Source organism: Heterodontus francisci, unplaced genomic scaffold (genome assembly GCF_036365525.1).
Source record: "Heterodontus francisci isolate sHetFra1 unplaced genomic scaffold, sHetFra1.hap1 HAP1_SCAFFOLD_562, whole genome shotgun sequence".
Taxonomy (NCBI): Eukaryota; Metazoa; Chordata; class Chondrichthyes; order Heterodontiformes; family Heterodontidae; genus Heterodontus; species Heterodontus francisci.
The window spans coordinates 35,341-323,698 of NW_027140184.1; the positions used below are offsets into that span (position 1 = coordinate 35,341).

The 288,358-nt window shown below is 41.3% G+C and overlaps 1 protein-coding gene across 1 annotated transcript; it reads right to left on the reverse strand.

The window, feature by feature from the left end:
* Positions 1-41,730: 41,730 nt before the first annotated feature.
* On the reverse strand, positions 41,731-165,785 carry LOC137359046 (cytochrome P450 2K6-like). The gene is made up of 9 exons (XM_068025162.1): positions 165,516-165,785; positions 158,457-158,619; positions 151,870-152,019; positions 139,632-139,792; positions 68,811-68,984; positions 67,466-67,607; positions 59,584-59,768; positions 50,357-50,498; positions 41,731-49,681 (listed from the first exon to the last, which is right to left on the reverse strand). The coding sequence occupies exons 1-9, from the start codon at positions 165,711-165,713 to the stop codon at positions 49,500-49,502; spliced, it is 1,497 nt and encodes a 498-aa protein (XP_067881263.1). The 5' UTR covers positions 165,714-165,785; the 3' UTR covers positions 41,731-49,499.
* Positions 165,786-288,358: the final 122,573 nt, after the last annotated feature.

A 288,358-nucleotide genomic window follows, 5' to 3' on the forward strand; every position in this document is an offset into this window, starting at 1 on the left:
TAAAGAGCCCTTACACTAACAGTGTCACAGTGTGTAGAAGCCTGACACTAACATCGTCACAGTGTAAAGAGCCCTTACACTAACAATGTCACGGGGTAAGAGCTCTTACACTAACAATTTCACATTGTAAAGAGCCCTTACACAAACAATTGTCACAGTGTAAAGGGCCCTTACACTAACAATGTCACAGTGCAAACAACCCTCACACTAACATGGTCACAATGTAAAGGAGCCTGACACTAACATCGTCACAGTGTAAAGAACCATGACACTAAAATGTCATAGTGTAACGAGCCCTTACACTAACAATGTCACGGGGTAAGAGCTCTTACACTAACAATTTCACATTGTAAAGAGCCCTGACACAAACAATTGTCACAGTGTAAAGGGCCCTTACACTAACAATGTCACAGTGCAAACAACCCTTACACTAACATGGTCACAGTGTAAAGGAGCCTGACACTAAAAGGTCACAGTGTAACGAGCCCTTACACTAACAGTGTCACAGTGTAAAGAGCCCTGACACTAACATGGTCACAGTGTAAAGAGCCCTTACACTAACAACGTCACAGTGTAAAAGCTCTTACACTAACAATTTCACAGTGTAAACAGCCCTTACACTAACATTGTCACAGTGTAAATGGCCATTAGACTAACATAGTCACAGTGTAAAGAGCCCTGACACTAACAATGTCACAGTGTAAAGGAGCCTGACACTAACATCATCACAGTGTAAAGAGCCCATACATGAACATCGTCACAGTTTAAAGAGCCCTTACACTAACAATATCACAGTGTAAAGAGCCCATACATGAACATCGTCACAGTTTAAAGAGCCCTTACACTAACAATATCACAGTGTAAAGAGCCCTTACACTAACAATATCACAGTGTAAAGAGCCCATACATGAACATCGTCACAGTTTAAAGAGCCCTTACACTAACAATATCACAGTGTAAAGAGCCCATACATGAACATCGTCACAGTTTAAAGAGCCCTTACACAAACAATATCACAGTGTAACGAGTCCATACATGAACATCGTCACAGTGTAAAGAGTCCTTACACTAACATTGTCACATTGTAAATAGCTCTTACACTAACGAGTTCACATGTAGAGAGCCCTTTACAGTAACATTGTCACAATGTAAAGAAGCCTAACAATAACATCGTCACAGTGTAAACAGCCCTGATACTAACAATGTCACAGTGTAAAGAGCTCCTACAATAACAATGTCACAGTGTAAAGAGGCCCGACACTAACAATGTCACAGTGTACACAAGCCTGACACTAACATCGTCACAGTGTAAACAGCCCTGATACTAACAATGTCACAGTGTAAAGAGCTCCTACAATAACAATGTCAGCATGTTAAGAGCCCTCGGGCTAACATCGTCTCAGCTTGAAGAAGGATTACACTAACACTGTCACAGTGATAACAGCGCTTACACTAGCAATGTCTCAGTGTAAGGAGCCCATGCACTAACATCGTCACAGTGTAAAGAGGCCTGATACTAACAATGTCACAGTGTAAAGAGCCCTTACATTAACAATGTCACAGTGTAAAGAGGTCCGACACTAACAGTGTCAGTATGTAAAGAGCCCTTATGCTCACATCGTCTCAGTTTGAAGAAGCCTTACACTAACATTGTCACAGTGATAACAGCCCTTACACTCGCAATCTCTCAGTGTAAGGAGCCCTTGCACTAACATCATCACAGTGTAAAGAAGCCTGACACTATCATCGTCACAGTGTAATGAGCCCTGATACTAACAATGTCACAGTGTAAATAGCCCTTACACTGACAATGTCACAGTGTAAAGAGGCCCGACACTAACAATGTCAGTGTGTAAAGAACCCTTACGCTAACATCGTCTTAGTTTGAAGAAGCCTTACATTAACATTGTCACAGTGATAACAGCCCTAACACTAACAATGACTCAGTGTAAAGAAGCCTGTCACTAACATCGTCACAGTGTAAAGAGCCCTTACACTAACAATGTCACAGTGTATACAAGCCTGACACTAACATCGTCACAGTGTAAAGAGCCCTTACACTAACAATGTCACAGTGTATACAAGCCTGACACTAACATCGTCACAGTGTAAAGAGCCCTTATACTAACAATGTCACAGTGTAAAAAGCCCTTACACTAACATCGTCACAGTGTAAAGAGCCCGAACACTAACAATATCACAGTGTAAAGAACCCTTATACTAACATTGTCACTGTGTGAAGAGCCCTTTCACGAACATCGTCACAGTGATAAGAGCCCTTACACTAACATCGTCACAGTGTAAAGAGCCCTGATACTAACAATGTCAAGTGTAAAGAGCCCTTACACTGACAATGTCACACAGTAAATAGGTCCGACACGAACAATGTCTGTTACATCATCTCAGTTTGAAGAAGCCCTTACACTCGCAATGTCTCAGTGTAAGGAGCCCTTGCACTAACAATGTCACTGTGTATAGAAGCCTGACACTAACATCGTTGCAGTGTAAAGAGCCCTTACATGAACAATGTCACAGTGTAAAGAGCCCTTACACTAACATCGTCATAGTGTAAAGTGAACTTACACTAACAATGTCACAGTGTAAAGTGCCCTTATACTATAATTGTCACAGTGTAATTGGCCCTTACACTAACAATATCCCAGTGTAAAGAGCTCTTACACTAACAATGTTACAGTGTAAATAGCCCTTACACTAACATCATCACATTGTAAAGAGCCCTTACACTAGCATTGTCACTGTCTAAAGAGCTCTGACGCTAACATCATCACAGTGTAAAGAGCCCTTACAATAACATCCTCACAGTGTAAAGATCCCTTACGCTCACAATTGCACAGTGTAAAGATCCTTACGCTCACAATTGCACAGTGTAAAGATCCCTTACACTAACATCATCACAGTGTAAAGATCCCTTATGCTCACAATTGCACAGTGTAAAGATCCCTTACACTAACATCATCATAGTGTCAAGATCCCTTACGCTCACAATTGCACAGTGTAAAGATCCCTTACACTAACATCATCACAGTGTAAAGAGCCCTTACGCTCACAATTGCACAGTGTAAAGATCCCTTACACTAACATCATCACAGTGTAAAGATCCCTTACGCTCACAATTGTACAGTGTAAAGATCCCTTACAATAACATCGTAACAGTGTAAAAATCCCTTACGCTCACAATTGCACAGTGTAAAGATCCCTTACAATAACATCGTAACAGTGTAAAGATCCCTTACACTGACAATGTCACAGTGTATACAAGCCTGACACTAACATCGTCACAGTGTAAAGAGCCCTTATACTAACAATGTCACAGTGTATACAAGCCTGACACTAACATCGTCACAGTGTTAAGAGCCCTTATACTAACAATGTCACAGTGTAAAAAGCCCTTACACTAACATCGTCACAGTGTAAAGAGCCCAAACACTAACAATATCACAGTGTAAAGAACCCTTATACTAACATTGTCACTGTGTGAAGAGCCCTTTCACGAACATCGTCACAGTGATAAGAGCCCTTACACTAACATCGTCACAGTGTAAAGAGCCCTGATACTAACAATGTCAAGTGTAAAGAGCCCTTACACTGACAATGTCACACAGTAAATAGGTCCGACACTAACAATGTCTGTTACATCATCTCAGTTTGAAGAAGCCCTTACACTCGCAATGTCTCAGTGTAAGGAGCCCTTGCACCAACAATGTCACTGTGTATAGAAGCCTGACACTAATATCGTTGCAGTGTAAAGAGCCCTTACATGAACAATGTCACAGTGTAAAGAGCCCTTACACTAACATCGTCATAGTGTAAAGTGAACTTACACTAACAATGTCACAGTGTAAAGTGCCCTTATACTATAATTGTCACAGTGTAATTGGCCCTTACACTAACAATATCCCGGTGTAAAGAGCTCTTACACTAACAATGTTACAGTGTAAATAGCCATTACAATAACATCGTCACATTGTAAAGAGCCCTTACACTAGCATTGTCACTGTCTAAAGAGCTCTGACGCTAACATCATCACAGTGTAAAGAGCCCTTACAATAACATCCTCACAGTGTAAAGATCCCTTACGCTCACAATTGCACAGTGTAAAGATCCTTACGCTCACAATTGCACAGTGTAAAGATCCCTTACACTAACATCATCAGTGTAAAGAGCCCTTATGCTCACAATTGCACAGTGTAAAGATCCCTTACACTAACATCATCATAGTGTAAAGATCCCTTACGCTCACAATTGCACAGTGTAAAGATCCCTTACACTAACATCATCACAGTGTAAAGAGCCCTTACGCTCACAATTGCACAGTGTAAAGATCCCTTACACTAACATCATCACAGTGTAAAGATCCCTTACGCTCACAATTGTACAGTGTAAAGATCCCTTACAATAACATCGTAACAGTGTAAAAATCCCTTACGCTCACAATTGAACAGTGTAAAGATCCCTTACAATAACATCGTAACAGTGTAAAGATCCCTTACGCTCACAATTGCACAGTGTAAAGATCCCTTACACTAACATCATCACAGTGTAAAGATCCCTTACGCTCACAATTGCACAGTGTAAAGATCCTTACGCTCACAATTGCACAGTGTAAAGATCCCTTACACTAACATCATCACAGTGTAAAGATCCCTTACGCTCACAATTGCACAGTGTAAAGATCCCTTACACTAACATCATCACATTGTAAAGAGCCCTTACACTAGCATTGTCACTGTCTAAAGAGCTCTGACGCTAACATCATCACAGTGTAAAGAGCCCTTACAATAACATCCTCACAGTGTAAAGATCCCTTACGCTCACAATTGCACAGTGTAAAGATCCTTACGCTCACAATTGCACAGTGTAAAGATCCCTTACACTAACATCATCACAGTGTAAAGATCCCTTATGCTCACAATTGCACAGTGTAAAGATCCCTTACACTAACATCATCATAGTGTCAAGATCCCTTACGCTCACAATTGCACAGTGTAAAGATCCCTTACACTAACATCATCACAGTGTAAAGAGCCCTTACGCTCACAATTGCGCAGTGTAAAGATCCCTTACACTAACATCATCACAGTGTAAAGATCCCTTACGCTCACAATTGTACAGTGTAAAGATCCCTTACAATAACATCGTAACAGTGTAAAAATCCCTTACGCTCACAATTGCACAGTGTAAAGATCCCTTACAATAACATCGTAACAGTGTAAAGATCCCTTACACTGACAATGTCCACAGTGTATACAAGTCTGACACTAACATCGTCACAGTGTAAAGAGCCCTTATACTAACAATGTCACAGTGTAAAAAGCCCTTACACTAACATCGTCACAGTGTAAAGAGCCCGAACACTAACAATATCACAGTGTAAAGAACCCTTATAATAACATTGTCACTGTGTGAAGAGCCCTTTCACGAACATCGTCACAGTGATAAGAGCCCTTACACTAACATCGTCACAGTGTAAAGAGCCCTGATACTAACAATGTCAAGTGTAAAGAGCCCTTACACTGACAATGTCACACAGTAAAGAGGTCCGACACTAACAATGTCTGTTACATCATCTCAGTTTGAAGAAGCCCTTACACTCGCAATGTCACAGTGTAAGGAGCCCTTGCACTAACAATGTCACTGTGTATAGAAGCCTGACACTAACATCGTTGCAGTGTAAAGAGCCCTTACATGAACAATGTCACAGTGTAAATAGCCCTTACAATAACATCGTCAGAGTGTAATGAGCCCTTACATTAACAATGTCACAGTGTAAAGTGCCCTTATACTATAATTGTCACAGTGTAATTGGCCCTTACACTAACAATATCCCGGTGTAAAGAGCTCTTACACTAACAATGTTACAGTGTAAATTGCCCTTACACTAACATCGTCACATTGTAAAGAGCCCTTACACTAGCATTGTCACTGTCTAAAGAGCTCTGACGCTAACATCATCACAGTGTAAAGAGCCCTGACAATAACATCCTCACAGTGTAAAGATCCCTTACGCTCACAATTGCACAGTGTAAAGATCCTTACGCTCACAATTGCACAGTGTAAAGATCCCTTACACTAACATCATCACAGTGTAAAGATCCCTTATGCTCACAATTGCACAGTGTAAAGATCCCTTACACTAACATCATCACAGTGTAAAGATCCCTTACGCTCACAATTGCACAGTGTAAAGATCCCTTACACTAACATCATCACAGTGTAAAGAGCCCTTACGCTCACAAATGCACAGTGTAAAGATCCCTTACACTAACATCATCACAGTGTAAAGATCCCTTACGCTCACAATTGTACAGTGTAAAGATCCCTTACAATAACATCGTAACAGTGTAAAAATCCCTTACGCTCAAAATTGCGCAGTGTAAAGATCCCTTACAATAAAATCGTAACAGTGTAAAGATCCCTTACGCTCACAATTGCACAGTGTAAAGATCCCTTACACTAACATCATCACAGTGTAAAGATCCCTTACGCTCACAATTGCACAGTGTAAAGATCCTTACGCTCACAATTGCACAGTGTAAAGATCCCTTACACTAACATCATCACAGTGTAAATATCCCTTACGCTCACAATTGCACAGTGTAAAGATCCCCTACACTAACATCATCACAGTGTAAAGATCCCTTACGCTCACAATTGCACAGTGTAAAGATCCCTTACACTAACATCGTCACATTGTAAAGAGCCCTTACACTTGCATTGTCACTGTATAAAGAGCTCTGACGCTAACATCATCACAGTGTAAAGAGCCCTTACAATAACATCCTCACAGTGTAAAGATCCCTTACGCTCACAATTGCACAGTGTAAAGATCCTTACGCTCACAATTGCACAGTGTAAAGATCCCTTACATTAACATCATCACAGTGTAAAGATCCCTTATGCTCACAATTGCACAGTGTAAAGATCCCTTACACTAACATCATCATAGTGTAAAGATCCCTTACGCTCACAATTGCACAGTGTAAAGATGCCTTACACTAACATCATCACAGTGTAAAGAGCCCTTACGCTCACAATTGCACAGTGTAAAGATCCCTTACACTAACATCATCACAGTGTAAAGATCCCTTACGCTCACAATTGTACAGTGTAAAGATCCCTTACAATAACATCGTAACAGTGTAAAAATCCCTTACGCTCACAATTGCACAGTGTAAAGATCCCTTACAATAACATCGTAACAGTGTAAAGATCCCTTACGCTCACAATTACACAGTGTAAAGATCCCTTACACTAACATCATCACAGTGTAAAGATCCTTACGCTCACAATTGCACAGTGTAAAGATCCCTTACACTAACATCATCACAGTGTAAAGATCCCTTACGCTCACAATTGCACAGTGTAAAGATCCCTTACACTAACATCATCACAGTGTAAAGATCCCTTATGCTCACAATTGCACAGTGTAAAGATCCTTACGCTCACAATTGCACAGTGTAAAGATCCCTTACACTAACATCATCACAGTGTAAAGATCCCTTACGCTCACAATTGCACAGTGTAAAGATCCCTTACACTAACATCATCACAGTGTAAAGATCCCTTACGCTCACAATTGCACAGTGTAAAGATCCCTTACACTAACATCATCACAGTGTAAAGATCCCTTACGCTCACAATTGCACAGTGTAAAGATCCCTTACAATAACATTGTAACAGTGTAAAAATCCCTTACGCTCACAATTGCACAGTGTAAAGATCCCTTACACTAACATCATCACAGTGTAAAGATCCCTTACACTCACAATTGCACAGTGTAAAGATCCCTTACAATAACATCATCACAGTGTAAAGATCCCTGAGGCTCACAATCTCACAGTGTAAAGATCCCTTACAATAACATCGTCACAGTGTAAAGATCCCTTACGCTCACAATTGCACAATGTTAAGATCCCTTACAATAACATCGTCACAGTGTAAAGATCCCTTACGCTCACAATTGCACAGTGTAAAGATCCTTAGGCTCACAATTGCACAGTGTAAAGATCCCTTACAATAACATCATCACAGTGTAAAGAGTCCTTACGCTCACAATTGCACAGTGTTAAGATCCCTTACACTAACATCATCACAGTGTAAAGAGTCCTTACGCTCACAATTGCACAGTGTAAAGATCCCTTCCAATAACATCGTCACAGTGTCAAGATCACTTAGGCTCACCACTGCACAGTGTAAAGATCCCTTACACTAACATCATCACAGTGTAAAGAGCCCTTACGCTCACCATTGCACAGTGTAAAGATCCCTTATAATAACACTGTCACAGTGTAAAGATCACTTAGGCTCACAATTGCACAGTGTAAAGATCTCTTACAATAACATCGTCACAGTGTAAAGATCACTTAGGCTCACAATTGCACAGTGTAAAGATCCCTTACACTAACATCATCACAGTGTAAAGATCCGTTACGCTCACAATTGCACAGTGTAAAGATCCCTTACAATAACATCGTAACAGTGTAAAAATCCCTTACGCTCACAATTGCACAGTGTAAAGATCCCTGACACTAACATCATCACAGTGTAAAGATCCCTTACGCTCACAATTGCACAGTGTAAATATCCCTTACAGTAACATCATCACAGTGTAAAGATCCCTTAGGCTCACAATTGCACAGTGTAAAGATCCCTTACAATAACATCGTCACAGTGTAAAGATCCCTTATGCTCACAATTGCACAGTGTAAAGATCCTTACGCTCACAATTGCACAGTGTAAAGATCCCTTACACTAACATCATCACAGTGTAAAGAGTCCTTCCGCTCACAACTGCACAGTGTAAAGATCCCTTACAATAACATCATCACAGTGTAAAGATCACTTAGGCTCACAATTGCACAGTGTAAAGATCCCTTACAGTAACATCATCACAGTGTAAAGAGCCCTTACGCTCACCATTGCACAGTGTAAAGATCCCTTACAATAACACCTTCACAGTGCAAAGATCACTTCGACTCACAATTGCACAGTGTAAAGATCCCTTACAATAACATCGTCACAGTGTAAAGATCACTTAGGCTCACAGTTGCACAGTGTAAAGATCCCTTACACTAACATCATCACAGTGTAAAGAGCCCTTACGCTCACCATTGCACAGTGTAAAGATCCCTTACAATAACACCGTCACAGTGTAAAGATCCCTTACGCTCACAATTGCACATTGTAAAGATCCCTTAAACTAACATCATCACAGTGTAAAGAGCCGTTACGCTCACAATTGCACAGTGTAAAGATCCCTTACAAAAACATCATCATAGTGTCAAGATCCCTTACGCTCACAATTGCACAGTGTAAAGATCCCTTACACTAACATCAGCACAGTGTAAAGAGCCCTTACGCTCACAATTGCACAGTGTAAAGATCCCTTACACTAACATCATCACAGTGTAAAGATCCCTTACGCTCACAATTGTACAGTGTAAAGATCCCTTACAATAACATCGTAACAGTGTAAAAATCCCTTACGCTCACAATTGCACAGTGTAAAGATCCCTTACAATAACATCGTAACAGTGTAAAGATCCCTTACGCTCACAATTGCACAGTGTAAAGATCCCTTACACTAACATCATCACAGTGTAAAGATCCCTTACGCTCACAATTGCACAGTGTAAAGATCCTTACGCTCACAATTGCACAGTGTAAAGATCCCTTACACTAACATCATCACAGTGTAAAGATCCCTTACGCTCACAATTGCACAGTGTAAAGATCCCTTACACTAACATCGTCACATTGTAAAGAGCCCTTACACTAGCATTGTCACTGTCTAAAGAGCTCTGACGCTAACATCATCACAGTGTAAAGAGCCCTTACGCTCACAATTGCACAGTGTAAAGATCCTTACGCTCACAATTGCACAGTGTAAAGATCCCTTACACTAACATCATCACAGTGTAAAGATCCCTTATGCTCACAATTGCACAGTGTTAAGATCCCTTACACTAACATCATCACAGTGTAAAGAGCCCTTACGCTCACAATTGCACAGTGTAAAGATCCCTTACACTAACATCATCACAGTGTAAAGATCCCTTACGCTCACAATTGTACAGTGTAAAGATCCCTTACAATAACATCGTAACAGTGTAAAAATCCCTTACGCTCACAATTGCACAGTGTAAAGATCCCTTACAATAACATCGTAACAGTGTAAAGATCCCTTACACTGACAATGTCACAGTGTAGACAAGCCTGACACTAACATCGTCACAGTGTAAAGAGCCCTTATACTAACAATGTCACAGTGTATACAAGCCTGACACTAACATCGTCACAGTGTAAAGAGCCCTTATACTAACAATGTCACAGTGTAAAAAGCCCTTACACTAACATCGTCACAGTGTAAAGAGCCCGAACACTAACAATATCACAGTGTAAAGAACCCTTATACTAACATTGTCACTGTGTGAAGAGCCCTTTCACGAACATCGTCACAGTGATAAGAGCCCTTACACTAACATCGTCACAGTGTAAAGAGCCCTGATACTAACAATGTCAAGTGTAAAGAGCCCTTACACTGACAATGTCACACAGTAAAGAGGTCCGACACTAACAATGTCTGTTACATCATCTCAGTTTGAAGAAGCCCTTACACTCGCAATGTCTCAGTGTAAGGAGCCCTTGCACTAACAATGTCACTGTGTATAGAAGCCTGACACTATCATCATTGCAGTGTAAAGAGCCCTTACATGAACAATGTCACAGTGTAAATAGCCCTTACACTAACATCGTCAGAGTGTAATGAGCCCTTACATTAACAATGTCACAGTGTAAAGTGCCCTTATACTATAATTGTCACAGTGTAATTGGCCCTTACACTAACAATATCCCGGTGTAAAGAGCTCTTACACTAACAATGTTACAGTGTAAATAGCCCTTACACTAACATCGTCACATTGTAAAGAGCCTTTACACTAGCATTGTCACTGTCTAAAGAGCTCTGACGCTAACATCATCACAGTGTAAAGAGCCCTTACAATAACATCCTCACAGTGTAAAGATCCCTTACGCTCACAATTGCACAGTGTAAAGATCCTTACGCTCACAATTGCACAGTGTAAAGATCCCTTACACTAACATCATCACAGTGTAAAGATCCCTTACGCTCACAATTGCACAGTGTAAAGATCCCTTACGCTCACAATTGCACAGTGTAAAGATCCCTTACACTAACATCATCACAGTGTAAAGATCCCTTACGCTCACAATTGCACAGTGTAAAGATCCCTTACACTAACATCGTCACATTGTAAAGAGCCCTTAGACTAGCATTGTCACTGTATAAAGAGCTCTGACGCTAACATCATCACAGTGTAAAGAGCCCTTACAATAACATCCTCACAGTGTAAAGATCCCTTACGCTCACAATTGCACAGTGTAAAGATCCTTACGCTCACAATTGCACAGTGTAAAGATCCCTTACACTAACATCATCACAGTGTAAAGATCCCTTATGCTCACAATTGCACAGTGTAAAGATCCCTTACACTAACATCATCATAGTGTCAAGATCCCTTATGCTCACAATTGCACAGTGTAAAGATCCCTTACACTAACATCATCACAGTGTAAAGAGCCCTTACGCTCACAATTGCACAGTGTAAAGATCCCTTACACTAACATCATCACAGTGTAAAGATCCCTTATGCTCACAATTGTACAGTGTAAAGATCCCTTACAATAACATCGTAACAGTGTAAAAATCCCTTACGCTCACAATTGCACAGTGTAAAGATCCCTTACAATAACATCGTAACAGTGTAAAGATCCCTTACGCTCACAATTGCACAGTGTAAAGATCCCTTACACTAACATCGTCACAGTGTAAAGATCCCTTACGCTCACAATTGCTCAGTGTAAAGATCCTTACGCTCACAATTGCACAGTGTAAAGATCCCTTACACTAACATCATCACAGTGTAAAGATCCCTTACGCTCACAATTGCACAGTGTCAAGATCCCTTACACTAACATCATCACAGTGTAAAGATCCCTTACGCTCACAATTGCACAGTGTAAAGATCCCTTACACTAACATCATCACAGTGTAAAGATCCCTTACGCTCACAATTGCACAGTGTAAAGATCCCTTACAATAACATCGTAACAGTGTAAAAATCCCTTACGCTCACAATTGCACAGTGTAAAGATCCCTTACACTAACATCATCACAGTGTAAAGATCCCTTACACTCACAATTGCACAGTGTAAAGATCCCTTACAATAACATCATCACAGTGTAAAGATCCCTTAGGCTCACAATCTCACAGTGTAAAGATCCCTTACAATAAAATCGTCACAGTGTAAAGATCCCTTACGCTCACAATTGCACAATGTTAAGATCCCTTACAATAACATCGTCACAGTGTAAAGATCCCTTACGCTCACAATTGCACAGTGTAAAGATCCTTAGGCTCACAATTGCACAGTGTAAAGATCCATTACAATAACATCATCACAGTGTAAAGATCCCTTACGCTCACAATTGCACAGTGTAAAGATCCTTACGCTCACAATTGCACAGTGTAAAGATCCCTTACACTAACATCATCACAGTGTAAAGAGTCCTTACGCTCACAATTGCACAGTGTTAAGATCCCTTACACTAACATCATCACAGTGTAAAGAGTCCTTACGCTCACAATTGCACAGTGTAAAGATCCCTTCCAATAACATCGTCACAGTGTCAAGATCACTTAGGCTCACCATTGCACAGTGTAAAGATCCCTTACACTAACATCATCACAGTGTAAAGAGCCCTTACGCTCACCATTGCACAGTGTAAAGATCCCTTATAATAACACCGTCACAGTGTAAAGATCACTTAGGCTCACAATTGCACAGTGTAAAGATCTCTTACAATAACATCGTCACAGTGTAAAGATCACTTAGGCTCACAATTGCACAGTGTAAAGATCCCTTACACTAACATCATCACAGTGTAAAGATCCGTTACGCTCACAATTGCACAGTGTAAAGATCCCTTACAATAACATCGTAACAGTGTAAAAATCCCTTACGCTCACAATTGCACAGTGTAAAGATCCCTTACACTAACATCATCACAGTGTAAAGATCCCTTACACTCACAATTGCACAGTGTAAAGATCCCTTACAATAACATCATCACAGTGTAAAGATCCCTTAGGCTCACAATCTCACAGTGTAAAGATCCCTTACAATAAAATCGTCACAGTGTAAAGATCCCTTACGCTCACAATTGCACAATGTTAAGATCCCTTACAATAACATCGTCACAGTGTAAAGATCCCTTACGCTCACAATTGCACAGTGTAAAGATCCTTAGGCTCACAATTGCACAGTGTAAAGATCCATTACAATAACATCATCACAGTGTAAAGATCCCTTACGCTCACAATTGCACAGTGTAAAGATCCTTACGCTCACAATTGCACAGTGTAAAGATCCCTTACACTAACATCATCACAGTGTAAAGAGTCCTTACGCTCACAATTGCACAGTGTTAAGATCCCTTACACTAACATCATCACAGTGTAAAGAGTCCTTACGCTCACAATTGCACAGTGTAAAGATCCCTTCCAATAACATCGTCACAGTGTCAAGATCACTTAGGCTCACCATTGCACAGTGTAAAGATCCCTTACACTAACATCATCACAGTGTAAAGAGCCCTTACGCTCACCATTGCACAGTGTAAAGATCCCTTATAATAACACCGTCACAGTGTAAAGATCACTTAGGCTCACAATTGCACAGTGTAAAGATCTCTTACAATAACATCGTCACAGTGTAAAGATCACTTAGGCTCACAATTGCACAGTGTAAAGATCCCTTACACTAACATCATCACAGTGTAAAGATCCGTTACGCTCACAATTGCACAGTGTAAAGATCCCTTACAATAACATCGTAACAGTGTAAAAATCCCTTACGCTCACAATTGCACAGTGTAAAGATCCCTTACACTAACATCATCACAGTGTAAAGATCCCTTACGCTCACAATTGCACAGTGTAAAGATCCCTTACACTAACATCATCACAGTGTAAAGATCCCTTAGGCTCACAATTGCACAGTGTAAAGATCCCTTACAATAACATCGTCACAGTGTAAAGATCCCTTATGCTCACAAGTGCACAGTGTAAAGATCCTTAGGCTCACAATTGCACAGAGTAAAGATCCCTTACAATAACATCGTCACAGTGTAAAGATCCCTTACGCTCACAATTGCACAGTGTAAAGATCCTTACGCTCACAATTGCACAGTGTAAAGATCCCTTACACTAACATCATCACAGTGTAAAGAGTACTTACGCTCACAACTGCACAGTGTAAAGATCCCTTACAATAACATCATCACAGTGTAAAGATCACTTCGGCTCAAAATTGCACAGTGTAAAGATCCCTTACAGTAACATCATCACAGTGTAAAGAGCCCTTACGCTCACCATTGCACAGTGTAAAGATCCCTTACAATAACACCTTCACAGTGTAAAGATCACTTCGACTCACAATTGCACAGTGTAAAGATCCCTTACAATAACATCGTCACAGTGTAAAGATCACTTAGGCTCACAGTTGCACAGCGTAAAGATCCCTTACACTAACATCATCACAGTGTCAAGAGCCCTTACGCTCACCATTGCACAGTGTAAAGATCCCTTACAATAACACCGTCACAGTGTAAAGATCCCTTACGCTCACAATTGCACATTGTAAAGATCCCTTAAACTAACATCATCACAGTGTAAAGAGCCGTTACGCTCACAATTGCACAGTGTAAAGATCCCTTACAAAAACATCGTCACAGTGTAAAGATCCCTTAGGCTCGCAATTGCACAGTGTAAAGATCCCTTACAATAACATCGTCACAGTGTAAAGATCCCTTAGGCTCACAATTGCACAGTGAAAACATCCCTCACACTAACATCATCACAGTGTAAAGAGCCCTCACGCTCACAACTGCACAGTGTAAAGATCCCTTACAATAACATCGTAACAGTGTAAAGATCCCTTACGCTCACAATTGCACAGTGTAAAGATTCCTTACACTAACATCATCACAGTGCAAAGAGCCCTCACGCTCACAACTGCACAGTGTAACGATCCCTTACAATAACATCGTCACAGTGTAAAGATCCCTTACGCTCACAATTGCACAGTGTAAAGATCCCTTTTGCTCACAATTGCACAGTGTAAAGATCCTTACGCTCACAACTGCAAAGTGTAACGATCCCTTACAATAACATCGTCACAGCATAAAGAGCCCTTACACTAACAATGTCACAGTGTAAAGAGCCCTTGCACTAACAATGTCACAGTGTAAAGATTGCTTACAATAACATCGTCACAGCATAAAGAGCCCTTACACTAACATTGTCACAGCATAAAGAGCCCTTACACTAACAATGTCACATTGTCAAGAGCCCTTACACTAACATCGTCACAGTGTAAAGAGCACGTGCACTAACATCGTCACAGTGTAAACAGCCCTTGACACTAACAATGTAACAGTGAAAACAGCCCTTACACCACCATTGTCACAGTGTAAAGAGCTGTTACACTCAGATTGTCACAGTGTACAGAGCCCTTACACTAACATCGTCACAGTGTAAAGAGCCCTTACACTAACATCGTCACAGTGTAAAGAGCCCGAACACTAAAAATGTCACAGTGAAAACAGCCCTTACACCACCATTGTCACAGTGTAAAGAGCTGTTACACTAACATCGTCACAGTGTAAACAACCCTTGACACTAACAATGTCACAGTGAAAACAGCCCTTACACCACCATTGTCACAGTGTAAAGAGCTGTTACACTAACATCGTCACAGTGTAAAGAGCACTTACACTAACATCGTCACAGTGTAAACAGCCCTTGACACTAACAAAGTCACAGTGAAAACAGCCCTTACACCACCATTGTCACAGTGTAAAGAGCTGTTACACTAACATCGTCACACTATAAAGAGCCCTTACACTTTTATCGTCACAGTGTAAACAGCCCTGACACTAAGAATGTCACATTGTAAAGAGCTCTCACGCTAACATAGTCACAGTGTAAAGAAGCCTTACACTAACATTGTCACAGTGTAAAGAAGCCTTGCACTAACATCGTCACTGTGTAAAGAAGCCTTACGCTAAAATTGTCACAGTGTAAAGAAGCCTTGCACTAACATCGTCACTGTGTAAAGAAGCCTTACGCTAACATCATCACAGTGTAAAGAAGCCTTGCGCTAACATCGCCACAGTGTAAACAAGCCTTGCACTAACATCGCAATGTGTAAAGAGCCCTTGCACTAACATCGTCACTGTGTAAAGAGCCCTTGCACTAACATCGTCACAGTGTAAAGAAGCCTTGCACTAACATTGTCACAGTGTAAAGAAGCCTTGCACTAACATCGTCACTGTGCAAAGAGCCCTTGCACTAACATCGTCACAATGTAAAGAAGCCTTGCACTAACATTGTCATAGTGTAAAGAAACCTTGCACGAACATCGTCATTGTGTAAAGAGCCCTTACGCTAACATTGTCACAGTGTAAAGAGCCCTCACGCTAACATAGTCACAGTGTAAAGAAGCCTTGCACTAACATCGTCACAGTGTAAAGAAGCCTTGCACTAACAGCGTCATTGTGTAAAGAGCCCTGGTACTAACATCGTCACTGTGTAAAGAAGCCTTGCACTAACATCGTCACTGTGTAAAGAAGCCTAGCACTAACATCATCACTGTGCAAAGAGCCCTTGGACTAACATCGTCACAATGTAAAGAAGCCTTGCACTAACATTGTCACAGTGTAAAGAAGCCTTGCACTAACAGCGTCACAGTGTAAAGAAACCTTGCACGAACATCGTCACAGTGTAAAGAAGCCTTGCACCAACATCATCACTGTGTAAAGAGCCCTTGCACGAACATCGTCTCAGTGTAAGGAAGCCTTGCGCTAACATCATCACTGTGTAAAGAAGCCTTGCACTAACATCATCACAGTGTAAAGAGCCCTTGCACTAACATCGTCACAGTGTAATGAAGCCTTGCACTAACATCGTCACAGTGTAAAGAGCCCTTACATTAACATTGTCACAGTGTAAAGAAGCCTTACGCTAAGAATGTCAGTGTAAAGAAGCCTTGATCTAACATTGTCACAGTGTAAAGAAACCTTGCACTAACTTTGTCACAGTGTAATGAGCCCTTACACTAACATCGTCACAGTGTAAACAGCCTTACACTAACATCATCACAGTGTAAAGAGCCCGAACACTAACACTGTCTCAGTGTAAACAAGCCTTACACTAACATCATCACAGTGTAAAGAGCCCTTACGCTAACATCGTCACAGTACAAAGAGCACTTTGGCTAACAATGTTACTTTGTAAAGAGCTCAGACGCTAACATCTTCACTGTGTAAAGAGCCTTAGACTAACATCGTCACAGTGTAAAGTGCCCTTACGCTAACAGTGTCACAGTGTAAATAGCCCTTACACCTACAATGTCACAGTGAAAAGAGCCCTTGCACTATCATTGTCACCGTGTAAATAGCCCTACACTAACATGGTCACAGTGTAAAGAAGCCTTGCACTAACATCATCACAGTAAGGAGCCCTTACACTAACATCGTCACAGTGTAAAGAGCCCTTACGCTAACATAGTCACAGTGTAAAGAAGCCTTGCACTAACATTGTCACAGTGTAAAGAAGCCTTACGCTAACATAGTCACTGTGTAAAGAAGCCTTGCACTAACATCGTCACTGTGTAAAGACGCCTTTCACTAACATCGTCACAGTGTAAAGAAGCCTTACGCTAACATTGTCACAGTGTAAAGAAGCCTTGCACTAACATCGTCAATGTGTAAAGAGCCCTTGCACTTACATCGTCACTGTGTAAAGAGCACTTGCACTAACATCGTCACTGTGTAAAGAGCCCTTGCACTAACATCGTCACGGTGTAAAGAAGCCTTGCACTAACATCGTCACTGTGCAAAGAGCCCTTGCGCTAACATCGTCACAGTGTAAAGAAGCCTTGTGCTAACATCGTTACTGTGTAAAGAAGCCTCACGCTAACATCGTCACAGTGTAAAGAAGCCTTGCACTAACATTGTCACAGTGTAAAGAAACCTTGCACTAACATCGTCATTGTGTTAAGAGCCTTTACGCTAACATTGTCACAGTGTAAAGAGACCTTATGCTAACATTGTCACAGTGTAAAGAAGCCTTACGCTAACATCGTCACAGTGTAAAGAAGCCTTGCACTAACATCATCACTGTGTAAAGAGCCCTTGCACTAACATTGTCACAGTGTAAAGAAGCCTTACGCTAAGAATGTCAGTGTAAAGAAGCCTTGCGCTAACATCATCACTGTGTAAAGAAGCCTTGCACTAACATCGTCACAGTGTAAAGAGCCCTTGCACTAACATCGTCACAGGGTAAAGAAGCCTTGCACTAACATCGTCACAGTGTAATGAAGCCTTGCACTAACATCGTCACAGTGTAAAGAGCCCTTACATTAACATTGCCACAGTGTAAAGAAGCCTTACGCTAAGAATGTCAGTGTAAAGAAGCCTTGATCTAACATCGTCACAGTGTAAAGAAGCCTTGCACTAACTTTGTCACAGTGTAATGAGCCCTTACACTAACATCATCACAGTGTAAAGAGCCCGAACACTAACATTGTCACAGTGTAAACAAGCCTTACACTAACATCATCACAGTGTAAAGAGCCCGAACACTAACATTGTCACAGTGTAAACAAGCCTTACACTAACATCGTCACAGTACAAAGAGCACTTTGGCTAACAATGTTACAGTGTAAAGAGCTCAGACGCTAACATCTTCACTGTGTAAAGAGCCTTAGACTAACATCGTCACAGTGTAAAGTGCCCTTACACTAACAGTGTCACAGTGTAAATAGCCCTTACACCTACAATGTCACAGTGTAAATAGCCCTTACACTATCATTGTCACAGTGTAAAGAAGCCTTGCACTAACATCATCACAGTAAGGAGCCCTTACACTCACATCGTCACAGTGTAAAGAGCCCTCACACTAACATTGTCTCAGTGTAAAGAGCCCTTACGATAACATAGTCACAGTGTAAAGAAGCCTTACGCTAACATCGTCACTGTGTAAAGAAGCCTTGCACTAACATTGTCACTGTGTAAAGAGCCCTTGCACTAACATCGTCACAGTGTAAAGAAGCCTTACGCTAACATCGTCACAGTGTAACGAAGCCTTGCACTAACATCGTCACTGTGTAAAGAAGCCTTCCGCTAACATCGTCACAGTGTAAAGAAGCCTTGCACTAACATCGTCAGTGTGTAAAGAAGCCTTACGCTAACATTGTCACAGTGTAAAAATCCCTCACTCTAACATAGTCACTGTGTAAAGAAACCTTGCACTAACATCGTCACAGTGTAAAGAGCCCTTAGACTAACATCGGCACAGTGTAAAGTGCCCTTACACTAACAGTGTCACAGTGTAAATAGCCCTTACACCTACAATGTCACAGTGAAAAGAGCCCTTGCACTATCAATGTCACAGTGTAAATAGCCATTACACTAACATCGTCACAGTGTAAAGAAGCCTTGCACTAACATCATCACAGTAAGGAGCCCTTACACTAACAATGTCACAATGTAAAGAGCCCTTACACTAACATGGTCACAGTGTAAAGAGCCCTTACACTAACGTTGTCACAGTGTATAGAGCTCTTCCACTAACATTGTCACAGTGTAAAGAGCCCTTACACTAACATTGTCAGAGTGTATAGAGCTCTTCCACTAACATGGTCACAGTGTAAAGAGCCCTTACACTAACGTTGTCACAGTGTATAGAGCTCTTCCACTAACATGGTCACAGTGTAAAGAGCCCTTACACTAACATTGTCAGAGTGTAATGAAGCCTTACGGTATAACAACATATATTTACATAGCATCATTAACGTAACAACACAGCCCGAAGCACTTTCCAGAAGCAATATGAAACAGTATGTGACATTGTGCCACATAAACAGATAACAGGTGAGGTGACCAAAAGTTTGGTCAATGATGTAGGTTTTAAGGAGTGTCTTAAAGGAGCAAAGCAAGGTTGCAATGTTGAGAGGTGTAGGGAGGGAATTTCAGATCAAAGGGTCCAGGCAGCTGAAGGCACAGCCACCAGCGGTGGAGAGTTAAGGCCTACTGAGGTTGGGAAAAAGAACCCGACCTGAACCTGACCGGTCCACACCGGACCCGAGCCCAACCTGGCCCGAGTCCCTCCAATTTTGCCCCGAGCCCGACCCGACCTGACCATCCCTTTACCTTCCTTCCGACTGGAGATGTCACTCGCTCACTGCGCAGACTCAGTTTTGTCCTGGACTCCCAGGCCAGCTAAGTTTTTTACTTTTAATATTTACCGGTAGAGCACTTGCTGTGCATCCGGCCCGATCTGACCCGAGCACAACCCGGACTCGGCTCCACATGACCCGAGCCTGAAAGCTGGACCCGGAAGTGGGTCCTAACGATGTTGTCGGGTCCCATTGGCTTCGGGTTGGGTAGCAGGCCTTTAGTGGAGAGATTAAAATTGGGAATGTTCAAAAGAGGCCAGAATTAGATGAGCGCTGATATCTTGAAAGATTGTGGGGCTGGGGAAGATTACGGAGATAGGGAGGTGCGAGACCATGGAGAGATTTGAAAACAAGGATGAGAATTTTGTTGCAGCCACGTGGTGAGATTTGGTTGCTCCCACTGTTCAATTCCCACCTGACCATTGCAAGTGTGTTTTGTTATTTTGGTTTAAACCCCTTTGGTGTTCTATTTGTCGAATAAACATACAGCGACAGGTTTTCCTGTAGCTTTAAAACTGAAAGTTAATTGTTTATTGATCAATACATTTTATCCTGAAATTGTCACAAGTTAGTCTGGATGGCTGCAATGAGCTTGAGTGAAACATGGTGGGAGATGAAAGGTGGGAACATGAGTTGGGAATGTGAAGCGTAATTGAAGTGAGCCACAGGGAAATCGGACGGACCAAATGGAGATGTTCAACTAAATGTTCCACCCTGTTTATGGCACTTGCAGTGTTGAAGACACCACAGGATGGCACCACTGGAGGAGACCCAGTATAGTCTGGGTAACAGCATTGCTGATTATATCTGTTCTGCCTGTAAGGATGATGTTCTGTTATCTGTCATTTATTACTCTGCTGACTTTTCTATCCGTGACCATCCATGCTGTTACAGCCACTCTCAATGGAATCTCTGGGAACATGTGGGGTGTAATTTTAACCTAATTATGCAGGTGGGAAAACTGTGGGATTGGGTTAAAGGTTGGGTTTACACCCTGACCAATCTCAGCCTCCATTGATCTCAATGTTTCCATATTGGCAGTGGAGTGGGGGGGGGGGCGTGGTTGGGGGTTGGGGGTTGTGATTGAGAGGAGTACACGGGGTGGGGTTAGACAAAATTTCCCCAATATCCCATTTTTCGCAAGGTGACTGCAGCTCTCTGAGCTGAAGGTTGAAAACAATCATTTCATTCTTCCATTGACTTTCCACTTCATTCTTTTCCATTTTTTGTGCTATTTTCAATCCTCTTCTGTCTTTCTTTTACCTTTCCACAGCCTGGCTGAGATGGTCTTTGCATATCTTTCACCAATTTGTCACCTCAGGCTAGATGCTTATCAAAGTTTATTAATTTGCCATTAATCTCGTTAAGTGTTATGATACTGTTTGGCTTACCAAACACTTTCCTGTGTGTGCCACTACCTCTCTCCAGTCCAATTAAGAGGCTAATGAATAGTAGTGACAGTGGGGGATTTTAATGATCCTAATATTGACCGAGATAGTATAGTGTAAAGGGCAGAGAGAGGGAAAAGCTTCTGACGTGTGTTCAAGTGAATTTTCTTGATCAGATTGTTTCCAGTCCGATGAGGAAGGAGGCATTGCTGCATCTGGTTCTGGGGAATGAGGTGGGTTAAGTGGAGCACGTGTCATAAGGGCAACATTTCTGGAACACAGTCGCATAAGATTTCGATTAGCTATGGAAAAGAACAAGGAGCAATCCAGAATAAAAATAATTAATTGGGGGAGGGCTAACTTCAATGGGGTGAGAACGGTTTGACCCAGGTAAACTGGAATCAAAGATTGGCAGGAAAGACTGTAATGGCTGCCTTTGAAGAAGAGATAATTCGGGTACAGTCAAAGGACATTCCCACAAGGGGGGAAAGGTAGGGAAAACAAATCAAGAGCTCCCTGGATGACAAAAGATATAAAGAGTAAGATGAATCTGAAAAAGGCTGCCAATAGTAGATGTCAGGCCGATAATACAAGATAATAATACAAGCTGAATATAAAATGTTGACAGGAGCAAATAGAGAGTATACGAAGAGACTGACAGCAAAAATAAAAGGGATCTTAAAGTCTTAAAAGTCTTCTAAAGGCATTGAAATAGTGAAAAGGTAAGAGGAGGGGTAGGAATGATTAAGACCTAAACGGGGGATCTCCGCATAGAGGCAGAGGACATGGCTAAGGTAGTAATGTGTACTTTGTAAATAACTTTACCAAGGAAGAAGATGCTGCACAAGTTAGGGCGGCACAGTGGCGCAGTGGTTAGCACCGCAGCCTCGCAGCTCCAGTAACCTGGGTTCAGTTTTGGGTACTGCCTGTATGGAGTTTGCAAGTTCTTCCTGTGACCGCGTGGGTTTTCGCCGGGTGCTCCGGTTTCCTCCCACAGCCAAAGACTTGCAGGTTGATAGGTAAATTGGCCATTGTAAATTGCCCCTAGTGTAGGTAGGTGGGAGGAGAATGGTGGGAATATAGGATTAATGTCTTCTTTTTTTTCTTCTTCGTTGGCCTCCTTGTCTCGGGAGACAATGGGTAAGCGCCTGGAGGTGTTCAGTGGTCTGTGGAGCAGCGCCTGGAGTGGCTGTAAAGGCCAATTCTAGAGTGACAGACTCTTCCACAGGCGCTGCAGATAAAATTGTTTGTCAGGGCTGTTACACAGTTGGCTCTCCCCTTGCGCTTCTGTCTTTTCCCCTGCCAACTGCTAAGTCTCTTTGACACGCCATACTTTAGCCCCGTCTTTATGGCTGCCCGCCAGCTCTGGTGATCGCTGGCAACTGACTCTTACGACTTGTGATCAATGTCACAGGACTTCATGTCGCGTTTGCAGACGTCTTTAAAGCGGAGCCATGGACGGCCAGTGGGTCTGATACCAGTGGCGAGCTCACTGTACAATGTGTCCTTGGGGATCCTGCCATCTTCCATGCGGCTCACATGGCCAAGCCATCTCAAACACCGCTGACTCAGTAGTGTGGAAGAGCTGGGGATGTTAGCCACCTCGAGGACTTCTGTGTTGGAGATACGGTCCTGCCATCTGATGCCAAGGATTCTCCGGAGGCAGCGAAGATAGAATGAATTGAGACGTCGCTCTTGGCTGACATACGTTGTCCAGGCCTCGCTGCTGTAGAGCAAGGTACTGAGGACACAGGCTTGATACACTCGGACTTTTGTGTACCGTGTCAGTGCGCCATTTTCCCACATTCTCTTGGCCAGTCTGGACATAGCAGTGGAAGCCTTTCCCATGCGCTTGTTGATTTCTGCATCGAGAGACAGGTTACTGGTGATAGTTGAGCCTAGGTAGGTGAACTCTTGAACCACTTCCAGAGCGTGGTCGCCGATAATGATGGATGGAGCATTTCTGACGTCCTGTCCCATGATGTTTGTTTTCTTGAGGCTGATGGTTAGGCCAAATTCATTGCAGGCAGCCGCAAACCTGTCGATGAGACTCTGCAGGCACTCTTCAGTGTGAGATGTTAAAGCAGCATCGTCAGCAAAAAGGAGTTCTCTGATGAGGACTTTCCGTACTTTGGACTTCACTCTTAGACGGGCAAGGTTGAACAACCTGCCCCCTGATCTTGCGTGGAGGAAAATTCCTTCTTCTGAAGACTTGAACGCATGTGAAAGCAGCAGGGAGAAGAAAATCCCAAAAAGTGTGGGTGCGAGAACACAGCCCTGTTTCACACCACTCAGGATAGGAAAGGGCTCTGATGAGGAGCCGCCATGTTGAATTGTGCCTTTCATATTGTCATGGAATGAGGTGATGATACTTAGTAGCTTTGGTGGACATCCGATCTTTTCTAGTAGTCTGAAGAGACCACGTCTGCCGACGAGGTCAAAGGCTTTGGTGAGATCAATGAAAGCAATGTAGAGGGGAATCTGTAGTTTGCGGCATTTCTCCTGTATCTGACGAAGGGAGAACAGCATGTCAACGGTCGATCTCTCTGCACGAAAGCCACACTGTGCCTCAGGGTAGACAGGCTCAGCCAGCTTCTGGAGCCTGTTTAAAGCGACTCGAGTGAAGACTTTCCCCACTATGCTGAGCAGGGAGATTCCACGGTAGTTGTTGCAGTCACTGCGGTCACCTTTGTTTTTATAGAGGGTGATGATATTGGCATCGCGCATGTCCTGTGGTACTGCTCCCTCATCCCAGCACAGGCATAGCAGTTCGTAGAATGCTGAGAGTATAGCAGGCTTAGCACTCTTGATTATTTCAGGGGTAATGCCGTCCTTCCAAGGGGCTTTTCTGCTGGCTAGAGAATCAATGGCATCACTGAGTTCCGATTTTGTTGGCTGTACGTCCAGCTCATCCATGACTGGCAGAGACTGGGATGCATTGAGGGCAGTCTCAGTGACAACATTCTCCCTGGAGTACAGTTCTAGGTAGTGCTCAACCTATTTGCTTGCATTGGTCAGTGATTGTGTCCCCTGATTTAGATTTGAGGGGGGCGATCTTCTTGATGGTTGGCCCAAAAGCTCTCTTAATGTCATCATGCATTCCTCTGATGTTTCCGGTGTCTGAGCACAGCTGAATATGACTGCATAGGTGTTGCCAGTTGTCATTTGCGCAGCGGCTGGCTGTTCTTTGAGCAGCCCTTCTGGCTGCTTTAAGTGCTACGGATGTTAACTTGCTGGGAGCTTTCTTGTAGTTCAGCAGTGCAATGCGCTTAGTGGCTATGACAGGTTCCAGCTCTTCAAAGTGAGATTGAAACCAGTCTGCATTCCGCTTCACATGTTTGCCATCGGTGGTCATTGCTGAGTCATAGATGGTGTCTCTGATGTGGGCCCACTTGGTCTCTGCATCCCCTGTGGGAGTGTTTTGAAGTGCTTTTTCAAGTGAATTTAGAAATTTTTGTAACAGCTGTGGATAAGAAATTCTGCTCTTGTTGATGTGCAGGCGGCCCTTCTGCTTGGAGTGATGCAGCTTCTTTGGTCTGAGTCTAACCTTGCTGCACACCAGGGAGTGGTCGGTGTCGCAGTCCGCACTGTGGAAGCTGCGTGTGATTTGAACACTGTTTAAGGCGGCTCGCCTTGTGACGATGAGGTCCAACTGGTGCCAGCGATGTGATCTTGGGTGCCTCCATGAAACCTGGTGACAGGGTTTAGTGTGAAAGAACGAGTTGGTGATGCAGAGGTTATGATAGGTACACAACTCAAGCAGTCTCTGCCCGTTCTCATTCATCCTTCCAACGCCATAGCGCCCAATGCAGGAGGGCCATGAGTCATGGTCGGCCCCAACCCTGGCATTAAAGTCCCCCAGCAGGAATAGGTGTTCGGTATTGGGGATGCTACTAATGATATTATGGAGTTCCTCATAGAACTGATCTTTAGCTTCAGGTGGGGAGCTGAGTGTTGGAGCATAGATGCTGAGTAGGTGTACTGGACCAGAGGTGGTGAGCAGTGAAGATGGCTCTATCATGCTGAGCAAAGTGTTTCTGATAGCGAAGCCCACTCCACCCGCACTTAGTTCTACAGGATCCCTACCCTGACAGTAGAAGGTGTAGTCTTGCTCTCTTAGAGATCCGCTCACAGGGAGGCGTGTCTTCTGAAGTGCTGCAATGTCCACATTGAGTCTACTGAGCTCATTGTTAATGATGGCGGTCTTCCGAGAATCGTTGATTTGTGTAAGGTCTTCCGATAGGCCAGGACACATAGTTCTGACGTTCCAGCTTGTAATTAATGTAGGGTTAGTATAAATGGGTGGTTGTTGGTCGGCACAGACTTAGTGAGCCGAAGGGCCTGTTTCAGTGCTGCATCTCTCTATGACTCGAAAAGAAAAGGTAGTTGAGACACTGGATGATCTAAAAACTGATAAAGAGGAGATATTAGAATGGCTGTCTGTACTGTTACGACCGAGGCAGGAGGAGTGCACTGTTTATTCTAGTTCCACTTCTGCATGGGTCACAACATATAGTTAAAGTTTTTCCCACTTACCAATACGGTCAATCATAGACTCTACTTTTATCCCAGAATAAAACATACCAGCCAGGTTTCTTTAATAAACAGCAAAATTATCAGTTTATTATAAAACAAGTCTTAACCAGGAATGAAGTAAAGCATAAACACACAGATTGACATATTAAAGTTCCCTTTTTACCTTCGCCCCTCACACTTGCACACACATAGAATACACTGATTAACCGGAAAAATAAAGGGATTTTTGTTTTCAGAGCTCTATTGTTGACAAAAAAAAACTGCTTGTGTTGAATACTTGCACATTCTTGAAGAAACAGCAGACAATTTGTTGTGTTCCAAAACTGGCATACAGTCTGGCCTCCAAATACACATAGACGGGTCACTAGAATCTTTTAGAACAGCTCTTTTCAGGTGGCGTTAAGAAATAATTGGTAGGCTTTTCTTCAAAGACAGGAGACAAGATGACTTGACACAGTGGACTTCTCAGGGCCTTTTAGAGAGGTGCTGGAAAGCTGAACTGGGTTGTGGTCTCCTTCCTTGGGAATTCTCTTCTCTCCTTGCAAATTCTTTTCTCTCCTTGGACGTTCTCTTCCTTTTTATACAGTTCAACCCCAACTCAAAACAATTCAACAGGAGGTCAAACGTTTGACCCCCATCAGTCGTAACCTGTTAGTGCTTTGTAAACAACTTCTCCAGGTGTCCAAAGTTCTCTGCTGTTTATTGAGCTGGAAGTCAGGTGGTTTCCCGGAAAGGCTTTTGTTGTTGCTTGAAGTCAAGTGATTTCCTAGAAAGGCTTGTTTTCTTCACAAGACCTCTCAGTGTCCCTTTTAAAAAATAATTCCAGGGACTGTTTTTCAATGTCAAGTGGCCTTTACATGACCCCCTTTGAAAACCCTAAAGTTTAACATTTCTTCAATCTTTCAAAAATAAATCCTCAAAAAGAAATTTAACAAAGCACAGAGGCACTTTCATAATACCTCCACCCTTGGAGAAATGAAACACAATTTTTAAAAGTGTTTCATTACAAAGTGAAAAAAAAAACAAAGGATGAAAACATTTTAAAACACATTTTCACACTCATTCCTATTCACTCTTTACCTGTAGTTAATGCAATTCTGCTCTGTACCCTCTTTTTAATCAGATAAATCAAATCAAAAGTAGATTCTCGATAAAGCATCTGCAGGAGCATTATTTTTGCCTGCAATGTGGTTAATCTTTAAGTGATAAGGTAGTCATAGTAAACTTTTGAAAACTAGTCTGATATTCTGGTTTTAAAATTTTTCCACAATGTTTATACCAAATTAACTGACTGCAACCTTCCAGACAGAAAACCCAGTTGTTCCAAGTGTTGCTTTCAAGGGTCACTATAAACCATCATCAATTTAAACTACACAGTTAGGTACACTGGCTATCACTTGGTTCACTAGTCTCTGAAATGTGGCTGGGGCATCCCTATCCTGAATGCCATCACACAGCACTGGAAAATTCCATCCAGTGTGAGAAAAGCCGATATTTCTTTAGCTCAGGATGTTAAAGGAGCTTTAACTGTGCCCCTTTAACAAATCTACTTGAAAGAAACATGGTACTGCCCATTCTGTCAATGCAGTCTTCCAAGCGAGAAATTTAGTAGGAGTCTGCCTTTGTTACTGCATTAACTTTTCTGTAGTCTATGCAAAGTTTAGTTGAACTGTCAGGTTTAGGCAGTAATACCACTGGTGAACACCAGCTGCTTTGACTGGGTTCAATTAGGCAGTTCTCCAACATGTATTGGATTTCTGCTTTTACCTGGGCCTGTTTTTCCGGATTTAAATGATAAGGATGCTGTTTTATGGGAAAGGATTCCCCGACATCCATATTATGTATGGTTAAGGTTGTACCTCCTGGCTTATCCCTACAGACAGTTTTAAATGCTATGAATAGACTTGATAGATCTTCTCATTGTTCTGCATCTAAATATGAAAGCACAGTGTCCAATCCCCCTAACAATTCAGTATTAACTAACCGAATAGTAGAAGGTTCAATTTGAGAATTATCGAGGTCTCCTTCTGCCTCATCCTCACTATCAGTTTCATTCTTCACTGTCCCTACTACCTGACACACTTGTGATTGCTAATCCTCCCCCCGGCGATGATATTGTTTTAACATATTGAAATGACACAGTCAATTCTTTTTCCGGCAATCTGGGGTGTCAATCAAATAATTTACTTCACCAATTCTCTTGACCAATTTATATGGACCACCGTTTTCTTGAGGCTGATGGTTAGGCCAAGTTCATTGCAGGCCTGTCGATGAGACTCTGCAGACACTTAGTTCTTAGTTCTTAGAGATACGGCACTGAAACAGGCCCTTCGGTCCACCGAGTCTGTGCCGACCATCAACCACCCATTTATACTAATCCTACACTAATTCCATATTCCTACCAAACATCCCCACCTGTCCCTATATTTCCCTACCACCTACCTATACTAGGGGCAATTTATAATGGCCAATTTACCGATCAACCTGCAAGTCTTTTGGCTGTGGGAGGAAACCGGAGCACCCGGAGGAAACCCACGCAGACACAGGGAGAACTTACAAACTCCACACAGGCAGTACCCAGAATTGAACCCGGGTCGCTGGAGATGTGAGACTGCGGTGCTAACCACTGCGCCACTGTGCCGCCCACTCTTCAGTGTGGGATGTTAATGCAGCATCGTCAGCAAAGAGGAGTTCCCTGATGAGGACTTGCCCTACTTTGGTCTCCGCTCTTAGACGGGCAAGGTTGAACAACCTGATTTGTGTGAAGGAAAATTTCTTCTTCTGAAGACTTGAAAGCATGTGAGAGCAGCAGGGAGAAGAAGATCCCAAACAGCGTGGGTGCGAGGACACAGCCCTGTTTCACGCCACTCAGAATAGGAAAGGGGCTATGCTGAATTGTGCCTTTCATATTGTCATGGAATGAGGTGATGATACTTAGTAGCTTTGGTGGACATCCAATCTTTTCTGGTAGTCTGAAGAGACCACATCTGCTGATGAGGTCAAAGGCTTTGGTGAGATCAATGAAAGCAATATCGAGGGGCATCTGTTGTTCTCGGCAATTCTCCTGTAGCTGATGAAGGGAGAACAGCACATCAATGATGGATCTCTCTGCTCGAAAGCCACACTGTGCCTCAGGGTAGACAGGCTCAGCCAGCTTCTGGAGCCTGTTTAAAGCGACTGGAACGAAGACTTTTCCCACTGTGCTGAGCAGGGAGATTCCACAGTAGTTGTTGCAGTCACCGCGGTCACCTTTGTTTTTATAGAGGGTGATGATATTGACATTGTGCATGTCCTGTGGTACTGCTCCCTCGTCCCAGCACAGGAAAAGCAGGTTGTAGTGTGCTGAGAGTATAGCAGGCTTAGCTCTCTTGATTATTTCAGGGGTAATGCCGTCCTTCCCAGGGGCTTTTCCACTGGCTAGAGAATCAATGGCATCACTGAGTTCCGATTTTGTTGGCTGTACGTCCAGCTCATCCATGACTGGCAGAGACTGGGCTGCATTGAGGGCAGTCTCAGTGACAACATTTTCCCTGGAGTACAGTTCCAGGTAGTGCTCAGCCCAGCGGTCCATTTGCTTGCATTGGTCAGTGATTGTGTCCCCTGATTTAGATTTGAGGGGGGCGATCTTCTTGATGGTTGGCCCAAGAGCTCTCTTAATGCCATCATACATTCCTCTGATGTTTCCGGTGTCTGAGGGCAGCTGAACGTGACTGCATAGGTGTTGCCAGTAGTGGTTGGCGCAGCACCTGGCTGTTCTTTCTGCAGTGCTTCTGGCTGTTTTAAGTGCTACGGATGTTAACTTGCTGGGGGTTTCTTGTAGTTCAGCAGTGCAATGCACTTAGCGGCTATGACAGGTTCCAGTTCTTCAAAGTGAGATTGAACCAGTCTGCATTTCTAACATTTCTGCAATCTTTCAAAAATTCACCCTTCAAAAATATATTTAAAACACCGAAGCACTTTCGTAACAGTACTTAAAGTTTATACATCACCACAATCAGATGGATGCATGCAAGGATATTGAAGGAAGTATGAGTGGAAATTGGTGGAGGTGCTCACCAAAATCTTCCAATCCTCCTTAGATACAGGGGTGGTGCCAGAGGACTGAAAAATTGCAAATGTTACACCCTTGTTCAAAAAAGGGTGTGAGCATGAACCCACAAACTACAGGCCAGTCACTTTAATCTCGGTGGTGGGAAAGATTTTAGAAATGATAATTCAGGACACTTGAATAAGTGTGGATTAATTAAGGAAAGCAATATGAAGTGTGTTAAGGGTAAATCATGCTTAACCAATTTGATTCAGTTTTCTGAGAAGGTAACAGAGGGTTGATGAGGGTAATGCAGTTGATGTGGTGTACATGGACTTTCAAAAGGGGTTTGATGAAATGCCACACAATAGGCTTGCCAGCAAAGTTGAAACCCATGGAATAAATGGGACAGCGGCAGCATGGATATGAAGTTGACTGACAGGAAACAGGGAGTGGGGTGAACAGTTGTTTGATAAACTGGAGCAAGGTATGTAGAGGGCTTCCCCAGGGGTCAGTACTAGGGTGACTGCTTTTCTTGATATATATTTATGACGTATTTCTGGGTGCACGATTTCAGTTCTGATGAAGAATCGGTACCTGCTCAATTAACCTGCCCAGTTGCAGATGTTGATGTCATTTTCTCTTTATTTGGGATTCCTATTGTCATAATTATATTTCTTTTCTATCCATCTCTGCAGTTTTTAAGTCATCTATTGAGAAATTCCAAACAAGTAAAGCAAGCAGCAGGAACATTTATTGAAAGATAAAAGTCATTTTTCTCTCCACCTGCTTCTGTGTCTCATGATCATCAAGGGATTTTTACACTCAGCAGAGATCTGACCATGATCCCATCACCTGTCGACACCTGGCCTTCTCCCTCGTCTAGTTCAACTTGGTGAAAGATGTCCATCCCTGACAAGGAAGCTGTCGAAGAGAGGGAGAACAGGTCAGATGTGACAACAGTGTCATATAGCAGGATGGTTTTGGGGTAGTCATGGTAGTGGTGGTGGTGGGGTGGGTGTTGGTGTGCATAGATGTGAGGCTCCCAGACTGTACAAAAGTAGCTCATTCCCTGATATCATTTCAGTGTTCAGATCATGTGGCATTTCACTGCATATGGAAGCAGGTGGTGTTGGCTAAAGAAAGGCTAGTTCTTTGTGTTTGTTAAAGTCACATGGCCCCCAAGATTAGCTTGAAGCTTTTTCTTCATGAAGCAGGCCTGGGAGCTTAGATAATCATTAGAAACAAGAGTCTTATGACTGAGAACTATGATCAGACCAACGAACCGTTAAATCTTATGACTAAATCTTGGGTAAGAATTAGCAACGAGGATACTTTGAGAGCTTAGATCAGAACAAGGAAACGTTAAATCTTATGACAAACTCAGGTAAGAATTTGCAACAAGTGTATAATGCCTGAGGGTTTGGATTAGAATGAGAAAATGTTAAATCATTTGAGTGAGGATTGGATAAGAATTGGACAGTAATATGTTGTATGCCCATGGGAATTGTGCAATGAGAGGTTTTCACTATGTTACAGTATAATGTACCGTCTTGCTCAATGTCCCTCCTCTGACAGTTACAACAATCTCAGACATGACTGTTATTGAGAGATAACTTTGCAAGTGACTTCTGTAATTATATCTGGATTGGTGAAATGTAATGATATCACATCTACATCTCGCCTTCCAGTAAGGGCTTGTTTACAATCCAAGTCCTGGAAACCTACTGGTGAGCACTTTTAAAAACTTATCCATGGACTCCTTTTCAGTTTGAACACAAATTCTCAAGAATTTACCAAAGAAATGGAAGCACTCATAACAATGTCCTGTTACTCCTTCTTAATGCTGGATTCCATCAATTTCCCAATGGCAGGTGTGAGGCTAAATGGCCTGTAATTTCCTGCTTTCTGTCTCCCTCCTTTCTTGAATAGAGGTTTTACATTTGCAGATTTCCAATCCACTGGGACCTTTCCAGAATCTAGGGAATCTTGGAAGCTTACAGCCAATGCATCCTCTATATCCACCATCTAAACGCACAGTGGCAGCAGTGTGTACCATCTACAAGATGCACTGCAGCAATGCACCGAAGCTCCTCAGACAGCACCTTCCAAACCCACAACCTCTATCACCTAGAAGGACAAGGGCAGCAGGTGCATTTGAACATCACCACCTGCAAGTTCCCCTCCAAGTCACACACCATCCTGACTTGGAACTATATCGCCATTCCTTTACTGTCACTGGGTCAAAATCCTGGAACTGTCTTCCTAACAACAGCCCTGATAGACTGCAGTGGTTCAAGAAGGCAGCTCACCACCACCTTCTCAAGGGCAATTAGGGATGGGCAATAAATTCTGGCCTGGCCAGTGACGCCCACATTCCCTGAATGAATATTTTTAAAACTCTGCAGCCACTTCTTTAAGGCCCTAGGATACAACCATCAGGACCAGTGGACTTGTCAGCCTTTAGTGCTATTAGTATTCCTATACCTTTCTCTAGTGATAGTGATTTTTTTTATTCATTCATTTGATTTTTTCACATTCCTCCCTCCCTTTTGCGTCAGAATTTTCTAGTATTATTGAGATGCTTTTACTATCACCTACTGGGAAGACAGATACAATACACTTGTTTCCCATGATTAATTCCCCAGTCTCAGCCTCTAAGGGACCAGCGTTTACTTTAGCTACTCTTTTCTTTTTTACATATTTGTCGAAGCTCTTACTGTCTGTCTTTATATTGCTAGTTTACTCCCATATTCCAATTTCTCCCATTTTTAGTCATCCTTTGCTAGTTTCTAAATGTTTCCCAATCTTCAAGCCTACCATTAATCTTCTCAACACTGTACGCCTTTTCTTTCAATTTGATACCATCTTTAACTTCCTTAGTCACAGATAATTCATCCTCCTTGTAAGACTTTCTTTCTGAATGGAATATATCTTTGTGCAGAGTTATGGTTAGCCTCTTTCTGATGTTAATTAGATCATGGTTAATCGACACCTCAACTTCATTCACCCACCTTTACTCCATATATATTGATGCCCTTAGACAACAGAAACAAACATTTTCATTGATCCTTTTGGTGGGAGCCTGACCAGTCTTCAGATACAGGATGGGTAGAATTCAATGCCAGTGGGGCTGTCGAATGAGCATTACTGGAAGATGGAGGCAAAGGAGAGGGGGCAAGTGGGAGAGAAAACAGACAGGCCTGGCACCACTCCTGATACTGGAGAGGCCTTGAACCCTGGCCCTGTGCTGGAGACACAGACCTCTGCTTAGAAAGGCGGCGTCTCCGTGACCGTCTGGAATACCCTGGCTGGGCAGGGCGAAGGGTGTTGGGTGGGCATGTAGTGAAGGGGAAGGAGGGTCCAAGGGGTTAGGATTTTTCCCAGTGTGCATCCTCCACTGGTTAAATCCCAGCGGCGATAAGAGACACTTAACTGGTCATTAACAGGCCACTTAAGGGCCTCAGTTGACCGCTGGGCAGGAAGGCTGTCATCAGACTTGCCCGCCTCCAACAACATTACTTGGTGGCGGTGAGGAAATGGGCCCTCTGCCCCCAGCCTCCCAGCTGCCCCCAGCCCCTCCACTTCCAATACCACCTTGAGGGGGGGGCCATAAATTCCAGCCCGAGATGTGGGGAATAGGAGAGGGGGCAAATGTGGGAGTGGGGTAATCAGATGGGGGGCACAATTAGGAAAGGGGCTGCATTTCAAGTGGCCATCAGGAGAGAGGTTGATGGGGAGGAGGGGCTGATCATGGGAGGGGCATTTGGAAGAGTGTGAGTTTGGGAGAAGGGGGATCGTCAGATGGGCAATTGGGAGATGGTGGGTGACCAGGACAGGTGGCAATGGAGAGGGTGAGGCAATGAGGAGAAGAGGAACTGGGAGAGGAGGAATGATCATGAGAGCAGTGATAAGCAGAGGGGACCAATCGAGGGCGTGGGGGGAGGGGGAGGGGGAGGTGAGGGGAGTTACGATTGGGAGGGGTGGTGATCTGGAAGGGAGACATTATCTGCAACAGGCAGCTTTTCAAACTCATAAAAACATCTGACCTGTGACTGACTTGCTCTGGGCTGCCACCAGAAGCCTGTTTTGGGAGTGCTGCTGGCTGGCTTGGTGTACCAACCATCCACTCGTTCTCTCATCCCACCCCCTCATTCCACCAGATCACCCTCTCGGAAGTTAAAATCCCCCTAATGTTTTTCTTCAAATCTATAACTTTCCTCCTTGATTCTGAAGTAAGTGTTTCAATAAATAAGTGAAGTAAAAGTTGTTAAATACTTACTCTGAATCTCTGGGTATTTCACCATGAGCAGCAGACTCCATTGAAGGCTGGTGTTTGTCCCAGCACCAAACAGTTCCAATGGCACCGTGAACACATTTCTGACATGGAAGTCAGATTCCCGATTTCTGCTTCTTTCAGGTGAGAATTACAAGATGAATAATGACATTTCAATAGAACTGTTCTTTATACAGCTGACAGAAGTAAAAGTGACCCTGGGAATATTGAATTGTCATAAAAGCCCAACTGAATCATTCATGTCACCTGGAGATGGAAATTTGCCATCCTTACCCAGTCTGGTCTATATGTGATTCCAGTCCCAGACCAACATGGTTAACTCTTAACTGTCCTCTGAAGTGGCTGAGCAAGACATCTTCCTTGGATATGGAGGGATTGCCGGAGATTTTCAAATGTTATGTCCCGGTTCAGAAAAGGGGAGAGGGATACACCCAGCAATTACAGGCCAGTCAGTGGTGGGTTGACTTTTAGAGACTATTTGATAAAGTGTGGACCAATCAATCAAATTCATCATGGATTTGTTAAAGGTAAATCATGTTTGACTAACTTGATCGAGTTCTTTGATGAAGTAACTGAAAGGGCTAATGGGGGTAATGTGGTTGACGTGTAAAAAGGATTTTGCAAAGTACTGCATTATAGACTTGTTAGTAAAATTAAAGCCAATGGGATTAAAGGAGGGGCAGTGGATACAAAATCCACTAATGGATAGAAAGCCAGGATAAGTGGCTGTAAGTGGTTGTTTTTTCAGGCTGGAGTGAAGTTCACAGTGATGTTCCCTAGGGTGCAGTATTAGAATCATTGCTCTTTTTGATATCTGTTCATGACCTGAATTTGAATATAAGCAGTATCATTTCAAAGTTTGCAGCTGTGTCTGTACATAAATCCTTGAAGGTGAAAGGACAAGTTCAGAAGGCTGTTTAGTTTAGTTTAGTTTAGTTTAGAGATACAGCACTGAAACAGGCCCTTCGGCCCACCGAGTCTGTGCCGACCATCAACCACCCATTCATACTAATCCTACACTAATCCCATATTCCTATCACATCCCCACCTGTCCCTATATATTATTTCCCTACCACCTACCTATACTAGGGGCAATTTATAATGGCCAATTAACCTATCAACCTGCAAGTCTTTGGCATGTGGGAGGAAACCGGAGCACCCGGAGGAAACCCACGCAGACACAGGGAGAACTTGCAAACTCCGCACAGGCAGTACCCAGAATCGAACCCAGGTCCCTGGAGCTGTGAGGCTGCAGTGCTAACCACTGCACCACTGTGCCGCCCCCATTTAAAAAATGGAAAGCTTGTAGATCCTGATAGAGACAGTGTAAAAGCAAGGAAGTTCTGCTAAATGTTTATAAAACATTGGATCGGCCTCAGCTGGAGCATTGTGTTCAATCCTGTCCAGCACAGAGAAAGTCACAGCCTTGCAGAAGGTGCAGAATAGATTTACCAGGGATGAGGGACTTCAATTACGACTGGAGAGTTGGGGTTGATCTCCTCAGAGCAGAAACGCTTAAGGGGAAATTTAATAGAGGTGTTCAAAACCATGGATGGTTTTGATAGAATAAATAAAACAAAACAGTTTCCAGTGGTAGGTGGGTCGGTAACAAGGGGCCCAGGTTTAAGGTGAAAGAACCAGAGGTGACATGAGGAAACATGTTTTATATACAGTGAGTTGTTGTGATCTGGAATGCACTACCTGAAAGGTCAGTGGAAGCAGATTCAATGGTAACTTTCGAAAGAGAATTGGCTGAGTATTTGAAGGGAAATCGTACAGGGAGATGAGGAAAGAGCATGGAAGTGGGATTAATTGGATAGCTCTAGCAAAGATCCAGTATGATGGGCTGACTGGTCTCCTTGCTGTCCAGTTCTATGACTCTATCACATCTGTTATATTACAATATGGCAACTAGGGATGAGCAATAAATGTTTTTTTCCAGTGACAGCCATTTCCTGATAACTAACTTTGAAAAAAGAAACTCAAGAAGTATCTGTAGCTTTCATATTGCTGAAAATCGAGACATGTTGTCGAAGCTTTTCGTCTGGTATTGTGAATAATGATGATGGTAATGGATTCTCTCAGCAGTACAACCAGAGCCAATTCATGGCACCACAGTTTGCTCTGCTCTTCAGGAGGAAGATTGGGAAAGAAATCGTGATAGATAGGGGATTCTATAGTTGGGTCACAAGCAGGCATTCCTGCGGACGCAGACGTGATTCCAGAATGGTACGGTGTCTCCCTGGGGCGAGGGTCAAGGACGACAGTTGGAAGCAAAACCTCGAAAGTTTGGAGAGAAGCAGCGGGAGACGAGACGAGTTAAAAAGCAGATGATCATTGGAGATTCAGAGAGAAGCAGCAGGAGATGACAGGAGATTCAGGAGAGAATATTCAGAGAGAGGAGATTCAGACATAGGAGATTCAGAGAGAGGAGATTCAGAGAGAGGAGATTCAGACATAGGAGATTCAGAGAGAGGAGATTCAGAGAGAGGAGATTCAGAGAGAGCAGATTCAGAGAGAGGAGATTCAGAGAGAGGAGATTCAGAGAGAGCAGATTCAGAGAGAGGAGATTCAGAGAGAGGAGATTCAGAGAGAGCAGATTCAGAGAGAGGAGATTCAGAGAGAGCAGATTCAGAGAGAGGAGATTCAGAGAGAGCAGATTCGGATTCCTCCCAATGTGCCTTATCCTACCTGTAATTGTAACACTGAGCCTCAGTTGAGGTTCAGTGAGGGGGAGCCCACCTTTGAGGGTAATGGAGAAGGGGAAGTCTGGGGAGCTACCGGATCTCGGGGTCTTTGAGACAGGAGGATTGAAGACCAGGATGGTCGAGGGAATCAGTTGTACCCGACACTACCCACCCAGGTCATGGGGATAGAAGGCCAGAGGGGCCGAGGGAATCCCTTGTGTCAAATGTGGCAACAGAAATTTGTTCTGCCACCTGTGGGAGGGGGCCGGGGTCCTCTGCAGAACGACAATGTAGTCCCATATGACTTGCCCCAACTCCAGAAATTGAAGGCGGGGAGACAAGCTGAGGAAGGATGGGGATCCCTCCCTGCACTTCACACGATCGAGCAGGTGGGGAAGGTCAACCAATGTGAATTGGAAATGAACAAGCTTCCCCTCACGTCCCTGGATAACCAGTTGTAACAGAGCCTTTGCGCAGACTGTAAAATGGGGGAAGGCACTACAGAGGGATTAAAGGAATTGATTACGGGAGCGATGGGGTATAATCAGAGGAGCCCTTTCGCCCAGATAGAAAAAACCTGACAGACGGCCAACGAGAGCCTGGCAGCGTTTGCAGACAGGCATTGGCCAGTTTATGCCAAGCTCACTGCGGGGCGTGTAGTAAGAGCTCAGTTACAAGGGGACCTGTTAAACCACTGGTTATGGTATCCAGTGGAAAACAGCCTGCCAAGGATCCAGGACACCATTAGTCTCTGGATAACCTAACCATCTCCCCTTAGTCTAGCGGGGTCCCAGACAGTCTGGTGGACTTTACCGGAGATGAGCAGGTTGGAGCAATCTCCACACCCTTCACAATCTGCCGAGGAGACCTACACACCGGGTGAAAGTGCATCCTTTTAAAGTGGGAACAGCCACATTCCGGAGTCCTTGGTGCCGACTTTATGTTAGCAAACCAAGTGACTGTGGATCTCAAAAACGGGTGCCTGTCGGGAGATAAGAGTTCTGTTTGGTCAACCTGGGTGGTAGAGGTCACGGGTTTGGAAGGTGCTGTCTAAGGAGCCTTGGTGTGTTGCTGCAGTGCAACTTCATTTTTTTTTTAGAGATACAGCACTGCAACAGGCCCTTCGGCCCACCGAGTCTGTGCCGACCATCAACCACCCATTTATACTAACCCTCCGCTAATCCCATATTCCTACCACATCCCCACCTTTCCTATATTCCCCTACCACCTATCGATACTAGGGGCAATTTATAATGTCCAATTTACCTATAAAACTGCAAGTCTTTGGCTGTGGGAGGAAACCAGAGCACCCAGCGAAAACCCACGCAGGGAGAACTTGCAAACTCCGCACAGGCAGTACCCAGATTTGAAGCTGGGTCACTGGAGTTGTGAGGCTGCAGTGCTAACCACTGTGCCACTGTGCATCGGTGGTGGAGGAGAGAGTGAATGCTTGAGTATGAGGTGCCAATCAAGCGGGCTGCTTTATCCTGGATGGTATCGAGCTTCTTGAGTGTTGTTGGAGCTGCACCCATCCAGGCAAGTGGAGAGTATTCCATCACACTCCTGACTTGTGCCTTGTAGATGGTGGACAGGCTTTGGGGAGTCAGGAGATGACTTACTCGCTGCAGGATTCCTAACCTCTGACCTGCTCTTGTCACCACAGTATTTATATGGCTGCTCCAGTTCAGTTTCTGGTCAATGGTAGCCCCTAGGATGCTGATAGTGGGGGATTCAGCGACGATAATGCCATTGAATGTCAAGGGGAGATGGTTAGATTGTCTATTGTTGGAGATGGTCATTGCCTGGCACTTGTGGCGCGAATGTTACTTGCCACTTATCAGCCCAAGCCTGGATATTGTCCAGGTCTTGCTGCATTTCTACACGGACTGCTTCAGTATTTGAGGAGTCGCGAATGGTGCTGAACATTGTGTAATCATCAGCGAACATCCCCACTTCTGACCGTATGATTGAAGGAAGGTCATTGATGAAGCAGCTGAAGATGGTTGGGCCTCGGACACTACCCTGAGGAACTCCTGCAGTGATGTCCTGGAGCTGAGATGATTGACCTCAAACAACCACAACCGTCTTCCTTTGCGTTAGGTATGACTCCAACCAGCGGAGAGTTTTCCTCCTGATTCCCATTGACTCCAGACTTGGAACTATATCGCCGTTCCTTCACTGTCGCTGGGTCAAAATCCTGGAATTTCTTTTCTGTGGGTGTACCTACCCCACATGGACTGCAGTGGTTTAAGAAGGCAGCTCACCACCACCTTCTCAAGGGCAAGAAGGGATGGGCAAGAAGGGCTGGCCTAGCCTGCGATGCCCACATCCCATGAATGGAACAGGCTGATATGCTCAAACAGGTTGAGGTTAAGAGGGAGGATGTGCTGGATATTTTGAAAGACATGAGGATAGACAAGTCCCCGGGGCCAGACGGGATACACCCAAGGATATTACAGGAAGCGAGGGAAGAGATTGCTGCACCTTTGGAGATGATCTTTGCGTCTTCACTGTCCAGTGGAGTAGTGCCGGATGATTGGAGGGTGGCAAATGTTGTTCCCTTGTTTAAGAAAGGGAATAGGGATAACCCTGGGAATTATAGACCAGTCAGTCTTACGTCAGTAGTGGGCAAATTATTGAAGAGGATTCTGAGAGACAGGATTTATGATTATTTGGAAAAGCATGGTTTGATTAGAGAGAGTCAGCATGGCTTTGTAAGGAGCAGGTCATGCCTCACAAGCCTTGTTGAATTCTTTGAAGATGTGACAAAACACATTGATGAAGGAAGAGCAGTGGATGTGGTGTATATGGATTTTAGCAAGGCGTTTGATAAGGTTCCCCATGGTAGGCTCATTCAGAAAGTAAGGAGGCATGCGATTCAGGGAAAGTTGGCTGTCTGGATACAAAATTGGCTGGCCCATTGAAGTCAGAGGGTGGTAGTAGATGGAAAGTATTCAGCATGGAGCTCGGTGACCAGTGGTGTTCCACAAGGATCTGTTCTGGGACCTCTGCTCTTTGTGATTTTTATAAATGACTTGGATGAGGAAGTGGAAGGCTGGGTTAGCAAGTTTGCCGATGACACAAAGGTTGCTGGAGTTGTGGATAGTGTGGAAGGCTGTTGTAGGTTGCAACTGGACATTGACAGGATGCAGAGCTGGGCTGAGAAGTGGCAGATGGAGTTCAACCTGGAAAAGTGTGAAGTGATTCATTTTGGAAGGTTGAATTTGAATGCAGAATACAGGCTTAAAGACAGGATTCTTGGTAGTGTGGAGGAACAGAGGGATCTTGGGGTCCATGTCCATAGATCACTCAAAGTTGCCACCCAAGTTGATAGGGTTGTTGAGAAGGCGTATGGTGTGTTGGCTTTCATTAACAGGGGGATTGAGTTTAAGAGCCGAGAGGTTATGCTGCAGCTCTATAAAGCCCTGGTTAGACCACACTTGGAATATTGTGTTCAGTTCTGGTCGCCTCATTATAGGAAGGATGTGGAAGCTTTAGAGAGGGTGCAGAGGAGATTTACCAGGATACTGCCTGGACTGGAGGGCATGTCTTACGAAGAAAGATTGAGGGAGCTAGGGCTTTTCTCATTGGAGCGAAGAAGGATGAGAGGTGACTTGATAGAGGGGTACAAGATGATGAGAGGCACAGATAGAGTGGATAGCCAGAGACTTTTTCCCAGGGTGGAAAGAGCTATCACCAGGGGGTATAATTTTAAGGTGATTGGAGGAAGGTTTCGGGGAGATGTCAGAGGTAGGTTCTTTACACAGAGAGTGGTGGGTGCGTGGAATGCGCTGCCAGCGGTGGGAGTAGAAGCAGATACATTAGGGACATTTAAGCGACTCTTGGATAGGTACATGGATGATAGTAGAATGAAGGGTAGGTAGTTAGTTTGATCTTAAGAGTAGGTTAAAGGTTCGGCACAACATCGTGGGCCGAAGGGCCTGTACTGTGCTGTACTGTTCTATGTTCTATGTTCTACTGACTTCACTTAACTAGACTGTTCTTGCAAAACTCAGAACACAATGTCTAATATGAGATGTGATTCCACAATTGGACAGCACTTGCTGAACAACATCAAGCGTGCTAAGAATTACACTAACAACTAATTTAAGATTATCAGTCGGGCTCCCAATGTGGCTCACTTAAGCTTGCTCAAAGCTACATATGCAGGGAGCTGTCCTCTGTTGGCAAAAGGAACATGGCCAGCCTTTGCACCTTTTTGAATTAAAATGGAAATTGGATGGGCACTTGAGGGAAATAAACTTGCAGGGCTTTGGGGATAGAGTGAACGAGTGGGACTGACTGGACTGTTCTACAGAGAGCAAGCACGGACTCGATGGGCCAAATGGTCTCCTTCTGTGTTGTTATGACTCTCTGCCTGTTTCATTGTCCTAGTTCTTGTTTGAGGAAAGTGTTACTGAGACACCAAAAATAAACACACTCATAGAAAAGTTTAATTCAACAGAATTTATTTGCAACAGATCAAATTCGAGATGACATTAACTAACCTGGAGCACATGTGACGTCTAAGGGTTTTCTCATCCCTTGGCCTCGTGTAAAACTCTGTGACCAGTTCAGTCTACTTCACACTTAATACCAGGCAGAATTATTACTGTTAATCGATTTCTCAGTGATGAATTGGAACCATCCCTGCGTTCCTCCACTGTAACCAATTGGATACAATTCAGCTGCTCTCCAATAAAATTCACTCTGCTTTACACTCATTACCTTGTTATCAGGACTAAGCTATTCTTTCTGCCACAAACAACAAATATATCCACACTGAGTGAGCAAACCAACGAAGAACACTGGTTTCTGCACATATCCTGAGAGAACTGCTGTGCTCACATAAGGTCAATCTAATGAGCAAATGCTGGTGGCTATAGTCAAAATAAAGTTCCGTAGTTCAATGATCTTTCATTGTGGACAAACCTATATAAACAGTATAACACGAGATGAGGTATTATTAAACTCATAGCTCACCTCAGATCTAATAACAACGGACAGTTTGACTTCCTCATATCACGAGTTCATTCAGAAAGGATAATATATTTGAAACATGATTATCAAAAACAGAATAGCTTGATTACAGAACCAACACAGCACAGGCTAAATCCTTTCAGTCAAAATCCTATCTACAAGAGTGTAAAACAATCAGTCGCCAGTTTAATTACGCCAGTTAAAATTAGCTTCAAAAAGAGCTAGTGGGCAGTTATGCACAGTCACTAACAGGTTTACAAAAACAGCAGAGAGAGGAACTCAAAGCTAAATGTTTTATTAAATAGTGGTGTGAGGAATTTCAATCCCATAACATAAAGACCAATAGCCTACCCATCCCCAGTTCATGCTGACACTCTCTCCCCCAGTTCATACTGACACTCTCTCTCCCCCAGTTCATACTGACACTCTCACACCCAGTTCAGACTGACACTCTCTCCCCCCAGTTCATACTGGCACTCTCTCTCCCCCAGTTCATACTGACACTCTCTCTCCCCCAGTTCATACTGACACTCTCACACCCAGTTCAGACTGACACTCTCTCCCCCCAGTTCATACTGGCACTCTCTCCCCCAGTTCATACTGACACTCTCTCCCCCCCAGTTCATACTGACACTCTCACACCCAGTTCAGACTGACACTCTCACCCCCAATTCATACTGACACTCTCTCCCCCCAGTTCATACTGACACTCTCTCTCCCCCAGTTCATACTGACACTCTCTCCCCCCAGTTCATACTGACACTCTATCTCCCCCAGTTCATACTGGCACTCTCTCCCCACAGTTCATACTGACACTCTCTCTCCCCCAGTTCATACTAACAATCTCTCTCCCCAGTTCATCCTGACACTCTCACCCCAGTTCATACTGACACTCTCATCCCCAGTTCATACTGACACTCTCTCCCCCCAGTTCATACTGACACTCTCATCCCCAGTTCATACTGACAATCTCTCTCCCAGTTCATACTGACACTCTCACCCCAGTTCATACTGACACTCTCAACCCCAGTTCATACTGACACTCTCTCCCCCAGTTCATACTGACACTCTCAGCCCCCAGTTCATACTAACACTCTCTGCCCCCAGTTCATACTTACAATCTCTTCTCCCAGTTCATACTGACACTCCCTCTCTCCAGTTCATACTAACACTCTCACCCCCAGTTCATCCTGGCACTCTCTCCCCCCAGTTCATACTGACACTCTCTCCCCCCAGTTCATACTGGCACTCTCTCCCCCCAGTTCATACTGACACTCTCTCCCCCCAGTTCATACTGGCACTCTCTCCCCCCAGTTCATACTGGCACTCTCTCCCCCCAGTTCATACTGACACTCTCTCCCCCCAGTTCATACTGGCACTCTCTCCCCCCAGTTCATACTGACACTCTCTGCCCCCAGTTCATACTTACAATCTCTTCTCCCAGTTCATACTGACACTCTCAACCCCAGTTCATACTGACACTCCCTCTCTCCAGTTCATACTAACAATCTCAGCCCCTGTTCATACTGACACTCTCTCCCCCCAGTTCATACTAACACTCTCTGCCCCCAGTTCATACTGACACTCTCTCCCCCCAAATCATACTGGCACTCTCTCCCCCCCAGTTCATACTGACACTCTCTCCCCCCAGTTCATACTGGCACTCTCTCCCCCCAGTTCAGACTGACACTCTCAACCCCAGTTCATACTGACACTCCCTCTCTCCAGTTCATACTAACACTCTCTGCCCCCAGTTCATACTGACACTCTCTCCCCCCAGTTCATACTGGCACTCTCTCCCCCCAGTTCATACTGACACTCTCTCTCCCCCAGTTCATACTGACACTCTCTCCCCCCAGTTCATACTGGCACTCTCTTCTCCCCAATCATACTGACACAGACATATGGGCCTAAATGCCCTTTCCCTAATAGTCTGGAAAAATTTCAGAAATTGGTTTATTTCCTTGAGAGGCAGGACAATGAACGAGGTTCTGCGTAGTCAGTATGAGGAACTAGGCACTAAATTAAGAAGCAGAATCTCAAAGGTAATAATCTCTGTATTATTACCTGAGCCACACAAATTGGCATATGGCAAATAAGATTAGAGAAATGAATGCTTGGCTCAAAGACTGGTGTGGGCAAAGTGGGTTCCAGTTTGTGGGGCACTGGCACCAGTACTGGGGAAAGCGGGGCGTGTAGCGTTGGGACTGTCTTCACCTAAACCATGCTGGGACCAGTGTTTTATTGTTCTATTTCTCATTGAAACGTATAAGATTGTAAAGGGGCTGATTAGGGTAGACACCGAGATTATTTCTGCTGCTCGGGGAATCCAAAATATGGGGGCACCGTCTCAGGATAAGGGGCCAATCATTTAGGACTGAGATGAGGAGAAATTACTTCATGCAAAGGGTTGTGAATCTTTGGAATTCTCAACCCCAGAGGGTTGTGGATGCTCTATCATTGAATACATTTAAGGCTGGGATATACAGCTGTTTGGTCTCTCAGGCACTCATGGGGTATGGAGAGCGAGCGGGAACATGGAGTTGAATCCTCAGATCATCCATAATCTTTTTGAAGGCTCAATGGGCCATAAGGTCTACTCCTGCTCCTATTTTTTGTGTTCTAGCGAACGGCATAACGAGTGAAGTATACCGGGTTTTAGAGTCTCTCTGTGGGGGCAAAGGATCAAATTTGGGATGATGTGGTAAATCAAAGAATAGAGACAAGGCAAGAGAGAAAGGTATTGATATGGGAAATGATAAACAGACCGTGACAGGAAGGGTCAGAGAGTACAAATCTAAGAGTAAATCAGCAGATAAGGCGAGAGGTTACTAAAATAATAAAAGGGAAAAACTAAAGGCTCAGTATCTGAATGCATGTAGCATTCGAAACAAAACAAATGAACTGATAGCACAAATAGAAATAAATAAGTATGATCTGATAGTCATTACAGAGGCTTGACTGCAGGATGGCATAGATTAGGACCTGAATATTGAAGGGTACATGACATTTAGGAAGAACAGGAAGCGAGGAAAAGGTGGAGGGGAGGCTTTGTTAATTAATGATGGTATTAGCACAATAGAAAGGGATGACCTAAGTTCAGGAAACCAGGATGTAGAAGCGGTTTGGGTTGAGATGTGAAAAGATCAAGGCAAAAAGTCACTTGTGAGAGTGGTGTACAGTAACAACATGGTAGGATGGGGTATAAAGGAAGATATAATGGGAGCTTGTCAGAAAGTTATGGCGATAATCATGGGTGCTTTTAATCTATATATAAACTGGAAAAATCAGGTGGGCAAAGGTAGCCTAGATGAGGAGTTCACAGAATGTTTTCGGGATAGTTTCTTAGAACAGCATGTTCTGGAGCCAACCAGAGAGCTGGCAGCATCTGTGGAGGGAGAAGCAGAGTTAACATTTCAAGTCTGTGAACTGTTCCGCTGAAAGTTTCCAGACCTGCAATGTTAACTGTGCTTCTCTCTCCACAGATGCTGCCAGACTTGCTGAGCATTTTCAGCACTTTCTGTTTTTATTTCAGATTTCCAGCATCCACAGTATTTTGCTTTTATTTTGCTGGACCTGGTATTGTGCAACAAGATAGGATTAATTAATAACCTCACTAGGCAGCAGCGATCATAATATGTCAGAATTTTCTATTCAGTTTGAGGGAGAGAAGAGTGGGTCCTAGACTAATATTTTAAACTTAAATAAGGACAATGATGAGGGCATGAAAGCAGAGCTAGCTAAAGTGAACTGGCAAATTTGTTAAAGGTTAGGTCAATTGAGATGTAGTGGCAGACATTTAAGTGGATATTTCAGAATACACAGAATAGTTACACCCCGAGAAAGAAAAATTCCAAGGGAGGATCCATGGTTAACTAAAAAAGTTAAAGATAGTGTCAAACTTAAAGAAAAAGCATATAATTGTGCGAAGATGAGTGGCAGGTCAGAAGATTGGACATAATATAAAAAACAAAAAAGAATGACTAAGAGATTAATAAGGAGAGAAAAATTATAGTACGAGAGAAAGATAGCTAGAAATATAAAAACATTTGGTAAGAGTTTCTATCGATAATTTAAAAAGAAAAGAGTTCACAAAGTGAACATTGGTCCTATAGAAAGTGAGTCTGTGGAATTAATCATGAAAAATAAGGAGATGGCAGATGAATTGAACAGGTATTTTGCATCAATCTTTACTATAGAGGATACAAGTAACATCCAAGAAATAGCTGTAAATCAGGAAATGGAAGGGAGGGAGGAACTCAAGAAAATTACAATCACCAGGGAAGTGGTACTGAACAAATTGTTGGAGCTGTAGGTTGACAAGTCCCCGGGCCCACATGGACTTCATTAGGGTCTTAAATGAAGTGACTATTGAGATAGTTGATGCGTTGGTTTTAATTTTCCAAAATTCCCGAGATTCAGGGAAGGTTCCATGAGATTGGAAAATAGCAAATGTAACTCCTTTATTCAAAAAGGGAGAGAGACAGAAAGCAGGAAACTACAGGCCAGTTAGCTTAACAGCTGTCATAGGGAAAATGTTAGAAGCTTTTATTAAAGATGTTCTAGCAGGGCATTTAGAAAAATTCAAGATAATCAAGCGGAGTCAAAATGGTTTTGTGAAAGGGAAACCATGTTAACCAATTAATTGAAGAAGTAACATGTGCTGTGGATAAAGGGGAACTGGTGGATCTACTGTACTTAGATTTCCAGAAAGCATTTGACAAGGTGCCACATCACAGGTTATTGTGGAAAATAAAATCTCACGTTGTAGGGGGTAACATATTAGCATGGATAGAAGATTGGCTAGTGAACAGGAAACAGAGAGTAGGCATAAATGGGTAATTTTCAGATTGGCAAGATGTAACGAGTGGTCTTATACATTATACTCCATTTGCAAAATTATGAACATGATTTTTTATCCCCTGTATCTGCTTTTAACTAAAGATACATATGAACATACAAATTAAGAGCAGGAGTAGGCCACTCGGCCCTTCAAGCCTGCTCTGCTATTCAACAAGATCATGGCTGATCTGATGAGAAGCTCAACTCCACAGTCCCGATCTGTGGAGCCTCAACTTTTTACAATTTATATAAATGACTTAGATAAAGGGACTGAAGATATAGTTGCTAAATTTGCTGATGACACAAATATAGGTTGGAAATTAAGTTGGAAAGAGGACATAAGGAGGCTTGAAAGAGATATAGATAGGTTAAGTGAGTGGGCAAAGATTGGGCAAATGGAGTATAATGTGGGAAAGTGGGAAATTGTCCATTTTGACAGGGAGAATAAAAGAGAAGCATATTATCTAATTGGTGAGAGATTGCAGAGCTCTGAGATGCAGAGGAATCTGGGTGTCCTAGTGCATGAATCGAAAAAGGTTAGCATGCAGGTACAGCAAATAGTTTGGAAAGCTAATACAATGCTATCATTTATCATGACGGGGAATTGAATACAAACGTAGGGAGGTTATGCTTCAGTTACACAGGGCATTGGTGAGATCACCTCTGGAGTACTGAGTACAGTATTGGTCTCCTTATCTAAGGAAGGATGTAAATGTGTTGGAAGCAGTTCAGAGAAGGTTTACACAATGGGAGCAGCACAGTGGCGCAGTGGTTAGCACTGCAGCCTCACAGCTCCAGCGACCCAGGTTCAGTTCTGGGTACTGCCTGTGTGGAGTTTGCTAGTTCTCCCTGTGACTGTGTGGGTTTCTGTCAGGTGCTCAGGTTTCCTCCCACAGCCAAAGACCTGCAGGTTGATAGGTAAATTGGCCATTGTAAATAGGTGATAGGAGAATTGTGGGGATGTGGTAGGAAATATGGGATTAATGTAGGATTAGTATAAATGGGTGATCACTGACTCAGTGGGCCGAAGGGCCTGTATCAGTGTTGTAACACTCTATAACTAATAACTGGAATGGGCAGGCTGTCTTATGAGGAAAGGTTGGACAGGCTCAGCTTGTATCCACTGGAGTTTAGAAAAGTAAGAGGTAACTTAACCCTGAGGGGGCTTGACAGGGTGAATGTGGAAAGGATGTCCCCTCTTGCAGGAGAATCTAGAAGTAGGGGTCACTGTTTAAAAAATAAGGGGTCACCCATTTCAGACAGAGATGAGGAGTTTGTTTTCCTCTCAGAGGGTTGTGAGTCTTTGGAACTCTTCCTCAAAAGGCAGTGGAAGCAGAGTCTTTGAATATTTTTAAAGCAGTGGTAGATAGAATCTTGATAAGCAAGGAGGGGGTGAAAGGTTATCGGGGGTAGGCGGGAATGTGGAGTTGAGCTTACAATCAGATCAGCCATGATCTTGTTGAATAGCAGGGCAGGCTTGAAGGGCCGAGTGGCCTACTCCTGCTCTTAATTTGTATGTTCATATGTAACTCTAGTTAAAAGAAGATACAGGGGATGAAAGATCATGTTCATAATTTGGCTGCAGTCACTGTGAGGGGAAATCCCCTGTTACATTAACAATAGGAAATTCTCTCCAGTTTGGAACTGAAATCTCACAGTGAAATTTCACTGGAACGACGGAGGTGGAGGGGCGACATGATAGAGGTTTACAAAGTTATGAGCGGCATGGACAGAGTGGATAGTCAGAAGCTTTTTCCCAGGGTGGAAGAGTCGGTTACTACGGGACATAGGTTTGAGGTGCGAGGGGCAAAGTTTAGAGGGGATGTGCGAGGCAAGTTTTTTGCACAGAGGGTGGTGAGTGCCTGGAACTTGCTACCAGGGGAGGTGGTGGAAGCAGATATGATAGCGACATTTAAGACACAACTTGACAAATACATGAATAGGAAGGGAATATAAGGATATGGGCCCCAGAAGTGCAGAAGGTGTTTAGGCAGGCATCAAGATCGGCGCAGGCTTGGAGGGCCGAATGGCCTGTTCATGTGTTGTACTGTTCTTAATTCTTTGTTCTTTGTTCTATAACTATGGGAACAAATATTCAGATACAATTCCTTGCTCAGCTGTACTAACTACAGTATTAAACCATTTGTTTAAATGCACAGTGTGATTGCAGCCCCATTAGTTGAATGTAAATCTCTCTCACTGGCATGAAATCAGGAATTCGAGTATCCAGAGGGATATGGGAATGGCCATTTCCTCACAACCAATTTTACAAAAGACTGAAGACTTTACAAGCAGGCACTTTTAGCATTAAATGAGCTGTGATTATATTTAAGCAAATATCTTCAGGAGACTACCCAGAAAGCAAAATACTTGGGAGGTCCGATTGTTCACCAGACTTCCTATTGCCGGGGTACAGCACACAGTTTATACGGGTTCGGAGCTAATGTTCTGCTCGTTCCATGGGTGATGTCCAGATCAGTCACATGCGCTGGTGCCTGAAGCTTAAACTTCTGCAACAAAGTTGTGAAAAACAGGAAGAGCTCCATCATGGTAATAGACTGCCCAGGACAAATTCTACGACCTGGGGAAAAAAATAAAAAGAGGCTTTAAGTGATGGTGTAAATGTTCAGATTTACCAAACAGAATATTCTTCTTAATGACACATTGTACCAGCAGTATGACCAGTTATTAATTATTGTGTCCACTGGATATTTTCAACGCCACCTGCCTCTCCTGTAAGTGAACTCCTTGTTCGCTATATTCTGGAAAATACCTTTTCTACCCAATATCTAATTACACAATAGTGTGTCCCAGAGTTGGAACAGTAAGATTCCTCATTGTGTTTATCGGGTTTGTCGATTGTGCATGTGGTCACCACGTGCATCACTCCTATTCTTTGGAGGGCAGAATCAAAAGCACTTTGATGAGATGAATCTTCTTATAAAGCAAAACAAAACTGGTCTATTTGTTATGTAATATACAAATCAACAGGATACAGTTTCACTGCAAGATTCAATCAGTGTCCTCTGGTGCAATTTGCTCTTTGATCTGGGTCTAACTCAACCATACGGCCCCTCAGATCAGGTAACTGTTGAGGATTGACTCTCCTCCAATGCCCAGTCACCAGGAGAAACAGAGTCACAGATCTAACCCACGGCCATTACGAGTGACACTACTGAAGAGTTGGCCCGTTGAATCAATGAAATCTATAAACATTAAGAACCCACAATAACACGTTTCCAGGGCCAATTAGTACCTGCACCGAAAGGCAGGAAAGCATCTCTCTGAACAAATCTCCCCTCAGAGTTCAGAAAGTGGGATGGATTGAACTCATCCGGCTTCTCCCATTGAGTTTTGTCCCGCTGCACCGACCAGAGCAAAATCAGGACCGGAGTTCTCTGGAACAGAATAACAAACACGGTCAGCAACAGTTGACATGTGGTTCAATTTACTCTTGAAATATTAATGTTACAGAACCAAGTCACTGTGGTGGATCAGAAACATTTTCAAACCACTTATTTCACTAAGTTTAACTTTGTCCCTGTGTTTTCTGCTGAAGAACTTTGCTGATTATAGCCCGTGTGTGGGACTTCAACTTCATTCATGTTCACAAACACCAGTGTCATTCAGAACCACAGAACTCTTACACAGAAGGAGGCCATTTGGCCCATCTTGTCTGTAGCAGCTCTCTGAATGAGCAATTCACATAATGCCATTCCCCTGCCTTCTCCCTGTAAACCTTGCACATTCTTCCTTTTCAGATAACACTCTAATTCCCTTTCGAAAGCCTTGATTGAACCTACCTCCAACATACCTTCAGGCAGTGCATTCCAGAACCTCACCACTCACTCTGTGAAGACGTTTTTTCTCATGTCGCCATTGCTTCTTTTGCCAATCATTCTAAATCTGTGCCCTCTCGTTCTCCATTCTTTCATGAGTGGGAACAGTTTCTCTCTATTTACCCTGTCCAGACCCCTCATGATTTTGAATACTTCTATCAAATCACCACTCAGCCTTCTCTTCTCCAAGATAAACAGTCTTAACTTCTCCAATCTATCTTCATAAATGAACTTCTTCATCCCTGGAACCATTCTCGTGAATCTTTTCTGTACTCTCTCCAAGGCTTTCACATCTTTATTAAAGTGTGGAGTCCAGAACTGGACACAATACTACAGCTCAGGCCGAACTAGTGTCTTATACAAGTTCAACATAACATCCTTGCTCTTGTACTCTATGCCCCCATTAATAAAGCCCAGGATACTGTATGTTTTTTAACTGCTCTCTCAAACTGTCTCTGCATCTATCATCGTATCTGTTTCTTGCCCCTACTGTCACTCTCTACCTCTCTCTCTGACTGTTTCTGACAGAGTATCTCTGTCTGCCTGCCTTTGTCTCCCTGTCTCATAGTGAATCTATACCTCTCCTGTTCTCTCTTTATCTCAGTCTCTCTCTCTGTATCTCTTTCTCTCTCCATTTATATTCCTGCCTCTGTGAAGTAGATAGGCTGGGGAAGATGAAGAGTTGTAAGGAATCTGTGGAGCAGATTTGCTGCAACAATTCAAAACATGTAGTGACAAACACACATACAAAGATAGACTTACATAGACACAGACAAATACACAAAAAACACATATCTACAGTTACACAAACACAAAGATATACTTACATACAGACATTCAAATACACAGACAAACACACATACAGTTAGACACACACAGACACAGATACACTTACATACAGACATACATACAAATACACAGACAAACACATATGTACAGGTACAGACACAGACTTAAAGCGACGCATGCATACAGACATACAAATACAACTGAAAAACACATATATACAGAGACACACACAAATACATTTACATACAGACATGCAAATGCACAAACACCTACCTCCAGTTACACACACATAGATACACTGACATAAAGACACACAAACACGCAGAAAATCACATATATATAGACACACACAAAGATACAGTCACACACAGACATAAAAATACACAAGCAAACACATAAATACAGTTACACACAGAGACAAAAATAAACATACAGACATACAAATACACAGACAAACACATGCATACAGTCACACTCACACAAAAAGATACACTTACATACTGACATACAAATACACAGGCAAAAACATATATACAGTTACACAAACATACACTTACATACAGGCATACAAATATGCATAAAACACATATATAGCTACACATAAACACACAAAGATACACGTAGAGACAGACATACATATACACAGATAAACACATATATACAGTTACACACACAAAGATACACATATACACAGACATACAAATACACAGACAAACACATATATAAAGTTACACACACACAAAGATACACTTATACACAGACATACAAATACACAGGCAAATACATATATACAGTTACACACACGTATAAAGATACGTTTACATACAGACATACAAACACACAGAAAAACACATAGGTACAGTAACACACACAGATACACTTACATACAGACATACAAACACACAAAGACATATATACAGTTACACATACACACAAAGATACTCTTACATACAGACATAAAATATACAGACAAACACATATATACAGGTATAGACACAGACTTCAAGCTGCACATGCACGCAGACATACAAATACAACTGACATATACAGAGACACACACAAATACATTTACATACAGACATACAAATGCACAGACAAACCAATACATACAGTTACACACACATAGATACACTTACATAAAGACATAAAAGCACACAGAAAAATACATATATATAGACACACACAAAGATACACTTACATACAGACATAAAAATTCACAAACAAACACATATACAGTTACACACACAGAAACAAAAATAAACATACAGACAGACAGAAAAATAAACAGACAAACACATCCATACATACACACAGAGATGCACTTACATCTTTGGCCTCCTTGTCTCGAGAGACAATGTGTAAGCGCCTGGAGGTGGTCAGTGGTTTGTGAAGCAGCACCTGGAGTGGCTATAAAGGCCAATTCTAGAGTGACAGACTCTTCCACAGGCGCTGCAGATAAAATTGGTTGTCAGGGTTGTTACACAGTTGGCTCTCTCCTTGCGCCTCTGTCTTTTTTCCTGCCAACTGCTAAGTCTCTTCGACTCGCCACACTTTAGCCCCGCCTTTATGGCTGCCCACCAGCTCTGGTGATCGCTGGCAACTGACTCCCATGACTTCTGATCAATGTCACAGGACTTCATGTCGCGTTTGGAGACGTCTTTAAAGCGGAGACATGGACGGCCGGTGGGTCTGATACCAGTGACGTGCTCGCTCTACAATGTGTCCTTGGGGATCCATGTGGCTCACGTGGCCAAGCCATCTCAAGCGCCGCTGACTCAGTAGTGTGTATAAGCTGGGGATCTTGGCCACCTCGAGGACTTCTGTTTTGGAGATACGGTCCTGCCACCTGAGGCTGAGGATTCTCCGGAGGCAGCGAAGATGGAATGAATTGAGACGTCGCTCTTGGCTGACGTACGTTGTCCAGGCCCCACTGCCGTAGATCAAGGTACTGAGGACACAGGCTTGATACACTCGGACTTTTGTGTTCTGTGTCAGTGCGCCATTTTCCCACACTCTCTTGGCCAGTCTGGACATAGCAGAGGAAGTCTTTCCCATGCGCTTGTTTAATTCTGTATCGAGAGACAGGTTACTGGTGATAGTTGAGCCTAGGTAGGTGAACTCTTGAACCATTTCCGGAGTGTGGTCGCCGATATTGATGGATTGGGCATTTCTGACCTCCTGTCCCATGATGTTCGTTTTCTCGAGGCTGATGGTTAAGCCAAATTCATTGCAGGCAGCCGCAAACCTGTCGACGAGTCTCTGCAGGCACTCTTCAGTGTGAGATGTTAAAGCAGCATCGTCAGCAAAGAGGAGTTCCCTGATGAGGACCTTCCTACTTTGGTCTTCGCTCTCAGACGGGCAAGGTTGAACAACCTGCCCCCTGATCTTGTGTGGAGGAAAATTCCTTATTCTGAAGACTTGAATGCATGTGAGAGCAGCAGGGAGAAGAAGATCCCAAAGAGTGTAGGTTCGAGAACACAGCCCTGTTTCACGCCACTCAGGATAGGAAAGGAGTCTGATGAGGAGCCACCATGCTGAATTGTGCCTTTCATATTGTCATGGAATGAGGTGATGATACTTAGTAGCTTTGGTGGACATCCAATCTATTCTAGTAGTCTGAAGAAACCACTTCTGCTGACGAGGTCAAAGGCTTTGGTGAGATCAATGAAAGCAATGTAGAGGGGCATCTGTTGTTCACGGCATTTCTCCTGTAGCTGACGAAGGGAGAACAGCATGTCAATGGTCGATCTCTCTGCTCGAAAGCCACACTGTGCCTCAGGGTAGACACGCTCAGCCAGCTTCTGGAGCCTGTTTAAAGCGACTCGAGCAAAGGCTTTCCCCACTATGCTGAGCAGGGAGATTCCACGGTAGTTGTTGCAGTCACCGCGGTCACCCTTGTTCTTATATAGGGTGATGATATTGGCATCACGCATGTCCTGTGGTACTACTCCCTCATTCCAGCACAGGCAAAGCAGTTCATGGAGTGCTGAGAGTATAGCAGGCTTGGCACTCTTGATGATTTCAGGGATAATGCCGTCCTTCCCAGGGGCTTTTCCGCTGGCCAGAGAATCAATGGCATCACTGAGTTCCGATTTTGTTGGCTGCTCGTCCAGCTCATCCATGACTGGTAGAGACTGGGCTGCATTGAGGGCGGTCTCAGCGACAACATTTTCCCTGGAGTAGAGTTCTAGGTAGTGCTGCACCCAGCGGTCCATTTGCCTGTGTTGGTCAGTGATTGTGTCCCCTCATTTAGTCTTGAAGGGGGCGATCTTCTTGATGGTTGGCCCAAAAGCTCTCTTGATGCCATCATACATTCCTCTGATGTTTCCGGTGTCGGAGGCCAGCTGAATATGACTGCATAGGTGTTGCCAGTAGTCATTTGCGCAGCGCCTGGCTGTTCTTTGTGCAGCGCATCTAGCAGCTTTAAGTGCTACGGATGTTAACTTGCTGGGGGCTTTCTCGTAGTTCAGCAGTGCAATGCACTTAGCGGCTATGACAGGTTCCAGTTCTTCAAAGTAAGATTGAAACCAGACTGCATTCTGCAGACATAAATACAGGCATACAAATACTTAGACAAGCACATATATACAGGAACACACACAATTAAAGCTACACTTACATACAGATATAAAAATACACGGACAAACACATACATACAGTTAAACACACACACAAAGATACACTTACATACAGACATACAAATACACAGACAAACACATTTATACAGTTACGCTCACACAAATTCATTTACATACAGACATACAAATACACAGAAAAACACATAGATATAGTTACACAGACACACACAATGATACACTTACATACAGATATACAAATGCACAGACAAGCACGTACATTGGGTTACACACAGACATAAAGATACACTTCCATACAGAATTACTAATCGACAGACAAATGCATATATACAGTTGCACACACACACATAAAGATGCACTTACATACTGACAAACAAATACACAGACAAGCACATACATACAGTTAAACACACACACACAACGATACACTTGCATACAGACATACAAATACCCAGACAAACACATACATACCGTTACAAACACACACACAATGATACACTTACATATAGACATAAAAATACACAGAAAAAACACTTACATACAGTTACACACACAAATAAAATACACGTACATACATTCACACAAATACACAGGTAAACACAAATATACAGTTACACACACACAGTACACTTACATACAGACATACAAACAGACCCCCACATACACAAACATAAGAACCTAAGAAACAAGAAGCAGAGTCGGCCATTCGGCCCCGAACCTCACTTTGCCATTTAAAATGATCATAGCTGTCCCAGTCATTAATATAGGTCATAAATAGTTGAGGCTCCATCACTGATTCCTGTGGGACTCCACTAGTTAAAGTTTGCCAACCTGAAAATGACCCATTTATCCCTCCCAGACCTGTGACAGGGTTCCTCTTTTCTTCATTTTCCACCCCACCAGCCTCCACATCCAAAGGATCATCCTCCACCATTTCCGCCACCTCCAGCGTGATGCCACCATCAAATGCATCTGCCCCTCCCCTCCCCTGGGAGCATTCCAAAGGACACTCTGATCCACTCCTCCATTACACCCAACACCTCGTCCCCTGCCCATGGTTCCTTGCCATGCAATCACAGGAGCTGTAGTACCTGCCCTTTTACCTCCTCTCTCCTCACCATCCAAGACCACAAACACTCCTTTCAGGTGAAGCAGCGGTTTACTTGTACTTCTTTCAATTTAGAACACTGCTTCACGGTCCTGTGTTTCTTTTACTCTCCTTGGAAATATTGAGAGTGTAAAGAGTGATTTAAGAATGTAAAGTGAACAGTGCACTTTTAAGAACTCTCCAGAGACAGTGAGGCAAGGTGCATTCTAATTTTCAAGCAACAGCCACAGAGAGAGAGAGAGAACACGGGATTCAATGTTGCAGTTTTGACTTTGAAAACTAGCTGGCAAAAACTGGTTTGAGCAGTCAGTTAAGAGCTCTCTGAGAGACAATTTAAACTGAAGGGCAAAGAGCTGTGCAATTTCTCTCTCAAGAAAATTTTACAAAGCAACAAGATGAATTAATTCCCTAAGTAAAACAAGAAACTCTTTTCTTTCTTAACAAAGTATCAGTATTGCTGTGTTTATCACTGAAGGGACAGTTAATGGTACAACTGCTGAACTGAACTGCTGAATTCTTATCTTTGGAAGGACCTTCTGTTTCATCAGACCTTGGAAGACTGCAAGTGAACTTTGACTGTGTTGTATTGGAAAACTCCATTCATCAGGAACGTAACTTGCAAAGTCCTTATTTTTATATGTTTTTGGGCAGCAAATTAAAACCAAACTACTGTTAGTTCAAGCATATGTATATGAATGCGAGAGCTAGATTTTTAAATAAAAAGTTATAAGGTTTTTATGTATTGGTTTACCTTAGTCATGTTTAAGATCTTAGTTTTTTAAAATAAATAGTTAATTTTTTGATATCTAAAGATACCTGGGTTGGTTTGCTTAATTCGGGGGTCACGAGCTTGTTTAATTCAGCTCCTTTTTTCTCCGATTTGATGCGACCTGTGGAGTGACGGGACTGAATTGACAGTGCGTTGCTCCCACCATGATCAGAATCATACATTTTGATTGGGGGCTTTGTCCTACGCAGTCGAGGCAACCACATTCACTGCTCACAATGCAGTCTCCTCTACGTTGGGAGACCAAAATGTAGATTGTGTGACTGCTTTGTGGAACACCTCCGCTCATTCAGAAAGCATGACCCTGAGCTTCCGGTTGCTTGCCATTTCAACACATCCACTGCTCTCATGCCCACATTTCTGTCCTTGGCCTACTGCTGTGTTCCAGTGAACATCAACGCAAGCTCAAGTAACAGCACCTGATCTTTCTGATGAGGTACTCTACATTCTGCCAGACTGAACATTGAGTTCAATAATTTCAGAGCACGACTGACCCTTTTTTATTATTATTTCATTTTGTTTTATCATTTTTTTAACCATGTGTGTCCTAAAATGCATTTTTCATGTTTGTGCTTTTGGCTAGGGCTGTTCATTGTTCTGTCATTAACACTCTTTCTCCACTAATGCTTTGTCTTTCACCGCACCATTAGGACACTCTCTTTGTCTTTGTCAGTTAATCACTCTGGCCCTCTGTCCTATCACACACCCTCTCTTTTGTTTTCTTAACCCCCACCCCTGCTTTACCTGCTTAAAACCTATTACATGTCTAACCTTTGCCAGTTCTGTTGAAAGGTCACAGACCTGAAACGTTAACTCTGCTTCTCTCTCCACAGATGCTGCCAGGCCTGCTGAGTATATTCAGCACTTTCTGTTTTTATTTCAGATTTCCAGCATCTGCAGTACTTTGCTTTTATTTTAGAGGAAACATACTATCCTGGATTCACATCTGTGGCCACAGAAAAGCCTGCCTGTTCCCCTCATTATTGAATCCCCCATCACTATTGCTTTCCCAGTCTTCCTGTTCCTCCACCCCACAACCCCCCCCCCCCCCCCCACCCCCCACCCAGTACAGCTTCGCCAGCCATGGTGCCATGGGCTAAGATCACAGCAGGGCAGCAGATGCATGGGAACACCACTACCTGCACTCCTGCACTTCCTGCCTGGTCCTTCGTGATTGCCCGATCGTCACCCATTCCCACTCTGCCTGCATACCCTGCAATCCACATCAGGAATCCTGCTATCCACGAAACCCTCAGACTTGTGGATGCTCCGCAGTGACTCCAGCTGCTGCTCAAGCACTGAAACCTGGAGCTCAAACTGCTGTAGCTGGCGACACTTCCTGCTCATGGGAGGACTGAATTTGGCAATGGGGCTCCCAGCTCCAGGCCGCAAAAGAGGCCTTTCAGAGCCCCCACCCCCAGCACGATTCAATGACAGTCAGGCATATAGAAGTCCCAGATTTTAGTACAATAAAACATTTTGTGACACTCCTTAATCCACACTTGGTCAAATACTGCCTTGATGTCAAGGCCAGTCATTGTTACCTCACCCCTGGAAGTCAGCTCTTTCATCCATGTTTGAACCAAGGCTGTAATGAAGTCTGGAGCTGAATGGTCTTGTCAGAACCCAAACCCAGCATTGGTGAGCAGGTTATTGCTAAGTAAGTGCCGCTTGATAGCACTGTCGATGTGACCTTCCATTAGTTTGCTGATGATTGAGAGTTGTCCCTGGTCAGCCTCCAGCACCTAAATAATGTCAGATATACATCCAATATCATATTGTACTTGGTGTTGTCGAGGCATACCCGGAGAAAGCCATCTATAATAGGCTTTAGTCTCCTTGAAAGCACAAAAAGGTGGGTCTAATTTCAGGACCGAAACCAGAAATTGTTTTACACTGAACACATTAAACCTGTCATGTTCAGGATTACCAGGTCCAGATGTTTGCTTAAGTTGTGGCAACAGGAAGTAGTGCATGACAAGGAAGTGCTTAGTATATTATAGAGTCATGGAGAGATACAGCACTGAAACAGGTCCTTCGGCCCACCGTGTCTGTGCCGACCATCAACCACCCATTTATACTAATCCTACATTAATCCCATATTCCCTGCCTACACTAGGGGCAATTTTACAATGGCCAATTTACCTATCAACCTGCAAGTCTTTGGCAGTGGGAGGAAACCGGAGCACCCGGTTTATAGACAAATGTTGTCAAAAATTGTCACCAATTTTACCCTCCTTACTAAAGGTTTATCAAAACTGGTTGGAAAGAAAATGAAACAGCAAACCTCCTTAATTGCTGAGAGTTACAAACCTCTAACAAACATCCATTCCACACTCTCACGCTCACCACCTGCAGTTTTACCTTGGGAATGAAATATCCTCCGAGGTATGTGTCGCCAATATTTGAGCGATGAATTATTGGAGTGACATTGGCAAACCTCACGGCCTCGTGTATCACAGCATTGGTGTAGGGCAGCTTCTTTCGATCTTCCATTCTCGGAGCGCGTTCGGTTCCAATCTCCTGATCGATTTCTTCCTGAACTCTCTCTAAAAGGCAAAGCAGGAACAATTGTTGTCACATCACAACCTAAACAACAGCAAATAAAAGTGTTTTTTTTTGTTTTATGGGATGTGGGCATTGATGGCAAGGCCAGCATTTATTGCCCATCCCTAATTGCTCTTGAGAAAGTGGTGGTGAGCTGCCTTCTTGAACCACTGCAGTCCATCTGGTGCGCATACAGCAACAGTGCTGTTGGAAAGAAGTTCCAGGATTTTGACCCAGCGACAGTGAAGGAATGGCGATATAGTTCCAAGTCAAATGGTGTGTGACTTGGAGGGGAACTTGCAGGTGGTGGTGTTCCCGTGCATCTGCTACCCCTGTCCTTCTAGGTGGCAGAGGTTGAGGGTTTAGAAGGTGCTGTTGAAGGAGCCTTGGTGGGTTTCTGCAGTGTTATATTTTACATACCTTGTAGCCAAGATTATGACCTAACCTGTTATTATTCAGTGATAGTATCATGGCTGCTTGGCTGAGGTGTGTGACTCTGAGTGAAAGAAGGATAGAATGAGTGGGCAGAACAGGATGATGTGTATAACTGTAATGTGTATGTGTGTGTGTATGTATGTTTGTGAGTGTGAGTGTGCGTGTACGTGTGCTTGAGAGTGTGTAACTGTATGTGTGTGAGTGTGTGTATGTGTGAGTGTGTGTGTGGGAATGATGTGTATGTGTGTGTGTGCATATGTGTATGTGTGTGTGATGTGTATGTGTGTGCATGTGTGTGTGTGTATGTATATGTGTGAGTGTGTATGTGCAGGTGTGTGTAAGTGTGTGTGCACATGTGTGTGTCTGTGTGTGGGTATGAGTGTGTATGTGAGTGGGTGTATATGTGTGTGTGTGAGTGTGTTTGTGGAAGTGTGCATGTACATGTGTGTGATTGTGTGTGTATGTGTTTGTAAGTGTGCGTGTGTGTGCGTTTGTGTGAAAGTGTGCGTGTATGTGTGTATGTGTGTAAGTGTGTGTGAGTGTGTGTGTGTAAGTGTGTGACAGAGTGTGTGTGTGTGAGTGTGTGCATGTGTGTGAGAGTGTATGTGCGTATGTGTATGTATGAGTGTGTGTGTGTGTGAATGTGTATGTGTGTTTGCCTGTGTGTGTACGTGTGCCTGAGTGTGTGTGTGAGTGTGTGAGTGTGTATGTATGTGCACGTGTATGTGTGTGTGTGTGCATGAGTGTATGTGTGTGTATTTGTGTGTGAGTGTGCATGTGAGAGTGTGTGTGTGTGTGGTTGTGTGTGGTTGTGTGTGTGAGTGTGTATGTGTGTCAGTGTATGTGTACATGTTTGTGTTAGTGTGTACGTGTGTGTGTGTGTACGTGTGTGTGTGAGTGTGTACGTGTGTGTGTGTGTGAGTGTGTTTGTTGGAGCAGGTGGATGAGTGCTGTCTAAGGAGCCTTGGTGTATTGCTGCAGTGCATCTTGTAGATGGTACACACTGCTGCCACTGTGTGTCGGTGGTGGAGAGAGTGAATGTTCGTAGATGGGGTGCCAATCAAGCAGGCTTCTTTGTCCTGGGTGGTGTCGAGCTTCTTGAGTGTTGTTGGAGCTGCACCCATCCAGGCAAGTGGAGTGTATTCCATCACACTCCTGACCTGTGCCTTGCAGATGGTGGACAGGCTTTGGGGAGGTGTGGTAGTCACTAGAGAATTCCCAGCCTCTGACTTGTTCTTGTATTTATATGGCCACTCAAGGATGTTGATAGTGGGGGATTCAGCGATGGTAATGCCACTGATCATCAAGGGGAGATGGTTAGATTCTCTCTTGTTGGACATGGTCATTGCCTGGCACTTGTGTGGCGCAAATGTTACTTGCCCCTTATCAGCCCAAGCCTGGATATTGTCCAGGTCTTGCTGCATTTCTATACGGACTGCTTCAGGATCTGAGGAGTCACGAATGGTGCTGAACGTTGTGCAATCATCAGCGAACATCCCCACTTCTGACCTTATGATTGAAGGAAGGTCATTGATGAAGCAGCTGAAGATGGTTGGACCCAGGACACTACTCTGAGGAACTCCTGCAGTGATGTCCTGAAGCTCAGATGATTGACCTCCAACAACCACCAATATCCAGGGCAGGAGGTTTGCTCGAGCTCTTCGGGAGGGTTTAAACTAGTTTGGCAGGGGGATGGGAACCGGAGCTACGGATCAGTGGATGGGGTAGCTGTTGAACAGGCAGATACCGAGTGCAGAGAGTCTGTGAGGAAGGTTAGACAGTTGACAGGGCAAAGTTGCAGCCAGTATGATGGGTTGAAGTGTGTCTATTTTAACGCAAGAAGTGTCAGGAATAAGGGTGATGAACTTAGAACATGGATCAGTACTTGGAGCTACGATGTTGTGGCCATTACGGAGACGTGGATATCACAGGGGCAGGAATGGATGTTGGATGTTCCGGGGTTTAGATGTTTCAAAAGGAATAGGGAGGGAGGTAAAAGAGGTGGGGGAGTGGCATTGTTAATCAGGGATAGTATCACAGCTGCAGAAAGGGAGGTCGTCGAGGAGGGTTTGTCTACTGAGTCATTATGGGTGGAAGTCAGAAAGAGGAAAGGAGCAGTCACTTTGTTGGGAGTTTTCTATAGACCCCCCAATAGCAACAGAGACACGGAGGAACAGATTGGGAGGCAGATTTTGGAAAGGTGCAGAAGTAACAGGGTTGTTGTCATGGGTGACTTCAGCTTCCCTAATATTGTTTGGAACCTCCTGAGTGCAAATAGTTTGGATGGATCAGTTTTTGTCAGGTGTGTCCAGGAAGGTTTCCTGACTCAATATGTAGATAGGCCGACTGGAGGAGAGGCTATGTTGGACTTGGTGCTTGGCAACGAACCAGGCCAGGTGGCAGATCTCTCGGTGGGAGAGCATTTCGGTGATAGTGATCACAACTCCCTGACCTTTACTATAGTCATGGATAGGGATAGGAGCAGACGGGATGGGAAAATATTTAATTGGGAGAGGGGGAATTACAATGCTATTAGGCAGGAACTGGGGAGCATAAATTGGGAACAGATGTTCTCAGGGAAATGCACGACAGAAATGTGGAGGTTGTTTAGGGAGCACTTGCTGCGACTGCTGGATAGGTTTGTCCCGATGAGGCAAGGAAGGGATGGGAGGGTGAAGGAACCTTGGATGACAAGAGATGTGGAACAGCTAGTCAAGAGGAAGAAGGAAGCTTACTTAAGGTTGAGGAAGCAAGGATCTGACAGGGCTCTAGAGGGTTACAAGGTAGCCAGGAAGGAACTGAAGAATGGACTTAGGAGAGCGAGAAGGGGACATGAAAAAGTCTTGGCGGGTAGGATTAAGGAAAATCCCAAGGTGTTCTATAGTTATGTGAGGATCAAGAGGATGGCCAGAGTGAGGGTAGGGCCGATCAGGGATAGTGGAGGGAACTTGTGCCTGGAGTCGGAGTAGGTAGGGGAGGTCCTAAATGAATACTTTGCTTCAGTATTCACGAGTGAGAAGGACCTGGTCGTTTGTGAGGACAGCGTAGAATAGGCTGATATGCTCGAACAGGTTCAGGTTGAGGTTAAGAGGGAAGATGTGCTGGAAATTTTGAATGATATGAGGATAGATAAGTCCCCGGGGCCAGACGGGATATACCCAAGGATATTACGGGAAGCGAGGGAAGAGATTGCTGCGCCTTTGGCGATGATCTTTGCGTCTTCACTGTCCACTGGAGTAGTACCGGATGATTGGAGGGTGGCAAATGTTGTTCCCTTGTTCAAGAAAGGGAATAGGGATAACCCTGGGAATTATAGACCAGTCAGTCTTATGTCGGTAGTGGGCAAATTATTGGAGAGGATTCTGAGAGACAGGATTTATGATTATTTGGAAAAGCATAGTTTGATTAGAGATAGTCAGCATGGCTTTGTAAGGGGCAGGTCATGCCTCACAAGCCTTATTGAATTCTTTGAAGATGTGACAAGACACACTGATGAAGGAAGAGCAGTGGATGTGGTGTATATGGATTTTAGCAAGGCGTTTGATAAGGTTCACCATGGTAGGCTCATTCAGAAAGTAAGGAGGCATGGGATACAGGGAAAGTTGGCTGTCTGGATACAAAATTGGCTGGCCCATAGAAGACAGAGGGTGGTAGTAGATGGAAAGTATTCAGCATAGAGCTCGGTGACCAGTGGTGTTCCGCAGGGATCTGTTCTGGGACCTCTGCTCTTTGTGATTTTTATAAATGACTTGGATGAGGAAGTGGAAGGCTGGGTTAGCAAGTTTGCCGATGACACGAAGGTTGCTGGAGTTGTGGATAGTGTGGAAGGCTGTTGTAGGTTGCAACGGGACATTGACAGGATGCAGAGCTGGGCTGAGAAGTGGCAGATGGAGTTCAACCTGGAAAAGTGTGAAGTGATTCATTTTGGAAGGTCGAATTTGAATGCAGAATACAGGCTTAAAGACAGGATTTTTGGCAGTGTGGAGGAACAGAGGGATCTTGGGGTCCATGTCCATAGATCGCTCAAAGTTGCCACCCAAGTTGATAGGGTTGTTAAGAAGGCGTATGGTGTGTTGGCTTTCATTAACAGGGGGATTGAGTTTAAGAGCCGAGAGGTTATGCTGCAGCTCTACAAGGCCCTGGTTCGACCACACTTGGAATATTATGTTCAGTTCTGGTCGCCTCATTATAGTAAGGATGTGGAAGCTTTCGAGAGGGTGCAGAGGAGATTTACCAGGATGCTGCCTGGACTGGAGGGCATGTTTTACGAAGAAAGGTTGAGGGAGCTAGGGCTTTTCTCATTGGAGTGAAGAAGGATGAGAGGTGACTTGATAGAGGGGTACAAGATGATGAGAGGCATGGATAGAGTGGATAGCCAGAGACTTTTTCCCAGGGTGGAAAGGGCTATCACCAGGGGGCATAATTTTAAGGTGATTGGAGGAAGGTTTCGGGGAGATGTCAGAGGTAGGTTCTTTACACAGAGAGTGGTGGGTGCGTGGAATGCACAGCCAGCGTTGGGAGTAGAAGCAGATACATTAGGGACATTTAAGCGACTCTTGGATAGGTACATGGATAATGGTAGTATGAAGGGTATGTAGGTAGTTTGATCTTCGAGTAAGTTAAAGGTTCGGCACAACATTGTGGGCCGAAGGGCCTGTACTGTGCTGTACTGTTCTATGTTCTATGTTCTAACCACAGCCATCTTCCTTTGCGCTAGGTATGACTCCAACCAGTGGAGAGTTTTCCACTGATTCCCATTAACTTCGGTTTTGCTTGGACTCCTTGATGCCATACTTGGTGAAATGCTGCCTTGACGTCAAGGGCATTCACCCTCTTCTCACCTCTTGAGTTCAGCTCTTTTGTCTATTGTTGAACCATGGCTGTAATGAGGTCAGGAGCTGAGTGGCCCGGGCGGAATCCAAACTGAGTGTCACTGAGCGGGTTATTGATAAGCAAGTACCACTTGATAACACTGTCAATGACACCTTCCATCACTTTACTGATGATCGAGAGTAAATTGATGGGGCAGTAATTGGCCGGGTTGGACTTCTCCTGCTTTTTGTGTACAGGACAGACCTGGGCAATTTTCCACATTGCAGGGTAGATGCCAGTGTTGTAGCTGTACTGGAACAGCTTGACTAGGGGTGCGGCAAGTTCTGGAGCACAAGTCTTCAGTACTATTGCTGGAATATTGTCAGGGTCCATAGCCTTTGCAGTATCCAGTGCCTTCAGTCGTTTCTTGATATCACGCGGAGTGAATCGAATTGGCTGAAGTCTGGCATCTGTGATGCTGGGCACCTCAGGAGGAGGCCAAGATGGATCATCAACTCGGCACTTCTGGCTGAAGATTGTTGTAAATGCTTCAGCCTTATCTTTCGTACTGATGTGCTAGGCTCCCCCATCATTGAGGATGGGGATATTTGTGGAGCCACCTCCTCCAGTTAGTTGTTTAATTGTCCACCACCATTCACAGCTGGATGTGGCAGGACTGCAGAGCTTAGATCTGATCCGTTGGTTATGGGATCGCTTAGCTCTGTCTATCACATGCTGCTTACACTGTTTGGCACGCAGATGGTCCTGTGTTGTAGCTTCACCAGGTTGACACCTCATTTTGAGGTATGCCTGGTGCTGCTCCTGGCATGCCCTCCTGCACTCTTCATTGAACCAGGGTTGATCCCCTGACTTGATGGTAATGGTAGAGTGGGGAATGCTGGGTCATGAGGTTACAGATTGTGGTTGAGTACAATTCTGCTGCTGCTGATGCGCCTCATGGATGCCCAGTTTTGCCAGGTTTTGAGCTCCCAGATCTGTTCTGAAGCTGTCCCATAAAACTCAGTAGTAGTGCCACACAACACAATGTGAAGACGGGACTTCATTTTCACAGGGACTGTGTTGTGGTCACACTTACCAATACTGTCATGGACAGCTGCATCAGATAGATTGGTGAGGATGAGGTGACAAGCTCTTTACCCCAGAGCCTGGTTCCTTCTCACTGGAGCACAGGACCAAGAGGGGGCCATTCAGCCCCTCTAGCATGTTCGACCTGTCAATTAGATTTGGCTATCTTTTTATTCATTTTTTTATTTAGAGATACAGCACTGAGACAGGCCCTTCGGCCCACCCAGTCTGTGCCGACCAACAACCACCCATTTATACTAATCCTACTCTAATCCCATATTCCCTACCACATCCCCACCATTCTCCTACCACCTACCTACACTAGGGGCAATTTACAATGGCCAATTTACCAATCAACCTGCAAGCCTTTGGCTGCGGGAGGAAACTGGAGCACCCAGCGGAAACCCACGTAGTCACAGGGAGAACTTGCAAACTCCGCACAGGCAATACCCCGAACCAAACCCGGGTTGCTGGAGCTGTGAGGCTGCAGTGCTAACCACTGCGCCACTGTGCCACCCTGACATCAACTTCATTTACCTGTCCTTGCTCCCTAGCCCTTGATACCTTCATCCAACAGAACCCTATTGATCACAGTCTTGAACATTTCAGTTGACTCGCAGCATCTTCGTATCCTGTGCATTTTCCGAGAGCCTGATGGGTAAGGTGGGGGTAAAGTTCAACTTCAGTCAGACATGAAAAATGACATTACCGAGAGATGGGGGGAAAGAGGGTGAAGAAACCAGGAGAGGAGAGGAATTGAGAGAGGAGCACAATCGAGAGGAGGGCGATCAGGAGAGGTGGAAATCATGGGAGGGGTAATTAAGAGTGGGGTAAATTGGGAGAGGAGGATTATCAGGAGAGGGTGTGATCAGAGGAGGGGACAATATGGAGAGCAGTGATTCAGGGAATGGGGGAAGCCTGCAAAGGTGGGGGGGGGGGGGGGGGGATGGTGACTGGGAAATGGAGGTGACTGGGGAAGGATAATGGGAGCAAATAGGAGAGAAGGTGATCAGGAGGGGGCAATCGGGAGTGGTGGTCAGGACAGAAGTGATCATGGGATGGTCTGACTGGAGAGGATGGTGATCTAGAGTGGGGAGTATTTGGGAGAGGTGCCAAACAGGAAACCATAAGAGGTGGATGATTGGGGAGGAGGTGACCAGGCGAGGGAAGGGACAGTCGGGATGGGGATTGTGATTGTGAGAGGGGATGTATTCCACCCCCTCATCCTGCCTGTTTGACCCAGCCCTTTCTCCCACCACAAGAAGTGAAATTGCCCCTCAGCTTTTAGTCAAATCTATAAGTTTCCTCCTCAATACTGAAGTAATTGCTCCAATAAATAAATGAGTGAAACGTCTTGCCTACTTACTCTGAATCTCTGGGTATTTCACCATGAGAAGCAGACTCCACTGAAGGGTGGCACCAACGGTTTCTGTTCCAGCTCCAATCATTTCTAATATCAGCCGAGACAAATTTTTGTCATGGAAATAAGATCCTGGATTTCCCGCTTCCTGCAGAGAAGAATTGAAAGGTGAATAACAGGATTTAAACAAAATTGCTCTTTAAACAGCTGACATCAGTAAATGTGACCCTGACTATATTCGATTGTAAGAAAAACCCAACAGGTTCAATCACATCATTTGGAGAAGGAAATCTGCTGTTCCTACCCAGTCTGGACTACATGTGACTCCAGTCCCAGACCAACATGGTTGATGCATAATTTCTCTCTGAAGTGGCCCAGCAAGTCAGTCAGTGTTATTAAACTTGCTATTAATGGTTATAGAAGGCACCTTCTTAGGAAGACTTAGGAATGGGCAATGAATTTCAGCCTTGCCAGTGACAGCCCAAGAATCAATGTTTAAAGAAACAATTACAGAAGGAGAGGTCATGTGAGTTCCCATCAAAGTTTATCTTGAGATAACATGGCTGTATTAATAGATATTTGTGGAATAGTATGCAGTGTTTATCAGATTGAGAAACACGTGGCTTTGATGGCACCATCTGGCAACAGAAAAATGTCAATTTTAACTCAGTAGGGTGGGACATCCCAGGGCTTGGGAGATCGAAACTTCCCTTGTGGGGCCCAGCGGTTTTCTCCTCCTCCCCCAGGCCACTAAGGGGAAGTCAAAAGACATATTCTGGGTCTTTTCTGGCGCTGACTCCTCTTCCCCCTGGGTGAATCTCACAGTAAAGTCACTTCCCTGCTCAGGTCAAGAGTGACAATAGCAGTTCTTATTGTAACTTGCGAGATTGATGTAGGACATTGATGGGTGAGTCTCACGGATGATTCAAAACATCTCCACTGAACGGACGGAGTTAAAATTGCTCCTTCAATGTTATAATAGATCAGACGTGGTGTTCTGCCCAGGACATGGGGTGAGATGTTTGTATAAGACAGGAGCATTCTACTGTCTCTAGGCAGGTACATTATTGTGTCTTATAGAGCCTGCAATAAAATCAATGCAAACATTGGAAATTGGGAAACATTGTACATTACCAGTTTTTATATAATGGGAGAAGTTTAGGAAGTGGGTAAACACTGGGGGAAAGTTAACACACTCTAATATTTGAACAATATCAAGTTTCCTTTGGGGAGGGAGCGCACATTGACCTGACAATTCCAGTTACAGACGTTCAAATCCATGTGTACTGGAAAGGGATCCCAATATATCATTCAGTACTGTTTCCAATAGAGGTCTGAAAAATGATGATACCTCTTTCTGTTTGACCAGAAATGCCTCAACGTAGTTCCTCACATCACCTTCGGTCAGCTGTTCACGAATCTTTGCAATTAAAGGCTGAATAAGAGTGTTCATTTCATTGTGCAGTTCAATGGCTTCCTTGTGCTTTCCAGGTAGATGTTTCAGAAAAGGGAATGCATTCAGTATCTGTAAAATGCAACCAAATATTTCAATTAGCCCAGCAGCCACACTGTTTCTCCATCATTCACAATTCCACGTTTCAGTTGTTGAAGTCAAGCTTGATGTTGCTTCTCAAAAGGATGAGTTTGTGCAGATTTACACACAGCAGTGAGAGATATTCCAAATGAAACTCCAGAATTATTTAAAGGTAAAAAGTAATCAATTCTTACTGACAAAAGTGCCTGAAAATTCAATCCTGAATTTTGTACGCCCTCTCCTTGATCCATGGTAACTGGTGTCTTTTACTCTACTGTGTTAGTTCTACTGCAAGAGGACACTAGAGGGTATTAACATTTAATGGAATCCCCACCATTAACATCCTGGGAGTCACCACTGAACATAAAATTAACTGGACCAGTGACATAAATACTGTGGATGCAAGAGCAGGTCAGAGGCTGAGAATTCTGCAGCGCTTAACTCACCTCCTGACTCCACAATGCCTGTTCACCATGTACAAGGCACAAACCAGGAGTGTGATGGAATACTCTCCACTTGCCTGGATGGGTTCAGCTCCAACAAAACTCAAGAATCTCGATACCATCCAGGACAAAGCAGCCCGCTTGATTGGAAGCCCATCCACAAACATTCACTCCCTCCAACACCGACGCACAGTGGCAACAGTGTGTACCATCTGCAGCACATCCCAAACTCGCGAACTCTACCACCTAGAAGGACAAGGGCAGCAGATGCATGGAACACCACCACCTGCAAGTTCCCCTCCAAGTCACACACCATCCTGACTTGGAACTATATCACTGTTCCTTCACTGTCACTGGGTTAAACTCCTGGAACTCCCCTCCTAACAGCACTGTGGGTGTACCTACCCCACATGGACTGCAGCAGTTCAAGAAGGCAGTTCACCACCACCTTCTCAAGGGCAATTAGGGATGGGCAATAAATGCTGGCCTAGCCAGCGACACCCACATCCCATGAATGCATCTATATATATATAGATATAAATTAAACTTTGACACAAGTGCAAGCAGGCAGTATTGCATCAACATCAAACTTCAATGGAACTGAATACTGAGCTGAAAATTTACCAGACATCCCGTGTCGTTTTGCTGAACGTTTTGCTCTATTGCCCAAGATGAATTTTTAGCTCTATGTCCTCTCAGATGGTGAACTTGCTAATAGAGTCTCCACTTGATCAAATTACTGTTTTTAAATAAGATGCTCATTTAGTGCCTCAGCCAGGCCCTCTCCTTCAACAAGAATATCTCCTTTCTATTTCCAAATAGCCACGCCCATCCTTCGACTAACTTTTTTTTACTATTTATCTTACTGTAATGGTATATGATAGAACCACAGAACTATAGCACCATAGAAAAATTACGGTACAGAAGGAGGCCATTCAGCCTGTCGTGTCCATGCCGGCCAAAAAAAACTAGCTGCCCAATATAATCCCACCTTCCAGCACCTGGTCCATAGCCTTGCCGGTTACAGAACATCAAGTGCAGGTCCAGGTACCTTTTCAAAGAATTGAGGGTTTCTACCTCCACCACCATTCCTGGCAGTGAATTCCAGACACCCACCACTTTCTGGGTGAAAAAGTTTTGCCTCATCTCCCCTCTATTCCTTTGACCAATCACCTTAAATCTGTGCTCCCTGGTAATTGACCTCTCTGCTAGGGGAAGCAGGTCCTTCTTGTCTACTCTATCTAAAGCCCTCAGAATTTTGTACACCTCAATTAAGTCACCCTTCAGCCACCTCTGTTCTCAGGAAAACAACCCTGGCTGATCCAGTCTTTCCTTATAGCTGCAAATTTCAAACCCTGGCAACATTTTTTGTGGTGTATATAAATGACTTGGACATAAATGTAGGGGGCATAATCAAGAAGTTTGCAGATGATTGTCCATGTGGTAGACAGCGAGGAGGATAGCTGTCGGCTGCAGGAAGATATTGATGATCTGGTCAGATGGACAGAAAAGTGGCAAATGGAATTCAACTTGGAGAAGTGTGAGGTGATGCATTTGGGGAGGTCAAACAAGGCAAAGAAATACACAATTAATGGGAAAATATTGAGAAGTGTATTGGAAGTGAGGGACCTTGGAGTGAATGTCCACAGATCCCTGAAGGTAGCAGAACAGGTCGATAAGGTGGTTAATAAGGCATACGGAATCCTTTCCTGTATTAGCCGAGGTATAGAATATAAGAGCAGGGAGGTTATGCTGGAACTGTATAGCTCATAGGGTAGGCCACAACTTGAGTACTGTGTGCAGTTCTGGTCACAACATTTGTTGGAGAAATTTTCTGAGCTTTGCTAATTATTACATAACGTTGTAGAAGCAGAAAAGCAGGACACAACTTGTAGCGAATCTAACCACAACCAACGGTCATAAATTGTAGACAAAGCAGCTAACCCCAATCAGACATTATGGCCAAATATGGTGTCTGGAGTGGGCATTGAATTAAGGAACTAGCTTGTTATTGTAGAAACTGATGTTTCGCTGACCTCGGACCCTGCATAGTGCACCGTTACGTAGGCAGTCTTGTGGGTGCTTATCTAATTGTGAAACTGTTAGCTCTGCCTTTTTATACTATATACGTCCACGGCGATCTGTAGCTCTTTGGGAGTAGCGCTGGACCGCATTTAGGTAAGGTGTGCTCCCCCATGATATCATGCAATAAAGGGTTTGATTCTCAACGTCTGAGTCCGGAGAATTTGTTCAACAATAGGGCACAATCTGGATTTTCTCCAACAGTTTGGCGTAGTCGGCAGGATCCCTTCTGTACGGGATCCTGAATGAACCTAACGGGGATTAGGAACCTAAAGTAGGAAATCCAGTAAAATGTGACGAATTCGGTGTAGTAGTAGTACCAAATTCCGGGAATTTGGTGATCCTAATTTGAGTTTGCACGAGCTGTTCCTCCACCGGGTGGAGTAAAGAGGCTGTGGGACAAAAGGAGTTAGGACAACCGTCTGGGACGGTGAACGACTGGGGCTGTAACTAAACTACCAAATTGATCCGACAGGCACGTGATCGTTGCTCCTGAGTATACGAGCCGGAATCTGGCCCGAGAGAGAGAGGCTGTGGGACGGAGGGAGAATGAAAGAGCGTTGGCCTGAGAGACAGGGGTGTGCCGGTTAGCTGACCTTGAGAATTTAACATTAACTGCGCCTGTTCGTATCCTTGTGTCTATTTGTTTTGTTGTGTCTTGTTTGTTTTCCTTTGTTTTAATGCTACTTGATTCATAGAAAAGAACTCGTAAATTTAGAAGGTTTTGAGAAAGTAGAAGTAAGAGTGGACTCAACGGCTTCCAAGAAGGAAGGGTTGCCCCCGGGGACAAGTAAACCATGTCCTCTGGAGAAAGGTGACCCACGTCCGTTTGCCCCCTTGAAGGAGACGCAGAAGCACCATGGTAAATATGTGTTTTAAAGATAGGTAAAGGTAGGACAGCATTACCCCTGAAATAATCAAGAGTGCCAAGCCTGCTATACTCTCAGCACTACATGAACTGCTATGCCTGTGCTGGGACGAGGGAGCAGTACCCCAGGACATGCACGATGCCAATATCATCACCCTCTATATAAAAACAAAGGTGACCGCGGTGACTGCAACAACTACCGTGGAATCTCCCTGCTCAGCATAGTGGGGAAAGTCTTTGCTCGAGTCGCTCTGAACAGGCTCCAGAAGCTGGCCGAGCGCGTCTACCCTGAGGCACAGTGTGGCTTTCGTGCAGAGAGATCGACCATTGACATGCTGTTCTCCCTTCGTCAGATACAGGAGAAATGCTGTGAACAACAGATGCCCCTCTACATTGCTTTCATTGATCTCACCAAAGCCTTTGACCTCGTCAGCAGACGTGGTCTCTTCAGACTACTAGAAAAGATCGGATGTCCACCAAAGCTACTAAGTATCATCACCTCATTCCATGACAATATGAAAGGCACAATTCAACATGGTGGCTCCTCATCAGAGCCCTTTCCTATCCTGAGTGGTGTGAAACAGGGCTGTGTTCTCGCACCCACATTTTTTGGGATTTTCTTCTCCCTGCTGCTTTCACATGCGTTCAAATCCTCTGAAGAAGGAATTTTCCTCCACACAAGATCAGGGGGCAGGTTGTTCAACCTTGCCCGTCTAAGAGCGAAGTCCAAAGTACGGAAAGTCCTCATCAGAGAACTCCTCTTTGCTGACGATGCTGCTTTAACATCTCACACTGAAGAGTGCCTGCGGAGTCTCATCGACAGGTTTGCGGCTGCCTGCAATGAATTTGGCCTAACCATCAGCCTCAAGAAAACGAACATCATGGGGCAGGACGTCAGAAATGCTCCATCCATCAATATTGGCGACCACGCTCTGGAAGTGGTTCGAGAGTTCACCTACCTAGGCTCAACTATCACCAGTAACCTGTCTCTAGATGCAGAAATCAACAAGTGCATGGGTAAGGCTTCCACTGCTATGTCCAGACTGGCCAAGAGAGTGTGGGAAAATGGCGCACTGACACGGAACACAAAAGTCCGAGTGTATCAGGCCTGTGTCCTCAGTACCTTGCTCGATGGCAGCGAGGCCTGGACAACGTATGCCAGCCAAGAGCGACGTCTCAATTCATTCCATCTTTGCTGCCTTCGGAGAATACTTGGCATCAGGTGGCAGGACCGTATCTCCAACACAGAAGTCCTTGAAGCGGCCAACACCCCCAGCTTATACACACTACTGAGTCAGCGGCGCTTGAGATGGCTTGGCCATGTGAGCCGCATGGAAGATGGCAGGATCCCCAAAGACACATTGTACAGCGAGCTCGCCACTGGTATCAGACCCACCGGCTGTCCATGTCTCCGCGATAAAGACGTCTGCAAACGCGACATGAAATCGTGTGACATTGATCACAAGTCGTGGGAGTCAGTTGCCAGCATTCGTCAGAGCTGGCGGGCAGCCATAAAGACAGGGCTAAATTGTGGCGAGTCGAAGAGACTTAGTAGTTGACAGGAAAAAAGACTGATGTGCAAGGGGAGAGCCAACTGTGCAACAGCCCCGACAAACAAATTTCTCTGCAGCACCTGTGGAAGAGCCTGTCACTCCAGAATTGGCCTTTATAGCCACTCCAGGCGCTGCTTCACAAACCACTGACCACCTCCAGGCGCGTATCCATTGTCTCTCGAGATAAGGAGGCCCAAAAGAAGAAATGTTTTAAAGTAAAAACAAGTTACGGTGTCTTTGATTCGACTGTGAGAATGTCGGAAGCTTCCGCGAATGAATTGAATATCTAGGAAGAACAGCTTGTATTCTGTGGAACTGACTGTTGTTAACTCTTTGTTGTCTGGCTTTAATGTTAAAAGCATGAGTCTATTAAGTTGTTTGGAATTGAATGAGTGTGCAAAGTGATTGTTGAGTGTGTTCATTTCGATTTAAGATTGTGCACCCAGGAATGGGATATAAAATTGAATTATATTTTAAGTTAAAGTTTTATTTTTAGTTGGTTTTGCAACTGTGAAAAGGCAATGAACAATTTTCTGAGGGATAAGCTTCAGCCTTGAAGGTCTGAAGATGTCTGGCAGAAATCTAATTTGGGGTTTGGAACATTGTTTTAATTGGAAACTCTGCTATTGTTTTATTTTATAGTCTAAATTTGAAGACATGTTTTACTGACTGTTATCTTGTTTTAAGGGAAAGAAAGGATAGAAAAGGAGATATAGGAAAGATTCTGTCTGTTTAAAAAGATTAAAGTTTGTGTAAGGACCTAGTGTTAAGTCTTTTATTGTAAGAATGTTAAATAACTTTTTCTTTAGCGTTTGGTTTTATTACAGTCATTTGAAAAGGCGCCTGAAGAAAGAGCAAGAAAATGATGTAATTTACCTATCTTTTAAAATAAGCACGTGCTATTCTGTTCTGTGTGGAGTTAATAAGTATTATAAGTTAATAAGTCTGAATTGAATTAATACTGTTAAGGTTAATTGACCTGTTTAAGTTGAAGAACTGGAAATGTCATTTGCAACCACAATGAACTTTCAAGTTTATTATGTCATGTTTTGGAGGAGTCTTAAGTTCCGGACAGGGGACTCACTCATATAACATCGCCAGTTTTGATTTTTAAAATATTATTGCAGTGAATTGGAATTGGAATCATCTTTGTCGTAAAATTCCTTGGATTAGGAACCTCTTACAAAAGATACTAAAAAATTTGGAAACAATTGGAGTTTAATCTAAAATGCTGTCTTTCCTGATGGAGATGCTTTCCTTTGAAGTTGAAAAATGTTACACATGATTTTGTTGTTCTTAAACCCTAAGGATACCAAAAGGATTGAAAAGGTTTAAAATAGATAGTTCTTTTCGATCAGAAAAGAAAGGTTTCGTAAAGTGACGAAGCTGAGAATGTTTTGCTCCGCCCTCTTGGAGACAAACAAAGAACTTAACCCGCTGCAGCTTTTTGCATTGCTGAGAGTCAAATTTATACATATTGGACTTGTTAAATTTGACATTTCTAATAGACAGATAGAATTGGACAAATTAACCCATTGGGCTCAGGGGCAGAGCCACAATGGATTCTTTTTAAGCAGGTGACGGCAGGTTCCAAGGCCACATGAGAACTGATGCCACAACAAGAGATCCAGCAGCTTTGAGAATTTAAAACTTAATTGCAGACATCAAATATCATAGCATCTTTATCAATGAGACAAAATGCTTGAGAAGTAAAATATAGTTGCAAGCATTTCTGTCCTTAACGTACAAAAAGTACAACCAAGTCTGGGCATAAGAAATTGAAATCAATAACAAAATTTAATTGATATGAGTGGTTATTTAAAGCACTAAAAGGGAAATTTATTTGATATTTAAGAGGACAATCAAAGTTTTAGAAAATAACAAATCAGTGGTTTACTGTGTTGGACATTAGCAATGGGTTCTGGTCCATACAGTTGGCACAAGAGTCAATATAAATTTGCGTTTACGTTCAAGGGACAACAGTACATGTGGACGTGTCTCTCCCAGGGATTTTATAATAATCCATCGATATTCCACCTTCCTTCAGAAGGTTAGAGTGAAAGTTAAGCTGAAAATGGCACCGATAATGAAGGTAAAGGTTTCTTATTTGGGAATAGTAATAACACAGGGAAAGCATGAGACAGAGCAAAAGTGAGTGCAGACAATCCTCGAACTCCCCTAGTGCAAGATATTAAAGCTCTAAAAAAAAAAGGACAGTTCCTATTTCTGGTTATGAGATTAAACAGACAAGAAGCACCAACCCCCACGGTTAACCCCACATCCGAATTACCGACGAGTAAGGTTACGACCCAGCAGCCACAAGTGACTGGTCTCCCTTGCCTGGTCTTGACTACAGGACTAGAAAATAGACTTGTGATAATAAAATTGTATATGATAATATAAAGCTTGAGTTGGTACCGGTAATATTGATTTTCTCAGATATCCAGCTACCTGACTGGTGCCCAGAGAAGATCCAAGAGTTGTACAAGGTATTACTGTAACAATTGTTGAGACAGGAATTTGGTAATGAGAAAATAATAAAGGGAAAGAGCCATAAACGTAGTTTAGTGAATGACACAGCCACAGTCCTTAACACAGGAACTTCAATTGTCAATACTATAGATTTGGAAAATGTGGACCAGAAGGTTAGAACTCTCAGTCAGCTAGTAAAGGATATTTTTTTTAAAAAAGGAACAAAAGGCACAGAAGTGGTGTAGCTAAAGTAGGACAGGATCTGTCAAAAACAGTGACAGGACTGGTGAGAGTACAGGAAGGTCATGCTCATACTATTAATGATATCATAGAAAAGGTAAAGGAGGTCCACGATATTTCAAATAATGAAAGTGTTTGTAGTACATATGGTCCGTGGATGTTAGAACAAACTCGGGAAAATTGGAGGCAAATTGATGCAGGACAGGTACCAGTTTGGATCAATTACACCCAGTTGGAGGACTTAGCTAGTCACACAAATGTTAAAATTATCAGGTGCCAACTCAGAAAACTTAAGGTATGGAAAGGTCAGGAATGTGTAAATACCGGATATATGAGTATTGTAGTAGTGTTGGGAATACCTGTAATTCTGAGAGATAAGTTAGGGATACAATTACATGAAGTAGAAAATATAGGAGTGATAAGGGGAAAAGATTACATAAAATACAATGATATTTTACCATATGTTGTGGAAATTGGAAAAGAGGTAATTGGAACAACATTGTCCATTGTCTGAGTGTAGTCTGGAAAACCAGGTGATCATATGTCCTCGTCCTATATATAAAACGGCAGAATCAAAATGTGGATTTAATACCACTGTAAATTGCACCATGAAGACTAGGAAAGCATTGTCAGGACTAACCCATGTGGCCTATATGGGAAAGGGGAGATATTGCTTAACCACCAGAGCGAAGGAGTACCAGTATGGACATAAACGGACTTGTCCGGTGAGCAACAGTACATTTTGGTTCAACCCACAAATACCAACCCAAGTAGGGAAAATGGAGTTGGTAGAGATACATGAACAAAAGACAGAAACGATAACTGTGACAGAAAGTATTAAGGAGGATTTGACATATTACCTCCGGGACTATGAATATACTATTCAGCCATTGCCCACACGCTTGGGTAAAGAGAGATAGCAGCGAGAAGTCATTGCAAGCCGGAACAACAGTCGAAGATGCTACAAGATGAGATTGACAAGATAAATGATTCTACCTGGCAGGAGGACTTATGGAACTGGGGGTCAAACGTGCAGATACACCCCTGGTTTAGAATTATCTCCCATGTCCTGATAGTGGTTTTGGGTATCATGGTGTTAGATGTGACATACTTTATTTGGCAACTTAAGAAATTAATTAGGCAATGCAAGAGGATGTATGAACACAGGTTGGACAGCTACCCGAAAAGCAATTAGTGTTTGAACTTGCTCTGTAAAAGGAGGGACAATTAGTTATGCCATAAAAAGGGTAATTGTATGACCTTTTCAAATATACTTAAAGTGAACAAATGAATGATCAATGTACTTTATGAAATTGTATTTTGTTTATACAATCAATAATGTAACAGTGATGTTTAAATGAATTTATAATTGTACAAGTGTACCACCTTTTATTTTGTAAACAAGTATTTGAAGCCCCTGCAAAACTTATGCCTTTACAGAGTTCCCGCTGCCCCCTTGTGATATAAGCAGGCGACGTATTGAGTGCGACCCCTCCGAGTGTTGAAGGCTGTTTCTAGACAATAGAGACCATTAAAGGCACCTAGGTGGGATCAAAGGAAGGATTCTGAAAAGGGTTGTAGAAGAGTCAAGAGGGGACTGTGAGAACAGAATTTTACAATTTTAAGAACAGAGTTTATGGGGACATTTAAGCTGAGATTAATCAATCATGTATTGCTAGCTTGGTCTTGCGGCTGGTACAGAGCGATGGTAGGAAAGATATTATGCTGCAATGACTACTTTAAATACCTCGCCCCTCCACATACGATGATATTGTGTTATCATGGTATGATAAAAGGAGGGATTGTTGGAGAAATTTTCTTAGCTTTGCTAATTATTACTTAACATTGTAGAAGCAGAAAAACAGGACACAGCTTGTAGCTAATCTAACCACAACCAACGGTCATAAATTGTAGACAAAGCAGCTAACCACAATCAGACATTACGGCCAGATATGGTGTCTGGAGTGGGCATTGAATTAAGGAAGTAGCTTGTTATTGTAGAAACTGATGTTTCGCTGACCTCGGACCCTGCATGGTGCACCGTTACGTAGGCAGTCTTGTGGGTGCTTATCTAATTGTGAAACTGTTAGCTCTGCCTTTTTATACTATATAAGTCCACGGTGATCTGTAGCTCTTTGGGAGTAGCGCTGGACCGCATTTAGGTAAGGTGTGCTCCCCCATGATATCATGCAATAAAGGGTTTGATTCTCAACGTCTGAGTCCGGAGAATTTGTTCAACAATAGGGCACAATCTGGATTTTCTCCAACAACATTGCAGAAAGCAATTATTTCCTTTCTGTAATGTGACCAGAACTGTATGCAATACTCCAGCTTTGGCCTAACCAACATTTTATACATTTCCTGCTTTTGTATTCTATACATCGGCCAATAAAGGAAAACATTCCATATGTCTTCTTCACCACTTTATCTACCTGTCCTCCCACCTTCAGGGACCTGTGGACAAGGTCTCTCAATGCTTTAACCTCCCACATTCCCCTGTATCCCATGGGCTTTCATTTTACTGACCAGTTTGCCATGCGGCACCTTGTCAAATGCCTTAATAAAATCCATGTAGACCACATCCATTGCATTGCCCTTATCAATCCTCCTTGTTACTTCCTCTAAAGACTCAATTAAGTTAGTAAGACATGACCTTCCCGAACTAATCCATGCTGACTATCCCTGATTAATACGTGCCTTTCTAAGTGACAGTTTATCTTGTCCCTCAGAATTGATTCTAAAAATTTACCCACCACTGAGGTCAGACTGAACGGCCTATCCCTCACAGCCTTTTTAAACAATAGTACAACGTTCACAGACATCCAATCATCTGGTACCTCACCCATATCTCGTGAGAATTTGAAGATGATCCTGTGTATTCGCTATTTCCTCCTGAGCTCCCTTTAACAACCTGGGAAGCATTCCATCTGGCCCTGGAGACTTATCCACTTTCAAGCATGTCAGACCCTCCAGTACTTCCTCTCTCATGCTTATTGCATCTAATATTTCACACTCCTCCTCTTTAACCACAATTTCTGCATCAACTCTCTCCTTTGTGAAGACAGAGACAAAAAACTCATTAAGAACCCTGCCCACATCTTCTGCATTCACACATAAGTTCCTTTGTACATCTCTGATCGGCCCTACCCTTTCCTTAGTTATCCTCTTGCTCTTAATGTACTGATAAAACAACTTTGGGTTTTCCTTGATTTTACCTGCCAATATTTTTTCATGTTCTCACTTTGCTTTTCTAATTTCCTTTTTTACTTCACCCCTGCACTTTCTATACACCTCTAGGCCTTCTAAAGTATTCAGTTTTTTGTGGCTGTCATAAGCTTTAATTTTCTGCTTTATCTTACCCTGTATGCTTCTAGATAACCAGAGGGCTCTAGCTTTGGCAATAACACCCTTTTTCTTTGTGGGATCATGCCTGCACTGTGCCCGTAGAAACTCGCTTTTGAATGCCTCCCACTGATTTGCCACTCGTTTTCCTTCAAGTAACTGTATCTCGTCCACTTTCGCCAGGTCACCTCTCAGCTTTGTAAAATTTGCCTTCCCCCAATTTAGAACTTTTACTCCTGTTTTATCTTAGTCCTTTTCCATGATTATGCTAAATCTAACTGCATTATGGTCACTATCTCCAAAATGGTCACCCACTGCTACTTCATCCACTTACTCACCTTCACTTCTTAAGACTAAATCTAGAATTGCGCCCCTTGTCGTTGGGCTTGTTATATGCTGGCTAAAAAAAGTTCTCCTGAATGCAGTTGAAGAATTTTGTCCCCTCTGTGCCCTTCACATGGTTTGTATCCCAGTTGATATTCTTTGGCCTCCTTGGTATTGGGGTAGTGTAAATCCCCAACTATCATTGCCCTGTGGTTTTTGCATTCAGAAATTTGCCTACATATTTGTTTTTCTATGTCCCTCTCATTATTTGGGGGTCGATAGTGCACTGCGAGTAGTAGTGGATGCTGAATGTCAGTATATTACTGAGTTTGAGTAAGCTTTTGAATGCGATTACACCATTTAAATAAGATGTTGAATGCCATTATATTATCATCCTTGAATAAGATGCTGAATGTCATTACGTTTTAATTGTTCTTTATTCATTCACGCGATGTTGACATCACTGGCGAGACCAGCATTCATTGTCATTCCTGTTTGCCTCTGGGAGAGCGCTGGTGAGCTGCCTTCTTGAACCGCTGCATTCCGTGTGAGGTAGGTACATCCACAGTATTGTTAGGAAGGGAGTTCCAGGATTTTGACCCAGTGACAGTGAAGGAACAAGTCAGGATGGTGTGTGGCTTGGAGGGGAACTTGCAGGTGGTGGGAGTTCACTTGCATTTGCTGCCCTTGTCCTTCTAGGTGGTAGAGGTTGCGGGTTTGGAAGGTGCTGTCGAAGGAGACTTGGTGAGTTGCTGCAGTGCATCTTCCACTGTGCGTCAATGGTGGAGAGACTGAATGTTTGTGGATGGGGCGCCAATCAAGCGGGCTGCTTTGTCCTGGATGGTGTTGAGCTTCTTGAGTGTTATTGGAGCTGAACCCATCCAGGCAAGTGAAGAGTATTCCATCACACTCCTGACTTGTGCCTTGTAGATGGTGGACAGGCATTGGGGAGCCAGGAGGTGAGTTACTCGTCGCAGAATTCCCAGCCTCTGACCTGCTCTTGAAGCCACAGTATTTATATGATAGGTATAGTAGAGCTTCTGATGAATGGTAACCCACAAGATGTTGATTGTTGAAAATTCAGTGTTGGTAATGCCATTGAAAGTCAAGGGGAGGTGGTTAGAATCTCTACTGTTTGAGATAGTCATTGCCTAGCACTTAGGTGGGATGCAAAGTTTGCTTGCCACTTGTCAACACAAGCCTAGACTTGCCAGACATGGACTTCTCAAGGACAATTAGACCTGGGCAATAAAGACTGACCTTGTCCAGGACTTGCTGCATGCAGGCATGATCTGCTTCAGTATCAGTGGAACCATGAAAGGCACTGAGCACTGCAATCATCAAATATTCTGACCTTATGATTGAAGGAAGGTCATTGATGAAGCAGCTGAAGATGGTTGGGCCTCGGACATTACCCTGAGGTACTCCTGCATTGATGTCCTGGAGCTCAGATGATTGACCTCCATCAACCACAACCATCTTCCTTTGTGCTAAATATGTCTCCAACCAGCGGAGAGTTTTTCCACTGATTTCCATTGACTTCAATTTTGCTTGGGTTCCTTGATGCCACACTGAATCAAATGCTGCCTAGATGTCAAGGGCAATCACTCTCACCTCATCTCTTGAGTTCAGCTCTTTTTATCTGTGTTTGGACCAAGGCTGTAATGAGCAGGGTGACCCTGGCGGAACCCAAACTGAGCATCACTGAGCAGGTTGTTGCTGTTTAAGTGCTGCTTGATGGTACTGTTAACGATACCTTCCATCACTTTGCTAATGATTGAGAATGGACTGATGGGATGGTAATTGGCCAAGTTGGATTTGTCCTGTTTTTTGTGGTTAGGACATACCTGGGCAATTGTCCACATTGCCTGGTTGATGCCAGTGTTGCAGCTGTACTGGAACAGCTTGGCTAGGGGTGCAGCTAGTTTTGGAGCACAAGTCTTCAGTACTATTGCGGAATGATATCATGGATCACAGAATCATTACAGTGAAGAAAGAGGCCATTCAGCCCATTGTGTCTGCACTGGCTCTCCGAAAGAGAAATTCCCTCAGTTCCATTCCCTTGCCTTCTCCCCATAAGCTTCATAACATTCTTCCTTTTCATACAACTGACTAATTCCCTATTGAATGTTTCAATTGAACCCCCTCCACCATGTTCTCAGGCAGTGCATTCGAGACCTTAACCACTTGTTGCCTGAAAAAAGTTTTTCCTCATGTCACTTTGCTTCTTTTACCAAATTCTTTAAATCTGTGCCCTCTTGTTCTCCATCCTTTCACAAGTGGGAACAGTTTCTCTCTATCTACTCTGTCCAGACCCCTCATGATTTTGAATACCTCTATCAAATCACCTCTCAGCTTCTCTTCTCCAGGGAAAACAGTCTTAACTTCTCCAATCTATCTTCATAACTGATATTCCTGATCCCTGGAACCATTCTCATGAATCTTTTCTGTACTTTCTCCAATGCCCTCACACCTTTCCTCAAGTGCGGTGCCCAGAACTGGACGTAATACTCCAGCTGATGCTGAACTAGTGTCTGATACAAGTTCAACATAACTTCCTTGCTCTTGTATTCTATGTCCCAATTAATAAAGCCATGGATACTGTATGCTTTATTAAATGCTCTCTCAACCTGTTCTGCCACCTTCATTGACCTATGCACTTATACACCCAGGTCCCCCTGCTCCTGCACCCCCTTTAGAAGTGTACCCTCTATTCTATATTGTCTCTTCATGTTCTTTCTCCCAAAATGAATCACTTCACATTTTTCCACATTGAACTTCATCTGCCACCTGTCTGCCCATTCCACCAACTTGTCTATGTCATTTTGTAGTTCTACACTATCTTCCTCACAGTTCACAATGTTTCCAAGTTTTGTATCATCTGCAAACTTTGAAGTTGTTCCCTGTACACCAAGGTCTAGGTCATTAATAGATATCAGGAAAAGCAAGGGTCCCAACACTGGGGAAAGCCAATATAAACCTTCCTCCAGCCTGAAAAACATCCACTAACCACTACTCATTGTCCCTGTCACTCAGCCAATTTCCTATCCATGTTGCTATTGTCCCTTTTATTCCATGAGCTATAAGTTTGCTCACGAGTCTGTTGTGTGGCACTGTATCAAATGGGTTTTGAACGTCCATGTACACTGCATTACCACATCAACAGCATTTCCCTCATCAATCCTCTCTGTTACCTCCTCAAAAATCTTCAGCAAATTAGTTAAACAAGATTTTACCTGAAGAAATCCATGGTGGCTTTCTTTAATTAAATCGCATTTGTCAAAAGCCTTTGCAGTATCCAGTGCCTTCAGCCGTTTCTTCATATCATGTGGGGTGAATCAAATTGACTGAAGACTGGAATCTGTGATGCTGGGGATCTCAGGAAGAGGTGAAGATGGATTATCCTCTGGGCACTTCTGGGTGAAGATGGTCGCAAATGGTTCAGCTTTTTTCGATTGCTTTGATGTTCTGGGTTCCCCCATCATTGAGGATGGGAATGTTTATGGAGCCTCTTATTCTCATTAGTTATTTAACTGTGTACCTTAGTTCACGGCTGGATGTTGCAGGATTGCAGAGTTTTGATCTGATCTGTGGGATCTCTCTCCTCTGTCCAATGCATGCTGCTTCTGCTGTTTAGCATGTATGTAGTTCTATGTTGTAGCTTCACCAGGTTCGCACCTAGATATGCCTGGTGCTGCTTCTGCCATGCTCTCTTACACTCCTCATTGAACCATGAGCTGTTATCTTGCATTTAAACCTTTTGTTTGGCACCTTATCAGATGCTTTTTGGAAATCCAGGTATACTACATCAACTGGTTTCCCTTTATCTTCCTCTTAGTTCCAATCTCAAACAACTCAATTAATTTGTCAAACACAATTTCCCTTTCGTACACGCAGGTTGATTCTGTGTGATCACACTATGATTTTCCAAGTACATTGTTGGGGCTTCCTTAGTAATAGATTCCAGCATTTTGCCCATGACTAATATCAGGAGAACTGGCCTGTAGTTTGCTTTTTCTCTCTCTCTCCTTTCTTGAATAGTGGTGTTGCATTTGCTAGCTTCCAATTTGCTGGAATCCTACTAGAACCTAGGGAATTTTGGAAAATCAGAGCTGTTTTAGAACCCGAGGATGTTGGATATCAGGTACTGGGGAATCTTTGGAATTTAGTCCCTTCTCTAATACTTTTTCTCTGCTGACATTAATTACTTTCAGGTCCTCCTCTTTTAGCTCCTTGGTTACCCCTTATTTCTGGGATGTAATTTGTATCTTCCACTGTGAAGTTAGAGACAAAATATTTGTGCAACCTCATTCCCTCATTCCTTGTGACAATTTCTCCTTTCTCTACCTCTAAGGAACCAACGTTTATTTTTGCTACTCTCCTTTTTACATACTTGTAAAAATCTGTTTTTATATTCCTGAGTAATTTCCTCTCATTTCATTTTTTTCCCTTTTTATCAAGTTTTTGGTTGCCCTTTTCTGGTTTCTAAAACTCTTTCACATCTCAGGTTTACTTCCATTCTTCGCAAAGTTAAAGCCTCTTCTTTTAATCTAATACTATCTTTGACTTCCCTTGTAAGGCATGAATAGATCTTTCTGACTGAGCTTTTGTTTTTTTCAATGGAATGTATTTTTGTTGAAAATTTTAAATCATTTTTTAAATGTTTCCAACTGCTTATTTTAGTCTGTTCACCCAAACAACCTTAGCTAGCTCTCCCCTCATATCTATGTAATTAGCTTTATTTAATTTAAGATTCTTGTTTTGCACTCAAATATATCACTCTCAAACTTAATATGGAATTTAATTGTATTATGATCACTTTTTCCCAGAGGATCATTTGCTATGAAATTAATAATTAACCCGCCTCATTGCACAATACTAGATCTAAATCAGCTTTATCCCTAGTTTGTTCCACAACATCTTATTCCAGGAAACTGTCACAAAAGCATTTTACAAACTCATCTTCCAGATGACCTTTGCTGATTAGATTTGTCCAGAAGGAATTTTCCTCCACACAAGTTCAGGGGGCAGGTTGTTCAACCTTGCCCGTCTAAGAGCGAAGTCCAAAGTACGGAAAGTCCTCATCAGGGAACTCCTCTTTCCTGACGATGCTGCTTTAACATCTCACACTGAAGAGTGCCTGCAGAGTCTCATCGACAGGTTTGCGGCTGCCTGCAATGAATTTGGCCTAACCATCAGCCTCAAGAAAACGAACATCATGGGGCAGGACGTCAGAAATGCTCCATCCATCAATATTGGCGACCACGCTCTGGAAGTGGTTCAAGAGTTCACCTACCTAGGCTCAACTATCACCAGTAACCTGTCTCTAGATGCAGAAATCAACAAGCGCATGGGAAAGGCTTCCACTGCTATGTCCAGACTGGCCAAGACAGTGTGGGAAAATGGCGCACTGACACGGAACACAAAAGTCCGAGTGTATCAGGCCTGTGTCCTCAGTACCTTTCCCTATGGCAGCGAGGCCTGGACAACGTATGTCAGCCAAGAGTGACGTCTCAATTCATTCCATCTTCGCTATCTCCGGAGAATACTTGGCATCAGGTGGCAGGACGGTATCTCCAACAGAGAAGTCCTCGAGGCGGCCAACATCCCCAGCTTGTACACACTACTGAGTCAGTGGCGCTTGAGATGGCTTGGCCATGTGAGCCGCATGGAAGATGGCAGGATCCCCAAAGACATATTGTACAGCGAGCTCGCCATTGGTATCAGACCCACCGGCCGTCCAAGTCTCCGCTTTAAAGACGCCTGCAAACGCGACATGAAATCGTGTGACATTGATCACAAGTCGTGGGAGTCAATTGCCAGCGTTCGCCAGAGCTGGCGGGAAGCCATCAAGACAGGGCTAAAATGTGGCGAGTCGAAGAGACTCAGTAGTTGGCAGGAAAAAATACAGAGGCGCAAGGGGAGAGCCAACTGTGCAACAGCCCCGACAAACAAATTTCTCTGCAGCACCTGTGGAAGAGTCTGTCACTCTAGAATTGGCCTTTATAGCCACTCCAGGCGCTGCTTCACAAACCACTGACCACCCCCAGGCGCGTATCCATTGTCTCTCGAGATAAGGAGGCCCAAAAGAAAAAAGAAAGAAAAGAAAAAAGAATATGAAGATTGAAGTCCCTCACGATTATTACGTTCCCTTTGTTCTGAGCTCCAATTATTTTTTGCTTCATATTCTGCCCAATGGTATAACCACTGATCTCAAGTGGAGCCCATCCCATTGGAACAGCTCCCTCTTTCTCTAGTATTGGTGCCAGTGTCTCATGAATCAAAACCCCTTCTTCCCAAGCCATTCTTTGAGCAATATGTTTAATTCTTTAAACTGCTTAATCTTATGCCAAGTGGTGAGTGGCTGAAGTAACAATCCAAAGATTATTACCTCTGAGGTTCTGTTTTAATTTCGACCCTAATGCTTCAAACTCTCTCAGCAGAACATCATTGCTAGTTCTACCTATGTTGTTGGTTCCTAGTTGGAGCACAATAGTTGGATCCTCCCCTCCCACTCCACATTCCTCTCCAGCCACAGTACGCAAACAGCAAGTGTCACTATGTGCTAACGTTCTATCTGTCCCCGGTGTTACAAAGGATGGATCTGGTCATATTGCCGCAGAACGTCCCATCCATTTGGATCGTGCCGTACCATCTATCCTTCGTGGGAAAGTTTGTGCTGAGAAACATCTTTGACCACCAATCTATCAGGCAGTGGTCTGCACAGAATGTACTCAAGGCCCTACGGGAAAAGGAGATGGTGGATCCGGTCGGATGGTTCCCCAAGCAGACTGCCAAAGTCATTTGGCGGAATGCCTCATCACCAGAGCTTTCAAACAAAGACCAAGATGTAGCTTGGCTGGTGGTGAGAGGGCCAACCCCGTCAGATCCTTCCTGCATGTCCACAGTCTCACGCCCTCCGGACACTACCCTCGAGGTGGCTGTGATAGTGAAGAGACGGTTGCTCATCTCCTTCTGGAATGTGCCTTTGCAAACCTGGTTTGGAAAGAGATGGAGTTGTTTTTGTCAAGGTTCAGCCCAAGCAGCTCTGTAACGCATCAGTCTGCGCTCTACGTGCTGTTCCCAGGAACGCACACCGAGATAAACATCAACTGTTGCTGAAGGACTATCAATTCGGTGAAAGACGCACTTTGGTCTGCCCAAAACTTGCTGGTCTTCCAGCGTAAAGAGTTGTCCACAACCGAGTGTTGCAGATTGGAAGATTCCAAGTCTCGGACTATGTGCTGAGGGATGCATTAAAGTTTGGGGCAGCCTCCGCAAAGGCTCAATGGGGAAAGACCACTGTGTAAGGTCCTCATGCCGTAGTGAACTGAAGGGCTGGATCCATGGAAAACCCTTCGGGCTGTCTCCACCAAATATGATTGAGCTGCAAAATGTACATGGAATGTAAAATGGAATGGAATGGTTGTGAGGCAACTCCCTCCTGTATTGAAGAAAACTGATTTCCTTTGCATTTTTTGGAAGATCAACTTGGTGCTGTTTTGAACTGCTTTGTGATATATTTTGCACAGATTTTTATGAATAAAGTATATTTTTGGGAAAAAAACTCCTGTATTTGAATAAGATGCTGAATGATCTTATATTGGGGAGGTGGTGACGTAGTGGCATTGTCACTGGACTAGTAACCCAGAGACCCAGGGTATTGCTCTGGGGACATGGGTTCAAATCCCACCACAGCAGAAGGTGGAATTTGAAGTCAATTCATCAATCAGGAATTAAAAGCTTGTCGATAAAACCATTGTCGATTGTCGTAAAAACCCATTGTGTTCACTAATGTCCTTTAGGGAAGGAAATCTGCTGTCCAGACCTGGTCTGGCCTACATGTGATTCATTCTTACATGCCTTCTGAAATGGTCTCGCAAGTTGTATCGAACAGCTACAAAGTCACTTAAAAAAGAATGGAATTGGACGGACCAACAGCATCGACTGAGGCACCGGAAACGACATTGGCACACACAGCCCTGTGGACCCTGCAAAGTCTTCCTTATTAACATCTGCGGGCTTGTGTCAACATTGGAGGATGGGTCCCACAGACTAGTCAAGCAACAGCCTGACATAGTCATACTCACGGAATCATACCTGTCAGACAGACAATGCCCAGACACTGCCATCAACATCCCTGGGTATGTCTTGTCCCACCAGCAGGACAGACCCAGCGGAGGTGGTGGCACAGTGGTATACAGTCGGGAGGGAGTTGTCCTGGGAGTCCTCAACATTGACGCTGGACCCAATGAAGTGTCATGACAGCATGGGCAAGGAAACCTCCTGCTGATTACCACCTACCACCCTCCCTCAGCTGATGAGTCAGGACTCCTCCATATTGAACACCACTTAGAGAAAGCACTGAGTGTGGCAAGGGCACAAAATGTACTCTGGGTGGGGGACTTCAATGTCCATCACTAAGAGGGGTTCGGAAGCACCAGTAATGACCGAGCTGGCCGAGTCCTAAAGAACATAGCTGCTAGACAGGGTCTGCGACTAGAGGCAAAAACATACTTGACCTTGTCCTCACCAATCTGCCTGCAGTAGATGCATCTGCCCATGATAGTATTGGCAGGAATGACCACTGCACAGACCTTGTGGAGATAAAGTCCCACCTTCACATTGAGGGTAACCTCCATCATGTTGTGTGGCACTCCCACCATGCTAAATGGGTTACATTTCAAACAGATTTAGCAGAGCAAAACTGGTCATCCATGAGACGCTGTGGGCCATCAGCAGCAGCAGAATTGTACTCAACCACAATCTGTGATGTCATGGCCCAGAATATCCCCCACTCTACAGTTACCATCAAGTCAGGAGAACAACCCTGGTTCAATGAAGAGCGCAGGAGCAGCACTTGGCATACCTCAAAATGAGGTGTCAACGTGGTGAAGCTACAGCACAGGACTATCTGGATGACAAACTGTGTCTGCAGCATGTGATAGACAGAGTTAAGCTATCCCAAAATCAATGGATCATATATAAGCTCTGCAGTCCTGCCACATCCAGTCATGAATGGTGATGGACAATTAAACAACTAACAGGAGGAGGTGTCTCCACAAATATCCCCATCCTCAATGAAGGGATAGCCAAGTACATCAGTGCGAAACATAAGGTTGAAGTATTTGCAACAATCTTCAGCCAGAAGTGTTGAGTTGATGATCCATCTCGACCTCCTCCTGAGGTCCCCAGCATCACAGATGCCAGACTTTAGCCAATTCAATTCACTCTGCATGATATCAAGAAATGAGTGAAGGCACTGGATAGAAAGAACAAACAGAGAACAAAGAACAGTACAGCACAGGAACAGGCCATTCGGCCCTCCAAGCCTGCGCTGATCTTGATGCCTGCCTAAACTAAAACCTTCTGCACTTCCGGGGACAGTATCCCTCTATTCCATTCCTATTCATATATTTGTCAAGATGCCTCTTAAACGTTGCTATCGTATCTGCTTCCACCACCTCCCCTGGCAGCAAGTTCCAGGCACTCACCACCCTTTGTGTAAAAAACTTGCCTCGCACATCCCCTCTAAACTTTGCCCCTCGCACCTTAAACCTATGTCCCCTAGTAACTGTCTCTTCGACCCTGGGAAAAAGCTTCTGACTATCCACTCTGTCCATGTCACTCATAACTTTGTAAACCTCTATCATGTCGCCCCTCCACCTCCGTCGTTCCAGTGAAAACAATCCGAGTTTTATCCAACCTCTGCTCATAGCTAATGCCCTCCAGACCAGGCAACATCCTGGTAAACCTCTTCTGTACCCTCTCCAAAGCCTCCACATCCTTCTGGTAGTGTGGCGACCAGAATTGCACGCAATATTCTAAGTGTGGCCTAACTAAAGTTCTGTACAGCTGCAGCATGACTTGCCAATTTTTATACTCTATGCCCCGACCGATGAAGGCATGCATGCCGTACGCCATCTTGACTACCTTATCCACCAGCATTGCCACTTTCAGTGACCTGTGGACCTGTACGTCCAGATCTCTCTGCCTGTCAATACTCCTAAGGGTTCTGCCATTTACTGTATACTTCCCACCTGTATTAGATCTTCCAAAATGCATTACCTCACATTTGTCCGGATTAAACTCCATCTGCCATTTCTCCGCCCAAGTCTCCAACCGATCTATATCCTGCTGTAACCTCTGACAATCCTCATCACTATCCGCAACTCCATCAACCTTTGTGTCATCCGCAAACTTACTAATCAGACCAGCTACATTTTCCTCCAAATCATTTCTATATACTACAAACAGCAAAGGTCCCAGCACTGATCCCTGCAGAGCACCACTAGTCACAGCCCTCCATTCAGAAAAGCACCCTTCCACTTCTACCCTCTGTCTTCTATGACCGAGCCAATTCTGTATCCAACTTGTCAGCTCACCTCTAATCCTATGTGACTTCACCTTTTGTACCAGTCTGCCATGAGGGACCTTGTCAAAGGCTTTACTAAAGTCCATATAGATGTTCGGCACAACATCGTTGGCCGAAGGGCCTGTACTGTGCTGTACTGTTCTATGTTCTATGTAGATAACATCCATTGGCCTTCCTTCATCAATCATCTTCGTCACTTCCTCAAAAAACTCAATCAAGTTAGTGAGATACGACCTCCCCTTCACAAAACCATGCTGCCTCTCGCTAATAAGTTCATTTGTTTCCAAATGGGAGTAAATCCTGTCCCGAAGAATCCTCTCTAATAATTTCCCTACCACCGACGTAAAGCTCACCGGCCTATAATTTCCGGGATTATCCTTGCAAAGACCATGGGCCCCGACAACATTCCGGCAATAGTACTGAAGACATGTGCTCCAGAACAAGCGGCACCCTAGCTAAGCTGTTCCAGTACAGCTGCGACATTGGTATCTACCTGGCAATGTGGAAAATTGCCCAGGCATGTCCTATCCACAAAAAGCAGGACAGATCCACCCCGGCCAATTACAGCTCAAACAGCCTACTCTCAATCATCAGTAAAGGGATGGAAGGTGTCATCAACAGTGTCATCAATGGCACTTGCTGAGCAACAACCTGCTCAGTGACGCTCAGTTTGAGTTCCGCCAGGGCCACTCAACTCCTGCCCTCATTACAGTCTTCATTCAAACAAGAACAAAAGAGCTGAACTCAAGAGGTGAGGTGAGAGTGACTGCCCTTGACATCAAGGTGGCAACTGACTGAGTATGGCATCAAGGATCCCTTTTTTGTTTCGGAGGACCGGGGACTGCTGGGTAGGGGAAAACTATTTATTTGGACAGTTTTAAAATCTTTGTCTTTTGCGAGGAGCAGCCTTGATAGAACGGGGTGCGGAGCAGACTTTCAGCTGAGCGGTCAATTTCAGTAAGTTACAAGTTAATCCCTTTTTTGTTTCGGAGGACCGGGGACTGCTGGGTAGGGGAAAACTATTTATTTGGGCAGTTTTAAAATCTTTGTCTTTTGCGAGGAGCAGCCTTGATAGAACGGGGTGCGGAGCGGACTTTCAGCTGAGCGGTCAATTTCAGTAAGTTCCAAGTTAATCCCTTTTTTGTTTCGGAGGACCGGGGACTGCTGGGTAGGGGAAAACTATTTATTTGGGCAGTTTTAAAATCTTTGTCTTTTGCGAGGAGCAGCCTTGATAGAACGGGGTGCGGAGCGGACTTTCAGCTGAGCGGTCAATTTCAGTAAGTTACAAGTTAATCCCTTTTTTGTTTCGGAGGACCGGGGACTGCTGGGTAGGGGAAAACTATTTATTTGGGCAGTTTTAAAATCTTTGTCTTTTGCGAGGAGCAGCCTTGATAGAACGGGGTGCGGAGCGGACTTTCAGCTGAGCGGTCAATTTCAGTAAGTTACAAGTTAATCCCTTTTTTGTTTCGGAGGACCGGGGACTGCTGGGTAGGGGAAAACTATTTATTTGGGCAGTGGCAGTACCCGAGACACTACACGTGTAGTGTCTCCCACCCACCCTCCTCCTCTAACCAAAAAAAAAGGACTCTAGGGTGTTGATAAGGTAAGCTTTTTATTTAAAACTTCAGTCCGTCGGATTGCTAAGCGAACAAGTTTTGACTTTTTTTTTCGATTGGTTTTTCAGTAGATTTATTGGGAATCTAGAATAGTGGGAATGGAGGTAAAGGCAGTTGTATGTTCCTCCTGCAGAATGTGGGAGGTAGGGGTCGCCAAGAGTGTCCCTGCTGACTGCATCTGCGGGAAGTGCACCCAACTCCAGCTCCTCGCAGACCGCGTTAGGGAACTGGAGCTGGAGCTGGATGAACTTCGGATCATTCGGGAGGCGGAGGGGATTATTGACAGGAGTTATAGGGAGGCAGTCACACCTCAGGTAAAAGAAGTAGGTAGATGGGTTACCGTCAGGGGAAGGAAAGGGAACCAGCAGGCAGTGCAGGGATCCCCTGTGGCCGTTTCCCTCAACAACAGGTATACCGTTTTGGATACTGTTGGGGGGGACGACTTACCAGGGGTAAGCAATGGGGTGCAGGTCTCTGGCACAGAGTCTGTCCCTGTTGCTCAGAAGGGAAAAGGGAAGAGGAGCAGAGCATTAGTCATTGGGGACTCCATAGTTAGGGGAACAGATAGGAGGTTCTGTGGGAACGAGAGAGACTCACGGTTGGTGTGTTGCCTCCCAGGTGCCAGGGTACGTGATGTCTCCGATCGTGTTTTTGGGATCCTTAAGGGGGAGGGGGAGCACCCCCAAGTCGTGGTCCACATAGGCACCAACGACATAGGTAGGAAGAGAGATGGGGATTTAAGGCAGAAATTCAGGGAGCTAGGGTGGAAGCTTAGAGCGAGAACAACCAGAGTTGTTATCTCTGGGTTGTTGCCTGTGCCACGTGCTAGCGAAGAGAGGAATAGGGAGAGAGAGGAGTTGGACACGTGGCTGCAGGGATGGTGTAGGAGGGAGGGTTTTGGTTTCCTGGATAATTGGGGCTCTTTCTGGGGTAGGTGGGACCTCTACAAACAGGATGGTCTTCACCTGAACCAGAGGGGTACCAATATCCTGGGGGGGAGATTTGTTAGTGCTCTTCGGGGGGGTTTAAACTAAATCAGCAGGGGAATGGGAACCTAAATTGCAGTGCCAGTGTACAGGCTGTTGAGAGTAGTGAGGTAGGGGATAAGGTTACAGGGACGCAAGAGGGCACTGGCAAGCAAGAACTTGGTTTAAAGTGTGTCTACTTCAACGCCAGGAGCATCCGGAATAAGGTGGGTGAGCTTGCAGCATGGGTTGGTACCTGGGATCCTGATGTTGTGGCCATTTCGGAGACATGGGTAGAGCAGGGGCAGGAATGGATGTTGCAGGTTCCGGGATTTAGATGTTTCAGAAAGAACAGAGAAGAGGGTAAAAGAGGGGGGGGTGTGGCATTGTTAATCAAGGAAAGTATTACAGCGGCAGAAAGGACGTTTGAGGACTCGTCTACTGAGGTAGTATGGGCCGAGGTTAGAAACAGGAGAGGAGAGGTCACCCTGTTGGGAGTTTTCTATAGACCTCCGAATAGTTCCAGAGATGTAGAGGAAAGGATAGCGAAGATGATTCTCGACAGGAGCGAGAGTAACAGGGTAGTGGTTATGGGGGACTTTAACTTTCCAAATATTGACTGGAAATACTATAGTTCGAGTACTTTAGATGGGTCTGTTTTTGTCCAGTGTGTGCAGGAGGGTTTTCTGACACAGTATGTGGACAGGCCAACCAGGGGCGATGCCACATTGGATTTGGTACTGGGTAATGAACCCGGCCAGGTGTTCGATTTAGATGTAGGTGAGCACTTTGGCGATAGTGATCACAATTCGGTTAGGTTTACCTTAGCGATGGGCAGGGACAGGTATATACCGCAGGGCAAGAATTATAGCTGGGGGAAAGGAAATTATGACGCGATTAGGCAAGATTTAGGATGTGTAGGATGGGGAAGGAAACTGCAGGGGATGGGCACAAACGAAATGTGGAGCTTATTCAAGGAGCAGCTAAGGCGTGTCCTTGATAAGTATGTACCTGTCAGGCAGGGAGGAAGTTGTCGAGCAAGGGAGCCGTGGTTTACTCAAGAAGTTGAAGCGCTTGTCAAGAGGAAGAGGGCGGCTTATGTTAGGATGAGACGTGAAGGCTCAGTTAGGGCGCTTGAGAGTTACAAGCTAGCCAGGAAGGATCTAAAGGGAGGGCTAAGAAGAGCAAGGAGAGGACACGAGAAGTCATTGGCGGATAGGATCAAAGAAAACCCTAAGGCTTTCTATAGGTATATCAGGAATAAACGAATGATAAGAGTTAGAACAGGGCCAATCAAGGATAGTAGTGGGAAGTTGTGTGCGGAATCAGAGGAGATAGGGGAAGCGTTAAATGAATATTTTTCGTCAGTATTTACAGTAGAGAAAGAAAATGTTGCCGAGGAGATTACTGAGATACAGCCTACTAGGCTAGATGGGATTGAGATTCACAAGGAGGAGGTGTTAGCAATTTTGGAAAGAGTGAAAATAGATAAGTCCCCTGGGCCAGATGGGATTTATCCTAGGATTCTCTGGGAAGCCAGGGAGGAGATTGCAGAGCCGTTGTTGTTGATCTTCAAGTCGTCATTGTCGACAGGAGTAGTGCCGGAGGACTGGAGGATAGCAAATGTTGTCCCCTTGTTCAAGAAGGGGAGTAGAGACAGCCCTGGTAATTATAGACCTGTGAGCCTTACTTCGGTTGTGGGTAAAATGTTGGAAAAGGTTATAAGAGACAGGATTTATAATCATCTTGAAAAGAATAAGTTCATTTGCGATAGTCAGCACGGTTTTGTGAAAGGTAGGTCGTGCCTCACAAACCTTATTGAGTTTTTCGAGAAGGTGACCAAACAGGTGGATGAGGGTAAAGCCGTGGATGTGGTGTATATGGATTTCAGTAAGGCGTTTGATAAGGTTCCCCACGGTAGGCTATTGCAGAAAATACGCAAGTATGGGGTTGAAGGTGATTTAGAGCTTTGGATCAGAAATTGGCTAGCTGAAAGAAGACAGAGGGTGGTGGTTGATGGCAAATGTTCATCCTGGAGTTTAGTTACTAGTGGTGTACCGCAAGGTTCTGTTTTGGGGCCACTGCTGTTTGTCATTTTTATAAACGACCTGGATGAGGGTGTAGAAGGGTGGGTTAGTAAATTTGCGGATGACACGAAGGTCGGTGGAGTTGTGGATAGTGTCGAAGGGTGTTGTAGGGTACAGAGGGACATAGATAGGCTGCAGAGCTGGGCTGAGAGATGGCAAATGGAGTTTAATGCGGAGAAGTGTGAGGTGATTCACTTTGGAAGGAGTAACAGCAATGCAGAGTACTGGGCTAATGGGAAGATTCTTGGTAGTGTAGATGAGCAGAGAGATCTTGGTATCCAGGTACATAAATCCCTGAAAGTTGCTACCCAGGTTAATAGGGCTGTTAAGAAGGCATATGGTGTGTTAGCCTTTATTAGTAGGGGGATCGAGTTTCAGAGCCACGGGGTCATGATGCAGCTGTACAAAACTCTGGTGAGGCCGCACCTGGAGTATTGCGTGCAGTTCTGGTCACCGCATTATAGGAAGGATGTCGAAGCTTTGGAAAGGGTGCAGAGGAGATTTACTAGGATGTTGCCTGGTATGGAAGGAAGGTCTTACGAGGAAAGGCTGAGGGACTTGGGGTTGTTTTCGTTAGAGAGAAGGAGGAGGAGAGGTGACTTAATAGAGACATACAAGATAATCAGAGGGTTAGATAGGGTGGATAGTGAGAGTCTTTTTCCTCGGATGAGGATGGCAAACACGAGGGGACATAGCTTTAAGTTGAGGGGTGAAAGATATAGGACAGATGTCAGAGGTAGTTTCTTTACGCAGAGAGTAGTAGGGGCGTGGAACGCCCTGCCTGCAACAGTAGTAGACTCGCCAACTTTAAGGGCATTTAAGTGGTCATTGGATAGACATATGGATGTAAATGGAATAGTGTAGGTCAGATGATCGGCGCAACATCGAGGGCCGAAGGGCCTGTACTGCGCTGTAATATTCTAATTCTAAAAAGGAGCCCTGGCAAAACTGAGGTCAATGGGAATCAGGGAGAAAACTCTCCACTGGCAGCAGTCATAGCTAGCTCAAAGGAAGATGGTTGTGGTTGTTGGAGGTCAAACATCTGAGCTCCAGGACATCACTGCAGGAGTTCCTCAGTGTCTTAGGCCCAATCATCTTCAGCTGCTTCACCAATGACCTTCCTTCAATCATAAGGTCAGAAGTGGGGATGTTCGCTGATGATTGCACAGTGTTCAGCACCATTCGTGACTCCTCAGATACTGAAGCAGTCCGTGTAGAAATGCAGCAAGACCAGGACGATATCCAGGCTTGGGCTGATAAGTGGCACGTACCATTCGCGCCACACAAGTGCCAGACAATGACCATCTCCAACAAGAGAGAATCTAACCATCTCCCCTTCACATTCAATGGCATTACCATCACTGAATCCCCCACTATCAACATCCTAGGGGCTACCATTGACCAGAAACTAAACTGGAGTAGCCATATAAATACCATGGCTACAACAGCAGGTCAGAGGCTAGGAATTCTGTTGCGAGTAACTCACCTCCTGACTCCCCATAAACTGTCCACCATCTTCAAGGCACAAGTCAGGAGTCTGATGGAATACTCTCCCCTTGCCTGGATGGCTGCAGCTCCAACACTCAAGAAGCTCGACACCATCCAGGACAAAGCAGCCCGCTTGATTGGCACCCCATCTACAAACATTCATTCCCTCCACCACCAACGCACAGTGGCAGCAGTGTGTACCATCTGCTCGATAAACTGCAGCAAAGCACCAAGTCTCCTTAGACAGCACCTTCCAAATCTGAGACCTTCACCAACTATAAGGACAAGGGCAACAAATGCATGGGAACACCACCACCTGCAAGCCCCCCGACAAGTCATAAACCATCCTGACTTGGAACTATATCGCCGTTCCTTCACTGTCACTGGTTCAAAATCGTGGAATTCCCTTCCTAACAGCACTGTGGGTCTACCTACCCGAAATGGACTGCAGAGGTTCAAGAAGGCAGATCACCACTACCTTCTCAAGGGCAATTAGGGATAAGCAATAAATCCTGGCACAGTCTGCAATGCCCACATCCCATCAGTAAATTAAAAAAAAAATATTTATTTGTATGAGATGCCGATTGACATTATATTCCTGTATTTGATCAAGTGTAGTACCTGTTCTTACCAGTGCGTACTTGGCAGAGAAGAGACCATGGTCATTGCCTTTTGATCCTGGGGAAGCTTTGAGTAAAATGGCAATAACCAATCTTCGAACTTCAGGCCAGGGAATGCGCAACACCGTTCGGGTGGTCGTGAAGGACAAGGAAGGAGATGCACCGGTAAATCGCACCTTCTTCATCAAGAAGATCCTCCTCGATTGCTGTGGATTTCAAGCTACAGACATCCTCTGCCTGCAGGATTTCCCCAGCAGTGGATACTTCGACGTGACGTTCCGGAACGTGGCGGGATGCATCAAGTTCCTGAAGGCGTTCAAGGAGAAAGGGGACCAGGCGCCACTGTCGATCCTCACAGCAGAGCCGCTCTTCACGCTTCCGTCACAACGGGACCAGGTGGGGACGATTCACCTCTACAACCCCCATGTTCCGGTGGTGGATGTACTCACCTTTCTCGCCAGGTACGTCGAGGTGGCCGGCAGCAGCACTGATGTCAAGGACCCGTTTTGGATTTGGACCAGCAAGTGGCAGGTCAAGGTGACCTTGAAGGTCGATGCCAGTGGAGCCATCATCCACCCTCCCTCCAGCTTCGCGATCGGGGGAAGTCGAGGCTTCTTGGTCTACACTCGGCAGCCCAGCTTTTTCTGCACCTGTGGCAAATCTGGTCACGTGGCAGCAAACTGCAGCACGGTTGTTTGCAAAAACTGCAAGGAGGAAGGCCATCAGACCAAGGACTGTAAGCAGACTAAGTGTTGCAACTTGTGTGGTGAGGCAGGCCACCTCTACAAAACTTTCCCCATACGCTGCCTCAGTTATGCTGAGGCGGCAAGGTCCAGGGAAAGACCAGGAGAATGTTCGACGAAGGCGTCCAGTGTTTGAAAGGAGACAAGCAACCCTCTCCGCAGTGAGGAACTTCTACCTGAGAAGGAGAAGGAAGGGGAGGCAGCTGAAACCAGCGACCCAGCACCTACCCTGCACCCAGAAACTCCTCCTCCAAAAACAGAATCAATGGAGGAGGAAGCAGCAGATGGACAAACAGGTCAGTGGTAAGTGGTACAAAGGAAAACCACAAAGAAAAAACCTCCAAATGTGGAACAGGCCACCACCCAAACCAGTGGCAAGAGGAGGCTACCTTCTGAGAGACTACAACAGCTCCTCTTCACTGGACGGGGAAATGCTGGAATGATGGCCCCTTCAAAGGTGGCTGCAGAACTCCAAGGAGCTGGAAGATAAAGCCCCCCAGTCCCCCGGCACTGGAAGCTGTGATGGGCCCGGCATGCCCCAACCCCATAGCAACACATGTAACAACGTGGCCAACGCATCCCAGCTCCGGGACACCGGGAGCAAAGACACGTCTGGCGCACCTCAGCTCCGGGAAGCCGGGAGCAGTGATGTTTTTGAGGAGGAACAGAGGGAAGCAGCAGAGGACAACCCAATCCTTGCTGCCGACAAGACCCCCCCGATGTCACCCCAGCGGAACAAACTCTGCACGAAAAACCAGGAGGGGTTTCTGAGCCCAACTAATGTGAAGCAGCTACGTACACTATGAGTATGCAGGAACATCCCGAAGGACTGGGACTAGCAAGGACAAATGGTATGGGAAGCAACAACCAGCTTTTAAAAAATGGGTATAAGGATTGCTTCCATTAATGTGCATAGCATTAAATCCACTATGAGATGTGTTTCAACCTTGGATTACCTCGCTGAGGTCAAAGCCGACCTATTGTTTCTGCAGGAGTGTGGAATAACACACCTCAGCTCCGACAGGCAGTGGTCGCGATGGTGGTTCCACGGGCCATCGATCTGGTCAGGGGGTAATGATTTCCGTTCCTCCGGCCTGGGTATTCTGCTGCGGGGAGGTAACTTCACCATCTCCGAAGTTAAGGAGGTGTTGGGTGGTCACCTCCTCGTAACTGATGTAATGTACAACAACGCTCCGCTCCGGTTGATCAATGTGTACGCCCCGGTACAACGCAGCGAGCGGCTGACCGTCTTCCAGCAGCTCCCACTGCTGCTGGTGACGTCCAGGCTGGTCATCCTAGACGGTGACTTTAACTGCATCATCGATGCGGCTGGACGATCGGCAGTGACGACAGCAAACTGGACGCTACGTCCAGATTCCAAATAGAAACAGTTAAAGATGCCAAACTGCATGGCGTCTTCAGCAAACCTGCAGACGGAGCGCAGCGCAGATACACATGGTCACGATCGGACGGGTCTGCCCATTCAAGGATTGACTTCCTGTTTATGTCCCGTGCTGTCACGGTCGGATCCACCGACGTCAAGCCGGTGTTCTTCTCCTACCACTGCCTCTTACTGGCTGACTGTCACTTACAGGATGACCAGCGGGTTGGCAGAGGGACGTGGAAGCTCAATGCTACACTGCTGACCCCAGAGAACGTTGAGGAACTCAAAAGGGATTACAAAGGTTGGAGGACCGTGAAACCCCTCTTTGAATCTCCAGTTCACGAGTGGGAAGCAATCAAGGAGAACATCAAGAGGTTCTTTATCCACAAAGGTGTTCAGAGGGCGAGAGAGAGACAGAGGGAAATGTCCCGACTCCAGACAAAGTATGCAAAATCTGCTCCGGCTGCAGTCGATGGGGGTCGAGGTCAAGGAGGACCTCCAAGAGGTGAAGAGCCAGCAGGCCTCGCTCTTTGCCACGGAGGCCTCCAAGATCATCTTCCAGTCCAGAGTCCGCTCCATTGAGCAGGATGAGACGTGCTCGCGTTACTTCTTCCAAAAGGTACAGAGAGAGAGCTCTGTTATCAGCAACCTGAAGGAAGAGGATCGTTCCATGATGTCTTCGCAGTCCGACATACTAAGGATCAGCAAATCCTTTTATGCTGGGCTGTGTGACACAAAGCCCACAGACAGCAGAGCCTCCCAGTCCTTCCAGTCATCTATCACGGAGGTCTTAGATGACAGCAGGAGGGAGAGACTGGACAAGCCGCTAACTCTGGACGAACTGACAAAGGCCGTCAAGTCCTTCGAGACGAGTAAAACACCCAGAAGCGATGGCTTACCGGTTGAGTTGTATTCGGCACTGTGGGACTGGGTCGGCCCGGACCTGCTGGAAGTATACGAGAGTATGCTCCTGGCCGGCAGCATGTCAGAATCCATGAGGAAAGGCATCATCACCCTCATTTACAAGCGGAAGGGGGAGAGGGCAGAAATCAAAATTGGCAGCCCATCTCACTGCTTAATGTTAACTACAAGATTCTGTCCAAAATCATAGTCAGTCGAGTCAAGTCTGCTCTGGAGTCGGTGATCCACCCTGATCAGACCTGTACTGTACCCGGTAGGAAGATCTCTGATTGTCCCGCACTACTCAGGGATACGATCGCCTATGTACGGGACAGGAGGGTGGACACCTGCCTCATCAGCCTGGACCAGGAGAAGGCTTTTGACAGGATATCGCACACCTGCATGATGGACGTGCTTTCCAAAATGGGGTTTAGGGAGGGAATCTGCAATTGGATCAAACTGCTCTACACAAACATCAGTAGCACAGTCTCAATCAATGGGTGGGAATGGGAAAGTTTCCCGATCCAATCTGGAGTCAGACAGGGCAGTTCTCTCTCCCCGGTCTTGTTTGTTTGCTGTATTGAACCCTTTGCTGAGTCTATTAACAAGGATGCAAGCATAAGAGGGGTGACAATCCCAGGCAGCGGAGGTACTGAGGTTAAAACTTCCCTGTACATGGACGACGTCGCCGTCTTCTGCTCGGATCTGCTGTCCGTGCGCAGACCGATGAGCATCTGCGACTTGCTCGGACTGGCCTCGGGAGCCAAAGTTAACCACGGCAAGAGCGAGGCCATGTTCTTTGGGAACTGGGCTGACCGATCCTTTGTCTCCTTCACCGTCAGGCCTGACTACCTGAAGGTGCTGGGGATATGGTTCGGAAGGGCTGGGGCGTGCACCAAAGCCTGGGAGGAGCGAGTAGCCAAGGTACAACACAAGCTGAGCGTGTGGGAGCAGCGATCTCTCTCCATTGTGGGCAAGAACCTGGTCATCAGGTGCGAGGCGCTCACGTTGTTGCTGTACGTGGCACAGGTCTGGCCCATACCCCACTCCTGCGCTATGGCAGTCACCCGAGCCATTTTCCACTTCATCTGGGGATCTAAAATGGACCGGGTCTGGAGGGACACGATGTTCAAACCTCTGGATAAGGGCGGGAAAAATAAACCCAACGTGGCCCTAGTCCTGATGACCACCTTCATGTGCGGCTGCATCAAGCTGTGTGTAGATCTCCAGTACGCAAACGCCAAGTGTCACTACGTGCTGTGGTTCTATCTGTCCCCGGTGTTGCGAAGGATGGGCCTGGTCACATTGCCGCGGAACGCTCCATGCAGTTGGACCGTGCCGTACCACCTATCCTTCGTGGAGCAGTTTCTGCGGGAAAACGCCTTTGACCACCGATCCATCAGGCAGTGGTCTGCACGGAATGTCCTCAAGGCCCTACGGGAAAAGGAGACAGTGGATCCTGTCGGATGGTTCCCCGAGCAGACCGCCAAAGTCATTTGGAGGTATGCCTCATCACCAGAACTTTCAAATAAGCAACATTATGTAGCTTGGCTGGTGTTGGGAAGCACTCTCCCCGTCGGATCCTTCCTGCACGCCTGAAGTCTCGCCCCCTCCGAGCAATGCCCTCAAGGTGGCTGTGGTGGGGAAGAGACGGTTGCCCACCTCCTCCTGGAATATGTCTTTGCAAAGCAGGTGTGGAAAGAGATGCAGTGGTTTTTGTCGAGGTTCATCCCAAGCAGCTCTGTAATAGTGCAGTCTGTGCTCTACGGGCTGTTCCCAAGGACGCACACTGAGACAAACATCAACTGCTGCTGGAGGACGATCAATTCGGCCCCTTGATCTGCCCGAAACTTGCTGGTCTTCCAGCGCAAAGAGTTGTCCACGACCGAATGTTGCAGACTGGCACATTCCAAGGTCCAGGACTACGTGCTGAGGAACGCACTAAAGCTTGGGGCAGCCGCAGCAAAGGCTAAATGGGGAAGGACCACTGTGTAAGGTCCCCCCACCAAGCTGAACTGAGGGGCTGGATCCATGGGAAACCCCTCGAACCGTATCGGGAAAATTTTTAATTGCTGCAAAATGTAAAAATGTAATTGGCATGACAAATGTGAAATGGAAGGGTTGTGCGGCAACTCATGAATGTAATGAAGCAAACTTACCTCCTTTCCACTATTTGTATTTTTTGACTTGGTGCTGTTTGAAAGTGGCAATGTAATTATTACAGATTGCTATGAATATAGTATATTTTGGAAAAAAACAATAAAATTATATTTCTGTAAATTGAATAAGGTGCAGATTGACATTATATTTCAGTATTTGAAAAAGATTCTGATTGACTTTATATTTCAGTATTTGAATAAGATGACGATTGACTTTATATTTCGGTATTTGAATAAGATTCCGATTGACATTATATTTCTGAATTTGAATAAGATTCTGATTGACTTTATATTTCAGTATTTGAATAAGATGCCGATTGACTTTATATTTCAGTATTTGAATAAGATGACGATTGACTTTATATTTCGGTATTTGAATAAGATTCCGATTGACATTATATTTCTGTATTTGAATAAGATTCGGATTGACTTTATATTTCGGTATTTGAATAAGATGCTGATTGACTTTATATTTCAGTATTTGAAAAAGATACCGATTGACTTTATATTTCTGTATTTGAATAAGATGCCGATTGACATTATATTTCAGTATTTGAAAAAGATACCGATTGACTTTATATTTCAGTATTTGAATAAGATTCTGATTGACTTTATATTTCGGTATTTGAATAAGATGCCGATTGACATTATATTTCAGTATTTGAATAAGATTCCGATTGACTTTATATTTCGGTATTTGAATCAGATGCCGATTGACATTATATTTCAGTATTTGAATAAGATGCCGATTGACATTATATTTCTGTATTTGAATAAGCTTCCGATTGACTTTATATTTCGGTATTTGAATAAGATGCCGATTGACTTTATATTTCTGTATTTGAATAAGATTCCGATTGACTTTATATTTCGGTATTTGAATAAGATGCCGATTGACTTTGTATTTCAGTATTTGAATAAGATGCCGATTGACATTATATTTCGGTATTTGAATAAGATGCCGATTGACTTTATATTTCTGTATTTGAATAAGATTCCGATTGACTTTATATTTCTGTATTTGAATAAGATGCCGATTGACTTTATATTTCTGTATTTGAATAAGATTCCGATTGACTTTATATTTCAGTATTTGAATAAGATGCCGATTGACTTTATATTTCGGTATTTGAATAAGATGCCGATTGACTTTATATTTCGGTATTTGAATAAGATGCCGATTGACTTTATATTTCGGTATTTGAATAAGATGCCGATTGACATTATATTTCTGTATTTGAATAAGATGCCGATTGACTTTATATTTCGGTATTTGAATAAGATGCCGATTGACTTTATATTTCGGTATTTGAATAAGATGCCGATTGACATTATATTTCAGTATTTGAATAAGATGCCGATTGACTTTATATTTCGGTATTTGAATAAGATGCCGATTGACTTTATATTTCAGTATTTGAATAAGATGCCGATTGACTTTATATTTCGGTATTTGAATAAGATGCCGATTGACTTTATATTTCGGTATTTGAATAAGATGCCGATTGACTTTATATTTCGGTATTTGAATAAGATGCCGATTGACATTATATTTCTGTATTTGAATAAGATGCCGATTGACTTTATATTTCGGTATTTGAATAAGATTCCGATTGACTTTATATTTCTGTATTTGAATAAGATGCCGATTGACATTATATTTCTGTATTTGAATAAGATGCCGATTGACTTTATATTTCGGTATTTGAATAAGATGCCAATTGACATTATATTTCTGTATTTGAATAAGATGCCGATTGACTTTATATTTCGGTATTTGAATAAGATGCCGATTGACATTATATTTCTGTATTTGAATAAGATGCCGATTGACTTTATATTTCAGTATTTGAATAAGATGCCGATTGAGATTATATTTCTGTATTTGAATAAGATGCCGATTGACATTATATTTCTGTATTTGAATAAGATTCCGATTGACTTTATATTTCTGTATTTGAATAAGATGCCGATTGACTTTATATTTCAGTATTTGAATAAGATGCCGATTGACATTATATTTCTGTATTTGAATAAGATGTCGATTGACTTTATATTTCTGTATTTGAATAAGATGCCGATTGACATTATATTTCTGTATTTGAATAAGATGCCGATTGACATTATATTTCAGTATTTGAATATGATGCCGATTGACTTTATATTTCTGTATTTGAATAAGATGCCGATTGACTTTATATTTCTGTATTTGAATAAGATTCCGATTGACTTTATATTTCTGTATTTGAATAAGATGCCGATTGACTTTATATTTCTGTATTTGAATAAGATGTCGATTGACTTTATATTTCTGTATTTGAATAAGATGCCGATTGACATTATATTTCTGTATTTGAATAAGATGCCGATTGACATTATATTTCAGTATTTGAATATGATGCCGATTGACTTTATATTTCAGTATTTGAATACGATGCCGATTGACATTATATTTCTGTATTTGAATAAGATGCCGATTGACATTATATTTCAGTATTTGAAAAAGATGCCGATTGACATTATTTTTCTGTATTTGAATAAGATGCCGATTGACTTTATATTTCTGTATTTGAATAAGATGCCGATTGACATTATATTTCAGTATTTGAAAAAGATGCCGATTGAAATTATATTTCTGTATTTGAATAAGATGCCGATTGACTTTATATTTCTGTATTTGAATAAGATGCCGATTGACTTTATATTTAAGTATTTGAATAAGATGCCGATTGACATTATATTTCAGTATTTGAAAAAGATGCCGATTGACATTATATTTCTGTATTTGAATAAGATGCCGATTGACTTTATATTTCTGTATTTGAATAAGATGCCGATTGACTTTATATTTCTGTATTTGAATAAGATGCCGATTGACATTATATTTCAGTATTTGAAAAAGATGCCGATTGACATTATTTTTCTGTATTTGAATAAGATGCCGATTGACATTATATTTCAGTATTTGAAAAAGATGCCGATTGACATTATTTTTCTGTATTTGAATAAGATGCCGATTGACTTTATATTTCTGTATTTGAATAAGATGCCGATTGACATTATATTTCAGTATTTGAAAAAGATGCCGATTGACATTATTTTTCTGTATTTGAATAAGATGCCGATTGACATTATATTTCAGTATTTGAAAAAGATGCCGATTGACATTATTTTTCTGTATTTGAATAAGATGCCGATTGAGTTTATATTTCTGTATTTGAATAAGATGCCGATTGACATTATATTTCAGTATTTGAAAAAGATGCCGATTGACATTATTTTTCTGTATTTGAATAAGATGCCGATTGAGTTTATATTTCTGTATTTGCATAAGATGCCGATTGACATTATATTTCAGTATTTGAAAAAGATGCCGATTGACATTATTTTTCTGTATTTGAATAAGATGCCGATTGAGTTTATATTTCTGTATTTGAATAAGATGCCGATTGACATTATATTTCAGTATTTGAATAAGATGCCGATTGACTTTATATTTCAGTATTTGAATAAGATGCCGATTGACTTTATTTTTCTGTATTTGAATAAGATGCCGATTGACTTTATATTTCAGTATTTGCAAAAGATGCCGATTGACTTTATATTTCAGTATTTGAAAAAGATGCCGATTGACATTATATTTCAGTATTTGAATAAGATGCCGATTGACTTTATATTTCGGTATTTGAATAAGATGCCGATTGACTTTATATTTCTGTATTTGAATAATATTCCGATTGACATTATATTTCTATTTTGGAATAATATTCCGATTGACATTATATTTCTATTTTGGAATAATATTCCGATTGATATTATATTTCTATTTTGGAATAATATTCCGATTGACATTATATTTCAGTATTTGAATAAGATGCCGATTGACATTATATTTCTGTATTGGAATAATATTCCGATTGACTTTATATTTCTATTTTGGAATAATATTCCGATTGACATTATATTTCTATTTTGGAATAATATTCCGATTGATATTATATTTCAGTATTTGAATAAGATGCCGATTGACATTATATTTCTGTATTGGAATAATATTCCGATTGACATTATATTTCTATTTTGGAATAATATTCCGATTGACATTATATTTCTATTTTGGAATAATATTCCGATTGATATTATATTTCAGTATTTGAATAAGATGCCGATTGACTTTATATTTCGGTATTTGAATAAGATGCCGATTGACATTATATTTCAGTATTTGAATAAGATGCCGATTGACTTTATATTTCTGTATTTGAATAAGATGCCGATTGACTTTATATTTCAGTATTTGAATAAGATGCCGATTGACATTATATTTCTGTATTTGAATAAGATGCCGATTGACTTTATGTTTCTGTATTTGAATACGATGCCGATTGAGATTATATTTCAGTATTTGAATAAGATGCTGATTGACATTATATTTCAGTATTTGAATAAGATGCCGATTGACTTTATGTTTCTGTATTTGAATACGATGCCGATTGAGATTATATTTCAGTATTTGAATAAGATGCCGATTGACATTATATTTCTGTATTTGAATAAGATGCTGATTGACATTATATTTCAGTATTTGAATAAGATTCCGATTGACATTATATTTCTGTATTTGAATACGATGCCGATTGAGATTATATTTCAGTATTTGAATAAGATGCCGATTGACTTTATATTTCGGTATTTGAAAAAGATGCCGATTGACTTTGTATTTCGGTATTTGAAAATGTTGCCGATTGACTTTATATTTCGGTATTTTAAAAACATGCCGATTGACTTTATATTTCTGTCTTTGAATAAGATGCCGATTGACATTATATTTCTGTATTTGAATAAGATTCCGATTGACATTATATTTCGGTATTTGAATAAGATTCCGATTGACTTTATATTTCGGTATTTGAATAAGATTCCGATTGACATTATATTTCAGTATTTGAATAAGATGCCGATTGACATTATATTTCTGTATTTGAATAAGATGCCGATTGACATTATATTTCAGTATTTGAAAAAGATGCCGATTGACTTTATATTTCTGTATCTGAATAAGATTCCGATTGACATTATATTTCAGTATTTGAAAAAGATGCCGATTGACATTATATTTCAGTATTTGAATAAGATTCCGATTGACATTACATTTCAGTCCTTGAATAAGATGCCGATTGACATTATATTTCTGTATTTGAATCAGATGCCGATTGACATTATATTTCAGTATTTGAATAAGATGCCGATTGACATTATATTTCTGTATTTGAATACGATGCCGATTGAGATTATATTTCAGTATTTGAATAAGATGCCGATTGACTTTATATTTCGGTATTTGAATAAAATTCCGATTGACATTATATTTCAGTATTTGAATAAGATTCCGATTGACTTTATATTTCGGTATTTGAATAAGATTCCGATTGACATTATATTTCAGTATTTGAATAAGATGCCGATTGACATTATATTTCTGTATTTGAATAAGATGCCGATTGACATTATATTTCTGTATTTGAATACGATGCCGATTGAGATTATATTTCAGTATTTGAATAAGATGCCGATTGACTTTATATTTCGGTATTTGAATAAAATTCCGATTGACATTATATTTCAGTATTTGAATAAGATTCCGATTGACTTTATATTTCGGTATTTGAATAAGATTCCGATTGACATTATATTTCAGTATTTGAATAAGATGCCGATTGACATTATATTTCTGTATTTGAATAAGATGCCGATTGACATTATATTTCAGTATTTGAAAAAGATGCCGATTGACTTTATATTTCTGTATCTGAATAAGATTCCGATTGACATTATATTTCAGTATTTGAAAAAGATGCCGATTGACATTATATTTCAGTATTTGAATAAGATTCCGATTGACATTACATTTCAGTATTTGAATAAGATGCCGATTGACATTATATTTCTGAATTTGAATCAGATGCCGATTGACATTATATTTCAGTATTTGAATAAGATGCCGATTGACATTATATTTCGGTATTTGAAAAAGATGCCGATTGACTTTGTATTTCGGTATTTGAAAATGTTGCCGATTGACTTTATATTTCGGTATTTTAAAAACATGCCGATTGACTTTATATTTCTGTCTTTGAATAAGATGCCGATTGACATTATATTTCTGTATTTGAATAAGATTCCGATTGACATTATATTTCGGTATTTGAATAAGATTCCGATTGACTTTATATTTCGGTATTTGAATAAGATTCCGATTGACATTATATTTCAGTATTTGAATAAGATGCCGATTGACATTATATTTCTGTATTTGAATAAGATGCCGATTGACATTATATTTCAGTATTTGAAAAAGATGCCGATTGACTTTATATTTCTGTATCTGAATAAGATTCCGATTGACATTATATTTCAGTATTTGAAAAAGATGCCGATTGACATTATATTTCAGTATTTGAATAAGATTCCGATTGACAGTACATTTCAGTCCTTGAATAAGATGCCGATTGACATTATATTTCTGTATTTGAATCAGATGCCGATTGACATTATATTTCAGTATTTGAATAAGATGCCGATTGACATTATATTTCTGTATTTGAATACGATGCCGATTGAGATTATATTTCAGTATTTGAATAAGATGCCGATTGACTTTATATTTCGGTATTTGAATAAAATTCCGATTGACATTATATTTCAGTATTTGAATAAGATTCCGATTGACTTTATATTTCGGTATTTGAATAAGATTCCGATTGACATTATATTTCAGTATTTGAATAAGATGCCGATTGACATTATATTTCTGTATTTGAATAAGATGCCGATTGACATTATATTTCAGTATTTGAAAAAGATGCCGATTGACTTTATATTTCTGTATCTGAATAAGATTCCGATTGACATTATATTTCAGTATTTGAAAAAGATGCCGATTGACATTATATTTCAGTATTTGAATAAGATTCCGATTGACATTACATTTCAGTATTTGAATAAGATGCCGATTGACATTATATTTCTGAATTTGAATCAGATGCCGATTGACATTATATTTCAGTATTTGAATAAGATGCCGATTGACATTATATTTCAGTATTTGAATAAGATGCCGATTGACTATATATTTCAGTCTTTGAATAAGATTCCGATTGACATTATATTTCAGTATTTGAATAAGATTCCGATTGACATTATATTTCTGTATTTGAATAAGATTCCGTTTGACATTATTTTTCAGTATTTGAATAAGATTCCGATTGACATGATATTTCAGTATTTGAATAAGATTCCGATTGACATTATATTTCAGTATTTGAATAAGATGCCGATTGACATTATATTTCTGTATTTGAATAAGATTCCGATTGACATTATATTTCAGTATTTGAATAAGCTTCCGATTGACATTATATTTCAGTATTTGAATAAGATGCCGATTGACATTATATTTCTGTATTTGAATAAGATGCTGATTGACATTATATTTCTGTATTTGAATAAGATTCCGATTGACATTATATTTCAGTATTTGAAAAAGATGCCGATTGACATTATATTTCAGTATTTGAATAAGATTCCGATTGACATTATATTTCTGTATTTGAATCAGATGCCGATTGACATTATATTTCTGTATTTGAATAAGATGCCGATTGACATTATATTTCAGTATTTGAAAAAGATGCCGATTGACTTTATATTTCAGTGTTTGAAAAAGATGCCGATTGACATTATATTTCAGTATTTGAATAAGATTCCGATTGACATTATATTTCAGTATTTGAATAAGATGCCGATTGACATTATATTTCTGTATTTGAATAAGATGCCGATTGACATTATATTTCTGTATTTGAATAAGATTCCGATTGACATTATATTTCAGTATTTGAAAAAGATGCCGATTGACATTATATTTCAGTATTTGAATAAGATGCCGATTGACATTATATTTCTGTATTTGAATAAGGTGCCGATTGACATGATATTTCAGTATTTGAATAAGATTCCGATTGACATTATATTTCTGTATTTGAATAAGATGCCGATTGACATTATATTTCTGTATTTGAATAAGATTCCGATTGACATTATATTTCAGTATTTGAATAAGATTCCGATTGACATTATATTTCAGTATTTGAATAAGATGCCGATTGACATTATATTTCTGTATTTGAATAAGATTCCGATTGACATTATACTTCAGTATTTGAAAAAGATGCCGATTGACATTATATTTCAGTATTTGAATAAGATTCCGATTGACATTATATTTCAGTATTTGAATCAGATGCCGATTGAAATTATATTTCTGTATTTGAATAAGATGCCGATTGACATTATATTTCTGTATTTGAATAAGATGCCGATTGACATTATATTTCTGTATTTGAATAAGATTCTGATTGACATTATATTTCAGTATTTGAATCAGATGCCGATTGACATTATATTTCTGTATTTGAATAAGATTCCGATTGACTTTATATTTCGGTATTTGAATAAGATTCCGATTGACATTATATTTCAGTATTTGAATAAGATGCCGATTGACATTATATTTCTGTATTTGAATAAGATGCCGATTGACATTATATTTCAGTATTTGAAAAAGATGCCGATTGACTTTATATTTCTGTATCTGAATAAGATTCCGATTGACATTATATTTCAGTATTTGAAAAAGATGCCGATTGACATTATATTTCAGTATTTGAATAAGATTCCGATTGACATTACATTTCAGTATTTGAATAAGATGCCGATTGACATTATATTTCTGAATTTGAATCAGATGCCGATTGACATTATATTTCAGTATTTGAATAAGATGCCGATTGACATTATATTTCGGTATTTGAAAAAGATGCCGATTGACTTTGTATTTCGGTATTTGAAAATGTTGCCGATTGACTTTATATTTCGGTATTTTAAAAACATGCCGATTGACTTTATATTTCTGTCTTTGAATAAGATGCCGATTGACATTATATTTCTGTATTTGAATAAGATTCCGATTGACATTATATTTCGGTATTTGAATAAGATTCCGATTGACTTTATATTTCGGTATTTGAATAAGATTCCGATTGACATTATATTTCAGTATTTGAATAAGATGCCGATTGACATTATATTTCTGTATTTGAATAAGATGCCGATTGACATTATATTTCTGTATTTGAATAAGATGCCGATTGACATTATATTTCAGTATTTGAAAAAGATGCCGATTGACTTTATATTTCTGTATCTGAATAAGATTCCGATTGACATTATATTTCAGTATTTGAAAAAGATGCCGATTGACATTATATTTCAGTATTTGAATAAGATTCCGATTGACATTACATTTCAGTATTTGAATAAGATGCCGATTGACATTATATTTCTGTATTTGAATCAGATGCCGATTGACTTTATATTTCAGTATTTGAATAAGATGCCGATTGACATTATATTTCAGTATTTGAATAAGATGCCGATTGACTTTATATTTCAGTCTTTGAATAAGATTCCGATTGACATTATATTTCAGTATTTGAATAAGATTCCGATTGACATTATATTTCAGTATTTGAATAAGATGCCGATTGACATTATATTTCTGTATTTGAATAAGATTCCGTTTGACATTATTTTTCAGTATTTGAATAAGATTCAGATTGACATGATATTTCAGTATTTGAATAAGATTCCGATTGACATTATATTTCCGTATTTGAATAAGATGCCGATTGACATTATATTTCTGTATTTGAATAAGATTCCGATTGACATTATATTTCAGTATTTGAATAAGCTTCCGATTGACATTATATTTCAGTATTTGAATAAGATGCCGATTGACATTATATTTCTGTATTTGAATAAGATGCTGATTGACATTATATTTCTGTATTTGAATAAGATTCCGATTGACATTATATTTCAGTATTTGAAAAAGATGCCGATTGACATTATATTTCAGTATTTGAATAAGATTCCGATTGACATTATATTTCTGTATTTGAATCATATGCCGATTGACATTATATTTCTCTATTTGAATAAGATGCCGATTGACATTATATTTCAGTATTTGAAAAAGATGCCGATTGACTTTATATTTCTGTATTTGAATAAGATTCCGATTGACATTATATTTCAGTATTTGAAAAAGATGCCGATTGACATTATATTTCAGTATTTGAATAAGATGCCGATTGACATTATATTTCAGTATTTGAATAAGATGCCGATTGACTTTATATTTCAGTGTCTGAAAAAGATGCCGCTTGACTTTATATTTCAGTATTTGAATAAGATTCCGATTGACATTATATTTCAGTATTTGAAAAAGATGCCGATTGACATTATATTTCAGTATTTGAAAAAGATGCCGATTGACATTATATTTCAGTATTTGAATAAGATGCCGATTGACTTTATATTTCAGTGTCTGAAAAAGATGCCGCTTGACATTATATTTCAGTATTTGAATAAGATTCCGATTGACATTATATTTCAGTATTTGAATAAGATGCCGATTGACATTATATTTCTGTATTTGAATAAGATGCCGATTGACATTATATTTCTGTATTTGAATAAGATTCCGATTGACATTATATTTCAGTATTTGAAAAAGATGCCGATTGACATTATATTTCAGTATTTGAATAAGATTCCGATTGACATTATATTTCAGCATTTGAATAAGATGCCGATTGACATTATATTTCTGTATTTGAATAAGGTGCCGATTGACATGATATTTCAGTATTTGAATAAGATTCCGATTGACATTATATTTCTGTATTTGAATAAGATTCCGATTGACATTATATTTCAGTATTTGAAAAAGATGCCGATTGACATTATATTTCAGTATTTGAATAAGATGCCGATTGACTTTATATTTCAGTGTCTGAAAAAGATGCCGCTTGACATTATATTTCAGTATTTGAATAAGATTCCGATTGACATTATATTTCAGTATTTGAATAAGATGCCGATTGACATTATATTTCTGTATTTGAATAAGATGCCGATTGACATTATATTTCTGTATTTGAATAAGATTCCGATTGACATTATATTTCAGTATTTGAAAAAGATGCCGATTGACATTATATTTCAGTATTTGAATAAGATTCCGATTGACATTATATTTCAGCATTTGAATAAGATGCCGATTGACATTATATTTCTGTATTTGAATAAGGTGCCGATTGACATGATATTTCAGTATTTGAATAAGATTCCGATTGACATTATATTTCTGTATTTGAATAAGATGCCGATTGACATTATATTTCTGTATTTGTATAAGATTCCGATTGACATTATATTTCAGTATTTGAATAAGATTCCGATTGACATTATATTTCAGTATTTGAATAAGATGCCGATTGACATTATATTTCTGTATTTGAATAAGATTCCGATTGACATTATACTTCAGTATTTGAAAAAGATGCCGATTGACATTATATTTCAGTATTTGAATAAGATTCCGATTGACATTATATTTCAGTATTTGAATCAGATGCCGATTGAAATTATATTTCTGTATTTGAATAAGATGCCGATTGACATTATATTTCTGTATTTGAATAAGATGCCGATTGACATTATATTTCTGTATTTGAATAAGATTCCGATTGACATTATACTTCAGTATTTGAAAAAGATGCCGATTGACAATATATTTCAGTATTTGAATAAGATTCCGATTGACATTATATTTCAGTATTTGAATCAGATGCCGATTGACATTATATTTCTGTATTTGAATAAGATGCCGATTGACATTATATTTCAGTATTTGAAAAAGATGCCGATTGACTTTATATTTCTGTATTTGAATCAGATGCCGATTGACTTTATATTTCAGTATTTGAATAAGATGCCGATTGACTTTATATTTCAGTATTTGAATAAGATGCCGATTGACATTATATTTCTGTATTTGAATAAGATGCCGATTGACATTATATTTCAGTATTTGAATAAGATGCCGATTGACTTTATGTTTCTGTATTTGAATACGATGCCGATTGAGATTATATTTCAGTATTTGAATAAGATGCCGATTGACATTATATTTCTGTATTTGAATAAGATGCTGATTGACATTATATTTCAGTATTTGAATAAGATGCCGATTGACATTATATTTCTGTATTTGAATACGATGCCGATTGAGATTATATTTCAGTATTTGAATAAGATGCCGATTGACTTTATATTTCGGTATTTGAAAAAGATGCCGATTGACTTTGTATTTCGGTATTTGAAAATGTTGCCGATTGACTTTATATTTCGGTATTTTAAAAACATGCCGATTGACTTTATATTTCTGTCTTTGAATAAGATGCCGATTGACATTATATTTCTGTATTTGAATAAGATTCCGATTGACATTATATTTCGGTATTTGAATAAGATTCCGATTGACTTTATATTTCGGTATTTGAATAAGATTCCGATTGACATTATATTTCAGTATTTGAATAAGATGCCGATTGACATTATATTTCAGTCTTTGAATAAGATTCCGATTGACATTATATTTCAGTATTTGAATAAGATTCCGATTGACATTATATATCAGTATTTGAATAAGATTCCGATTGACATTATATTTCAGTATTTGAATAAGATTCCGATTGACATTATATTTCAGTATTTGAATAAGATGCCGATTGACATTATATTTCTGTATTTGAATAAGATTCCGTTTGACATTATATTTCAGTATTTGAATAAGATTCCGATTGACGTGATATTTCAGTATTTGAATAAGATTCCGATTGACATTATATTTCAGTATTTGAATAAGATGCCGATTGACATTATATTTCAGTATTTGAATAAGATTCCGATTGACATTATATTTCTGTATTTGAATAAGATGCCGATTGACATTATATTTCTGTATTTGAATAAGATTCCGATTGACATTATATTTCAGTATTTGAAAAAGATGCCGATTGACATTATATTTCAGTATTTGAAAAAGATTCCGATTGACATTATATTTCTGTATTTGAATCAGATGCCGATTGACATTATATTTCAGTATTTGAAAAAGATGCCGATTGACTTTATATTTCTGTATTTGAATAAGATTCCGATTGACATTATATTTCAGTATTTGAAAAAGATGCCGATTGACATTATATTTCAGTATTTGAATAAGATGCCGATTGACATTATATTTCTGTATTTGAATAAGATGCCGATTGACATTATATTTCTGTATTTGAATAAGATTCCGATTGACATTATATTTCAGTGTCTGAAAAAGATGCCGCTTGACATTATATTTCAGTATTTGAATAAGATTCCGATTGACATTATATTTCAGTATTTGAATAAGATGCCGATTGACATTATATTTCTGTATTTGAATAAGATGCCGATTGACATTATATTTCTGTATTTGAATAAGATTCCGATTGACATTATATTTCAGTATTTGAAAAAGATGCCGATTGACATTATATTTCAGTATTTGAATAAGATTCCGATTGACATTATATTTCAGCATTTGAATAAGATGCCGATTGACATTATATTTCTGTATTTGAATAAGGTGCCGATTGACATGATATTTCAGTATTTGAATAAGATTCCGATTGACATTATATTTCTGTATTTGAATAAGATGCCGATTGACATTATATTTCTGTATTTGTATAAGATTCCGATTGACATTATATTTCAGTATTTGAATAAGATTCCGATTGACATTATATTTCAGTATTTGAATAAGATGCCGATTGACATTATATTTCTGTATTTGAATAAGATTCCGATTGACATTATACTTCAGTATTTGAAAAAGATGCCGATTGACATTATATTTCAGTATTTGAATAAGATTCCGATTGACATTATATTTCAGTATTTGAATCAGATGCCGATTGAAATTATATTTCTGTATTTGAATAAGATGCCGATTGACATTATATTTCTGTATTTGAATAAGATGCCGATTGACATTATATTTCTGTATTTGAATAAGATTCCGATTGACATTATACTTCAGTATTTGAAAAAGATGCCGATTGACAATATATTTCAGTATTTGAATAAGATTCCGATTGACATTATATTTCAGTATTTGAATCAGATGCCGATTGACATTATATTTCTGTATTTGAATAAGATGCCGATTGACATTATATTTCAGTATTTGAAAAAGATGCCGATTGACTTTATATTTCTGTATTTGAATCAGATGCCGATTGACTTTATATTTCAGTATTTGAATAAGATGCCGATTGACTTTATATTTCAGTATTTGAATAAGATGCCGATTGACATTATATTTCTGTATTTGAATAAGATGCCGATTGACATTATATTTCAGTATTTGAATAAGATGCCGATTGACTTTATGTTTCTGTATTTGAATACGATGCCGATTGAGATTATATTTCAGTATTTGAATAAGATGCCGATTGACATTATATTTCTGTATTTGAATAAGATGCTGATTGACATTATATTTCAGTATTTGAATAAGATGCCGATTGACATTATATTTCTGTATTTGAATACGATGCCGATTGAGATTATATTTCAGTATTTGAATAAGATGCCGATTGACTTTATATTTCGGTATTTGAAAAAGATGCCGATTGACTTTGTATTTCGGTATTTGAAAATGTTGCCGATTGACTTTATATTTCGGTATTTTAAAAACATGCCGATTGACTTTATATTTCTGTCTTTGAATAAGATGCCGATTGACATTATATTTCTGTATTTGAATAAGATTCCGATTGACATTATATTTCGGTATTTGAATAAGATTCCGATTGACTTTATATTTCGGTATTTGAATAAGATTCCGATTGACATTATATTTCAGTATTTGAATAAGATGCCGATTGACATTATATTTCAGTCTTTGAATAAGATTCCGATTGACATTATATTTCAGTATTTGAATAAGATTCCGATTGACATTATATATCAGTATTTGAATAAGATTCCGATTGACATTATATTTCAGTATTTGAATAAGATTCCGATTGACATTATATTTCAGTATTTGAATAAGATGCCGATTGACATTATATTTCTGTATTTGAATAAGATTCCGTTTGACATTATATTTCAGTATTTGAATAAGATTCCGATTGACGTGATATTTCAGTATTTGAATAAGATTCCGATTGACATTATATTTCAGTATTTGAATAAGATGCCGATTGACATTATATTTCAGTATTTGAATAAGATTCCGATTGACATTATATTTCTGTATTTGAATAAGATGCCGATTGACATTATATTTCTGTATTTGAATAAGATTCCGATTGACATTATATTTCAGTATTTGAAAAAGATGCCGATTGACATTATATTTCAGTATTTGAAAAAGATTCCGATTGACATTATATTTCTGTATTTGAATCAGATGCCGATTGACATTATATTTCAGTATTTGAAAAAGATGCCGATTGACTTTATATTTCTGTATTTGAATAAGATTCCGATTGACATTATATTTCAGTATTTGAAAAAGATGCCGATTGACATTATATTTCAGTATTTGAATAAGATGCCGATTGACATTATATTTCTGTATTTGAATAAGATGCCGATTGACATTATATTTCTGTATTTGAATAAGATTCCGATTGACATTATATTTCAGTATTTGAAAAAGATGCCGATTGACATTATATTTCAGTATTTGAATAAGATTCCGATTGACATTATATTTCAGAATTTGAATAAGATGCCGATTGACATTATATTACTGTATTTGAATAAGATGCCGATTGACATTATATTTCAGTATTTGAAAAAGATGCCGATTGACTTTATATTTCTGTATTTGAATAAGATTCCGATTGACATTATATTTCAGTATTTGAAAAAGATGCCGATTGACATTATATTTCAGTAATTGAAAAAGATGCCGATTGACTTTATATTTCTGTATTTGAATAAGATTCCGATTGACATTATATTTCGGTATTGGAATAAGATTCCGATTGACATTATATTTCGGTATTTGAATAAGATTCCGATTGACTTAATATTTCGGTATTTGAATAAGATGCCGATTGACATTATATTTCGGTATTGGAATAAGATTCCGATTGAGATTATATTTCGGTATTGGAATAAGATTCCGATTGACATTATATTTCGGTATTTGAATAAGATTCCGATTGACTTTATATTTCAGTATCTGAATAAGATGCCGATTGACTTTATATTTCAGTATTTGAATAAGATGCCGATTGACATTATATTTCGGAATTGGAATAAGATGCCGATTGACATTATATTTCAGTATTTGAATAAGATTCCGATTGACATTATATTTCGGTATTGGAATAAGATTCTGATTGACATTATATTTCGGTATTTGAATAAGATTCCGATTGACATTATATTTCAGTATTTGAATAAGATTCCGATTGACATTATATTTCGGTATTGGAATAAGATTCTGATTGACATTATATTTCGGTATTTGAATAAGATTCCGATTGACTTTTTATTTCAGTATTTGAATAAGATGCCGATTGACTTTATATTTCGGTGTTTGAAAAAGATGCCGATTGACATTATATTTCAGTATTTGAAAAAGATGCCGATTGACATTATATTTCAGTATTTGAAAAAGATGCCGATTGACATTATATTTCAGTATTTGAATAAGATTCCGATTGACATTATATTTCTGGATTGGAATAAGATTTCGATTGACATTATATTTCGGTATTGGAATAAGATGCCGATTGACATTATATTTCAGTATTTGAAAAAGATGCCGATTGACATTATATTTCAGTATTTGAATAAGATGCCGATTGACATTATATTTCAGTATTTGAAAAAGATGCCGATTGACATTATATTTCAGTATTTGAATAAGATTCCGATTGACATTATATTTCTGGATTGGAATAAGATTCCGATTGACATTATATTTCAGTATTTGAATACGATGCCGATTGACATTATCTTTCAGTATTTGAATAAGATTCCGATTGACATTATATTTCTGGACTGGAAAAAGATTCCGATTGACATTATATTTCAGTATTTGAATAAGATTCCGATTGACAATATATTTCTGGATTGGAATAAGATTCCGATTGACATTATATTTCAGGATTTGAACAAGATGCCGATTGACATTATATTTCTGTATTTGAATAAGATTCCGATTGACATTATATTTCAGTATTTGAAAAAGATGCCGATTGACATTGTATTTCAGTATTTGAATAAGATTCCGATTGACATTATATTTCTGTATTTGAATCAGATGCCGATTGACATTATATTTCTGTATTTGAATAAGATGCCGATTGACATTATATTTCTGTATTTGAATAAGATTCCGATTGACATTATATTTCAGTATTTGAAAAAGATGCCGATTGACATTATATTTCAGTATTTGAAAAAGATGCCGATTGACATTATATTTCAGTATTTGAATAAGATTCCGATTGACATTATATTTCAGTATTTGAATAAGATGCCGATTGACATTATATTTCTGTATTTGAATAAGATGCCGATTGACATTATATTTCTGTATTTGAATAAGATTCCGATTGACATTACATTTCAGTATTTGAAAAAGATGCCGATTGACATTATATTTCAGTATTTGAATAAGATTCCGATTGATATTATATTTCAGTATTTGAATAAGATGCCGATTGACATTATATTACTGTATTTGAATAAGATGCCGATTGACATTACATTTCAGTATTTGAAAAAGATGCCGATTGACTTTATATTTCTGTATTTGAATAAGATTCCGATTGACATTATATTTCAGTATTTGAAAAAGATGCCGATTGACATTATATTTCAGTAATTGAAAAAGATGCCGATTGACTTTATATTTCTGTATTTGAATAAGATTCCGATTGACATTATATTTCGGTATTGGAAAGGATTCCGATTGACATTATATTTCGGTATTTGAATAAGATTCCGATTGACTTTATATTTCGGTGTTTGAATAAGATGCCGATTGACATTATATTTCGGTATTTGAATAAGATTCCGATTGACATTATATTTCTGGATTGGAATAAGATTCCGATTGACATTATATTTCAGTATTTGAATACGATGCCGATTGACATTATCTTTCAGTATTTGAATAAGATTCCGATTGACATTATATTTCTGGACTGGAAAAAGATTCCGATTGACATTATATTTCAGTATTTGAATAAGATTCCGATTGACAATATATTTCTGGATTGGAATAAGATTCCGATTGACATTATATTTCAGGATTTGAACAAGATGCCGATTGACATTATATTTCAGTATTTGAAAAAGATGCCGATTGACATTATATTTCTGTATTTGAATAAGATTCCGATTGACATTATATTTCAGTATTTGAAAAAGATGCCGATTGACATTGTATTTCAGTATTTGAATAAGATTCCGATTGACATTATATTTCTGTATTTGAATCAGATGCCGATTGACATTATATTTCTGTATTTGAATAAGATGCCGATTGACATTATATTTCTGTATTTGAATAAGATTCCGATTGACATTATATTTCAGTATTTGAAAAAGATGCCGATTGACATTTTATTTCAGTATTTGAATAAGATTCCGATTGACATTATATTTCAGTATTTGAATAAGATGCCGATTGACATTATATTTCTGTATTTGAATAAGATGCCGATTGACATTATATTTCTGTATTTGAATAAGATTCCGATTGACATTACATTTCAGTATTTGAAAAAGATGCCGATTGACATTATATTTCAGTATTTGAATAAGATTCCGATTGACATTATATTTCAGTATTTGAATAAGATGCCGATTGACATTATATTACTGTATTTGAATAAGATGCCGATTGACATTACATTTCAGTATTTGAAAAAGATGCCGATTGACTTTATATTTCTGTATTTGAATAAGATTCCGATTGACATTATATTTCAGTATTTGAAAAAGATGCCGATTGACATTATATTTCAGTAATTGAAAAAGATGCCGATTGACTTTATATTTCTGTATTTGAATAAGATTCCGATTGACATTATATTTCGGTATTGGAAAGGATTCCGATTGACATTATATTTCGGTATTTGAATAAGATTCCGATTGACTTAATATTTCGGTGTTTGAATAAGATGCCGATTGACATTATATTTCGGTATTGGAATAAGATTCCGATTGAGATTATATTTCGGTATTGGAATAAGATTCCGAATGACATTATATTTCGGTATTTGAATAAGATTCCGATTGTCTTTATATTTCAGTATCTGAATAAGATGCCGATTGACTTTATATTTCAGTATTTGAATAAGGTTTCGATTGACATTATATTTCGGTATTGCAATAAGATGCCGATTGACATTATATTTCAGTATTTGAATAAGATTCCGATTGACATTATATTTCGGTATTGGAATAAGATTCTGATTGACTTTATATTTCAGTATTTGAATAAGATTCCGATTGACATTATATTTCGGTATTTGAATAAGATTCCGATTGACTTTTTATTTCAGTATTTGAATAAGATGCCGATTGACTTTATATTTCAGTATTTGAATAAGATTCCGATTGACATTATATTTCGGTATTTGAATAAGATTCCGATTGACTTTTTATTTCAGTATTTGAATAAGATGCCGATTGACTTTATATTTCGGTATTGGAATAAGATGCCGATTGACATTATATTTCAGTATTTGAAAAAGATGCCGATTGACATTATATTTCAGTATTTGAATAAGATGCCGATTGACATTATATTTCAGTATTTGAAAAAGATGCCGATTGACATTATATTTCAGTATTTGAATAAGATTCCGATTGACATTATATTTCTGGATTGGAATAAGATTCCGATTGACATTATATTTCGGTATTGGAATAAGATGCCGATTGACATTATATTTCAGTATTTGAAAAAGATGCCGATTGACATTATATTTCAGTATTTGAATAAGATGCCGATTGACATTATATTTCAGTATTTGAAAAAGATGCCGATTGACATTATATTTCAGTATTTGAATAAGATTCCGATTGACATTATATTTCTGGATTGGAATAAGATTCCGATTGACATTATATTTCAGTATTTGAATACGATGCCGATTGACATTATCTTTCAGTATTTGAATAAGATTCCGATTGACATTATATTTCTGGATTGGAATAAGATTCCGATTGACATTATATTTCAGTATTTGAATACGATGCCGATTGACATTATCTTTCAGTATTTGAATAAGATTCCGATTGACTTTATATTTCGGTATTGGAATAAGATTCTGATTGACTTTATATTTCAGTATTTGAATAAGATTCCGATTGACATTATATTTCTGTATTTGAATAAGATTCCGATTGACTTTTTATTTCAGTATTTGAATAAGATTCCGATTGACATTATATTTCTGAATTGGAATAAGATTCCGATTGACATTATATTTCGGTATTGGAATAAGATGCCGATTGACATTATATTTCAGTATTTGAAAAAGATGCCGATTGACATTATATTTCAGTATTTGAATAAGATGCCGATTGACATTATATTTCAGTATTTGAAAAAGATGCCGATTGACATTATATTTCAGTATTTGAATAAGATTCCGATTGACATTATATTTCTGGATTGGAATAAGATTCCGATTGACATTATATTTCAGTATTTGAATACGATGCCGATTGACATTATCTTTCAGTATTTGAATAAGATTCCGATTGACATTATATTTCTGGATTGGAATAAGATTCCGATTGACATTATATTTCAGTATTTGAATACGATGCCGATTGACATTATCTTTCAGTATTTGAATAAGATTCCGATTGACTTTATATTTCGGTATTGGAATAAGATTCCGATTGACTTTATATTTCGGTATTTGAATAAGATGCCGATTGACTTGATATTTCGGTATTTGAATAAGATGCCGATTGACATAATATTTCAGTGTTTGAATAAGATGCCGATTGACTTTAGATTTCAGTATTTGAAAAAGATGCCGATTGACTTTATATTTCTGTATTTGAATAAGATGCCGATTGACTTTATATTTCAGTATTTGAAAAAGATGCCGATTGACTTTATATTTCAGTATTTGAATAAGATGCCGATTGACATTATATTTCTATTTTGGAATAATATTCCGATTGACATTATATTTCAGTATTTGAATAAGATGCCGATTGACATTATATTTCTGTATTTGAATAAGATGCCAATTGACTTTATATTTCTGTATTTGAATAAGATGCCGATTGACATTATATTTCTGTATTTGAATAAGATGCCAATTGACTTTATATTTCTGTATTTGAAAAAGATGCCAATTGACTTTATATTTCTGTATTTGAATAAGATGCCGATTGACATTATATTTCTATTTTGGAATAATATTCCGATTGACATTATATTTCAGTATTTGAATAAGATGCCGATTGACATTATATTTCTGTATTTGAATAAGATGCCGATTGACATTATATTTCTATTTTGGAATAATATTCCGATTGACATTATATTTCTGAATTGGAATAATATTCCGATTGACATTATATTTCTGTATTTGAATAAGATGCCGATTGACATTATATTTCTATTTTGGAATAATATTCCGATTGACATTATATTTCTGTGTTTGAATAAGATGCCGATTGACATTATATTTCTGTATTTGAAAAAGATGCCAATTGACTTTATATTTCTGTATTTGAATAAGATGCCGATTGACATTATATTTCTATTTTGGAATAATATTCCGATTGACATTATATTTCAGTATTTGAATAAGATGCCGATTGACATTATATTTCTGTATTTGAATAAGATGCCGATTGACATTATATTTCTATTTTGGAATAATATTCCGATTGACATTATATTTCTGTATTGGAATAATATTCCGATTGACATTATATTTCAGTATTTGAATAAGATTCCGATTGACATTATATTTCTGGATTGGAATAAGATTCCGATTGACATTATATTTCTGTGTTTGAATAAGATGCCGATTGACATTATATTTCTGTATTTGAATAAGATGCCGATTGACTTTATATTTCTGTATTTGAATAAGATGCCGATTGACTTTATATTTCTGCATTTGAATAAGATGCCGATTGACTTTATATTTCTGTATTTGAATAAGATGCCGATTGACTTTATATTTCTGTATTTGAATAAGATGCCGATTGACATTATATTTCTGTATTTGAATAAGATGCTGATTGAAATTATATTTCAGTATTTGAATAAGATGCTGATTGACTTTATATTTCTGTATTTGAATAAGATTCCGATTGACTTTATATTTCTGTATTTGAATAAGATGCCGATTGACATTATATTTCGGTATTGGAATAAGATTCCGATTGAGATTATATTTCGGTATTGGAATAAGATTCCGATTGACATTATATTTCAGTATTTGAATAAGATGCCGATTGACTTTATATTTCAGTATCTGAATAAGATGCCGATTGACTTTATATTTCAGTTTTTGAATAAGATTTCGATGGACATTATATTTCGGTATTTGAATAAGATGCCGATTGACATTATATTTCAGTATTTGAATAAGATTCTGATTGACATTATATTTCTGTATTTGAATAAGATTCCGATTGACATTATATTTCGGTATTGGAATAAGATTCTGATTGACATTATCTTTCGGTGTTTGAATAAGATGCCGATTGACTTTATATTTCGGTGTTTGAAAAAGATGCCGATTGACATTATATTTCGGTATTGGAATAAGATGCCGATTGACATTATATTTCAGTATTTGAAAAAGATGCCGATTGACATTATATTTCAGTATTTGAATCAGATGCCGATTGACATTATATTTCAGTATTTGAAAAAGATGCCGATTGACATTATATTTCTGGATTGGAAAAAATTCCGATTGACATTATATTTCAGTATTTGAATAAGATTCCGATTGACATTATATTTCTGGATTGGAATAAGATTCCGATTGACATTATATTTCAGTATTTGAATACGATGCCGATTGACATTATCTTTCAGTATTTGAATAAGATTCCGATTGACATTATATTTCTGGATTGGAAAAAATTCCGATTGACATTATATTTCAGTATTTGAATAAGATTCCGATTGACAATATATTTCTGGATTGGAATAAGATTCCGATTGACATTATATTTCAGGATTTGAACAAGATGCCGATTGACATTATATTTCAGTATTTGAAAAAGATGCCGATTGACTTTTTATTTTGGTATTAGAATAAGATGCCGATTGACTTGATATTTCGGTATTTGAATAAGATGCCGATTGACATAATATTTCAGTGTTTGAATAAGATGCCGATTGACTTTATATTTCAGTATTTGAATCAGATGCCGATAGACTTTATATTTCGGTATTAGAATAAGATGCGGATTGACTTGATATTTCGGTATTTGAATAAGATGCCGATTGACATAATATTTCAGTGTTTGAATAAGATGCCGATTGACTTTATATTTCAGTATTTGAATCAGATGCCGATAGACTTTATATTTCGGTATTAGAATAAGATGCCGATTGACTTGATATTTCGGTATTTGAATAAGATGCCGATTGACATAATATTTCAGTGTTTGAATAAGATGCCGATTGACTTTATATTTCAGTATTTGAAAAAGATGCCGATTGACTTTATATTTCTGTATTTGAATAAGATGCCGATTGACTTTATATTTCAGTATTTGAAAAAGATGCCGATTGACTTTATATTTCAGTATTTGAAAAAGATGCCAATTGACTTTATATTTCTGTATTTGAATAAGATGCCGATTGACATTATATTTCTATTTTGGAATAATATTCCGATTGACATTATATTTCAGTATTTGAATAAGATGCCGATTGACATTATATTTCTGTATTTGAATAAGATGCCGATTGACTTTATATTTCTGTATTTGAATAAGATGCCGATTGACTTTATATTTCTATATTGGAATAATATTCCGATTGACATTATATTTCTATTTTGGAATAATATTCCGATTGACATTATATTTCTGTATTTGAATAAGATGCCAATTGACGTTATATTTCTACATTGGAATAATATTCCGATTGACTTTATATTTCTGTATTTGAATAAGTGGCTGATTGACATTATATTTCTGTATTTGAATAAGATTCCGATTGACATTATATTTCAGTATTTGAATAAGATGCCGATTGACTTTATATTTCTGTATTTGAATAAGATGCCAATTGACATTATATTTCTGTATTGGAATAATATTCCGATTGACATTATATTTCAGTATTTGAATAAGAGGCTGATTGACATTATATTTCTGTATTTGAATAAGATGCCGATTGACATTATATTTCTGTATTTGAATAAGATGCCGATTGACTTTATATTTCTGTGTTTGAATAAGATTCCGATTGACATTATATTTCTGTATTTGAATAAGATGCCGATTGACTTTATATTTCTGTATTTGAATAAGATGCCGATTGACTTTATATTTCTGCATTTGAATAAGATGCCGATTGACTTTATATTTCTGTATTTGAATAAGATGCCGATTGACTTTATATTTCTGTATTTGAATAAGATGCCGATTGACATTATATTTCTGTATTTGAATAAGATGCTGATTGACATTATATTTCAGTATTTGAATAAGATGCTGATTGACTTTATATTTCTGTATTTGAATAAGATTCCGATTGACTTTATATTTCTGTATTTGAATAAGATGCCGATTGACTTTATATTTCTGTACATGAATAAGATGCCGATAGACATTATATTTCTGTATTTGAATAAGATGCTGTTTGACATTATATTTCAGTATTTGAATAAGATGCTGATTGACTTTATATTTCTGTATTTGAATAAGATTCCGATTGACTTTATATTTCTGTATTTGAATAAGATGTCAATTGTCATTATATTTCTGTATTTGAATAAGATGCCGATTGACATTATATTTCAGTATTTGAATAAGATGCCGATTGACATTATATTTCTGTATTTGAATAAGATGCCGATTGACATTATATTTCAGTATTTGAATAAGATGCCGATTGACTTTATATTTCTGTATTTGAATAAGATTCCGATTGACTTTATATTTCTGTATTTGAATAAGATACCGATTTGACTTTATATTTCAGTATTTGAATAAGATGCTGATTGACATTATATTTCTGTATTTGAATAAGATGCCGATTGACTTTATATTTCTGTATTTGAATAAGATGCAGATTGACTTTATATTTCAGTATTTGAATAAGATGCCGATTGACATTATATTTCTGTATTTGAATAAGATGCTGATTGACTTTATATTTCAGTATTTGAATAAGATGCTGATTGACTTTATATTTCAGTATTTGAATAAGATTCCGATTGACTTTATATTTCTGTATTTGAATAAGATGTCAATTGTCATTATATTTCAGTATTTGAAGAAGATGCCGATTGACATTATATTTCTGTATTTGAGTAAGATGTCGATTGTCATTATATTTCTGTATTTGAATAAGATGCCGATTGACATTATATTTCAGTATTTGAATAAGATGCCGATTGACATTATATTTCAGTATTTGAATAAGAGGCCGATTGACATTATATTTCAGTATTTGAATAAGATGCCGATTGACTTTATATTTCTGTATTTGAATAAGATTCCGATTGACTTTATATTTCTGTATTTGAATAAGATACCGATTGACTTTATATTTCTGTATTTCAATAAGATGCCGATTGACTTTATATTTCTGTATTTGAATAAGATGCCGATTGACATTATATTTCTGTATTTGAATAAGATTCCGATTGACTTTATATTTCTGTATTTGAATAAGATACCGAAGACTTTAAATTTCTGTATTTGAATAAGATGCCGATTGACTTTATATTTCTGTAATTGAATAAGATTCCGATTGACTTTATATTTCTGTATTTGAATAAGATGCCGATTGACTTTATATTTCTGTATTTGAATAAGATGCCGATTGACTTTATATTTCAGTATTTGAATAAGATTCCGATTGACTTTATATTTCTGTATTTGAATAAGATTCCGATTGACTTTATATTTCTGTATTTGAATAAGATGCCGATTGACTTTATATTTCTGTATTTGAATAAGATTCCGATTGACTTTATATTTCTGTATTTGAATAAGATTCCGATTGACTTTATATTTCTGTATTTGAATAAGATGCCGATTGACATTATATTTCTGTATTTGAATAAGATTCCGATTGACTTTATATTTCTGTATTTTAATAAGATTCCGATTGACTTTATATTTCTGTATTTGAATAAGATGCCGATTGACATTATATTTCTGTATTTGAATAAGATTCCGATTGACTTTATATTTCTGTATTTGAATAAGATTCCGATTGACTTTATATTTCTGTATTTGAATAAGATTCCGATTGACTTTATATTTCTGTTTTTGAATAAGATGCCGATTGACATTATATTTCTGTATTTGAATAAGATTCCGATTGACTTTATATTTCTGTATTTGAATAAGATGCCGATTGACTTTATATTTCTGTATTTGAATAAGATGCCGATTGACTTTATATTTCTGTATTTGAATAAGATTCCGATTGACTTTATATTTCTGTATTTGAATAAGATGCCGATTGACTTTATATTTCTGTATTTGAATAAGATGCCGATTGACTTTATATTTCAGTATTTGAATAAGATTCCGATTGACTTTATATTTCTGTATTTGAATAAGATTCCGATTGTCTTTATATTTCTGTATTTGAATAAGATTCCGTTTGACTTTATATTTCAGTATTTGAATAAGATTCCGATTGACATTATATTTCTGTATTTGAATAAGATGCCGATTGACATTATATTTCTGTATTTGAATAAGATTCCGATTGACTTTATATTTCAGTATTTGAATAAGATTCCGATTGACATTATATTTCTGTATTTGAATAAGATTCCGATTGACTTTATATTTCAGTATTTGAATAAGATTCCGATTGACTTTATATTTCTGTATTTGAATAAGATTCCGATTGACTTTATATTTCTGTCTTTGAATAAGATGCCGATTGACATTATATTTCTGTATTTGAATAAGATGCCGATTGACTTTATATTTTGGTATTTTAAAAAGATGCCGATTAACATTATATTTCTGTCTTTGAATAAGATGCCGATTGATATTATATTTCTGTATTTGAATAAGATGCCGATTGACATTATATTTCAGTATTTGAATAAGATGCCGATTGACAATATATTTCTGTATTTGAACAAGATGCCGATTGACATTATATTTCAGTATTTGAAAAAGATGCCGATTGACTTTATATTTCTGTACCTGAATAAGATTCCGATTGACATTATATTTCAGTATTTGAAAAAGATGCCGATTGACTTTATATTTCTGTATTTGAATAAGATTCCGATTGACATTATATTTCGGTATTGGAATAAGATTCCGATTGACATTATTTTTCGGTATTTGAATAAGATTCCGATTGACTTTATATTTCTGTATTTGAATAAGATGCCGATTGACATTATATTTCAGTATTTGAATAAGATGCCGATTGACATTATATTTCTGTATTTGAATAAGATGCCGATTGACATTATATTTCAGTATTTGAATAAGATGCCGATTGACATTATATTTCAGTATTTGAAAAAGATGCCGATTGACTTTATATTTCTGTATTTGAATAAGATTCCGATTGACATTATATTTCAGTATTTGAAAAAGATGCCGATTGACATTATATTTCAGTATTTGAAAAAGATGCCGATTGACTTTATATTTCTGTATTTCAATAAGATTCCGATTGACATTATATTTCTGTATTTGAATAAGATTCCGATTGACATTATATTTCAGTATTTGAAAAAGATGCCGATTGACATTATATTTCAGTATTTGAATAAGATTCCCATTGACATTATATTTCTGGATTGGAATAAGAGTCCGATTGACATTATATTTCAGTGTTTGAATAAGATTCCGATTGACATTATATTTCTGGATTGCAATAAGAGTCCGATTGACATTATATTTCAGTATTTGAATAAGATTCCGATTGACATTATATTTCAGTATATGAATAAGATTCCGATTGACATTATATTTCTGGATTGGAATAAGATTCCGATTGACTTTATATTTCAGTATTTGAATAAGATTCCGATTGACATTATATTTCATGATTTGAATAAGATTCCGATTGACATTATATTTCTGGATTGGAATAAGATTCCGATTGACTTTATATTTCAGTATTTGAATCAGATTCCGATTGAGATTATATTTCAGTATTTGAATAAGATTCCGATTGACATTATATTTTAGTATTTGAATAAAATTCCGATTGACATTATATTTCTGGATTGAAATAAGATTCCGATTGACATTATATTTCGGTATTGGAATAAGAGTCCGATTGACATTATATTTCAGTATTTGAATAAGACTCCGATTGACATTATATTTCAGTATTTGAATAAGATTCCGATTGACATTATATTTCTGCATTTGAACAAGATGCCGATTGACATTATATTTCAGTATTTGAAAAAGATGCCGATTGACTTTATATTTCAGTATTTGATTAAGATTCCGATTGACATTATATTTCAGTATTTGAATAAGATGCCGATTGACTTTATATTTCTGTATCTGAATAAGATTCCGATTGACATTATATTTCAGTATTTGAAAAAGATGCGCATTTACATTATATTTCAGTATTTGAAAAAGATGCCGATTGACTTTATATTTCTGTATTTGAATAAGATTCCGATTGACTTTATATTTCTGTATTTGAATAAGATTCCGATTGACATTATATTTCGGTATTGGAATAAGATTCCGACTGACATTATATTTCGGTATTTGAATAAGATTCCGATTGACTTTATATTTCTGTATTTGAATAAGATGCCGATTGACATTACATTTCAGTATTTGAATAAGATGCCGATTGACATTATATTTCTGTATTTGAATAAGATGCCGATTGACATTATATTTCAGTATTTGAATAAGATGCCGATTGACATTATATTTCTGTATTTGAATACATTGCCAATTGTCATTATATTTCTGTATTTGAATTAGATCGCGATTGGCATTATATTTCTGTATTTGAATAAGATGCCGATTGACTTTATATTTCTGTATTTGAATAAGATTCCGATTGACTTTATATTTCAGTCTTTGAATAAGATTCCGATTGACTTTATATTTCGGTATTTGAAAAAGATGCCGATTGACTTTATATTTCTGTATTTGAATAAGATTCCGATTGACATTATATTTCAGTATTTGAATAAGATGCCGATTGACATTATATTTCAGTATTTGAAAAAGATGCCGCTTGACTTTATATTTCGGTATTTGAATAAGATTCCGATTGACTTTATACTTCGGTATTTGAATAAGATTCCGATTGACATTATATTTCTGTATTTGAATAAGATGCCGATTGACATTATATTTCAGTATTTGAAAAAGATGCCGATTGTCTTTATATTTCTGTATTTGAATAAGATTCCGATTGACATTATATTTCGGTATTGGAATAAGATTCCGATTGACATTATATTTCGGTATTTGAATAAGATTCCGATTGACTTTATATTTCTGTATTTGAATAAGATGCCGATTGACATTACATTTCAGTATTTGAATAAGATGCCGATTGACATTATATTTCAGTATTTGAATAAGATTCCGATTGACTTTATATTTCGGTATTTGAAAAAGATGCCGATTGACTTTATATTTCTGTATTTGAATAAGATTCCGATTGACTTTATATTTCGGTATTTGAAAAATATGCCGATTGACTTTATATTTCTGTATTTGAATAAGATTCCGATTGACATTATATTTCAGTATTTGAATAAGATGCCGATTGACATTATATTTCGGTATTTGAATAAGATTCCGATTGACTTTATATTTCGGTATTTGAATAAGATTCCGATTGACATTATATTTCTGTATTTGAATAAGATGCCGATTGACATTATATTTCAGTATTTGAATAAGATGCCGATTGACTTTATATTTCTGTATTTGAATAAGATTCCAATTGACATTATATTTCAGTATTTGAAAAAGATGCCGATTGACATTATATTTCAGTATTTGAAAAAGATGCCGATTGACTTTATATTTCTGTATTTGAATAAGATTCCGATTGACTTTATATTTCTGTATTTGAATAAGATTCCAATTGACATTATATTTCAGTATTTGAAAAAGATGCCGATTGACATTATATTTCAGTATTTGAAAAAGATGCCGATTGACTTTATATTTCTGTATTTGAATAAGATTCCGATTGACTTTATATTTCTGTATTTGAATAAGATTCCGATTGACATTATATTTCTGTATTTGAATAAGATGCCGATTGACATTATATTTCAGTATTTGAATAAGATTCCGATTGACATTATATTTCTGTATTTGAATAAGATGCCGATTGACATTATATTTCAGTATTTGAATAAGATGCCGATTGACATTATATTTCTGTATTTGAATAAGATGCCGATTGACATTCTATTTCAGTATTTGAAAAAGATGCCGATTGACTTTATATTTCTGTATTTGAATAAGATTCCGATTGACATTATATTTCAGTATTTGAAAAAGATGCCGATTGACTTTATATTTCTGTATTTGAATAAGATTCCGATTGACATTATATTTCGGTATTGGAATAAGATTCCGATTGACATTATATTTCGGTATTTCAATAAGATTCCGATTGACTTTATATTTCGGTATTTGAATATGATGCCGATTGACATTATATTTCAGTATTTGAATAAGATGCCGATTGACATTATATTTCAGTATTTGAATAAGATGCCGATTGACTTTATATTTCAGTATTTGAATAAGATGTCGATTGACATTATATTTCTGTATTTGAATAAGATGCCGATTGACTTTATATTTCAGTATTTGAATAAGATGCCGATTGACATTATATTTCAGTATTTGAATACGATGCCTATTGACATTATATTTCAGTATTTGAATAAGATGCCGATTGACTTTATATTTCTGTATTTGAATAAGATGCCGATTGACATTATATTTCAGTATTTGAATAAGATGCCGATTGACATTATATTTCAGTATTTGAATAAGATGCCGATTGACATTATATTTCAGTATTTGAATAAGATGCCGATTGACTTTATATTTCTGGATTGGAATAAGATTCCGATTGACTTTATATTTCTGGATTGGAATAAGATTCCGATTGACATTATATTTCGGTATTTGAATAAGATGCCGATTGACATTATATTTCGGTATTGGAATAAGATGCCGATTGACATTATATTTCGGTATTGGAATAAGATGCCGATTGACATTATATTTCAGTATTTGAAAAAGATGCCGATTGACATTATATTTCAGTATTGGAATAAGAGTCCGATTGACATTATATTTCAGTATTTGAATAAGATTCCGATTGACATTATATTTCTGGATTGGAATAAGATTCCGATTGACATTATATTTCGCTATTGGAATAAGAGTCCGATTGACATTATATTTCAGTATTTGAATAAGATTCTGATTGACTTTATATTTCAGTATTTGAATAAGATTCCGATTGACATTATATTTCTGGATTGGAATAAGATTCCGATTGACATTATATATAAGTATTTGAATAAGATTCCGATTGACATTATATTTCTGGATTGGAATAAGATTCCGATTGACATTATATTTCAGGATTTGAACAAGATGCCGATTGACATTATATTTCAGTATTTGAAAAAGATGCCGATTGACTTTATATTTCGGTATTGGAATAAGATTCCGATTGACTTTATATTTCAGGATTTGAACAAGATGCCGATTGACATTATATTTCAGTATTTGAATAAGATGCCGATTGACTTTATATTTCAGTATTTGAATAAGATGCCGATTGACTTTATATTTCAGTATTTGAATAAGATGCCGATTGACTTTATATTTCGGTATTTGAATAAGATGCCGATTGACTTTATATTTCGGTATTTGAATAAGATGCTGATTGACATTATATTTCTGTATTTGAATTCGATCGCGATTGGCATTATATTTCGGTATTTGAATAAGATGCTGATTGACATTATATTTCTGTATTTGAATTCGATCGCGATTGGCATTGTATTTCTGTATTTGAATTCGATCGCGATTGACTTTATATTTCAGTATTTGAATAAGATGCCGATTGACATTATATTTCAGTATTCGAATAAGATTAGAATTAGAATTCGAATTAGTACATTACAGCGCAGTACAGGCCCTTCGGCCCTCGATGTTGCGCTGACCTGTGAAACCATCTGACCTACACTATTCCATTTTCATCCATATGTCTATCCAATGACCACTTAAATGCCCTTAAAGTTGGCGAATCTACTACTGATGCAGGCAGCGCGTTCCACGCCCTTACTACTCTCTGAGTAAAGAAACTACCTCTCACATCTGTCCTATATCTATCACCCCTCAACTTGAAGCTATGTCCCCTCGTGTTTGCCATCACCATCCGAGGAAAAAGACGCTCACTATCCACCCTATCTAACCCTCTGATTATCTTATATGTCTCTATTAAGTCACCTCTCCTCCTCCTTCTCTCCAACGAAAACAACCTCAAGTCCCTCAGCCTTTCCTCGTAAGACCTTCCCTCCATACCAGGCAAGATTCTAGTAAATCTCCTCTGCACCCTTTCCATAGCTTCCACATCCTTCCTATAATGCGGTGACCAGAACTGCACGCAATACTCCAGGTGCGGTCTCACCAGAGTTTTGTACAGCTGCAGCATGACCTCGTGGCTCCGAAACTCGATCCCCCTACTAATAAAAGCTAACACACCATATGCCTTCTTAACAGCCCTATTAACCTGGGTAGCAACCTTCAGGGATTTATGTACCTGGACACCAAGATCTCTCTGTTCATCTACACTACCAAGAATCTTCCCATTAGCCCAGTACTCTGCATTCCTGTTACTCCTTCCAAAGTGAATCACCTCACACTTTTCCGCATTAAACTCCATTTGCCATCTCTCAGCCCAGCTCTGCAGCCTATCTATGTCTCTCTCTACCCTACAACATCCTTCGGCACTATCCACAACTCCACCGACCTTAGTGTCATCTGCAAATTTACTAACCCACCCTTCTACACTCTCTTCCAGGTCATTTATAAAAATGACAAACAGCAGTGGCCCCAAAACAGATCCTTGCGGTACACCACTAGTAACTAAACTCCAGGATGAACATTTGCCATCAACCACCACCCTCTGTCTTCTTTCAGCTAGCCAATTTCTGATCCAAAGCTCTAAATCACCTTCAACCCCATACTTCCGTATTTTCTGCAATAGCCTACCGTGGGGAACCTTATCAAATGCCTTACTGAAATCCATATACACCACATCCACTGCTTTACCCTCACCCACCTGTTTGGTCACCTTCTCGAAAAACTCAATAAGGTTTGTGAGGCACGACCTACCCGTCACAAAACCGTGCTGACTATCTCTAATGAACTTATTCTTTTCAAGATGATTATAAATCCTGTCTCTTATAACCTTTTCCAACATTTTACCCACAACTGAAGTAAGGCTCACAGGTCTATAATTACCAGGGCTGTCTCTACTCCCCTTCTTGAACAAGGGGACAACATTTGCTATCCTCCAGTCTTCCGGCACTATTCCTGTCGACAATGACGACATAAAGATCAAGGACAAAGGCTCTGCAATCTCCTCCCTAGCTTCCCAGTGAATCCTAGGATAAATCCCATCTGGCCCAGGGGACTTATCTATTTTCACACTTTCCAAAATTGATAACACCTCCTCCTTGTGAACCTCAATCCCATCTAGCCGAGTAGCCTGAATCTCAGTATTCTCAACAACATTTTCTTTCTCTACTGTAAATACTGACGCAAAATATTCATTTAACACTTCCCCTATCTCCTCTGATTCCACACACAACTTCCCACTACTATCCTTGATTAGCCCTAATCTAACTCTAGTCATTCTTTTATTCCTGATGTACCTATAGAAAGCCTTAGGGTTTTCCCTGATCCTATCCACCAATGACTTCTCGTGTCCACTCCTTGCTCTTCTTGGCTCTCCCTTTAGATCCTTCCTGGCTAGCTTGTAGCTCTCAAGCGCCCTAACTGAGCCTTCATGTCTCATCCTAACATAAGCCTTCTTCTTCCTCTTGACAAGCTCTTCAACTTCTTTAGTAAACCACGGCTCCCTCGCTCGACAACTTCCTCCCTGCCTCACAGGTACATACTTATCAAGGACTCACAGTAGCTGCTCCTTGAATAAGCTCCACATTTCGATTGTTCCCATCGCCTGCAGTTTCCTTCCCCATCCTACGCATCCTAAATCTTGCCTAATCGCATCATAATTTCCTTTCCCCCAGCTATAATTCTTGCCCTGCGGTATATACCTGTCCCTGCCCATCGCTAAGGTAAACCTAACCGAATTGTGATCACTATGACCAAAGTGCTCACCTACATCTAAATCTAACACCTGGCCGGGTTCATTTCCCAGTACCAAATCCAATGTGGCATCGCCCCTGGTTGGCCTGTCTACATACTGTGTCAGAAAATCCTCCTGCACACACTGGACAAAAACTGACCCATCTAAAGTACTCGAACTATAGTATTTCCAGTCGATATTTGGAAAGTTAAAGTCCCCCATAACAACTACCCTGTTACTCTCGCCCCTGTCGAGAATCATCTTCGCTATCCTTTCCTCTACATCTCTGGAACTATTCGGAGGTCTATAAAAGACTCCCAACAGGGTAACCTCACCTCTCCTGTTTCTAACCTCGGCCCATACTACCTCAGTAGACGAGTCCTCAAACGTCCTTTCTGTCGCTGTAATACTCTCCTTGATTAACAATGCCACATCCCCCCTCTTTTACCATCTTCTCTGTTCTTACTGAAACATCTAAATCCCGGAATCTGCAACATCCATTCCTGCCCCTGCTCTACCCATGTCTCCAAAATGGCCACTACATCGAGATCCCAGGTACCAACCCATGCTGCAAGCTCACCCACCTTATTCCGGATGCTCCTGGCGTTGAAGTAGACACACTTTAAACCAGGTTCTTGCTTGCCAGTGCCCTCTTGCGTCCTTGTAACCATATCCCTGACCTCACTACTCTCATCATCCTGTACACTGGCACTACAATTTAGGTTCCCATTCCCCTGCTGAATTAGTTTAAACCCCCCCGAAGAGCACTAGCAAATCTCCCCCCCAGGATATTGGTACCCCTCTGGTTCAGGTGAAGACCATCCTGTTTGTAGAGGTCCCACCTACCCCAGAAAGAGCCCCAATTATCCAGGAAACCAAAACCCTCCCTCCTGCACCATCCCTGCAGCCACGTGTTCAACTCCTCTCTCTCCCTATTCCTCGCTTCGCTATCACGTGGCACGGGCAACAACCCAGAGATAACAACTCTGTTTGTTCTCGCTCTAAGCTTCCACCCTAGCTCCCTGCATTTCTGTCTTAAATCCCCATCTCTCTTCCTACCTATGTCGTTGGTGCCTATGTGGACCACGACTTGGGGCTGCTCCCCCTCCCCCTTAAGGATCCCAAAAACACGATCCGAGACATCACGAACCCTGGCACCTGGGAGGCAACATACCAACCGTGAGTCTCTCTCGTTCCCACAGAACCTCCTATCTGTTCCCCTAACTATGGAGTCCCCAATGACTAATGTTCTGCTCCTCTTCCCCCTTCCCTTCTGAGCAACAGGGACAGACTCTGTGCCAGATACCTGTACCCCATTGCTTACCCCGGGTAAGTCGTCCCCCGCAACAGTATCCAAAACGGTATACCTGTTGAGGGAAACGGCCACAGGGGATCCCTGCACTGCCTGCTGGTTCCCTCTCCTTCCCCTGACGGTAACCCATCTACCTACTTCTTTTACCTGAGGTGTAACTACCTCCCCATAACTCCTCTCAATAACCTCCTCCGCCTCCCGAATGATCCGAAGTTCATCCAGCTCCAGCTCCAGTTCCCTAACGCGATTCTCGAGGAGCTGGAGTTGGGTGCTCTTCCCACAGATGCAGTCAGCAGGGACACTGTTGGCGACCCTCACCTCCCACATTCTGCAGGAGGAACATACAACTGCCTTAACCTCCATTCCCACTATTCCAAATTCCCAACAAATCTACTGAAAAACCAAAAACAAAAAGTCAAAACTTGTTAGGTTAGCAATCCAACGGACAGAACTTCTTAAATAAAAAGCTTACCTTATCAACACACCAGAGTCCTTTTTTTTTGGTTAGAAGAGGAGGGTGGGTGGGAGACACGACACGTGTAGTGTCTCAGGTACAGCCATCACACAAATATATACTTTTTACTTACCCAGCAGTCCCCTGGTCCTCCGAAAACAAAAGGGAATTCACTTTTAAACTTACACAGAAATTGACTTCACAGCTGTAAGCCCGCTCACGCACCTCTGTTACTATCAAAGCTGCAGTCACCGAAACTAAAAAAGGTGCCGATTGACATTATATTTCAGTATTTGAATAAGATGCTGATTGACATTATATTTCTGTATTTGAATAAGATGCTGAATCCCACTGTAACACTCCTATTAGTTCCTGATCCCTGTTGTGTTATCCTCTTCGTGCAAGGATGTGAAACCCATTGTATTATCCTTTAACTAGGACCTCAATCCCATTGTAATATCCTTTCAATAAGTTCCTGATACACATTATATTATCTTATTTGAGTAAGGTGCTTAAATCAATGTGGGACCAGAGCAGGTCTGAATTGCTCGATCTTTGCTTTCACTGTGACGTAAACATCATTACTACTTGTTCAGGTAGGTACAGTATTGTGCTGAAAAATGTTGACATATCAGACTTACCCGAATCCATACAGTCGTATTGATTTTATCATATTTCTCCAGTACTTTGAAGAACCGCTTGAATATTTCATCTTCATGTTCAAATCGTTGCTGAAACAGCATCATGGCAATGAGATTAGAAGCGGCTACACTCAGGTGTTCGTTCGGTCGGAAAGGCTGACCTGGAAAACAAGAGCAGCTATTGGAATAAATAATTGTGAGCTTTGTCATCTGTCCAGATACAGATAGATTATCCACCATGTGGATCAGCTGCCCATGATACACCCATTGAGTCAAGAGAAGGGGAAGTAGACGGGCTGTATAATGGGCAGATGATCTATTAACAACCTGTTTGCACCTCTGCTGTAATTGAATTTCATCCCCACTGGCTCATGGAGGGAATCACTGGCTGTGTAACCTGGCTCTCTGTTCTAACATGATGGGACTCTATGGACTCAGCCAGTGTTCAGAGTCGTAAGATCTGGGACGAGGTCTTTCAGTCACTCAATCCCCCAGTTCACCTTGTATTTGTATGGCCTGCATTCGTGCTCTCTGTGTAGGGGCTCTTGCAGTCCCTGAAATGATATATGTGAAGGTGATGAGGAACTTTGTTCAGTGTTGTTTGCCCCAGAAACGTGAGGTCCTCCTTTTAGACAAGTTATTACACGGCTAAAGGCCTTACCTACATTCTGACCACCAAGAGCATCTATTGGAAATCCGCCTGAACGGTACTTAGAATGTGAAATTCTCAACCACAAACCAAATCTCTGCAGTCCTGCCACATCCAGTTATGAATGGTGGTGGACAATTAAACAACTACCCAGAGCAGGAGGCTCCACAAATATCCTCATCCTCATTAATAGAGGAGCCAAGCACATCAGTGTAAAAGGCTGAACCATTTGTAACAATCTTCAGCCAGAAGTGCTGAGTGGATGATCCTCACGGTCTCCCCAAGGTCCCCAGCATCATAGATGCCAGTCTTCAGTTAATTTGATTCACCCCACATGATATCAAGAAATGAACGCACATACTGGATACTGCAAAGGCTGTGGGCCCTGACAGCATTCCGGCAATAGTACTGAGGACTTGTGCTCCAGAACTTGCTGTACCCCTAGCGCCCCTGTTCCAGTACAGCTACAACACTGGCATCTACCCAGCAATGTGGAAAATTGCCCAGGTATGTCCTGTACACAAAAAGCTGGGCAAACCCAATCAATCCAGTTACTGTTCCGTCAGGCTACTCTCTATTATCAGCAAAGTGATGAAAGTGCTAACAAGTGGCACTTAAACAGCAACAACCTCTCACCGATGCTCAGTTTGGGTTCAGCCAGAGCCGCTCGGCTCCAGACCTCATTACAGCCTTGGTCCAAACACAGACAGCAGAACTCCAGAGGTTAGGTGTGTGTGATTGCACTTGACATCAAGGCAGCATTTGATTGAGTTGAAGTCAAAACGAGCACAAAGAAGATGGTTGTGGTTGTTGGACGTCAACCATCTCAGCCCCAGGACATCACTGCAGGATTTCCTCAGGGTAGTGTCTGGGCCCAACCATCTTCAGCTGCTCCATCAATGACCTTCCCTCCATGTTAAGGCCAGAAGTGGCGATGCTCGCTGATGATTATATGATGTTCAGTACCATTTGCAAATTATCTGATACTGTTATGACTGACCGCTCCAGTCAAAGCCCCCAGTCAAAATATATGATTCTAATTGTGGTGGGAGAAACGCACTGTTAATTCAGTCCCGTCACTCCACAGATCGGCCAACATATCTTGATAAACTTTCCCAATTAAAGAAAGACCCAGCCAAATTGTACCATCTGTTAATCCCTGAATGAGGCTAACCAAACCAGGTTTCTTCAAATCAACAAATTAACTGTTTAATTAGAAAAACTAAATTCTTAAATACTATGAAGATTTAAACAACATTTAAAATAGAAAAAAATAGAATCCTTGCAAATTCACAATCCAATGTTGCTTGAAGTCCTCACAGCCATCCGATGGGGAAAAAAAGGGTTCTTCCATAGTCGAACAGTCCGTAGTCGAATTCCAGCAGTAAGTGATGCTTTTCTTCTCCAGTGATGGATTTCAACAATTAACAACTTGCAAACACTTTCAATAGAATCAATCTGACTTCAGAGTTTTTGAGGAATAAAAGATTGTCACAGTCTAACTTCCCTTCCTTCAGTTGAAATTATCAGAGATCTCTGTTTTGGCTTGACTTGCTTTTAGAATTTTGAGATAATAATAATTAAGCAAACTAAAATTCTCTTCCTTCAGTTTAAATGGCTGAGAGCTCTTTTTTCAGGTGCTAACACCACAGCGATCTGTCTGAGTGTGTTCTCTGTTAGAACGGACTGCCTTCATCTAAAAAGCCAGTTCAAAATAGTTTTGTAATATCTGTATCGCTTAATGCTCAGTCCAAGTGGCTGTATCCATGGTAACGAGAATGCACACTTTGAATCACCGTCTCTGAATGGCTGGATCCAACAGCAAATGAAAATGCATTTTCTCTAACTCCTGAGTCTTGCTGGTTCTGAAATCAGTACTGATCTTTTGCCAGCCTTAAAGGCAAACCACATATTCCCCAGAGAAAAAAAAACTACAGGCCTATGACATTACTGAAGAAGTCCATATGCAGCAAGACCTGGACAACATTCAGGCTTGTGCTGTTAAGTAGCAAATGACATTTGTGCCAAACAAGTGCCAGGCAATGACCATCTCCAACAAGAGAGAATCTAACCATTTTCCCTTGACATTCAATGGCATTACCATCGCTGAATCCCCCACCATCAACGTCCTGGGGTTACCATCGTGCAGCAACTGAACTGGAGCAGACACATAAGTACTGTGGCTTCAACAGCAGGTCAGAGATCGTGAATTCTGCATTGAGTAACTCACCTCCTGACTCCCCAATGCCTCTCCACCATCGACAAGGCACAAATCAGGACAGTGATGAAATACTCTCCACTTGCTTGGATCAACGTGGTCCCAACAACACCCAAGAAGCTCGACACCATCCAGGACAAAGCAGCCCGCTTGATCAGCACCCCACCCACCACCTTCAACATTCACTCCCTCCACCACTGATGCACAGTGGCTGCAGTGTGTACCATCTACAAAATGCCCACATCCCATGAACAAATAAAAAAGATGCGTTTCTAACAGGTGTACCCATTTCTGCTAAATATTTCAATTAATTTCCAGTGTCAAACATATGAGACAGAAAGTCAATAGTACAAACTGGAAAGGGAGAAGATTTCAGCATTCATGAGTCATCCTACTCTGACCTATAACCTCTAACTTCTCCAGGTGGAACTACATTGGCAGGAATTACACTCTGAATAGAATTAAGTTGGATGCTGTGGAAGAACCGATGGATATAGGGTTTAGTTTCACAGGACATTAACGGCAGCTCCTCAGGTCCAGAAGATTGCAATTAAAAAGTGAATATAATTTGAGGTTTGATTGGGAGAGGTATAGATTTTAAAAGCCAAGAGGTGATGATGAAGTAGCATTCAGCTCCACAATAGAGGAAGGACATTGAGGCTTTAGTGAGGGTGCAATGCACATTCACTCAGATGCTGCCTGGTATGAGGAAATTCAAATACAAAGAAATACAAAGAAAGAGTGAAAAAATAATGGGTCCTTTAAATTAGATTGATGCACTTTATGGGGCAATACAATAAAAATGTACTAAATTGTGAAAAAGCTGGGACAGGATGAGCTGAGGTAGACTGTTTCCAGTAGTTTACAGTGAAGAATGAGGGTCCAAGGTTAAATGTAAGAGATTTGGAACAGAAGACAAGAGGAACTTGCACACTCAGTCTGCACACTGAGTTTCATCTGAACTAATGGTTAAGGCAGAACGTGTAAGATTAGATTGGAAACAGAAGAGTTTGAAGGGATATGGGAACAGTGTGGGTAAGTCTGATTGGATCTATTTGCTCATATGGATAGTAAATAACAATGCAGTTTGGTTGGGTTGAATGATCTATTTCCATGTTGTATCTATTATCTTCCTTTGTGTTATGTATCTCCATTTTATTTCCATAACTATGGTTACTGTTCCACAGATATATCTTCTCTTGTTCGTAAGCTTCAAATATTCCAGCCTAAAATCCCTCTCTTTCCTCTATCTTCTTGTTATGGACAGGTGAAAATGATGGGGATGGTTCCCTCTTTTTCACCTTTTGACTGACCAAAGTCAGTGCGTTTTTTTTTAAAAGGTGCTTTTTACCCCTGAGAGCTTTAACTGTCATGAACAGACAAATGACAGGTTTTTTCATAAGTTTAGAAGAAAGAAAATTTTTATTATACAACATCCAAAATATACACAACAACACCTACTCTCACAGATAGACACACACTCAAGAAAAGGTAGTGATTATGAAGATAGCAAGCATTAGAGTCATAGAGTTATACAGCACAGAAACAGTCCCTTCGGCCCATTGTATCTGTTCCGGCCATGAAGCACCTGTCTATTCCAGTCCCATTTTCCAGCACTTGGCCCATAGCCTTGTATGCTATGGCATTTCAAGTGCTCATTAACTGTTATGAGGATTCCTGACTCTACCACCCCCTCAGGCAGTGCGTTCCAGATTCCAACCACCTTCTGGGTGAAAAAATATTTCCTCAAATTCCCTCTAAACCTCCTGTCCCTTACCTTAAATCTATGCCCCCTGGTTATTGACAGCTCCCCTCAGGGAAAACGTTTCTCCCTATCCATCCTATCAATGCCCCTCATAATTTTGTATACCTCAATCAGGTCTCCCCTCAGCCTTATCTGCTTCAGGCAAAACAACCCTCGCCTTTTCAGTCTCTCTTCATAGCTGAAAAACGCCAGCCCAGGCAACATCCTGGTGAATCTCTTCTGCACCCTCTCCAGTGCAATCACATCCTTCCGATAGTGTGGTTATCAGCACTGTACACAGTACTCCAGCTGTGGCCTAACTAGCATTTTATACAGCTCCATCATAACCTCCCTGCTCTTATTTTCTATGTCTCGGCTGATAAAGGCAAGTATCCCATATGCCTTCCTACCAACCTATCTACCTGTGCTGCTGCCTTCAGTGATATATGGACAAGGACACCAAGGTCCCTCTGACCCTCTGTACTTCCTAGGGTCCTACCATCCATTGTATATTCCCTTGTCTTGTTAGTCCACCCAAAATGCATCACCACACATTTCTCAGGATTAAATTCCATTTGCCACTGCTCCGCCCATCTTACCAGCCCATCTGTATCATCCTGTAATCTAAGGCTTTCCTCCTCATTATTTACGACACCACAATTTCCATGTCATCTGCGAACTTACTGATCATAGCTGCTATATTCACGTCTAAATCATGAATGTACGCTACAAATCCCAGCACCAATTCCTGCGGTACACCACTGGTCACAGGCTTCCAATCTCAAATGTAACTCTTGACCATCACCCTCTGCCTCCTGCCACTAAGCCAATTTTGGATCCAATTTGCCAAATTGCCCTGGATCTCATGGACTCTTAACTTCTTAGCTAATCTCCCATGCTGGACCTTATCAAAACCTTACTGAAGTCCATGTAGACTACATCAACTGCTTTACCCTCATCTACACACCTAGTCACCTCCTCGAAAAATTCAGTCAAATTTGTTCGACATGATCTCCCCTGACAAAGCCATACTGACTATCCCTGATTATTCCCTGCCTCTCCAAGTGGAGATTAATCCTGTCCCTCAGAATTTTTTCAATAGTTATCCCTGCTACCCTTCTTGAATAATGGTACCACATTCGCTGTCCTCCAATCCACTGGCACCTCTCCTGTGGCCAGAGAGGATTTGAAAATTTGTGTCAGAGCCCCTGCTATCTTCTCCCTTGCCTCACAGAACAGCCTGGGATACATCTCATCTGGGCCTGGGGATTTATCCACTTTTAAGCTCACTAAAACATCGAATACTCCCTCCCTTTCAATGTTAATATGTTCAAGTACATTGCAATCCGCCTCCCTGATCTCCAAACCTACATCGTCCTTCTCCATAGTGAACACAGATGAAAAGTAATCATTTAAAACCTCACCTATGTAATCTGGCTCCACACACAGATTGCCACATTGGTCCCTAATGGGCCCTACTCTTTCCCCGGTTATTCTCTTGCCCTGAATATACTTACAAAATGCCTTGGGATTTTCCTTTATCTTGCTCGTCAGTGTTTTTTTCATGCCCCCTCTTCGCTCTCCTCATTACTTTTCTAAGTATCCCCCTGCACTCTCCATACCCCTCAAGGGCATCCGCTATTTTCAGCACTCTGAATCTGCCATAAGCCTTTGTTTTTTTCCTTATCCAATCCTCTACATCCTTTGACATCCAAGGTTCCCTGGGCCTATTAGTCCAACCCTTCACCTTAATGGGTACATGTTGGTTCTGAACTCTCACTATTTCCTCTTTGAATGACTCCCACTGGTCTTCTGTAGACTTTCCTGCAAGTAGCTGCTCCCTGTCCACTTTGGCTAGATCCTGTTTTATCCTATTGAAATCGGCCTTCCCCCAATTCAGTACCTTTATTTCTGGTCTCTCTTTGTCCTTTCCCATAACTACCTTAAATCTTCCAGAGTTATGGTCGCTATCCCCGAAATGCGCCCCCACTGACACATCTACCACTTTTCTGGCTTTATTTCCTCAGATTCGGTTCAGTACAGCCCCTTCTCTTGCAGCACTTTCTACATGATAGCTCAAAAAGCTGTCCTGGATGCACTTAAAGAATTTCGCCCCCTTTAAGCCTTTTGCACTAAGACTATCCCAGTTATTATTGGGGAAGTTGAAATCCCCTACTATTTTTACACCTCTCTGAGATTTTCCTACATTGGAACAACATTGGCTATTCTCCAGTCCTCTGGGACCTCACCTGCAGCCAATGAGGATGCAAAGATTTCTGTCAAGACCTCAGCAATTTCTTCCCTTGCCTCCCTCAGTATTCTGGGGTAGATCCCATCAGGCCCTGGGGATTTGTCAACCTCAATGCTTTGTATGACACCCAACACCTCCTCCTTTTTGATAATGAGAGGACTGAGACTATCAGCACTCCCTTCCCTAGGCTCATCATCCACCAAGTCCTTCTCTTTGGTGAATACTAATGCAAAGTACTCATTTAGTACCTCGCCCATTTCCTCTGGCTCCACACATAGATTCCCTCCTCTGTCCTTGAGTGGGCCAACCCTTTCCCTGGTTACCCTCTTGCTCTTTAGAGATACAGCACTGAAACAGGCCCTTCGGCCCACCGAGTCTGTGCCGACCATCAACCACCCATTTATACTAATCCTACACTAATTCCAAATTCCTACCACATCCTCACCTGTACCTATATTTCCCTATCACCTACCTATACTAGGGGCAATTTATAAAGGCCAATCTACCTATCAACGTGCAAGTCTTTGGCATGTGGGAGGAAACCGGAGCACCCGGAGGAAACCCACGCAGACACAGGGAGAACTTGCAAACTCCACACAGGCAGTACCCAGAATTGAACCCGGGTCGCTGGAGCTGTGAGGCTGCGGTGCTAACCACTGCGCCACTGTGCCGCTGTATAAAAAGGCTTGGGATTTTCCTTAATCCTGTTTGCCAATGACTTTTCATGACCCCTTTGAGCCCTCCTGACTCCTTGCTTAAGTTCCTTCCGACTGTCTTTATATTCCTCAAGGGATTCATCTGTTCCTAGCCTTCCAGCCGGTATGAATGCTTCCTTTTTCTTTTTGACGAGGCTCACAATATCCCGCGTTATCCAAGGTTCCCAAAACTTGCCAAACTTAATCTTCTTCCTCACAGGAACATGCTGGTCCTGGATTCTAATTAACTGACATTTGAAAGACTCCCACATGTCAGATGTTGATTTATCCTCAAACAGCCGCCCCCAATCTAAATTCTTCAGTTCTTGCCTAATATTGTTATAATTAGCCTTCTCCCAATTTAGCACCTTCACCCGAGGACTACTCTTATCCTTATCCACAAGTACCTTAAAACTTAGGGAATTATGGTCACTGCTCCCGAAATGCTCCCCTCCTGAAAGTTCGACCACCTGGTCGGGCGCATTCCCCAATACCAGGTCCAGTACGGCCCCATCCCTAGTTGGACTATCTACGTATTGTTTCAAGAAGCCCTCCTGGATGCTCCTCACAAATTCTGCCCCATCCAAGCCCCTCGCACTAAGTGAGTCCCAGTCAATATTGGGGAAGTTAAAATCACCCACCACTACAACCCTGTTACCTTTACATCTTCCAAAATCTGTCTACATATCTGCTCCTCTACCTCCGCTGGCTGTTGGGAGGCCTGTAGTAAACCCCCAACATCGTGACTGCACCCTTCCTATTCCTGAGCTCCACCTATATTGCCTTACTGCACGCCCCCTCCGAGGTGTCCTCCCGCAGTACAGCTGTGATATTCTCCTTAACTAGTAATGCAACTTCCCCACCCCTTTTACATCCACCTCTATCCTGCCAGAAGCTTCTAAATCCCGGAACATTTAGCTGCCAATCCTGCCCTTCCCTCAACCAAGTCTCTGTAATAGCAACAACGTCATAGTTCCAAGTACTAATCCAAGCTCTAAGTTCATCTGCCTTACCTGTTATACTTCTTGCATTGAAACAAATGCACTTCAGACCACCAGTCCCTCTGTGCTCCGCAACATCTCCCTGCCTGCTCTTCCTCTTAGTCTTACTGGCCTTATTTACCACTTCCCCCTCATTTATTTCACTTGCTGTCCTACTACTTTGGTTCCCACCCGCCTGCCACACGAGTTTAAACCCTCCCAAGTGACGCGAGCAAACCTCGCAGCCAGGATATTTGTGCCCCTCCAGTTTAGATACAACCCGTCCTTCTTGTACAGGTCCCATCTGTCCCTGAAGAGATCCCAATGGTCCAGATATCTGAAACCCTCCCTTCTACACCAGCTGTTCAGTCACGTGTTTAGCTGCACTATCTTCCTATTTCTAGCCTCACTGGCACGTGGCACAGGGAGTAATCCCGAGATTACAACCCTGGAGGTCCTGTTTTTTAACTTTCTACCTAACTACCTAAACTCCCCCTGCAGGACCTTGTCACTCCTCCTGCCTATGTCGCTGGTACCGATGTGTACCACAACCTCTGGCTGTTCACCCTCCCCTTTCAGAATGCCCCCTGTCCGTTCAGAGACATCTGGCACCAGGGAAGCAACATACCATGGTTTAGTGACGGGTAGGTCGTGCCTCACAAACCTTATTGAGTCTTTAGAGAAGGTGACCAAACAGGTGGATGAGGGTAAAGCAGTGGATGTGGTGTATATGGATTTCAGTAAGGCGTTTGATAAGGTTCCCCACGGTAGGCAATTGCAGAAAATACGGAAGTATGGGGTTGAAGGTGATTTAGAGCTTTGGATCAGAAATTGGCTAGCTGAAAGAAGACAGAGGGTGGTGGTTGATGGCAAATGTTCATCCTGGAGTTTAGTTACCAGTGGTGTACCGCAAGGATCTGTTTTGGGGCCACTGCTGTTTGTCATTTTTATAAATGACCTGGAAGAGGGTGTAGAAGGGTGGGTTAGTAAATTTGCGGATGACACGAAGGTCGGTGGAGTTGTGGATAGTGCCGAAGGATGTTGTAGGGTACAGAGGGACATAGATAGGCTGCAGAGCTGGGCTGAGAGATGGCAAATGGAGTTTAATGTGGAAAAGTGTGAGGTGATTCACTTTGGAAGGAGTAACAGGAATGCAGAGTACTGGGCTAATGGGAAGATTCTTGGTAGTGTAGATGAACAGAGAGATCTTGGTGTCCAGGTACATAAATCCCTGAAGGTTGCTACCCAGGTTAATAGGGCTGTTAAGAAGGCATATGGTGTGTTAGCTTTTATTAGTAGGGGGATCGAGTTTCGGAGCCACGAGGTCATTCTGCAGCTGTACAAAACTCTGGTGAGACCGCACCTGGAGTATTGCGTGCAGTTCTGGTCACCGCATTATAGGAAGGATGTGGAAGCTTTGGAAAGGGTGCAGAGGAGATTTACTAGGATATTGCCTGGTATGGAGGGAAGGTCTTACGAGGAAAGGCTGAGGGACTTGAGGTTGTTTTCGTTGGAGAGAAGGAGGAGGAGAGGTGACTTAATAGAGACATATAAGATAATCAGAGGGTTAGATAGGGTGGATAGTGAGAGTCTTTTTCCTCGGATGGTGATGGCAAACACGAGGGGACATAGCTTTAAGTTGAGGGGTGATAGATATAGGACAGATGTCAGAGGTAGTTTCTTTACTCAGAGAGTAGTAAGGGCGTGGAACGCCCTACCTGCAACAGTAGTAGACTCGTCAACTTTAAGGGCATTTAAGTGGTCATTGGATAGACATATGGATGAAAATGGAATAGTGTAGGTCAGATGGTTTCACAGGTCGGCGCAACATCGAGGGCCGAAGGGCCTGTACTGCGCTGTAATATTCTAATCTAATCTAATCTAAACCATCCTGGAGTCTCTTTCACATCCACAGAAGCGCCTATCTGTGCCCCTGACTATAGAGTCCCCTATAACTATTGCTCTTCTGTGCTTTGTCCCTCCCTGCTGAACAACAGTGCCAGTCGTGGTGCCACTGCTCTGGCTGCTGCTGTTTTCCCCTGATAGGCCATTCCCCTCAACAATATCCAATACTGTATACTTGTTAGAGAGGGGGATAGCCACAGGGGATTGTTGCACTGACTGCCTGCCCCTTCTAGCGGTCACCCATCTATCTGCCTGCACCTTGGGTGTAAATACTACTCGAAAACTCCTGTCTACGATGCTTTCTGCCACCTGCATGCTCCGAAGTGCATCCAGTTGCCGCTCCAACCGATCCATGCGGTCTGTGAGGAGCTGCAAGTGGGTACACTTCCTGCAGATGTAGTTGTCCGGAACGCTTGAAGCGTCACAGACTTCCCACATCTCACAGGTGAATCACTTCACCCTTCTAACTGACATTTCTCGCACTATTGAATAAATAAGAATAAATACTTATTAAATCCTCACTAAATTGTTATAATTAACGACATGGTCCCGAGTGCTAGCTTCCTACTCTATAAATATTAAATGCTAACTAAATACAGTAATCTCATCCCTCTGGTTTAGTTACTCTACTTATTAACTAGTTAATTAGGGTTTTAATCAATTTTTATCAATGTTTTATTTTCAAATTCAGTACAAATTCCCTACCAGCCAATCAGGTCACAGTTTTCCTGTGACATCACTTTTCAGTTTTATTCACCAGAGGTAAGTTTTTTCTTCTTACCGGTCCAGAACTCCGCCCTCTGAGTCTTCTGCGTGAATGTAGGCCACGTATCCCCGAGGTAAGATTTTATACTTACCGGTCCAGAACTCCGCCCTCTGAGTCTTCTCCGTGAATGTAGGCCACGAATCCCCGAGGTAAGATTTTATACTTACTGGTCCGGAACTCCGCCCTCTGAGTCTTCTCCGTGAATGTGGGCCGCGAATCCCCGAGGTAAGTTTTTTATACTGACCGGACCGGAACTCCGCCCTCCGAGTATTCTCCCTGGATGTAGGCCGCGAATCCCCGAGGTAAGTTATTATACTTACCAGTCTGGAACTCCGCCCTCCGAATCTTCTCCGTGAATGTAGGCTGCGAATCCCCGAGTTAAGTTTTTTATACTTACCGGTCCGGAACTCTGCACTCCAAGTCTTCTCCATGAATGTACGACAGGAAGGGTCATTTGTATTTTAATAATTTCCCAGGGATGTGTCCAGAGAGATCGGTTGTATTTTAATGACTTTTCCAAGACTTGTCCAGACAGGCAAATTAGCTCATGGTTCTTGCAATTATATGTGTATTGGCAGGAAAGGAAAGGCCACCTGACCTCTTAACTCCATTTTGTTTTCAAAGAAAAGTGTTTATTTTGTGTTTATGTCATAAGTTCATTTTAGAGTCCATATCTTCAGATTGCATGGCTGTGACATCCTCTATAAAAAAATCGAGACTCAGGGCCAGCTCTCCCACTCTGTTCTTTTCCCGGGGATTCAAAGCATAGAATTCTTTGCGTTCTGAAGCCTCTTCTCTCTCTTCACATTTATAACCCAGTTTGCATGACCTAACCCAACTTCCTGCTTCATCTCACCTTCTCTCCTAACCCTAATCAATATTCCTGGCTTCCTAAACCAACTGCCTTGCTCCCATATCTGGTTACTCAATGTTTATAAAATGTTTGAAATCAAACAAAGCACAATCCCGGTGAGTGAGATTTGAAACATGTGGATGAATGAATATTTCTAATAAAAGAGGTTAAACTCACAATTGTAAGATTTAAATACATTGACCAGGAATTCTGCTTCTTCAATTATTTTCTCTTCAATCGATCTCTTGCCCAGTCCGAGATCACGAAGAGTTGATAATGTGAATCTGCGAAGTTGTTTCCACATTTCACCCTCAGTGAAAATCATGCCTATAATTGTACCAAAAATCAATGGTTAATCTGGTTGCTCAGATAACAGCCCACGCTTTAGAGATCAAAAAACAAACCTATCAGTGTGATTTTCTGCATTATCTCAGACCTCATTAAGGACTGTTACTCCAGCATCTGAAGAAACTTCATCCAAGTATATTATGTTACGAGAGCTTCCATCTCGTTTATTATTTTTTTTCTTGAGAACTTGGGTCTTAAAACTGAAAAGGATTCCATAGATGCTGGACTTTGTATTAAAAGAAATTTCATTGGAAGGTCTTCTGGACTTGGTTTGAAAACAAACAGTCACTGGAAGAATCAAGGAGTGCTCAAAACTGGAAGTCACCTGTCTTCAGATAATTATGCAGCAGGGGTTGTTTGACTTGGGGAAAGAAGTGACAGATCAAGTTTTATAGGGGTCAGGAGGCTTGACTCTTGTGACATTGTTTTTGGTTCTGCTTTGGACAGTGAGCTGGGTGTGTGTGGGCAGTGTTAAAAAGACTTGCCAAGGGAAAAAAAACCCAGCTCAGCTCTTTCCAACTCTTTGAAAAGCCTGTCAGTTTTTCCATCTCTTCAAGATGCCCTGAGAAGCAAGTATAAGAAACAGACTGAAACTGTTGTCGCATTTCTCCTGAAAGGCCTGCAAAACTGATCCGCAACATTGCCTGAAAAGAACTGTTCTTGGAGGATCCCAGTGACAGCTGTCTATGTGTACTTGGGAGGCCAAAACAAAACATAGGATACCTGACATATTTTCATATTTTTTTTCTTCGAGGATTAGCAAGTCTTTGGCTAAAGTGTTTTTTTGTTTCTTTTTGCAATCAAGCTCGAAAGAGAAAAATCTCTTTATTTTTTGGGCTAACCAGTGTACGTGTGTGTGTGTGTGTGTGGCTAAGGTAAAAGGGAACTTTCATATTTCACTCTGTGTGTTAATGCTTACCGTATCGGTAACTGGGAACAAATTTAAATATATGTTGTGACCCGGGGAGAACATAAGGTCATAAGAACTAGGAGCAGGAGTAGGCAATTCAGCCCCTCGAGCCTGCTCCACCATTTAATACGATCATGGCTGATCTCATCTCAGCCTCAACTCCACTTTCCTGTCCGTTCTCCATAACCCTTTACTAATTAAAAATCTGTCTATCTGCTCCTGAAATTTACTCAATGGCCCGGCATCCACCGCACTCTGGGGTAGTGAATTCCACAGACTCATGACCGTTTGAGACAAATAATTTCTCCTTATCTTTGTTTTAAATCTGCTACCCTTTATCCTAAAAATATGACCTCTCATTCTAGATTGCCCCACAAGAGGAAACATCCTCTCTATGTCTACCTGGTCAATCCCCTTAATCATCTTATATACCTCAATTAGATCTCCTCTCATTCTTCTAAACTCGAGTGAGTAAAGGCCTAAACTGCTCAATGTCTCTTCATAAGACAAACCCCTCATCCCTGGAATCAATCCAGTGAACCTCCTCTGAACTGCCTCCACTGCAACTACATCCCTCTTCAAGTAAGGGGACCAAAACTGTACAAAACTCCAGGTGCGGTCTCACTAATGCCTTGTACAGTTGCAGCAACACTTCCCTACTTTCATACTCTATTCCTTTAGCAATAAATGCCAACCTTCCATTTGCCTTCCTTATTACCTGCTGTACCTGCATACTAGCTACTAGAGAAATGGAACTAAAATGAACAGTGCACTCTTCCTGCCTTGATTGTATCATATAATTGGGGGCTCTGTGCGGGATAACCCAACGCCGAGAACGTACAATTGTAAGTGGGGGAATAATAATCCAAAAGAGAAAAAGAAAAAAAAAATACAGGTTTCTTGTGCATTTAATTAAAGTTTACTCGACCTGAATGTCTTTATTAGTTGTTGCAACCTTTCTGGGGAAGGAGGATGTATCCGTGAATGATTTAAGAAATTTAACCAAAGTTAAAGTTAAGGATTTGGCAGACCTGTTGGCCTTGGTGTTAAAACCAGGAGCTAAAAAAGCAGACATAATAGAAGTAATAGCGTACCATTTGCAATTGGAAGAAGGCGGCAAATCAGAGGGGATTAGCTACAATTCAGTTTCAAATGAAGCAGCTTGACTTTGTGTTTTGTTTAAAACGAGGTCATTGGAAGATCTTCTGGACTTGGTTTGAAAACAATTACTGGAAAAAATAAGGGTTTCTAAAACAAGTCTTTACTGGAAGTCACCTGTCTTCAGATAATTGCCGGCCAGGGGTTTTTAATTTGGGGAAAGACGTTTGCAAAGAAGTGACAGGTCAAGATTTACAGAGGTCAGGAGGCTTGGCTCTTCTGATATTGGGCTGAATTTTATAAGCCCGCTGCTGAAATTGATGGCGGGCAAAAAGAATGTCAGCCCGCTCATGCGGGCAGAACACCAGAGAGCCGCTGTCATTCCAAACATGGCAGCTCATTTAAAAAGCCAGGGCAGGCAGCCACCCCACCCCCTATCCAATTACATGGAGAGAGCAGACTATCCGTCCTTGGCTTTGGCATCAGCTGCCTGTGTACAGGCACTGACGCCATTTTTAAAGGACTGTCAGCAGTACTGGGAAATTAAAATATTTAAATATTCTCATTTGCCCCTCTCCCACACCCCCACAATAGCAATTAAATTAATTACTTGCCCTTTCTCCCCAAAACACTTACCTTTACCATTTGACCTTCCCTCACTCCCCTCCACCGCAAGCTGCACAATCTTTCATCTGCAACCCTTTCCACCATCCCCTGCACCCATGGTGCTAATTTGACTCCATTCCCCCATCCCACACTGTTAAATTTACCGACCCCCCTCCCTACAAGTTTCCCACCTCATTTCCCCAGACGGAGATCTGAAGTCATGGCAGTGCAGGCTGCCGGAGTGAACATCCTGGCGGGACATCTGGAGGTTCTTTGGCCTCCTTATCTCGAGAGACAATGCGTAAGCGCCTGGAGGTGGTCAGTGGTTTGTGAAGCAGCGCCTGGAGTGGCTATAAAGGCCAATTCTAGAGTGACAGGCTCTTCCACAGGTGATGCAGAGAAATTTGTTTGTCGGGCTGTTACACAGGTGGCTCTCCCCTTGCACATCTGTCTTTTTTCCTGCCAACCACTAGTCTCTTCGACTCGCCACACTTTAGCCCCGCCTTTATGGCTGCCCGCCAGCCATAATCTGCCACATCTGGAGGTGACGTAAGATTAATTCAGGTATTTGAATTAATTTTAATATTCAAATTGTGGTCCAGTTGCCGAGCGGCCGGGGCGGAGGGGTGGGGGGTGCCATCATGAGGCCTTGCCGCCGCCAGTAATATCGGGCTGGGCCCTGCCAGCGAGGTCCTTGGCGGGCCTCATCCTGAGCCATCTTCAGTCACCTCCCCACCATAGATCCCGACATCGAGGGCTCCTTAAAATCCAGCCCATTATTTTTGTTTTCGCTTTAGACTGTGTGTTTTGAGTATGGACAGTGTTAAAAAGACAGTTGGAGAAAACTTGCCAAGGGAGCAAACCCCTGCTCAACTTGTCCCATTTCTTTGAAAAGCTTTCCTGTTTTTTTTCATCTCTTTAAGAAGCCCTGAGAAGCAAGCAGAAGAAACAAACTGAAACTGTTGCCACATTTCTCCTGAAAAGACAGCCCAAACTGATCTTCAACGCCGTCTGTAAAGAACTGTTCTGGTAAGATCCCAGTGACAGCCATCTATGTGTATTTGAGATGCCAAATCGAAACAAAGGACATCTGACATCTTTCCATATCTTCTCTTTATTCTTCAAATATTAGCAAGTATTTGGCCAAAGTATTTTTCTTAATCGAGCTCGAAAGAGAAAACCATTTTATTTTTTGGTTAACCGATGTGTGTGTGTGTGTGTGAGGGGCTAAGGTAAAAGGGAACTTTCATATTTCACTCTGTGTGTTAATGTTTTGCTTCATTACTGGCTATGTCTCATTTTATAATAAACTGATCAATTTTGTTGTTTATTCAAGAAAACATGGTTGGTGTAACGGGAACTGGGAAAAAATGTAAATATATGCTGTGACCTGTGGAGAAGTGGAACGAGAAAAACAGTGCACTCCTCCCACCTCGATCGTAACAATTAAGAAATGACATTCGAGAATCTTAAGAATGTTAGTATTGTGCTTTAAGGAATGTAATCTCAGTATGTTAAGGAATCTCATCCTGACATTTTAAGGAATGCTGTCCCGGCATGTTAAGGAATGCAGCATGCTATCCTAGCAAATAAAGCAAAGATATCCCAGCCCATTAAGGAATTCTCTCCCAGCAAGTTAAGGAATTCTATCCAAGCATTTTCAGGAATGCTATTATGGAATGCAAAGGAATATCATCCCAGTATGTTAAGACATTTGGATATGTGGACATTTGCATATTCTGTTCCACCATCTAAGGTCGTTAATGAATACAGTGAATAATTGAGCCCCAACAAAGATGCTTGTGAGATATCTACTGGTCACATCCTGCCAATTAGAGTACCTGACCATTATCCCTGCTCCCTGTCTCCATCCGCTCAACCGAATTTCCAAACCCAGTCAATAATTTGCCTTCAATTCCATGAGTTTCAACTTTAGCTAACAATCTCTTAGGAGAGACTTTTATCAAATGCCTTCTGGAAGTCCAAATAAATAACACCCATGGACATTCTCCTGTCAACTACTTTAGTCAGCTCTTGAAAAAAGTCAATCAGATTTATCAGTATGATCTACCCTTTACAAATCCATGTTGGCCCTCTCTGATCAACTGAAAATGTTCAAGCTGTTCAGTCACATTACTTATTGACTCCGGCAATTTCCCGATAACAGATGTTAAACACCACCCAACATGTTAAGGAATGACATTTCAGTAAATTAAAACATGCTATCCCAGCATGTTAAGGTAACATTGAAAGGGACTGTTATCCATGAATGTTAAGGAATGCCATCCCGGCTGTTCAGAAATATTATCGGAACATGAATAATCATTACATCAACATATTTGTACTGACATCAGTCAGTAAATTTCATCCCTCAATATTGAGGATTGTATTCTAAGTTTTAATGGGTTATGCCAAGTGCATCAATGAACACTAGATTAGAGGTTTGGGAAGGATAGAGGAACATTTTGAGGAATATCATTTAATCTTGTTATGGGAGATCATACAAGCACATGAAGGAAAGTCATTAGAGTGTGTTATGAAAAGTTAGTCAAGCAGATTAAACATTTGAAAGTTACTGGGCTGGATTCTACAGAGCCCTCGATATAGGGATCCCCAGCAACGGTGGAGGTGGTTGGTTATTCACGAATCTCCAGACGGGGCCCGACACGGACCTCGACACTGACAGGGCCCAGCCTGATATTGCCTGCCATGGTGAGGCCTCATGGGCGGTGGCCCCGCCACTGGGCAAAGGAACCACAATTTAAATAACTTCAAATACCTGCATTAATTACTCTCCCGTCACACCTGATGTCCCGCCAGGTCTTCACCCCGGCACTCCTGTGCCTTTGGAATACTGGTGCGGGGGCGGGGGGTGGGGGGATGAGTTGGTGGCGTGGGAAGGTGGTCATTTTCTGGTGCGGAGCTGTGGAGGGTTGGGAATGGGGTCAAATTAGTATCATGGGTGTATGGGATGGTGGGAAGGGTTAGAGTTTAAAGTTTGTGCAGTTTGGTGGGGGGGGATGGTCAGATGTAAAGGGAAGTGTTTTTGTGGGAGGAAGGGCAAATATTTAATTTAATCTCTATTGGGGATGCGGTGGGAGAGGGGCAAGAGAGATGTATTTATTTAATTTCATTTCATCTTACTTTAAATATTTAAATTTCTTGCCAGGGCAAACAGTCCTTTAAAAATGGCGTCAGCACCTGCGCACAGACAGCTGACACCAAGGCAGGGGACAGACAGCCTGCCCCTCTACGCGATCGGGTTTGGGGCCCTGCCCATCTATTTAAATGAGCTGCCAGCTTGGAAATGCAGCAGCTCTTTGGCGTGTGGTCCGAATGGACTGTCTGCTGTTTTGTCGTGGCCTTGTCGAATTCAGCTCATTGTCAGAAACTGGCATTTATCGGCTATAAAGGTTGCCTGCAGTGTAACTGTCTGCCTAGTGTTCATATAGAAAAAGACTTGATCCAACTAGTTCCTGGTGAATGGTGATACGCTACTGTTGGAAAATCCTGGAATAAGAGCATTAGCCATGGAATTGCTGTGGGATATCCGCATATTATCACCGAACATGTTTCTCTGACATTATTCTATTCCCTATTTTAGAGAACACATTTATCTGTATAAAACCTGTGGAATAATCAGTACATTGAATGGAGACATCTGAATGGAAGTTAAGACTAACATTATGCAGAGCCCAGGGACAATGAAATGAGAAACACAGAGGAGTAGAATGTTGGTAAGTTGGGGGAAGGCACAATAAAACACAAATAGAACAGTGAGCCAAAAATATCAAGGACTTACCCAAATTTTCAGTGACTGCTTCACTGAATGTTGTAGCATATCTTACACAAAATATGTCACCCTGATCAACCAATGCATTCTTAATCGATTTATAATCTGCCAGTACCATGCATTTTTGAAATCCTAAATGCAAGGTGTAAATGCTGCCATATTTGTCTGCCAGCTAAACACAAAGTGGAAAAAAATACATTATTAACATTCCTTGATCATTGAGAGATTTCCTAGTTAATTTATATGGAGGATGCACATCAGGTGGTCATGCAATGTATTCTGTATTAATTGTGTGAGAAGAACATAACATGAGGGGAAATCGAAACAGAAGATGCTGGAAATATTCAGCAGGCCAATCAGCATCCGTGGAGAGAGAAACAGAGTTAACGTTTGAGGTCGATGACTTTTCTTTAGAACATCGACCTGAAAGGTTAACTCTGCTCCACAGACACTACCTGAGCTCCTGAGTATTTCCAGCATTTTCAGGTTTTCAGCAGCTGCAGTATTTTGTGTCAAATGAAGTGACTTGCTTTCACAACAAAATGAAATTGAATTTGTCCAACAGAGAGACACCTAATCTTTCTTCACTGCACTGTTATTCACTAAGCAGTTGAACAGAGCCCATGTTCTCAACCATACTAAGTTCCTCTCATCCCATTACATCTGCATTTTCCAAGTTCCGCTGGCTCCCTCTACCCGAGAGCATCAAATCTAACATTATTTCCCTGACCTTCAGCTCCCTCCATGGCCCCGATTCCATTACCCTCTGCATAAATCCAGATCTTCTCCCTCAATATGTCCCACCATGAACCCTCCATTTCTCTAGCACTGGCCTGCTTCTTGTATTTACTGCCTCCGTTTTTGAGTGTGTGAGAGCTGCACTAAGGGAATAGAGGTTTTTTTTAAGATGGACTAGCATTCTCATTATTTTCCTTCTACATAATTCTCATTCACAAATTAAATTCAATTTTTTTGTTTTAACCTGAATAATATCTTCTCACAATGTGGTGTTTTTATACCTATCAGAAAACATGGTAAAAAGGCTTTTGAAATCCTATGAACTGAACTCTCTCAGTAAAATGTTGGTTGTTAAGCCCATGGCAGACGACACACATTCATAAGAACATAAGAAATAAGAGCAGGAGTAGACCATTCAGCCCCTCGAGCCTGCTCTGCCATTCAATACGACCATGGCTGATCTGATAGCGGCCTTAACTTCACTTTCCTGTCTGCCCCCCATAATCCTTGACTCCCTTGTTGATCCAACATCCGTCTAAATCAGCCGTGAACATATTCAATGACCGAGCCTCTGCTGCTGTCTGGGGAAGAGAATTCCATAGACTAACAACCCTCTGAGAGAAAAAAATTGTCTTCATCTATGTCTTGAATGGGAGACACCTTATTTTTAAATTGTGTCCCCTAGTTCTAGATTCCCCCACAAGGGGAAATATCCTTTCAGCATTCACCCTGTCCACTTTCCTCAGGATCTTATACGTTTTAATACAATCACCTTTCATTCTTCTAAACTCCAGTAGTATAGGCACAACCTGTCCAACCTTTCCTCATAAGATAACCCCTTCATCCCAGGAATCAGTCGACTGAAACTTCTCTGAACTGCTTTTAATGCAACTATATTCTTTCTTAAGTGAGGAGACCAAAATTATCCACAGTATTCCAGATGTGGTCCAACTCAGGCCCTACACAGCTGTATCAACACTTCCCTACTTTTATACTCAAGCCCCCTTTTCAATAAATACCAAGATTCCACTTGCATTAAAGGCCTGATACCCAACCCGAACCCAACGGGACCTGATGACATGTGTCGGGTAAAGGTCGGGTCAGGTCGCACGTCCGGGTCTGGCATTGGGGCTTAGGTCGGGCCGGGCCCGATCAGACACACTCTATCACCACATCAGGTAAGTGACTTTAATGTTAATTTATTTTTTGAACTTTAAAGATGGTTTTAGTTACAGTTATTTGAAGCTTGTGCAGCTAAGGAACAAAGTGAAAAATGGAAGGTAGGTTAACTGATGGTCGGGTTGGGTCGGGAGCGGGAAAAAGATGGAAGGACTCGGGTCGGGTCAGGCTCAGGTTCGGATGGGGTTCTGTCGGGCTCGGGTTGGGTCTCATTTGTGGACCCGAGCAGGCCTTTAATTTATACTCCATCTGCCAAATTTATGCCCACTCACTTAACCTATCGAAATCCATTTGTAGACTCTTCATGTCCTCCTGACAGCTCACTTCCCTACCTATCCTTGTGTCATCAGCAAATGTAGCAACCATACCTTCAGTCCCTTCATCTAAGTCATTGAAATAGATTGTAAATAGTTGAGGCCCTGCACTGATCCCTGATCTACTAGTAACGGCTTGCCAACCCACAAGTAACCCATTTATCCCTATTCTCTGCTTCCTGTTAGCTAACCAATTCTCTATCCATGCTAATTCTCTATCCATCCACCCAACACCATGACCTCTTATTTTGATGAGTAACCTTTGATGTGGCACCTTGTCAAATACCTTTTGGAAATCCAAGTACGCCACATTTATAGGTTCCCCTTTATGCACCTTACGTGTTACTTCCTCGAAGAACTCTAATAGATTAGTCAAACACGATTTCCCTTTAGCACAACCATGTTGGCTGTGCCTGATTGTATTATGATTTTCCAAATGTCCAGCTATTACTTCCTTAATAATGGATTCCAGCACTTTCCCACTGACAGATGCTAGTCGAACTGACCAGTAGTTTCTGTCTGCCTCCTTTCTTGAAGAGAGGTATTATATTTGTGATTTTCCAATCCATTGGGACCTTTCCACAATCTAGGAGATTTTGGAAGATCACTACTCATGCACCTACTAAGTCTGCAGCTAGTAGGATGCAATTCATCAGGTCCTGGGAACTTGTCAGCCTTGAGTTCAGTACCTTCAGCCAGTACCTTTTCCTGGGTGATTATGATTGCTTTAAGTTCTTCCCTCTCTTTTACTTCATTATTTTCTGTTATTCTTGGGATTTTTTTTGTGTCAGTGAAGACAGACACAAAATATCTGTTCAAGGCTTCTGACATTTCTTTGTTTGCCATTATTAATTTCCCAGTTTCACCCTGCAAGGGACCAACGCTCACTTTAGTTACTCTTTTCCTTTATTAAATACTTGTGGAAACTCTTATTATCTGTTTTTATATTTTAGCTAGCTTTCACTCACGCTCTAATTTCTCCCTCCTTATTATTTTGTTAAGTATTCTTTGCTAGTTTCTAAAATCTGTCCAATCTTTTGACCTACCACTTATCCTCGCAGTACTGTATGAATTTTCTTTCAGTTTGATAGTATCCGTAGCTTCCTTAGTTAGCCAAAGATGACACATCGTTCTCATAGTCTTTTTTTCTCAATAGAGCATATCTTTGCTGCGAGTTATGAAATATCTACTTAAATATCTGCTGCTGCTTCTCTATTGTCTTACCTTCTAACATATTTTCCCAGTTTACTTTCACCAACTTTGTCCTCATACCTTTATAATTGCCGTATTTAAGTTTAAGAAACTAATCTTAGACCCACATTATGTACCCTCATGTCATGATCACTGTTGCCTAGAGACTCCTTTACGATGAGATCATTAATTAATCCTGTCTCATTTCACATTACCAGGAAAATAGCCTGCTCTCTCGTTGGCGCTAGAATGTACTTCTTTAAGAAATTGGCCCGAATACACTCGAGGAACTCATCTTTCAGGCTACCTTTGTCAATCTGATTCATCCAATCTATATGAAGATTAAAATCACCCATAACTATTGCAGTCCCTTTTTAACAAGCCCCCATTATTTTTTCCTGTATACTCTGCTTACAGAGTAGCTATTTTTAACTTACCTAGAAACTACTCACACAAGTGGATTCTTACTTTTGCTAGTTCTTATCTTTACCCAAGCTGATCTACATCTTGAGCTTCTGAACAAAGGTCATCTCTCACTACTACACTAATATCATCTCAAATTAACAGAGCTACCCCACTGCCATTTCCTAGATTCCTGTCCTTCTGAAATGTTAAATACCCTTAAATGTTTAGTTCCAAGCCTTTGTCACCTTGCAACCATGTCTCTGTAATGGCTATCAGGTCATGCATATGTATTTCTATTTGTGCTCTCAATTCATTCATTTTGTTACAAATGTTGCACGCATTGAGGTACAGAGCCTTTAATTCCATCTTTTTAGCATTCTTGCAAACTCTGGCCTTATCTACTGATGCATTCTTCAGTTTATTCACTCTGTCCCTTCCTATTAAACTCTGGTCATTATTTCCCATATCGCTACCCTGTTCTATTGCCTTGTCCTTTCTCTTTAATTTACCACATCTCCTCTCACATGATCCCTTCCCCCAGTCATTTAGTTAAAAGGCTCTCGCTACTGCCCTAGTTATATGACTCACCAGAACACTGGTCCCAGTACGGTTCAGGTGAAGACCGCCCCAATGGTACAGCTCCCACTTTCCCCAGTACTGGTGCCAGTGCCCCAGGAATTGAAACCCATTTCTTCAACACCAATCTTTGAACCATGCATTTAACTGTAATCTTATTTACCCGACACCAATTTGCTCATGGTTCAGGTAATAATCCAAAGATTATTACCTTTGTGGCTCTGCCTTTTAATTTAGTCCCGAGCTGTTCATATTCCCATCAGAACCTCTTTCTTAGTCCTATCTATGTCTTTGGTACCTACATGGACAATGACAACTGGATCCTCCCCCTCCCGCTGCAAGTTCCTCTCGAGCCCCAAGCAGATGTCCCAAACCCTGGCACCGGACAGACAACACAGCCGTCTGGACTCTCTCTGTTGGCCATAGAGAACTGTGCCTATCCCTCTGACTGTACTATCTCCTACTACCACTATGTTCCTATTCTCTATTTGAATGGTTTCCTGTACCACAGTGCCATGATCAGTCTGCTCATCCACCCTGCAGCCCTCGCTCTCATCCATACAAGATGACAGAATCTTCTTTACGCAGAGGGTGGTGGGTGCATGGAACGCATTACCAGCGGAGGTGGTAGACGCGGGCACGATAGCGTCTTTTAAGATGTATCTAGACAGATACATGAATGGGCAGGAAGTAAAGAGATACAGACCCTTAGAAAATGGGCGACAGGTTTAGATAGAGGATTTGGATCGGCGTAGGCTTGGAGGGCCGAAGGGCCTGTTCCTGTGCTGTAATTTTCTTTGTTCTTTCTTTGTTCAGAGTAAGCTCCTCGGAGGAGTGGTCGCACTCACTAGACAACAGTGATACAGGGTTGTATAGCCACTGTCATTGGGAAGATATGACTGAGTGAACTAGTTTGTCAGAAGGAAAAAGGTAAGTAATGGGCACAGGCAACACCAACAACTACCATTGCATAGTCTACAAGGCCTGGGCGGACAATATACACTGGGTATGTATAGGGGAAATGAACATAGCAGAGAGAACTCCAAGCAGAATGACATCTGTCAGACAGGGCTCCCAAACTGAAAAAAGCATTCATGGAGAAATGACACCCAACATAGATATAGATATTTTTTGTCAATTAATTTCTTCAGCAAGGTGCAATGCTGAACCTTTGAATGTAATTGATTAGTAACTCTGTGTTGAGAAGTTACTGGGTTTCAATTATAATTAGCATGCTTCTTGTAATATCTTCACTACAGGTAACTGTTGGTTGAGCTGCATGTGGAAATCAGCCACATTGCCTGACCTACATAAAGGTACCTTTCTGATCAGGAGGCTGAAGAAAGTTAGTGTCAACCACAAGCCTTACAGTTTGGATAGTTTCTTGACTGATTTAATATTTGTTGCTAAATAGATACTGGCAATTTCAGTGAATATTATACATCATATATTAACTCTGTTACTATGATAGAGCAATAATCAGAGAATATTATGAGTTATATAGAATCACAGTATCACAGAATTGGTACAGTGCAGAATGAGGCTATTTGGCCCATCGCGTCTGCACCAGCTCTCCCCGTAACCCTGTACACTTTGCCTTTTCGGATTACAATCTAATTCCCTTTTGAGTGTTTCAATTGAACCGGCCTCCACCACACTCTCAGGCAGTGAATTCCAGACCTTAACCACTCTGCGTGAAAAAGTTTTTCCTCATGTCACTTTTGCTTCTCTTACCAAATGCTTTAAATCTGTGCCCTCTTGTCCTCGATCCTTTCACGAACAGGAACAGGTTCTCTCTATCTACTCTGTCCAGACCCCTCATGATTTTGAATACCTCCATCAAATCACTTCTCAGCCTTCTCCAAGAAAAGAATCCTAACTTTGAGTCATAGAGAGATACAGCACTGAAACAAGCCCTTCAGCCCACCGAGTCTGTGCCAACCATCAACCATCCATTTATACTAACCCTACTCTCTCCAATGCCCTCATGTCTTTCCTAAAGTGCAGTGGCCAGAACTGGACGCAATACTCCAGCTGAGGCTGAACGAGTGCCTTATACAAGTTCAACATAATATCATTGCTTTTGTATTCTATGCCGCTATTAATAAAGCCCAGGATACTGTATACTTTATTAACCGCTCTCTCAACCTGTCCTGCCACCTTCAATGACCTATGCACATATACACCCAGGCTCCTCTGCTCCTGCACCCCCTTTAGAATTGTACCCTCTATTCTATATTGTCTCTCCACGTTCTTCCGACCAAAATGAATCACTTCACATTTCTCAGCATTGAACTTCATCTGCCACCTGTCTGCCCATTGCACCAACTTCTCTTTGTCCTTTTGCAGTTCTGCACTATCCTCCTCGCAGTTCATATACGTACTCTGTTACTGAAATCCACAGCAATATTCAGTGAATCTTGTGGGTTATATATTTACACTGTTACTGAGACACTCAGCAGTAATCAGTGAATATTATGGGTTATATATTTACTCGGTGTTACTCAGACTTATCAATCTATATTGAGTTTTAGGTTTTTTATAATTATTCTGTATTTTAATCAGACTTTCACCACAATCTTCACTGAATATTATTGTTTATCTATTCATTCCCTGTTTATAAGACTCTTGCACCACCATTCAGTAAATGACAATCCTCTCTTACCTTCACCAGAGATTTGTAAAAGTTCTTTAGGTCCAGTTGGTGCAGATTCCCAATCAATGGAAGAGGAGTTGGAGAGGGAGGAGCGTTGAATGAAGATCTTGTGCTCGACCCATTGATGAAGAAAATTAAAAGGAAAACCAGAATGATCAGCAGCAAAATTGAGCTGGAGCTCAAAGGGAAGATGTTCAAAAGATTCATTGTGAATAAACTAACCTGCGACTTCAGAAAAAACCCTGCAGCTACCCTTTCACTTTTTGCCAGCCCAGTTCAGTGGTCACAGCTTTATAAAGAGCAGGATCCTCCTCTTTCTCCTCATTTGTTCACTCATTCACTCACACCCTGTTCTACACCAACAAAACCAAACAAAGATTAGAGGGAAATTTTACCAGTCCTCATGGCCAGTGAAAAGCTATTCTCACATATCAACAATTTGATTGCACACTTGATGGTCAGAAAATCACTGGAGACCAAAATTTCTGAGATACACAGCTGGTGGTTGAAAGCAGCAGCAGAAAAGTAGATGATTAAAATTTTTCCTTGTGTTTGCTATTGACAAACACACAGTTTCTGTGACACTGTCTAATGTGTACAATTTAATCAGGATAATTTTATTCCATGACTACATTGTCTAAAAATATCGGGTTAACTTGGAATGGCCCCACTGTTGTATGGAGTCTCGTCACTAGCTATACTTAGCAGAAATCGAGCTTGCTTCCCTTGGTTTTCCAAATAGAAGTCATGTTATATATTATCAATTGCTGAGAAAATCAGTTTCCTGAGCTGAAGTATAATTGTGTGAATTAGGGAGAGTTTCTCCAAGTCCCCAACTTCTAGACCGAAGTAACAGGAATTGGCCAGAGATTGGACAAATCACTAAATACATTAACAAGCAATGTTGTCATGATGTGTTTGTGGGAAGGTCAGAAGATCCCGAGAGTTGGGTTTGCAATAAAAACAGATAGTGTTGGAAATACTCAGCAGGTCCTTAATCCTACCCGCCAAGACTTTTTCATGTCCCCTTCTAGCTCTCCTAATTCCATTCTTCAGTTCCTTCCTGGCTACCTTGTAACCATCTAGAGCCCTGTCTGATCCTTGTTTCCTCAACCTAAAGTAAGCTTCCTTCTTCCTCTTGACTAGCTGTTCCACATCTCTTGTCATCCAAGGTTCCTTCACCCTACCATCCCTTCCTTGCCTCATCGGGACAAACCGATCCAGCAGTCACAGTAAGTGCTCCCTAAACAACCTCCACATTTCTGTCGTGCAGTTCCCTGAGAACATCTGTTTCTAAATGAGGTCCTAAATGAATACTTTGCTTCAGTATTCACTAGTGAGAGGGACCTGGTCGTTTGTGAGGACAGTATGAAACAGGCTGATATGCTCGAACAGGTTGCTGTTAAGAGGGAGAACGTGCTGGAAATTTTGAAAGACATGAGGACAGATAAGTCCCCGGGGCCTGATGAGATATACCCAAGGATATTACGGGAAGCGAGGGAAGAGATTGCTGCGCCTTTGGCAATGATCTTTGCGTCTTCACTGTCCACTGGAGTAGTCCCAGATGATTGGAGGGTGGCAAATGTTATTCCCTTGTTCAAGAAAGGGAATAGGGATAACCCTGGGAATTATAGACCAGTCAGTCTTACGTCGGTAGTGGGCAAATTATAGGAGACGATTCTGAGAGACAGGATTTATGATTATTTGGAAAAGCATAGTTTGATTAGAGATAGTTAGCATGGCTTTGTGAGGGGCAGGTCATGCCTCATAAGCCTTATTGAATTCTTTGAAGATGTGACAAAACACGTTGATGAAGGAAGAGCAGTGGATGTGGTGTATATGGATTTTAGCAAGGCATTTGATAAGATTCCCCATGGTAGGCTCATTCAGAAAGTAACGAGGCATGGGATATAGGGAACGTTGGCTGTTTGGATACAGAATTGGCTGGCCCATAGAAGAGAGAGGGTGGTAGTAGATGGAAAGTATTCAGCCTGGAGCTCGGTGACCAGTGGTGTTCCACAAGGATCTGTTCTGGGACTTCTGCTCTTTGTGATTTTTATAAATGACTTGGATGAGGAAGTGGAAGGCTGGGTTAGCAAGTTTATCGATGACACAAAGGTTGCTGGAGTTGTGGATAGTGTGGAAGTCTGTTGGAGGTTGCAACGGGACATTGACAGGATGCAGAGCTGGGCTGAGAAGTGGCAGATGGAGTTCAACCCGGAAAAGTGTGAAGTGATTCATTTTGGAAGGTCGAATTTGAATGCAGAATACAGGCTTAAAGACAGGATTCTTGGTAGTGTGGAGGAACAGAGGGATCTTGGGGTCCATGTCCATAGATCGCTCAAAGTTGCCACCCAAGTTGATAGGGTTGTTAAGAAAGCGTATGGTGTGTTGGCTTTCATTAACAGGGGGATTGAGTTTAAGAGCCGCGAGGTTATGCTGCAGCTCTGTAAAGCCCTGGTTAGACCACACTTGGAATATTGTGTTCAATTCTGGTCGCCTCATTATAGAAATGATCTGGAAGATTTAGAGAGGGTGCAGAGGAGATTGACCAGGATGCTGCCTGGACTGGAGGGCGTGTCTTACGAAGAAAGGTTGAGGGAGCTAGGGCTTTTCTCATTGGAGCGAAGAAGGATGAGAGGTGACTTGATAGAGGGGTACAAGATGATGAGAGGCATAGATAGAGTGGATAGCCAGAGACTTTTTCCCAGGGTGGAAAGGGCTCTCACCAGGGGGCATAATTTTAAGGTGATTGGAGGAAGGTTTCGGGGAGATGTCAGAGGTAGGTTCTTTACACAGAGAGTGGTGGGTGCATGGAATGCACAGCCAGCGGTGGGAGTAGAAGCAGATACATTAGGGACATTTAAGCGACTCTTGGATAGGTACATGGATAATAGTAGAATGAAAGGTATGTAGGTAGTTTGATCTTAGAGTAAGTTAAAGGTTCGGCACAACATCATGGGCCGAAGGGCCTGTACTGTGCTGCACTGTTCTATGTTCTATGTTCTATTGTTGTAACTGTCAGAGGAGGGACATTGAGCAAGACGGTACATTATACTGTAACATAGTGAAAACCTCTCATTGCACAATTCCCATGGGCATACAACATATTAGTGTCCAATTCTTATCCAATCCTCACTCAAATGATTTAACATTTTCTCATTCCAATCCAAGCCCTCAGGCATTATACACTTGTTGCAAATTCTGACCTGAGTTTTAGTCATAAGATTTAACGGTTCCTCGTTCTTATCTAAGCTCTCAAAGGATCCTCATTGCTAATTCTTACCCAAGATTTAGTCATAAGATTTAAAGGTTCCTAGATCTATCTAAGGTCTCAAAGAGTCCTTGTTGCAAATTCTGACCTGAGTTCTAGTCATAAGATTTCACGGTTTCTTGTTCTTATCTAAGCTCTCAGAGTATTCTCGTTGCTAATTCTTACCCAAGATTTAGTCTGAAGATTTAACCGTTACTTGTTCTTATCATAGTTTTCACTCATATGACACTTGTTGCTAATGATTATCTAAACTTCCAAGCCTAAGACTTACTGCTTCCTTTTATCTTACCCAAGCTCAAGGCTGTTTGAGACAAAGAACTAGCCTTTCTTTCGCCAACACCACCTACTTCCATTCGCAGTGCAATGCCACATGATCTGAACACTGAAATGATATCAGGGAATTAGCTACTTTTGTACAGTCTGGGAGCCTCACATCTATGCACACCAACACCCACCACACCAACACCACCACCATGACTACCCCAAAACCATCCTGCTATATGACACTGTTGTCACATCTGACCTATTCTCCCTCTCTTAGACAACTTCCTGGTCAGGGTTGGACATCTTTCACCAAGTTGAACTAGACGAGGGAGAAGGCCAGGTGTCGACAGGTGATGGTATCATGGTCAGATCACTGCTGAGTGTAAAAATCCCTTGATGATCATGGGACACAGAAGCAGGTGGAGAGAAAAGTGAGTTTTATCTTTCAATAAATGTTCTTGTTGCTTGATCTACTTGTCTGTAATTTCTCAATAGATGACTTAAAAACTGCAGAGATGGATTGAAAAGAAATATAATTGTGACGATAGGAATCCCAAATAAAGAGAAAATGACATTAACATCTGTAACAGGGCAGGTTAATGGAGCAGGTACCGATTCTTCATCAGAACTGGAAGCTTAAAAATAGTTATACAATTATAGAATCATAGAATGGTTACCCCAGAAGGAGGCTATTTGGCCTGTCATGTTCATGCTGGCTTTCTGCAAGAACAAATCAGTTACTCCCACTCCCCTGCCCTTTCTCCATAGTCCTGTATTTTTATTTCTCTTCTTTGCCTCCCAAGAGCTTGCAAAGTGGCTCAGGAACACCTGAAAGCTTCCCAAACAATGATGACGAAATGGGCAGACAAGCACGCTAAGACCAGAACTTTTTCAACCAGGAGATGATGTGTTAATATTACTGCCTTTACAGGGTGAACCGCTGAAAGCATGATTCAGTTGTCCATATAAATTGGTCAAGAGAATTGGGGAAGTAAATTATTTGATTGACCCCCCCAGATTGCCGGAAGAAGAATTGACTGTGTCATTTCAATATGTTACTACCACATCATCGCCGGGGGGAGGATTAGCAATCACAAGTATGTCAGGTAGTAGGGACAGTGTAGAATGAAACTGATAGTGAGGATGAGGCAGAAGGAGGCCTTGATAATTCTCAAATTGAACCTTCTACTATCCGGTTAGTTAATACTGAATTGTTAGGGGGATTGGACACTGTGCTTTCATATTTAGATGCAGAACAATGAGAAGATCTATCAAGTCTATTCATAGCATTTAAAACTGTCTGTAGGGATAAGCCAGGAGGTACAACCTTAACCACACATAATATTGATATAGGGGAATCCTTTCCCATAAAACAGCATCCTTATCATTTAAATCCGGAAAAACAGGCCCAGGTAAAAGCAGAAATCCAATACACAGGCTGGAAAACCACCTAATTGAACCCAGTCAACGCAGCTGGAGTTCACCAGTGGTATTACTGCCTAAGCTTGACTGTAATACTAGACTTTGCAGAGACTACAGAAAAGTTAATGCATTTCTCCAAGGGTGGAGGTATTATGAAACATAGAAACATCGAAGAATTGGAGCAGGAGTCGGCCATTTGGCCCTTCGAGCCTGCACCGCCATTAAATAGATCAAGGCTGATCGTCCAAACTCAGTCCCCTGTTTGCGCTTTCCCCCCGTTTCCCTTGATCCCTTTAGCCCTACTTTTCTTTAGCCCTAAGAACCCTATATCTAACATTTTCTTGAATATATTTAATGATTTGGCCTCAACTGTTTTCTGTGGTAGAGTATTCCACATGTTCACCACTCTCTGGGTAAAGAAATCCCTCCTCATCTCAGTCCTAAATGGCTTATGCCTTATCCTTAGACTGTGACCCCTTGTCCTGGACTCCCCCGCCTTCAGGAATGACCTTCCTGCATCTAGTCTGTCCAATCCTGTTAGAATTTTGTAGGTTTCTATGAGATCCCCTCTCATTCTTCTAAACTCTCGCAAATACAAGCCTAATTAACCCAAACTCTCTTCATATGTCAGTCCTGCCATCCCAGGAATCAGTCTGGTGAACCTTCACTGTACTCCCTCCATAGCAAGAACATCCTTCCTCAGATAAGGAGACCAAAACTACACACAATACTCCAGATGTGGTCTCACCAAAGCCTTGTATAATTGCAGCAAGACATCCTTGCTCCTGTCCTAGAATCCTCTCGCTATGAAGGCCAACATACCATTTGCCTTCTTAACTGCCTGCTGCACCTGCATGCTTACTTTCAGTGACTGGTGCACAAGGGCACCCAGGTCTCGTTGCACCTCCCCCTTTCCCAATCTATCACCATTCAGATAATAATCTGCTGTTTTGTTTTTGCCACCAAAGTGGATAACCTCACATTTATCCACATTAGACTGCATCTGCCATGTATTTGCCCACTCACTCAACCTGTCCAAATCACACTGGAGCTTCTCTGCATCCTCCTCACAGCTCACACTCCCACCCAGCTTTGTGTCATCTGCAGACTTGGAGATATTACATTTAATTCCCTCATCTATATCATTAATATATATTGTGAATAGCTGGAGTCCCAGTACTGATCCCTGCAGTACCCCACTGGTCACTGCCTGCCACCTGGAAAAAGATCTGTTTATTGCTACTCTTTGTTTCCTGTCTGCCAACCAGTTCTCTATCCATCTCAGTACCTTACTCCCAATCCCATGTCCTTTAATTTGGCACGCAAATCTCTTATTTGGGACATTATCGAAACAAACCCCAGCCTCTCCAGCCTCTCTTCATAGCTGAAATTCTCCAACCCAAGCACCCTCCTCGTGAATCTCCTCTGCACCCTCTCCAGTGCAATCACATACTTCCTATAGTGTGGTGACCAGAACCGTACACAGTACTCCAGCTGTGGCCTAACTAGTGTTTTATACAGTTCCATCATAACCTCTCTGCTCTTATATTCTATGCCTCGGCTAATAAAGGCAAGTATCCCATATGCCTTCCTAACCACCTTATCTACCTGTGTTGCTGCCTTCAGTGATCTATGGACAAGTACACCAAGTGACCCTTTGTATTTCCTAGGGTCCTACCATCCATTGTATATTCCCTTGACTTGGTATTCCTCCCAAAATGCATCACCTCACACTTCTCAGGATTAAATTCCATTTGCCACTGCTCTGCCCATCTTACCAGCCCATCTATATCGTCCTGTAATCTAAGGCTTTTCTCCTCACTATTTATGACACCACCAATTTCCATGTCATCTGCGAACTTACTGATCATACCTCCTATATTTACGTCTAAATCATTAATGTACACTACAGACAGTAAGGGTCCCAGCACCGATCCCTGGTACACCACTGGTCACAGGCTTCCACTCGTAAGAACAACCCTCGACCATCACCCTCTGCCTCCTGCCACTAATCCAATTTTGAATCCAATTTGCCAATTTGCCCTGGATCCCATGGGCTCTTACCTTCTTGACCAATCTCCCATGCAGGACTTTATCAAAATATGTACCGAAGTCCATGTAGACTACATCAACTGCTTTATCCTCATCTACATACTTAGTCACCTCCTCATAGAGTCATACAGTTATACAGTAGAGAAACAGGCTCTTCGGCCCATTGTGTACCGGCCATCAAGTAGCTATCTATTTGAATCCCATTTTCCAGCTCTCGGCCCATAGCCTTGTATGCTATGGCATTTCAAGTGCTCATCTAAATGCTTCTCAAATAACTACTCCTCGAAAAATCAATCATATTTGATCGACGTGATCTCAATTCTCAATGAATCCCTGTCTCTCCAAGTGGAGATTAATCCTGTCCCTCAGAATTTTTTCCAATAGTTTCCCACCACTGATGTGAGACTCACTGACCTGTAATTACCTGGTTTATCCCTGCTACCCTTCTTGAATCATGGTACCACATTCACTATCCTCCAATCCTCTGGTACCTCTCCTGTGGCCAGAAAGGATCTGAAAATTTGTGTCAGAGCCCCTGCTATCTCCTCCCTTGCCTCACATAACAGCCTGGGATACATCTCATCTGGGCCTGGGGATTTATCCATTTTTAAGCCCGATAAAACATCTAATACTTCCTCCTTTTCAATGCTCATATGTTCAAGTATATCACAATCCCCCTCCCTGATCTCTATACCTGCATCATCCTTCTCCATAGTGAACACAGATGAAAAGTAATCATTTAAAACCTCACCTATGTCCTCCGGCTCCACACACAGATTGCCACTTTGGTCCGTAATGTGCCCTACTCTTTCCCTGGTTATCCTCTTGCCCGTAATATACTATAAAATGCCTTAGATTTTCATTTATCTTGCTCGCCAGTGTTTTCTTATCTCCCCTCTTCGCTCTCCTTATTACTTTTTTAAGTACCCCTCGACACTTTCCATACTCCTCTAGTGCCTCTGCTGTTTTCAGCACTCTGAATCTGCCATCAGCCTCCTTTTTTTCCCTTATCCAATCCTCTATATCCCTTGACATCCAGGGTTTCCTGGACTTGTTGGTCCTACCCTTCACCTTAACAGGTACATGTTGGCTCCGAATTCTCACTATTTCCTCTTTGAATGACTCCCACTGGTCTGATGTAGACTTTCCTACAAGTAGCAGCTCTCAGTCCACTTTGGCCAGATCCTGTTTTATCCTATTGAAATCGGCCTTCCCCCAATTCAGTACCTTTATTTCCAGTCTCTCTTTGTCCTTTTCCATAACTACCTTAAATCTGAGTGTTATGGTCACTATCCCCGAAATGCGCCCCCACTGACACTTCTACCACTTGTCCGGCTTCATTTCCTAGGATTATGTCCAGTACTGCCCCTTCTCTTGTCGGACTTTCTGCATACTGGCTCAAAAATCTCTCCTGTATGCATTTTAAGAATTCCTTCCCCTTTTACCCTTTTGCACTAAGACTATCCCAGTTGATATTAGGTAAGTTGAAATCCCCTACAATTATTACCCTATTATTTTTACACCTCTCTGAGATTTGCCTACATATCTGCTCCTCTATCTCTCCCTGACTGTTTGGAGGCCTGTAGTACACTCCCAGCCAAGTGATTGCCCCGTTTTGTCTTTTTATGTTCTGCCCATATGGCCTCATTTGAAGAACGTTCTGAGATATCATCCCTCCTTACTGCAGTAATTGACTCCTTAATCAACAATGCAATACCACCTCCTCTTTTATCCCCTCCCCTATCACAGCTGAAGATTCTGTACCCTGGAATACTGAGTTGCTTGTCCTATCCCTTCCTCAGCCATGTCTCTGTGATAGCAATAATATCACAATTCCATGTGTTAATCAATGCCCTCAATTCATCTGCCTTACTTGTAATACTCCTTCCATTAAAGTAAATGCAATCTAGTCTTGCACTATTCACTTGTGCCTTAACAGGTCGATATTTGCTCTGCCTTCCAGACTGACTCAGTTTCTCTTCGATACTTGACTGTGCATCACTCCCTACTGTACCTCCACTCTGTATCCACCCCCCCCCTCCCACCAAATTAGTTTCAACCACCAACCCCCCCTCACCCAGCAGCACTAGCAAACCTCCCAGCAAGGATGTTGGTCCCGTTTCGGTTCAGGTGCAACAGGTCCAACTTGTACAGGTCCCACCTTTGTCAGAAACAGTCCCAGTGATCCAGAAAACCAAATCCCTCCCTCCTGCATCATCTCTTCAGCCATGCATTCATCTGCTCTATCCTCCTATTTCTAAACTCATTAGCGTGTGGCACTGGGAGTAATCCAGAGATTCCAACCTTTGAGGTCCTGCTTTTTAATCTGTTACCGAGCTCCCTAAATTCTTGTTGTAGGACCTCATCCCTCTTTTTACCTATGTCGTTGGTACCAATGTGTATCACAACCTCTGACTGTTCACCCTCCCCCTTCAGAATGTCCTGCAGCCACTCTGTGACATCCTTGACCCTAGCACCAGGGAGGAAACATGCCATGTTGGTATCACGTTTGCGGCCACAGAAACACCGATCTGTACCCCTGACGATAGAATCCCCTATCACGATAGCTCTTCCATGCGTTTCCCTCCCCTCATGTGCCTCAGACTTGGCTCTTGCTGCATTCCCCTGAGACGCTATCTCCCCCAACAGTATCCAAAGTGGAAAATCTGTTAGATAGGGAGATGGACCCAGGGGACTCCTGCACTACCTGCCTTGTTCTTCTACCCTGTCTGTCGGTCACCTTTCTGCCTGAGCTGTCATCACCTGTGGTGTGACTACCTCCCTGTACATGCTCTTCACGATGATCTCAGCCTCACAGATGTTCCACAGTGTCTCCAGCCGCCACTCCAGATCTGAAACACGGATTTCGAGTCACTGCAGCTGGAGACACTTCCTGCATACGTGTTTGTCCTGGACACTGGAAGTGTCCCTGACTTCCCACATTGCAAAGGAGGAGCACTCCATACTGCCGAGCTGCCCTGCCATGACCTACCCTTAATTTACTCAAAAATTTGAGATTATTTATACTAGGGACCTTGATTCCCTAAAAAACACTACTTACTATATAAAACATTTGGTCATAATTACTCATAATTATCAATAAATTACAAGAATTAAAAACAAAAATACAATTTGGTAGTATTTCACTTATGAGGAAGGTTTTGAGTTTTTTTCAAAAATAACTTTCTGTCCCTTGATTTTTTAAAGCTCTTTACAGGCACTAACAGCTGTTACTTACCCAATCAATCCGCTTACAGATTTCCCTTCATGTCACTGCAAATCTTTATTTCCTCCTTTGAAACTCAGCACACACTGGAACAGAGAAAGAGAGAGAGAGAGAGAGAGCCCGTCGACTGCTGCTGCCGCTCTGGTCCAGAACACATTCTTTGTTTCAGAAGAACCCAATTCATTCTGGAATATTTTAGCATGGGTGTGGGATGGGTGCAATTGCCACCTTTTTGCTTTGAAGATTTTCCTTTGTCCCTGGCAGACAATTTGAATATACAAATACTAAGTCCTTTTCCTTCAGTGGCTATTTCATGAGCACATTGTTCACTTTTTAAAAGAAAGGTCAATTTTTTTTAAAAGGCAGTCAGTTTTTATCACTCTTCAGATTTTGTCTATAACTTTTTAATTGTTGCACGTCTTATACATGTGCCAATTTTTAAATCAAGACATTGTGTGACTGTCAGCCAGTGTAGGTCAGCGAGCACGTGGTGATAGGTGAACGGGACTTGGTGTGAGTTAAGACATGGACAGCAGAATTTTGGATAACCTCAAGTTTACAAAGGGTAGAATGTGGGAGACCAGCCAGGACAGTGTAGGAATAGTCAAGTCAAGAAGTAGCAAAGACAAGAATGAGGGGTTCAGCATCAGAGCTGAGGTATGACGAAGACAGGTGATGTAATGGAGGGGGGAATAGGCGGTTTAGTGCTGGCATAGATATGTGGTCAGAAGCTCATCACAGGGTCGAATATGATACCAAGGTTCCAAAAAGTTGGGTTTAGTCTCAGAATGTTGCGAGGGGGAGTCTTGGAGTCGGTAAGTAGGAAGCAGAGTTTCGAGCAGAGAATGAAAACAATGGCTTCCCAATATTGAACACGAACTGTCACAATATAAAGGGTTCTGGAACTAAAAGTGTAACAATGTAAAGGGGCATTACACTAACAGTGTAAAAGTGTAAATGGACTCTTAAACTAACAGTGACATAGTGTAAAGAGGCATGACACTGACAGTGTAACAGTGTAAAGGGACTCTTAAACAAACAGTGACACAGTGTAAAGAGGCATGACACTGACAGTGTAACAGTGTAAAGGGACTCTTAAACAAACAGTGACACAGTGTAAAGGGGCATTACACGAACAGTGTAACAGTGTAAATGGACTCTTAAACTCACAGTGCCACAGTGTAAAGAGGCATTACATGAACAGTGTAACAGTGCAAAGGGACTTTTAACCTAACAGTGTCACAGTGTAAAGGTACTCTGAAAGTAACAGTGTAACAGTGTAAATGGACTCTTAAACTGACAGTGTCACAGTGTGAAGAGGCATTCAACTAACAGAGTAAAAGTGCAAAGGGACTCTCAAACTAACATTGTCACAATGTAAAGAGGCATGACACTAACAGTGTAACAGTGTAAAGGCACAGTTAAACTAACAGTGTCACAGTGTAAAGAGGCAATACACTGACAGTGTAACAGTGTAAAGAGGCATTACAGTAACAGTGTAACAGTGCACAGGGACTCTTAAACTAACAGTGTCACAGTGCAAAGGTACTCTTAAAGTAACAGTATCACAGTATAAAGGGACTCTTAAACTAACAGTGTCATAGTGTAAAGAGACATTACACTAACAGTGCAACAGTGTAAAGGGACTTTTAAACTGACAGTGCCACAGTTTAAAGAGACTCTTAAACTAACAGTGTCACAGTGTAAAGAGGGATTACACTCACAGTGTAGCAGTGTAAAGGGATTCTTAAACTGACACTGTCACAGTGGAAAGAGGCATGACACGAAAAGTGTAACAGTGAAAAGGGTCTTTTAAACTGACAATATCACAGTGTAAAGGGTCTTTTAAACTGACAGTGTCGCAGGATAAAGGGGCTCTGAAACTGACAGTGTCACAGTGCAAAGAGACATTACACTAACAGTTTAACAGTGTGAAGGGTCTTTTAAACTGACAGTGCCGGAGTTTAAAGAGACTCTTAAACTAACAGTGTCACAGTGTAAAGAGGCATGACACGAAAAGTGTAACAGTGCAAAGGGACTTTTAAACTAACAGTGTCACAGTATAAAGGGACTCTTAAACTGACAGTGTAACAATTTAAAGGGAATCTTAAACTAAAAGTGTCACAGTGTAAATTGTCTTTTAAACTGACAGTGTCACAGGATAAAGGGACTCTTAAACTGACAGTGTCACAGTGCAAAGTAACATTACACTAACAGTGTAACAGTGCAAAGGGACTTTTAAACTAACAGTGTCACAGTGTAAAGGTACTCTTAAAGTAACAGTGTAACAGTGTAAATGGACTATTAAACTGACAGTGTCATAGTGTGAAGAGGCATTAAACTAACAGAGCAACAGTGGAAAGGGGCCCTAAAACTAACAGTGTCACACTGTGAAGAGGCATTACACTAACAGTGTAAAAGTGCAAAGGGACTCTCAAACTAACAGTGTCACAATGTAAAGAGGCATGACACTAACAGTGTAACAATGTAAAGGGACAGTTAAACTAACAGTGTCACAGTGTAAAGAGGCACCACACTGACAGTGTAACAGTGTAAAGAGGCATGACAGTAACAGTGTAACAGTGCACAGGGACTCTTAAACTAACAGTGTCACAGTGTAAAGGTACTCTTAAAGTAACAGTGTCACAGTATAAAGGGACTCTTAAACTAACAGTGTCATAGTGTAAAGAGACATTACACTAACAGTGCAACAGTGTAAAGGGACTCTTAAACTGACAGTGTAACAATTTAAAGGGACTCTTAAACTAACAGTGTCACAATGTAAAGAGGAATGATACTAACAGTGTAACAGTGCAAAGGGACTCTTAAACTAACAGTGGCACAGTGTAAAGAGGCATTACTCTAACAGTGTAACAGTGTAAAGGGAAAGTTAAACTAACAGTGGCACAGTGTAAAGAGGCATGATACTAACAGTGTAACAGTGCAAAGGGACTCTTAAACTAACAGTGGCACAGTGTAAAGAGGCATTACTCTAACAGTGTAACAGTGTAAAGGGAAAGTTAAACTAACAGTGGCACAGTGTAAAGAGGCATGATACTAACAGTGTAACAGTGAAAAGGGACAGTTAAACTAACAGTGGCACAGTGTAAAGAGGCATGATACTAACAGTGTAACAGTGTAAAGGGACAGTTAAACTAACAGTGGCACAGTGTAAAGAGGCATTACACTAACAGTGTAACAGTGCAAAGGGACAGTGAAACTAACAGTGGCACAGTGTGAAGAGGCGTTACACTAAAAGTGTAACAGTGTAAAGGGACAGTTAAACTAACAGTGTAACAGTGTAAAGAGGCATGGCACTAACAGTGTAACAGTGCAAAGGGACTCTTAAACTAACAGTGTCACAATGTAAAGAGGCATGATACTAACAGTGTAACAGTGTAAAAGGACAGTTAAACGAACAGTGGCACAGTGTAAAGAGGCATTCCACTGACAGTGTAACACTGGAAAGAGGCATGACACTAACAGTGGCACAGTGTAAAGGGACAGTTAAACTAACAGTGGCACAGTGTAAAGAGGCATTACACTAACAGTGCAAAGGGACTCTTAAACTAACAGTGTCACAATGTAACGAGGCATGATACTAACAGTGTAACAGTGTAAAGGGACAGTAAACTAACAGTGGCACAGTGTAAAGAGGCATTACACTAACATTGTAACAGTGTAAAGGGACAGTTAAACTAACAGTGGCACAGTGTAAAGAGGCATGATACTAACAGTGTAACAGTGTAAAGGGACAGTTAAACTAACAGTGGCACAGTGTAAAGAGGCATGATACTAACAGTGTAACAGTGTAAAGGGACAGTTAAACTAACAGTGGCACAGTGTAAAGAGGCATTACACTAACAGTGTAACAGTGTAAAGGGACAGTTAACCTAACAGTGGCACAGTGTAAAGAGGCATTACACTAACAGTGCAAAGGGACTCTTAAACTAAAAGTGGCACAGTGTAAAGAGGCATTACACTAACAGTGTAACTGTGTAAAGGGACAGTTAAACTAACAGTGGCACAGTGTAAAGAGGCATTACACTAACATTGTAACAGTGTAAAGGGACAGTTAAACTAACAGTGTAACAGTGTAAAGAGGCATTGCAGTAACAGTGTAACCGTGTAAAGGGATTCTTAAACTGACACTGTCACAGTGTAAATGGACTCTTGAACTAACAGCGTCACAGTGAAAAGCGGCATTACACTGATAATGTAACAGCTTATAGGGACACTTAAACTAACAGTGTCACAGTGTAAAGAGGCATTACACTCACAGTGTAACAGTGTAAATGGACTTTTAAACTAACAGTGACATAGTGTAAAGAGGCATGACACTGACAGTGTAACACTGTAAAGGGACTCTTAAACAAACAGTGACACAGTGTAAAGGGGCATTACACGAACAGTGTAACAGTGTAAATGGACTCTTAAACTAACAGTGTCACAGTGTAAAGAGGCATTACACTAACAGTGTAACAGTGCAAGGGGACTTTTAACCTAACAGTGTCACAGTGTAAAGGTACTCTGAAAGTAACAGTGTAACAGTGCAAATGGACTCTTAAACTGACAGTGTCACAGTGTGAAGAGGCATTCAACTAACAGAGTAAAAGTGCAAAGGGACTCTCAAACTAACATTGTCACAATGTAAAGAGGCATGACACTAACAGTGTAACAGTGTAAAGGCACAGTTAAACTAACAGTGTCACAGTGTAAAGAGGCAATACACTGACAGTGTAACAGTGTAAAGAGGCATTTCAGTAACAGTGTAACAGTGCACAGGGACACTTAAACTAACAGTGTCACAGTGTAAAGGTACTCTTAAAGTAACAGTATCACAGTATAAAGGGACTCTTAAACTAACAGTGTCATAGTGTAAAGAGACATTACACTAACAGTGCAACAGTGTAAAGGGACTTTTAAACTGACAGTGCCACAGTTTAAAGAGACTCTTAAACTAACAGTGTCACAGTGTAAAGAGGGATTACACTCACAGTGTAGCAGTGTAAAGGGATTCTTAAACTGACACTGTCACAGTGGAAAGCGGCATGACACGAAAAGTGTAACAGTGAAAAGGGTCTTTTAAACTGACAATATCACAGTGTAAAGGGTCTTTTAAACTGACAGTGTCACAGGAAAAAGGGGCTCTGAAACTGACAGTGTCACATTGCAAAGAGACATTACACTAACAGTTTAACAGTGTAAAGGGACTTTTAAACTGACAGTGCCGGAGTTTAAAGAGACTCTTAAACTAACAGTGTCACAGTGTAAAGAGGCATGACACGAAAAGTGTAACAGTGAAAAGGGACTTTTAAACTGACAATATCACAGTGTGAAGGGTCTTTTAAACTGACAGTGTCACAGGATAAAGGGACTCTTAAACTGACAATGTCATAGTGCAAAGAGACATTACACTAACAGTTTAACAGTGCAAAGGGACTTTTAAACTAACAGTGTCACAGTATAAAGGGACTCTTAAACTGACAGTGTAACAATTTAAAGGGAATCTTAAACTAAAAGTGTCACAGTGTAAAGGGTCTTTTAAACTGACAGTGTCACAGGATAAAGGGACTCTTAAACTGACAGTGTCACAGTGCAAAGTAACATTACACTAACAGTGTAACAGTGCAAAGGGACTTTTAAACTAACAGTGTCACAGTGTAAAGGTACTCTTAAAGTAACAGTGTAACAGTGTAAATGGACTCTTAAACTGACAGTGTCACAGTGTGAAGAGGCATTAAACTAACAGAGCAACAGTGGAAAGGGGCCCGAAAACTAACAGTGTCACACTGTGAAGAGGCATTACACTAACAGTGTAAAAGTGCAAAGGGTCTCTCAAACTAACAGTGTCACACTGTGAAGAGGCATTACACTAACAGTGTAAAAGTGCAAAGGGACTCTCAAACTAACAGTGTCACAATGTAAAGAGGCATGACACTAACAGTGTAACAGTGTAAAGGGACAGTTAAACTAACAGTGTCACAGTGTAAAGAGGCAACACACTGACAGTGTAACAGAGTAAAGAGGCATGACAGTAACAGTGTAACAGTGCACAGGGACTCTTAACCTAACAGTGTCACAGTGGAAAGGTACTCTTAAAGTAACAGTGTCACAGTATAAAGGGACTCTTAAACTAACAGTGTCATAGTGTAAAGAGACATTACACTAACAGTGCAACAGTGTAAAGGGACTCTTAAACTGACAGTGTAACAATTGAAAGGGAATCTTAAACTAAAAGTGTCACAGTGTAAAGAGACATTACACTAACAGTGTAACAGTGTAAAGGGACTCTTAAACTAACAGTGGCACAGTGTAAAGAGGCATTACTCTAACAGTGTAACAGTGCAAAGTGAAAGTTAAACTAACAGTGGCACAGTGTAAAGAGGCATTACTCGAACAGTGTAACAGTGTAAAGGGACTCTTAAACTAACAGTGTCACAATGTAAAGAGGAATGATACTAACAGTGTAACAGTGCAAAGGGACACTTAAACTAACAGTGGCACAGTGTAAAGAGGCATTACTCTAACAGTGTAACAGTGTAAAGGGAAAGTTAAACTAACAGTGGCACAGTGTAAAGAGGCATGATACTAACAGTGTAACAGTGTAAAGGGACAGTTAAACTAACAGTGGCACAGTGTAAAGAGGCATTACACTAACAGTGTAACAGTGTAAAGGGACAGTTAAACTAACAGTGGCACAGTGTAAAGAGGCATGATACTAACAGTGTAACAGTGTAAAGGGACAGTTAAACTAACAGTGTCACAGTGTAAAGAGGCATTACACTAACAGTGTAACAGTGCAAAGGGACTCTTAAACTAACAGTGTCACAATGTAAAGAGGCATGATACTAACAGTGTAACAGTGAAAAGGGACAGTTAAACTAACAGTGTAACAGTGGAAAGAGGCATGGCACTAACAGTGTAACAGTGCAAAGGGACACTGAAACTAACAGTGTCACAATGTAAAGAGGCATGATACTAACAGTGTAACAGTGTAAAAGGACAGTTAAACGAACAGTGGCACAGTGTAAAGAGGCATTCCTCTGACAGTGTAACACTGGAAAGAGGCATGACACTAACAGTGGCACAGTGTAAAGGGACAGTTAAACTAACAGTGGCATAGTGTAAAGAGGAATGATACTAACAGTGTAACAGTGCAAAGGGACAGTTAACCTAACAGTGGCACAGTGTAAAGAGGCATTACACTAACAGTGCAAAGGGACTCTTAAACTAACAGTGTCACAATGTAAAGAGGCATGATACTAACAGTGTAACAGTGTAAAGGGACAGTTAAACTAACAGTGGCACAGTGTAAAGAGGCATTACACTAACATTGTAACAGTGTAAAGGGACAGTTAAACTAACAGTGGCACAGTGTAAAGAGGCATGATACTAACAGTGTAACAGTGTAAAGGGACAGTTAACCTATCAGTGGCACAGTGCAAAGAGGCATTACACTAACAGTGCAAATGGACTCTTAAACTAACAGTGGCACAGTGTAAAGAGGCATTACACTAACAGTGTAACAGTGTAAAGGGACAGTTAAACTAACAGTGGCACAGTGTAAAGAGGCATTACACTAACAGTGTAACAGGCTAAAGGGACTGTTAAACTAACAGTGGCACAGTGTAAAGAGGCATGATACTAACAGTGTAACAGTGTAAAGGGACAGTTAACCTAACAGTGGCACAGTGTAAAGAGGCATTACACTAACAGTGCAAAGGGACTCTTAAACTAACAGTGGCACAGTGTAAAGAGGCATTCCACTAACAGTGTAACAGTGTAAAGGGACAGTTAAACTAACAGTGGCACAGTGTAAAGAGGCATTACACTAACATTGTAACACTGTAAAGGGACAGTTAAACTAACAGTGGCACAGTGTAAACAGGCATTACACTAACAGTGTAACAGTGTAAAGGGACAGTGAAACTAATAGTGGCACAGTGTAAAGAGGCATGATACTAACAGTGTAACAGTGTAAAGGGACAGTTAAACTAACAGTGGCACAGTGCAAAGAGGCATGATACTAACAGTGTAACAGTGTAAAGGGACAGTTAAACTAACAGTGGCACAGTGTAAAGAGGCATTACACTAACAGTGCAAAGGGACTCTTAAACTAACAATGTCACAATGTAAAGAGGCATGATACGAACAGTGTAACAGTGTAAAGGGACAGTTAAACTAACTGTGGCACAGTGTAAAGAGGCATTACACTAACAGTGTAACAGTGTAAAGGGACAGTTAAACTAACAGTGGCACAGTGTAAAGAGGCATGACACTAACAGTGTAACAGTGTAAAGGGACAGTTAAACTAACAGTGTAACAGTGTAAAGAGGCATTGCAGTAACAGTGTAACCGTGTAAAGGGATTCTTAAACTGACACTGTCACAGTGTAAATGGACTCTTGAACTAACAGCGTCACAGTGAAAAGCGGCATTACACTGATAATGTAACAGCTTATAGGGACACTTAAACTAACAGTGTCACAGTGTAAAGAGGCATTACACTCACAGTGTAACAGTGTAAATGGACTTTTAAACTAACAGTGGCACAGTGTAAAGAGGCATTACACTAACAGTGTAACAGTGTAAAGGGACAGTTAAACTAATAGTGGCACAGTGTAAAGAGGCATGACACTAACAGTGTAACAGTGTAAAGGGACAGTTAAACTAACAGTGGCACAATGTAAAGAGGGATGATACTAACAGTGTAACAGTGTAAAGGGACAGTTAAACTAACAGTGGCACAGTGCAAAGAGGCATTACACTAACAGTGTAACAGGGTAAAGGGACTGTTAAACTAACTGTGGCACAGTGTAAAGAGGCATGATACTAACAGTGTAACAGTGTAAAGGGACAGTTAAACTAACAGTGGCACAGTGTAAAGAGGCATAACACTAACAGTGTAACAGTGTAAAGGGACTCTTAAACTGACAGTGTAACAATTGAAAGGGAATCTTAAACTAAAAGTGTCACAGTGTAAAGAGACATTACACTAACAGTGTAACAGTGTAAAGGGACTCTTAAACTAACAGTGGCACAGTGTAAAGAGGCATTACTCTAACAGTGTAACAGTGCAAAGTGAAAGTTAAACTAACAGTGGCACAGTGTAAAGAGGCATTACTCGAACAGTGTAACAGTGTAAAGGGACTCTTAAACTAACAGTGTCACAATGTAAAGAGGAATGATACTAACAGTGTAACAGTGCAAAGGGACACTTAAACTAACAGTGGCACAGTGTAAAGAGGCATTACTCTAACAGTGTAACAGTGTAAAGGGAAAGTTAAACTAACAGTGGCACAGTGTAAAGAGGCATGATACTAACAGTGTAACAGTGTAAAGGGACAGTTAAACTAACAGTGGCACAGTGTAAAGAGGCATTACACTAACAGTGTAACAGTGTAAAGGGACAGTTAAACTAACAGTGGCACAGTGTAAAGAGGCATGATACTAACAGTGTAACAGTGTAAAGGGACAGTTAAACTAACAGTGTCACAGTGTAAAGAGGCATTACACTAACAGTGTAACAGTGCAAAGGGACTCTTAAACTAACAGTGTCACAATGTAAAGAGGCATGATACTAACAGTGTAACAGTGAAAAGGGACAGTTAAACTAACAGTGTAACAGTGGAAAGAGGCATGGCACTAACAGTGTAACAGTGCAAAGGGACACTGAAACTAACAGTGTCACAATGTAAAGAGGCATGATACTAACAGTGTAACAGTGTAAAAGGACAGTTAAACGAACAGTGGCACAGTGTAAAGAGGCATTCCTCTGACAGTGTAACACTGGAAAGAGGCATGACACTAACAGTGGCACAGTGTAAAGGGACAGTTAAACTAACAGTGGCATAGTGTAAAGAGGAATGATACTAACAGTGTAACAGTGCAAAGGGACAGTTAACCTAACAGTGGCACAGTGTAAAGAGGCATTACACTAACAGTGCAAAGGGACTCTTAAACTAACAGTGTCACAATGTAAAGAGGCATGATACTAACAGTGTAACAGTGTAAAGGGACAGTTAAACTAACAGTGGCACAGTGTAAAGAGGCATTACACTAACATTGTAACAGTGTAAAGGGACAGTTAAACTAACAGTGGCACAGTGTAAAGAGGCATGATACTAACAGTGTAACAGTGTAAAGGGACAGTTAACCTATCAGTGGCACAGTGCAAAGAGGCATTACACTAACAGTGCAAATGGACTCTTAAACTAACAGTGGCACAGTGTAAAGAGGCATTACACTAACAGTGTAACAGTGTAAAGGGACAGTTAAACTAACAGTGGCACAGTGTAAAGAGGCATTACACTAACAGTGTAACAGGCTAAAGGGACTGTTAAACTAACAGTGGCACAGTGTAAAGAGGCATGATACTAACAGTGTAACAGTGTAAAGGGACAGTTAACCTAACAGTGGCACAGTGTAAAGAGGCATTACACTAACAGTGCAAAGGGACTCTTAAACTAACAGTGGCACAGTGTAAAGAGGCATTCCACTAACAGTGTAACAGTGTAAAGGGACAGTTAAACTAACAGTGGCACAGTGTAAAGAGGCATTACACTAACATTGTAACACTGTAAAGGGACAGTTAAACTAACAGTGGCACAGTGTAAACAGGCATTACACTAACAGTGTAACAGTGTAAAGGGACAGTGAAACTAATAGTGGCACAGTGTAAAGAGGCATGATACTAACAGTGTAACAGTGTAAAGGGACAGTTAAACTAACAGTGGCACAGTGTAAAGAGGCATTACACTAACAGTGTAACAGCGTTAAGGGACAGTTAAACTAACAGTGGCACAGTGTAAAGAGGCATGATAGTAACAGTGTAACATTGTAAAGGGACAGTTAAACTAACAGTGGCACAGTGTAAAGAGGCATTACAGTAACAGTGTAAAGGGACTCTTCAACTAACAGTGTCACAATGTAAAGAGGCATGATACTAACAGTGGAACAGTGTAAAGGGACAGTTAAACTAACAGTGGCACAGTGCAAAGAGGCATTACACGAACAGTGTAACAGTGTAAAGGGACAGTTAAACTAACAGTGGCACAGTGCAAAGAGGCATGATACTAACAGTGTAACAGTGTAAAGGGACAGTTAAACTAACAGTGGCACAGTGTAAAGAGGCATTACACTAACAGTGCAAAGGGACTCTTAAACTAACAATGTCACAATGTAAAGAGGCATGATACGAACAGTGTAACAGTGTAAAGGGACAGTTAAACTAACTGTGGCACAGTGTAAAGAGGCATTACACTAACAGTGTAACAGTGTAAAGGGACAGTTAAACTAACAGTGGCACAGTGTAAAGAGGCATGACACTAACAGTGTAACAGTGTAAAGGGACAGTTAAACTAACAGTGTAACAGTGTAAAGAGGCATTGCAGTAACAGTGTAACCGTGTAAAGGGATTCTTAAACTGACACTGTCACAGTGTAAATGGACTCTTGAACTAACAGCGTCACAGTGAAAAGCGGCATTACACTGATAATGTAACAGCTTATAGGGACACTTAAACTAACAGTGTCACAGTGTAAAGAGGCATTACACTCACAGTGTAACAGTGTAAATGGACTTTTAAACTAACAGTGGCACAGTGTAAAGAGGCATTACACTAACAGTGTAACAGTGTAAAGGGACAGTTAAACTAATAGTGGCACAGTGTAAAGAGGCATGACACTAACAGTGTAACAGTGTAAAGGGACAGTTAAACTAACAGTGGCACAATGTAAAGAGGGATGATACTAACAGTGTAACAGTGTAAAGGGACAGTTAAACTAACAGTGGCACAGTGCAAAGAGGCATTACACTAACAGTGTAACAGGGTAAAGGGACTGTTAAACTAACTGTGGCACAGTGTAAAGAGGCATGATACTAACAGTGTAACAGTGTAAAGGGACAGTTAAACTAACAGTGGCACAGTGTAAAGAGGCATAACACTAACAGTGTAACAGTGTAAAGGGACTCTTAAACTGACAGTGTAACAATTGAAAGGGAATCTTAAACTAAAAGTGTCACAGTGTAAAGAGACATTACACTAACAGTGTAACAGTGTAAAGGGACTCTTAAACTAACAGTGGCACAGTGTAAAGAGGCATTACTCTAACAGTGTAACAGTGCAAAGTGAAAGTTAAACTAACAGTGGCACAGTGTAAAGAGGCATTACTCGAACAGTGTAACAGTGTAAAGGGACTCTTAAACTAACAGTGTCACAATGTAAAGAGGAATGATACTAACAGTGTAACAGTGCAAAGGGACACTTAAACTAACAGTGGCACAGTGTAAAGAGGCATTACTCTAACAGTGTAACAGTGTAAAGGGAAAGTTAAACTAACAGTGGCACAGTGTAAAGAGGCATGATACTAACAGTGTAACAGTGTAAAGGGACAGTTAAACTAACAGTGGCACAGTGTAAAGAGGCATTACACTAACAGTGTAACAGTGTAAAGGGACAGTTAAACTAACAGTGGCACAGTGTAAAGAGGCATGATACTAACAGTGTAACAGTGTAAAGGGACAGTTAAACTAACAGTGTCACAGTGTAAAGAGGCATTACACTAACAGTGTAACAGTGCAAAGGGACTCTTAAACTAACAGTGTCACAATGTAAAGAGGCATGATACTAACAGTGTAACAGTGAAAAGGGACAGTTAAACTAACAGTGTAACAGTGTAAAGAGGCATGGCACTAACAGTGTAACAGTGCAAAGGGACACTTAAACTAACAGTGTCACAATGTAAAGAGGCATGATACTAACAGTGCAACAGTGTAAAAGGACAGTTAAACGAACAGTGGCACAGTGTAAAGAGGCATTCCTCTGACAGTGCAACACTGGAAAGAGGCATGACACTAACAGTGGCACAGTGTAAAGGGACAGTTAAACTAACAGTGGCATAGTGTAAAGAGGCATGATACTAACAGTGTAACAGTGCAAAGGGACAGTTAACCTAACAGTGGCACAGTGTAAAGAGGCATTACACTAACATTGTAACAGTGTAAAGGGACAGTTAAACTAACAGTGGCACAGTGTAAAGAGGCATGATACTAACAGTGTAACAGTGTAAAGGGACAGTTAAACTAACAGTGGCACAGTGCAAAGAGGCATGATACTAACAGTGTAACAGTGTAAAGGGACAGTTAAACTAACAGTGGCACAGTGTAAAGAGGCATTACACTAACAGTGCAAAGGGACTCTTAAACTAACAATGTCACAATGTAAAGAGGCATGATACGAACAGTGTAACAGTGTAAAGGGACAGTTAAACTAACTGTGGCACAGTGTAAAGAGGCATTACACTAACAGTGTAACAGTGTAAAGGGACAGTTAAACTAACAGTGGCACAGTGTAAAGAGGCATGACACTAACAGTGTAACAGTGTAAAGGGACAGTTAAACTAACAGTGTAACAGTGTAAAGAGGCATTGCAGTAACAGTGTAACCGTGTAAAGGGATTCTTAAACTGACACTGTCACAGTGTAAATGGACTCTTGAACTAACAGCGTCACAGTGAAAAGCGGCATTACACTGATAATGTAACAGCTTATAGGGACACTTAAACTAACAGTGTCACAGTGTAAAGAGGCATTACACTCACAGTGTAACAGTGTAAATGGACTTTTAAACTAACAGTGGCACAGTGTAAAGAGGCATTACACTAACAGTGTAACAGTGTAAAGGGACAGTTAAACTAATAGTGGCACAGTGTAAAGAGGCATGACACTAACAGTGTAACAGTGTAAAGGGACAGTTAAACTAACAGTGGCACAATGTAAAGAGGGATGATACTAACAGTGTAACAGTGTAAAGGGACAGTTAAACTAACAGTGGCACAGTGCAAAGAGGCATTACACTAACAGTGTAACAGGGTAAAGGGACTGTTAAACTAACTGTGGCACAGTGTAAAGAGGCATGATACTAACAGTGTAACAGTGTAAAGGGACAGTTAAACTAACAGTGGCACAGTGTAAAGAGGCATAACACTAACAGTGTAACAGTGTAAAGGGACTCTTAAACTGACAGTGTAACAATTGAAAGGGAATCTTAAACTAAAAGTGTCACAGTGTAAAGAGACATTACACTAACAGTGTAACAGTGTAAAGGGACTCTTAAACTAACAGTGGCACAGTGTAAAGAGGCATTACTCTAACAGTGTAACAGTGCAAAGTGAAAGTTAAACTAACAGTGGCACAGTGTAAAGAGGCATTACTCGAACAGTGTAACAGTGTAAAGGGACTCTTAAACTAACAGTGTCACAATGTAAAGAGGAATGATACTAACAGTGTAACAGTGCAAAGGGACACTTAAACTAACAGTGGCACAGTGTAAAGAGGCATTACTCTAACAGTGTAACAGTGTAAAGGGAAAGTTAAACTAACAGTGGCACAGTGTAAAGAGGCATGATACTAACAGTGTAACAGTGTAAAGGGACAGTTAAACTAACAGTGGCACAGTGTAAAGAGGCATTACACTAACAGTGTAACAGTGTAAAGGGACAGTTAAACTAACAGTGGCACAGTGTAAAGAGGCATGATACTAACAGTGTAACAGTGTAAAGGGACAGTTAAACTAACAGTGTCACAGTGTAAAGAGGCATTACACTAACAGTGTAACAGTGCAAAGGGACTCTTAAACTAACAGTGTCACAATGTAAAGAGGCATGATACTAACAGTGTAACAGTGAAAAGGGACAGTTAAACTAACAGTGTAACAGTGTAAAGAGGCATGGCACTAACAGTGTAACAGTGCAAAGGGACACTTAAACTAACAGTGTCACAATGTAAAGAGGCATGATACTAACAGTGCAACAGTGTAAAAGGACAGTTAAACGAACAGTGGCACAGTGTAAAGAGGCATTCCTCTGACAGTGCAACACTGGAAAGAGGCATGACACTAACAGTGGCACAGTGTAAAGGGACAGTTAAACTAACAGTGGCATAGTGTAAAGAGGCATGATACTAACAGTGTAACAGTGCAAAGGGACAGTTAACCTAACAGTGGCACAGTGTAAAGAGGCATTACACTAACATTGTAACAGTGTAAAGGGACAGTTAAACTAACAGTGGCACAGTGTAAAGAGGCATGATACTAACAGTGTAACAGTGTAAAGGGACAGTTAACCTATCAGTGGCACAGTGCAAAGAGGCATTACACTAACAGTGCAAATGGACTCTTAAACTAACAGTGGCACAGTGTAAAGAGGCATTACACTAACAGTGTAACAGTGTAAAGGGACAGTTAAACTAACAGTGGCACAGTGTAAAGAGGCATTACACTAACAGTGTAACAGGCTAAAGGGACTGTTAAACTATCAGTGGCACAGTGTAAAGAGGCATGATACTAACAGTGTAACAGTGTAAAGGGACAGTTAACCTAACAGTGGCACAGTGTAAAGAGGCATTACACTAACAGTGCAAAGGGACTCTTAAACTAACAGTGGCACAGTGTAAAGAGGCATTCCACTAACAGTGTAACAGTGTAAAGGGACAGTTAAACTAACAGTGGCACAGTGTAAAGAGGCATTACACTAACATTGTAACACTGTAAAGGGACAGTTAAACTAACAGTGGCACAGTGTAAACAGGCATTACACTAACAGTGTAACAGTGTAAAGGGACAGTGAAACTAATAGTGGCACAGTGTAAAGAGGCATGATACTAACAGTGTAACAGTGTAAAGGGACAGTTAAACTAACAGTGGCACAGTGTAAAGAGGCATTACACTAACAGTGTAACAGCGTTAAGGGACAGTTAAACTAACAGTGGCACAGTGTAAAGAGGCATGATAGTAACAGTGTAACATTGTAAAGGGACAGTTAAACTAACAGTGGCACAGTGTAAAGAGGCATTACAGTAACAGTGTAAAGGGACTCTTCAACTAACAGTGTCATAATGTAAAGAGGCATGATACTAACAGTGGAACAGTGTAAAGGGACAGTTAAACTAACAGTGGCACAGTGCAAAGAGGCATTACACGAACAGTGTAACAGTGTAAAGGGACAGTTAAACTAACAGTGGCACAGTGCAAAGAGGCATGATACTAACAGTGTAACAGTGTAAAGGGACAGTTAAACTAACAGTGGCACAGTGTAAAGAGGCATTACACTAACAGTGCAAAGGGACTCTTAAACTAACAATGTCACAATGTAAAGAGGCATGATACGAACAGTGTAACAGTGTAAAGGGACAGTTAAACTAACTGTGGCACAGTGTAAAGAGGCATTACACTAACAGTGTAACAGTGTAAAGGGACAGTTAAACTAACAGTGGCACAGTGTAAAGAGGCATGACACTAACAGTGTAACAGTGTAAAGGGACAGTTAAACTAACAGTGGCACAGTGTAAAGAGGCATTACACTAACAGTGTAACAGTGTAAAGGGACAGTTAAACTAATAGTGGCACAGTGTACAGAGGCATGACACTAACAGTGTAACAGTGTAAAGGGACAGTTAAACTAACAGTGGCACAATGTAAAGAGGGATGATACTAACAGTGTAACAGTGTAAAGGGACAGTTAAACTAACAGTGGCACAGTGCAAAGAGGCATTACACTAACAGTGTAACAGGGTAAAGGGACTGTTAAACTAACTGTGGCACAGTGTAAAGAGGCATGATACTAACAGTGTAACAGTGTAAAGGGACAGTTAAACTAACAGTGGCACAGTGTAAAGAGGCATAACACTAACAGTGTAACAGTGTAAAGGGACAGTTAAACTAACAGTGGCACAGTGTAAAGAGGCATGATACTAACAGTCTAACAGTGTAAAGGGACAGTTAAACTAACAGTGGCAATGTGTAAAGAGGCATGACACTAACAGTGTAACAGTCGAATGGATTCTTAAACTAACAGTGTCACAATGTAAAGAGGCATGATACTAACAGTGGCACAGTGTAAAGGGACAATTACACTGACAGTGTAACATTGTAAAGAGGCATTACAGCAACAGTGTAACTGTGTAAAGAGACTCTTAAACTAACAGTGCCACAATGTAAAGAGGCAATACATTGAAAGTGTAACAGTGTAAAGAGGCATTACAGTAACAGTGTAATAGTGCAAAGGGATTCTTAAACTGACACTGTCATAGTGTAAATTGACTCATAAACTAACAGTGGCACAGTGTAAAGAGGCATTACACTAACAGTGTAACAGTGTAATGGGACAGTTAAACTAACAGTGGCACAGTGTAAAGAGGCATGATACTAACAGTGTAACAGTGTAAAGGGACAGTTAAACTAACAGTGGCACAGTGCAAAGAGGCATTACACTAACAGTGTAACAGTGCAAATGGACTCTTAAACTATCTGTGTCACAATGTAAAGAGGCATGATACGAACAGTGTAACAGTGTAAAGGGACTGTTAAACTAACAGTGGCACAGTGTAAAGAGGCATTACACTCACAGTGTAACTGTGTAAAGGGACAGTTAAACTAACAGTGGCACAGTGTAAAGAGGCATGATACTAACAGTGTAACAGTGTAAAGGGACAGTTAAACTAACAGTGGCACAGTGTAAAGAGGCATTACACTAACAGTGTAACAGTGCAAAGGGACTCTTAAACTAACTGTGTCACAATGTAAAGAGGCATGATACTAACAGTGTAACAGTGTAAAGCGACTGTTAAACTAACAGCGGCACAGTGTAAAGAGGCATTACACTCACAGTGTAACAGTGTAAAGGGACAGTTAAACTAACAGTGGCACAGTGTAAAGAGGCATTACACTAACAGTGTAACAGTGTAAAGGGACAGTGAAAGTAATAGTGGCACAGTGTAAAGAGGCATGATACTAACAGTGTAACAGTGTAAAGGGACAGTTAAACTAACAGTGGCACAGTGTAAAGAGGCATTACACCAACAGTGTAACAGTGCAAAGGGACTCTTAAACTAACAGTGGCACAGTGTAAAGAGGCAGGATACTAACAGTGTAACTGTGTAAAGGGACAGTTAAACTAACAGTGGCACATTGTAAAGAGGCATTACTCTAACAGTGTAAAAGTGTAAAGGCACAATTAAACTAACAGTGTCACAGTGTAAAGAGGCAATACACTGACAGTGTAACAGTGTAAAGAGGCATTACAGTAACAGTGTAACAGTGCACAGGGACACTTAAACTAACAGTGTCACAGTGTAAAGGTACTCTTAAAGTAACAGTATCACAGTATAAAGGGACTCTTAAACTAACAGTGTCATAGTGTAAAGAGACATTACACTAACAGTGCAACAGTGTAAAGGGACTTTTAAACTGACAGTGCCACAGTTTAAAGAGACTCTTAAACTAACAGTGTCACAGTGTAAAGAGGGACTACACTCACAGTGTAGCAGTGTAAAGGGATTCTTAAACTGACACTGTCACAGTGGAAAGCGGCATGACACGAAAAGTGTAACAGTGAAAAGGGTCTTTTAAACTGACAATATCACAGTGTAAAGGGTCTTTTAAACTGACAGTGTCACAGGAAAAAGGGGCTCTGAAACTGACAGTGTCACATTGCAAAGAGACATTACACTAACAGTTTAACAGTGTAAAGGGACTTTTAAACTGACAGTGCCGGAGTTTAAAGAGACTCTTAAACTAACAGTGTCACAGTGTAAAGAGGCATGACACGAAAAGTGTAACAGTGAAAAGGGACTTTTAAACTGACAATATCACAGTGTGAAGGGTCTTTTAAACTGACAGTGTCACAGGATAAAGGGACTCTTAAACTGACAATGTCATAGTGCAAAGAGACATTACACTAACAGTTTAACAGTGCAAAGGGACTTTTAAACTAACAGTGTCACAGTATAAAGGGACTCTTAAACTGACAGTGTAACAATTTAAAGGGAATCTTAAACTAAAAGTGTCACAGTGTAAAGGGTCTTTTAAACTGACAGTGTCACAGGATAAAGGGACTCTTAAACTGACAGTGTCACAGTGCAAAGTAACATTACACTAACAGTGTAACAGTGCAAAGGGACTTTTAAACTAACAGTGTCACAGTGTAAAGGTACTCTTAAAGTAACAGTGTAACTGTAAATGGACTCTTAAACTGACAGTGTCACAGTGTGAAGAGGCATTAAACTAACAGAGCAACAGTGGAAAGGGGCCCGAAAACGAACAGTGTCACACTGTGAAGAGGCATTACACTAACAGTGTAAAAGTGCAAAGGGACTCTCAAACTAACAGTGTCACACTGTGAAGAGGCATTACACTAACAGTGTAAAAGTGCAAAGGGACTCTCAAACTAACAGTGTCACAATGTAAAGAGGCATGACACTAACAGTGTAACAGTGTAAAGGGACAGTTAAACTAACAGTGTCACAGTGTAAAGAGGCAACACACTGACAGTGTAACAGAGTAAAGAGGCATGACAGTAACAGTGTAACAGTGCACAGGGACTCTTAACCTAACAGTGTCACAGTGGAAAGGTACTCTTAAAGTAACAGTGTCACAGTATAAAGGGACTCTTAAACTAACAGTGTCATAGTGTAAAGAGACATTACACTAACAGTGCAACAGTGTAAAGGGACTCTTAAACTGACAGTGTAACAATTGAAAGGGAATCTTAAACTAAAAGTGTCACAGTGTAAAGAGACATTACACTAACAGTGTAACAGTGTAAAGGGACTCTTAAACTAACAGTGGCACAGTGTAAAGAGGCATTACTCTAACAGTGTAACAGTGCAAAGTGAAAGTTAAACTAACAGTGGCACAGTGTAAAGAGGCATTACTCTAACAGTGTAACAGTGTAAAGGGACTCTTAAACTAACAGTGTCACAATGTAAAGAGGAATGATACTAACAGTGTAACAGTGTAAAGGGACAGTTAAACTAACAGTGGCACAGTGCAAAGAGGCATTACACTAACAGTGTAACAGTGCAAATGGACTCTTAAACTATCTGTGTCACAATGTAAAGAGGCATGATACGAACAGTGTAACAGTGTAAAGGGACTGTTAAACTAACAGTGGCACAGTGTAAAGAGGCATTACACTCACAGTGTAACTGTGTAAAGGGACAGTTAAACTAACAGTGGCACAGTGTAAAGAGGCATGATACTAACAGTGTAACAGTGTAAAGGGACAGTTAAACTAACAGTGGCACAGTGTAAAGAGGCATTACACTAACAGTGTAACAGTGCAAAGGGACTCTTAAACTAACTGTGTCACAATGTAAAGAGGCATGATACTAACAGTGTAACAGTGTAAAGCGACTGTTAAACTAACAGCGGCACAGTGTAAAGAGGCATTACACTCACAGTGTAACAGTGTAAAGGGACAGTTAAACTAACAGTGGCACAGTGTAAAGAGGCATTACACTAACAGTGTAACAGTGTAAAGGGACAGTTAAACTAATAGTGGCACAGTGTAAAGAGGCATGATACTAACAGTGTAACAGTGTAAAGGGACAGTTAAACTAACAGTGGCACAGTGTAAAGAGGCATTACACCAACAGTGTAACAGTGCAAAGGGACTCTTAAACTAACAGTGGCACAGTGTAAAGAGGCAGGATACTAACAGTGTAACTGTGTAAAGGGACAGTTAAACTAACAGTGGCACATTGTAAAGAGGCATTACTCTAACAGTGTAAAAGTGTAAAGGCACAGTTAAACTAACAGTGTCACAGTGTAAAGAGGCAATACACTGACAGTGTAACAGTGTAAAGAGGCATTACAGTAACAGTGTAACAGTGCACAGGGACACTTAAACTAACAGTGTCACAGTGTAAAGGTACTCTTAAAGTAACAGTATCACAGTATAAAGGGACTCTTAAACTAACAGTGTCATAGTGTAAAGAGACATTACACTAACAGTGCAACAGTGTAAAGGGACTTTTAAACTGACAGTGCCACAGTTTAAAGAGACTCTTAAACTAACAGTGTCACAGTGTAAAGAGGGATTACACTCACAGTGTAGCAGTGTAAAGGGATTCTTAAACTGACACTGTCACAGTGGAAAGCGGCATGACACGAAAAGTGTAACAGTGAAAAGGGTCTTTTAAACTGACAATATCACAGTGTAAAGGGTCTTTTAAACTGACAGTGTCACAGGAAAAAGGGGCTCTGAAACTGACAGTGTCACATTGCAAAGAGACATTACACTAACAGTTTAACAGTGTAAAGGGACTTTTAAACTGACAGTGCCGGAGTTTAAAGAGACTCTTAAACTAACAGTGTCACAGTGTAAAGAGGCATGACACGAAAAGTGTAACAGTGAAAAGGGACTTTTAAACTGACAATATCACAGTGTGAAGGGTCTTTTAAACTGACAGTGTCACAGGATAAAGGGACTCTTAAACTGACAATGTCATAGTGCAAAGAGACATTACACTAACAGTTTAACAGTGCAAAGGGACTTTTAAACTAACAGTGTCACAGTATAAAGGGACTCTTAAACTGACAGTGTAACAATTTAAAGGGAATCTTAAACTAAAAGTGTCACAGTGTAAAGGGTCTTTTAAACTGACAGTGTCACAGGATAAAGGGACTCTTAAACTGACAGTGTCACAGTGCAAAGTAACATTACACTAACAGTGTAACAGTGCAAAGGGACTTTTAAACTAACAGTGTCACAGTGTAAAGGTACTCTTAAAGTAACAGTGTAACAGTGTAAATGGACTCTTAAACTGACAGTGTCACAGTGTGAAGAGGCATTAAACTAACAGAGCAACAGTGGAAAGGGGCCCGAAAACTAACAGTGTCACACTGTGAAGAGGCATTACACTAACAGTGTAAAAGTGCAAAGGGACTCTCAAACTAACAGTGTCACACTGTGAAGAGGCATTACACTAACAGTGTAAAAGTGCAAAGGGACTCTCAAACTAACAGTGTCACAATGTAAAGAGGCATGACACTAACAGTGTAACAGTGTAAAGGGACAGTTAAACTAACAGTGTCACAGTGTAAAGAGGCAACACACTGACAGTGTAACAGAGTAAAGAGGCATGACAGTAACAGTGTAACAGTGCACAGGGACTCTTAACCTAACAGTGTCACAGTGGAAAGGTACTCTTAAAGTAACAGTGTCACAGTATAAAGGGACTCTTAAACTAACAGTGTCATAGTGTAAAGAGACATTACACTAACAGTGCAACAGTGTAAAGGGACTCTTAAACTGACAGTGTAACAATTGAAAGGGAATCTTAAACTAAAAGTGTCACAGTGTAAAGAGACATTACACTAAAAGTGTAACAGTGTAAAGGGACTCTTAAACTAACAGTGGCACAGTGTAAAGAGGCATTACTCTAACAGTGTAACAGTGCAAAGTGAAAGTTAAACTAACAGTGGCACAGTGTAAAGAGGCATTACTCTAACAGTGTAACAGTGTAAAGGGACTCTTAAACTAACAGTGTCACAATGTAAAGAGGAATGATACTAACAGTGTAACAGTGCAAAGGGACACTTAAACTAACAGTGGCACGGTGTAAAGAGGCATTACTCTAACAGTGTAACAGTGTAAAGGGAAAGTTAAACTAACAGTGGCACAGTGTAAAGAGGCATGATACTAACAGTGTAACAGTGTAAAGGGACAGTTAAACTAACAGTGGCACAGTGTAAAGAGGCATTACACTAACAGTGTAACAGTGTAAAGGGACAGTTAAACTAACAGTGGCACAGTGTAAAGAGGCATGATACTAACAGTGTAACAGTGTAAAGGGACAGTTAAACTAACAGTGTCACAGTGTAAAGAGGCATTACACTAACAGTGTAACAGTGCAAAGGGACTCTTAAACTAACAGTGTCACAATGTAAAGAGGCATGATACTAACAGTGTAACAGTGAAAAGGGACAGTTAAACTAACAGTGTAACAGTGTAAAGAGGCATGGCACTAACAGTGTAACAGTGCAAAGGGACACTTAAACTAACAGTGTCACAATGTAAAGAGGCATGATACTAACAGTGCAACAGTGTAAAAGGACAGTTAAACGAACAGTGGCACAGTGTAAAGAGGCATTCCTCTGACAGTGTAACACTGGAAAGAGGCATGACACTAACAGTGGCACAGTGTAAAGGGACAGTTAAACTAACAGTGGCATAGTGTAAAGAGGCATGATACTAACAGTGTAACAGTGCAAAGGGACAGTTAACCTAACAGTGGCACAGTGTAAAGAGGCATTACACTAACAGTGCAAAGGGACTCTTAAACTAACAGTGTCACAATGTAAAGAGGCATGATACTAACAGTGTAACAGTGTAAAGGGACAGTTAAACTAACAGTGGCACAGTGTAAAGAGGCATTACACTAACATTGTAACAGTGTAAAGGGACAGTTAAACTAAAAGTGGCACAGTGTAAAGAGGCATGATACTAACAGTGTAACAGTGTAAAGGGACAGTTAACCTATCAGTGGCACAGTGCAAAGAGGCATTACACTAACAGTGCAAATGGACTCTTAAACTAACAGTGGCACAGTGTAAAGAGGCATTACACTAACAGTGTAACAGTGTAAAGGGACAGTTAAACTAACAGTGGCACAGTGTAAAGAGGCATTACACTAACAGTGTAACAGGCTAAAGGGACTGTTAAACTAACAGTGGCACAGTGTAAAGAGGCATGATACTAACAGTGTAACAGTGTAAAGGGACAGTTAACCTAACAGTGGCACAGTGTAAAGAGGCATTCCACTAACAGTGTAACAGTGTAAAGGGACAGTTAAACTAACAGTGGCACAGTGTAAAGAGGCATTACACTAACATTGTAACACTGTAAAGGGACAGTTAAACTAACAGTGGCACAGTGTAAACAGGCATTACACTAACAGTGTAACAGTGTAAAGGGACAGTGAAACTAATAGTGGCACAGTGTAAAGAGGCATGATACTAACAGTGTAACAGTGTAAAGGGACAGTTAAACTAACAGTGGCACAGTGTAAAGAGGCATTACACTAACAGTGTAACAGCGTTAAGGGACAGTTAAACTAACAGTGGCACAGTGTAAAGAGGCATGATAGTAACAGTGTAACATTGTAAAGGGACAGTTAAACTAACAGTGGCACAGTGTAAAGAGGCATTACAGTAACAGTGTAAAGGGACTCTTCAACTAACAGTGTCACAATGTAAAGAGGCATGATACTAACAGTGGAACAGTGTAAAGGGACAGTTAAACTAACAGTGGCACAGTGCAAAGAGGCATTACACTAACAGTGTAACAGTGTAAAGGGACAGTTAAACTAACAGTGGCACAGTGTAAAGAGGCATGACACTAACAGTGTAACAGTGTAAAGGGACAGTTAAACTAACAGTGGCACAGTGTAAAGAGGCATTACACTAACAGTGTAACAGTGTAAAGGGACAGTTAAACTAATAGTGGCACAGTGTAAAGAGGCATGACACTAACAGTGTAACAGTGTAAAGGGACAGTTAAACTAACAGTGGCACAATGTAAAGAGGGATGATACTAACAGTGTAACAGTGTAAAGGGACAGTTAAACTAACAGTGGCACAGTGCAAAGAGGCATTACACTAACAGTGTAACAGGGTAAAGGCACTGTTAAACTAACTGTGGCACAGTGTAAAGAGGCATGATACTAACAGTGTAACAGTGTAAAGGGACAGTTAAACTAACAGTGGCACAGTGTAAAGAGGCATAACACTAACAGTGTAACAGTGTAAAGGGACAGTTAAACTAACAGTGGCACAGTGTAAAGAGGCATGATACTAACAGTGTAACAGTGTAAAGGGACAGTTAAACTAACAGTGGCAATGTGTAAAGAGGCATGACACTAACAGTGTAACAGTCGAAGGGATTCTTAAACTAACAGTGTCACAATGTAAAGAGGCATGATACTAACAGTGGCACAGTGTAAAGGGACAATTACACTGACAGTGTAACATTGTAAAGAGGCATTACAGCAACAGTGTAACTGTGTAAAGAGACTCTTAAACTAACAGTGCCACAATGTAAAGAGGCAATACATTGAAAGTGTAACAGTGTAAAGAGGCATTACAGTAACAGTGTAATAGTGCAAAGGGATTCTTAAACTGACACTGTCATAGTGTAAATTGACTCATAAACTAACAGTGGCACAGTGTAAAGAGGCATTACACTAACAGTGTAACAGTGTAATGGGACAGTTAAACTAACAGTGGCACAGTGTAAAGAGGCATGATACTAACAGTGTAACAGTGTAAAGGGAAAGTTAAACTAACAGTGGCACAGTGCAAAGAGGCATTACACTAACAGTGTAACAGTGCAAATGGACTCTTAAACTATCTGTGTCACAATGTAAAGAGGCATGATACGAACAGTGTAACAGTGTAAAGGGACTGTTAAACTAACAGTGGCACAGTGTAAAGAGGCATTACACTCACAGTGTAACTGTGTAAAGGGACAGTTAAACTAACAGTGGCACAGTGTAAAGAGGCATTACACTAACAGTGTAACAGTGTAAAGGGACAGTTAAACTAACAGTGGCACAGTGTAAAGAGGAATGATACTAACAGTGTAACAGTGTAAAGGGACAGTTAAACTAACAGTGGCACAGTGTCAAGAGGCAGGATACTAACAGTGTAACTGTGTAAAGGGACAGTTAAATTAACAGTGGCACATTGTAAAGAGGCATCACACTAACAGTGTAACAGTGCAAAGGGACAGTGAAAGTAATAGTGGCACAGTGTAAAGAGGCATGATACTAACAGTGTAACAGTGCAAAGGGACAGTTAAACTAACAGTGGCGCAGTGTAAATAGGCATTACACTAACAGTGTAACAGTGCAAAGGGACTCTTAAACTAACAGTGTCACAATGTAAAGAGGCATGATACTAACAGTGTAACAGTGTAAAGGGACAGTTAAACTAACAGTGGCACAGTGTAAAGAGGCATTACACTCACAGTGTAACAGTGTAAAGGGACAGTTAAACTAACAGTGGCACAGTGTAAAGAGGCATTACACTAACAGTGTAACAGTGTAAAGGGACAGTTAAACTAACAGTGGCACAGTGTAAAGAGGCATGATACTAACAGTGTAACAGTGTAAAGGGACAGTTAAACTAACAGTGGCACAGTGTAAAGAGGCATTACACCAACAGTGTAACAGTGCAAAGGGACTCTTAAACTAACAGTGGCACAGTGTAAAGAGGCAGGATACTAACAGTGTAACTGTGTAAAGGGACAGTTAAACTAACAGTGGCACATTGTAAAGAGGCATTACTCTAACAGTGTAAAAGTGTAAAGGGACAGTTAAACTAACAGTGGCACAGTGTAAAGAGGCATTACACTCACAGTGTAACTGTGTAAAGGGACAGTTAAACTAACAGTGGCACAGTGTAAAGAGGCAGGATACTAACAGTGTAACTGTGTAAAGGGACAGTTAAACTAACAGTGGCACATTGTAAAGAGGCATTACTCTAACAGTGTAAAAGTGTAAAGGGACAGTTAAACTAACAGTGTCACAGTGTAAAGAGGCATTACACTAACAGTGTAACAGTGTAAAGGGACAGTTAAACTAATAGTGGCACAGTGTAAAGAGGCATGATACGAACAGTGTAACAGTGCAAAGGGACTCTTAAACTAACAGTGTCACAATGTAAAGAGGCATGATACTAACAGTGTAACAGTGTAAAGGGACAGTTAAACTAACAGTTTAACAGTGTAAAGAGGCATTACACTAACAGTGTAACAGTGTAAAGGGACAGTTAAACTAACAGTGTCACAATGTAAAGAGGCATGATACTAACAGTGTAACAGTGTAAAGGGACAGTTAAACTAACAGTGGCACAGTGTAAAGAGGCATGATACTAACAGTGTAACAGTGTAAAGGGACAGTTACGCTAACAGTGGCACAGTGTAAAGAGGCATTCCACTGACAGTGTAACAGTGTAAAGAGGCATGACACTAACAGTGGCACAATGTAAATGGACAGTTAAACTAACTGTGGCACAGTGTAAAGAGGCATTACACGAACAGTGTAACAGTGTAAAGGGACAGTTAAACTAACAGTGGCACAGTGTAAAGAGGCATGATACTAACAGTGTAACAGTGTAAAGGGACAGTTAAACTAACAGTGGCACAGTGTAAAGAGGCATTACACTAACAGTGTAACTGTGTAAAGAGGCATGATACGAACAGTGGCACAGTGTATAGAGGCATGATACCAACAGTGTAACAGTGTAAAGGGACAGTTAAACTAACAGTGGCACAGTGTAAAGAGGCATTACACGAACAGTGTAACAGTGTAAAGGGACAGTTAAACTAACAGTGGCACAGTGTAAAGAGGCATGATACTAACAGTGTAACAGTGTAAAGGGACAGTTAAACTAACAGTGGCACAGTGTAAAGAGGCATTACACTAACAGTGCAAAGGGACTCTTAAACTAACAATGTCACAATGTAAAGAGGCATGATACTAACAGTGTAACAGTGTAAAGGGATAGTTAAACTAACAGTGGCACAGTGTAAAGAGGCATCACACTAACAGTGTAACAGTGTAAAGGGACAGTTAATCTAACAGTGGCACAGTGTAAAGAGGCATTACACTAACAGTGTAACAGTGTAAAGGGACAGTTAAAATAACAGTGGCACAATGTAAAGAGGCATGATACTAACAGTGTAACAGTGTAAAGGGACAGTTAAACTAACAGTGGCACAGTGTAAAGAGGCATGATACGAACAGTGTAACAGTGTAAAGGGACAGTTAAACTAACAGTGGCACAGTGTAAAGAGGCATTACACTAACAGTGTAACAGTGTAAAGCGACTGTTAAACTAACAGCGGCACAGTGTAAAGAGGCATGACACTAACAGTGTAACAGTCGAAGGGATTCTTAAACTAGCAGTGTCACAATGTAAAGAGGCATGATACTAACAGTGTAACAGTGTAAAGGGACAGTTAAGCTAACAGTGGCACAGTGTAAAGAGGCATTACACTAACAGTGTAACAGTGTAAAGGGACAGTTAAACTAACAGTGGCACAGTGCAAAGAGGCATTACACTAACAGTGTAACAGTGTAAAGGGACAGTTAAACTAACAGTGGCACAGTGCAAAGAGGCCTTACACTAACAGTGTAACTGTGCAAAGAGACTCCTAAACTAACAGTGTCACAATGTAAGGAGGCAATACATTGACTGTGTAACAGTGCAAAGAGGCATTACAGCAACCGTGTAACTTTGTAAAGAGACTCTTAAACTAACAGTGTCACAATGTAAAGAGGCAATACATTGACTGTGTAACAGTGTAAAGAGGCATTACAGTAACAGTGTAACAGTGTAAAGGGATTCTTAAACTGACACTGTCATAGTGTAAATTGACTCTTAAACTAACAGTGGCGCAGTGTAAAGAGGCATTACACTAACAGTGTAACAGTGTAAAGGGAAAGTTAATCCCTCAGTGGTACAGTGTAAAGAGGCATTACACTAACAGTGTAACAGTGTAAAGGGACAGTTAAACCCTCAGTGGCACAGTGTAAAGAGGCATTACACTAACAGTGGCACAGTGTCAAGAGGCATTACACTGACAGTGTAACAGTGTAAAGAGGCATGATACTAACAGTGGCACAGTGTAAAGGGACAATTACACTGACAGTGTAACAGTGCAAAGAGGCATTACAACAACAGTGTAACTGTCTAAAGAGACTCTTAAGCTAACAGTGTCACAATGTAAAGAGGCAATACATTGACAGTGTAACAGTGTAAAGAAGCATGAAAGTAACAGTGTAACAGTGTAAAGGGATTCTTAAACTGACACTGTCATAGTGTAAATTGACTCTTAGACTAACAGTGGCACAGTGTAAAGAGGCATTACACTAACAGTGTAACAGTGTAAAGGGACAGTTAAACTAACAGTGGCACAGTGTAAAGAGGCATGATACTAACAGTGTAACAGTGTAAAGTGACAGTTAAACTAACAGTGGCACAGTGTGAAGAGGCATTACACTAACAGTGTAACAGTGCAAAGGGACTCTTAAACTAACAGTGTCACAATGTAAAGAGGCATGATACTAACAGTGTAACAGTGTAAAGGGACAGTTAAACTAACAGTGGCACAGTGTAAAGAGGCATTACACTGACAGTCTAACAGTGTAAATGGGCTCTGAAACTAAAAGTGTCACAGTGTAAAGCGGCATTACACTGATAATGTAACAGCTTATAGGGACTCTTAAACTGACAGTGTCACAGTGAAAAGCGGCATTACACTGATGATGTAACAGCTTATAGGGACTCTTAAACTGACAGTGTCACAGTGTAAAGAGGCATTACACTGATAATGTAACAGCTTATAGGGACTCTTAAACTGACAGTGTCACAGTGTAAAGAGGCATCACACTGACAGTGTTACATTTTAAAGGTCCTCTGAAACTAACAGTGTCACATTGTAAAGAGACATTACACTCACAGTGCAACAGTGGAAAGGGACTCTAAAACTGATAGTGTCACAGTTTAAAGAGACTCTTAAACTAACAGTGGCACAGTGCAAAGAGACATTACACTCACAGTGTTAACATTGCAAAGAGACTCTTACACTGATAGATTCACAGTGTAAAGAGACATTACACTCATCGTGTAACAGTGTAAAGGGGCTTTTAAACTGACAGTGCCAGAGTTTAAAGAGACTCTTAAATTAACAGTGTCACAGTGCAAAGAGACATTACACTCACAGTGTTAACATTGCAAAGGGATTCTTACACTGATAGATTCACAGTGTAAAGAGACATTACACTCATCGTGTAACAGTGTAAAGGGACTTTTAAACAGACAGTGCCACAGTTTAAAGAGACTCTTAAACTAACAGTGTCAAAGTGTAAAGAGGCATGACACGAAAAGTGTAACAGTGAAAAGGGTCTTTTAAACTGACAATATCACAATGTAACGGGTCTTTTAAACTGACAGTGTCACAGGATAAAGGGACTCTTAAACTGACAATGGCACAGTGCAAAGAGACATTACACTAACAGTGTAACAGTGCAAAGGGACTTTTAAACTAACAGTGTCACAGTGTAAAAGTACTCTTAAAGTAACAGTGTCACAGTATAAAGGGACTCTTAAACTGACAGTGTAACAATTTAAAGGGAATCTTAAACTAAAAGTGTCACAGTGTAAAGCGTCTTTTAAACTGACAGTGTCACAGGATAAAGGGACTCTTAAACTGACAGTGTCACAGTGCAAAGAGACATTACACTAACAGTGTAACAGTGCAAAGGGACTTTTAAACTAACAGTGTCACAGTGTAAAGGTACTCTTAAAGTAACAGTGTAACAGTGTAAATGGACTCTTAAACTGACAGTGTCACAGTGTGAAGAGGCATTCAACTAACAGAGTAACAGTGGAAAGGGGCCCTAAAACTAACAGTGTCACAGTGTGAAGAGGCATTACACTAACAGTGTAACAGTGTAAAGGGACAGTTAAACTAACAGTGTAAACAGTATAAAGAGTCATTACACTAATAGTGTCAAAGTGCAAAGAGGCTTTACAGTAACAGTGTAACAGTGCACAGGGACTCTTAAACTAACAGTGTCACAGTGTAAAGGTACTCTTAAAGTAACATTGTCATAGTGTAAAAAGACATTACACTAACAGTGCAACAGTGTAAAGGGACTCTTAAACTGACAGTGTAAGAATTTAAAGGGAATCTTAAACTAAAAGTGTCACAGTGTAAAGAGACATTACACTAACAGTGTAACAGTGTAAAGGGACAGTTAAACTAACAGTGGAACAGTGTAAAGAGGCATGATACTAACAGTGTAACAGTGTAAAGGGACAGTTAAACTAACAGTGGCACAGTGTAAAGAGGCATTACACTAACAGTGCAAAGGGACTCTTAAACTAACAGTGGAACAATGTAAAGAGGCATGATACGAACAGTGTAACAGTGTAAAGGGACAGTTAAACTAACAGTGGCACACTGTAAAGAGGCATTACACTAACAGTGTAACAGTGTAAAGGGACAGTTAAACTAACAGTGGCACACTGTAAAGAGGCATTACACTAACAGTGTAACAGTGTAAAGGGACAGTTAAACTAACAGTGGCAAAGTGTAAAGAGGCATGACACTAACAATGTAACAGTGTAAAGGGACAGTTAAACTAACAGTGGCACAGTGTAAAGAGGCATTACACTAACAGTGCAACAGTGTAAAGGGACAGTTAAACTAATAGTGGCACAGTGTAAAGAGGCATGACACTGACAGTGTAACAGTGCAAAGGGACAGTTAAACTAACAGTGTCACAATGTAAAGAGGCATGATACTAACAGTGTAACAGTGTAAAGGGACACTTAAACTAACAGTGGCACAGTGTAAAGAGGCATTACACTAACAGTGTAACAGTGTAAAGGGACAGTTAAACTAACAGTGGCACAATGTAAAGAGGGATGATACTAACAGTGTAACAGTGTAAAGGGACAGTTAAACTAACAGTGGCACAGTGTAAAGAGGCATTACACTAACAGTGTAACAGGGTAAAGGGACTGTTAAACTAACAGTGGCACAGTGTAAAGAGGCATGATACTAACAGTGTAACAGTGTAAAGGGACAGTTAAACTAACAGTGGCACAGTGTAAAGAGGCATAACACTAACAGTGTAACAGTGTAAAGGGACAGTTAAACTAACAGTGGCACAGTGTAAAGAGGCATGATACTAACAGTGTAACAGTGTAAAGGGACAGTTAAACTAACAGTGGCACAGTGTAAAGAGGCATGACACTAACAGTGTAACATTCGAAGGGATTCTTAAACTAACAGTGTCACAATGTCAAGAGGCATGATACTAACAGTGGCACAGTGTAAAGGGACAATTACACTGACAGTGTAACATTGTAAAGAGGCATTACAGCAACAGTGTAACTGTGTAAAGAGACTCTGAAACTAACAGTGTCACAATGTAAAGAGGCAATACATTGAAAGTGTAACAGTCTAAAGAGGCATTACAGTAACACTGTAATAGTGTAAAGGGATTCTTAAACTGACACTGTCATAGTGTAAATTGACTCATAAACTAACAGTGGCACAGTGTAAACAGGCATTACACTAACAGTGTAACAGTGTAAAGGGACAGTTAAACTAACAGTGGCACAGTGCAAAGAGGCATGATACTAACAGTGTAACAGTGTAAAGGGACAGTTAAACTAACAGTGGCACAGTGCAAACAGGCATTACACTAACAGTGTAACAGTGCAAAGGGACTCTTATACTAACTGTGTCACAATGTAAAGAGGCATGATACGAACAGTGTAACAGTGTAAAGGGACTGTTAAACTAACAGTGGCACAGTGTAAAGAGGCATTACACTCACAGTGTAACTGTGTAAAGGGACAGTTAAACTAACAGTGGCACAGTGTAAAGAGGCATTACACTAACAGTGTAACAGTGTAAAGGGACAGTTAAACTAATAGTGGCACAGTGTAAAGAGGCATGATACTAACAATGTAACAGTGTAAAGGGACAGTTAAACTAACAGTGGCACAGTATAAAGAGGCATTACACCAACAGTGTAACAGTGCAAAGGGACTCTTAAACTAACAGTGGCACAGTGTAAAGAGGCAGGATACTAACAGTGTAACTGTGTAAAGGGACAGTTAAACTAACAGTGGCACATTGTAAAGAGGCATTTCTCTAACAGTGTAACAGTGTAAAGGGACAGTTAAACTAACAGTGGCACAGTGTAAAGAGGCATTACACTCACAGTGTAACAGTGTAAAGGGACAGTTAAACTAACAGTGGCACAGTGTAAAGCGGCATCACACTAACAGTGTAACAGTGTAAAGGGACAGTTAAACTAACAGTGGCACAGTGTATAGAGGCATGATACTAACAGTGTAACAGTGTAAAGGGACAGTTAAACTAACAGTGGCACAGTGTAAAGAGGCATTACACTAACAGTGTAACCGAGCGAAGGGACTCTTAAACTAACAGTGTCACAATGTAAAGAGGCATGATACTAACAGTGTAACAGTGTAAAGGGACTGTGAAACTAACAGTGGCACAGTGTAAAGAGGCATTACACTCACAGTGTAACTGTGTAAAGGGACAGTTAAACTAACAGTGGCACAGTGTAAAGAGGCATTACACTAACAGTGTAACAGTGTAAAGGGACAGTTAAACTAATAGTGGCACAGTGCAAAGAGGCATGATACTAACAGTGCAACAGTGTAAAGGGACAGTTAAACTAACAGTGGCACAGTGTAAAGAGGCAGGATACTAACAGTGTAACTGTGTAAAGGGACAGTTACACTAACAGTGGCACAATGTAAAGAGGCATTACTCTAACAGTGTAACAGTGTAAAGGGACAGTTAAACTAACAGTGGCACAGTGTAAAGAGGCATTACACTCACAGTGTAACTGTGTAAAGGGACAGTTAAACTAACAGTGGCACAGTGTAAAGAGGCATTACACGAACAGTGTAACAGTGTAAAGGGACAGTTAAACTAATAGTGGCACAGTGTGAAGAGGCATGATACTAACAGTGTAACAGTGTAAAGGGACAGTTATACTAACAGTGGCGCAGTGTAAATAGGCATTACACTAACAGTGTAACAGTGCAAAGGGACTCTTAAACTAACAGTGTCACAATGTAAAGAGGCATGATACTAACAGTGTAACAGTGTAAAGGGACAGTTAAACTAACAGTGGCACAGTGTAAAGAGGCATTACACTAACAGTGTAACAGTGCAAAGGGACAGTTAAACTAACAGTGTAACAGTGTAAAGAGGCATGTCACTAACAGTGTAACAGTGCAAAGGGACTCTTAAACTAACAGTGTCACAATGTATAGAGGCATGATACTAACAGTGTAACAGTGTAAAGGGACAGTTAAACTAACAGTGGCACAGTGTAAAGAGGCATTCCACTGACAGTGTAACAGTGTTAAGAGGCATGACACTAACAGTGGCACAGTGTAAATGGACAGTTAAACTAACAGTGGCACAGTGTAAAGAGGCATGATACTAACAGTGTAACAGTGTAAAGGGCCAGTTAAACTAACAGTGGCACAGTGTAAAGAGGCATTACACTAACAGTGCAAAGGGACTCTTAAACTAACAGTGGCACAGTGTAAAGAGGCATTCCACTAACAGTGTAACAGTGTAAAGGGACAGTTAAACTAACAGTGGCACAGTGTAAAGAGGCATTACACTAACATTGTAACACTGTAAAGGGACAGTTAAACTAACAGTGGCACAGTGTAAACAGGCATTACACTAACAGTGTAACAGTGTAAAGGGACAGTGAAACTAATAGTGGCACAGTGTAAAGAGGCATGATACTAACAGTGTAACAGTGTAAAGGGACAGTTAAACTAACAGTGGCACAGTGTAAAGAGGCATTACACTAACAGTGTAACAGCGTTAAGGGACAGTTAAACTAACAGTGGCACAGTGTAAAGAGGCATGATAGTAACAGTGTAACATTGTAAAGGGACAGTTAAACTAACAGTGGCACAGTGTAAAGAGGCATTACAGTAACAGTGTAAAGGGACTCTTCAACTAACAGTGTCACAATGTAAAGAGGCATGATACTAACAGTGGAACAGTGTAAAGGGACAGTTAAACTAACAGTGGCACAGTGCAAAGAGGCATTACACGAACAGTGTAACAGTGTAAAGGGACAGTTAAACTAACAGTGGCACAGTGCAAAGAGGCATGATACTAACAGTGTAACAGTGTAAAGGGACAGTTAAACTAACAGTGGCACAGTGTAAAGAGGCATTACACTAACAGTGCAAAGGGACTCTTAAACTAACAATGTCACAATGTAAAGAGGCATGATACGAACAGTGTAACAGTGTAAAGGGACAGTTAAACTAACTGTGGCACAGTGTAAAGAGGCATTACACTAACAGTGTAACAGTGTAAAGGGACAGTTAAACTAACAGTGGCACAGTGTAAAGAGGCATGACACTAACAGTGTAACAGTGTAAAGGGACAGTTAAACTAACAGTGGCACAGTGTAAAGAGGCATTACACTAACAGTGTAACAGTGTAAAGGGACAGTTAAACTAATAGTGGCACAGTGTAAAGAGGCATGACACTAACAGTGTAACAGTGTAAAGGGACAGTTAAACTAACAGTGGCACAATGTAAAGAGGGATGATACTAACAGTGTAACAGTGTAAAGGGACAGTTAAACTAACAGTGGCACAATGTAAAGAGGGATGATACTAACAGTGTAACAGTGTAAAGGGACAGTTAAACTAACAGTGGCACAATGTAAAGAGGGATGACACTAACAGTGTAACAGTGTAAAGGGACAGTTAAACTAACAGTGGCACAATGTAAAGAGGGATGATACTAACAGTGTAACAGTGTAAAGGGACAGTTAAACTAACAGTGGCACAGTGCAAAGAGGCATTACACTAACAGTGTAACAGGGTAAAGGGACTGTTAAACTAACTGTGGCACAGTGTAAAGAGGCATGATACTAACAGTGTAACAGTGTAAAGGGACAGTTAAACTAACAGTGGCACAGTGTAAAGAGGCATAACACTAACAGTGTAACAGTGTAAAGGGACTCTTAAACTGACAGTGTAACAATTGAAAGGGAATCTTAAACTAAAAGTGTCACAGTGTAAAGAGACATTACACTAACAGTGTAACAGTGTAAAGGGACTCTTAAACTAACAGTGGCACAGTGTAAAGAGGCATTACTCTAACAGTGTAACAGTGCAAAGTGAAAGTTAAACTAACAGTGGCACAGTGTAAAGAGGCATTACTCGAACAGTGTAACAGTGTAAAGGGACTCTTAAACTAACAGTGTCACAATGTAAAGAGGAATGATACTAACAGTGTAACAGTGCAAAGGGACACTTAAACTAACAGTGGCACAGTGTAAAGAGGCATTACTCTAACAGTGTAACAGTGTAAAGGGAAAGTTAAACTAACAGTGGCACAGTGTAAAGAGGCATGATACTAACAGTGTAACAGTGTAAAGGGACAGTTAAACTAACAGTGGCACAGTGTAAAGAGGCATTACACTAACAGTGTAACAGTGTAAAGGGACAGTTAAACTAACAGTGGCACAGTGTAAAGAGGCATGATACTAACAGTGTAACAGTGTAAAGGGACAGTTAAACTAACAGTGTCACAGTGTAAAGAGGCATTACACTAACAGTGTAACAGTGCAAAGGGACTCTTAAACTAACAGTGTCACAATGTAAAGAGGCATGATACTAACAGTGTAACAGTGAAAAGGGACAGTTAAACTAACAGTGTAACAGTGTAAAGAGGCATGGCACTAACAGTGTAACAGTGCAAAGGGACACTTAAACTAACAGTGTCACAATGTAAAGAGGCATGATACTAACAGTGTAACAGTGTAAAAGGACAGTTAAACGAACAGTGGCACAGTGTAAAGAGGCATTCCTCTGACAGTGCAACACTGGAAAGAGGCATGACACTAACAGTGGCACAGTGTAAAGGGACAGTTAAACTAACAGTGGCATAGTGTAAAGAGGCATGATACTAACAGTGTAACAGTGCAAAGGGACAGTTAACCTAACAGTGGCACAGTGTAAAGAGGCATTACACTAACATTGTAACAGTTTAAAGGGACAGTTAAACTACCAGTGGCACAGTGTAAAGAGGCATGATACTAACAGTGTAACAGTGTAAAGGGACAGTTAACCTATCAGTGGCACAGTGCAAAGAGGCATTACACTAACAGTGCAAATGGACTCTTAAACTAACAGTGGCACAGTGTAAAGAGGCATTACACTAACAGTGTAACAGTGTAAAGGGACAGTTAAACTAACAGTGGCACAGTGTAAAGAGGCATTACACTAACAGTGTAACAGGCTAAAGGGACTGTTAAACTAACAGTGGCACAGTGTAAAGAGGCATGATACTAACAGTGTAACAGTGTAAAGGGACAGTTAACCTAACAGTGGCACAGTGTAAAGAGGCATTACACTAACAGTGCAAAGGGACTCTTAAACTAACAGTGGCACAGTGTAAAGAGGCATTCCACTAACAGTGTAACAGTGTAAAGGGACAGTTAAACTAACAGTGGCACAGTGTAAAGAGGCATTACACTAACATTGTAACACTGTAAAGGGACAGTTAAACTAACAGTGGCACAGTGTAAACAGGCATTACACTAACAGTGTAACAGTGTAAAGGGACAGTGAAACTAATAGTGGCACAGTGTAAAGAGGCATGATACTAACAGTGTAACAGTGTAAAGGGACAGTTAAACTAACAGTGGCACAGTGTAAAGAGGCATTACACTAACAGTGTAACAGCGTTAAGGGACAGTTAAACTAACAGTGGCACAGTGTAAAGAGGCATGATAGTAACAGTGTAACATTGTAAAGGGACAGTTAAACTAACAGTGGCACAGTGTAAAGAGGCATTACAGTAACAGTGTAAAGGGACTCTTCAACTAACAGTGTCACAATGTAAAGAGGCATGATACTAACAGTGGAACAGTGTAAAGGGACAGTTAAACTAACAGTGGCACAGTGCAAAGAGGCATTACACGAACAGTGTAACAGTGTAAAGGGACAGTTAAACTAACAGTGGCACAGTGCAAAGAGGCATGATACTAACAGTGTAACAGTGTAAAGGGACAGTTAAACTAACAGTGGCACAGTGTAAAGAGGCATTACACTAACAGTGCAAAGGGACTCTTAAACTAACAATGTCACAATGTAAAGAGGCATGATACGAACAGTGTAACAGTGTAAAGGGACAGTTAAACTAACTGTGGCACAGTGTAAAGAGGCATTACACTAACAGTGTAACAGTGTAAAGGGACAGTTAAACTAACAGTGGCACAGTGTAAAGAGGCATGACACTAACAGTGTAACAGTGTAAAGGGACAGTTAAACTAACAGTGGCACAGTGTAAAGAGGCATTACACTAACAGTGTAACAGTGTAAAGGGACAGTTAAACTAATAGTGGCACAGTGTAAAGAGGCATGACACTAACAGTGTAACAGTGTAAAGGGACAGTTAAACTAACAGTGGCACAATGTAAAGAGGGATGATACTAACAGTGTAACAGTGTAAAGGGACAGTTAAACTAACAGTGGCACAGTGCAAAGAGGCATTACACTAACAGTGTAACAGGGTAAAGGGACTGTTAAACTAACTGTGGCACAGTGTAAAGAGGCATGATACTAACAGTGTAACAGTGTAAAGGGACAGTTAAACTAACAGTGGCACAGTGTAAAGAGGCATAACACTAACAGTGTAACAGTGTAAAGGGACAGTTAAACTAACAGTGGCACAGTGTAAAGAGGCATGATACTAACAGTGTAACAGTGTAAAGGGACAGTTAAACTAACAGTGGCAATGTGTAAAGAGGCATGACACTAACAGTGTAACAGTCGAAGGGATTCTTAAACTAACAGTGTCACAATGTAAAGAGGCATGATACTAACAGTGGCACAGTGTAAAGGGACAATTACACTGACAGTGTAACATTGTAAAGAGGCATTACAGCAACAGTGTAACTGTGTAAAGAGACTCTTAAACTAACAGTGCCACAATGTAAAGAGGCAATACATTGAAAGTGTAACAGTGTAAAGAGGCATTACAGTAACAGTGTAATAGTGCAAAGGGATTCTTAAACTGACACTGTCATAGTGTAAATTGACTCATAAACTAACAGTGGCACAGTGTAAAGAGGCATTACACTAACAGTGTAACAGTGTAATGGGACAGTTAAACTAACAGTGGCACAGTGTAAAGAGGCATGATACTAACAGTGTAACAGTGTAAAGGGAAAGTTAAACTAACAGTGGCACAGTGCAAAGAGGCATTACACTAACAGTGTAACAGTGCAAATGGACTCTTAAACTATCTGTGTCACAATGTAAAGAGGCATGATACGAACAGTGTAACAGTGTAAAGGGACTGTTAAACTAACAGTGGCACAGTGTAAAGAGGCATTACACTCACAGTGTAACTGTGTAAAGGGACAGTTAAACTAACAGTGGCACAGTGTAAAGAGGCATTACACTAACAGTGTAACAGTGTAAAGGGACAGTTAAACTAACAGTGGCACAGTGTAAAGAGGAATGATACTAACAGTGTAACAGTGTAAAGGGACAGTTAAACTAACAGTGGCACAGTGTAAAGAGGCATTACACCAACAGTGTAACAGTGCAAAGGGACTCTTAAACTAACAGTGGCACAGTGTCAAGAGGCAGGATACTAACAGTGTAACTGTGTAAAGGGACAGTTAAATTAACAGTGGCACATTGTAAAGAGGCATCACACTAACAGTGTAACAGTGCAAAGGGACAGTGAAAGTAATAGTGGCACAGTGTAAAGAGGCATGATACTAACAGTGTAACAGTGCAAAGGGACAGTTAAACTAACAGTGGCGCAGTGTAAATAGGCATTACACTAACAGTGTAACAGTGCAAAGGGACTCTTAAACTAACAGTGTCACAATGTAAAGAGGCATGATACTAACAGTGTAACAGTGTAAAGGGACAGTTAAACTAACAGTGGCACAGTGTAAAGAGGCATTACACTCACAGTGTAACAGTGTAAAGGGACAGTTAAACTAACAGTGGCACAGTGTAAAGAGGCATTACACTAACAGTGTAACAGTGTAAAGGGACAGTTAAACTAATAGTGGCACAGTGTAAAGAGGCATGATACTAACAGTGTAACAGTGTAAAGGGACAGTTAAACTAACAGTGGCACAGTGTAAAGAGGCATTACACCAACAGTGTAACAGTGCAAAGGGACTCTTAAACTAACAGTGGCACAGTGTAAAGAGGCAGGATACTAACAGTGTAACTGTGTAAAGGGACAGTTAAACTAACAGTGGCACATTGTAAAGAGGCATTACTCTAACAGTGTAAAAGTGTAAAGGGACAGTTAAACTAACAGTGGCACAGTGTAAAGAGGCATTACACTCACAGTGTAACTGTGTAAAGGGACAGTTAAACTAACAGTGGCACAGTGTAAAGAGGCAGGATACTAACAGTGTAACTGTGTAAAGGGACAGTTAAACTAACAGTGGCACATTGTAAAGAGGCATTACTCTAACAGTGTAAAAGTGTAAAGGGACAGTTAAACTAACAGTGTCACAGTGTAAAGAGGCATTACACTAACAGTGTAACAGTGTAAAGGGACAGTTAAACTAATAGTGGCACAGTGTAAAGAGGCATGATACGAACAGTGTAACAGTGCAAAGGGACTCTTAAACTAACAGTGTCACAATGTAAAGAGGCATGATACTAACAGTGTAACAGTGTAAAGGGACAGTTAAACTAACAGTTTAACAGTGTAAAGAGGCATTACACTAACAGTGTAACAGTGTAAAGGGACAGTTAAACTAACAGTTTAACAGTGTAAAGAGGCATGTCACTAACAGTGTAACAGTGCAAAGGGACTCTTAAACTAACAGTGTCACAATGTAAAGAGGCATGATACTAACAGTGTAACAGTGTAAAGGGACAGTTAAACTAACAGTGGCACAGTGTAAAGAGGCATGATACTAACAGTGTAACAGTGTAAAGGGACAGTTACGCTAACAGTGGCACAGTGTAAAGAGGCATTCCACTGACAGTGTAACAGTGTAAAGAGGCATGACACTAACAGTGGCACAATGTAAATGGACAGTTAAACTAACTGTGGCACAGTGTAAAGAGGCATTACACGAACAGTGTAACAGTGTAAAGGGACAGTTAAACTAACAGTGGCACAGTGTAAAGAGGCATGATACTAACAGTGTAACAGTGTAAAGGGACAGTTAAACTAACAGTGGCACAGTGTAAAGAGGCATTACACTAACAGTGTAACTGTGTAAAGAGGCATGATACGAACAGTGGCACAGTGTATAGAGGCATGATACTAACAGTGTAACAGTGTAAAGGGACAGTTAAACTAACAGTGGCACAGTGTAAAGAGGCATTACACGAACAGTGTAACAGTGTAAAGGGACAGTTAAACTAACAGTGGCACAGTGTAAAGAGGCATTACACTAACAGTGTAACAGTGTAAAGGGACAGTTAAACTAATAGTGGCACAGTGTAAAGAGGCATGACACTAACAGTGTAACAGTGTATAGGGACAGTTAAACTAACAGTGGCACAATGTAAAGAGGGATGATACTAACAGTGTAACAGTGTAAAGGGACAGTTAAACTAACAGTGGCACAGTGCAAAGAGGCATTACACTAACAGTGTAACAGGGTAAAGGGACTGTTAAACTAACTGTGGCACAGTGTAAAGAGGCATGATACTAACAGTGTAACAGTGTAAAGGGACAGTTAAACTAACAGTGGCACAGTGTAAAGAGGCATAACACTAACAGTGTAACAGTGTAAAGGGACAGTTAAACTAACAGTGGCACAGTGTAAAGAGGCATGATACTAACAGTGTAACAGTGTAAAGGGACAGTTAAACTAACAGTGGCAATGTGTAAAGAGGCATGACACTAACAGTGTAACAGTCGAAGGGATTCTTAAACTAACAGTGTCACAATGTAAAGAGGCATGATACTAACAGTGGCACAGTGTAAAGGGACAATTACACTGACAGTGTAACATTGTAAAGAGGCATTACAGCAACAGTGTAACTGTGTAAAGAGACTCTTAAACTAACAGTGCCACAATGTAAAGAGGCAATACATTGAAAGTGTAACAGTGTAAAGAGGCATTACAGTAACAGTGTAATAGTGCAAAGGGATTCTTAAACTGACACTGTCATAGTGTAAATTGACTCATAAACTAACAGTGGCACAGTGTAAAGAGGCATTACACTAACAGTGTAACAGTGTAATGGGACAGTTAAACTAACAGTGGCACAGTGTAAAGAGGCATGATACTAACAGTGTAACAGTGTAAAGGGAAAGTTAAACTAACAGTGGCACAGTGCAAAGAGGCATTACACTAACAGTGTAACAGTGCAAATGGACTCTTAAACTATCTGTGTCACAATGTAAAGAGGCATGATACGAACAGTGTAACAGTGTAAAGGGACTGTTAAACTAACAGTGGCACAGTGTAAAGAGGCATTACACTCACAGTGTAACTGTGTAAAGGGACAGTTAAACTAACAGTGGCACAGTGTAAAGAGGCATTACACTAACAGTGTAACAGTGTAAAGGGACAGTTAAACTAACAGTGGCACAGTGTAAAGAGGAATGATACTAACAGTGTAACAGTGTAAAGGGACAGTTAAACTAACAGTGGCACAGTGTAAAGAGGCATTACACCAACAGTGTAACAGTGCAAAGGGACTCTTAAACTAACAGTGGCACAGTGTCAAGAGGCAGGATACTAACAGTGTAACTGTGTAAAGGGACAGTTAAATTAACAGTGGCACATTGTAAAGAGGCATCACACTAACAGTGTAACAGTGCAAAGGGACAGTGAAAGTAATAGTGGCACAGTGTAAAGAGGCATGATACTAACAGTGTAACAGTGCAAAGGGACAGTTAAACTAACAGTGGCGCAGTGTAAATAGGCATTACACTAACAGTGTAACAGTGCAAAGGGACTCTTAAACTAACAGTGTCACAATGTAAAGAGGCATGATACTAACAGTGTAACAGTGTAAAGGGACAGTTAAACTAACAGTGGCACAGTGTAAAGAGGCATTACACTCACAGTGTAACAGTGTAAAGGGACAGTTAAACTAACAGTGGCACAGTGTAAAGAGGCATTACACTAACAGTGTAACAGTGTAAAGGGACAGTTAAACTAATAGTGGCACAGTGTAAAGAGGCATGATACTAACAGTGTAACAGTGTAAAGGGACAGTTAAACTAACAGTGGCACAGTGTAAAGAGGCATTACACCAACAGTGTAACAGTGCAAAGGGACTCTTAAACTAACAGTGGCACAGTGTAAAGAGGCAGGATACTAACAGTGTAACTGTGTAAAGGGACAGTTAAACTAACAGTGGCACATTGTAAAGAGGCATTACTCTAACAGTGTAAAAGTGTAAAGGGACAGTTAAACTAACAGTGGCACAGTGTAAAGAGGCATTACACTCACAGTGTAACTGTGTAAAGGGACAGTTAAACTAACAGTGGCACAGTGTAAAGAGGCAGGATACTAACAGTGTAACTGTGTAAAGGGACAGTTAAACTAACAGTGGCACATTGTAAAGAGGCATTACTCTAACAGTGTAAAAGTGTAAAGGGACAGTTAAACTAACAGTGTCACAGTGTAAAGAGGCATTACACTAACAGTGTAACAGTGTAAAGGGACAGTTAAACTAATAGTGGCACAGTGTAAAGAGGCATGATACGAACAGTGTAACAGTGCAAAGGGACTCTTAAACTAACAGTGTCACAATGTAAAGAGGCATGATACTAACAGTGTAACAGTGTAAAGGGACAGTTAAACTAACAGTTTAACAGTGTAAAGAGGCATTACACTAACAGTGTAACAGTGTAAAGGGACAGTTAAACTAACAGTTTAACAGTGTAAAGAGGCATGTCACTAACAGTGTAACAGTGCAAAGGGACTCTTAAACTAACAGTGTCACAATGTAAAGAGGCATGATACTAACAGTGTAGCAGTGTAAAGGGACAGTTAAACTAACAGTGGCACAGTGTAAAGAGGCATGATACTAACAGTGTAACAGTGTAAAGGTACAGTTACGCTAACAGTGGCACAGTGTAAAGAGGCATTCCACTGACAGTGTAACAGTGTAAAGAGGCATGACACTAACAGTGGCACAATGTAAATGGACAGTTAAACTAACTGTGGCATAGTGTAAAGAGGCATTACACGAACAGTGTAACAGTGTAAAGGGACAGTTAAACTAACAGTGGCACAGTGTAAAGAGGCATGATACTAACAGTGTAACAGTGTAAAGGGACAGTTAAACTAACAGTGGCACAGTGTAAAGAGGCATTACACTAACAGTGTAACTGTGTAAAGAGGCATGATACGAACAGTGGCACAGTGTATAGAGGCATGATACTAACAGTGTAACAGTGTAAAGGGACAGTTAAACTAACAGTGGCACAGTGTAAAGAGGCATTACACGAACAGTGTAACAGTGTAAAGGGACAGTTAAACTAACAGTGGCACAGTGTAAAGAGGCATGATACTAACAGTGTAACAGTGTAAAGGGACAGTTAAACTAACAGTGGCACAGTGTAAAGAGGCATTACACTAACAGTGCAAAGGGACTCTTAAACTAACAATGTCACAATGTAAAGAGGCATGATACTAACAGTGTAACAGTGTAAAGGGACAGTTAAACTAACAGTGGCACAGTGTAAAGAGGCATCACACTAACAGTGTAACAGTGTAAAGGGACAGTTAATCTAACAGTGGCACAGTGTAAAGAGGCATTACACTAACAGTGTAACAGTGTAAAGGGACAGTTAAAATAACAGTGGCACAATGTAAAGAGGCATGATACTAACAGTGTAACAGTGTAAAGGGACAGTTAAACTAACAGTGGCACAGTGTAAAGAGGCATGATACGAACAGTGTAACAGTGTAAAGGGACAGTTAAACTAACAGTGGCACAGTGTAAAGAGGCATTACACTAACAGTGTAACAGTGTAAAGCGACTGTTAAACTAACAGCGGCACAGTGTAAAGAGGCATGACACTAACAGTGTAACAGTCGAAGGGATTCTTAAACTAGCAGTGTCACAATGTAAAGAGGCATGATACTAACAGTGTAACAGTGTAAAGGGACAGTTAAGCTAACAGTGGCACAGTGTAAAGAGGCATTACACTAACAGTGTAACAGTGTAAAGGGACAGTTAAACTAACAGTGGCACAGTGCAAAGAGGCATTACACTAACAGTGTAACAGTGTAAAGGGACAGTTAAACTAACAGTGGCACAGTGCAAAGAGGCCTTACACTAACAGTGTAACTGTGCAAAGAGACTCCTAAACTAACAGTGTCACAATGTAAGGAGGCAATACATTGACTGTGTAACAGTGCAAAGAGGCATTACAGCAACCGTGTAACTTTGTAAAGAGACTCTTAAACTAACAGTGTCACAATGTAAAGAGGCAATACATTGACTGTGTAACAGTGTAAAGAGGCATTACAGTAACAGTGTAACAGTGTAAAGGGATTCTTAAACTGACACTGTCATAGTGTAAATTGACTCTTAAACTAACAGTGGCGCAGTGTAAAGAGGCATTACACTAACAGTGTAACAGTGTAAAGGGAAAGTTAATCCCTCAGTGGTACAGTGTAAAGAGGCATTACACTAACAGTGTAACAGTGTAAAGGGACAGTTAAACCCTCAGTGGCACAGTGTAAAGAGGCATTACACTAACAGTGGCACAGTGTCAAGAGGCATTACACTGACAGTGTAACAGTGTAAAGAGGCATGATACTAACAGTGGCACAGTGTAAAGGGACAATTACACTGACAGTGTAACAGTGCAAAGAGGCATTACAGCAACAGTGTAACTGTCTAAAGAGACTCTTAAGCTAACAGTGTCACAATGTAAAGAGGCAATACATTGACAGTGTAACAGTGTAAAGAAGCATGAAAGTAACAGTGTAACAGTGTAAAGGGATTCTTAAACTGACACTGTCATAGTGTAAATTGACTCTTAGACTAACAGTGGCACAGTGTAAAGAGGCATTACACTAACAGTGTAACAGTGTAAAGGGACAGTTAAACTAACAGTGGCACAGTGTAAAGAGGCATGATACTAACAGTGTAACAGTGTAAAGTGACAGTTAAACTAACAGTGGCACAGTGTGAAGAGGCATTACACTAACAGTGTAACAGTGCAAAGGGACTCTTAAACTAACAGTGTCACAATGTAAAGAGGCATGATACTAACAGTGTAACAGTGTAAAGGGACAGTTAAACTAACAGTGGCACAGTGTAAAGAGGCATTACACTGACAGTCTAACAGTGTAAATGGGCTCTGAAACTAAAAGTGTCACAGTGTAAAGCGGCATTACACTGATAATGTAACAGCTTATAGGGACTCTTAAACTGACAGTGTCACAGTGAAAAGCGGCATTACACTGATGATGTAACAGCTTATAGGGACTCTTAAACTGACAGTGTCACAGTGTAAAGAGGCATTACACTGATAATGTAACAGCTTATAGGGACTCTTAAACTGACAGTGTCACAGTGTAAAGAGGCATCACACTGACAGTGTTACATTTTAAAGGTCCTCTGAAACTAACAGTGTCACATTGTAAAGAGACATTACACTCACAGTGCAACAGTGGAAAGGGACTCTAAAACTGATAGTGTCACAGTTTAAAGAGACTCTTAAACTAACAGTGGCACAGTGCAAAGAGACATTACACTCACAGTGTTAACATTGCAAAGAGACTCTTACACTGATAGATTCACAGTGTAAAGAGACATTACACTCATCGTGTAACAGTGTAAAGGGGCTTTTAAACTGACAGTGCCAGAGTTTAAAGAGACTCTTAAATTAACAGTGTCACAGTGCAAAGAGACATTACACTCACAGTGTTAACATTGCAAAGGGATTCTTACACTGATAGATTCACAGTGTAAAGAGACATTACACTCATCGTGTAACAGTGTAAAGGGACTTTTAAACAGACAGTGCCACAGTTTAAAGAGACTCTTAAACTAACAGTGTCAAAGTGTAAAGAGGCATGACACGAAAAGTGTAACAGTGAAAAGGGTCTTTTAAACTGACAATATCACAATGTAACGGGTCTTTTAAACTGACAGTGTCACAGGATAAAGGGACTCTTAAACTGACAATGGCACAGTGCAAAGAGACATTACACTAACAGTGTAACAGTGCAAAGGGACTTTTAAACTAACAGTGTCACAGTGTAAAAGTACTCTTAAAGTAACAGTGTCACAGTATAAAGGGACTCTTAAACTGACAGTGTAACAATTTAAAGGGAATCTTAAACTAAAAGTGTCACAGTGTAAAGCGTCTTTTAAACTGACAGTGTCACAGGATAAAGGGACTCTTAAACTGACAGTGTCACAGTGCAAAGAGACATTACACTAACAGTGTAACAGTGCAAAGGGACTTTTAAACTAACAGTGTCACAGTGTAAAGGTACTCTTAAAGTAACAGTGTAACAGTGTAAATGGACTCTTAAACTGACAGTGTCACAGTGTGAAGAGGCATTCAACTAACAGAGTAACAGTGGAAAGGGGCCCTAAAACTAACAGTGTCACAGTGTGAAGAGGCATTACACTAACAGTGTAACAGTGTAAAGGGACAGTTAAACTAACAGTGTAAACAGTATAAAGAGGCATTACACTAATAGTGTAAAAGTGCAAAGAGGCTTTACAGTAACAGTGTAACAGTGCACAGGGACTCTTAAACTAACAGTGTCACAGTGTAAAGGTACTCTTAAAGTAACAGTGTCACAGTATAAAGGGACTCTTAAACTAACATTGTCATAGTGTAAAAAGACATTACACTAACAGTGCAACAGTGTAAAGGGACTCTTAAACTGACAGTGTAAGAATTTAAAGGGAATCTTAAACTAAAAGTGTCACAGTGTAAAGAGACATTACACTAACAGTGTAACAGTGTAAAGGGACAGTTAAACTAACAGTGGAACAGTGTAAAGAGGCATGATACTAACAGTGTAACAGTGTAAAGGGACAGTTAAACTAACAGTGGCACAGTGTAAAGAGGCATTACACTAACAGTGCAAAGGGACTCTTAAACTAACAGTGGAACAATGTAAAGAGGCATGATACTAACAGTGTAACAGTGTAAAGGGACAGTTAAACTAACAATGGCACACTGTAAAGAGGCATTACACTAACAGTGTAACAGTGTAAACGGACAGTTAAACTAACAGTGGCAAAGTGTAAAGAGGCATGACACTAACAATGTAACAGTGTAAAGGGACAGTTAAACTAACAGTGGCACAGTGTAAAGAGGCATTACACTAACAGTGCAACAGTGTAAAGGGACAGTTAAACTAATAGTGGCACAGTGTAAAGAGGCATGACACTGACAGTGTAACAGTGCAAAGGGACAGTTAAACTAACAGTGTCACAATGTAAAGAGGCATGATACTAACAGTGTAACAGTGTAAAGGGACACTTAAACTAACAGTGGCACAGTGTAAAGAGGCATTACACTAACAGTGTAACAGTGTAAAGGGACAGTTAAACTAACAGTGGCACAATGTAAAGAGGGATGATACTAACAGTGTAACAGTGTAAAGGGACAGTTAAACTAACAGTGGCACAGTGTAAAGAGGCATTACACTAACAGTGTAACAGGGTAAAGGGACTGTTAAACTAACAGTGGCACAGTGTAAAGAGGCATGATACTAACAGTGTAACAGTGTAAAGGGACAGTTAAACTAACAGTGGCACAGTGTAAAGAGGCATAACACTAACAGTGTAACAGTGTAAAGGGACAGTTAAACTAACAGTGGCACAGTGTAAAGAGGCATGATACTAACAGTGTAACAGTGTAAAGGGACAGTTAAACTAACAGTGGCACAGTGTAAAGAGGCATGACACTAACAGTGTAACAGTCGAAGGGATTCTTAAACTAACAGTGTCACAATGTCAAGAGGCATGATACTAACAGTGGCACAGTGTAAAGGGACAATTACACTGACAGTGTAACATTGTAAAGAGGCATTACAGCAACAGTGTAACTGTGTAAAGAGACTCTGAAACTAACAGTGTCACAATGTAAAGAGGCAATACATTGAAAGTGTAACAGTCTAAAGAGGCATTACAGTAACACTGTAATAGTGTAAAGGGATTCTTAAACTGACACTGTCATAGTGTAAATTGACTCATAAACTAACAGTGGCACAGTGTAAACAGGCATTACACTAACAGTGTAACAGTGTAAAGGGACAGTTAAACTAACAGTGGCACAGTGCAAAGAGGCATGATACTAACAGTGTAACAGTGTAAAGGGACAGTTAAACTAACAGTGGCACAGTGCAAACAGGCATTACACTAACAGTGTAACAGTGCAAAGGGACTCTTATACTAACTGTGTCACAATGTAAAGAGGCATGATACGAACAGTGTAACAGTGTAAAGGGACTGTTAAACTAACAGTGGCACAGTGTAAAGAGGCATTACACTCACAGTGTAACTGTGTAAAGGGACAGTTAAACTAACAGTGGCACAGTGTAAAGAGGCATTACACTAACAGTGTAACAGTGTAAAGGGACAGTTAAACTAATAGTGGCACAGTGTAAAGAGGCATGATACTAACAATGTAACAGTGTAAAGGGACAGTTAAACTAACAGTGGCACAGTGTAAAGAGGCATTACACTCACAGTGTAACTGTGTAAAGGGACAGTTAAACTAACAGTGGCACAGTGTAAAGAGGCATTACACTAACAGTGTAACAGTGTAAAGGGACAGTTAAACTAATAGTGGCACAGTGCAAAGAGGCATGATACTAACAGTGCAACAGTGTAAAGGGACAGTTAAACTAACAGTGGCACAGTGTAAAGAGGCAGGATACTAACAGTGTAACTGTGTAAAGGGACAGTTACACTAACAGTGGCACAATGTAAAGAGGCATTACTCTAACAGTGTAACAGTGTAAAGGGACAGTTAAACTAACAGTGGCACAGTGTAAAGAGGCATTACACTCACAGTGTAACTGTGTAAAGGGACAGTTAAACTAACAGTGGCACAGTGTAAAGAGGCATTACACGAACAGTGTAACAGTGTAAAGGGACAGTTAAACTAATAGTGGCACAGTGTGAAGAGGCATGATACTAACAGTGTAACAGTGTAAAGGGACAGTTATACTAACAGTGGCGCAGTGTAAATAGGCATTACACTAACAGTGTAACAGTGCAAAGGGACTCTTAAACTAACAGTGTCACAATGTAAAGAGGCATGATACTAACAGTGTAACAGTGTAAAGGGACAGTTAAACTAACAGTGGCACAGTGTAAAGAGGCATTCCACTGACAGTGTAACAGTGTTAAGAGGCATGACACTAACAGTGGCACAGTGTAAATGGACAGTCAAACTAACAGTGGCACAGTGTAAAGAGGCATGATACTAACAGTGTAACAGTGTAAAGGGCCAGTTAAACTAACAGTGGCACAGTGGAAAGAGGCATTACACGAACAGTGTAACAGTGTAAAGGGACTGTTAAACTAACCGTGGCACAGTGTAAAGAGGCATGACACTAACAGTGTAACAGTGTAAAGGGACAGTTAAACTAATAGTGGCACAGTGCAAAGAGGCATGATACTAACAGTGCAACAGTGTAAAGGGACAGTTAAACTAACAGTGGCACAGTGTAAAGAGGCAGGATACTAACAGTGTAACTGTGTAAAGGGACAGTTACACTAACAGTGGCACAATGTAAAGAGGCATTACTCTAACAGTGTAACAGTGTAAAGGGACAGTTAAACTAACAGTGGCACAGTGTAAAGAGGCATTACACTCACAGTGTAACTGTGTAAAGGGACAGTTAAACTAACAGTGGCACAGTGTAAAGAGGCATTACACGAACAGTGTAACAGTGTAAAGGGACAGTTAAACTAATAGTGGCACAGTGTGAAGAGGCATGATACTAACAGTGTAACAGTGTAAAGGGACAGTTATACTAACAGTGTAACAGTGTAAAGAGGCATGTCACTAACAGTGTAACAGTGCAAAGGGACTCTTAAACTAACAGTGTCACAATGTAAAGAGGCATGATACTAACAGTGTAACAGTGTAAAGGGACAGTTAAACTAACAGTGGCACAGTGTAAAGAGGCATTCCACTGACAGTGTAACAGTGTTAAGAGGCATGACAATAACAGTGGCACAGTGTAAATGGACAGTTAAACTAACAGTGGCACAGTGTAAAGAGGCATGATACTAACAGTGTAACAGTGTAAAGGGCCAGTTAAACTAACAGTGGCACAGTGGAAAGAGGCATTACACGAACAGTGTAACAGTGTAAAGGGACTGTTAAACTAACCGTGGCACAGTGTAAAGAGGCATGATACTAACAGTGTAACAGTGTAAAGGGACAGTTAAACTAACAGTGGCACAGTGTAAAGAGGCATTACACTAACAGTGCAAAGGGACTCTTAAGCTAACAATGTCACAATGTAAAGAGGCATGATACTAACAGTGTAACAGTGTAAAGGGACAGTTAAACTAACAGTGGCACAGTGTAAAGAGGCATCACACTAACAGTGTAACAGTGTAAAGGGACAGTTAATCTAACAGTGGCACAGTGTAAAGAGGCATTACACTAACAGTGTAACAGTGTAAAGGGACAGTTAAAATAACAGTGGGACAATGTAAAGAGGCATGATACTAACAGTGTAACAGTGTAAAGGGACAGTTAAACTAACAGTGGCACAGTGTAAAGAGGCATGACACTAACAGTGTAGCAGTCGAAGGGATTGTTAAACTAACAGTGTCACAATGTAAAGAGGCATGATACTAACAGTGTAACAGTGTAAAGGGACACTTAAACTAACAGTGGCACAGTGTAAAGAGGCATTACACTAACAGTGTAACAGTGTAAAGGGACAGTTAAACTAACAGTGGCACAATGTAAAGAGGGATGATACTGACAGTGTAACAGTGTAAAGGGACAGTTAAACTAACAGTTGCACAGTGTAAAGAGGCATTACACTAACAGTGTAACAGGGTAAAGGGACTGTTAAACTAACAGTGGCACAGTGTAAAGAGGCATGATACTAACAGTGTAACAGTGTAAAGGGACAGTTAAACTAACAGTGGCACAGTGTAAAGAGGCATAACACTAACAGTGTAACAGTGTAAAGGGACAGATAAACTAACAGTGGCACAGTGTAAAGAGGCATGATACTAACAGTGTAACAGTGTAAAGGGACAGTTAAACTAACAGTGGCACAGTGTAAAGAGGCATGACACTAACAGTGTAACAGGGTAAAGGGACTGTTAAACTAACAGTGGCACAGTGTAAAGAGGCATGATACTAACAGTGTAACAGTGTAAAGGGACAGTTAAACTAACAGTGGCACATTGTAAAGAGGCATGACACTAACAGTGTAACAGTCGAAGGGATTCTTAAACTAACAGTGTCACAATGTAAAGAGGCATTACACTAACAGTGGCACAGTGTAAAGGGACAATTACACTGACAGTGTAACATTGTAAAGTGGCATTACAGCAACAGTGTAACTGTGCAAAGAGACTCTTAAACTAACAGTGTCACAATGTAAGGAGGCAATACATTGACTGTGTAACAGTGCAAAGAGGCATTACAGCAACCGTGTAACTGTGTAAAGAGACTCTTAAACTAACAGTGTCACAATGTAAAGAGGCAATACATTGACTGTGTAACAGTGTAAAGAGGCATTACAGTAACAGTGTAACAGTGTAAAGGGATTCTTAAACTGACACTGTCATAGTGTAAATTGACTCTTAAACTAACAGTGGCGCAGTGCAAAGAGGCATTACACTAACAGTGTAACAGTGTAAAGGGAAAGTTAAACTAACAGTGGTACAGTGTAAAGAGGCATGATACTAACAGTGTAACAGTGTAAAGGGACAGTTAAACTTACATTGGCACAGTGTAAAGAGGCATTACACGAACAGTGTAACAGTGTAAAGGGACAGTTAAACTAACAGTGGCACAGTGTAAAGAGGCATTACACTAACAGTGTAACAGTGCAAAGGGACAGTTAAACTAACAGTGGCACAGTGCAAAGAGGCATGATACTAACAGTGTAACAGTGTAAAGGGACAGTTAAACTAACAGTGGCACAGTGTAAAGAGGCATTACACTAACAGTGCAAAGGGACTCTTAAACTAACAATGTCACAATGTAAAGAGGCATGATACGAACAGTGTAACAGTGTAAAGGGACAGTTAAACTAACAGTGGCACACTGTAAAGAGGCATTACACTAACAGTGTAACAGTGTAAAGGGACAGTTAAACTAACAGTGGCACAGTGTAAAGAGGCATGACACTAACAGTGTAACAGTGTAAAGGGACGGTTAAACTAACAGTGGCACAGTGTAAAGAGGCATGATACTAACAGTGTAACAGTGTAAAGGGACAGTTAAACTAACAGTGGCACAGTGTAAAGAGGCATTACACTAAAAGTGTAACAGTGTAAAGGGACAGTTAAACTAACAGTGGCACAATGTAAAGAGGGATGATACTAACAGTGTAACAGTGTAAAGGGACAGTTAAACTAACAGTGGCACAGTGTAAAGAGGCATGATACTAACAGTGTAACAGTGTAAAGGGACAGTTAAACTAACAGTGGCACAGTGTAAAGAGGCATAACACTAACAGTGTAACAGTGTAAAGGGACAGATAAACTAACAGTGGCACAGTGTAAAGAGGCATGATACTAACAGTGTAACAGTGTAAAGGGACAGTTAAACTAACAGTGGCACAGTGTAAAGAGGCATTACACGAACAGTGTAACAGGGTAAAGGGACTGTTAAACTAACAGTGGCACAGTGTAAAGAGGCATGATACTAACAGTGTAACAGTGTAAAGGGACAGTTAAACTAACAGTGGCACAGTGTAAAGAGGCATGATACTAACAGTGTAACAGTGTAAAGGGACAGTTAAACTAACAGTGGCACAGTGTAAAGAGGCATGACACTAACAGTGTAACAGTCGAAGGGATTCTTAAACTAACAGTGTCACAATGTAAAGAGGCATTACACTAACAGTGGCACAGTGTAAAGGGACAATTACACTGACAGTGTAACATTGTAAAGAGGCATTACAGCAACAGTGTAACTGCGTAAAGAGACTCTTAAACTAACAGTGTCACAATGTAAAGAGGCAATACATTGAAAGTGTAACAGTCTAAAGAGGCATTACAGTAACAGTGTAATAGTGTAAAGGGATTCTTAAACTGACACTATCATAGTGTAAATTGACTCATAAACTAACAGTGGCACAGTGTAAAGAGGCATTACACTAACAGTGTAACAGTGTAAAGGGACAGATAAACTAACAGTGGCACAGTGTAAAGAGGCATGATACTAACAGTGTAACAGTGTAAAGGGACAGTTAAACTAACAGTGGCACAGTGTAAAGAGGCATTACACTAACAGTGTAACAGGGTAAAGGGACTGTTAAACTAACAGTGGCACAGTGTAAAGAGGCATGATACTAACAGTGTAACAGTGTAAAGGGACAGTTAAGCTAACAGTGGCACAGTGTAAAGAGGCATTACACTAACAGTGCAAAGGGACTCTTAAGCTAACAATGTCACAATGTAAAGAGGCATGATACTAACAGTGTAACAGTGTAAAGGGACAGTTAAACTAACAGTGGCACAGTGTAAAGAGGCATCACACTAACAGTGTAACAGTGTAAAGGGACAGTTAATCTAACAGTGGCACAGTGTAAAGAGGCATTACACTAACAGTGTAACAGTGTAAAGGGACAGTTAAAATAACAGTGGGACAATGTAAAGAGGCATGATACTAACAGTGTAACAGTGTAAAGGGACAGTTAAACTAACAGTGGCACAGTGTAAAGAGGCATGACACTAACAGTGTAGCAGTCGAAGGGATTGTTAAACTAACAGTGTCACAATGTAAAGAGGCATGATACTAACAGTGTAACAGTGTAAAGGGACACTTAAACTAACAGTGGCACAGTGTAAAGAGGCATTACACTAACTGTGTAACAGTGTAAAGGGACAGTTAAACTAACAGTGGCACAATGTAAAGAGGGATGATACTGACAGTGTAACAGTGTAAAGGGACAGTTAAACTAACAGTTGCACAGTGTAAAGAGGCATTACACTAACAGTGTAACAGGGTAAAGGGACTGTTAAACTAACAGTGGCACAGTGTAAAGAGGCATGATACTAACAGTGTAACAGTGTAAAGGGACAGTTAAACTAACAGTGGCACAGTGTAAAGAGGCATAACACTAACAGTGTAACAGTGTAAAGGGACAGATAAACTAACAGTGGCACAGTGTAAAGAGGCATGATACTAACAGTGTAACAGTGTAAAGGGACAGTTAAACTAACAGTGGCACAGTGTAAAGAGGCATGACACTAACAGTGTAACAGGGTAAAGGGACTGTTAAACTAACAGTGGCACAGTGTAAAGAGGCATGATACTAACAGTGTAACAGTGTAAAGGGACAGTTAAACTAACAGTGGCACATTGTAAAGAGGCATGACACTAACAGTGTAACAGTCGAAGGGATTCTTAAACTAACAGTGTCACAATGTAAAGAGGCATTACACTAACAGTGGCACAGTGTAAAGGGACAATTACACTGACAGTGTAACATTGTAAAGTGGCATTACAGCAACAGTGTAACTGTGTAAAGAGACTCTTAAACTAACAGTGTCACAATGTAAAGAGGCAATACATTGACTGTGTAACAGTGTAAAGAGGCATTACAGTAACAGTGTAACAGTGTAAAGGGGTTCTTAAACTGACACTGTCATAGTGTAAATTGACTCTTAAACTAACAGTGGCGCAGTGCAAAGAGGCATTACACTAACAGTGTAACAGTGTAAAGGGAAAGTTAAACTAACAGTGGTACAGTGTAAAGAGGCATGATACTAACAGTGTAACAGTGTAAAGGGACAGTTAAACTTACATTGGCACAGTGTAAAGAGGCATTACACGAACAGTGTAACAGTGTAAAGGGACAGTTAAACTAACAGTGGCACAGTGTAAAGAGGCATTACACTAACAGTGTAACAGTGCAAAGGGACAGTTAAACTAACAGTGGCACAGTGCAAAGAGGCATGATACTAACAGTGTAACAGTGTAAAGGGACAGTTAAACTAACAGTGGCACAGTGTAAAGAGGCATTACACTAACAGTGCAAAGGGACTCTTAAACTAACAATGTCACAATGTAAAGAGGCATGATACGAACAGTGTAACAGTGTAAAGGGACAGTTAAACTAACAGTGGCACACTGTAAAGAGGCATTACACTAACAGTGTAACAGTGTAAAGGGACAGTTAAACTAACAGTGGCACAGTGTAAAGAGGCATGACACTAACAGTGTAACAGTGTAAAGGGACGGTTAAACTAACAGTGGCACAGTGTAAAGAGGCATGATACTAACAGTGTAACAGTGTAAAGGGACAGTTAAACTAACAGTGGCACAGTGTAAAGAGGCATTACACTAACAGTGTAACAGTGTAAAGGGACAGTTAAACTAACAGTGGCACAATGTAAAGAGGGATGATACTAACAGTGTAACAGTGTAAAGGGACAGTTAAACTAACAGTGGCACAGTGTAAAGAGGCATGATACTAACAGTGTAAAAGTGTAAAGGGACAGTTAAACTAACAGTGGCACAGTGTAAAGAGGCATAACACTAACAGTGTAACAGTGTAAAGGGACAGATAAACTAACAGTGGCACAGTGTAAAGAGGCATGATACTAACAGTGTAACAGTGTAAAGGGACAGTTAAACTAACAGTGGCACAGTGTAAAGAGGCATTACACGAACAGTGTAACAGGGTAAAGGGACTGTTAAACTAACAGTGGCACAGTGTAAAGAGGCATGATACTAACAGTGTAACAGTGTAAAGGGACAGTTAAACTAACAGTGGCACAGTGTAAAGAGGCATGATACTAACAGTGTAACAGTGTAAAGGGACAGTTAAACTAACAGTGGCACAGTGTAAAGAGGCATGACACTAACAGTGTAACAGTCGAAGGGATTCTTAAACTAACAGTGTCACAATGTAAAGAGGCATTACACTAACAGTGGCACAGTGTAAAGGGACAATTACACTGACAGTGTAACATTGTAAAGAGGCATTACAGCAACAGTGTAACTGCGTAAAGAGACTCTTAAACTAACAGTGTCACAATGTAAAGAGGCAATACATTGAAAGTGTAACAGTCTAAAGAGGCATTACAGTAACAGTGTAATAGTGTAAAGGGATTCTTAAACTGACACTATCATAGTGTAAATTGACTCATAAACTAACAGTGGCATAGTGTAAAGAGGCATTACACTAACAGTGTAACAGTGTAAAGGGACAGATAAACTAACAGTGGCACAGTGTAAAGAGGCATGATACTAACAGTGTAACAGTGTAAAGGGACAGTTAAACTAACAGTGGCACAGTGTGAAGAGGCATTACACTAACAGTGTAACAGGGTAAAGGGACTGTTAAACTAACAGTGGCACAGTGTAAAGAGGCATGATACTAACAGTGTAACAGTGTAAAGGGACAGTTAAACTAACAGTGGCACAGTGTAAAGAGGCATGATACTAACAGTGTAACAGTGTAAAGGGACAGTTAAACTAACAGTGGCACAGTGTAAAGAGGCATGACACTAACAGTGTAACAGTCGAAGGGATTCTTAAACTAACAGTGTCACAATGTAAAGAGGCATTACACTAACAGTGGCACAGTGTAAAGGGACAATTACACTGACAGTGTAACATTGTAAAGAGGCATTACAGCAACAGTGTAACTGCGTAAAGAGACTCTTAAACTAACAGTGTCACAATGTAAAGAGGCAATACATTGAAAGTGTAACAGTCTAAAGAGGCATTACAGTAACAGTGTAATAGTGTAAAGGGATTCTTAAACTGACACTATCATAGTGTAAATTGACTCATAAACTAACAGTGGCACAGTGTAAAGAGGCATAACACTAACAGTGTAACAGTGTAAAGGGACAGTTAAACTAACAGTGGCACAGTGCAAAGAGGCATTACACTAACAGTGTAACAGTGCAAAGGGACTCTTAAACTAACTGTGTCACAATGTAAAGAGGCATGATACGAACAGTGTAACAGTGCAAAGGGACTCTTAAACTAACTGTGTCACAATGTAAAGAGGCATGATACGAACAGTGTAACAGTGTAAAGGGACAGTTAAACTAACAGTGGCACAGTGTAAAGAGGCATTACACTAACAGTGTAACAGTGTAAAGGGACAGTTAAACTAATAGTGGCACAGTGTAAAGAGGCATGATAATAACAGTGTAACAGTGTAAAGGGACAGTTAAACTAACAGTGGCACAGTGTAAAGAGGCATTACACCAACAGTGTAACAGTGCAAAGGGACTCTTAAACTAACAGTGGCACAGTGTAAAGAGGCAGGATACTCACAGTGTTACTGTGTAAAGGGACAGTTAAACTAACAGTGGCACACTGTAAAGAGGCATTACACTAACAGTGTAACAGTGTAAAGGGACAGTTAAACTAACAGTGGCACAGTGTAAAGAGGCATCACACTAACAGTGTAACAGTGTAAAGGGACAGTTAAACTAACAGTGGCACAGTGTAAAGAGGCATTACACTAACAGTGTAACAGGGTAAAGGGACTGTTAAACTAACAGTGGCACAGTGTAAAGAGGCATGAAACTAACAGTGTAACAGTGTAAAGGGACAGTTAAACTAACAGTGGCACAGAGTAAAGAGGCATGACACTAACAGTATAACAGTCGAAGGGATTCTTAAACTAACAGTGTCACAATGTAAAGAGGCATTACACTAACAGTGTAACAGTCGAAGGGATTCTTAAACTAACAGTGTCACAATGTAAAGAGGCATTACACTAACAGTGGCACAGTGTAAAGGGACAATTACACTGACAGTGTAACATTGTCAAGAGGCATTACAGCAACAGTGTAACTGTGCAAAGAGACTCTTAAACTAACAGTGTCACAATGTAAGGAGGCAATACATTGACTGTGTAACAGTGCAAAGAGGCATTACAGCAACCGTGTAACTGTGTAAAGAGACTCTTAAACTAACAGTGTCACAATGTAAAGAGGCAATACATTGACTGTGTAACAGTGTAAAGAGGCATTACAGTAACAGTGTAACAGTGTAAAGGGATTCTTAAACTGACACTGTCATAGTGTAAATTGACTCTTAAACTAACAGTGGCGCAGTGCAAAGAGGCATTACACTAACAGTGTAACAGTGTAAAGGGAAAGTTAAACTAACATTGGCACAGTGTAAAGAGGCATTACACGAACAGTGTAACAGTGTAAAGGGACAGTTAAACTAACAGTGGCACAGTGTAAAGAGGCATTACACTAACTGTGTAACAGTGTAAAGGGACAGTTAAACCCTCAGTGGCACAGTGTAAAGAGGCATTACACTAACTGTGTAACAGTGTAAAGGGACAGTTAAACCATCAGTGGCACAGTGTAAAGAGGCATTACACTAACAGTGTAACAGTGCAAAGGGACAGTTAAACTAACAGTGGCACAGTGCAAAGAGGCATGATACTAACAGTGTAACAGTTTAAAGGGACAGTTAAACTAACAGTGGCACAGTGTAAAGAGGCATTACACTAACAGTGCAAAGGGACTCTTAAACTAACAATGTCACAATGTAAAGAGGCATGATACGAACAGTGTAACAGTGTAAAGGGACAGTTAAACTAACAGTGGCACACTGTAAAGAGGCATTACACTAACAGTGTAACAGTGTAAAGGGACAGTTAAACTAACAGTGGCACAGTGTAAAGAGGCATGACACTAACAGTGTAACAGTGTAAAGGGACAGTTAAACTAACAGTGGCACAGTGTAAAGAGGCATGACACTAACAGTGTAACAGTGTAAAGGGACTGTTAAACTAACAGTGGCACAGTGTAAAGAGGCATGATACGAACAGTGTAACAGTGTAAAGGGACAGTTAAACTAACAGTGGCACGTTGTAAAGAGGCATTACACTAACAGTGTAACAGTGTAAAGGGACAGTTAAACTAACAGTGGCACAATGTAAAGAGGGATGATACTAACAGTGTAACAGTGTAAAGGGACAGTTAAACTAACAGTGGCACAGTGTAAAGAGGCATTACACTAACAGTGTAACAGGGTAAAGGGACTGTTAAACTAACATTGGCACAGTGTAAAGAGGCATGATACTAACAGTGTAACAGTGTAAAGGGACAGTTAAACTAACAGTGGCACAGTGTAAAGAGGCATAACACTAACAGTGTAACAGTGTAAAGGGACAGATAAACTAACAGTGGCACAGTGTAAAGAGGCATGATACTAACAGTGTAACAGTGTAAAGGGACAGTTAAACTAACAGTGGCACAGTGTAAAGAGGCATTACACTAACAGTGTAACTGTGTAAAGGGACAGTTAAACTAACAGTGGCACAGTGCAAAGAGGCATTACACTAACAGTGTAACAGTGTAAAGGGACAGTTAAACTAATAGTGGCACAGTGTAAAGAGGCATGATACTAACAGTGTAACAGTGTAAAGGGACAGTTAAACTAACAGTGGCACAGTGTAAAGAGGCATTACACCAACAGTGTAACAGTGCAAAGGGACTCTTAAACTAACAGTGGCACAGTGTAAAGAGGCAGGATACTAACAGTGTAACTGTGTAAAGGGACAGTTAAACTAACAGTGGCACATTGTAAAGAGGCATTACTCTAACAGTGTAACAGTGTAAAGGGACAGTTAAACTAACAGTGGCACAGTGTAAATAGGCATCACACTAACATTGTAACAGTGTAAAGGGACAGTTAAGCTAACAGTGGCACAGTGTAAAGAGGCATGACACTAACAGTGTAACAGTGTAAAGGGACACTTAAACTAACAGTGGCACAGTGTAAAGAGGCATTACACTAACAGTGTAACAGTGTAAAGGGACAGTTAAACTAACAGTGGCACAATGTAAAGAGGGATGATACGAACAGTGTAACAGTGTAAAGGGACAGTTAAACTAACAGTGGCACACTGTAAAGAGGCATTACACTAACAGTGTAACAGTGTAAAGGGACAGTTAAACTAACAGTGGCACAGTGTAAAGAGGCATGACACTAACAGTATAACAGTGTAAAGGGACACTTAAACTAACAGTGGCACAGTGTAAAGAGGCATTACACTAACAGTGTAACAGTGTAAAGGGACAGATAAACTAACAGTGGCACAATGTAAAGAGGGATGATACTAACAGTGTAACAGTGTAAAGGGACAGTTAAACTAACAGTGGCACAGTGTAAAGAGGCATTACACTAACAGTGTAACAGGGTAAAGGGACTGTTAAACTAACAGTGGCACAGTGTAAAGAGGCATGATACTAACAGTGTAACAGTGTAAAGGGACAGTTAAACTAACAGTGGCACAGTGTAAAGAGGCATGACACTAACAGTGTAACAGTCGAAGGGATTCTTAAACTAACAGTGTCACAATGTAAAGAGGCATTACACTAACAGTGGCACAGTGTAAAGGGACAATTACACTGACAGTGTAACATTGTAAAGAGGCATTACAGCAACAGTGTAACTGTGTAAAGAGACTCTTAAACTAACAGTGTCACAATGTAAAGAGGCAATACATTGAAAGTGTAACAGTCTAAAGAGGCATTACAGTAACAGTGTAATAGTGTAAAGGGATTCTTAAACTGACACTATCATAGTGTAAATTGACTCATAAACTAACAGTGGCACAGTGTAAAGAGGCATTACACTAACAGTGTAACAGTGTAAAGGGACAGTTAAACTAACAGTGGCACAGTGTAAAGAGGCATGCTACTAACAGTGTAACAGTGTAAAGGGACAGTTAAACTAACAGTGGCACAGTGTAAAGAGGCATTACACTCACAGTGTAACTGTGTAAAGGGACAGTTAAACTAACAGTGGCACAGTGAAAAGAGGCATTACACTAACAGTGTAACAGTGTAAAGGGACAGTTAAACTAACAGTGGCACACTGTAAAGAGGCATTACACTAACAGTGTAACAGTGTAAAGGGACAGTTAAACTAACAGTGGCACAGTGTAAACAGGCATGACACTAACAGTGTAACAGTGTAAAGGGACAGTTAAACTAACAGTGGCACAGTGTAAAGAGGCATTACACTAACAGTGTAACAGGGTAAAGGGACTGTTAAACTAACAGTGGCACAGTGTAAAGAGGCATGAAACTAACAGTGTAACAGTGTAAAGGGACAGTTAAACTAACAGTGGCACAGAGTAAAGAGGCATGACACTAACAGTATAACAGTCGAAGGGATTCTTAAACTAACAGTGTCACAATGTAAAGAGGCATTACACTAACAGTGTAACAGTCGAAGGGATTCTTAAACTAACAGTGTCACAATGTAAAGAGGCATTACACTAACAGTGGCACAGTGTAAAGGGACAATTACACTGACAGTGTAACATTGTAAAGAGGCATTACAGCAACAGTGTAACTGTGCAAAGAGACTCTTAAACTAACAGTGTCACAATGTAAGGAGGCAATACATTGACTGTGTAACAGTGCAAAGAGGCATTACAGCAACCGTGTAACTGTGTAAAGAGACTCTTAAACTAACAGTGTCACAATGTAAAGAGGCAATACATTGACTGTGTAACAGTGTAAAGAGGCATTACAGTAACAGTGTAACAGTGTAAAGGGATTCTTAAACTGACACTGTCATAGTGTAAATTGACTCTTAAACTAACAGTGGCGCAGTGCAAAGAGGCATTACACTAACAGTGTAACAGTGTAAAGGGAAAGTTAAACTAACATTGGCACAGTGTAAAGAGGCATTACACGAACAGTGTAACAGTGTAAAGGGACAGTTAAACTAACAGTGGCACAGTGTAAAGAGGCATTACACTAACTGTGTAACAGTGTAAAGGGACAGTTAAACCCTCAGTGGCACAGTGTAAAGAGGCATTACACTAACTGTGTAACAGTGTAAAGGGACAGTTAAACCCTCAGTGGCACAGTGTAAAGAGGCATTACACTAACAGTGTAACAGTCCAAAGGGACAGTTAAACTAACAGTGGCACAGTGCAAAGAGGCATGATACTAACAGTGTAACAGTTTAAAGGGACAGTTAAACTAACAGTGGCACAGTGTAAAGAGGCATTACACCAACAGTGCAAAGGGACTCTTAAACTAACAATGTCACAATGTAAAGAGGCATGATACGAACAGTGTAACAGTGTAAAGGGACAGTTAAACTAACAGTGGCACACTGTAAAGAGGCATTACACTAACAGTGTAACAGTGTAAAGGGACAGTTAAACTAACAGTGGCACAGTGTAAAGAGGCATGACACTAACAGTGTAACAGTGTAAAGGGACTGTTAAACTAACAGTGGCACAGTGTAAAGAGGCATGATACGAACAGTGTAACAGTGTAAAGGGACAGTTAAACTAACAGTGGCACAGTGTAAAGAGGCATTACACTAACAGTGTAACAGTGTAAAGGGACAGTTAAACTAACAGTGGCACAATGTAAAGAGGGATGATACTAACAGTGTAACAGTGTAAAGGGACAGTTAAACTAACAGTGGCACAGTGTAAAGAGGCATTACACTAACAGTGTAACAGGGTAAAGGGACTGTTAAACTAACAGTGGCACAGTGTAAAGAGGCATGATACTAACAGTGTAACAGTGTAAAGGGACAGTTAAACTAACAGTGGCACAGTGTAAAGAGGCATAACACTAACAGTGTAACAGTGTAAAGGGACAGATAAACTAACAGTGGCACAGTGTAAAGAGGCATGATACTAACAGTGTAACAGTGTAAAGGGACAGTTAAACTAACAGTGGCACAGTGTAAAGAGGCATTACACTAACAGTGTAACTGTGTAAAGGGACAGTTAAACTAACAGTGGCACAGTGCAAAGAGGCATTACACTAACAGTGTAACAGTGTAAAGGGACAGTTAAACTAATAGTGGCACAGTGTAAAGAGGCATGATACTAACAGTGTAACAGTGTAAAGGGACAGTTAAACTAACAGTGGCACAGTGTAAAGAGGCATTACACCAACAGTGTAACAGTGCAAAGGGACTCTTAAACTAACAGTGGCACAGTGTAAAGAGGCAGGATACTAACAGTGTAACTGTGTAAAGGGACAGTTAAACTAACAGTGGCACATTGTAAAGAGGCATTACTCTAACAGTGTAACAGTGTAAAGGGACAGTTAAACTAACAGTGGCACAGTGTAAAGAGGCATCACACTAACATTGTAACAGTGTAAAGGGACAGTTAAGCTAACAGTGGCACAGTGTAAAGAGGCATGACACTAACAGTGTAACAGTGTAAAGGGACACTTAAACTAACAGTGGCACAGTGTAAAGAGGCATTACACTAACAGTGTAACAGTGTAAAGGGACAGTTAAACTAACAGTGGCACAATGTAAAGAGGGATGATACGAACAGTGTAACAGTGTAAAGGGACAGTTAAACTAACAGTGGCACACTGTAAAGAGGCATTACACTAACAGTGTAACAGTGTAAAGGGACAGTTAAACTAACAGTGGCACAGTGTAAAGAGGCATGACACTAACAGTGTAACAGTGTAAAGGGACACTTAAACTAACAGTGGCACAGTGTAAAGAGGCATTACACTAACAGTGTAACAGTATAAAGGGACAGATAAACTAACAGTGGCACAATGTAAAGAGGGATGATACTAACAGTGTAACAGTGTAAAGGGACAGTTAAACTAACAGTGGCACAGTGTAAAGAGGCATTACACTAACAGTGTAACAGGGTAAAGGGACTGTTAAACTAACAGTGGCACAGTGTAAAGAGGCATGATACTAACAGTGTAACAGTGTAAAGGGACAGTTAAACTAACAGTGGCACAGTGTAAAGAGGCATGACACTAACAGTGTAACAGTCGAAGGGATTCTTAAACTAACAGTGTCACAATGTAAAGAGGCATTACACTAACAGTGGCACAGTGTAAAGGGACAATTACACTGACAGTGTAACATTGTAAAGAGGCATTACAGCAACAGTGTAACTGTGTAAAGAGACTCTTAAACTAACAGTGTCACAATGTAAAGAGGCAATACATTGAAAGTGTAACAGTCTAAAGAGGCATTACAGTAACAGTGTAATAGTGTAAAGGGATTCTTAAACTGACACTATCATAGTGTAAATTGACTCATAAACTAACAGTGGCACAGTGTAAAGAGGCATTACACTAACAGTGTAACAGTGTAAAGGGACAGTTAAACTAACAGTGGCACAGTGTAAAGAGGCATGCTACTAACAGTGTAACAGTGTAAAGGGACAGTTAAACTAACAGTGGCACAGTGCAAAGAGGCATTACACTATACAGTGTAACAGTGCAAAGGGACTCTTAAACTAACTGTGTCACAATGTAAAGAGGCATGATACGAACAGTGTAACAGTGTAAAGGGACAGTTAAACTAACAGTGGCACAGTGTAAAGAGGCATTACACTCACAGTGTAACTGTGTAAAGGGACATTTAAACTAACAGTGGCACAGTGAAAAGAGGCATTACACTAACAGTGTAACAGTGTAAAGGGACAGTTAAACTAATAGTGGCACAGTGTAAAGAGGCATGATACTAACAGTGTAACAGTGTAAAGGGACAGTTAAACTAACAGTGGCACAGTGTAAAGAGGCATTACACCAACAGTGTAACAGTGCAAAGGGACTCTTAAACCAACAGTGGCACAGTGTAAAGAGGCAGGATACTAACAGTGTAACTGTGTAAAGGGACAGTTAATCTAACAGTGGCACATTGTAAAGAGGCATTACTCTAACAGTGTAACAGTGTAAAGGGACAGTTAAACTAACAGTGGCACAGTGTAAAGAGGCATCACACTAACATTGTAACAGTGTAAAGGGACAGTTAAACTAACAGTGTCACAATGTAAAGAGGCATGATACTAACAGTGTAACAGTGTAAAGGGACAGTTAAACTAACAGTGGCACAGTGTAAAGAGGCATTACACTAACAGTGTAACAGTGCAAAGGGACTCTTAAACTAACTGTGTCACAATGTAAAGAGGCATGATACTAACAGTGTAACAGTGTAAAGGGACTGTTAAACTAACAGTGGCACAGTGTAAAGAGGCATTACACTCACAGTGTAACTGTGTAAAGGGACAGTTAAACTAACAGTGGCACAGTGTAAAGAGGCATTACACTAACAGTGTAACAGTGTAAAGGGACAGTTAAACTAATAGTGGCACATTGTAAATAGGCATGATACTAACAGTGTAACAGTGTAAAGGGACAGTTAAACTAACAGTGGCACAGTGTAAAGAGGCATGATACTAACAGTGTAACAGTGTAAAGGGACAGTTAAACTAACAGTGTCACAATGTAAAGAGGCATCATACTAACAGTGGCACAGTGTAAAGGGACAATTACACTGACAGTGTAACAGTGCAAAGAGGCATTACAGCAACAGTGTAACTGTCTAAAGAGACTCTTAAGCTAACAGTGTCACAATGTAAAGAGGCAATACATTGACAGTGTAACAGTGTAAAGAAGCATGAAAGTAACAGTGTAACAGTGTAAAGGGATTCTTAAACTGACACTGTCATAGTGTAAATTGACTCTTAAACTAACAGTGGCACAGTGTAAAGAGGCATTACACTAACAGTGTAACAGTGTAAAGGGACAGTTAAACTAACAGTGGCACAGTGTAAAGAGGCATGATACTAACAGTGTAACAGTGCAAAGGGACTTTTAAACTAACAGTGTCACAGTGTAAAGGTACACTTAAAGTAACAGTGTCACAGTATAAAGGGACTCTTAAACTGACAGTGTAACAATTTAAAGGGAATCTTAAACTAAAAGTGTCACAGTGTAAATGGTCTTTTAAACTGACAGTGTCACAGGATAAAGGGACTCTTAAACTGACAGTGTAACAGTGCAAAGGGACTTTTAAACTAACAGTGTCACAGTGTAAAGGTACTCTTAAAGTAACAGTGTAACAGTGTAAATGGACTCTTAAACTGACAGTGTCACAGTGTGAAGAGGCATTCAACTAACAGAGTAACAGTGGAAAGGGGCCCTAAAACTAACAGTGTCACAGTGTGAAGAGGCATTACACTAACAGTGTAACAGTGTAAAGGGACAGTTAAACTAACAGTGTAAACAGTGTAAAGAGGCATTACACTAATAGTGTAAAAGTGCAAAGGGACTCTCAAACTAACAGTGTCGCAATGTAAAGAGGCATGACACTAACAGTGTAACAGTGTAAAGGGACAGTTAAACTAACAGTGTCACAGTGTAAAGAGGCAATACACTGACAGTGTAACAGTGTAAAGAGGCTTTACAGTAACAGTGTAACAGTGCACAGGGACTCTTAAACTAATAGTGTCACAGTGTAAAGGTACTCTTAAAGTAACAGTGTCACAGTATAAAGGGACTCTTAAACTAACATTGTCATAGTGTAAAGAGACATTACACTAACAGTGCAACAGTGTAAAGGGACTCTTAAACTGACAGTGTAACAATTTAAAGGGAATCTTAAACTAAAAGTGTCACAGTGTAAAGAGACATTACACTAACAGTGTAACAGTGTAAACGGACTCTTAAACTGACAGTGTAACAATTTATAGGGACTCTTAAACTAAAAGTGTCACAGTGTAAAGAGGCATTACACTAACAGCATCTCAGTGTAAAGAGGCATTGCACTAATACTGTAACAGTATAAAGGGACAGTTAAACTAATAGTGGCACAGTGTAAAGAGGCGTTACACGAACAGTGTAACAGTGTAAAGGGACAGTTAAACAAACAGTGTCACCGTGTAAAGAGGCATTACACTAACAGTGTGACAGTGTGAATGGACTCTGAAACAAACAGTGTCACAGTGGAATGAGGCATTTCACTAACAGTGTTCAAAGAACCTTACACTAGATTCTAAACTCTGAAATTCCCTTCCTAAACATCTGCACCTCTTTCTCCTTCTGTAAGACACTCGTTAAAACATACCTACTTGACTAACCTTTTACCACACATCCTCGAGTCTCCTTCTTTACCTTGGTGAGCCTTTGCATTCATTGTGTTTTTATGGCTATGTGATGTGACGTGGGTGGTTCTAACTGTTCAACTCGCCACCTGACAGCAGCAGGTGTATTTGTCTGAAGAGTTTAGCCCCTTGGGGTTTTATTTTTCAAATAAACAGACAGTGACAGGTTTTCTTGTCGGTTTTAAGAACAGAAAGTCAACTGTTCATTGATAAATATATCACATCCTGGAATTGTCACAACCCCTTTCACTCAGGCATTCAGTCATGCACACACGCAGACACAAACACACAGACAGACAGACACACACACAAAGACACACACTCACACACACGCATGCACAAACATACACACACTCGCGCATAGACATAGACACACACATGCACAAATACGCACACACACAGACTCACAAAAACACAATCACACACACAAAGCAGATACATTAGGGACATTTAAGTGACTCTTGGACAGGTACATGGACGATAGTAGAATGAAGGGTAGGTAGTTAGTTTGATCTTAGAGTAGGTTAAAGTTTCAGCACAACGTCGTGGGCTGAAGGGCCTGTGCTGTGCTGTACTGTTCTATGTTCTATGTTCTAAACACATAGACAGAGACATTGACACACACACAGACACACACACACAGACAGACATACACACGCAGACATAGACACACACACACACACAAGCACACACAGAGACACATATACAGACACACACACAGAGACACATACACAGAGACACACACACAGACACATACACAGAGACACATATAGACACGCACACACACACAGACACACACATACACACACAGACACACACACACACAGACAAATACACACACACACATACACACACAGACACATACACACACACACGGGCGCGCACGCACACACACACACACACAGACACACACACACACAGACAGACACACATACAGACCCAGACAAACAGACACATACACACCCGCAGAGATACACAGGCACATACACACTTACACAGACACACGCATACAAACACATAAACATACACACACACACACACACAGGCACACATACAGACACAGACAAACAGACACATACACACCCACAGAGACACACACTTACAGACACATACAGACACTCACAGACACATACAGGCACAGACACACACATACAGACTCACACACACACACGCACACACACACATATACACACAGACACACACATACAGACACAGACACACACACATACACAGAAACACACACTCACAAACGCACAGAGACACACACATATGCAGACACACACACACATGTACACAGACACACACACAGAAACACATACAGACACACATGCACACACATACACATACACACACACACAGACAGATACATATGCACACATACACACACAAACACATACGCACACACAGACACACAGGCACATACACACACAGACACATATACACTCACATATATACACATGCACATACGCACATACACATGCAGACAGACGCACACACAGATACACACCCACACAGACACATACATACACATGCACACATATACACACACACAAACACATACACACACAGCCACACACACATAAACGCGCACACATACACACACACAAGCACACATACATACAGACATACATGCAAGCATGTACTCACACACAGACGCAGACACAGACTTACATGTACATACACACATGCATGTGTACACACACACATACACACACAGACACACAGAGACACGCACACATACACACACACACACACAGATACAGACACACAGAGACAGACACACAGACACTCACACAGACACAGACACACAGACACAGATAAATACACACCCACAGACAAATACACACACACACATACACACACAGACACATACACACAGACGCACACACACACAGATACACGCATACAGACACACACACACATATGCAGACATACAGACACACACACAGAGAAACACATGCAGACACATACACACAGACAGACAAATACACACACAGACACATAAACACACACACATACAGACACAGACAAACAGACACATACACACCCGCAGAGACACACACACAGACACATACAGACACACACAGACAGGCACAGACACACACATACAAACTCACACACATAAACACACACACATACAGACACAGACACACACACATACACAGAAACACACACTCACAAATGCACAGAGACACACACACATACAGACACACACATGTACACAGACACAGACACAGAAACACATACAGACACACATGCACACACATACATACACACACGCATACACACACACACAGGTACATATGCACACAGACACAAACACATACGCACACACAGACACACAGGCACATACACACACAGACACATATACACTCACATATATACACATGCACATCCGCACATACACATGCCCACAGACACACACACAGATACACACCCACACAGACACATACACGCACATGCACACATATACACACACACAAACACATACACACACAGCCACACACACATAAACGCTAACACATACACACACACAAGCACACATACATACAAACATACATGCAAGCACGTACTCACACACAGACGCAGACACACACAGACACAGACTTACATGTACATCCACACATGCATGTGCACACATAAACTACACACACAAGTTTACACACACAGACACACACACACGTACACACACATACATACACCTGGGGTGATCTGGGGTGTCAATCAAATAATTTACTTCCTCAATTCTCTTGACCAATTTATATGAACTACTGAACCGTGCCTATAACAGTTCACCCTGTAAAGGCAGTAATACTAACACCTCATGCCCTGGTTGAAATGTGTGGATCTTAGCATGCTTGTCTGCCCATTTCTTCATCGTTGTTTGGGAAGCTTTAAGGTTTTCCTGAGCCACTTTGCAAGCTTGCGTTCCCAGAACACCAATACATAATCATGCACAGAAGATTCATCTGTCCGTTTTACAAACCTTTCTTTAATTAGTTTTTGATGACCTCTTATGTCATGTCTGTAAACTAATTTAAAAAGACCAGAACCAGTAGATTCATTAGGTGAATCCCTCGTGCCAAACAAAATAAATTCTATCCCTTTATCCCAATCATGGGGATATTCTTGACAATGCACCCTGATCATCGTTTTGAGGGTCTGATGGTATCTTTCTAACGCTCCCTGTGTCTGTGGGTGGTATGCTGAAGAATTTAACTGCGTTATACCCAAATTACCCGTAACTTCATGAAAAATTTTAGACATAAAATTGCAACCTTGATCTGACTGAATCTCAATCGGTAATCCATATCTAGTGAAGAACTGGGTTAACTTCTCTACCACTACCTTAGCAGAAATTGTTTTCAAGGAAATGGCATCTGAGAACCGAGTAGGCATAGCCATGACAGTGAGTATAGGTGTCCTGCTTTTGTTTTCGGTAAAGGTCCGACACGGTCTACCAACACCCGACTAAATGGTTCCCCACAAACTGGTATGGAAATTAGAGGTGACGGTTTTCTGGCAGTTTGCAGTTTTCCCACAATCTGGCACATACGGCATGTTTTTCAAAACTGCACCATATCCTTGGAAAGACTTGGCCAGTAAAAATGTCAACTTATTTATGTGATTTGGTCTTTCGGATCCCCACGTGTCCCGCTATCAGAATTTCATGTGTGAACCTTAATAGTTCCCGATGATACTTTGGCAATACCACTATCTGATAAATTACCATCCATTCTTTGTCTGCAGGTCTGTGAGGCAGTCTCCAATTCCTCATCAGAACCCCATCTTTAATATAATAGTCTTCTGGAAATCATTTTGCCTCAGCTTCTGTTGGAGCTGATTGTCCCACTTTATTTAACTCTGGATTGGCTTGCTGAGCCTTGATCAGAGAAGACTTACTAAACATTTCCTTCAGGTTATCCAAGTCCCCAATGAAAGTTTCAGATATTGGCTATCTGTCTGTGGTGCCAATTTTACCTCTGAAAATGGAACTTGTTCAGCCGTTGCTCGGGTTATTCATTACACATGAAGGAATAATTCCTGGAACCTTTTCCTGAAACTGTTCTGTCTCTTTAACTTCACTTGGTTATTCCTGACGACTGGAGAAGCTATGACTTTCGATCCAGCCAAATCATTCCGCTGGGGTCGGTCAACTCTGTTGACTGGTAAACTATGGGCAACTGCTACAGTTACTGTCCCAGACATTGGGTCACTGTCTAGGTGTACCTGTTACAAAGGTCTGGGTATATACTCTCCGCAAATGCCATTCATTGTAACTGTAACATTCAGTAAGCTCTCTGGTGGAAATGGTATGCCTTTCCCCAGCAAAAGAGTTTGGGTTGCTCCTGTTTCCCTAAGTATAACTCTTGGTTTGCCTGCCTCACTTGAGGGATAAGGAGTTAGTTTTCCTTTCGACAAGAATTCCCTATAACTCTCAGGTATCTTATTCACAATCCCTGCACTCACATTGTTATTTGTATTTGTCCTTACAGCTGCAGTCAGAGCTACAGCCTGATCTTCTCTACTCTCAGTCAATGCCCCTTTCTCTGCATTGGCTTTGTGCACCCCAATAAGTCCCATGGGTTTACCCCACAACTTCCAGCATTCTGCACGATGGTATCCCACGTTGGGACAATGGTAACACTTACACTTGCGGACCTCACTTCCACTCTCAGCACCTTCCTTTCTGGTCTGAGGAGGAGATCCAAGGGCATTCACAGCTGTCCTTTCCAGTCTCTGGCTACTTGCCTTCCTCTCACTCTACCACTTTCTATCCTTTCCAGGTGTGTGCTGGTGACAGATACAGGTTTGAGCTGATAAACAAGCTCATAATTATCAGCAATTTCTGCTGCCTGTCTGGCTGTTGAAACCTTCTGGTTCTCTACATGGGTTCTTAATAACGGAGGGAGTGAATTTTTACATTTTTCCAGGACAATTACTTCCCTTAGGTTCTCATACATGGCCTCCATCTTTAGCGCCCGTATTGAACAATCAAAATTAATTTGCTTTATTCTCTCAAATTGTATATAAGTCTGGCCAGACAGCTCTGGAGGTTCCACAATTTCTGCTTGTATGCTTCAGGGACTAACTTATACGCAGCAGGAATAGCTTTTTTTGCCATCTCATAATCTGCAGAAGCCTCCTCAGAAAACATGGCATAACGTTCATGAGCTCTGCCCATCAACCTGCTATGCATAAGTAGTGTCCAACCTTCCTTAGACCACTTCATCTGTTTGGCTATCTTTTCAATTGAAATGAAAAATGCCTCGGCATCCCTTTCCTCAAACAGTGGGAGGGCTTGTACACATTTAAACAGCTATCCACTGGGCTGGATTCAGATCTTTCCTCACCAGAACTTTCACTGGAGTCAAGACCATGCCTTTGCCTTAGCTCCATCTTTTTTCATTCGAATTTCCTTTCCTCTCTTTCTCTTTCCCTTTCCTTATCCTCAAGTTCAAGTTTCTTCATTGCCAAATTTTTTCCAAGTTCAAGCTTTTTCAATTATTTTTCCTCCTTTTTCTGTTAAAGCTCAATCTGCTTCATCTGCAATTGATTTCTAGCGAATTCAATTGCATTACCCTTGGGTGTGCTTTCTTCTTCTTCCAGTTGCAAATGTTGTGCTATTACTCCAATTATGTCTGCTTTCTTAGCTCCTGGTTTTAACTCTAACACCAATTTTGCTGCCAATGTTATTAGCTTAACCTTGGTTAAGTTCTTCAAATTACTCAGGGATACATCTCCCATCCCCCGAAAAGACACAGTAACTGTTAAAAACATTCCGGTGGTATCGGCTTTACACTATTAAACAAGAAACCTTTTTCTTTTTCTTTTTCTTTTTTCAATTATTATTACCCCACTTACGTCATCAGCATATTTCATCAGTGTTGGGTTAATTGCGCAAAGAGAGGTCTTTTAGAGATGTGCTGGAAAGCTGAGCTGGATTGTGGCCTTCTTTCCTTCCTTGGGAATTCTCTTCTTCTCCTTGAAAGTTCTCTTCCTTTTTATACAGTTCAACCCCAACTCAAAACAATTCAAAAGCGAAATCGACAAAAGGAGGTCAACATTTTGACCTCCATCAATCTTGACCAATCACTTCTTTGTAAATAAACTCTCCAGGTGTCCTAAATTCTCTGTTGTTTATTGGGCTGGAAGTCAAGTGGTTTCCCAGAAAGGCTCGTTTTCCTCACAAGACCTCTCAGTGCCCCTTTTAAAAACATTTCTGGGAACTGTTTTTCAATATCAGGTGGCCTTTCGATGACCCCCACCCCCACCCCCCGCCTTTGAATGCCCCAAAGTTTAACATTTCGTCAATCTTTCAAAAATTCACCCTTCAAAAATATATTTAAAACACAGAAGCACTTTCGTAACAGTACTTAAAGTTTATACATCACCACAATCAGATGGATGCATGCAAGGATATTGAAGGAAGTATGAGTGGAAATTGGTGGAGGTGCTCACCAAAATCTTCCAATCCTCCTTAGATACAGGGGTGGTGCCAGAGGACTGAAAAATTGCAAATGTTACACCCTTGTTCAAAAAAGGGTGTGAGTATGAACCCACAAACTACAGGCCAGTCACTTTAATCTCAGTGGTGGGAAAGATTTTAGAAATGATAATTCAGGACACTTGAATAAGTGTGGATTAATTAAGGAAAGCAATATGAAGTTTGTTAAGGGTAAATCATGCTTAACCAATTTGATTCAGTTTTCTGAGAAGGTAACAGAGGGTTGATGAGGGTAATGCAGTTGATGTGGTGTACATGGACTTTCAAAAGGGGTTTGATGAAGTGCCACACAATAGGCTTGCCAGCAAAGTTGAAACCCATGGAATAAATGGGACAGTGGCAGCATGGATATGAAGTTGACTGACAGGAAACAGGGAGTGGGGTGAACAGTTGTTTGATAAACTGGAGCAAGGTATGTAGAGGGCTTCCCCAGGGGTCAGTACTAGGGTGACTGCTTTTCTTGATATATATTTATGACGTATTTCTGGGTGCACGATTTCAAAATTTGCAGATGACTCAAAACTTGGAAGTATTGTTAACTGTGAGGAGGCTAGTGACAGACTTCAAGAGGTCACAGATAGGCTGGTGGAATGGGCAGATACGTGGCACATGAAATTTAATGCAGAGACATGGATCTAATGGGCCAAATGGCCTCCTGTTCTGTAAGTGACTCTCTGAGAAGTGTGAGGTGATATATTTTGATCAGAAAAAACAAGGAGAAGCAATCTAAATTAAAGGGTACAATTCCAAAGAGGGTGAACCTGCGGGTATATGGACACAAATTATTGAAGGTGACAGGGCAGGTTGAGAAAGTGGTTAAAAAAGCACATGGGCTCTTGGGCTTTGGAAAGAGGGTTATAAAATACAAGGACAAGGAAGTTATGAGGAAACTTTATAAAACATTGGGTCAGCCTCAACGGGAGTATTGTATCCAATTCAGAAACCCACTTTGGAAGGATGTGAATGCTTTGGAAAGGGTGCAGAAAAGATTTGAGTAATGTTGCAGTGATGAGGGACTTCAGTTATGTGGATAGGTTGAAGAGGTTTGAGAGGAGATTTGATAGAGTTGTTCAAAATCATGAAGGGATCCAGATAGAATAAATAGGAAGAAACTATTTCCATTGGCGGCAGGGTTGAGAAGCAGAGGACACCGATTTAAGATGAATGGCATGAGAACCAAGGGTGACAGCGAGTGGTTAGGATCTGGCATGCACTGTCTGAGAGTGTGATGGAGGCAGAATCAATCCAGGCCTTCAAAAGGGAATTGGATAAGAATCTGAAGAGAAATAAAAATACAGGACTATGGAGAAAGGGCAGGGGAGTGGGAGTAACTGATTTGTTCTTGCAGAAAGCCAGCATGAACATGACAGGCCAAATAGCCTCCTTCTGGGGTAACCATTCTATGATTCTATAATTGTATAATTATTTTTAAGCTTCCAGTTCTGATGAAGAATCGGTACCTGCTCAATTAACCTGCCCAGTTGCAGATGTTGATGTCATTTTCTCTTTATTTGGGATTCCTATTGTCATAATTATATTTCTTTTCTATCCATCTCTGCAGTTTTTAAGTCATCTATTGAGAAATTCCAAACAAGTAAAGCAAGCAGCAGGAACATTTATTGAAAGATAAAAGTCATTTTTCTCTCCACCTGCTTCTGTGTCTCATGATCATCAAGGGATTTTTACACTCAGCAGTGATCTGACCATGATACCATCACCTGTCGACACCTGGCCTCTCCCTCGTCTAGTTCAACTTGGTGAAAGATGTCCATCCCTGACAAGGAAGCTGTCGAAGAGAGGGAGAACAGGTCAGATGTGACAACAGTGTCATAAATCAGGATGGTTTTGGGGTAGTCATGGTAGTGGTGGTGGTGGGGTGGGTGTTGGTGTGCATAGATGTGAGGCTCCCAGACTGTACAAAAGTAGCTAATTCCCTGATATCATTTCAGTGTTCAGATCATGTGGCATTTCACTGCATATGGAAGCAGGTGGTGTTGGCTAAAGAAAGGCTAGTTCTTTGTGTTTGTTAAAGTCACATGGCCCCCAAGATTAGCTTGAAGCTTTTTCTTCATGAAGCAGGCCTGGGAGCTTAGATAATCATTAGAAACAAGAGTCTTATGACTGAGAACTATGATCAGACCAACGAACCGTTAAATCTTATGACTAAATCTTGGGTAAGAATTAGCAACGAGGATACTTTGAGAGCTTAGATCAGAACAAGGAAACGTTAAATCTTATGACAAACTCAGGTAAGAATTTGCAACAAGTGTATAATGCCTGAGGGTTTGGATTAGAATGAGAAAATGTTAAATCATTTGAGTGAGGATTGGATAAGAATTGGACACTAATATGTTGTATGCCCATGGGAATTGTGCAATGAGAGGTTTTCACTATGTTACTGTATAATGTACTATCTTGCTCAATGTCCCTCCTCTGACAGTTACAACAATCTCAGACATGACTGTTATTGAGAGATAACTTTGCAAGTGACTTCTGTAATTATATCTGGATTGGTGAAATGTAATGATATCACATCTACATCTCGCCTTCCAGTAAGGGCTTGTTTACAATCCAAGTCCTGGAAACCTACTGGTGAGCACTTTTAAAAACTTATCCATGGACTCCTTTTCAGTTTGAACACAAATTCTCAAGAATTTACCAAAGAAATGGAAGCACTCATAACAATGTCCTGTTACTCCTTCTTAATGCTGGATTCCATCAATTTCCCAATGGCAGGTGTGAGGCTAAATGGCCTGTAATTTCCTGCTTTCTGTCTCCCTCCTTTCTTGAATAGAGGTTTTACATTTGCAGATTTCCAATCCACTGGGACCTTTCCAGAATCTAGGGAATCTTGGAAGCTTACAGCCAATGCATCCTCTATATCCACCATCTAAACGCACAGTGGCAGCAGTGTGTACCATCTACAAGATGCACTGCAGCAATGCACCGAAGCTCCTCAGACAGCACCTTCCAAACCCGCGACCTCTATCACCTAGAAGGACAAGGGCAGCAGGTGCATTTGAACATCACCACCTGCAAGTTCCCCTCCAAGTCACACACCATCCTGACTTGGAACTATATCGCCATTCCTTTACTGTCACTGGGTCAAAATCCTGGAACTGTCTTCCTAACAACAGCCCTGATGGACTGCAGTGGTTCAAGAAGGCAGCTCACCACCACCTTCTCAAGGGCAATTAGGGATGGGCAATAAATTCTGGCCTGGCCAGTGACGCCCACATTCCCTGAATGAATATTTTTAAAACTCTGCAGCCACTTCTTTAAGGCCCTAGGATACAACCATCAGGACCAGTGGACTTGTCAGCCTTTAGTGCTATTAGTATTCCTATACCTTTCTCTAGTGATAGTGATTTTTTTTATTCATTCATTTGATTTTTTCACATTCCTCCCTCCCTTTTGCGTCAGAATTTTCTAGTATTATTGAGATGCTTTTACTATCACCTACTGGGAAGACAGATACAATACACTTGTTTCCCATGATTAAATCCCCAGTCTCAGCCTCTAAGGGACCAGCGTTTACTTTAGCTACTCTTTTCTTTTTTACATATTTGTCGAAGCTCTTACTGTCTGTCTTTATATTGCTAGTTTACTCCCATATTCCAATTTCTCCCATTTTTAGTCATCCTTTGCTAGTTTCTAAATGTTTCCCAATCTTCAAGCCTACCATTAATCTTCTCAACACTGTACGCCTTTTCTTTCAATTTGATACCATCTTTAACTTCCTTAGTCACAGATAATTCATCCTCCTTGTAAGACTTTCTTTCTGAATGGAATATATCTTTGTGCAGAGTTATGGTTAGCCTCTTTCTGATGTTAATTAGATCATGGTTAATCGACACCTCAACTTCATTCACCCACCTTTACTCCATATATATTGATGCCCTTAGACAACAGAAACAAACATTTTCATTGATCCTTTTGGTGGGAGCCTGACCAGTCTTCAGATACAGGATGGGTAGAATTCAATGCCAGTGGGGCTGTCGAATGAGCATTACTGGAAGATGGAGGCAAAGGAGAGGGGGCAAGTGGGAGAGAAAACAGACAGGCCTGGCACCACTCCTGATACTGGAGAGGCCTTGAACCCTGGCCCTGTGCTGGAGACACAGACCTCTGCTTAGAAAGGCGGCGTCTCCGTGACCGTCTGGAATACCCTGGCTGGGCAGGGCGAAGGGTGTTGGGTGGGCATGTAGTGAAGGGGAAGGAGGGTCCAAGGGGTTAGGATTTTTCCCAGTGTGCATCCTCCACTGGTTAAATCCCAGCGGCGATAAGAGACACTTAACTGGTCATTAACAGGCCACTTAAGGGCCTCAGTTGACCGCTGGGCAGGAAGGCTGTCATCAGACTTGCCCGCCTCCAACAACATTACTTGGTGGCGGTGAGGAAATGGGCCCTCTGCCCCCAGCCTCCCAGCTGCCCCCAGCCCCTCCACTTCCAATACCACCTTGAGGGGGGGGGGCATAAATTCCAGCCCGAGATGTGGGGAATAGGAGAGGGGGCAAATGTGGGAGTGGGGTAATCAGATGGGGGGCACAATTAGGAAAGGGGCTGTACTTCAAGTGGCCATCAGGAGAGAGGTTGATGGGGAGGAGGGGCTGATCATGGGAGGGGCATTTGGAAGAGTGTGAGTTTGGGAGAAGGGGGATCGTCAGATGGGCAATTGGGAGATGGTGGGTGACCAGGACAGGTGGCAATGGAGAGGGTGAGGCAATGAGGAGAAGAGGAACTGGGAGAGGAGGAATGATCATGAGAGCAGTGATAAGCAGAGGGGACCAATTGAGGGCGTGGGGGGAGGGGGAGGGGGAGGTGAGGGGAGTTACGATTGGGAGGGGTGGTGATCTGGAAGGGAGACATTATCTGCAACAGGCAGCTTTTCAAACTCATAAAAACATCTGACCTGTGACTGACTTGCTCTGGGCTGCCACCAGAAGCCTGTTTTGGGAGTGCTGCTGGCTGGCTTGGTGTACCAACCATCCACTCGTTCTCTCATCCCACCCCCTCATTCCACCAGATCACCCTCTCGGAAGTTAAAATCCCCCTAATGTTTTTCTTCAAATCTATAACTTTCCTCCTTGATTCTGAAGTAAGTGTTTCAATAAATAAGTGAAGTAAAAGTTGTTAAATACTTACTCTGAATCTCTGGGTATTTCACCATGAGCAGCAGACTCCATTGAAGGCTGGTGTTTGTCCCAGCACCAAACAGTTCCAATGGCACCGTGAACACATTTCTGACATGGAAGTAAGATTCCCGATTTCTGCTTCTTTCAGGTGAGAATTACAAGATGAATAATGACATTTCAATAGAACTGTTCTTTATACAGCTGACAGAAGTAAAAGTGACCCTGGGAATATTGAATTGTCATAAAAGCCCAACTGAATCATTCATGTCACCTGGAGATGGAAATTTGCCATCCTTACCCAGTCTGGTCTATATGTGATTCCAGTCCCAGACCAACATGGTTAACTCTTGACTGTCCTCTGAAGTGGCTGAGCAAGACATCTTCCTTGGATATGGAGGGATTGCCGGAGATTTTCAAATGTTATATCCCGGTTCAGAAAAGGGGAGAGGGATACACCCGGCAATTACAGGCCAGTCAGTGGTGGGTTGACTTTTAGAGACTATTTGATAAAGTGTGGACCAATCAATCAAATTCATCATGGATTTGTTAAAGGTAAATCATGTTTGACTAACTTGATCGAGTTCTTTGATGAAGTAACTGAAAGGGCTAATGGGGGTAATGTGGTTGACGTGTAAAAAGGATTTTGCAAAGTACTGCATTATAGACTTGTTAGTAAAATTAAAGCCAATGGGATTAAAGGAGGGGCAGTGGATACAAAATCCACTAATGGATAGAAAGCCAGGATAAGTGGCTGTAAGTGGTTGTTTTTTCAGGCTGGAGTGAAGTTTACAGTGATGTTCCCTAGGGTGCAGTATTAGAATCATTGCTCTTTTTGATATCTGTTCATGACCTGAATTTGAATATAAGCAGTATCATTTCAAAGTTTGCAGCTGTGTCTGTACATAAATCCTTGAAGGTGAAAGGACAAGTTCAGAAGGCTGTTTAGTTTAGTTTAGTTTAGTTTAGAGATACAGCACTGAAACAGGCCCTTCGGCCCACCGAGTCTGTGCCGACCATCAACCACCCATTCATACTAATCCTACACTAATCCCATATTCCTATCACATCCCCACCTGTCCCTATATATTATTTCCCTACCACCTACCTATACTAGGGGCAATTTATAATGGCCAATTAACCTATCAACCTGCAAGTCTTTGGCATGTGGGAGGAAACCGGAGCACCCGGAGGAAACCCACGCAGACACAGGGAGAACTTGCAAACTCCGCACAGGCAATACCAGGAATCGAACCCGGGTCCCTGGAGCTGTGAGGCTGCGGTGCTAACCACTGCACCACTGTGCCAACCACTGCACCACTGTGCCGCCCCCATTTAAAAAATGGAAAGCTTGTAGATCCTGATAGAGACAGTGTAAAAGCAAGGAAGTTCTGCTAAATGTTTATAAAACATTGGATCGGCCTCAGCTGGAGCATTGTGTTCAATCCTGTCCAGCACAGAGAAAGTCACAGCCTTGCAGAAGGTGCAGAATAGATTTACCAGGGATGAGGGACTTCAATTACGACTGGAGAGTTGGGATTGTTCTCCTTCGAGCAGAAAAGCTTAAGGGGAAATTTAATAGAGGTGTTCAAAACCATGGATGGTTTTGATAGAATAAATAAAACAAAACAGTTTCCAGTGGTAGGTGGGTCGGTAACAAGGGGCCCAGGTTTAAGGTGAAAGAACCAGAGGTGACATGAGGAAACATGTTTTGTATACAGTGAGTTGTTGTGATCTGGAATGCACTACCTGAAAGGTCAGTGGAAGCAGATTCAATGGTAACTTTCGAAAGAGAATTGGCTGAGTATTTGAAGGGAAATCGTACAGGGAGATGAGGAAAGAGCATGGAAGTGGGATGAATTGGATAGCTCTAGCAAAGATCCAGTATGATGGGCTGACTGGTCTCCTTGCTGTCCAGTTCTATGACTCTATCACATCTGTTATATTACAATATGGCAACTAGGGATGAGCAATAAATGTTTTTTTCCAGTGACAGCCATTTCCTGATAACTAACTTTGAAAAAAGAAACTCAAGAAGTATCTGTAGCTTTCATATTGCTGAAAATCGAGACATATTGTCGAAGCTTTTCGTCTGGTATTGTGAATAATGATGATGGTAATGGATTCTCTCAGCAGTACAACCAGAGCCAATTCATGGCACCACAGTTTGCTCTGCTCTTCAGGAGGAAGATTGGGAAAGAAATCGTGATAGATAGGGGATTCTATAGTTGGGTCACAAGCAGGCATTCCTGCGGACGCAGACGTGATTCCAGAATGGTACGGTGTCTCCCTGGGGCTAGGGTCAAGGACGACAGTTGGAAGCAAAACCTCGAAAGTTTGGAGAGAAGCAGCGGGAGACGAGACGAGTTAAAAAGCAGATGATCATTGGAGATTCAGAGAGAAGCAGCAGGAGAAGACAGGAGATTCAGGAGAGAATATTCAGAGAGGAGATTCAGACATAGGAGATTCAGACATAGGAGATTCAGAGAGAGGAGATTCAGAGAGAGGAGATTCAGAGAGAGGAGATTCAGAGAGAGGAGATTCAGAGAGAGCAGATTCAGAGAGATGAGATTCAGAGAGAGCAGATTCGGATTCCTCCCAATGTGCCTTATCCTACCTGTAATTGTAACACTGAGCCTCAGTTGAGGTTCAGTGAGGGGGAGCCCACCTTTGAGGGTAATGGAGAAGGGGAAGTCTGGGGAACTACCGGATCTCGGGGTCTTTGAGACAGGAGGATTGAAGACCAGGATGGTCGAGGGAATCAATTGTACCCGACACTACCCACCCAGGTCATGGGGATAGAAGGCCAGAGGGGCCGAGGGAATCCCTTGTGTCAAATGTGGCAACAGAAATTTGTTCTGCCACCTGTGGGTGGGGGCCGGGGTCCTCTGCAGAACGACAATGTGGTCCCATATGACTTGCCCCAACTCCAGAAATTGAAGGCGGGGAGACAAGCTGAGGAAGGATGGGGATCCCTCCCTGCACTTCACACAATCGAGCAGGTGGGGAAGGTCAACCAATGTGAATTGGAAATGAACAAGCTTCCCCTCACGTCCCTGGATAACCAGTTGTAACAGAGCCTTTGCGCAGACTGTAAAATGGGGGAAGGCACTACAGAGGGATTAAAGGAATTGATTACGGGAGCGATGGGGTATAATCAGAGGAGCCCTTTCGCCCAGATAGAAAAAACCTGACAGACGGCCAACGAGAGCCTGGCAGCGTTTGCAGACAGGCATTGGCCAGTTTATGCCAAGCCCACTGCGGGGCGCGTAGTGAGAGCTCAGTTACAGGGGGACCTGTTAAACCACTGGTTATGGTATCCAGTGGAAAACAGCCTGCCAAGGATCCAGGACACCATTAGTCTCTGGATAACCTAACCATCTCCCCTTAGTCTAGCGGGGTCCCAGACAGTCTGGTGGACTTTACCGGAGATGAGCAGGTTGGAGCAATCTCCACACCCTTCGCAATCTGCCGAGGAGACCTACACACCGGGTGAAAGTGCATCCTTTTAAAGTGGGAACAGCCACATTCCGGAGTCCTTGGTGCCGACTTTATGTTAGCAAACCAAGTGATTGTGGATCTCAAAAACGGGTGCCTGTCGGGAGATAAGAGTTCTGTTTGGTCAACCTGGGTGGTAGAGGTCACGGGTTTGGAAAGTGCTGTCTAAGGAGCCTTGGTGTGTTGCTGCAGTGCAACTTCATTTTTTTTTTAGAGATACAGCACTGCAACAGGCCCTTCGGCCCACCGAGTCTGTGCCGACCATCAACCACCCATTTATACTAACCCTCCGCTAATCCCATATTCCTACCACATCCCCACCTTTCCTATATTCCCCTACCACCTATCAATACTAGGGGCAATTTATAATGTCCAATTTACCTATAAAACTGCAAGTCTTTGGCTGTGGGAGGAGACCAGAGCACCCAGCGAAAACCCACGCAGGGAGAACTTGCAAACTCCGCACAGGCAGTACCCAGATTTGAAGCTGGGTCACTGGAGTTGTGAGGCTGCAGTGCTAACCACTGTGCCACTGTGCATCGGTGGTGGAGGAGAGAGTGAATGCTTGAGTATGAGGTGCCAATCAAGCGGGCTGCTTTATCCTGGATTGTATCGAGCTTCTTGAGTGTTGTTGGAGCTGCACCCATCCAGGCAAGTGGAGAGTATTCCATCACACTCCTGACTTGTGCCTTGTAGATGGTGGACAGGCTTTGGGGAGTCAGGAGATGACTTACTCGCTGCAGGATTCCTAACCTCTGACCTGCTCTTGTCACCACAGTATTTATATGGCTGCTCCAGTTCAGTTTCTGGTCAATGGTAGCCCCTAGGATGCTGATAGTGGGGGATTCAGCGACGATAATGCCATTGAATGTCAAGGGGAGATGGTTAGATTGTCTATTGTTGGAGATGGTCATTGCCTGGCACTTGTGGCGCGAATGTTACTTGCCACTTATCAGCCCAAGCCTGGATATTGTCCAGGTCTTGCTGCATTTCTACACGGACTGCTTCAGTATTTGAGGAGTCGCGAATGGTGCTGAACATTGTGTAATCATCAGCGAACATCCCCACTTCTGACCGTATGATTGAAGGAAGGTCATTGATGAAGCAGCTGAAGATGGTTGGGCCTCGGACACTACCCTGAGGAACTCCTGCAGTGATGTCCTGGAGCTGAGATGATTGACCTCAAACAACCACAACCATCTTCCTTTGCGTTAGGTATGACTCCAACCAGCGGAGAGTTTTCCTCCTGATTCCCATTGACTCCAGACTTGGAACTATATCGCCGTTCCTTCACTGTCGCTGGGTCAAAATCCTGCAATTTCTTTTCTGTGGGTGTACCTACCCCACATGGACTGCAGTGGTTTAAGAAGGCAGCTCACCACCACCTTCTCAAGGGCAAGAAGGGATGGGCAATAAATGCTGGCCTAGCCTGCGATGCCCACATCCCATGAATGGAACAGGCTGATATGCTCGAACAGGTTGAGGTTAAGAGGGAGGATGTGCTGGATATTGTGAAAGACATGAGGATAGATAAGTCCCCGGGGCCAGACGGGATACACCCAAGGATATTACAGGAAGCGAGGGAAGAGATTGCTGCACCTTTGGAGATGATCTTTGCGTCTTCACTGTCCAGTGGAGTAGTGCCGGATGATTGGAGGGTGGCAAATGTTGTTCCCTTGTTTAAGAAAGGGAATAGGGATAACCCTGGGAATTATAGACCAGTCAGTCTTACGTCAGTAGTGGGCAAATTATTGAAGAGGATTCTGAGAGACAAGATTTATGATTATTTGGAAAAGCATGGTTTGATTAGAGAGAGTCAGCATGGCTTTGTAAGGGGCAGGTCATGCCTCACAAGCCTTGTTGAATTCTTTGAAGATGTGACAAAACACATTGATGAAGGAAGAGCAGTGGATGTGGTGTATATGGGTTTTAGCAAGGCGTTTGATAAGGTTCCCCATGGTAGGCTCATTCAGAAAGTAAGGAGGCATGCGATTCAGGGAAAGTTGGCTGTCTGGATACAAAATTGGCTGGCCCATCGAAGTCAGAGGGTGGTAGTAGATGGAAAGTATTCAGCATGGAGCTCGGTGACCAGTGGTGTTCCACAAGGATCTGTTCTGGGACCTCTGCTCTTTGTGATTTTTATAAATGACTTGGATGAGGAAGTGGAAAGCTGGGTTAGCAAGTTTGCCGATGACACGAAGGTTGCTGGAGTTGTGGATAGTGTGGAAGGCTGTTGTAGGTTGCAACGGGACATTGACAGGATGCAGAGCTGGGCTGAGAAGTGGCAGATGGAGTTCAACCTGGAAAAGTGTGAAGTGATTCATTTTGGAAGGTTGAATTTGAATGCAGAATACAGGCTTAAAGACAGGATTCTTGGTAGTGTGGAGGAACAGAGGGATCTTGGGGTCCATGTCCATAGATCACTCAAAGTTGCCACCCAAGTTGATAGAGTTGTTGAGAAGGCGTATGGTGTGTTGGCTTTCATTAACGGGGGATTGAGTTTAAGAGCCGCGAGATTATGCTGCAGCTCTATAAAGCCCTGGTTAGACCACACTTGGAATATTGTGTTCAGTTCTGGTCGCCTCATTATAGGAAGGATGTGGAAGCTTTAGAGAGGTTGCAGAGGAGATTTACCAGGATACTGCCTGGACTGGAGGGCATGTCTTACGAAGAAAGATTGAGGGAGCTAGGGCTTTTCTCATTGGAGCGAAGGAGGATGAGAGGTGACTTGATAGAGGGGTACAAGATGATGAGAGGCACAGATAGAGTGGATAGCCAGAGACTTTTTCCCAGGGTGGAAAGAGCTATCACCAGGGGGTATAATTTTAAGGTGATTGGAGGAAGGTTTCGGGGAGATGTCAGAGGTAGGTTCTTTACACAGAGAGTGGTGGGTGCGTGGAATGCACAGCCAGCGGTGGTAGTAGAAGCAGATACATTAGGGAAATTTAAGCGACTCTTGGATAGGTACATGGATGATAGTAGAATGAAGGGTAGGTAGTTAGTTTGATCTTAGAGTAGGTTAAAGGTTCGGCACAACATCGTGGGCCGAAGGGCCTGTACTGTGCTGTACTGTTCTATGTTCTATGTTCTACTGACTTCACTTAACCAGACTGTTCTTGCAAAACTCAGAACACAATGTCTAATATGAGATGTGATTCCACAATTGGACAGCACTTGCTGAACAACATCAAGCGTGCTAAGAATTACACTAACAACTAATTTAAGATTATCAGTCGGGCTCCCAATGTGGCTCACGTAAGCTTGCTCAAAGCTACATATGCAGGGAGCTGTCCTCTGTTGGCAAAAGGAACATGGCCAGCCTTTGCACCTTTTTGAATTAAAATGGAAATTGGATGGGTACTTGAGGGAAATAAACTTGCAGGGCTTTGGGGATAGAGTGAACGAGTGTGACTGACTGGACTATTCTACAGAGAGCAAGCACGGACTCGATGGGCCAAATGGTCTCCTTCTGTGTTGTTATGACTCTCTGCCTGTTTCATTGTCCTAGTTCTTGTTTGAGGAAAGTGTTACTGAGACACCAAAAATAAACACACTCATAGAAAAGTTTAATTCAACAGAATTTATTTGCAACAGATCAAATTCGGGATGACATTAACTAACCTGGAGCACATGTGACGTCTAAGGGTTTTCTCATCCCTTGGCCTCGTGTAAAACTCTGTGACCAGTTCAGTCTACTTCACACTTAATACCAGGCAGAATTATTACTGTTAATCGATTTCTCAGTGATGAATTGGAACCATCCCTGCGTTCCTCCACTGTAACCAATTGGATACAATTCAGCTGCTCTCCAATAAAATTCACTCTGCTTTACACTCATTACCTTGTTATCAGGACTAAGCTATTCTTTCTGCCACAAACAACAAATATATCCACACTGAGTGAGCAAACCAACGAAGAACACTGGTTTCTGCACATATCCTGAGAGAACTGCTGTGCTCACATAAGGTCAATCTAATGAGCAAATGCTGGTGGCTATAGTCAAAATAAAGTTCCGTAGTTCAATGATCTTTCATTGTGGACAAACCTATATAAACAGTATAACACGAGATGAGGTATTATTAAACTCATAGCTCACCTCAGATCTAATAACAACGGACAGTTTGACTTCCTCATATCACGAGTTCATTCAGAAAGGATAATATATTTGAAACATGATTATCAAAAACAGAATAGCTTGATTACAGAACCAACACAGCACAGGCTAAATCCTTTCAGTCAAAATCCTATCTACAAGAGTGTAAAACAATCACTCGCCAGTTTAATTACGCCAGTTAAAATTAGCTTCAAAAAGAGCGAGTGGGCAGTTATGCACAGTCACTAACAGGTTTACAAAAACAGCAAAGAGAGGAACTCAAAGCTAAATGTTTTATTTAATAGTGGTGTGAGGAATTTCAATCCCATAACATAAAGACCAATAGCCTACCCATCCCCAGTTCATGCTGACACTCTCTATCCCCCAGTTCATACCGACACTCTCTCCCCCCAGTTCATACTGACACTCTCTCTCCCCCAGTTCATACTGGCACTCTCTCCCCCAGTTCATACTGACACTCTCTCCCCCAGTTCATACTGACACTCTCTCCCCCCAGTTCATACTGACACTCTCTCTCCCCCAGTTCATACTGACACTCTCTCCCCCCAGTTCATACTGACACTCTATCTCCCCCAGTTCATACTGGCACTCTCTCCCCCCCAGTTCATACTGACACTCTATCTCCCCCAGTTCATACTGGCACTCTCTCCCCCAGTTCATACTGACACTCTCTCCCCACAGTTCATACTGACACTCTCTCTCCCCCAGTTCATACTGACACTCTCACCCCAGTTCATACTGACACTCTCTCTCCCCCAGTTCATACTGACACTCTCACACCCAGTTCATGCTGACATTCTCTCCCCCAGTTCATACTGACACTCTCAACACAGTTCATACTGACACTCTCTCTCCCCCAGTTCATACTGACACTCTCTCTCCCCCAGTTCATACTGACACTCTCAACACAGTTCATACTGACACTCTCTCTCCCCCAGTTCATACTGACACTCTCTCTCCCCCAGTTCATACTGACACTCTCTCTCCCCCAGTTCATACTGGCACTCTCTCCCCCAGTTCATACTGACACTCTCTCTCCCCCAGTTCATACTGACACTCTCACCCCAGTTCATACTGACACTCTCTCTCCCCCAGTTCATACTGACACTCTCACACCCAGTTCATGCTGACATTCTCTCCCCCAGTTCATACTGACACTCTCACACCCAGTTCATACTGACACTCTCTCTCCCCCAGTTCATACTGACACTCTCTCTCCCCCAGTTCATACTGACACTCTCTCTCCCCCAGTTCATACTGACACTCTCAACACAGTTCATACTGACACTCTCTCTCCCCCAGTTCATACTGACACTCTCTCTCCCCCAGTTCATACTGACACTCTCTCTCCCCCAGTTCATACTGACACTCTCACACCCAGTTCATGCTGACATTCTCTCCCCCAGTTCATACTGACACTCTCACACCCAGTTCATGCTGACACTCTCACCCCCCAGTTCATACTGACACTCTCACACCCAGTTCATGCTGACACTCTCACCACAGTTCATACTGACACTCTCACCCCCAGTTCATACTGGCACTCTCACCCCCAGTTCATATTAAAACTCTCTCTCCCCCAGTTCATACTGACACTCTCACCCCAGTTCATACTAAAACTCTCTCTCCCCCAGTTCATACTGACACTCTCACCCCAGTTCATACTGACACTCTCTCTCCCCCAGTTCATACTGACACTCTCACACCCAGTTCATGCTGACACTCTCACCCCCCAGTTCATACTGACACTCTCACACCCAGTTCATGCTGACACTCTCACCACAGTTCATACTGACACTCTCACCCCCAGTTCATACTGGCACTCTCACTCCCAGTTCATACTAAAACTCTCTCTCCCCCAGTTCATACTGACACTCTCACCCCAGTTCATACTAAAACTCTCTCTCCCCCAGTTCATACTGACACTCTCTCCCCCAGTTCATACTGACACTCTCACCCCCAGTTCATACTGGCACTCTCACTCCCAGTTCATACTAAAACTCTCTCTCCCCCAGTTCATACTGACACTCTCACCCCAGTTCATACTAAAACTCTCTCTCCCCCAGTTCATACTGACACTCTCACCCCAGTTCATACTGACACTCTCTCTCCCCCAGTTCATCCTGACACTCTCTCCCCCAGTTCATACTAAAACTCTCTCCCCCCCAGTTCATACTGACACTCTCACCCCAGTTCAGACTGACACTCTCTCTCCCCCAGTTCACCCTGACACTCTCTCCCCCAGTTCATACTAAAACTCTCTCCCCCCCAGTTCATACTGACACTCTCACCCCAGTTCATACTGACACTCTCTCTCCCCCAGTTCATCCTGACACTCTCTCCCCCAGTTCATACTAAAACTCTCTCCCCCCCAGTTCATACTGACACTCTCACCCCAGTTCAGACTGACACTCTCTCTCCCCCAGTTCATCCTGACACTCTCTCCCCCAGTTCATACTAAAACTCTCTCCCCCCCAGTTCATACTGACACTCTCACCCCAGTTCATACTGACACTCTCTCTCCCCCAGTTCATCCTGACACTCTCTCCCCCAGTTCATACTAAAACTCTCTCCCCCCCAGTTCATACTGACACTCTCACCCCAGTTCAGACTGACACTCTCTCTCCCCCAGTTCATGCTGACACTCTCACCACAGTTCATACTGACACTCTCACCACAGTTCATACTGACACTCTCTCTCCCCCAGTTCATACTGACACTCTCACACCCAGTTCATGCTGACACTCTCACCACAGTTCATACTGACACTCTCACACCCAGTTCATACTGACACTCTCACCCCCAGTTCATACTGACACTCTCACCACAGTTCATACTAAAACTCTCTCCCCCCCAGTTCATACTGACACTCTCTCCCCCCAGTTCATACTGACACTCTCTCTCCCCCAGTTCATACTGACACTCTCTCTCCCCCAGTTCATACTGACACTCTCACCACAGTTCATACTGACACTCTCTCTCCCCCAGTTCATACTGACACTCTCTCTCCCCCAGTTCATACTGACACTCTCTCTCCCCCAGTTCATACTGACACTCTCTCCCCCAGTTCATACTGACACTCTCACCACAGTTCATACTGACACTCTCTCTCCCCCAGTTCATACTGACACTCTCTCTCCCCCAGTTCATACTGACACTCTCACACCCAGTTCATGCTGACACTCTCACCACAGTTCATACTGACACTCTCACCCCCAGTTCATACTGGCACTCTCACCCCCAGTTCATACTAAAACTCTCTCTCCCCCAGTTCATACTGACACTCTCACCCCAGTTCATACTAAAACTCTCTCTCCCCCAGTTCATACTGACACTCTCACCCCAGTTCATACTGACACTCTCTCTCCCCCAGTTCATACTGACACTCTCACACCCAGTTCATGCTGACACTCTCACCACAGTTCATACTGACACTCTCACCCCCAGTTCATACTGGCACTCTCACCCCCAGTTCATACTAAAACTCTCTCTCCCCCAGTTCATACTGACACTCTCACCCCAGTTCATACTAAAACTCTCTCCCCCCCAGTTCATACTGACACTCTCACCCCAGTTCAGACTGACACTCTCTCTCCCCCAGTTCACCCTGACACTCTCTCCCCCAGTTCATACTAAAACTCTCTCCCCCCCAGTTCATACTGACACTCTCACCCCAGTTCATACTGACACTCTCTCTCCCCCAGTTCATCCTGACACTCTCTCCCCCAGTTCATACTAAAACTCTCTCCCCCCCAGTTCATACTGACACTCTCACCCCAGTTCAGACTGACACTCTCTCTCCCCCAGTTCATACTGACACTCTCACCCCAGTTCATACTAACACTCTCACCCCCCAATTCATACTAAACCTGTCACCCCCCAGTTCATACTAAAACTCTCTCTCCGCCAGTTCATACTGACACTCTCACCCCAGTTCATACTGACACTCTCTCTCCCCAGTTCATACTGACACTCTCACCCCAGTTCATACTAACACTCTCACCCCCCAATTCATACTAAACCTCTCACCCCCCAGTTCATACTAAAACTCTCTCTCCCCCAGTTCGTACTGACACTCTCACCCCAGTTCAGACTGACACTCTCTCTCCCCCAGTTCATACTGACACTCTCACCCCAGTTCACACTGACACTCTCACCCCCCAATTCATACTAAACCTCTCACCCCCCAGTTCATACGAAAACTCTCTCTCCCCCAGTTCATACTGACACTCTCACCCCAGTTCACACTGACACTCTCACCCCCCAATTCATACTAACACTCTCACCCCCCAATTCATACTAACACTCTCACCCCCAATTCATACTAACATTCTCACCCCCAATTCATACTAATACTCTCACCCCCAATTCATACTAACATTCTCACCCCCAATTCATACTAACATTCTCACCCCCAATTCATACTAACACTCTCACCCCCAATTCATACTAACATTCTCACCCCCAATTCATACTAACATTCTCACCCCCAATTCATACTAATACTCTCACCCCCAATTCATACTAACATTCTCACCCCCAATTCATACTAATACTGACACCCCCAATTCATACTAACATTCTCACCCCCAATTCATACTAATACTCTCACCCCCAATTCATACTAACATTCTCACCCCCAATTCATACTAACATTCTCACCCCCAATTCATACTAACACTCTCACCCCCAATTCATACTAACACTCTCACCCCCAATTCATACTAACATTCTCACCCCCAATTCATACTAATACTCTCACCCCCAATTCATACTAACATTCTCACCCCCAATTCATACTAACATTCTCACCCCCAATTCATACTAACACTCTCACCCCCAATTCATACTAACATTCTCACCCCCAATTCATACTAACATTCTCACCCCCAATTCATACTAATACTCTCACCCCCAATTCATACTAACATTCTCACCCCCAATTCATACTAATACTGACACCCCCAATTCATACTAACATTCTCACCCCCAATTCATACTAATACTCTCACCCCCAATTCATACTAACATTCTCACCCCCAATTCATACTAACATTCTCACCCCCAATTCATACTAACACTCTCACCCCCAATTCATACTAACATTCTCACCCCCAATTCATACTAACACTCTCACCCCCAATTCATACTAACATTCTCACCCCCAATTCATACTAACATTCTCACCCCCAATTCATACTAATACTCTCACCCCCAATTCATACTAACATTCTCACCCCCAATTCATACTAATACTCTCACCCCCAATTCATACTAACACTCTCACCCCCAATTCATACTAACATTCTCACCCCCAATTCATACTAACACTCTCACCCCCAATTCATACTAACATTCTCACCCCCAATTCATACTAACATTCTCACCCCCAATTCATACTAATACTCTCACCCCCAATTCATACTAACATTCTCACCCCCAATTCATACTAACATTCTCACCCCCAATTCATACTAACATTCTCACCCCCAATTCATACTAATACTCTCACCCCCAATTCATACTAACACTCTCACCCCCAATTCATACTAACATTCTCACCCCCAATTCATACTAACATTCTCACCCCCAATTCATACTAATACTCTCACCCCCAATTCATACTAACATTCTCACCCCCAATTCATACTAATACTGTCACCCCCAATTCATACTAACATTCTCACCCCCAATTCATACTAATACTCTCACCCCCAATTCATACTAACATTCTCACCCTCAATTCATACTAACATTCTCACCCCCAATTCATACTAATACTGTCACCCCCAATTCATACTAACATTCTCACCCCCAATTCATACTAATACTCTCACCCCCAATTCATACTAACATTCTCACCCTCAATTCATACTAACATTCTCACCCCCAATTCATACTAACATTCTCACCCCCCAATTCATAATAACATTCTCACCCCCAATTCATACTAATACTCTCACCCCCAATTCATACTCATACTCTCACCCCAATTCATACTAACATTCTCACCCCCAATTCATACTAACATTCTCACCCCCAATTCATACTAATACTCTCACCCCCAATTCATACTAACACTCTCACCCCCAATTCATACTAACATTCTCACCCCCAATTCATACTAACACTCTCACCCCCAATTCATACTAATACTCTCACCCCCAATTCATACTAACACTCTCACCCACAATTCATACTAACATTCTCACCCCCAATTCATACTAACATTCTCACCCCCAATTCATACAAACACTCTCACCCCCAATTCATACTAACATTCTCACCCCCAATTCATACTAACATTCTCACCCCCAATTCATACTAATACTCTCACCCCCAATTCATACTAACATTCTCACCCCCAATTCATACTAATACTCTCACCCCCAATTCATACTAACAATCTCACCCCCAATTCATACTAAAAGTCTCACCCCCAATTCATACTAACATTCTCACCCCCAATTCATAATAACATTCTCACCCCCAATTCATACTAATACTCTCACCCCCAATTCATACTAATACTCTCACCCCCAATTCATACTAACATTCTCACCCCCAATTCATACTAACATTCTCACCCCCAATTCATACTAACATTCTCACCCCCAATTCATACTAACATTCTCACCCCCAATTCATACTAATACTCTCACCCCCAATTCATACTAACACTCTCACCCCCAATTCATACTAACATTCTCACCCCCAATTCATACTAACACTCTCACCCCCAATTCATACTAACAGTCTCACCCCCAATTCATACTAACATTCTCACCCCCAATTCATACTAATACTCTCACCCCCAATTCATACTAATACTCTCACCCCCAATTCATACTAACATTCTCACCCCCAATTCATACTAATACTCTCACCCCCAATTCATACTAATACTCTCACCCCCAATTCATACTAACACTCTCACACCCAATTCATACTAATACTCTCAGCCCCAATTCATACTAATACTCTCACCCCCAATTCATACTAACATTCTCACCCCCAATTCATACTAACATTCTCACCCCCAATTCATACTAATACTCTCACCCCCAATTCATACTAACACTCTCACCCCCAATTCATACTAACATTCTCACCCCCAATTCATACTAACATTCTCACCCCCAATTCATACTAACATTCTCACCCCCAATTCATACTAAAACTCTCACCCCCAATTCATACTAACACTCTCACCCCCAATTCATATTAACATTCTCACCCCCAATTCATACCAACACTCTCACCCCCAATTCATACTAACATTCTCACCCACAATTCATACTAAACCTCTCACCCCCCAGTTCATACTAAAAGTCTCACCCCCAATTCATACTAACATTCTCACCCCCAATTCATACTAACATTCTCACCCCCAATTCATACTAATACTGTCACCCCCAATTCATACTAACATTCTCACCCCCAATTCATACTAATACTCTCACCCCCAATTCATACTAACATTCTCACCCCCTATTCATACTAACATTCTCACCCCCAATTCATACTAACACTCTCACCCCCAATTCATACTAACATTCTCACCCCCAATTCATACTAACATTCTCACCCCCAATTCATACTAATACTCTCACCCCCAATTCATACTAACATTCTCACCCCCAATTCATACTAATACTCTCACCCCCAATTCATACTAACACTCTCACCCCCAATTCATACTAAAAGTCTCACCCCCAATTCATACTAACATTCTCACCCCCAATTCATAATAACATTCTCACCCCCAATTCATACTAATACTCTCACCCCCAATTCATACTAATACTCTCACCCCCAATTCATACTAACATTCTCACCCCCAATTCATACTAACATTCTCACCCCCAATTCATACTAACACTCTCACCCCCAATTCATACTAACATTCTCACCCCCAATTCATACTAACACTCTCACCCCCAATTCATACTAACAGTCTCACCCCCAATTCATACTAACATTCTCACCCCCAATTCATACTAACATTCTCACCCCCAATTCATACTAATACTCTCACCCCCAATTCATACTAATACTCTCACCCCCAATTCATACTAACATTCTCACCCCCAATTCATACTAACATTCTCACCCCCAATTCATACTAATACTCTCACCCCCAATTCATACTAACACTCTCACCCCCAATTCATACTAACATTCTCACCCCCAATTCATACTAACATTCTCACCCCCAATTCATACTAATACTCTCACCCCCAATTCATACTAACATTCTCACCCCCAATTCATACTAATACTGTCACCCCCAATTCATACTAACATTCTCACCCCCAATTCATACTAATACTCTCACCCCCAATTCATACTAACATTCTCACCCCCAATTCATACTAACATTCTCACCCCCAATTCATACTAACACTCTCACCCCCAATTCATACTAACATTCTCACCCCCAATTCATACTAACATTCTCACCCCCAATTCATACTAATGCTCTCACCCCCAATTCATACTAACATTCTCACCCCCAATTCATACTAATACTCTCACCCCCAATTCATACTAACACTCTCACCCCCAATTCATACTAACATTCTCACCCCCAATTCATACTAACACTCTCACCCCCAATTCATACTAACAGTCTCACCCCCAATTCATACTAACATTCTCACCCCCCAATTCATAATAACATTCTCACCCCCAATTCATACTAACACTCTCACCCCCAATTCATACTAACAGTCTCACCCCCAATTCATACTAACATTCTCACCCCCAATTCATACTAATACTCTCACCCCCAATTCATACTAACACTCTCACCCCCAATTCATACTAACATTCTCACCCCCAATTCATACTAACATTCTCACCCCCAATTCATACTCAGATTCTCACACCCCAATTCATACTAACACTCTCACCCCCAATTCATACTAACACTCTCACCCCCAATTCATACTAACATTCTCACCCCCAATTCATACTAACACTCTCACCCCCAATTCATACTAACATTCTCACCCCCAATTCATACTCAGATTCTCACACCCCAATTCATACTAACACTCTCACCCCCAATTCATACTAACATTCTCACCCCCCAATTCATACTAACACTCTCACCCCCAATTCATACTAACATTCTCACCCCCAATTCATACTAACACTCTCACACCCCATTCATACTAACACTCTCACACCCCAATTCATACTAACACTCTCCCCCCAATTCATACTAACACTCTCACCCCCAATTCATACTAACACTCTCACCCCCAATTCATACTAACACTCTCACACCCCAATTCATACTAACACTCTCACCCCCAATTCATAGTAACACTCTCACCCCCAATTCATACTAACACTCTCACCCCCAATTCATACTAACATTCTCACCCCCAGTTCATACTAACACTCTCACCCCACAATTCATACTAAACCTCTCACCCCTCAGTTCATACTAAAACTCTCTCTCCCCCAATTCATACAACCACGCTCACCCCCAATTCATACTAACACTCTCACCCCCAATTCATACTAACATTCTCACTCCCAATTCATACTAACACTCTCACCCCCAATTCATACTAACATTCTCACCCCCAATTCATACTAACACTCTCACCCCCAATTCATACTAACATTCTCTCCCCCAATTCATACTAACACTCTCACCCCCAATTCATACTAACACTCTCACCCCCAATTCATACTAACACTCTCACCCCCAATTCATACTAACATTCTCACACCCCAATTCATACTAACAGTCTCACCCCCAATTCATACTGACACTCTCACCCCCCAATTCATACTGACACTCTCACCCCCAATTCATACTAACACTCTCACCCCCAATTCATACCAACACTCTCACCCTCAATTCATACTAACATTCTCACCCCCAATTCATACTAACACTCTCACCCCCAATTCATACTAACACTCTCACCCCCAATTCATACTAACACTCTCACCCCCAATTCATACTAACACTCTCACCCCCAATTCATACTAACATTCTCACCCCCAATTCATACTAACACTCTCACCCCCAATTCATACTAACATTCTCACCCCCAATTCATACTAACACTCTCACCCCCAAATTCATACTAACACTCTCACCCCCAAATCATACTATAGTCTCACCCCCAATTCATACTAACACTCTCACCCCCAATTCATACGAACATTCTCACCCCCAATTCATACTAACACTCTCACCCCCAATTCATACTAACACTCTCACCCCCAATTCATACTCAGATTCTCACACCCCAATTCATACTAACACTCTCACCCCCAATTCATACTAACACTCTCACCCCCAATTCATACTAACATTCTCACCCCCAATTCATACAAACACTCTCACCCCCAATTCATACTCAGATTCTCACACCCCAATTCATACTAACACACTCACACCCCAATTCATACTAACACTCTCACCCCCAACTCATACTAACACACTCACACCCCAATTCATACTAACACTCTCACCCCCAACTCATACTAACACACTCACACCCCAATTCATACTGACACTCTCACCCCCAATTCATACTAACACTCTCACCCCCAATTCATACTAACATTCTCACCCCCAGTTCATACTAACACTCTCACACCCCAATTCATACTAACACTCTCACCCCCAATTCATACTAACACTCTCACCCCCAATTCATACTAACACTCTCACCCCCAATTCATACTAACACTCTCACCCCCAATTCATACTAACATTCTCACCCCCAATTCATACAAACACTCTCACCCCCAATTCATACTCAGATTCTCACACCCCAATTCATACTAACACACTCACACCCCAATTCATACTAACACTCTCACCCCCAACTCATACTAACACACTCACACCCCAATTCATACTAACACTCTCACCCCCAACTCATACTAACACACTCACACCCCAACTCATACTAACACACTCACACCCCAATTCATACTAACACTCTCACCCCCAATTCATACTAACACTCTCACCCCCAACTCATACTAACACTCTCACACCCCAATTCATACTAACACACTCACACCCCAATTCATACTAACACTCTCACCCCCAACTCATACTAACACACTCACACCCCAATTCATACTAACACTCTCACCCCCAACTCATACTAACACACTCACACCCCAATTCATACTAACACTCTCACACCCCAATTCATACTAACACTCTCACCCCCAATTCATACTAACACTCTCACCCCCAATTCATACTAACACTCTCACCCCCAATTCATACTAACACTCTCACCCCCAATTCATACTAACATTCTCACCCCCAATTCATACAAACACTCTCACCCCCAATTCATACTCAGATTCTCACACCCCAATTCATACTAACACACTCACACCCCAATTCATACTAACACTCTCACCCCCAACTCATACTAACACACTCACACCCCAATTCATACTAACACTCTCACCCCCAACTCATACTAACACACTCACACCCCAATTCATACTAACACTCTCACCCCCAATTCATACTAACACTCTCACCCCCAATTCATACTAACACACTCACACCCCAATTCATACTAACACTCTCACCCCCAACTCATACTAACACACTCACACCCCAATTCATACTAACACTCTCACCCCCAATTCATACTAACACTCTCACCCCCAATTCATACTAACATTCTCACCCCCAGTTCATACTAACACTCTCACCCCCAATTCATACTAACACTCTCACCCCCAATTCATACTAACATTCTCACCCCCAATTCATACTAACATTCTCACCCCCAATTCATACTAACACTCTCACCCCCAATTCATACTAACACTCTCACCCCCAATTCATACTAACACTCTCACCCCCAATTCATACTAACATTCTCACCCCCAATTCATACTAACACTCTCACCCCCAATTCATACTAACATTCTCACCCCCAATTCATACTAACACTCTCACCCCCAATTCATACTAACACTCTCACCCCCAATTCATACTAACACTCTCACCCCCAATTCATACTAACATTCTCACCCCCAATTCATACTAACACTCTCACCCCCAATTCATACTAACATTCTCACCCCCAATTCATACTAACACTCTCACCCCCAATTCATACTAACACTCTCACCCCCAATTCATTCTAACACTCTCACCCCCAATTCATACTAACATTCTCACCCCCAATTCATACTAACACTCTCACCCCCAACTCATACTAACACACTCACACCCCAATTCATACTAACACTCTCACCCCCAACTCATACTAACACACTCACACCCCAATTCATACTGACACTCTCACCCCCAATTCATACTAACACTCTCACCCCCAATTCATACTAACATTCTCACCCCCAGTTCATACTAACACTCTCACACCCCAATTCATACTAACACTCTCACCCCCAATTCATACTAACACTCTCACCCCCAATTCATACTAACACTCTCACCCCCAATTCATACTAACACTCTCACCCCCAATTCATACTAACATTCTCACCCCCAATTCATACAAACACTCTCACCCCCAATTCATACTCAGATTCTCACACCCCAATTCATACTAACACACTCACACCCCAATTCATACTAACACTCTCACCCCCAACTCATACTAACACACTCACACCCCAATTCATACTAACACTCTCACCCCCAACTCATACTAACACACTCACACCCCAATTCATACTAACACTCTCACCCCCAATTCATACTAACACTCTCACCCCCAATTCATACTAACATTCTCACCCCCAGTTCATACTAACACTCTCACCCCCAATTCATACTAACACTCTCACCCCCAATTCATACTAACATTCTCACCCCCAATTCATACTAACATTCTCACCCCCAATTCATACTAACACTCTCACCCCCAATTCATACTAACACTCTCACCCCCAATTCATACTAACACTCTCACCCCCAATTCATACTAACATTCTCACCCCCAATTCATACTAACACTCTCACCCCCAATTCATACTAACATTCTCACCCCCAATTCATACTAACACTCTCACCCCCAATTCATACTAACACTCTCACCCCCAATTCATACTAACACTCTCACCCCCAATTCATACTAACATTCTCACCCCCAATTCATACTAACACTCTCACCCCCAATTCATACTAACATTCTCACCCCCAATTCATACTAACACTCTCACCCCCAATTCATACTAACACTCTCACCCCCAATTCATTCTAACACTCTCACCCCCAATTCATACTAACATTCTCACCCCCAATTCATACTAACACTCTCACCCCCAATTCATACTAGCATTCTCACCCCCAATTCATACTAACACTCTCACCCCCCAATTCATACTAACATTCTCACCCCCAATTCATACTAACACTCTCACCCCCAATTCATACTAACACTCTCACCCCCAATTCATACTCAGATTCTCACACCCCAATTCATACTAACACTCTCACCCCCAATTCATACTAACATTCTCACCCCCAATTCATACTAACACTCTCACCCCCAATTCATACTAACATTCTCACACCCCAATTCATACTAACACTCTCACCCCCAATTCATACTAACATTCTCACCCCCAATTCATACTAACACTCTCACACCCCATTCATACTAACACTCTCACACCCCAATTCATACTAACACTCTCCCCCCAATTCATACTAACACTCTCACCCCCAATTCATACTAACACTCTCACCCCCAATTCATACTAACACTCTCACACCCCAATTCATACTAACACTCTCACCCCCAATTCATAGTAACACTCTCACCCCCAATTCATACTAACACTCTCACCCCCAATTCATACTAACATTCTCACCCCCAGTTCATACTAACACTCTCACCCCACAATTCATACTAAACCTCTCACCCCTCAGTTCATACTAAAACTCTCTCTCCCCCAATTCATACAACCACGCTCACCCCCAATTCATACTAACACTCTCACCCCCAATTCATACTAACATTCTCACTCCCAATTCATACTAACACTCTCACCCCCAATTCATACTAACATTCTCACCCCCAATTCATACTAACACTCTCACCCCCAATTCATACTAACATTCTCTCCCCCAATTCATACTAACACTCTCACCCCCAATTCATACTAACACTCTCACCCCCAATTCATACTAACACTCTCACCCCCAATTCATACTAACATTCTCACACCCCAATTCATACTAACAGTCTCACCCCCAATTCATACTGACACTCTCACCCCCCAATTCATACTGACACTCTCACCCCCAATTCATACTAACACTCTCACCCCCAATTCATACCAACACTCTCACCCCCAATTCATACTAACATTCTCACCCCCAATTCATACTAACACTCTCACCCCCAATTCATACTAACACTCTCACCCCCAATTCATACTAACACTCTCACCCCCAATTCATACTAACACTCTCACCCCCAATTCATACTAACATTCTCACCCCCAATTCATACTAACACTCTCACCCCCAATTCATACTAACATTCTCACCCCCAATTCATACTAACACTCTCACCCCCCAATTCATACTAACACTCTCACCCCCAAATCATACTATAGTCTCACCCCCAATTCATACTAACACTCTCACCCCCAATTCATACGAACATTCTCACCCCCAATTCATACTAACACTCTCACCCCCAATTCATACTAACACTCTCACCCCCAATTCATACTCAGATTCTCACACCCCAATTCATACTAACACTCTCACCCCCAATTCATACTAACACTCTCACCCCCAATTCATACTAACATTCTCACCCCCAATTCATACAAACACTCTCACCCCCAATTCATACTCAGATTCTCACACCCCAATTCATACTAACACACTCACACCCCAATTCATACTAACACTCTCACCCCCAACTCATACTAACACACTCACACCCCAATTCATACTAACACTCTCACCCCCAACTCATACTAACACACTCACACCCCAATTCATACTGACACTCTCACCCCCAATTCATACTAACACTCTCACCCCCAATTCATACTAACATTCTCACCCCCAGTTCATACTAACACTCTCACACCCCAATTCATACTAACACTCTCACCCCCAATTCATACTAACACTCTCACCCCCAAATCATACTAACACTCTCACCCCCAATTCATACTAACACTCTCACCCCCAATTCATACTAACATTCTCACCCCCAATTCATACAAACACTCTCACCCCCAATTCATACTCAGATTCTCACACCCCAATTCATACTAACACACTCACACCCCAATTCATACTAACACTCTCACCCCCAACTCATACTAACACACTCACACCCCAATTCATACTAACACTCTCACCCCCAACTCATACTAACACACTCACACCCCAATTCATACTAACACTCTCACCCCCAATTCATACTAACACTCTCACCCCCAATTCATACTAACATTCTCACCCCCAGTTCATACTAACACTCTCACCCCCAATTCATACTAACACTCTCACCCCCAATTCATACTAACATTCTCACCCCCAATTCATACTAACACTCTCACCCCCAATTCATACTAACACTCTCACCCCCAATTCATACTAACACTCTCACCCCCAATTCATACTAACATTCTCACCCCCAATTCATACTAACACTCTCACCCCCAATTCATACTAACATTCTCACCCCCAATTCATACTAACACTCTCACCCCCAATTCATACTAACACTCTCACCTCCAATTCATACTAACACTCTCACCCCCAATTCATACTAACATTCTCACCCCCAATTCATACTAACACTCTCACCCCCAATTCATACTAACATTCTCACCCCCAATTCATACTAACACTCTCACCCCCAATTCATACTAACACTCTCACCCCCAATTCATTCTAACACTCTCACCCCCAATTCATACTAACATTCTCACCCCCAATTCATACTAACACTCTCACCCCCAATTCATACTAGCATTCTCACCCCCAATTCATACTAACACTCTCACCCCCCAATTCATACTAACATTCTCACCCCGAATTCATACTAACACTCTCACCCCCAATTCATACTAACACTCTCACCCCCAATTCATACTCAGATTCTCACACCCCAATTCATACTAACACTCTCACCCCCAATTCATACTAACATTCTCACCCCCAATTCATACTAACACTCTCACCCCCAATTCATACTAACATTCTCACCCCCCAATTCATACTAACACTCTCACACCCAATTCATACTAACATTCTCACCCCCCAATTCATACTAACACCCTCACCCCCAATTCAGACTAACATTCTCACCCCCAATTCATACTAACACTCTCACCCCCAATTCATACTCAGATTCTCACACCCCAATTCATACTAACACTCTCACCCCCAATTCATACTAACATTCTCACCCCCAATTCATACTAACACTCTCACCCCCAATTCATACTCAGATTCTCACACCCCAATTCATACTAACATTCTCACCCCCAATTCATACTCAGATTCTCACCCCCAATTCATACTAACACTCTCACCCCCAATTCATACTAACACTCTCACCCCCAATTCATACTAACATTCTCACCCCCAATTCATACTAACACTCTCACCCCCAATTCATACTCAGATTCTCACACCCCAATTCATACTAACACTCTCACCCCCAATTCATACTAACATTCTCACCCCCAATTCATACTAACATTCTCACCCCCAATTCATACTAACACTCTCACCTCCAATTCATACTAACACTCTCACCCCCAATTCATACTAACACTCTCACCCCCAATTCATACTAACATTCTCACCCCCAATTCATACTAACACTCTCACCCCCAATTCATACTAACATTCTCACCCCCAATTCATACTAACACTCTCACCCCCAATTCATACTAACACTCTCACCCCCAATTCATACTAACACTCTCACCCCCAATTCATACTAACATTCTCACCCCCAATTCATACTAACACTCTCACCCCCAATTCATACTAACATTCTCACCCCCAATTCATACTAACACTCTCACCCCCAATTCATACTAACACTCTCACCCCCAATTCATACTAACACTCTCACCCCCAATTCATACTTACACTCTCACCCCCAATTCATACTAACATTCTCACCCCCAATTCATACTAACACTCTCACACCCAATTCATACTAACACTCTCACCCCCAATTCATACTAACATTCTCACCCCCAATTCATACTAATACTCTCACCCCCAATTCATACTAACACTCTCACCCCCAATTCATACTAAAAGTCTCACCCCCAATTCATACTAACATTCTCACCCCCAATTCATAATAACATTCTCACCCCCAATTCATACTAATACTCTCACCCCCAATTCATACTAATACTCTCACCCCCAATTCATACTAACATTCTCACCCCCAATTCATACTAACATTCTCACCCCCAATTCATACTAACACTCTCACCCCCAATTCATACTAACATTCTCACCCCCAATTCATACTAACACTCTCACCCCCAATTCATACTAACAGTCTCACCCCCAATTCATACTAACATTCTCACCCCCAATTCATACTAACATTCTCACCCCCAATTCATACTAATACTCTCACCCCCAATTCATACTAATACTCTCACCCCCAATTCATACTAACATTCTCACCCCCAATTCATACTAACATTCTCACCCCCAATTCATACTAATACTCTCACCCCCAATTCATACTAACACTCTCACCCCCAATTCATACTAACATTCTCACCCCCAATTCATATTAATACTCTCACCCCCAATTCATACTAACATTCTCACCCCCAATTCATACTAATACTGTCACCCCAATTCATACTAACATTCTCACCCCCAATTCATACTAATACTCTCACCCCCAATTCATACTAACATTCTCACCCCCAATTCATACTAACATTCTCACCCCCAATTCATACTAACACTCTCACCCCCAATTCATACTAACATTCTCACCCCCAATTCATACTAACATTCTCACCCCCAATTCATACTAATACTCTCACCCCCAATTCATACTAACATTCTCACCCCCAATTCATACTAATACTCTCACCCCCAATTCATACTAACACTCTCACCCCCAATTCATACTAACATTCTCACCCCCAATTCATACTAACACTCTCACCCCCAATTCATACTAACAGTCTCACCCCCAATTCATACTAACATTCTCACCCCCCAATTCATAATAACATTCTCACCCCCAATTCATACTAACACTCTCACCCCCAATTCATACTAACAGTCTCACCCCCAATTCATACTAACATTCTCACCCCCAATTCATACTAATACTCTCACCCCCAATTCATACTAATACTCTCACCCCCAATTCATACTAACAGTCTCACCCCCAATTCATACTAACATTCTCACCCCCAATTCATACTAACATTCTCACCCCCAATTCATACTCAGATTCTCACCCCCAATTCATACTAACACTCTCACCCCCAATTCATACTAACACTCTCACCCCCAATTCATACTAACATTCTCACCCCCAATTCATACTAACACTCTCACCCCCAATTCATACTAACATTCTCACCCCCAATTCATACTCAGATTCTCACACCCCAATTCATACTAACACTCTCACCCCCAATTCATACTAACATTCTCACCCCCCAATTCATACTAACACTCTCACCCCCAATTTATACTAACATTCTCACCCCCAATTCATACTAACACTCTCACACCCCATTCATACTAACACTCTCACACCCCAATTCATACTAACACTCTCCCCCCAATTCATACTAACACTCTCACCCCCAATTCATACTAACACTCTCACCCCCAATTCATACTAACACTCTCACACCCCAATTCATACTAACACTCTCACCCCCAATTCATACTAACACTCTCACCCCCAATTCATACTAACACTCTCACCCCCAATTCATACTAACATTCTCACCCCCAGTTCATACTAACACTCTCACCCCACAATTCATACTAAACCTCTCACCCCTCAGTTCATACTAAAACTCTCTCTCCCCCAATTCATACTAACACGCTCACCCCCAATTCATACTAACACTCTCACCCCCAATGCATACTAACATTCTCACCCCCAATTCATACTAACACTCTCACCCCCAATTCATACTAACATTCTCACCCCCAATTCATACTAACACTCTCACCCCCAATTCATACTAACATTCTCTCCCCCAATTCATACTAACACTCTCACCCCCAATTCATACTAACACTCTCACCCCCAATTCATACTAACACTCTCACCCCCAATTCATACTAACATTCTCACACCCCAATTCATACTAACAGTCTCACCCCCAATTCATACTGACACTCTCACCCCCCAATTCATACTGACACTCTCACCCCCAATTCATACTAACACTCTCACCCCCAATTCATACCAACACTCTCACCCCCAATTCATACTAACATTCTCACCCCCAATTCATACTAACACTCTCACCCCCAATTCATACTAACACTCTCACCCCCAATTCATATTAACATTCTCACCCCCAATTCATACTAACACTCTCACCCCCAATTCATACTAACACTCTCACCCCCAATTCATACTAACATTCTCACCCCCAATTCATGCTAACACTCTCACCCCCCAATTCATACTAACACTCTCACCCCCAATTCATACTAACACTCTCACCCCCAATTCATACTAACACTCTCACCCCCAATTCATACGAACATTCTCACCCCCAATTCATACTAACACTCTCACCCCCAATTCATACTAACACTCTCACCCCCAATTCATACTCAGATTCTCACACCCCAATTCATACTAACACTCTCACCCCCAATTCATACTAACACTCTCACCCCCAATTCATACTAACATTCTCACCCCCAATTCATACAAACACTCTCACCCCCAATTCATACTCAGATTCTCACACCCCAATTCATACTAACACACTCACACCCCAATTCATACTAACACTCTCACCCCCAACTCATACTAACACACTCACACCCCAATTCATACTAACACTCTCACCCCCAACTCATACTAACACACTCACACCCCAATTCATACTAACACTCTCACCCCCAATTCATACTAACACTCTCACCCCCAGTTCATACTAACACTCTCACACCCCAATTCATACTAACACTCTCACCCCCAATTCATACTAACACTCTCACCCCCAATTCATACTAACACTCTCACCCCCAATTCATACTAACATTCTCACCCCCAATTCATACAAACACTCTCACCCCCAATTCATACTCAGATTCTCACACCCCAATTCATACTAACACACTCACACCCCAATTCATACTAACACTCTCACCCCCAACTCATACTAACACACTCACACCCCAATTCATACTAACACTCTCACCCCCAACTCATACTAACACACTCACACCCCAATTCATACTAACACTCTCACCCCCAATTCATACTAACACTCTCACCCCCAATTCATACTAACATTCTCACCCCCAGTTCATACTAACACTCTCACCCCCAATTCATACTAACACTCTCACCCCCAATTCATACTAACATTCTCACCCCCAATTCATACTAACATTCTCACCCCCAATTCATACTAACACTCTCACCCCCAATTCATATTAACACTCTCACCCCCAATTCATACTAACACTCTCACCCCCAATTCATACTAACATTCTCACACCCAATTCATACTAACACTCTCACCCCCAATTCATACTAACATTCTCACCCCCAATTCATACTAACACTCTCACCCCCAATTCATACTAACACTCTCACCCCCAATTGATACTAACATTCTCACCCCCAATTCATACTAACACTCTCACCCACAATTCATACTAACATTCTCACCCCCAATTCATACTAACACTCTCACCCCCAATTCATACTAACACTCTCACCCCCAATTCATTCTAACACTCTCACCCCCAATTCATACTAACATTCTCACCCCCAATTCATACTAACACTCTCACCCCCAATTCATACTAGCATTCTCACCCCCAATTCATACTAACACTCTCACCCCCCAATTCATACTAACATTCTCACCCCCAATTCATACTAACACTCTCACCCCCAATTCATACTAACACTCTCACCCCCAATTCATACTCAGATTCTCACACCCCAATTCATACTAACACTCTCACCCCCAATTCATACTAACATTCTCACCCCCAATTCATACTAACACTCTCACCCCCAATTCATACTAACATTCTCACCCCCCAATTCATACTAACACTCTCACACCCAATTCATACTAACATTCTCACCCCCCAATTCATACTAACACCCTCACCCCCAATTCAGACTAACATTCTCACCCCCAATTCATACTAACACTCTCACCCCCAATTCATACTCAGATTCTCACACCCCAATTCATACTAACACTCTCACCCCCAATTCATACTAACATTCTCACCCCCAATTCATACTAACACTCTCACCCCCAATTCATACTCAGATTCTCACACCCCAATTCATACTAACATTCTCACCCCCAATTCATACTCAGATTCTCACCCCCAATTCATACTAACATTCTCACCCCCAATTCATACTAACACTCTCACCCCCAATTCATACTCAGATTCTCACACCCCAATTCATACTAACACTCTCACCCCCAATTCATACTAACATTCTCACCCCCAATTCATACTAACATTCTCACCCCCAATTCATACTAACACTCTCACCTCCAATTCATACTAACACTCTCACCCCAAATTCATACTAACACTCTCACCCCCAATTCATACTAACATTCTCACCCCCAATTCATACTAACACTCTCACCCCCAATTCATACTAACATTCTCACCCCCAATTCATACTAACACTCTCACCCCCAATTCATACTAACACTCTCACCCCCAATTCATACTAACACTCTCACCCCCAATTCATACTAACACTCTCACCCCCAATTCATACTAACATTCTCACCCCCAATTCATACTAACACTCTCACCCCCAATTCATACTAACACTCTCACCCCCAATTCATACTAACACACTCACACCCAATTCATACTAACACTCTCACCCCCAATTCATACTAACATTCTCACCCCCCAATTCATACTAACACTCTCACCCCCAATTCATACTCAGATTCTCACACCCCAATTCATACTAACACTCTCACCCCCAATTCATACTAACATTCTCACCCCCAATTCATACTAACATTCTCACACCCCAATTCATACTAACACTCTCACCCCCAATTCATACTAACACTCTCACCCCCAATTCATACTAACACTCTCACCCCCAATTCATACTCAGATTCTCACACCCCAATTCATACTAACACTCTCACCCCCAATTCATACTAACACTCTCACCCCCAATTCATACTAACACTCTCACCCCCAATTCATACTAACATTCTCACCCCCCAATTCATACTAACACTCTCACCCCCAATTCATACTCAGATTCTCACACCCCAATTCATACTAACACTCTCACCCCCAATTCATACTAACATTCTCACCCCCAATTCATACTAACATTCTCACACCCCAATTCATACTAACACTCTCACCCCCAATTCATACTAACACTCTCACCCCCAATTCATACTAACATTCTCACACCCCAATTCATACTAACACTCTCACCCCCAATTCATACTAACACTCTCACCCCCAATTCATACTAACACTCTCACCCCCAATTCATACTAACATTCTCACCCCCCAATTTATACTAACACTCTCACCCCCAATTCATACTCAGATTCTCACACCCCAATTCATACTAACACTCTCACCCCCAATTCATACTAACATTCTCACCCCCAATTCATACTAACATTCTCACACCCCAATTCATACTAACACTCTCACCCCCAATTCATACTAACACTCTCACCCCCAATTCATACTAACACTCTCACCCCCAATTCATACTCAGATTCTCACCCCCCAATTCATACTAACACTCTCACCCCCAATTCATACTAACACTCTCACCCCCAATTCATACTCAGATTTTCACACCCCAATTCATACTAACACTCTCACCCCCAATTCATACTAACATTCTCACCCCCAATTCATACTAACATTCTCACACCCCAATTCATACTAACACTCTCACCCCCAATTCATACTAACACTCTCACCCCCAATTCATACTAACATTCTCACCCCCAATTCATACTAACACTCTCACCCCCCAATTCATACTAACATTCTCACCCCCAATTCATACTAACACTCTCACCCCCAATTCATACTAACACTCTCACCCCCAATTCATACTAACATTCTCACCCCCAATTCATACTAACACTCTCACCCCCAATTCATACTAACATTCTCACCCCCAATTCATACTAACACTCTCACACCCCAATTCATACTAACACTCTCACCCCCAATTCATACTAACATTCTCACCCCCAATTCATACTAACACACTCACACCCCAATTCATACTAACACACTCACCCCCCAATTCATACTAACACTCTCACACCCCAATTCATACTAACACTCTCACCCCCAGTTCATACTAACACTCACACCCCAATTCATACTAACACTCTCACCCCCAATTCATACTAACATTCTCACCCCCAATTCATACTAACATTCACCCCCCAATTCATACTAACATTCTCACCCCCAATTCATACTAACACTCTCTCCCCCAATTCATACTAACACTCTCACCCCCAATTCATACTAACACTCTCACACCCCAATTCATACTAACACTCTCACCCCCAGTTCATACTAACACTCACACCCCAATTCATACTAACATTCTCACCCCCAATTCATACTAACACTCTCACCCCCAATTCATACTAACACTCTCACCCCCAATTCATACTAACATTCTCACCCCCAATTCATACTAACACTCTCACCCCCCAATTCATACTGACATTCTCACCCCCAGTTCATACTAACAATCACACCCCAATTCATACTAACACTCTCACCCCCAATTCATACTAACATTCTCACCCCCAATTCATACTAACACTCTCACCCCCCAATTCATACTAACATTCTCACCCCCAATTCATACTAACACTCTCACCCCCAATTCATACTAACATTCTCACCCCCAATTCATACTAACACTCTCACACCCCAATTCATACTAACACTCTCTCCCCCAGTTCATACTAACACTCACACCCCAATTCATACTAACACTCTCACCCCCAATTCATACTAACATTCTCACCCCCAATTCATACTAACACTCTCACGCCCCAATTCATACTAACATTCTCACCCCCAATTCAAACTAACACTCTCACCCCCAATTCATACTAACACTCTCACCCCCAATTCATCCTCAGATTCTCACACACCAATTCATACTCAGATTCTCACCCCCCAATTCAAACTAACACTCTCACCCCCAATTCATACTAACACTCTCAACCCCAATTCATACTAACATTCTCACCCCCAATTCATACTAACACTCTCACCCCCAATTCATACTAACACTCTCACCCCCAATTCAAACTAACACTCTCACCCCCAATTCATACTAACACTCTCAACCCCAATTCATACTAACATTCTCACCCCCAATTCATACTAACACTCTCACCCCCAATTCATACTAACACTCTCACCCCCAATTCATACTAACATTCTCACCCCCAATTCATACTAACACTCTCACCCCCAATTCATACTCAGATTCTCACACCCCAATTCATACTAACACTCTCACCCCCAATTCATACTAACACTCTCACCCCCAATTCATACTAACACACTCACACCCCAATTCATACTAACACTCTCACCCCCAATTCATACTAACACTCTCACCCCCAATTCATACTAACATTCTCACCCCCAATTCATACGAACACTCTCACCCCCAATTCATACTCAGATTCTCACACCCCAATTCATACTAACATTCTCACCCCCAATTCATACTCAGATTCTCACCCCCAATTCATACTAACACTCTCACCCCCAATTCATACTAACACTCTCACCCCCAATTCATACTAACATTCTCACCCCCAATTCATACTAACACTCTCACCCCCAATTCATACTAACATTCTCACCCCCAATTCACACTAACACTCTCACCCCCAATTCATACTAACATTCTCACCCCCAATTCATACTAACACTCTCACCCCCAATTCATACTAACATTCTCACCCCCAATTCATACTAACACTCTCACCCCCCAATTCATACTAACACTCTCACCCCCAATTCATACTAACACTCTCACCCCCAATTCATACTAACACTCTCACCCCCAATTCATACTAACACTCTCACATCCCAATTCATACTAACACTCTCACCCCCAATTCATACTAACACTCTCACCCCCAATTCATACTAACACACTCACCCCAATTCATACTAACATTCTCACCCCCAATTCATACTAACACTCTCACCCCCAATTCATACTAACATTCTCACCCCCAATTCATACTAACACACTCACACCCCAATTCATACTAACACACTCACCCCCCAATTCATACTAACACTCTCACCCCCAATTCATACTAACATTCTCACCCCCAATTCATACTAACACTCTCACCCCCAATTCATACTAACATTCTCACCCCCAATTCATACTAACACACTCACACCCCAATTCATACTAACACACTCACCCCCCAATTCATACTAACACTCTCACCCCCAATTCATACTAACATTCTCACCCCCAATTCATACTAACACTCTCACACCCCAATTCATATTAACACTCTCACACCCCAATTCATACTAACACTCTCACCCCCAATTCATACTAACACACTCACCCCAATTCATACGAACACTCTCACCCCC

Bases quoted from the DNA above. Each gene is read 5' to 3' on its own strand.
- LOC137359046 (XM_068025162.1), bottom strand. From the start codon at position 165,713: ATGAATCTTTTGAACATCTTCCCTTTGAGCTCCAGCTCAATTTTGCTG. The intron at 50,499-59,583 runs GTAAAACTGCAG...ATTCTGTTCCAG, and splicing joins GAGGATATTTCATTCCCAAG to AGAACTCCGGTCCTGATTTT. The intron at 49,682-50,356 runs GTACTAATTGGC...TTTTTTCCCCAG, and splicing joins TTTCCTGCCTTTCGGTGCAG to GTCGTAGAATTTGTCCTGGG.